The following is a 288358-nucleotide window of genomic DNA, read 5'->3' as shown; positions in this document are numbered from 1 at the left end:
TATAAATAAACAATGTGTTGTTCTAAAATTTTCAAATTGTTATCTATAAATTAATAATGTGTTGTAATGTTTTCAAATTGTTATTTCTGAGATAATAGGCATAAAAAATGCAACGAATTACTTTGTTACTAAACATCAAACGCGTTGTTGTGTATTTTTATTGTGAAGATGGCACATTGCATTTTTAGATTCGAGCGTCACTGATGAGATTTTTGTATACGAAACGCGCGTCTGGCGTAAATACAAAATGTAATCCCAGTATCTATGATGAGTTATATAGAGTGATTAGTAAGCACTAACCGACATCATTGTTTCTTCATATTTAACCCGTGTTTGCTGTCAAAAAAATCGATATAAGAATAAAAGAATTGATTTTTGACATATGCTTCGTTCCTCCATGAACATGTTGTTATTTGTTTGAGATTTTAACAAAGGTGAGATATATTAGATAACTCCACATATAACCAAACAACAACAAAATAAGTAAAGGTTCATTTAACGCTAAAAAGTGTACAATGTCAAAGTTTTAAAAAACAATAACAATGCAAACCATTCAATAAATCGATTCATTATGAATAGCCTTCGTTTAAAAATGAACTGCTCTTATTTTTAATATCATATCTAAATCAGATGAGTTCCTCGGTTTAAAATTGCGTAGGTCTACTCATTCCGTTTAGAATAAGTCTCGCTCTTTTGTTCGGTGTAATGAATCTTTAAACTTGCAATTAATAACGTCAGATAAATGTATATGTACCTTCATCTATGCATTGTGTTTGACTTCTATCTTCCCAAATATAACCCCTATCACATTCACAAGTCTGCGTTTCAATTTGGTATGTTGCATGTGTAGGACATGATACTGTTGCTGAAAAGTTAAGTAAACATCTGTTTGTCGATAAAGAAGATGTAACGAGGAAAAAATGACGCTGGTTAGAGAAAATTTACTAGGATGAAAATAAATCGAAAATAGTTTAATTAATTGATGGTGATTGTATTTTTAAATGAGACAGTTGACTAATAGTATAAGAAGTCATTTAGTGTGTTTGAAGATGAGCAATATGACAAATCCTTAATTAGCGACGTATTATAAGTGTTACCATTGAAAGTAAAGAATCGTAGAAGCCGCCGTCAACTGGTCAATGCATGCATCACTGCAAATGATGTTAAAATGGTTTAAAAATTTAGTTTTTTGGTATATTCGTAATGACATACGCGTGACTTTGAACTTTCTAAGCTGCGAAATTCTAATAAAAAATTAGGACTTGAAATGCAGGAAAACAACATACACAAAGTATATGTAGATTTGAATTTCAAACATGACTATACGTGCTAAAACAATTCAATCTAACCTAATGTTTCATATACCCAGGATATTGCATTTTTTCATTTAATGTTAAAGCAAAAAAAAAATCATTCCCATCAAAATATCTAACTTAAAGAAGTACCGCGGTAAAAGGTTTGTAATACAAGAAGATAACATACAGGTAAAATTATGGGAGAATTAACCAATCCACAGATAAAAAAATAAACAGAAACTCAGTACAAATCAATTTATATAAGTACTCACTCTCAGTTGCGCAGTTCCCATTACGTGTAAAGAACAGAAGCAGTAAAAGGGTATACACTTGAAGTTTAACACATTTCATCTTAGTCAACTTGTGTTCATTTATTTCATATTATGACCTTTTATAAAACTTCCAATCAAGGTGAACATAGTGTAAAGTCTTTGTTTAATCAAGCATTGGGTGACCACGGGATTGATCTGTTGAATAAGATGAGAATTTCAATTTGTGATGATAATATTTTTGTAGTGAAAATAACTTGAGGTAATTGAAAAGTATCGAGTAATTTTGTGCAACTGAATAGAAGTAATTTGATGTTTTCTATACGTTTAATGAAACATATGAGAATAGTAAAACACTTTTATTTATCATCGATGACACCAATATTATTGGTCAAATATTGTTTGGTATGCTTTTCTGAGATAAAAAGGCAAGGTGGACCCTGAATTTCAACAATATATATTTCAACATACCTTATAGCTAGTCAATAGGTCACACTTATGTAACACACACATAATAATTCCAATATTTTTCATGAGGTATTTCAAATCAAACATATGTGTACACAGTACGAACAAACCTCATGAGGCCGGTAGTTGTCATCATATGATTTCTGTCTCTTTCCTATGCCTAATAAAATGTTACACTGAGGTGTACCATGAAATTTAAACTATTTCTTTATATTTTAGTCTTAGAAATTATATGAGTATTTTATTAGTTGTAATTAGCTTTTAACTAACTGTTATTAACTGTCAATACTATCAGATGTCGTAGACCTTTGTGTTGTTTTTTGTGTGCAGGATGTACCTTGAACGTCCGATCTGTGTTAATGTTAGATGTGATGCTTATTTATTTTGATATAATGATTTAATCCCTTTGAACTGATATCTAATTTTTTTTTCGTTGTACCATAACACCACCACCTCAGGTTAGGGAAACGGTGCCTACTTCGAACATGCTTAAACCCGAAAAATTCTGTATGTGCTAGTCCCTGGTCAGGCATCTGAGGTTCAGTGGTTGTTGTTGGTAAACGTCTGTCGTATTGGTGAATAGTAAATTGTTATGTTTTCAATTAGGTCGTTACTTTTTGCAACTGAATTTTTATATTGTCCGTGTTGAGGACTTTTATAGCCGACTAAACAGTATGGATTTTCTCATTGTTGAGGGTACTGCGGTAACCTATAATTGATTACTTCCGCTTAATTTGAACTCTGATGGATGTTTGCCTCATTGACTTTATACCACATCTCTTTTTTTATTTGGAACTGTCAATATATGTTACGTAATCTTCAGGTCTTTATAAATGGTTGAAATAGAAAGAAATATTTCATCACGCATGTATCCAGATTCCTGTCAAAATTACAATTTAATTACTAAATCAAATTAATTAAGAAGAGTAACAGAGCAGCTATATAAATAAAAAATTTAAAGCAAGGAATTTTTCATATTTATAATATTTTTGAACATTTATTCCATCTAGTGATGTTATCCCTATTTCTGACTTTGTTGTCAGGGTCGTCCTTCTAAACCAAAAACTGACATTCGTAAAATTTGGTTGATTGAGCAGACCGACGGAAATCGTTTACGGCAACAATCACGAATCGGTTTACCAAAAACATATGTATCGACTCACTAGCAACAAACCATTTACAAAATTTCAAATACCATATTACTTGTTTGGTCAGTCGTTTAACAGATTATATCAATATCTCGCTTGTAACATTTGTCTCGAGAATTAATTCGCATGCGTAAATACCAAAAGACACAAACCCTGTCGACAGATATGGTGTCCCTTATTTTGATAATTCCTTCAGTTTTATTTTTTACCTTGATTTAAATTTGTGTTCCTATTCGATTTGTGGGATATAACATATGTAAACATTGAATTGGTAAACCCCTTTGATGTACCAACTTTTGATGGTTTTTTGATACTTATCTATAGCAGTAAGGTTACCAATTCTACATATAATTAGATTTTTTAATATGGTTTGATTGAATACTGTTTTGTTATCAGTAAATGAAAACCAAACTGAATATCATATTTGTATACATATATGCACATTCTAAAATCCGTCGATATTTGTATTGAAGAACATCACAAGGTCATGTGTTTCTCTGATTGTCAATGATATCTTTACGCTAAATTCATTGGATGTACTGATTCAAATTTTATTATAAGATGCACGAGTTTGTTATAAGTTGCTATTAATTTTAATTAGCAACAGTAACTGCGAGTAATCACTGTACATTTTGTGTTTTTGTTGTGGTGAAATATAAATATTCTGACACGTCCACTATGTAATTTTGTTCGAAGTAATTCCACTTTGTATCAATCTAATTATAAACAAATTTTCTAGCGTGATTATATCTGACATAACGGATTCTAGAAATTTTTACGAATGTGCAAATTTAAATTTGAAGCGATGCATATAAAAACCTACAAACTTTTAGCCTTTTTGATCTTCTTGTTTTGACAAGGGCACCCCGACTTATATGAAAATAAGAAGAGGTCGTCAAGGAGACGCGCGCATATCAATACAATAGGTAATTTATGCAACTAATGTCTTTTAAAATAAATAACTAAAAAAGATATTTTAATTGATGAAATACCACAACAATCAAAAGCAATGCCCGAAACCGTAAAATGTACCTTATTTACAATTAATATTACAATAAAAGATTATCGATTTGCATATGACTTGATATAGATATAAATATATTATTTCAAACAAATACAAGTTAATAACAGAAGATACAATATTGCAATGGTGTTTTTACTGTTTGATTTCAAATCAAAGATATAAACAAAGAACATTGTATACATTATCGTTGTACATGTTCAAGAAGAAAACATTCAACACAATTTGGTATAATTATATACTTGTCAAAGAAATATTCAGTTCGACATCTATTTCATTTTTACAAATTATACTATTTTGCTTCATGGGACTTATTGGAAATCGTCTCCCAGCTCAGGTACAAGAATCAGAGTTTGAAATTAATAAAGATAAACAACTAGTGCATTTTATTTCGTTTGTGTCGTTCTTTAGTGGCAAAGTTGTGTCATTATTTCGTTACATCTGCCGAAGCCGTTAGCCGTCCACATGTCCGTTGCCGAACCTTTTTTGAGCTACAAATATAAATTTTTATTATCTACACTAATGGTGTTTCGATTTACTATGATATCTTTGTATATGTGAAATACTTTAAATGAAAAAGGCATATATTGTCTTAGTTATTGATCGTCAAACGTGTTGTTGTAAGTGCTACCCGATAGATAGGACTCGTTAAGTGTTTTGTATCCATGTTTTTTTGTGTCTGTCATACCGTTATTAGTTTATAAATCAAGCGATGTTTTAACAGGTAATAGTTTAAGATTTCAAACAGAGGAAGATTCATTTGTACAGTTAGGCCTTACATATAACAAAATACTGATTTACAACGAACTATATTTAAAAGGTTCATGTTACACTAAAACATGTACAGGACCAAAATTGTAAACAACAAACAATACACGACCAAATAATAATTCGATCCGAATTTAATGATCGTCATTAATGTGGATTATTATATGTAAACCAGCGTCTTATTCTTTTCCATCTTGTCATAATTAACTCCACGGTATATAATTAAGTACGTATTCGTGCTCTTTTAATTTGAGTAAAATTTAAATGTGTATTGAGAGATACATGCATACTTACTGTCCTCGATGCATTTTGTACGACTTCTATCTTCCCATATATAGTCACTTACACATTCACAAGTCTGAGTTTCAATTTGGAATGTTGCATACCTAGGACATACTACTGTTGCTGAAATTATAAATAAAATTCTGCTTGCCGATAAAGTAGTTTCAACGAAGAATAGATTGACGATGATAAGAAAATATTGACGATGATTTTATATTTGAATAAACAGAAACCAAACGATGTGAAAACACATCTAGAGTATTAAAGACTGAAAAGGAATAAAACAAATCCTTAACCAGTTATTGCTTATACCGAATGTACACTATGATGCAGATGATATATGTTGTAGTAGGCAAAAAGTACGTTTTATTATCCTCATAAATTTAGGTAATAAGGTAATAAGAAAACTATTTTTTTTTACACTGAACATACTATTAACATAGCGGCAGCCCCTGTTGACAGGTAAATACACAAGTGCAAATCTTGTTACTAAAAAATATGAATTTGGTTTGTTAACTCTTCTACCGCTTTAAGGACATTGTTCTGTAAAATGATTGTCATATGGTTAACTTTAAATGATTGACAATTTTTTAAAGATTAAGTGCCAGTCTTTGAAAGAATCAGGCAATTTAGGTAAAAATCAAAACATGATCAGAAAAAATCCACCGAGCTAATCATTCTATTAAATACTAACTATCATCCTGAGTTAAAACTTATCAGTCTTTCGTTTGTGTGTGTCTGGAAATATCAAATAACTCGGATAGAAAATTGGTTAGAATGATAGCAAATTACAGAGTTATCTCCCCTTATTCGTTAATTTCTAGTGCATTTCAACCAAATTGTATCTTCTATTACCAGAACAGAAAACAGAAATGAATGTTATTTTTGTGCATAACTACATATTATGAACTGAAATCAATGTCAAATTGGGTGGGTTTATTTGGTCATTTTTTCACCATTGCCTGATTCTTAGGCAGACTGGCACTTAAGTGTTGAAAAGTCCAACAGTACACTAGTCAACAAATACGATGAAAAAAATCAAAATCATTCCTACATAATATACGAGGGTTTTAACTGATTTCATATCAACAGAACATTTTTTCCCCTTTAACCATAAGGTAATGGACTTGTGCATTTTACTTTACCGCAATAATCATCATCATTATTTAAATCTAAAAACAGAGGTAAAATGCCTTTTGTTAAAAGTTAAAAACTTAGGGCACAGCTCCCTTCAAATTAATTTGGGGTTTCGGAATTTTGTTAGATATACTCTTTTTTTTAAACCAGGTTAAATCTACCATTTTCTACATAATAAAACGCCTGTACAAAGTCAGGAATATGAAAGTTGGTGTCCATTCGTTTGATGTGCTCGAGCTTTTGATTTTGCCATTTGATTAGGGTATTTCCGTTTTGAATTTTCCTCGGAGTTCAGTATTCTTGTGAAATAATTAGCATGCATGTAAAATATTGCAGTTGAAAAGCTTTCTTATATTCTATGAATTTACTATACACACCAACAGATACATATCAATACATGAAAGTACTTACTAGCAATTGCACAGTTCCAATTCGATACAACAAAAAGAAGAAGCACAATAGCAAACACTTGAATTTTAACACATTGCATCTTAGTCGACTTGTGAACTCTTTTTTTTATTTTTGAAATAAGTTCCCGATCGACGCGTTTTGATTTTATATTATGACCTTTATAATGGTACGAATCAAGGTCAAAATATTGTAAGATATTTATTCGATCAAGATGTAGGTGACTACAGGATTGTAATATTGTATACGTTGAGAAATTCAATTTATGATAACAATTTATATGTATAGAAAAATAAATAAGATGGTTGAAAAGTATAAAGTATCGAACATTTTCATGAAGCAAAATAGAAGTAATGTATAGATGAAAATTGTAAAACTAATGCATTTATCATAGTTAGCATGTTGTTTGTGATAGACAGTAAGGTGGTCCCTTCCCTTGATTTTAACATACTTTTCGTATATACCGTTCAACTACTCATAAGATACAAATACGCATAAATGATCATTAGAGAATTCTTTTAACATTCCGTACAATGTGTATATACTAAGACGAACGAACATATTGAGGCTAATTATTGTCAAAATCTAAATCCTGGTTAATATCTAAATCCTGGTTAATATCTAAATCCTGGTTAATATCTAAATATCTAGTTCTAGTTATACCAAGGTTTTCCAAGATTTTTAAAACAATACATGGATTTGTTTTTAAATTTATATTTTAGTTGTATTTAAGTACTGCACAAAGTTATTCTTTTTGGTCTTTTCACCAAATCCGTTAGATGTGTAGTGATGGATATTCTTTCTTGGAAAACTGATTTTTTTTTATTTGTTATCAGTTGTAGTTGGTTTTGAACTAGAAATTACCTGAAAATTACGTCTGCTCCGAGTAGATCTGATGAATAAATCACTTCGAACTAAAATTGCTACATTTTGTTCTCATATTGTGCTTCTACCCCTAAACGGGATTCGTTAACAAGGTTGTGACCCATGCACAAAAAGCTGCGTAAAGAGAGTTGTAAGGCCGCTCTCTGCTCAACTTAAATCAACCCTACATATACCTTTGTTTGACAATCAACAACAGTAATGTATTGACAGATACAATGAGTTGCTGTTTGAATTCACAAGTGACTAGTGTTTGAAGGGTCAGGTTTTTTAATACCAATATAGTTCTCTGATTTTGTGATCATTCTAATTGCGTTTGATTTTCGATAGTTACATTTTGACTGAGAGTAGTGACTAATATTTCAAGCTTTGTTCATTTTTGAAGGCCGAACAATCACCTATAGCTGTTAACTTTTATGATATAATCTCTTGTGAAGAATTGTCTCGTTGGCAATCATATCACCTCTCCTTTTTCTATCGCAGGATACGCGTATTATGTTAAAGCATCGAGTGCAGTCCCTTTCGGACATTCACTAATTTTTTGTTTGTTATATTTATATAATAAAGAGATTTATCAAAAATTCATAAGATATTGATAAACTGCTGTTGCTCTAGAGTTTGATGTGTGTGTTTTGGCGCAAACTGTTGTAGATAGAGAGTAAATGTTTGGAGCAATATTAGTCAACAAGACAAAAACTGCAAAAGAGTGGCGAAAAATAACAAATGAACAGCCAAACTCATACATCGACAAACAGATAAATAATATTACAAAAAACACAACAGAGAACACAAAAGACTAAACAACATGAACCCCAGCAAAACTTCGGGTAATGTTCATTGACCCCGAAGGGTAATCAGATCCTGCCCCATATATGGTACCCGTCGAGTTGCTCATGTTATAACAAACCCGGTAAATAGTTTTATTCAGTAGGTCACTTTCGTGAAAATGGAATGGGATTGTAGTTACGACATAAGGAACATATCCGATATCTGTGAAACGGTTCTTCCATAATTGTCAACAAAATCGTGCTGGCTACGTAAAATGTACTAAGGAGTTTGAAAATCTTGGTTTAATAGCTTCCTTGTGAGCAGCAGTCCTCTATCAAGGAAATCTTGATAGGAAATACAAGCCCGGGAATATCGTATCAACTGGGAGATATATACTCCGTATTCAGACTCTACTAGAAAAATTGCTACATAGAAATGAAAAGTTCACTATTGGAAAGCTGAAATTTCTCTTTTGTAAATCAAATCGGACTTGACTTAATAGTAGTTGACAAACTATATATTTAGATATAATCAAAATAGAGATGTAGTTTAATTAGAATTGTTGCACTTTCAGTTTATTTTCGACGTATGAGTTTGAATGTCCCTGTGGTATCTTTTGCATTTCTTCTAAGTTTATTGAAATACACGTCAAATTTATTTTCTCGACAATGTTAATATATATCCTATATTTTTACACTATGAATATGATCGTAGTTATGTTAGAAATGATGTGGCTTCTTGTGATGTTTTAGTTAGGTATTACATGTTCTTAATTTGGATCAGATGTCTTCCTTTTAAAAAATCAATTATATAATTGTTTGTTGGTGAGATATTTTTGTTAACTTATAAAATTTAAATGCATTACTTGAAAATAAATAAATAAACTCATCATAAATGTGATCGATTTGTTTTATCTGTTGATGTTTCTCAAACAATTTATATGGTTTATTTTTCATATAGAAAATGCAAAATTAATATATTCTTCTGGGTTATTACAGATCTGACATCATGATAAATTATTTATCCTGTATTCACTGTTTGGCATCATCCTTAGTGCGTAATAGCAGGATTGGGAGGAGAATCTGCATGAAAAGAAATATGTTTAATGATACGAGATTGTGCATACATCAACAAACAAAAATACTGAGTAATATATTTAAAACCAAAAATAAAGCAGTCCTTACCAAAGCTACATATCATAACATGACAATTTAAGCAAGTCAAAGTTTTAAACCTCACTTAAACTATCTTTAAATTAAAATAACGGATTATAAATTTTCAAATAAATAATAAAATCTCCCCGACACTGATTTCAAAACGGAAACCATGTTAAATGAATGTGTAGTATATTTATCTCTTTGTTGTACGCAACTAATGATTGGTGGTTACATTTTGCTGTCTTCGACGACAACACTATGTTCGCTTTGACAATTTTGATATGAACTCTTGCATGCAACAAAATTTAACATAAACATTTTAGTTTGTGAATAAATTGTCTTTTATAATACATAAAGTTAAGAACGGTGACACTTTTGGATATCCTTAAAATAATCGGTGTGGTTGCCGGGTAATTTATATTTTTAAAATGGTAAAGCAAAACTATTGTGTGTTAATGCGTAAAATTGATTCAGAAAGATTATCTTATTTCATTGTTTTTTAAAGAAATTTATACAAGTATTCTTAACAAGTGTCCAGATTAAAACAATAACTTAAAACATAAACAGATTTTCAAAAATTAATCCACAATCGAGTATTATAATACACTGCCCAAATTCATTAATGCATTTCAGACGGATCAAAGCAAAAAGGATAAAAAAAAACTTAATACCGGAACTAAACAAAAACAAGTAAATACACAATGTATGCACCTTTTTCATATTTTCGTTCAAACAGATTGTAATAAATTTGACGCAAAAGTCTAATCGAAGGATTGAGTAGCCCTTCTTGTTAAACATTTACACTTTGAATTAATAAATGCATAATAAAATTAATAAAAATCAGGAACCTGTAATTCCGTGGTTGTCGTTTGTTTATTTGTTACATATTTGTTTTTCGTTCATTTTTTTACATAACTAAGGCCGTTAGTTTTCTCGCTTGAATTGTTTTACATTGTCTTATCGGGGCCTTTTATAGCTGACTATATGCGGTATGGGCTTTGCTTATTGTTGAAGGCCGTACGATGACCCATAATTGTTAATGTTTGTGTCATTTTGGTCTTTTGTGGATAGTTGTCTCATTGGCAATCATACTACATCTTCTTTTTTATATATTCTATTATACCTGAACGAATACGGTTTCGTGAGTTGTCTCATAGGCATTTATATTTCAGTTCCTTACTTTTATAGTTCATTCTTATATAAAGTCTACTTTTTAATAGTTTGCATGGTGGCCAAATTTTGCATTTGGTCCTTTTATCTTTTCGAGGATTTTTGTTCCGCAAGCAATATTTTACATGAAACTAATAAAACTTTTGTTTTCGCATAAGGTTGAAAAAGGAATTAAAAGCGGATATAATCGGACATGCTGTATTTGATAGCAACCTTTTTTTCCATTCCCCAATAAAAGTGATTTTAACATCAGTTAACCTCTGTCGCCCTGTCAATTCTTCCTTTCAAGCTTAAAATACAGCATCAACTTGTATGTACTATCTACATTTTCAAAGGTTCTGTGAAATTGATTATTAATACAGATATAAAAACGAACTGAACAAATGTTCTATATTTTTGAGAGTGTACAGGAAACCTACATGTTTATTTTGTCAAAATCATTGCTTTTGGTAGAAGATGTTTTACATAGCAGTAGATAGTAATAATAAACATATATCACAAGAAACTCCGGTTCATATAGCTTATAAATACAGTCATTTACTACATTTTCTAAGTAAATGCCTTTACCAAGTCAGATATATGTCAGTTGTTTTCCAATCATTTGATGTGTTTGAACTTTTGTTTTTGTCATTTGTTAGGCACTTTCGATTTTGGAGTTCGGTATCTTTGTAATTTTGCGTAACTATTTGTTAACAATAAAACGTCGTCCATATGCCCTGCTACAAGAATAGAAAAAAAGAACTTACAAATGGCTTACCTCTGGTATCAGTATATTTGTAACACCTTATATAGCTTTTGAATAAAGTGATTTCTTTATAACCTTCGATGCACTGACATTGTGCATTGTCTGCTCTGTATGTAGAGTTGTCAGAACATTTACACTCTTCAGTAGCTTTATTAAAATAAATCCCGATTGAACATGGGTGACTTTCGGTGTTATCATCTGTCTCAAGGGAGAACCTGTTTGGCTGAAATTTTTTCTCTTGAAATGCATTTTGTTTTGTCGTCTTATCTACAAGAAAATGTATTATGTAGAAACAACTTGGTCAATGGATATTAACATAAGACGAACTATATATGTACAAAAGACAAATATGCTTTATTCCTCGATTCCGTAACAAAACACCAAAGGGTTGTTGTAATGTTTACCTATACATCTATTAGAGTGATTCGGTTTTTTCTACATAACCTTTTCCAGTATTACAAGAGGACATCATTTGTGGTGCGGAATAAATCCATTGTCCGGGAACTTATCAACAAATATGGCTTAATAGAGCAGTTTAATAGGTCATCGTTGTACTTTTTAATAATATATCGTTTCCTTAAAATTCACATATTTCAATTTATTTAAACTTTTCCAATTTTACCAATATTGAACAAAAACATCGCCTTTTAATTAAACAATTTGTCAAAACTTGTTGAATTTCAACAGTGTATAATATGCAGCTGCTTTAGTATACCTACTTCACAAATTTTATTCAAGTATAATAGATAAATATATGCTTGTCAAAGAGGGACAAAAGACACTTAAGGGACAGTCAAACTCATAAATCTAAAAAAAACTGACAACGCCATGGCTAAAATTGAAAAAGACAAACAGACAATCAATAGTACACATGACACAACATAGAAAACTAAAGAATAAACAAAACGAACCCCACCAAAAACAAGGGGTAATCTCAGGTGCTCCGAAAGGATAAGCAGATCCTGCTCCACATGTTGCACCCGTTGTGTTGCTTATTTGATATCAAATCCGGTAAATAGTCTAATTCGGTAGGTCATATTCATGAATGGGAAGGGGATTGTAATTACGAAGTAAGGAACATATTCCATTATCATTTGTGAAACGGTTATTCAATAACGGTCAACCAACTCGTGATGGCGTCCGTAAAATTTACGAAGGGATGATGTAAAATAGTATTAAACGTTACATATTCTTGACAGGAACTCCATTTTACTACAATAGCATGTGCTTTAAGAACAATATTTCTGGTAAATTTTTTCTGTTTTTTATTTTTTTTATGATACGCCACTTATCACCGTTAAATAACCTTTATTATTTAGGAAATGAAGATAACTTACACATGCAAAAGTATGCAGCTTAAGTTATTGCAGATCCGTCTGATATCTCATATTATCGCTATTTTGTGCATTTTTCTTTTGATCTTTTTTTGTGATAATTTTCATATCATGCTTCTCTCTTGATATGGAAAAATTATCACTAGAAACTAAGCATGCACGTGGCGTTGCTAACGAAATTGACATGAAATTGACAACGTCGTCATAGGTAAAATAGCGATAAATAGATTATCATTGGTCATCTCAACTCGATTGCTTTTCTCACTTTCGCTGTACCAGCTCAAGCGAGAAAATCTATCTCGTTGAGATGATCAACGATAATCTATAAATATTTCTTCGAATTAATAACGAATAAAACAATTACATTAACGGTACCAATTGTGTTGGTCCAAATGCACATTTCAACAAAAATGTCATTTCAGTGATGAACGACTCCAATACACACGGAAGTTATTAAAACAATGATATTTTAAAATGAAGCTGACAAAAAATTAATAGATAGATAGATCAATATTCATGTCGCCATACCAATTATATATATTTTTTTAAAACTTTGAATTTTTCGAAAAACTAAGGATTTTCTTATCCCATGCATAGATTACCTTAGCCGTATTTGGCACAATTATTTGGAATTTAGGATTCTCAATGCTTTTCAACTCTGTACTTGTTTGGCTTTATATACTAGTCAACAAAAGAAACGATAGAAGACTTTTTTTCAAATTAACGATAAAGTTTTCCGTTCATTGGATCAATTTGAAGGAAGTAATACTTAATCATTACGGAAATATAAATCCGTTAAAAAAAAAAATTCTTTGCTTTCGTGAAGTTTTTTCGCGATTTTATTTTTTTACACAATTTACTTAAAATGACAATTTTACAAACGAGAGTTCAAACTAATGATGCAAAGCTCTCATTTAAAGGTAAACACAATGTTTGCCATCAATTTGTTTTTAAAAATCATACAGTTTCTTCGTTTATTTGTTAAGCAAAGTTCGGCCCCACGAGAAATCGTTAAAATGTTGATTTACCATAGACAGTATGTGTAAAGTGATATTCAAAAAGCGGTAACAATCTTTAAACTAATCCGAAAGGTTCCAAATTTACTGTGTGTTGTTTTCATATCTAAAGCATTGTTTTGAGACGAAAATAAATTTTTTTTTGCATTTTTTGAGAATTCAAAAAACACTTTTTTCCAAAAAAAATAAAAAAAAAACAATATTTCAACCCATTAGTTACAATATGAACATAACTTGATTAGCCTATTGGATATTTTTAAACAAATTTGATATTTTATTTAGTACTTAGAAATTATGTGTCGATTTTGTATTCAACTTTCCGCAAAACTAATTTGCACCATATGATCGTTTACACGGAATTTAGATACTTTTCGACAAGTTATGATTTTCATTATCACATGTGCATACATTGCAAATGAATACTTTTTAAAATAGTGTATCTCATTTTGTTTTATATTTAATACATTTTGATAAATTTAATTTCAAAGTCGTGTATCGTTTCTTTTGTTGACTAGTATAAATATTTTGATATGAGCGTCACTGATGAGTCTTATATAGCCGAAACGAGCGTCTGGCGTACTTGATTATAATCTTGGTACCTTTTATAACTATTCACCAACTTTAAAACAAAAACTTACCCAATGGATATCCATAGGAAACCTGGTAGCATGTGATACACAGATATAGCAAAAATATACTTCTTGCCATTTGTTGTCTTTAAAATAACTTCTTTGGTGTTGGTGATTTGTAGAATTACCTGATCGGATTACATTCATGTTCTCGGTATTTGAGTGAGTGTACTTAATTTATTCACACACCTTCCCATGTTCAATTTCATTTCATTTTGATTAAAATGAAAACATAATTAAAGTTCGTACAATAAGGTTAGTACAGTGTTACTCCAAAAACAGAATAATATATGCAATAACTTTGAATAATATATGCAATAACTTTGAATAATATTAACAAAGTATTAACACATTCCTGTGACAAAAACTGTATTCATATAACTGATCAAAATACACTACATGTGAAATGATAAAATTTGGAAAGGAAATGGTGATGCCCATAACATTCGTCAAGGAGGAGAAGTGCACATAATATAATGTTTACATACATGACCATGTATCTAAAACAGGCACAGTAAATAGCTCCGAAACTGACAATTCATTTCTTTCCCACACATTTATAAAAAAAAATGTGGTATGATTGCAAATGAGACAACTCTCCACAAGAGACAAAATGACACAGAAACTAACAACAATAGGTCATCGTTCGGCCTTCAATAATGAGCAAAGCCCATACTAAATAATCAGCTATTAAAAGCTCCAAAATGACATGTAAAACAATTTCAGACAGGCCCGTACATACATAATGTGGCGGGTTTAAACATGTTATTTTTTTTTTTTATTTTTTTTTTTTTTTTTTCAAAGTAAATATCTTTTATTATATATCTGCTGCTTTAACAATTTACTCGGATTACAGCGTTAGCCCGAGTATCCCTGTAATTAGTTACTGAATTTCCAGGGAAAAGTTCAGTAAAGTATACTAAAGTATTAAAGTGTTAATTATATATATCACATACACATTCTTTTAAATACAGTGTATACATATTAACAATAAAATTTCATAGTATAAATCACGTGTTTACGGAACATCATTTTGCCTTCCGAATTTGTGTTCATCGTCCCGTGTTTACATCTTTGACCCAGTTAATTGTACTTGACGTTTTGTGCTGGATTAGTTACAAATCATTGTCCGAAAGCTAGTGCAAAAGGAAGCACATGTTTGTTGTGAAAATAAATTTTTGGATTAGATAAAACTTGTTTGGTAAGTGTTATTTACTATTCGTTAACAATTTTGTCATAGAAACAAAATAAATGTATCTAAAGTGAAAAAGATTAGATGTTTCTGGAAATATAATAGAAAGAATAAGGATTTTAACATGTGATTTGATACCAACAAAGTGAACATACACACAATATATTACTTGATGATATTCGGTGTAAATTTAACAAATCAGTGTTGAATTATAATCATTTTAGTTTTATATATTACATTTAAAAAAAGTGTCTTGTTTGGTTTGTTTTTACATACAAAAAATGAAAAACCAACAACTACAACTACAACATACATGTACAATATAAAATCTAGCATAGCTATTGATTATCACACCACCCAATTGTATACATTTCAATTACATATAATTTTGAATATTTTTAAGCATCTTACTTATTGTTTTATTTCTATACTCCATCATATGATATCTGTATTTAAATTCTTGTTTAAATATTTCATAAACATTAACTTGATTTATTTTATTATTTGAAATACAATTGCATTTGTGTAGAGTGAATAGGATGACTGTCAAGAGATAATTAATATCATTTAATGAGTCCTCTTCTATTTTATATCCTACTACTAAGTGTTTTAAAGTAACTATATGCTCACCAATATGAAGCTTATTTAATAAAATACAAATTTTATTCCAAAAAACTTTAAAATAAGTACATTCCATGAAATTGTGTTGATAAGTATCTGGTATCCCACACACTGAACACAGATTGGTGTTTTTAATTTTCCATGTGAAAAGATGTGTACCTACAGGTAGTATATAATGAAATAATTTCCATCGATCGCGAACCATTTTTAATTTATTGTCTTCTAAATAATTAAAAATAAAATTTAATGTGTATTTAATTTTTGGTTGAATTTTATCTATATTTAGTTCTTTCCGCCATTTTGTAAACCCTATAGGAATATCTTTATTTACATTAGATAAGATGACATAAATATCTTTATTATTATTTTTTTGTAAATCAGATATAATTGCGCCTTGTTTTAAACATAGTTGTTTTTTACAATTAACAATAGTTTTTAATGAGTTTTGTTTTTGTAATATATCTTTCCAATGATTTGGTATGCTCTTTCTTATTTGTATTATTTCTGCAATCCAATTTCTTTTACATTTTAACTTATTGAGTATTTTTTCTTTTGATATTCTTCCTCTGTCATCAATTATGTCATTTACATAGATTATGTTGTCTTTTATCCAATGATTAAAAACTAAACTGTGCCCATTTAACTTTATGTATTTGTTACCCCATATAATTTGTTGTCTAATGGTTCTAAAGTTTTCTGGTTTATTAGTTTGACCACCTCCATATTTTACCCAGGTTTTAAGTATTTCAAAGTAAAATTTAGGGATTTTGTTGTTTTTGATATTTATTGATTTTAAATTATCCAGATTCATGTGAAATATTAAAAAAATTGATCCATATTGATTAAAGTATAATGTGGGAATAATTTTCCAATTTGACTGTTCACCTTCTATTAATCTTTTTACCCATTTAATTTTTATTGCATCAATAAACTTGTCAATATCTATCATTCCAAGTCCTCCCTCAGTTTTTTTCATGTTAATTGTTTTTCTTTTAATTTTTTCTTTTTTATGGTCCCAAATGAATTCATAAATCATTTTTTTAAACTTAAATAGTGAATCTTTGTCGATATCAGTTACAGAAGCTAAATATGTTATATTTGGTATAACTAGAGATTTCACGACAGTTACTTTTCCGATCATTGTTAGCTTTCTTTTTTTCCATGAGTTAAGAATTTTTTCAGATTTTTGAAGTTGTTTTTCTATATTTAAATTCATACATTGATATTTATTATATCCAAAGTGAATGCCAAGGCTTTTGACAGTCTCTTTGCTCCAGTTAATATTCTCAAAATTGTCTTGAATATGTTTTAATTTTCCGAAACCTAATCCTTCAGTTTTACTTCGATTTAAAATAAGTCCTGATAGAGAACCAAATACTTTAATTATATTAAATGACTGAGAGATTTCATCTTTAGAGCAGAGAAACAATGTAGTATCATCAGCTAACTGGCTTATTATAAGGCTGTGCGTTTTTCCATCTAACTTTATATTTATTCCCTTAAGATTGTTGTCGTTTCTTATTCTACAGGCTAATATTTCGACTGCAAAGACGAATAAAATGGCGCTTAAAGGACATCCTTGTCGAATTCCGCTAAAAATATTCAGTGGGCTTGAAATCCATCCATTATTAGAAATACATGCCTTGATATCTGCATACAAGGTTTTGACCCATCTTAACATAGAATTTTCTATACCAAATCATGTTAGTTCACTTTTTATAAAAAGCAATAATGGAGGAAATATAAAATATATAGTTATAAATAATGCCTTTAGTAAAGAGATTTTTTGCAGTTATTGAATTTTAAAACTATCCAGTTGATGGTGCCAAGAAAGAGGCAAAAACATACAAAAACACATACACTTCTTCAATTACAGAAGTCACGATTATAAAAACAATGAATTACACTACTGATACAAAGTAATATAATACCACTTAACATTACTTAGAGAAGTTCTTCAATTATAAATGTTTAATTCATTTCACACTCAGACTACTCAAACTTTGTCAAACGTCACCAGTGTATGGACAAATAGTACAAGATGGTATTGAAGTATAGATTCTGGGCACTCATGTTGTTTGTTATCTTAATAATCTGCCATAGTTATGGAACGCCGTAACTGCCTTATGGTACTTCATTCTTTATCATGATATTGTTTTTCTCTATTTTGATGAGCTTTTTCTCTATTATGATGAGCTTTTTCTTTATTAAGATGAGCTTTTACTTTATCATAATGAGCTTTTTCTTTATTATGATGAGCTTTTTCTCTATTATGATGAGCTTTTTCTTTATTGTGATGAGCTTTTTCTCTATTATGATGAGCTTTTTATTTATTATGATGAGCTTTTTCTTTATTATGATGAGCTTTTTCTCTATTATGATGAGCTTTTTCTCTATTATGATGAGCTTTTTCTTTATTATGATGAGCTTTATCTTTATTATGATGAGCTTTTTCTCTATTATGATGAGCTTTTTATTTATTGTGATGAGCTTTTTATTTATTATGATGAGCTTTTTCTCTATTATGATGAGCTTTTTCTTCATTATGAAGAGCTTTTTCTTTATTATGATGAGCTTTTTCTCTATTATTATGAGCTTTTTATTTATTATGATGAGCTTTTTATTTATTATGATGAGCTTTTTCTCTATTATGATGAGGTTTTTCTTTATGATAGTTTAACTCTATTATGATGAGCTGTTATAAGGGAATCATGGGAAACTTAGAGAATTAAGATCACACACAAAGAAAAATGGCAGAATCAAAAATGTTGAATGTTGGCTTGCTCTGTGTGCGGGAAATGTTTGATAGAGAAAAAATAACACCAAAATTTCCGCATGCTTTCAAACATGAACTGGAATATCTATGAGTTACCATTCCAGCTCATATGATGACACTGCTTCTCACTTCTGCCACCAGCTGTACTTCTTACGAGAAGCATAAGTTAGGGATTTCGTTACCACAAATACTTAAAACCTTTACTTAATTCTTCCATATATAGATATAAAGATTAGGTTTTAAAGTTAGGTTGTACCTTAAATCTTATTTCAAATGGGATACATGTAGCACATACTTTTTTTTTTACAGAAATGTTGTTTATCGCACTGAAATTTTCAAACGATCCTGGTAAACTTATTTATCCTTTAAATAAACTCATTCTAAAAGTTTACCAATTCAACAGTGTAATTAGATCATTGAATATTGTTTTATTGATATTTATATTGATTTTGTTATCAGTCAAATTTAAAGCAACTAAATACTAGTTTTAGGAGGGTGGTAAAGGGCTATTTTCTTTTATATACATATACACATTCATCAATCTGCAATATGTCGATTCCTGTATCTTAGCAAAGGACAAGGTCAGGTTTTTCTCTGACTTAGCATATTTATGTCAAATATAATGCCCAACCATGTTAAAATGAACATAGAGCATGACACGAAGGAATTATTTCGATTGTAATAGGACAATTACAGTATTTGCGTAGGTCGAAGCGTACGAAAAAATGTTTGGCTTTTTCCCGTTTCCTCCCCGAGGTGTCTGTGCATTACATTTCATATTTGATAAGTTTAAAAAATACGAGCAGGGTAAATATATGTTGTTGAATAAAAATATATAATAAAAGTTTATGCTAGCTGCTTAAATGTATAGATTTAAAAGGATAACGATGGAAATAACGTTAATATGTGTACAGTAAGTTCGTACGCATGTGTCAAACATATTTGTTATGCTCATTAGAACACGGCTTTGTTTACAAAGCGTTATAAGGACGTCATATTAGAACTGATAATTTAGTCTTAAATGCATGACTTTATTTATTTATTTATTTGTCTTTTTGTTGTTAGGATGTACAAGTATCCGACCATGTCCGCTTGTATATTTGTACTATTTGTATTTTTTCCATCTGATGAGTTCAGCCTTTTCAAGTTCATTCTTCTGTTGTACCTGTGGGTGTTCCAGGTTAGGGGAGGGTTGGGATCCCGCTAACATGTTTAACAGCGCCACATTCTGTATGTTTGTGTCTGTCCCAAATCAGGAGCCAGTAATTTATGTGTTACATTTTTTTTTTCTTTTAATTTTTTGTACATAAATTAGGCCGTTAGTTTTCTCGTCTGAATTGTTTTACATTGTCATTTCGGGGCCTTTTATAGTGGACTATGCGGTCAGGGGTAGAAATTAGCGCTGGTTTAGTGGTCCGAGACCAATAGTATTTGCGTCGGACCAGTAGATTTTGTTAGCTGGTGGTCCGGCGGACCAGTAGAAATTTGCCGATAAAAATCACTGATTACTTTGCAATCTCGGTTTGTTTACAAACAATTTACCTGCGACATCAATTACAGGGGATACTATTACAGTTGATAAAGTTGTCAAATGCATGTCATTTTTGTAGGAACTGCAGTAGATTTGGAGCCGGACCAGTAGATTTTCAGTCCACTGGTCCGACTGGCCAGTACACAAAAAAACTTCAATTCGACCCCTGTATGCGGTATTGGATTTGCTTATTGTTGAAGACCATAAGGTGACCTACATGTATACTTGTTAATTTATGTATCATTTGGTCTCTTGTGGAGAGTTGTCCAATTGGCAATCATACAAAATTTTCTTTTTATATAGGTGTACCAGATGAGTTCTATGATGAATATAACAAAAACAAGACTAACACTGGTGGTGGGGGGGGGATAGGCCAAATAATAGATAGTGAATACTGAAATTTCAATAGGGCCTGTGCAGAAAGGATTTCGACACAATTCACAAGTCATCAATGCCAAAGTTGGTACCTGTCCTATTGACATCTGCTCTCATTATTCGTTGGTCATTAATTGCAATGTTCATGGGCTCAAAAATTGGCCTTTCATCGACCATAAGATTAGCCGCATCAATGTTTCCCTCTAATCCATAATAAACTTGATCTCGTTCACTGTGTTGTGTACCAACAGGGTTCTGTATTTGACCGGCGATCCAAATATTGACAGGAGATGGTTTTGTTGTTCTCAGTCTATGGCTTGTCCAGACTTGAGTTCAAATATCAAGTCTTCTGTTAATTTCGTCCCTTTAAATGTAGTAAATGGGCTATCAGATGCAGTTCATTTAGTGGATCTGGTATTCCATAGTCTTCTTACGGATAGAATAAGTTGTAGAAATAGCACAAAACACCATCGTCAACGTCCCTCTACAATCTCTTTATTCTCTGATGATTGTGCCTGCTTTGGCCTGTAATCATACTGCCGCCACCATGTTTTGTCAATATAAAATCCGGCACAGATACATTTTGTAGTCCCTTATCTGACAAGAGGCGGATTTAGAGGGGGCCCGCCCTCATTTTTCTTGGAAACATTTGGTTGATTATATAGGGAATCACCGAAGCATGACCGGAGCTGGCCCCCTCTTAGACAGTCAGTGGGACACACTTATGAAAATTTCTGGATTCATCAACGCTGACAGAACCTATACAAATACATCTACTCCAGAGAGGAAGCTACTCAGTACGGTAGCGGAAGTGTTGTCACGACAATGTAGAAACATAATAAGCCAAATGAACCCGTCAACTCCACCCAGTATAATGAATCATCATCTTACTAATTCATGGTTAGTGTCTATGTGCCATAAGTGATTCGGTGCCGTAACGTTGTATACACGTCTATGCAGTCGAACGTTCTTTATCGCTTGGGTACCAGTATATTTAAGAATGACATATCTCAACCTCAATCTTTGTACTTTAATTTCCTTTTCCCTTCAGTATTTCACGCAACATCCGTTCGCCACAACGTCCACATTGTCCACGACAATGCCGGAAAGTATACTGGCAAGGTTGTCATCTTCATTGTCAGAGAGTTGTAACAGATTTCCAATGTCCGATATCTTTAAGTCATAATCCAACAACGATTCTAGTACATTTTTGTCGACATGACCATCCAAACTATCAGTTTTCACAGGTTTCATGTTTACATACTTGATGCATTCCCTTCGCAGTGTCATCATATGCACTATAATGGTAACTCCTAGATATTCCAGTTCATGTTTTGAAAGCATGCTGACAAAATTTGGTGTTATTTTTTCTTTATCAAACATTTCCCGAACACAGAGCAAGCCAATAATAACAAAGAAAAAGCTCATCATAATAAAGGAAAAGCTCATCATAATAGAGAAAAAGTTCATCATAATAAAGAAAAAGCTCATCATAATAAAGAAAAAGCTCATCATAATAGAGAAAAAGCTCATCATAATAAAGAAAAAGCTCATCATAATAGAGAAAAAGCTCATCATAATAGAGAAAAACCTAATCATGATAAAGAATGAAGTACCATAAGGCAGTTACGGCGTTCCATACATAGTATTCTTTTATTTGTCTTTATCAATATATTAACGTTTACTGTGTAGTCTGTTTTGGTGGTATCCATTCAATGTTTAATTGTGTGATGGTAAATGTTTTGTTTACATATAAAAAAAGAAGATGTGGTATGATTGCCAACGACACAACTGTCCACAAGAGACCAAAATGACACAGACATTAACGACTATAGGTCACCGTACGGCCTTCACCAATGAGCAAAGCCCATACCCCATAGTCAGCTAAAAAAGGCCCCGATCAGACAATGTAAAACAATTCAAACGAATTATATTTATATAAAAAAAATGAACGAAAAACAAATATGTAACACATAAACAACGAAAACCACTGAATTATAGGCTCCTGACTTTGGACAGGCACATACATAAATAATGTGGCGGGGTTAAACATGTTAGCGGGATCCCAACTCTAACCTTGGACAGTGGTATAACAGTACAACATAAGAAAGAACGAACTATAAAAATCAGATGGACATAAATGCCAATTTACAGGTATCGACAGATTGTAGATCCATGAATATGTATAAGTATATAACACTCTTGTTTGTTTTTATAGTGATTACTTTAATAACACAATGTTGACAGCTGTACCCCTATTTTTGACATTTTTACTTTACTAATTGTTTCTGTGTGTTTTGTTCACGCATTGTGTAAATAAAGTGAAATTCTATGCGACTGTCATAAAAGTGAGAGCTTTAGCTAGCTATTAATCCACTATACTTAAGAAAATGTCTACACCAACTCAGGAATATGACATTTTGTTGACCATTAGTTTGATGCATTTGATTTTGCCATTTGATTAGGGACTGTTTTGAATTTTTCACTAAATTCTTTTTTGCTTTTACTTCTTTATGTAGATTAGATAGATGTGCAAGATTTCAAACATACGACCTTATGTAAAACTTCGTAAATAACACTAACTAGTTCTTTAAAAAGTCTTTACTGGATATACCTTCATCATTTACGTTCAAACATAAACATTTGAAAGCGTAGGGTGCATACATTCATGTATGCCGCAACGTTAGGGGATATAAAGAAATAGGAAATTTAACAATTTAATTTTATTTCAATCACTTCATTCTTGGTTGGTACCGCCCATTTTGTTCTTCTGTCGAACCTTTTAGCTGCCCTCCACATGTGAATTGCAACACATTTTAGTAACTGAAATAGAGATTTGTGTGGTCTACACGAATAGCGTATACATTTAATACTGCAAAAATGTTATATCAGATATACCAGTGAGATCCGAACTGTTTATCATAAATGAAAAAAAAATATGACTGCAAACATTGTTTGATACTATATTGTTTGTTGTTTCTTCAATCTCTTTTAGTTGTGTTTTTGTTGTCTGTAATAACAAATCTAAAGGCGGGTTACGTCGTATCTACAATCCCCTTCTCTTTCATGAATGTGACCTACCGAATTAGACTACTAGTATTTACCGGATTTGTTATAACATGAGCAACACGGCGGGTGCCACACGTGGAACAGGATCTGATTACCCTTCCGGAGCATCTTAGATCATCCCCAGTTTTTGGTGGGGTTCGTGTTGCTTATTCATTATTTTTATATGTTGTGTCATGTGTACTATAGTTTGTCTGTTTGTCTTTTTCATTTTTAGCCATGACGTTGTAAGTTTATTTCCCGATTGATGAGTTTGACAGTCTCTCTTGTATCTTGTGTCCCCCTTTTAATCGAATTTTATTGTACGTTCCTTCATAAAACAGCTGCAATTGAGACGACTGATATTAGTGCAACGATAATTTCTGTGCTCAAAATAGTTGAGTTGTCTATAAATAAATGTTTTAAAATTGTTTTAATGGCAGCTAGTCTATAAAGGTAGATGGGACGTCTTAATGTGGTACCTAACACTAAATAGAGATAACTCTGTAAATTCAGCTAAACGTTTTAATTACGTTGTGTTGTGAAGGGAATGTTAAGCTTCTTAATGATCAAAATATGTGTTTGTCAAACTGCTATATAACCAGTGTAATTTTTCTGATAAAACAGTTGGTTCAATTTTTTTTAAATTTTTGCCAAAGTGTCAAAGTAAATACTTTGTCAAAATTTTAAGAATATTAAACGAGCCAAATTAATTTTAGTTAAAGTGTTTGGTACCACCTTATTATAATTAAAATTTATATTTTTTTTTTAATACTTTGTCAAGTAAGTATATTGTAAGTTTTTATATAGATTATGCATGGAACATCCAGTTTTGTGTGATAAATAAAAAACTATCTGATAAAATGTTAAGATAAAAAGGAGAAGATAACTCTGATAGCATGATTTAAGAAAAAAAAACGAAAAAAGACGTCACCGAATTGTTTTTGCTATATATTAAAATATCTAAATTCACAACACTTTCTATTTCACAATCTGATTTATCTCCCCTACTATCTAAGCTAATTCTGCTTTTTTTGCAAAGTTATAAAGAAAATGAATAAACACACAGATGGTTGTTATTTTGATATTACAGCCGTATTTATGATCAAATACATAATTTTCTATATTTATATTAAAAGTTTTACACATGAATTAAATACTACTCTTAAAACTGCAAATTTCATTTAAGATGTAGACCAACTACCTCAGAATCGGAGATCGAGGAAGACGCCCGAGCCACCTTAAACGAGAATTCGGCTGAATTTCATACCGAGACAATCTCAAAAATTGTTTCAATTTTTTTCACAGTTTACAGTATCACAGCTCTATGAGTTAATTTGGAGTTTCAGCATAGGTTCTAGCAATTTAATAGGTTATCAATGACGTAGCAAGGCCATTTTCTAAGCGTTCATCTGAACCTCGTCATTTGTTCTGAAAGCTTCCAGCGTTCCCTGGGTAGAGAACCTACAGATAGGGGGTGAAACCACCTGAAGCTCATGCGTTACAGGGGAAAAATATCAGAAACGACATACTTGTTCGGTCGAAAGAAAAATATTACTACCTAAGAAATGGTTTCAGCTTCCCAGTTGTAAACACCCACCTTCTATATAGTAACCTTCCAGTAGAACCTGCATATTCTGTATGTATGTGCCTGTCCCAAGTGAGAAGTCGGTAATGCTGTGGTTGTCGTTTAGTTGTTGTGTAACATATTTGTGTTTCGTTATTCTTTACATGTAATTAGGCTGATAGTTTTTTCGTTTGAATTGTTTTACACTTGTCATTTAGGGGACTTTTATAGCTGACTATGCAGTAAGTGTTTGTGCTCATAGTTGAAGGCAGTACGCCTACCTGTAGTTGTTCCGTTCTGTGATATTTTTTTTTTTTTTTTTTTTTTTTTTTTTAAATTTATCATATTTTAATGAAATCTGTACATTTGTTAGTTTAAAACATCAAGTACCGGTACCGTTCCCGGCCTCGTTAACATTAGTAAATATCATATTTATACAGTTGTTAGTATTTGTTAGTATTATACATTCAATTTTCAATATTTGAAAAAAACAGAAGGAAGTTTACTATTGAGATTTTCAAATATAATTATCTGTATAACAAATGCACAGGTTTTGAAAATATATAGAATAATATTCAAAACAGTGTGGTCCTGGCCATTGATTGACGACCTAAATTATCCCATTGACTGGGACAGATTAGGTGAACGTTTGTCGGTAACAATCACTGCTCACTATGTACTTGTTAAAGACACTGAATCTGTGGGGTCACCAAAGGTTCTCAACACCTAAATAAAGCAATTCGAAAAAAGAATCCGGAATAATACGGAGTGTTGATTTATATCAATAATATAAATCAAAACATAAAGGTTATTCCTGAATAATTTTTCGTATAATTTTATTATTAAAGGCGTTAAGAACCTTTGGTGACCCCCACAGTTTAAATTCTATAATAAGTAAGAAGTGAGCAATGGTCGTTACAGACAAACGTTCACCTAGTTTGTCCCAGTCAATGGGATAATTTAGGTCGTCAATCAATAGCCTCTCCCTTGACACCATTTGCGAGTATGGTCTTGAGGAAACGATGATAGTCCGTCGAACGGGGATGATGAATGGCTGGCCCGTGTTAAGAGAGAGCCACATCTCTTGCACGTTAAAGACACCCTTGTAGATTTCGAAAAAGAGTAGGCTAATGCCGCTACAAGGCAGCACTCGCACCCGCAAAGTGGAAAGGGATTAATATAAGTTGCAAAACTTGTTTCCCAATCCACTATAAATAAATATGTTTAAACTAATAGCCAGGGCCACACTGTTTTGAATATGATTCTATACTGTTTTCTATATGAAATTTCTTTTTTTCCTTATTTGCACATGAACATAATAAGTTACACACATTTGTATGCACAATAGTTTTATACACTAAAAAGAAGACATATAATATATTTAATAGACACAGCTGTTTTAGTTTGATACATTGTAGATAATGATTTTAAGACAGAGGCTGTTTGGATATGAAATATATACAATATATGTGTTTTTATGATAGTAAAGGAGTCCAGTTCTGTGATATTAAGTCGCATGTAGGAAATTGTCCAATTTGCCATCAGACCTCATAGCAAAGTAACTAGATGTTTGCATGTTATATGAATGGGTTTGACTAAATGCATCACTTACTCGTTCTACTGCCTGATGTGGCCGGCGCTGATGGTCCAGAATTCGAGAGATCGTTAGATGCTGGTAATTGAACCTGTGTTTTCTCCTGTGGTGCAGAAGCCTGGAACTTGGCTTTCCATTCTTTTACCTTATTATTCTTAGTATGAGAAACTAAAAGAATATAATTGAATAAAAAATGAATATAACTTAAAGTTCATATTCTAAATAAAGTCATTTTAAATGAGCAACCACTATAATCAGCCAAAATTGATACCGATACACAAATGTCGGTCAGCATCCTAACAAATTTAACTAGTATCTTAATTGTTTGTTTTTTTTATTTAAATTGTTTTAAAACATCTTTACCTTTAAAGACTAAGAGTTGTCCTGTACCTTTTCCAACCTTTCCTTTGATATGCGACAAGCAAATCTTCTACAACTTTGCCCACTCTTTGCACTTATGACCCTATTTATTGCACTCAAATTGGTTATGATTATTTTCGGATGGTCGAAAAAAGTTTGTGTCTTTTAATGTATAAAATAAGACCTGTTTTAGAGGAACATCTTATACGCTGTGTGTTTGCACCTATTTCGTATATGTTTCTGAATAGTCTTTAAGCTTGAAATATAAACGTAAAACTGTTTGTACTCTTTGATCTTTGACATTTTGAGCGATGAAAGGCTGTTGATGAATCAGGTATTATGTCCTTACGACTTCACGTTCTTTTTTAAATAGTATATAATAGTTCATGTTGCCTTTTCAGTTTGGTCCTATCAGTAACAATTTTTAAGTTACATGCAAATATCTCTAAAGGGGGGATGCTGAAAATCCAACAGAGGGTCATCTGGTAATACTTCATGATGACATCTATCCATTATTTAAATGAAGTAACGCTAACTTCAAAAACTATATATTAAGGGAGATAAATTATATTAGTAATTATGAAATCCTTCACATAATGATCAGGTAATACGTAATGATAAAGTCTATCGATGGCAAAATCTCATGATAGCTACATTAGAAACGGAGAAGACCATGTCAAATGCATATTGAAGTGAAGAAAAGTCATGAAAGAAACAAAAACGGTTAGAAAAAAATAAGGTCAGAAAAATATATCAAAATAAAAAGAGGAATACACAAAACATAAGTATCCAATGCAAAGGACAATATAATTTTTTCGAATGTAGAAATATGCTGGTAGTTAAGAACTTGCATTAACATGACTTTATTTTATCTACTAAGGCTATGGTTAAACTCACTTTTAGTAAAGTGTAAATTGTACAACAACAATGTGAAGGGAAGATGCTGGCAAACATTTTGTAAAAAGCATTTGGGCAAATTATTGGTAAGGTTTTAAGTGGACACTTGCAATATGTTGTTTTTTGCGAACACTTGGCAGTTATGACAATTATTGTCGTGAGTGGTATATTGGCAAACTATAATATGTGAGGAATAGTCACAGTATTTGTCAGATGCAAATGTTCTGCCCCTTTTCATAAAGAGTTCGCGTGAGTCACTGTCATTAATTTTTTTTTTTCATATCCTAGTTTCGCGCAAGTAAAAATTGCAGCTTAAATTGAGATTTTTTTTTTATAGAATATTGAAAATGTTTTAAAAAAAAAATGATGTGTTATGAACACACAGAAATTACATTTATGCGTTTAACATATAAATACTTGCAATTACTTACTTTGTGCTAGAAACAGAAGTATTAGAAATATATATAACTGAATTTTAGCACATTCCATCCTAGCCAACTTATGTAATAGTAGTGTTTATTTTACCAAATCAACTTCATCAATAACACGTTTTCTATTGAATAGTGTATTAAAGTACATAACATGGTAAAAACAGTGTAAAGCATGTGTTCGATCCAGCTGTAGGGGGACTTGGGATTTCCAATTAAAAAAGAATGACGATTACATTGATAGTGATAATCTATTTGTATTGAAAAATATTTTGAAAGGTTTTCGAAAAATATTTGATATATTTTGTATAATAAAACGTAATTTCCATGGTGTTTAGTACAAGAATAAGGACTAAGTGTATTCTCTCCAGCTGTTTGGATATGCATCATTAGTATAAATCAATTAAGTGATAAATAAAAATGTAAATTCAAAAAGTACATGAAAACTGACTAAATCAAACGTTGGACTTTATCAACAAAAGGAATAAATATGAACCAAATGTCATACTCCTGACTTGGTACAGACATTTCCGCGAAGAGATTGTGATATAAACCTGGTTTATAAGTTATTTAAACTTTTTAATTGTATAACAGTTGTTAAAAGTTCAGTTGTATTAGCAAAATTGGGTGAGAATACTAAATAGACTCAATAGATTAGTGTTAAACTAGTTGGAATCAAGCAGCAAAAAGTATGTTAACAAACATCACAGATATACAACACAACTTACACATTAATAGAATTTTTGTAACAATTTGTAATGTCACATAGATATAGGAAGATCAGGTGTGAGTGCCAATGAGACAACTCTCCATCCAAATAACAATTTAATAAAGTAAACCATTATAGGTCAAGGAATAGCCTTCAACATGGAACCTTGGCTCACACCGAACAACAAGCGATAAAGGGCCCCAAAATTACCAGTGTAAAACCATTAAAACGGGAAAACCAACTGTCTAATCTATATAAAAAAACGAGAAACGAGAAACTCGTATAAATTACATAAACAAACGACAACTACTGTACATCAGATTCCTGACTTAAGACAGGTTCAAACGTTTGCAGCGGGATTAAACGTTTTAATGGTACCAAACCTTCTCCCTTTTTCTTAAACAATAGCATAACATCACAACATAGAAAAACACACAATAAAATATTAATTGGTAGGCTTAACTCAATCAAAAAACGTTAGTTAATAACATGCATTTTTATATTCAGCAATGTGAATTGATGTAGTAATGTAAAACAATTCTATGGTTCGTTTATCTAATAAAGTCAAGCATATACAGAGTTTTTTCTTCTGTTTTTTTTTAATCAAATCTGCATACTGTTATAAAAAAGTAAAATGTCTATAAAAATTCTAATTATATTGTGTTATAATCTTAAATATTATTCTAGAAATCACATTATTATTGGAATATCAGATATAAAATTAGATTTTTTTGTGCTACACATATTAATACAAACAATTATTTGTTCTACAAAAAGGGCACACTTATTAGAGAAAAAAATCAAGTAATCTCTGATTTGTTTTGGTTTTTGTATTTGCGGATAGAACCATTTGTCTTTCTTTTCAGCCGTAAGACTAAAACGATAATTAAGATAAACAAAATAGTAACGTGCATTCTTACAACTTCAACTGAAAGAATAATTTAAAAACAACGAGAAACATTGTAAACGTTTCTTGTTTGAATACAGTAAATGTAAAACACGTAATGTTTTAGAATGAAAAATTCTTTGGAGTCTACGATAGATTATGCCCCTTTGATCACAGAAAACACATGTAAATTATGAAACACTATGACAATTTGAAAAAGATTATACATTGCGTTAACCTTGATATTCTATTATACAGAACACATGAAATATTCAACAGTTGAGAAAAATTATACGTATCACCAAAAACACTCTAATAAAATCAGTGACAGTAAAAACAAATATCGACCTTTTCCACTCTTTTTCGTTGCCCAATCGAAAGTCATCTTCAATTGCCTTGTCTAAACGTGAAATAAACAAAATCAAGTTTCGTTGTAGTTTATGTCGTCTTCGTCAACTGACAAAAATGACCATTTATAGACATATGACCATTTATAGACCAGACCGATATAGTAATTCTAAAAATCTTAATTGCAAAGATACTTATTGATAATCATTGTTATTTGTTTTATGCCAATTTGCAAATCTAACGTTTATATTAACAACAAGGAATTATGACACAAAATGTTTTCATCCTTAAAAAGTAAAATAACAAAATTACTGAACTCAGAGGAAAATCAATTTAGGAAGTCAATAATCACATAGCAAAATCAAATAACAAAACACATCAAAAACGAATGGACAAACGGTTGAAGACGGTTTGACTGTCGCTACAAGAAATGTTGCTAAAATGGTTGTACCGATTCGAACTGGTGGTTTTTATCCTACACTTATTGAAGTGCACAATCCCTATTCAGTAAAGGGACCACAGACGGACATAGAAATCAGAACAAATGACGAATATGCGTAAATCAAACATACAAACAACACCTAGAAAACACCCATAATTTGTTCATTGGTACCCAAAGTTCTTTTACACTTCTATGGCATTTGGTTTCAGGTGAAGAGTTTTCTTCTTGGCAATCACACCACATAATCTTATTATTATACCCTACTAGTAAAGACACTTTTAAAGATTGATTTCTGTAAATACATCGGTGACAACCATTGAAACAATTTAGGAGTTAAAGGTAGACTAAGATAATGCCATACGCTTTAAATGTACTGCTTTGTGATATGATTCTACACATTTTGTACAAATGAACTCGAAAATTGCCTCACGTTAGAACTAGTCTTAATGATAAGACTGGTTGAGTTTCTTGAACACATTTTTCCTGATCTTGAAGCTGAAGCTTTCCATCAGCATTTCTATGGGAACCAACTGTGCTGCGGATACCTCTCCTGGCCGACCTTTCTATTTTTATCCTTCATTTAAATTAAAGATCAAAGGGCTAAATTATTCACATAATTCAAATAGAAGTTTATTGATGAAGTTTTTTTCAATAGCAATAAAAACTGATAGAGCCCCATTGATATATCTCAGAAACAACTACAGATTAAAGTAAACAGGTAGTTTTCTCTGCATCATTTCTAGACATTTAACTCTTTTCAGAACCAGAATCTATGACAAAGGAGAAGATTTCAATTTTGAAATGATGGATTTCTCTTCTAGCAACACTTCGCTTGCGTATGAAGAATAAAGTCATATACTTACACGATATTCAAAAGCTTGCAGCTGCTACTCACACGTCATCGATCGTTGTCTACAAATTATACAACTGAAGATGGTCTTGAGTTATAGATTATCGGTTCTTTATTTACTTTAGTTTCTCCGATATCTGTCTTCGTGGTATACATGTAATTTTGTTCGATGGTATGACTTTTGACGTGACTCACTATTTACATATCCCGTCATAAGGTTAAGACGTTTTAACATTGGGCATTGCTTATGCCTTAAGTGGTACTTGAGGTCCAACTCGGACACGAAGATAACAGTGTTGTTTTTTTTATTTTGTTTACCCTTGTATTTACATTTACTTAATTTGTACTTAATCGAGCGAGTGTTTATATATTATGAACGGTATGTAAAAACAACGACACATGCCTTTTTTGTTGACGTCATTGTTAACTTTAAAATGTACTCTCTACTACACTGTTTTTAATTGTCAGATGTGCTGTAAGTGTGTGATGTATGTTTACACAGCTATGGCTTCTGAATCTAAATTATTGTCTTATTTCCGGTTGCTCGTTCAATTTTGTTAACACATCACAACTTTAAACAACCGTCACACAAGTGAGAGGTATAGCTAGCTACTAAACTTGTTTTTATTAACAGAAAATGCCTTGAACCACATCAAGAATATGGCAGTTGTGTTTCACTTGTTCCGCAGGACGACGGTTTTTTTCTGATTTTGTGAGTTTGTATGTTAAAATGCATCTCCTTGTTTTTTCTGTTGTTGCGTTCTTGTTTCATTAAAACAACCATGTCCGGCGATGATGGTTTAAGTGATATGTTTTCACTGATGTATGCACACAAAACATCTGTGATGTAAGCAGCGTTTAAAATGTTCCCAAATAACGCATTTTTTGTGTGTTAAAGTCCAGGGTTGAAACATGTGATACAAGTAAAATCTGCATAAGTTAGTCATTCAGGCACCAATTTAAAAATGAATGATTACATCATCCAGGGGATTGTTCTGCTCTGCAAAGTTGTGTTTTATCTCTCTTCGAATACTTGTGTTTGTACTATTTACTATAATATGTTTTGTTGTCATTGTATTGATTGCAACATAAAAGCTATTGATTACGACATAAAAGCTTGTCAAATAAAGAAAAGGATAAGGGAAATTATTAATTCTACATCTGATTATTATACATGTACATATTTTCGAAATATTGATTGTCATTTTCATGTCATAAGATAATATAAATTTATTGTAGACATGACATTTTCTTTTAGTGGTAAATTTAGTAAATAAATATACGTCATCAGGGACCGCCCTTTTAGGTGAGAGCTTTCTGTCTAAAAGTGAAGTCATGTGCTCTTCTGATTGGAAGATAAGGTTTGTTATAAATATTTTATGGTAGATGGATCAAAACTAGAGTTGAAAAAATAAATAAATGCTGAATGTACTATTTTTTTTATCCCTACAGGGTTGAAAAGTAATCGGTGTGTATAGGAATTTAGTGCGAATCTACATTGTTTGTACACAAGGCGATGTGAATGCCCAAAAATGCCGCATGACCCTATGTTTTTATTGTTGCAAAAGATAGGGCCACATTTGTACTTTCATGAATGATATATGAAAGTTTTTAATTTCTAAAGGTAAATCAGGTATAAATTTATTTCCACACATAGATTAGCATTAAAGTCAATGGGAGATGTTTATTGAATTTACCCCTTAAGATGTAATATCTCGTTTCTATGACTGAGTATGGCGTTTATCTTAGGTCAATAACATCTATAGAAATAAAATGATATATCTAACTTAATGCATTTTGACATTTTATTATTTTAAGTTTGTGCTCATAATAAAACAGATTTATCCCTCACTAAGACAAGATACTTGTATCTACGTTGGCCATTCTTTTTTAAGAAACAAAGCAATACCAACTCTTTCTATTTTTCTTTTAGTTTGGAATGTGGAATACTTGTGTAAAGTTTCGAAAAGTCAAATGTTCAAATGTTTTAATACTATTACAAGATGAAAGAGACTTAGATTGTATGTACTCTAAAAGATCTTTGGAATTTTTGAAGTATCCACATGTGATTCACGCCACCTATAGAATAGGCAGTTTCAAAATAACTTTGAAGCCCGTCTTTGATTGCTGATAAAACAGATATTCATAATTAAGAGAGAGGTTTCGTGGAGTACTTGGAAGAACCAGCAATATACCGTTGTATGTAATGACACTTATGTAGTTTAGGTATCCAATACAGTGATGGGAGATCCAGTTCTTCATCTTTGGTTGAAATTCCAAAGGAACATAGAACAGACCTATGATTATCCGCTAAGCCCACTGCCTGGCGTTATCCTCGACTGAATCCATCAAAATTTTAAAGTTGTATTTCCAATTGATGGATTTTATAGGCTCACGATATTTCGGACCTTTTGATGACACATTTCATAGGAAAGTGTTATTAACAATGTTGAGGTCACCGGTAATAACGTGGCCAGTCGGATTATATGTGAATTCGGAAATACCACAAGTGCAATCAGGAGGTTTAGACTATAAGTCGTCAAAATTCAGATCCTGAAAAATCTGTTTGTAATTGAAAATTTTAGTTGCAATATGTTTAGTATAGGTATAAGAAATGATTGGCACAGAATGATCTTTGAAATAAGGAGGTTTTTTCTATTGAACAAATTTATGATGAAGGATATTGCCTAAGTGGACGCCATCGAGACATTTGTTGGCAAAGGAAAGATTAAGGAAAGATCTTTTCTCTTTTTCATCTTTTCCAATGCGGACTGCTTAAAACGTCTGTGACTTGCAATATCCGAAATTATTGCTGTAAGTTTGTATTGGTTTGAATGAGGGTTTGTAACAGTGGTTTCCAAACATAATTTGAACAGAGAATGAAGTTTAGAAAGGGGTAATGAATAAAGTTTGGTTCGAATGTGATGAATACCTAGCGGCTTTTAAATAAATGTCAACAAGTCTTTCATAGAGACATCATGCAGAGTAGGTGATGTATAATGACGATGACTGCGTCTACGTCGAGGAGTAGAGCTGAAAATATTCATCACATTCACCGAGCTACACAAAGGACTAGATTAAAATAGAAAGTGAACTAAATTTTGTTCTATAGTAAAATATGTTGTATGACACAATTTTAATTTTATCGATAAATTATTCAATAGGACTCATTAATAACTTTATAAAAAAGAAGATGTGGTATGATTGCCAATGAGACAACTATTCACAAAAGCCCAATATGACACAAACATTAACAATTATAGGTCACCGTACGGCCTTCAACAATGAGCAAAGCCCATACCGCTTATTATTATTTATCATGTTTATTGGACATGGGAACTGGTAGTCAAAAACGTTAGTCTACAAAATACTATTATGTATCTACAACACACATGCATACATCTTTTATCAAACCTGAACGCATACTTAATATTGACAAACAGTCCCCAAATCAACCTACTTGTTTTGTCTAGCGTATGGCAACTGTAGCAGGAATCGGCACATAGGAACGCTTATCTGGCGGCGACCTAAACTAGAGCATAGTTCAGAAATGTTTGTCGTTTGTTTTCATATGAGAACAATGCGACAGTTTCATAATCACAGTAATAAAAATTTGAATTCACAACTTCATTAATGATTTTCCTTTACTTAATTTGAGCAATAACCTTAATCTGATCTCCCATTTTACCAGCAACCTGTTATTCATAATAATAAGTGCATTAATTGGAACGTGTGTATTCAATACTCTTCAATTTCATAATTTATGTTGTCGTTTTTATTATTCTTTATTTAAATGGCAATGAATCTTCCGTAAAAGCAAAGCGCGTCTGGCGTACAAAAGTGTTAACCTGGTATCAATGATTAGTGTATATCCATATCTTGTACATAGATATGACATGTTCGTCTGGGTCTTGCAAATTCACGTTATTGACCTCACGCTCATAGATATTTTAGCTGCTATTAAGAGTATGTAATAATATTGGTACATGCAAAGATTGAAATGGTACATCGAGCAGGATTCATCAGACCTTGATACATTTCATGGATCAGTGGTATGATAATGTTTGTGTAATTCATAGGACTCTAATGTGCGATGTTACTCTAAAGTGCGATGGTCTTCATAAAAGTACGATGGTGTATCACGCTAAAGTGCGATGGTTGTTTGTTTGCGAAAGTATGATGGAATATCGCGCTAAAATGCGATGGACCAAAAAGGTAATGTTAAAGGGCTTAAAACATTAAAGATGTATATAAATAGTCTTTTTGCAAAAGCTATGGTTTTATAACATATGTGATAGGCTTTATAATGTACCGGTAGGCTTAAGTGATTCTGAATTAATAAAAAGACCGCCCACGTGATAATTGTTAAAATTGTTATTTAGATGTGACAAAAGTCTATATTTCCAGTGTATGATTATTTTTTTTAAATTCGTGCGTATCAAATATTTTGATACTTAGCGTAGCTTGCAGTTCACATGAAGTCTATCCCTTATGTGAACATCTCCCTTTAAAATCGTCATTATAAATCAAAATACAAAATTCGTTCATTGTGTAACATTTATTTGTTTAAATCTTATATTAATGAGAGGAAAATGAAATGTTCTTCGAGCTTTCCCCTTTTGCGCAGTGTTTTGTATATAACCAACACTGTACAAAATAGTGTTTTATTTATTATTTACGTATAAAAACATGTACCTTTATTTTACCGACTTTAGTATGAAAAAAATCGACAATTTTTTACCGGCGTAAACTGCAACATTAACAATGATTTTAATGTTTCCGTTAGCGTCTATTAGAAACAAGTTAAATGATTCTTATGCGTATACTATTGTATCTGTATTTGTATAGAAAACTGGTCGACTGCAGGACACAGGTCCTTATTCCAGCACCCGGAAAAAAGAAACATTTTCCTCAACCAACAAAGCACGGTAAGGTTAAACATAAGTAAGTCATGGACATTTGGTCAAAATTTTTAATCAACTATTCTACATCTATATTTTGGAATGTTCTTTTTTTTTGTACGTTCACGTCATAATCCATAGTAATTTTATTATTTCTATTTTAGCGGACCATTGGAGATTAGCGTGTGTAAGCATAGAACTTTAGCGACAGCCATCGTACTTTAGCGCGACCATCGTACTAAAGCGTCCCATCGTCCGTTCGTCCATTCGTCTGTCCCGTTCAGGTTTAAGTTTTTGGTTGAGATAGTTTTAGATGAAGATAAAGTCCAATCAACTAAAAAACATGTCCTCTATGATATTGTTATACCAAATTAGAGATTTTATTTCATTTTCAAGGTCACCTGTACATAGTAAATGATTCATTGATGGGGCATCTGTGTACTTGGAACAAATTCTGGTAAAGAAAAATATGGCATATTGAGCTGTAGATACTACCAAATTATTTAAAACATTTATATATTTGATGTCATTTGTAAGTGTGGCTAATGACTTTGGATTGACTATATCATCTTTACATTTTCATTAGATGTTATTTATAAGGCTAGCTAGTTTGAATGTGTGGACTAAATCACCTTTACAATGACATTGAATGTTACACGTAAGGATGACTACTGGCACAAAATGGCTTTCATCGTCTTAACATTTATAAAAAAAAAAGTAAAATCACAAAAATACTGAACTCAGAGGAAAATCAATTAGGAAAGTCCATAATCACATGGCAAAATCAAAAAACAAAACGCATCAAAAACGAATGGACAAGAACTGTCATATTCCTGACTTGGTACAGGCATTTTCAAATGTAGAAAATGGTGGATTAAACCTGGTTCTATAGCGCTAACCCTCTCAATTTAATAACAGTCTCATCAAATTCCGTTACATTTACATGATGCGTTAAATAAACAGTCACAATCAATAAAATAGTCAAAATATGGGAACATCAGTCATCATCGTATAACAATTTAACAGGACACAACAACATCTACTATCTACGAACACATGGATTGATTTGAGTGTCTGACGTCAGAAAAATTATATACGTCACATAAATTTGTCGTTCAATGTGCATACAATAGTTATCAAAAGTACCTGGATTATAAACAATTTTAAATTTTACATAGGCAATGAGCGCAGACAGGGTTAAAAAATCGAAAGTATGTAAGAATAAATTACAGAAATCGAACTAGTCCAAAAGTTATACATAGAATTTATGAGAATCCAAAACTTTTAAAAGGAACAATTTAACAGGACACAAAAACCTATCCACGAACACATGGATCTACTTGAGTGTCCGACGTCAGAAAAATTATATACGTCACATAAATTTGTCGTTCAATGTGCATACAAACAATTTTAAAATTTACATAGGCAATGTACGCATACAGGGTTAAAAAATCAAAAGTATGTTAGAATAAATTACAGAAATAGACCGAGATTCAAACTAGTCCAAAAATTATACATAGAATATATGAGAATCCAAAACTTTTTAAAGGGAACAATTTAACAGGACACAATAACATCTACTGTCTAAGAACACATGGATTGATTTGAGTGTCTGACGTTAGAAAAATTATATACGTCACATAAATTTGTTGTTCAATGTGCGTACAAACAATTTAAAAAAAAAAAATTTCATAGGCAATGTACGCATACAGAGTTAAAAAATCAAAAGTATGTAAGAATAAATTACAGAAATAGACCGAGATTCAAACTAGTTCAAAAGTTATACATAGAATTTATGAGAATCCAAAAATTGTCAATTCCACTACGCCATTGATTGATTTTGACGTTTGTGGTTCAACGTATACAAGTAATTCATAATAGAAATATATCATAATGACATATTATAGACAAATATCATACTGACGGGATCTTTTAAAGTACAGAGTCACGTTATAAGCACAAAAGAAATACAAAGAGTCACATATACAAAACAAATCACCAAAAAATGAAAGCCAATACAAACACATTGACGAGATGTATAAGTACCGAGCCACGTCAAACGGATATCACATAAAACCATTCAACAGTAAAAGTAATCTTAATTATAGAACAAAAACAAATAAAAGAACAATAAAACATGTTGTTAAGATGATACACAACATCAGTACGCAGAATCTATACATCAAGACCATCGTGTATTATTTGAGAAGTTGATACGGAATATTTATCAACAAGGTCTTGGTACCTTCCGATGAACTTTTTTAGAAAAAGGACGAGACGTTCTTTGACATACCCCTGGTTCATCAACTTTCTACTCAGACACTGATGACGTTTTACAAAGTCTGAGTAGGAGCTGCAAGCTCTTGAATATCGAATAAGTTGGGAAATATATATCCCATATGCAGGTGAATGTATGTAACATTTAATAAATATAGCTAAACGATTCACTTCCGATGCGCTTTTTGTGAATTTGCTTTCGTCAGGAATGTTACAACAATAGATTTGAATGTATCGAATACATAAATATGCAGCCACGTTAGGAAGCAAATGGCCACCGATAGAGAAGACAAAACAATATAAAATTAAACAATTCTTACATTTTATTTTAATCATACCATTTCTAGGTAGCATATATGCTCATATATCGCCCTCTTCTTTCCTCCGGTCATAACGTTTATTCCTTTAATTTTGGATTGCAACAACTTTTGAAAGCTGAAAAAGAAATTGGTTTTGTCTACATGAATGCTGTTTAAACTTTTTTTTTTCCATATAAATATGTGCAAAAATCAGAGACGGAGTAAAAAAATTATGTCGTCAAGTTACAGTGAGAGCCTTGCTATTTGTCAAATTTAAAAAAATAAATGTGTCTATGAATATATGGTATCACAAAGTCAAAAGGACTCTTTACGAAACTGCAAATATTGTATGATATGATATTTTTGTTGTTTATTTTTATTTTAGATTAACCAAATTCTTCCAAATATGTGAAGATTCGGATCTGACGTGAAAACACAACAAACGAATACTGTATTATTTTGTTTTTGTATAATCAATGCCATAGTAAGACATTCAAAGTTAACATGGATCGAATGAATCCCATTTGTTGTTTAGGGTGGCAGTATACGTAGTAGCTAAGTTTCTCAAGTTAAGTCACATCCTTTTTATATTGTATTCATAAGAGCATGTACACATCACAAAAGGATAAAGAGTCGTTTTAATAAACACAGAAAAAGGAAATAATTCCATTGCGCCTTCGTCTCCAATATATACAGATAAGCTACAGTAGTGGAATGACGACTTATCTAGTCATTGTGTTGTTCTGTTACACCACTCTAGTCCTGTGTTAGTAGATGGTTGGCGCCTTCAAGCTAGTTTAACCCCAACATTCTGTATGTGCCTGTTCCATATAAGGCGCCTGTTATTCAGTGGTTGCTGTTTGATGTTGTATGTCATATTTGTTTTTCGTCTATTAATTTGTTCATAAATCAGGCCGTTAATTTTCCCGTTTTAATTATTTTTCTTTTGTCATTTCGGGCTATTTCAGGATGACTATGCGGTATCAATTTTGGCCATTGTTGGAGACTGTGCAATGATATTTGGTTGTTAGGTCTTTTGTCGAGATTTGACAATCATACCAAATTTCCTTATATATGTTTATACAAATTTAAAATTAAATAAACATACAAAAAATTATATACATTTTGATTAATTTTTGATACTATTAATAATATTAAAATACTGTGTACTTTTACTTTTACGGCATTTCAAATGACTTGTATCTTCCCATCTATAGCCGTGATCACATTCACACGTCTGAGTATTAGTTTGGTATTTTGCATTCGTAGGACATAAATCTGAGGCTGAAACAATACATAAGCGTTTTACTTTGTATCGTGAGTATCGTCACAATATCAAATGTTATGGTTGCTACTTGAAATGTTAAAGAAAATATTGCACAATATGCCAAAGTGACCACATCAGTCACAAATGACTGTCGAGTTAACGGTCATTCAGAGCGGATGGATCTATGAAGAAGCTGTGGACAGAATACAAAAAAGGAGATTTAAAGGCCTCATATATTGAAAACTAACAATGAACCTAAAGCATATATATATGAAATTATGCGATGTGAAAACAAATAAAGACATCATCAGCATTTGAATTGGGATTAAAAAAAACGAAATTACCAATATCAGTCAAATGTAAATATTCCTGGCATTAAAATATAGAAGGAAAAAAATATCTCAGGGTATCGTTGTATCGTATTTTATTTTTACCATTAAATCAAAAGCGTGGGGGTTCTGACAAACATGTAATCATATGTCATCGTCACGGCTAAATCAGGCCGTTATTTTTTCGTTTGAATTGTTTTGATTTTGTCATTTCGAGGCATTTTATAGCTCACTATACGGTATGGGTTTAACTAAAAGTTAAAGCCAGTACCTACGGTTGTTTAGTTCTGTGCTATTTGGTAGCTTGTGAGGAGTTGTTCCAATGTCAATCATACATCATAGGAGAGTTACTAGATGTTTTCATGAGATATGAATACGTTCCTGGTGGACGTTTCGTTCCCGAGGGTATCGCCATCCCAGCGACGAAACGCGCGTCTGGCGTATAAAATTATAATCCTGGTACTTTTGATAACTATTTACCCCACTGGGTCGATGCCACTGCTGGTGGACGTTTCGTCCCCGAGGGTATCACCAGCCCAGTAGTCAGAACTTCGGTGTTGACATGAATATCAATTATATGATCATTTTATAAATTTTCTGTTTACAAACCTTTGAATTTTTCAAAAAACTAAGGATTTTCTTACCCCAGGAGTAGATTACTTTAGCCGTATTTGGCACAACTTTTTGAAATTTTTGGGTCCTCAATGCACTTCAATTTTGTATTTATTTTCTTTTTAACTATTTTGATCTGAGCGTCACTGATGAGTCTTATGTAGACGAAAAGCGCGTCTGGCGTATAAAATTATAATCTGGTACTTTTGATAACTATTGACTAATTGTATCACCTGTTTGATTTACCACATCACCTGCCGGGGCCATCACTTTGACTCTAGAATTTGAGGGATCGTTAGATCCTGGTACTTGAACTTGTGTTTCCTCCTGTCGTGATGACATTTTTAACTTTGAAGTTTGTGATGTGGCTTTCCATTTCTTGAATGACCCTCTTTTATGATTCTTAGAGCGAGAAACTATGAGAAAATATTTGAAAGAAACAAATAATATTACTTTATACTATAAATTAAAAAGAAGTAGAACCCAGTAAGCATAGCAGTTTTACAAAATTGATAAAATTTTAAGGTTCATCTGTTTATTGGAAAGTATAATACTTCTTAACATAAATATGAGTTGTTTTAGACATTACAATGCACTTGTATCGGGTAATAGCTCCAGCAAGTTAAGCAACATTATAGGATTAAACACATTTTGTCTAGAGGTTATTGGTGTGTAAACCGGGGTGATTAACTCACAAACACTTTTATGTCAAGTTTGTGAGTTAGAGACCCGGTTTGCACATTAATAACCTCTAGAAAAAATGTGTTTAATCCTAATAATTCTTCAACAAAACATTCGCGATTATTAATTTACATTATTACTTTGATGGCTAATATATGTACCATCACTGAGAAACACAATGGCATGTCGTAACTAACAGTACGCCGCCAGCTTGACTTTCTAAAAAACTTGCTTGTTGTCAACTTGCTGAAAATCCCAATATGCCTGCTAGAATGTGTATCGCGCATGAATAGATTAAGAAAGTAGTTTCGGAAATATGGTTTATCGAAGTGTAAACAAAGAGAAAAATTCTAATTGGACCAATCCAATTCAAGTATTTATAGATTTGCAAATGATATAAGAATTATTACTTTGAACTGTCTTAAATGGAAATATCTGCAATCGTGTTCAGTATTAATACTTAGATGTAAATTGAATTTGATGATAATACATAACATATATAAAGATTGAGACTGAACACGAATGCGACCACTTTCATTTTTGACAAAAACTATCTGAAGAGTGACATTTTATGGCATATTTGATAGATTTTACTTATTTACGCTTTAAATTGAGCTTCTCTAATGACTCAATCTGTTCAACTCTTTCACATAAACTAATTGGATCGATTGAAGTAGACACGTAAGGGTTTAAAAAATATCCTAAATCGTTCTTCAGATGTACCTGAAGTTTTAGACCAAAATTGGCCCATACCGAACTTACTTCATTGTCAATGAGTGACCAATGAAAGTTCATTGACCCCTATTACTAACAAGTCTTTAAGTTAACATAACGTTTAATTTATGTAGGATGATACCAACACACAAATTTGGTAAACATCCTAACAAATTGAACTAGTTTCTTGATTGGTTTTCTTTTTATCTCGATGGTTGAAAACTATTGGAAGGGTTTTCCTTTACATTTTGAGAGTTTTAATGTACTATTGCCGACATTGCATTATATATGCGATAAGCATAACTTCTGAAAGTTTTTACTTCTGACACTCAGTACCCTATACACCTCAATTTTCGAGATCGTAATTTCCGACCGACACTTTAGCTTAAAGAAAGTAACGAAATCATGCATTAATTTTCGCGGAATTTATTTACGCGATTTTCTGTCATCCGCCAAAATAATCGAAAATAACCCGCTATACGGTATGAGGTATATTCATAGTTTTTGACAATAAACTATTTCGATTGGATATATCCGATAATCCACTGGTATTAATGTAGGAATCCATATTCACATATTTTCTGTACCTTTTCACAAAGCGTATGCATGAATCACTCCCATCAATTATTGTAGTTCTTGGTTTCATATTCTAGTTACGCGCGAGAACAAATTGCAGGTAACATTGGGATATTTATAGAATATTAAGAATATTATAAGCAAAAGCGAATTTGTAAACAAACAAAAAATACATTTAAATTTAACATATAAATGCTTACAATTACTTACAGTTCAAATTTTGTGCTAGAAAAAGAAGTATAAGAAATATATATACTTGAATTTTAACACCTTCCATCTTAGCCAAATTGTGTACTTGTATTGTTCAATTTACTAAATCAACTTCCTCAATAACACGTTTTCTATTGTATAGTTTTATACAGTACATAACAATGTGAAAATATTGTTTAATATTTGCTTGATCCAGCTGTACGGGAACATTGGATTTCAGCTTTATAATGAATAACGATACAAATTTATAATGATAATCGGAACATAATTTGAAATGTTTTTGAAAAGTAAAGATATATTTTGAAAAACTAACATAAATTATATGATGTTTTGTATTTATTCACAGTGACATAATAAAATAAAATATTGAAACAAATGTGTTTTTGACATATTTTTAATGTGTCATGTACTCTGTATTAGGACTGCAAAGTATTAGCAAAAGTTATAGAATAATTAATCGCATTGTTTAGTAAGCTGTTCAGTACAACAACAATGACTTAGTATATTATCTCCAGCTGTTTGGACATTCATCATTTGTATAGGTCAATTAATTAATATACAAATATGGAACTTCAAGGTCAATTCAAAAGTAGAATGTACATGTACATGAGAACTGACAAAATCAAACGTTAGACTTTATCAACAAAAGGAATAAATAGAACCCAAATGTGTTACTCCTGAGTTGGTACAGACATTTTTCGAAAAATGATGGGTTTAACCTAGTTTTTAAGTGATAGCTAAACCTTTCAATTATATTACAGTTGATAATAGTTCCGTTTTATTAGTCAAATTGGATGAGAATACTTCACAAACTCAATAGATTACTGTAACAATAATTGGGATCCAGCAGCCAAAATTGTGTAACCATAATCACAGATAAGCAACTAAACTAACATATGAACAGAATAATTTTAACAAATTAGGAATGTCACCTGTATATACATACTAAGAAATGTAAGTATAGATTCTAACAAATCAGACCCTTTGGCAAGGGTTTTTAGAATAATAATTTTATTATCGAGATTATAACTAATTTGATAATCCGCGAATCTGTTTCTCTTATGATTAGAAAAAACAATTTTCATTTTGTTGTTAAACGAAAATCGCCTATGAGTGCCTTCCACATACCACAAAGTTGTCTATTCCATTAACAATAGATAGCATATGTTGATTTATATGTTATGACTCTTGTATCAATCAATCATCTTCTGATAATTTTTTTTCAATGAGTGCAGAAAGGGATAAAGTGTCAAAAAAACCTGGTGTAGTAATTAAAAAAAAATATCATCGGACGTTCATCTAATATTATCAAGCATTGATTTTTAAACAAAGTTAGTTTGTTTCTTTCTTTTCAAATAAAATCTTCATACTGTTACAAGAAACAGTATGAAACAGGGATAATTAATTTAAGTATTAACATACAGATATATATTGGGAAAACAACCCGATAAAATAATCACAGCAAATGAAGAGTGGGGTTCTACCATCATGATTTAAAAATATATATATTTCAAACGCCATATATTAAAAAGTAAATAAAACAAACTTAAAATATAAAACGAAAACTCAAAACGGTAAGACCCTTAACATTGCTTAACAAATGGTAAAAATAAAAAACTTAAACAAATCAAATGAATGTTAAAGAACTTCCATATTCTTGACTTGGTTCTGGCATTTCCTAAAGGAGATACTGGTGGATTAAACCTGCTTTCATATATAGCCAAAACTTTCACTTGTTGTAAATTTCAATTATATTGTGTTATAATCATGAATCTTATTCTTGAATCATCTTATTATTGGAATATTAGAGGAAAAATTAGATTTGTGACACACATTATTATACGAACAATAATTTGATCTTCACAGAAGGGCTCATAAGCTTGAAATCAAATTATAGTCATATGAAACGAGTGACTTGTGAAAAATAATGTTTATCCAATTATTGAACCAATACATGTATATATCATAAACTTAGTCTTCTGTGCACGGTTTTGTCATTTTTTACGCAAACATTTCGTATAATCGTTATTTTTATTTCACTCTGTCTGCTAGCTAACGTGTAAAAATATGGCAGCTCCTTAATGGTCGTTTTTTAAACCCGTGGTTTACAAAGAAGCATGGACATTGAGCACGTGTATAACATATACAATCAGATAATAGTTTATTTAAATGACAGATGCATGCGTATTGCGATCACCGGGTTTTTACGAAAAGGGTAATGATGAGGTCACTTGCATACATAAAATATGTCGGCGAATTGCTTCTTGGAAGCAAGTAACTAAAACGGGGAAACTTCTTCTAAGTGGTGAAAAATTAGATAATTTCATTTAGATAGAAGTATATGCACATAAGTTTTATAAAGAAAAATTAGATTAAAAAAAAAGAAATAGCACGGTACATTCCTACAACTTCAAATTGAGGCAAGCATTGATTAAAATGAGAACGTTTTGAAACATGCTTTATTGTCTTTATACACTGCAGTCAACACATTTTGTTTTAGAATAAAAAATCTCTTTAGAAGTATACAATAAGTTATGCCTCTTTGGACACAGATGACACGTGAAAGCTTGCGCTAAACTTGATAAGTTATAAACAGGAAACATGAGACGAATGTATGTGTATCACCAAACACTCTACATTCAATGACAGTAAACGTAGATCATCGGTCGACCTTTCGCCTCTCTTCTCCGTCGAGCATATTAAATTTGAATCACTTGGTCTTTATGCAAAATGAACGAAATTAAGTTTCGTAATAGTATAGGTCGTCTTCGTCAATTGAATAAACAGTAATGAAAATTTCTGAATCAGACTGATACAATAATTATGTAAAACATGATTGCAAAGATACTGATTTACTTTTATTTCTTTTTATGTCAATTTGCAAAGGAAAACTTACACATTATGCAGATTTTTGTTTGTTTTCTTCGGTAAACGATCGAAGACGGTTTCACCATCGCTACTTAGAAATGTTGCTTAAATGATTGTACCAATTCTAACCCGACGTTATTGTGTAATATTTATCCAACACTGAATGAAGTTCAAAATCCCTTTTCAGCAATGGAACTACAATCGGACATAGAAATCAAAATAAAATTATATGAGTTGTTCATTGGTACTTCTATATAAAAAAAGAAGATGTGGTATGATTGCCAATGAGACAACTATCCGCAAAAGACCAAAATGACACAAACATTAACAATTATAGGTCACCGTACGGTCTTCAACAATGAGCAAAGCCCATACCGCATATTGTCAGCTATAAAAGGCCCCGATAAGACAATGTAAACCAATTCAAACGAGAAAACTAACGGCCTTATTTATGTAAAAAATGAACGAAAAACAAATATGTAACACATAAACAAACGACAACCACTCAATTACAGGCTCCTGACTTGGGACAGGCACATACATAAATTATGTGGCGGGGTTAAACATGTTAGCGGGATCCCAACCCTCCCCCTAACCTGGGACAGTGGTTTAACAGTACAACATAAGAACGAACTATTCTAGTTCTTTTAAACTTATATGGCATTTGGTCTTGTTATTGTTAAACACTACTATTAAATACACCGTTTTAAAAATTAATGTTTATTAATCAATTAGTGACAACAATTGCTAAACAATTTAGGAGTTAAAGGTAGTCTAAGATAATACCATATGCGACAAATGTATTGCTTTGTGATATGATTCTACATATTTTATAAAATACTACCTCGAAACACATGTTACAACGAAAAACAAGAGATCAATATGGCAGAGTTTCTTATCGGGAACTAACTGTGCACCTTTCTTGTTTCTAATTTCTAATTTTCTTATAAACTGAGTGTTCCTGCAGACACTTGTTTTATAAAGAAAAATTAGATTAAAAAAAAAGAAATAGCACGGTACATTCCTACAACTTCAAATTGAGGCAAGCATTGATTAAAATGAGAACGTTTTGAAACATGCTTTATTGTCTTTATACACTGCAGTCAACACATTTTGTTTTAGAATAAAAAATCTCTTTAGAAGTATACAATAAGTTATGCCTCTTTGGACACAGATGACACGTGAAAGCTTGCGCTAAACTTGATAAGTTATAAACAGGAAACATGAGACGAATGTATGTGTATCACCAAACACTCTACATTCAATGACAGTAAACGTAGATCATCGGTCGACCTTTCGCCTCTCTTCTCCGTCGAGCATATTAAATTTGAATCACTTGGTCTTTATGCAAAATGAACGAAATTAAGTTTCGTAATAGTATAGGTCGTCTTCGTCAATTGAATAAACAGTAATGAAAATTTCTGAATCAGACTGATACAATAATTATGTAAAACATGATTGCAAAGATACTGATTTACTTTTATTTCTTTTTATGTCAATTTGCAAAGGAAAACTTACACATTATGCAGATTTTTGTTTGTTTTCTTCGGTAAACGATCGAAGACGGTTTCACCATCGCTACTTAGAAATGTTGCTTAAATGATTGTACCAATTCTAACCCGACGTTATTGTGTAATATTTATCCAACACTGAATGAAGTTCAAAATCCCTTTTCAGCAATGGAACTACAATCGGACATAGAAATCAAAATAAAATTATATGAGTTGTTCATTGGTACTTCTATATAAAAAAAGAAGATGTGGTATGATTGCCAATGAGACAACTATCCGCAAAAGACCAAAATGACACAAACATTAACAATTATAGGTCACCGTACGGTCTTCAACAATGAGCAAAGCCCATACCGCATATTGTCAGCTATAAAAGGCCCCGATAAGACAATGTAAACCAATTCAAACGAGAAAACTAACGGCCTTATTTATGTAAAAAATGAACGAAAAACAAATATGTAACACATAAACAAACGACAACCACTCAATTACAGGCTCCTGACTTGGGACAGGCACATACATAAATTATGTGGCGGGGTTAAACATGTTAGCGGGATCCCAACCCTCCCCCTAACCTGGGACAGTGGTTTAACAGTACAACATAAGAACGAACTATTCTAGTTCTTTTAAACTTATATGGCATTTGGTCTTGTTATTGTTAAACACTACTATTAAATACACCGTTTTAAAAATTAATGTTTATTAATCAATTAGTGACAACAATTGCTAAACAATTTAGGAGTTAAAGGTAGTCTAAGATAATACCATATGCGACAAATGTATTGCTTTGTGATATGATTCTACATATTTTATAAAATACTACCTCGAAACACATGTTACAACGAAAAACAAGAGATCAATATGGCAGAGTTTCTTATCGGGAACTAACTGTGCACCTTTCTTGTTTCTAATTTCTAATTTTCTTATAAACTGAGTGTTCCTGCAGACACTTGTTTAAAACAAGAGAATCAAATAAGCTAGACTATTCACATATTAACATACAAGCTCATTGATGAAGTTCTTTAAATAAAAATCCAAATTTGTCTAATTGTGTCCTATTAATATACCCTCCGAAACTACCGTTTCCTCTGCATCATTTTTAGACATCAACCTAGAACTTGACAACAACGGTCATTGCAGAACCAGAATCTGTGACAAACGAGACGATTTTGAAAGGATGAATTTTCTTAGCAGCTATATACCAACTTCGCTTGCGTATGAAGAATAAATTTATAAACATATACGTTATTTGAAAGCTCTCAGCTACTACTCACACTTAAGGAAATGTTATCAGTGTCTGAGCAGGGATTTATCAAAGAACGTCTTGTCCTTTTCCCAAAAAACGTCATCAGAAAGAACCAAGACCTAATGATGAAAAATTAAGTGTCTACTCCAAAAAAATACAACTGAGTATTGTCTTGAGTTATAGATAATAAGTGCTTTATTTAACTCTCGTTTCCCCGATATCGTCTTCGTGGTATCATTTTGCTTGATTGTATGAAATTTGACGTGACTAGCTGTTTGTACATCCCGCGATATGGTTTTGACTTTTGAACTTTTGACATTCTTCGTGCAAGTGGTTCCAGAGTAGCAAATCTGACAAAAAGTGTCTTAGCATCGTTGGTTTTTTTTTTTATCATTTTTAATTTCAGAAAATCACTAATTATTCCAGGAATTTAACAAATTCTGATTTCATTAATTCACTGCGACATATATTCTATGAACGGTATGTACTATCAACAACAAATACTTTTTTGTTGACTTCATTGTTAAATTTCAAATTTAATATCTACGACACCTTTTGTGTTTGCGTCTTTGTTAGATTTATTTGTTTGTTTGTTTAAATTTTGTCTGGTATGTTGCAAGTTTGTTATATTTAAACAGTTATGGCTGCTGGAACCCAATTATTGTCATTTCATGTCTGTTTGGGTAACTCGTTAAATTTTGTGAATACATCACAACCCTAAACAACCGTCATACAAGTGGGATGTATAGCTAGCGGTTTTATTCAGAAAGTGTTTTTAATCACGACAGGAATATGGCAGTTGTTTTTCACTTGTTCCATTGACTGAAGGCGTTTTTGTGGTTTTGTGAGTTTTTGTTGACTTCCTTTTTTCTAGTGACTTAGAGTTGGCTATTTGTATGCCCACTTTATGGACATTTTCTGTGCGTCACTCCGTTCGTTCGTTCGTCTATCAGTTCGTCCGTCTGTTCGTTCGTCTGTCCCGCTTCAGGTTAAAACAATTGGTCAAGGTAGTTTTTTTATGAAGTTGTTGAAGTCCTATAAACTTGAAACTTAGTACACATGTTTCCTTTGATATGATCTTTCTAATTTTAAGGATAATTGAGAAATTTGATCCAATGTACAATGAACAAATTCTTGTTTTGTATGTTTAATGTCAAACAGTTTCCAACGACTGAAATTAAGATTCAATCTTTTAATAAACACGTGAACAATTGCCGGTCCGAAGGCATACAGTGGTTTCGATGGACGGTCAGTTTCGGATATCAAATTTATTTCTCAAGCATTGAGATAATATATATCTCCTTGTTTGTCTAATATTTTGTTCTTGTCTCATTTAAGCAATCATGTACGACGGCGATGGTTAAGTTGAAATTATTTCACCGATGTATGCTTAAAAAGATTTCTAGGGTGTAAGCAAGATGTAAATTGTTCCTAAATAAGGCAGTTCGTTTGTTCAAGTCAAGGGTCGAAACATGTGATACAAGTACAATTTTCATTAGTTAGTCATTCAAGCACAAATTTTCCTAATAAATGATAATATATATTAACATCATCGAAGGAATGTGAACATTGCTTCATTCATTTTTTATTTTCATGTTTTCTGTTATATATCGTTGTGTTTTATCTCTCTTAGAATATCAACCACGTTTCTCTGTCCTTACCATTTATTGTATGCTGTCTGTGTGGTTTTAATATTATTAACGAAAAAAACGCTTGTCAAATAAAAAAAGAAAGGATAGGGAACTAAATTAATTCTACATCAGTTTGATATATATGTTTTTGAAATAATGATTGTCATTTTCATGTCATAAGGTAATAAAAAAAATGCATAATTGATTATTTTATTACAGACATGAATATTTTCCTTAGATAAAATATCTCGTTTCTATGACTGCGCATGGTGTTTCTATGGCTGAGAATGGCGTTTATCTTTGGTTACCAATCCACCCAATCCAGGTAGGCCAAAAGCATCTGTAGAAATAAAATGATATATTAGTTTATTTTGACATTTTATTCATTTAAGATTGTGCGCAAAACAAAACAGATATATAATCGCCATTGAGACACATATTCACACCAAAAACAAAGTACAAATAATAGAATGCAAAAAAATACAAAAAAGCGATTCTGTTACATAATGTACGTTGTTCCGCTTTAAAGCGGGTTTTCTTTTGGCAACACAAAAGGTTATCGGTATGTTGAGAGATGATATAGATCGGAAACATCTTTAAAAATGATATTTTCATAATTGCATACTTGATTGATAGTAGGTGTCGCCACTTTAAGGCAAACTATCACTACAGGGTTGTATCGTGGCAACAATTTAATATGAGAAGAAAGCAGTAGTATATCCAGTTTATTCAGGAAATAATTTTGTGGTCCTAGTCAATTCAGATTTGTGTCGACGGCACCTGCCACGAGCGGGTTTATGATTCATAACTTTAGTGTTCATAGGCTAGAGATATAAAACACAATCTACTTCAAACTCCTCGCCTACTGTACAAGGTTATTCTGTTGTGATATGAATGCATACATGATAACGCGGTATTCAAACTTATACTTCGGATATCATTGTGTTTTGTTCTTCGTTATAAAGGCCCATTAAAGCTAGGTTTGTAAGCTCCAGAGTTCACCCTGAAGAAGATGTTAATTTGATGCGATAATCTTCAATTTTACATATTGTTCTTATTTGATGTTTTTCTTTTGACATTTATATTGTAGTCCTCGTTCTTCTTCTTAGTTTTTTTTTTAAAGCTAACAGAACGTTTAATGTCTTAACTGAAAAAATTATGAGAGATACAGTAAAAGTATGTAAGGATTATAACAACTAAATAGCAATTATTACAATCCATACCATTCTTGACCTTGTTACAACTTTCAAATAATCATAATATTTTGGCTATCTGCATCGGAATATTTGAATGTGTATATACTAGTAATGTGAACCGAATAGTGTAGCAGACATGTTTACTAAATCAAAGATAAAAAGTGTATCATAGTATTGACAGTTTGACACCAGATGATGGCAGATCTGTCATATCTTTATTGAAGATGAATTTCAATATAAATATATTAATTTGCACATAAAGAATTTTTATATTTGCTTTTACCAAAGTGATGCCATCAAATTTTAACTGCCGAAACCTTAAAATACTGTCGTGTCCTATGACTATGAGTCGATATACATATCAAAAGTATCAGTACACATGCAGTTTGGCAAAGAATGTGTAAAAGTTTCAATGTTGACCAATAGTTTCCAAATGCCAAACACAAATGTGTAGGAGGCATGCTAACTATGTTACATTTATAGAACAAAGAATTGACAGTTGTAACCTTGATGTTAGCAGATTTATCATGATATCTATTCATGAAAAGTTAAATATAAATTAATAATAATAACGTTATATTGTACGAATAATTGTCATATTTGATAATATTTAAGTAATGCCTCTTTTATGAAGATGAACATCTCAAGATTTAACTGACAGAACACTTAAATAGTGTCGGGTCCCATCGAGCAAGATTCGGTGCATGGTTGCGTGGCTAGCTTATAATAACAAAGGGAAGACTTCGATGTTCCGATGGCTTCATTATTTGGTGTTCATACCATAAAGGTTACCAAATATACAATCGGCGCTTCGTTACATTTTTTTTTTGTTCTGAATGCATCACAAAGCAATTAAACAAAATGTCGAAAATATCACAAGTACGCATGCATATATATATACTAGTATTTATTTACTTATACTAGTATTTATTTACTTATACTAGTATTTATTTACTTATACTAGTATATGAATTGTAAAATTTTGTAACTGATAAAGTGATTTGATTTTTAACCATGACCGTAAATCCCACTATAAAATGACCTTTTCTACAAGAAGAGTAAATGAACTTATTTGATAGCCTACCGTCGTAGTGTTTATAACAGAATATACGATTATCTATTGCGGTTAATTCTTGAAAACCATCATTGCACTGGCATTTCTTTTTGTCTTCGTTGTATGTAGAGTCTTCACTAAGACATTTACACTTTTCCTTGTCTTCATCATAGTCCATTCCTTCTGGACATGTAACACTTTCCCGTTTGTCATCTGACAAAAGCGATGATCTAATCACTTGAACTATTGTCTCCTCTAATGCATTCCCTTTGGTCTTCCTATCTACAAGAAAAGAATATTAATTGAAACATTCAAATTGTCTAAGTGTATCCTATAACCAAGTGTTTGTACATTTCTAAATAGTTAACTGCGAAACCTAAGAAGTTTAGGAAACGCTTGTGTCAAAACATAATTCTAAATAAAAGTAATATGCCATTGATTATATCAGTTGTGTCAGGCTTAAAGATGGGTGAAAGATACCAGAGGGACAGTCAAACTCATAGATAGAAAATAGAAAAATAGCAGTACACAAGACACAACATAGAAAACTACAGACTAAGCAACACGAACCCTCAAACGTCGTTGGGTACAAACGAGATCAAAAGTCGTGGATCCAAATTGTTTTTAACTTTAATATATCAATATTGTCTAAATAGTTTTAGACTATATGAATAAGAAATTTCTGTCTATTTTCAAATAAAAATGATTGTCAACTGAAGGTGTATTTTCTTGTATAGTGCAAAAATTCGAATCGAGCAACTTAACAAGTTTAACTGAACTGTTATGTAATTTTCAAAGTGAGGGTAGTTTCCCAATGCAAAACATTATAACCATTATCCGTGTATGCAAAATAACTATTATGATTAAGATAAATGAACATGTTGATCACAACATTGTTTTTCAATAGTAGCACCATCAAATGAACTCATTCAAATGACAATTAATTATGCCGTACCAAACAAATAGAAACTTACCCAAAGCATACTCATGCGAAATCTGGAATCCTGTAATACACAAAAATAAGAAAAATGAACTGCTTTGCATTTTCCCCCTTTTAAATATCTACAGTATTTTTGTAGTTAGTGAATTTGAGAAGTTTTTGTAAGTGGACTTTATTTCATTTTATATGGTTTGGTCTCCTCAGTGTTCATCTATAAGTGTACGTACTAAACTGTTTTGTAAAATCACAAAGACACAGGTGGTTAATGTTATTGCATCTTTATTAAAATGAAAAAGGAATTAAAGTTTGTACTAAAATGTCAAAGATTTTGAATGACACAATTTTAATTGTATCGACGAATCATTGAATACGATTCATTAAAAACTTTACCTTATAATAATTCAATGGACACGGGAACTGCTGGTTAAAAACTTTAATCTACAGAATACATTATGTATCTACAAAACACATCTTTTATTAAGCCTGAATGCATACGTAATATTTGCAAATATACCCGATACCAATAATAAGTTTTTCAACCTACGTTTTTGTCTAGTTAATGACATCTGTAGCAGAATTCGACACATAGGTATTCTTATCTGGTGGCGACCTAAACTACTGCAATGTTTAGAAATTATAGCCGTTTTTTTTTATATGCGAACAATGCCAGTTTCATGATCGCACTAATTAAAGTTCGAATTCATATATTTTCACTTCAAATAATTTCAGCATATACTTTCGTCAGATCTCCCGTTTTACCAACAATCATTGATTCAGAAAAATAAATGCACGCATAAATTTCTGAATTTACAGAATCAGATAAATGATTAAAATTTCAAAGGAGAACACAGTTTTCGAATTACTAAAGACTGTGTTACCCAGGAATAGATTAGCTTAGCTGTATTTGGCCAAAAAATCGGAATTGTGGGTATTTCATGATCTTTAGTTCCTAAGATTATTTTTGCAGTTTTTAATTTTTTTTCTAAGCGTCAATAAATGTTTTGGCGTACAAAAGTGTTACCCTGTTATCTATGATCAGTTTATTTCCATAGCTTGTACATAGATATGACATTTCCGTCTGGGTATAGTAAATCCTCGTGATTGGATTGAATCTCTTAGTTCTTTGGCTGCTGTTAAATTTTTGTAATGATATTTCTCATTTTCTATTGTGACTAATCGTAATTTTATTCATTCAAGCGTCTTGATGAGCCTTTTGTAGACGAAACGTGCGTCTGGCGCATATATAAAATTTCAATCCTGGTATTTTTGATTTTATTAGTTTATTCACCACAACTGAATCGATGCATCTCCTGTGAGAGTTTATATTCCCCGAGGGTATCACCAGCCCAGTAGTCATCACTTCTATGTTGAGATGAATTATCGTTGACATGGTCATAATTATAAATTAACTGTCTAAAAAATTTTCTACCTAAGTTATAGATTACCTCAGCTGTTTTTGGCAAAACATATATACATTTTTGGTCCCCAAAGCTCTTTAACTTTGTTCTATATTGGTCTTTCAACTTTATTTAGATTCGAAGGTCACTGGCGAGTCTTTTGTAGACGAAACGCGCGTCTGGCGCAAATACAAAAGTTTAATCCTGGTTTGTATGAATAGTGTAATGGCATATGGATGTTTTGCACAGCAAACATGACCTTAACCTCATTTTAAAAATTAGCTACCAATGCTAAGTTTTAGTGGTTTTGTATTTTTTCAGCTAAGAAATGACATGAATGAGGCAGCTACAATTGGTGCATGGAAAAATTGAAAGTGTACATTTCCTTCTAGCAGGATTCATCTGACCATGATAGTTTTCATGGATCAGTGAAATGATTAAGTTTGAGTAATACATTTAATATCATAAATGCTTTTTCAACCTTTTAATAAATGCCAGAGAGGCATGATCTTACACTCCAGGAGTACCTGAAATCACTACCATTGTAGTTTCATTTGCTAAGAGTTGTGTTTGGAGGTTAATGTTTGTCTTTTGATAGTTTGTCATGTCAGTGTTAGTTCGTTATTATATGTGAGTTTAAATATCCTTTTTGTATATATCGTCTGTCTTTTACAGTGAAATATTTTCAAAGTCTAGAAAATTTGTTAAGGAATCGTACATATAACATCTAAAAATGAATTCCTGAATAAGAAATACGTATTGTTATTAAAGGGATTGCTTATTAGGCTGTAATTGCTAACAAATCATTTAAACATTCACATTGGCTGTCACATGTAAGATTGGCTAGGGGCTTTGGTGGACTAGATAATTTTTACATTTTCAGTATACATTATATGTAAGGCCGCTAATATGAATGTGTGGACAATCAACTTTACAATGACTTTGATTGTTACACGTAGGGTTGACTACTGGCACCAAATGGACCTAATCATCTTTACATTGCGTTTGAATTTAAGTATCGATTGTCAAGTTGTCTGCATATTGATATTATAAAATATCAGCTACGAGTCACAACATACTGAATACTAAAATTTATGATAAAAGGGATGATTTTTCATTTCCTATCGTTAATTATCCGTTTTTTGATGGTGGCGTTCCCTTGTCACCATCTTACGGTGTTTATATATTTCAACTTGTACGATTCGCTCGTGTATGTAACAATGTTTTAGATTTTAACGAGAGAAATTAATGTATTACTGAAAAATTATTACACCAGGGTTTTCGATATCACAAACTAGTCAAAAGATTTACTAAATTGTATCATCAATATAAAGACATCATTCGTAAATATAGCTCAACATGCAGACTTCTAATACGTTCAGGTATTTCACATCCAATGTTTTATGGAAATATTCTTTATAAAGCACAAAGGTGTCAGTATTCACCTCAGAGACTTACAAAACCTTTGAATAGACTTATTAAGAAGGGATATAATTACGTTACTGTTGTCAAGTCATTAAAGATTGCATATTTTGGCGTTAATATTGAGTCACTGATAAGGTCTTTGCATCGGAACTAAATACATTTATTCTAAAAACAGTTGTTGGCATGACACGGGTTATGTTCTTCTCATATATGTTATGATGGTATGATACTAAACCCCTAACGGGAAGGATTGTGCCTGATGTTCATATGATGAAATCATAATCTTTCAGTCAGTTTGATTGATGTCTGGAGCTGGCATGTCAGTTAACTGCTAGTAGTCTGTTGTTATTTATGTATTATTGTCATTTTGTTTATTTTCTTTGGTTACATCTTCTGACATCGGACTCGGACTTCTCTTGGACTGAATTTTAATGTGCGTATTGTTATGCGTTTACTTTTCTACATTAGTTAGAGGTATAGGGGGAGGGTTGAGATCTCACAAACATGTTTAACCCCGCCGCATTTTTGTGCCTGTCCCAAGTCAGGAGCCTCTGGCCTTTGTTAGTCTTGTATTATTTTAATTTTAGTTTCTTGTGTACAATTTGGAAATTAGTATGGCGTTCATTATCACTGGACTAGTATATAATTTGTTTAGGGGCCAGCTGAAGGATGCCTCCGGGTGCGAGAATTTCTCGCTATATTAAAGACCTGTTGGTGACCTTCTGCTGGTTTTTTTTATTTGGTCGGGTTGTTGTCTCTTTGAGACATTCCCCATTTCCATTCTCAATTTTAGTAAAGTAATTTGTTGATGAGCTTCCGCAAACGAGTTTAGAAATGCTTCATATTGTGTCGAGCAGCGGATAGTTCACAATATAAATCTGCAGACAATCAGATAATCGATTGATCAGGTTGTGTAAGTGTATTTTCCAAGACTGGAAACCAGTATTATCTTTGGATTGTTTTACCAGAAAACAGGAAGCTAAATTGTTAAGTTCGTTCAAGTCAAACGTATTGGCTTCGGATCATTCATTATGACTGGTGATATGTCCAGATCAAAGTTATAAAGAACAGGTCAACGTATTTGGATTCACAAGCCGTGCTGGGCTGATAAGAGTCATACATTGTACAGACAGTAGAACGTCCGGTAATTTTGTACAGTGGGACTGTACGGATTAAATTATCTCTATATTTACATATAAATCGCTCGATAATAACATTCAAAAGTTTTATTTACAAAGCTAACAAAGAAAATTGGTACTTTTGGAGGATTGGTAAAATAACAAAAAATGAAGAACTCGAAGGAAAATTCAAAAAATAAATCATCTATCAAATGGCAAAATAAAAAGCTCAAACACATCAAAAATATTGATAACAACTGTCATATTCCTGATTTGCTGCCGGTATTTCCTTATGTAGAAATTGTGGATTAAACCTGGCTTAATGGCTAGCTAAACCACTGACTTGTTTGTTAGTCGCAAAGAATTTCATAATATTGACAACAATCTGTGAGCAAAATAAACAAACATGATAGGTCAAAAAGTCAAAAATTTGGCTACAGCCGTCAACATTGTTTTATAATCTTAATCAATATGAAACGAATACCTATTTCACTAAAGAAAAACAAAATGTCATATAGACACTCTATAGACAAAGTTCATCAGCAGAAATGAAAAACAAAAATACAAAAAATGTCCACAGCACAATGACACAATGGCGGGATATATAAATACCGGGCCATGTATATCAAGAGTAAATTACCAAACAATTTACTAGCAGTATAGGTTAAAAATATGCAAAGACGAAAGAAAATTATAGCACGTACTAAAAGCATGTTACTTCGAAATTTTTCAATGTATACAAAATGAAAATGACAATTACTTCCATTTTACCTAACATATTTGATTATGAGAGCAACATTAAAGGGAAATGTACAAAATGTTTTATAAATGTTTTACATGTATGAATTCAGAATATATTGAGCGGTTTGGTTTCTGTACGCAAAAGGTGGATTGGTATGGATGCAAAATTTACAAATGTTTGTAAAACGCCGACATAATCAAACTTTTTAAAAGTATTTGAAGTAATTGTTATGTGTTGCACTATCAATGAAAATAAAAATAACACAAATTTGATTGATGATAATTTATTTTCTCAACAGGTAAGGCAACAGTGCCGATGTTTTAAAAAAGAATTTATTTCAACCTTATCTCTTATTAACACATTTTCCCAGACAGGCAATAGACCTTTTAGCACAGGATGAACATTGTTGAGCCTCGCCGAATTCGTCATGTATCTTTGGACATATATAAAACTCTCGACATTTCTCGAAGTCCATAGAGCAAAGTTCCCAACATTCAGTCTCTACATCCGGTTGCGATCTTGTAATTGACTTTCCATATATTTGAGCGACCATTATTGTCATGAAGAATACCAGTAGAGCTGTTCTAGTCATCTAAAAAGTAAGACAAGAACATACATTACTGATTAATAACTAAGTTCGTCTCAATGTGAACTAAACCTTCATAAATGTGAAAAATAATTATTCTACATGTACAAGCTGGCACCTGATCTTTGTGTCATAATGATAATAAACAATCTTGTTGTTGTGACTTGGTATCAATAATTATTCTTTGCATGAAATGAAGATCACACACAATGGAGTTTAATATGAAAAGAGACACCACGAAGTCGTGAATTTACTTGGCATAAAGTATAATGTGACACACATCTTTTTCTCCGTCCCAAATGAAATCGAATTTCGGGAAGCATCATCATATGTTCGATCTACCATAGACGATAAAATAAGAACAGGATGTCTTGTACTACACATACATAAAATACTATACTAGCTGGAGTCTCATTTTATGGTTTCAATCTGCGTTTCAGCTGATGACGAGTATAGCCAAATAAGTCGTTTAAAGGAATTAACCGTAGACAAATAAGTGAAATAATTGGCCAATTGCCCGATTATTATTATATTGAAATAAAATAATAAGAGTTGTAATCAAATGAAATCCAACTCGTCATTCTAGTATGACGTGCTTCTTTCGCTTTGAGAAACAACCCATGCTCTAAACACAATAAAATGTGTTTGCACATGCGTATATTGACTTCTTTAGAATAATGACTTTTATCAAATGATCATGCACTTAAAATAGATTTCCTTAACTTTTAAACACTTTCAAACTCTTACATGGTGCACATGATGTTACTTATTCATTTATTATGACTGTAATGTGTTGCATTCCGAAATTGACATATTTGACCTAGATACGACAACCGTTCATGCTGTCTGTTCAAACTCCTCCCTCTAAAAAATCACAGTGCCAGCCGAAAAAGAGAGGTTCATGGAAGAGCCTGTACACAAACGTTTTTACACTTATACTTATCGGACATAGAAATTACCTTAATTGTCCTATTCAAAATCGAAATAATTGATGCAAGCTATACTTTATTGTAGTTTTAACATGGGTAGGCATTATATTTGTCTTATTTCAAAAATCATTCCTTGTAGTCCTAATCTTATGTATGTGTTAATGAATTCCAGCCTGTTGCTATCAGTTTTATAATATTTTGAAAAATTGCGATTTTTCGAAAGACCTTTCCTAGTGATTCAAAGTACAAATATATGTAAAAAAAAAAAATAACACAAGATAAAACTCAAGAACGTTTTCTTCATATATTAATCAGATTTTCTTGACGCATTTGACAAGATGATTTGTCTACAAAATGCAGCATTTAATACTATTTTTTAAAATTCTTAACAAGTACAATGTATTCATAAATGCAAACTCATCTGTGCTCGGTCTTACCTTTAATGTTTTCCCTTTCAAAATACGTGAAAAATAATCTATTGTTCTAATTTATATACGGCCTATGTAGCGGCAGTAGAGTTCAATAAATCTAATAGGAATTTCAATAATGAAATTTTAATGGAATTTGATTTCTAGATAATTATCAAAATGAAGAAGCCCGCAGCAAGATGAATTGTAAACTTGCTATTCCAATTGCTGTTGTGTCAATTAGTATTGTGATTATACAAATAATTGAAATTAATCATATTTATAAATGTTTATTAAAAATCGTCCTCCGCCTTCATCAAATGCTACTTAAACCAATTGTTATTATTACGATTTTGTTGTCTTTGTTTAAAATTTCCTGCGTTCATGTTCGAGTTCTGAATAATAAACGAAAATCTAAATGATGTATCAAGCAACCAACGACCACCAATGAACAATGCTGTTGATTACAAATGTAAGCGGGCGCCCAACCCCCCTCTTTTACATTGAAAAGCGGTGTAAGAGAACAAACTGTACAAGAAAATAACGAAAAAAAATATAGTTATCATCAACAAATCGACAGCTACTTCATTACATGCTCCTTACTTTGGACAGGCACATATACAGAATGTTGAAGAGTTAAACATATTTGCAGGGCTCTCAACCATCCGATTAATCTGGGGCGGTGGTGTGACTGTCACTGTAACAGTACAAATAAAAAAAATGCACAGTTATGATAGTACTCACAGTTACTGAAAGCTAGTTTAGAGCTAAAGACAAGCAATAAAATTAATATGTTAGACATGAATTGAGTGTAAACACGTCAGATAAAATCACGATCGTATGCATGCAATGTCAAAGTGAAGATTTCGAGAATGTTCATAGAAATATAACAATAATATTTAGCTTAGTGTTAATGCATTACTTTATTAATTTAGGTTAGGCTAATAATATATTTTTCATAGCAAAATTATTTTTTTTTTCTTTTCTAAAGATTGCATCGTAGAACAAAGGAAAATGACTTCTCAGTTGCGACAGACACAGTTAACTCTGTATCAATATTTGTGGTAAAGTTCTCATCACAAAAAGGCATGTACACACAACAAAAAAGACACATAGATAAAAAAAAATAAAAGTCTGTATATATGGTGTTTGAAAGTACTTTTAATTAGCATAATCAGTACTTCATTCTTTACCATGAGGATCTTCGTTTATCGCAAAATGAAATGACTATTTAATTTTAATTATTAAGTTACCGTCCAATGCCTATTAGAGGAACAAACAGATGCTACCCTTATCGGAATTGATAATGCAAATTATTAACAAAATTATAGTGGATAGGAATACTATAATTTATTGCATAGCAATATAAATAAATATTTCCCACAAAACGTAACCAAAAGTGAGCGTGCAATAAATTCCAATATTGCACTAGTGCACTAAATCTTCAAAATTCACGACGTCATCAACGATAAAATCTTAGTTTAAACCAATTTCTACTTACAAGTATTATATTGCTATACAATAAAAGGGTTATTGCATGAATATTGGGGAATATTGTCCCTCGTAGAACATGTATTGCACTCGCAAGCTCGTGCAATATAAAATTCTACTCGGGATAATATTCGTGCAATAAGCCTATAATACAGGGGCCGGTTTCACGAAGCTATCCTAAGACATGTCATAAGATATATCTTAGGACATGTCTTATGATCCTCTTAGGACTATCCTAGGACATATCTCAGACCTCGTCTCGAAGCTGTCTTAGGATGCTCTTAGCTAAGACATCCTAATCATGTCGCAAGTTCTTAAAATTTTCAAATATAAACATTGATTTACGGAAAATTCATGTAAATGTAGTATGTCTTTCCAATAAATTATACTAAATGTATTGTTTAACTGTATAATGACATGATTAGCAAAATTAATATAAAAAATAAATGTTATTTAAATAAAATTATTTATAAATAATACGCCAATATACATATGACATTTTTAATACAAAATTGATAAAAAATAAATATAAATTGAAGACATTTTTTTGATACAAGTGAGTTGATTTCAATTTCCACTCTATTGGTTATAAAACTTTTAAGGTTAAAGGATAAAATCATGCATTCTTGATATCAATTTTTCATTGTTTACAAATCACGATAATCCGTCAATCTGTAAAGATTACGTTATAAACAGGAAAAGGAGAATAGATAATTAGATGATGATAAGATAAATAAGCAAAATTAATATAAAAAATGAGTAAAATTTATATAAATGAACGTATGACTATCCTAAGACCATCATAAGACACCTCTCGTGGTGTCCTAACTTTATGACCAACTTTAAGAGATGTCCTAATTTAGGACCACTTTGTGAAACCCACTTAGGACTAAGATATGTCGTAAGACCATCCTAAGACATGTCTTAGTCCTAAGACAGCTTCGTGAAACTGGGCCCTATCTTTATCACACTATGGCCTTGAAATGTAACTACAAACTACAAAATCCAATATTCAGCATTTACAATAACAATCTAAGATTTTTATAGAATTTTGATACTACTAGTATAAAAAGATATACTTTATACAACACTTCTTAATTTATAGACTGCTTATGTGTTGTTTACAGAACTATCATAACTCTAACAGGAATTTTTATCATGAAATTTTAATAGAATTAAATATTCAAATAATTATCACATTATCAAAATTAAGGTGCCATCGGCAAGATGAGCTATGATTTAGTTATTCCAAATGCTATTGTGTCAATTAGTCATGTCATAATACAAATAATTGGAATCAATCAAAATTAAATGTTTCAAAACAAGTGTCCTCCGTGGTCATTCACAGTCTGTTTGGAAATAACGATTTAGTTGCTTTTGTCAATAGCTAAATAGATGACCCAAACTGTATTTAAGCGATATACTTATATATAACATCTGTTAAACAATCATATAGAATTTTTAATATGAACCCTTAAAGCTTGGTGTAAATGTGTTGTGGGTCTTCTGTAACCAGTAAACAAATTTGATGTCACTTCCTATATATAAATCGATAATCAAAACCGTGAAGATTTTTGCTTTAATTTTGTATCATGTCCAGTGATCAAAACTGTTAATAATATGTAAAATTATAAGTTTATTCTGACATGGGATTTAATTGTCATCTCTGTAACACATGCATGTAGTTCCGTACTCGACGTTCATATTTGTCATAAACATTCGTTCACAAGTGTCTTGCAAAAAAAAGAGTAAAAAATTCCAAAAAAAATCTCATAAGAATTTTCTTTCATTTGATTGTACAGTTATACATTGTTGTACAATTATGAAGTGGTATCAGAAATTAGATTCCTTAACATGGTAGTTTAGATTAAACTCAAATAAAATATTGATTAATCAGTTGTATGTACATTTGAACTGTCCAATGCCTATAGCTGCATGTCCAAGCAGGTGATTTTACCCTTGCTGAATTGACAAAGTAAATAATAACGCAGATGGCACTGGAGGGCCTATATTGATCTTCATCACATATGCTATTTCTTTCGTACTATTATACCTCCATGTGTTCTACAAACATTTATCGAATTTCTTCATTTATAAAATCTATATCAGTTTATATCTACATCTTGTTTACATGAATATATGAATATATCTTCATTATAATTAAGTATAAATAATATACTATAACATAATATCTGGAATAGCGACATAGATGCATTTTGCTTAAACATCTACAAAATGATTTTATATGAATTTGGCTATTTATTTTAGGTATTTTTGTCATATATAGCCCTTCAAAGGTTTCGGTACTTGTACATCCTCGGATTTCAAATTTTTGTCTTTGAGCGTTCCTGATAAAGGCAAATCCAGAAAAGCGCTTCGGACGCAAGAATTATTTTTCAATTTTTTTATATATAGATATACGATGACTGATAGAAATTTGTAACATTTAGTTGTTTGCTTTCAGGTGAACAGAAGATAACATAATTAAAACAATATTCGGTTGTTCAAAACATCCGTTCTATATATACTAATGGAAATTAAAAACGCAACACTAGATTATTCTGTTTTATATCCGTTTTCAAAAAGGAAATGTTTGTAAAATATATGAATAAAACATAAATTTTATTCATTTATATTTGTCTTAAAAGTCTTTTAATAATTTAAAAGTTGAACTGATGACGTAATGTTTAAAGTTCAAATCATGTGGTAGGCACTGAAACCCTGGTTTTCCCCTTATCAATAGATGAGTCACAGTCGAAGACAATCATTGACTGACTGCAATCATCGCAAAAATTACTGTCAGAAAGGTCAACCAATTCTGTTGGGCATGTTTTGAGTTTATATCTTATGATTTTGCCTCTGTCCCATGCATTACAATGTGTTTTAGCAATTAAGTGGTTTACATGTAAGATCTTCAATTTTTTCTCTGCGGTCGATTGCTGTATTTGACATTTCAGTATATGGGAAACATTTTGGCATGAATCTTGTCTGCGATGGCATTCGTCGACTTGATTAGCAGTCGAGGTTGCGGCCGTAGAAGTGTCTTGCAAATGAAGTTGCAAAAATCAAATTTTATTGAAGTTGCAAACGAATCCCATCTACCTGTTTCGTTTGATATTGTATGGACAATAAAATGAGTTCCTGACGTGAAATTGTCTGCATGAAAACAGCACGTCCACGTATTCTTACCTGCAATAGTATTTAGGCTAAATTCAGATCTCCATTGCTCAGTCTCGAAATGTGGAGGTGCAACAGCTTTTAATGATTTTAGTGTGTCCATGAATTGAAACAAATGTTTCACGAAAAAAAATCCTTCCGTAAAATCATTTATTGGTTTCAAATTTTCGCTTTAAGAACTTCAATAATCCGGTATGCTCAATCACCTCAGGTGAGAAGATATATTGAATTTTTGTAACCCAAGCATGAATAGTAGTTATTATATGAGGATCAATCATAATTTGCTAAAAAAAATCACCAACATGCGTTTCTAGTGTCAGTCAGTATAGATACAACCTATACTTTACTTAAAAATCGGAGATGTATTACGGTATAGGGGAAATAATCTAAGTTGATCCATGTTCCATTGTCTTCATTTTACAAAAGTGTTATAAAAACCTTTTATGTGTTTTATAATGTTACTATAATTTGTACTTTTTGTCACATATCAGTATTCATTATATATACCGTTTGTTTTCAAATGTTTTTTTGTAAAATGATTGAGCTTTTTTGGATATGGCATTAATTTATGAACTTACATGTATAAGACTGCCATTGAACAACACAATAATGTAAGTATAATTTTGCTTCTCATAAAGTCTATCAAATTTTAAGTTTTCACTTAAATATCGTGTTAACTGTTTAAATGCTTCTTTTCATTTAATGTACATTAATTTTTACATTCGATTATGAATCATGATTGAAATTAGAATGTGTCTTTAATGAAAGATGTCAATTTGTTAATAATGAAGAAATCCTTAAAGTCGGTACTGATGGTGTACATCCATCATATTTATAAAAAAAATATGGTTTGATTGCCAATGAGACAATTCTTCACAAGAGACCAAAATGACACAGAAATTAACAAATATAGGTCACCGTACGGCCTATTACAATGAGCAAATCCCATACCGCATAGACAGCTATAAAAGGCCACGAAATGACAATAAAAACAATCCAAACGAGAAAAATAACATGCTTTTGTGGCCACAGTGGTCGTGTGGTCTAGATACTAGTAGTATAACTACTGTGTTACTATAGACTGCCAATACTTAGGTTATAAGTTCGATCCCAGCACGTGGCAAGTGCGTTGGATTTCAATTAATTGACTAGGATTTCCAGGTCCCCCGTTTAGGTCGGTGGTACTCTTCTAGAACCCCAACATCATCCACCAATACCAACTGGTTGTCACGATATAACCAACGGTTATACACCAACAATCAATTTTACATGATTTCTAAATCAGTTGATGTATTAAAATGCAAAAAACTTCATGGTTCAGGGGGGGGGAGCTAAAGTCAGTAAGATTTAGCGTTTAGAAAATAAAAACATATGACTTTCTTTCATTTTTACTTTTGAAAATAAAAGTAAAAATGTCTGAATCGATGGATCACTGTGAAAACTGTTTTAATATGGAAAAATTAAGGGTGGCAGGTAGGCGAAGCTTACATAAATGAAGAGATACATGAAAAATGAACAAATTGATACCCAATTTATTTAATTCCAAGGCCGTTAGTTGGCACCAATATCCACTTTTTGATATGAGACGAGCTCTGATGTCCCACGGCCCCAGCTTGTCTACCAAAACAGTCGTTGGACGTCAGAGTAGTTCTAGGACTAGTTCCTATGTTCATAGAAACACTAATATCTCAATAGAACTCTTCGTTTCGCATTGCATATACATGTATCACATAAACATGTCGTTTTCCGTTCACCCATATATTTGAAACCGTTTTTATAGTCTGGCAATTTTCACATGCGTATTTCTTGTTTCTGTGTTTCATGTGGACTGCATGACTGCACGTACATGGTTCAATATTGCGGCTCGTATCTCAGTGTCACATGGCAATGTTTTTAGGACTAGCACATTTAAATCTGTTTTGAAACTTATGATTATAGTTACCCTTGTTCACCAAGGCTATTTGCATGCATATTAAATAATGCACACTTATTCCTTTTGTTTTGGTAAGCCTTACGTTGATTTGATGAATTTAACCCAGTAAACACATTAATAATAGTTGTCGTTTTTATTGTGTCATTATTTTCTTTGGCATGTTTTTTTCCATGTCATTTTATTAAAATTACCTTTGTTATTGTCCTGTATCAACATTTTCCATGTGTATATTCAACGTCCTCGATTACAGCCTTCACTTTTAATTCAAAAGAAATGTTCATCTGAAAAGGAAAAAAATACAAACGTGCAAGTCTCGTTATAATAAATGACGAGAAGACCATTAAAACGTGCAAATCTCGTTACAAAAAATGACGAGACGACCACAACCACATCCAAGAAAAAACGGGGGATGACTTGTTTAATAAAAGTTCGTTTATAATTAATGACAAATTAAGTATCTTTGCACCTTGTGTGTTCTCAAACAATGTCAATCAAGAGTGTGTGTCCCAGAGGTATTGTCCCTAAAATGAAGTACCTATATATACCTTCATATAACACAAGGTATAAATATCGCATCTTTGAGAAATGTGTGACACCATCGCGAAATTTCTCCATATTTCGATTCCGCGGTCGTCTATCTCACTGAAACGCGTGTTTATCCACTCTCGTAAATCTAACTGTCTACACAATAGTGAATGATTATCCTTGTTGTCTAAATTGTTCGTTGCAGGCCTAACAAAATTGACGAAAATGAACCTAAAGAGAATTTAGCAATATGCATATAAGGTCAACTTAAAAGTGTGTTAATAATTTCTTAATTTTTCAACTGCAATAATTTGGGACGTTTTAATATTTTTGTCCTCGGGTGCATACCAGTTTCCTGGGATTTGAAAAGCAAAGCAACATATCTTAAGTCAAAAAGTTTACGCTATACTACCAAATACAAAACAAACACTCATATCACATCTTCCTATATCTATCTACTACCTAAAATTAATTTCAACACCTATCAACTTAACCCGAACCTGGTAATTGAAATAGTTAAAAACCCTTTCAATCTGATACTTGTTAAAACCAAATAGTGGAGCTATTATAATAGATTGAAACCTAAATGTGTGAAACTGGGTTGAAACCCTTTTGTATGAAACTGGGCTTAAACCTTAATATATGGTTATATTACAAAAGTTAATGTATATAACAAATTAAAACTACGTAAACTTTCGTATGAAACTTTATTAAAATAAAAAATATATCTATAACTGTCGGAACAACATGGTATATCAGCAAACACCAGACGATGTCAATAGTGAGAGATGTGAAACGCAAAACTTTACCACCTGCCTGTTTGGAAAAATTTGTACCGAACCAACTTTCTCAACATTTCTATTCATTGCTATAAGAACAAATAATTATGAAGTCCAATGAGACAACTATTCATCCAAGTAACAATTTATAAATGTAAGCCATTATAGGTCAAGTGAAGGCCTTCAACACCGGGAGTCTTGGTTCACAACGAACAGCAAGCTATAAAGGACATAAAACTTTAGTTGTATAAAATCATTCAAATGGGAAAACCAATGGTCTAATCTATATAAATACGAGAAACGAGAAACACGTATGAACTGCATAAATAGTCGACAACTACTGTACACCAGATTCATGACTTATGACAGGTGCAAACATTTGCAGCAGGATTAAACGTTTTAATGGTACCAAACCTTTTCCCATAACATGAGAAAATTCAAAAAGATATCAAAAAATAAATACATGTAACATGAAAGTATTATAACATTCTTAAACTGTAACACCCTCATTAGGGTGTCATATAATAAAATTAAGAATGGAAATGGGGAATGTTTAAAAGAGACAACAACCCGACTTCAGAGCAGAAAACAGCCGAAGGCCACAATGAGTCTCCAATACAGCGAGAAAATCCCGCACCCGGAGGCGTGCTTCAGCTGGCCCCTAAACAAAAATGTGTACTAATTCAGTGATAATGGATGTCATACTAAACTCCGAAATATATAAAAGAAACTAAATTTAAAAATCATAAAAAGACTAACAAATACCAGAGGCACATGACTTTGGACAGGCACGAAAATGCGGCGTCGTCAAACATGGTTTTTTTTCACAATGTGAGATCGCAACAATCTCCCTTTAACTCTAGTCAATGTAGAGAAAAACAAACCCACATCAAAAAGCATATAGTTTAACTCTGTTTAAAAGAATATGAAACAAAAGAAACTAAATGACAATGACACATACATTAACGAAGAACCACTAGCAGTCACCGACATGCCAGCTCCTGACCTCAATTAAAACGATTGAAAGATTACTTATTTATCATATGAAAATCAAGCACGATTCCTCCTGTTATTGGTTTAATATCATACCTTCATAAAATATATGAGAAGAACATTACCCGTACAAATCATGCCAACAACCAGTTATAGAATAAATGTGTTTATTTCCTATGTAAAGACCCTATAAGTAAATCAATATCAAAGCAAAAATTAGCCATCTTTAATGACCTGACAACAGTATCGTAACAATATTATGTCTTAAAACTAGTAAGTCTTTTTAAAGGTATTGTTAGTTTTTGGGGTATTTGCCGACATTGTTGTGCTTTGTAAAGAATATTACCATTAAAGATTGGAAGTGAAATAACTGAACGTATAAGATGTCTGCACGATTAATGAATGTTTCCGGCTGCCAATCAAAAGTGATGACACATCGGCTTGAAATAGAACATAAATAAAAATGAAGAAGCTGGCATAATGACATCCTCCAGTTTATTGTTCGAGAGTTTATACTTGTTAAATGTGAAGAAAAAAAACGAAATTCAATATCAAAAGGCAAATTGAATACTTGTATTTAAATCATTCAATGAGATCTTAACTATTCACAAGAAAAACTTTCATTTGACTGGTAATCAAAATTAATATTTACGTGAAGAAAACATTATCATATTCTGGTTCTTAAATATGGAACAGTTTATCAAATGAAATAAAGATGAGTTATACACTTGTATCTTTTAAAACAAAACGTTACATTTTTTTTCTATATACACAGAAGAGCGATATCATGAACTATGTGTCTTAAACATTTTCTACATACTGTGGATTAATTATAATTATTCGTTATATACCAATTTTCGTGGATTTCGTCGGTGCAGGTAAACCACGAATTTAAATTTTCAACGAATGACAAATGATCCATAAGCTTATATGCAGCCTTCTGTAAAACCACACATTTAAATGTCTCCGAACATGTCAGTTTTCCTTAATCCTGGAAAATTGGTACCCACGAAAATAAATTGAATCTACAGTTAGTCATGTTCCATCGCAATAAATTTGATCACCAGCATTTTGACCGTTCAAACAGGGTCAGTAAACACGGATTTAACGATGTATTTGTTTCTACGTTTACAAATTTTTAAATTTTGGTTAGATAGAAATGCACTCAAAATCAGTTCATTCGAGTGTCATATGAATGTCATATGAACCTCACGTAATTTGCACGTGAACATCCCATTACTTTTTTTCCACGAGAAAATCAAATGTTTTTTTTTGGTGAAATTCACAAGTTGAATTTATAAAGTAGTTAATGTTTTGCAAATTGAAATAATCAATTTTGTAGAAATTTTTAGTATAATGGATTTTTATCTAAACTTGGGAGGTATCAACTTGATTTCATACTTTTAAATTGTGCTTATATCTTCAGTGCAAATCAAATGTTGTTTGAAAACATAATATGAAGACATTGCCATACGTTGGAGAAACCTCCATTAAAAAAGCTTGGAATTTTAATTTAATTTGAGAAAGTGATAAATGTCATTGTTTATGGAGGCGTCAACATTGGCTGCCGATTCAGAATGGAATTTTATTATGAGGTCAGATTGAACTCCGATATAAGGAAACACACGTCGATCACAGTGCAACAATGCAAATGTCATAATATATTTATTCATTAATAAATTTCTTAATTGTTTTAACATGCATTTATTTGCATAATTTTATTTATCATTTATTGTATACCTTTTCATCAGTCATTGCCTTCTTTGTGGCATGTAATCAAACATGTAAATGTTGTGCAAATGTTGTGCATGACATTAATCAGACGCCTATTACAAAATTGTATCCTCTATTACGCTTGATTTGAGTGTGATGTGATGTGTATTACTTTATATGAAATCAAATTGATTTTTATGATTAACATAATTGTTTTTACATTTTCTTATCGGGGCCTCTTATAGCTGACTATGCAGTATGGGTTTTGCTCATTGTTGAAGGCCGTACGGTGACAGTAGTTGTTAATGTCTGTGTCATTTTGGTCTTTTGTGGATAGTCGTCTCATTGGCAATCATACCACATCTTCTTTTTTTATATATACTGAAGATTCCTCCTTAATGGTCTAAGAAAGCATAGTTAAAGTCTTTTTCCAATTTAAACGTTAATTGTTTTTTTTTTCTTAATGCAAAATAACAATATACAAATGTTGTATGGGAAAATAACGACGATATCGGTAACCTATATACTAATATTATATAGATTCTACCAGTGCATCGAGTGTGATACGATATTTATCGACTCGAGACAGCTTAATTTTCAAAATAACGCGAGGCTCGCCGAGAGCTCTTTATATTTAAAATTCAATTGTCGAAAGTGGATAAATACTGTATTACACGATATTTAGTGGTTGAATTAGTTTCTCTAATGATTTTTAACCAATATGCAGAAAAAAAAACATATTGCTTCTTTCAAATGATCTGCACAAAGATGTGGTTTTTTTCTATGTGACAAGCAGAGTCTCTTCTTTCCATGTCGTCACATGAAGAACTGAAATTAAATGGATTGATAAAATACAAATAATCAACATGTCAGGAAAAAAGATAAATCGTGTAAATATAAGAGAAAACTTCCGACAATTTTGTAAAGTTTTAAATGCAGCATTTATATTGGCATCAATGTATTTTAAACAACGAGTATTTTTTTCAACTGTAGGATTCGCCCTAAAAACATACACTAGTAAGTTACTAGTGTATGTTTTTAGGGCGAATCCTACAGTTGAAAAAAAACTTACTAGTGTATGTTTTTAGGGCGAATCCTACAGTTGAAAAAAATACTGAAACGACTTTGAAGTAACCACTCAAATCAATGATCTATATGAAAGTTAAATGATAAAGTTTAAAATCAGAGACCTTTCTAGCTTTTGAACATTTTTCGTCATAACAATAATTTTCTTTTCAAACGAAGGAGAGGAAGCGTAAATTTTGCCTCAAACACGTGCGTCGCAAAGAGGTAAATAGATCCCTTTTGAGACATGTGACAGAAGCCATTTAACCATATCATTTTGTCATATCATACAATCAACACCTTTATTGATTAGTCCTTTGATGTCGATAGCTATAAATGCAATCAGCTGATTATTGATTTTCTGTCGAAATCTTAACGAGTTCAAGATGAATTCCGAGTATTGTCTGATCGGTAAAGTCAGAGAAACCCGAAAAAAGTAAACAAACAAGATGGCTGAAAATAAATCGTTATATATATTTCTTTCGCCAAATTCTTTCGCCAATGACGAATTTTAATCGCCACAATTATTATTTTTTCGCAAATTGCGAAAATGGCGACCGCCAGCGGAAACCCTGCTAGTAACCCTAAGTTGTTGCGTTTCGAGGTGCCTTTGCAAGAAACGTGTGCGGCCGAATATGTACACAAATAAAAGACGCAATATTTCAAATTGACTTTTAAGTGTGGGATCTATCCTGAAACATAACAAAATGTTTAATTTTTCTTCAATACATTTAATCTTTCAGTAAACATACACTATTATACTTAAGATTCCTAAATTAATGTTTCATATAAATTAAACTTTGACCTTGAGGCACGCCATACCTTAACATAACGATTATACGAAAATGAGGTTCATCGGATTATCAAAAAGTATACGAAAAGTTAGACATTGTATATTTATTCGAATTCACGAAACTACAATTAAGAGGTTATCTCGGTTGGTAGAGAAAACACCGAGTTAACCTTTTCGGCCCATCTACCTGTAATTCTTGGTCAGCACCAAACTGTACTCGTCCTTTTCATACATAAGTAGAATTTTAGAACTTAATCGTCTTTGAAATATCGAATTTCTAAAGAGACAAGAAGCAAACTGCATATAAACGATAAAGGTCACGATAAAACAAAGCAAAAAGGATTGATTTTGATTCATATCGTCAACAAAAGCACTCAAAGTTTTCGGTTATAGGAAGGGCAGGAGTATTTTTCATGCATTGAGAAGTGCCATTTGACCACTATTATCAGGAGTATACATATATATGGTACATTAATCCATTACCTTTCGTTAAACAGGCTCATCTTGGTAAATGCATATGACAATGTAGAGAATAGAGCCAAGTTTACTTTGCTGAATATGAATTACATCCGAATAAAAGACGTCCAAGGCCATTTTTTCATTCATAATTTACACTACAGATTACTCAATAGGAAAACTGGTTATTCCTTCCAAGAGGAATTTAGTTTAGATATCCTTCATACTGTAGGTATTAGGAAGATAGTGATAACGTCTTGGTACAGCTCAAAAGGGCATTATGTCAAAAGGCGTTATATTATATTTCAAGGTATAAAAGGTTAAAAATAACCTGCCATTCATTTTATTATTAGAACACTTTTAAAATGCAAACAGCATATGTATGTTATTATAATTAAACATGAAAGTGTAATACTAATGGAGATTGCATGATGACAGTTCATATTAATTTATCATATAATAATGAGATTCTTACATGTTTCTCATTTTAATAATGTAAATTGTTTGCCCAACGTAAATAGTTGATACTATACACATTTCTTAAAATTCGTATTTTCTACTCTTTAATAATTAAATATCACTGTACATTACTAATTAATGTAAGACTTCAAGAATCATGTAAGGAATTTGGCAAAATGGAAATTAGCTCACCTCTGAAAACCAACAGTTGAATATTTAAGTACTAAAAAAGGGATGGGGACTCTCTTTTTTTGTGTGAAATAATTTCACGTTAAAAGTCAGATATAAAAGTAAGGAGGTGTGATATCATTGCCAATGAGACATCTATTCACCATAGTAAATATGATGTGGAATTAAGAAACTATAGGTTACAAAACGACCTTCAACAAAGTGAGAAATCCATACCGTATATAAAAATAAATTGCCCCCACATGATCAAAAATAGCTTATTTAAAATCATATCATGAAAGATCAATTCATGTTTCTATGAATAAACAATATGAATAAAACATTGCATTATTGTTGAAATTAAAATGTCAACATAGGGGCACCTCCTAGCACGCACAACACAAACTGGGGTCAAATAAAGTAATGAAAATGCATATCGGGTATTCCAAAAGGTTGTTGTCAGCTTTGACGTGATAATTCATTAAGATATAACAAGGTACATCATTATGAATTCAAATAAGTCAACATATAATCACCGCATGTCATTGTCAAAGCAAAAGTGATTTATCTGGTAAACTGACATCTGTTCCAATTTATGTACTTATACATTGTTCAAGGAAATAAACACTCTTTCTTGTATTCATACAAGAAGAACAATTCAATGTATCAATAGTATATAGATATAAGAAGATGTGGTATGAGTGCCAATGAAACAAAACTCCATCCAAGTCCCAATTTGTAAAAGGAATCCATTATTGGTCAATGGATGGTCTTCAACACGGAGTCTTAACTCACATCGAACAGCAAGCTATAAGAGGGACCCAAAAATGACTATAATTGTTAAACCGTTCAAACGGGAAAACCAACGGTCTAATCTATGTAAACAAATAAAGGCAACAGTAGTATACCGCTGTTCAAAACTCATAAATCCATGGACAAAAAACAAAATCGGGGCAACAAACCAAAACCGAGGGAAACGCATTAAATATAAGAGGAGAACAACGACACAACACCGAAACGCAACAGCACACAGAAACGGACCAAGCAACAGACAATACACCACGAGAATAACAAATATAACATCAAAACCAAATACATGAATATGGGATAGACAAGTACCGTGCCACGTCTTATCTCAAAAATAAGAGAAAACAGAAACGACTCAACGTTAAAATGCAACACACACACAGAAACGAACAATATTATAACAATGGCCATCTTCCTGACTTGGTACAGGACACTTTTAAAGGGGAATAAAAGTGGTGGGTTGAACCTGGTTTTAAGGCATGCCAAACCTCGCACTTTAATGGCACAGTTAAATATAACATTGAAATGAAAACAAAATATTACAGGACTACAATACAAATAAAAAGCAGAACATATTAGACAAAGAAAAGCATAATTAATAGATAACAAAAAGCATCAGGTTTAAAATTCAATACGCCAAAAAACGCGTCTAGTCCACACGAGACTCACCAGTGACGAAAAAAATACAAAATTGTACAGCACTGAAGATCAAAAGTTGAAAAGGTTTTGCCAAATACGGCATTGTTTGTATGCCCAGGATAAGAACATTCATATTATATAAAACAATTCACACTATTGCAAACAGTAAATTTTAACAAATGAATATGAAAGAGATATACATAATGAAACTGAAGTAAAAACTAATTACAGAAAACTAAACCCGAATACATAACGTCCAGATATACAAGATCGAAAGTGAAAAAAGTACAAAGTTGTACAGCACTGAAGATCAAAAGTTGAAAAGGTTTTGCTAAATACGGCATTGTATTATGCCCGGGATAAGAACACTATTATATAGAACGATTCATGCTATTGCAAACAGTAAATTTTAACAAATGAATGTGAAAGATATATTCATAATGAAACTAAAGTATTAACTTATTACAGAAAACTTAACCCGAATACATGATGAGTAACGTGAAACATTTATGAACCACTTCAAAAAACGATTACCACCGAACATCTGACTTCTGACTTAGGACAGGTGCAAACATATACAGGGAGTTTTAACAATTTAATAGGTATTAAACTTCACCCTTACCTCAAACAATAGTGTAACATCACAACACAGAAAGGCAAACTTTAAAATATCAATTGAAATGGCTTAACTCAATCAAAAGACATATTAAGACAAACAAGTGAATGAACACCGAACGAATAAATTTTATATATGACACCATGTAAATACAAAATCAATAAAATAAGGGGTGAGATAATAAACAATTTCAAAAAGTAAACCCTAATCTTGAACAAAATGCCACCAACTAGCATAATGTATACAGGTAAATGAAAATAATTGTGTACAGCAATGGAGAACGGAATTCATAGTTCGAGAAAAGGAGTGAAAATGTGAAGTCATAGCAAACAATTATCAAAGCCTGTATATTAAAAATAGAGAGACAAGATATAACTTTAAATAAGTAACCATTAAATAACAAAAAGCAATCACAAATTGTATCAACAGATCACATTAACACAAACGTACGATTTGAGTTCTCATTTGATTTCAATGTATTGCTATATAAAAACCAAAAAAAACTGTCGATTCTGCTTTGTTCTTTCGTCTTACCCAGTGTCTATCATTAATTTTGAGCCATCTTAAATAAATACGTTGGTTCTGTTCAAATAAAAAACAAAATTGCCACGGCGGTATCGTGCTCACCTCGAATGTGGTAAATCGTGGCTTCCAATCTCTGCTACCGGAGATTAAACAAGCATCAACCCACGCTTTCATCAAATAAAAAAAAACTTCGCCAACGTGCGTTCATTTTTCAAAAACAAATTTTGGTATAATATATACTTGTGTATGGACGGACGGACGAACGAGATGGTGTATAACATCCAGTGGCAAATATTACTTGTTTATCGGGACGAATATGAATATAAATACTGACTTGTACAAAACCGGCCATTTGAACGAGTGTTCAACGTACTAATTCACAAGATTAAAGTGCACAGAAATATGTCAACATACCTGACGCACTACTCCGACTCTTATCCGTCCAGTCTTTGCGCTTACAACTGAATTTCGAATGCACACCACATTCTATTGGTTTAAGTTGTACTGGGATTGAACCCAAAACCTCTTGCATTCGAGTTTTAATAGTTTAAGATGAAAAACTGTAAAATTCCAATAGCTATTTTGTCATTTTACAACTGATTATTATTATTATACAAAAACAGACGTTTCTTCGCATTTCAATACTTTTTTTTTATGTTTTGTAATAAATCAATGTCACTAAAATGATTGCTTTATGAGGGTCTGAATTGGAGGGGGCAGCTTTATTTCTGCATACTTAAATTTTTAGTTAATTGTTCTGTATATTTTAATGTTATTGCCAATTTTTCACTATTCTTTTTTTTATTTTTTCACTCCATTTTACTCTATTCTATATTTTTGCTCTGTTTTTGTCTATTGTTAAAGTTATTTTTTGAGTATATGTTTAAAACTATCATTTCGATAACCTCCAGAAGCACAATGACTTAATGATGCAGGACCTCTTTAATAAAATCTCCATCTGAATGTAAATACAAGAAATTCTTTACTAAGTCTGGTTATATTAAGGCAATAATATATATAAGAATATTGTGACGACACCTAAAAATTGTATTTGTCTAAAAATGCAGTGAAAATAACAAGAAAAAAAAATACATTCACTACTGTTTACATTAAACCTAATTCATGGTTAACAAAGCTAGAAACCATTGGTAGTATAAGAAGTATCTTTCTGTTTACATTCACATAAACCCCGCGGAAATCTCACATGCGTAGGTGCGTTCGTAAAACAAAGTTTACATTAAAAATTATATAATTGTCCCGAATAAACAGCTGTCATGGATGCAAAGAGCTATTGGAGAAACAATTATTTTAATAAAAATATAAATCTTTGTAACATCTAGTCCAAGTATTTATAGTTTTTCACATGCTTTCCATCGCGATATAATTTTCGAGACGTTTTTTCAAACACAACCAAATCACCCACCATGACAGCATTTTGTCCAATCACAGAAAGGATTTTCGAGCATGCGTATTCTGTTGCCATAATTAAGTGTCCTTAAGTTCGAAGGGCACAAACCGAAACTATACCGACTACGTCGGAAAAACAGAAGGAGAAAGCAGATATATTTTCACACTATTATATCTTAAATGTAAAAATAATTGCTGTCATTTCTTAATGTGAAACAGAAAAAAACTAGAATTTGTTTCATTTTTTTTTATTGTCTATGGTATAGAACAAACTATGTTATAGAAATAGTGTGGTTATAATTTTGCGTGCATTTATATTTCACCAATAAATGTTTATGGAAACATAAGTTTTGTCAGACCGAAGACAATCTGATGTTCAGTATTTGTCGTTTGTTGATGTGGTTTACAAGTGTTTCTCGTTCTGTTTTTTTATATAGATTAGACTGTTGGTTTTCCCGTTTTAATGGGTTTACAATAGTCATTTCGTTGGCCCTTTATAGCTTGCTGATCGGTGTGAGCCTAGGCTACGTGTTAAAGACCGTACTTTGACCAATAATAGTTTTTCTTTTACAAATTGGATGGAGAGTTGGCTTATTGGCACTCATACCACATCTTCTTATATCTATGTACACTATTTCCATCTGTCCTTTACATGATCAAATTACCCAATCTAATTAGATTGCCCGGTTGAGCAATGTACATGGTTCAGCTTTAACTCCTGGCCAATAAAGTTTAAAACTGTGCAGTAATAATATGTTTCAGGAGGCCATAGTGACAAGTTTATGCTGCAAGTTAGTTAGGTTATCATGCAGTATATGCATGATCTTATTTTGAATATTTAAAATTCGTAATCAAGTTTATACATTTATGATCTCATTTCGATTTTTTTATTATTTGATGCATTGCGCCTTTGTCTTTGTGTCAGGGTCAGTGTATATTTTTATACGAATATGATAATTTATCAAAGAAAGAGTGTGTGTTTTAACAATCAGATACAACTGGTTTTATGCAACATAATAAGGGATATGAAAAACCAGAACTAGAGGCAATGCGCAGGAGTGTATACGTTGTCAAATTCACAAATATCTTTCTATATCATAGAATAAACTAAATATACTAGTTTATATAAAATGCATATGGTATAAGTAGAATGTTCATTTGACACGAATGTCAATATACAGCTCGTCTCCTAACCATGATTCATCCTTAAAACAGTGAAATGTATTTTTACTTTTCATAATGTGCATTGCATTTCCTTGTTTTTTTGTTTTACACGGGTTTTTCTTGATTGTTTTATATGACCTACATTAGGCTTGTGACTCGAAAGCACGATTTCTCAGTAGTAGGTAATTGGTGCATGGTAGCTCGGGAGTTTGATTTCTTATTAGTAGGAATGAATGAGATATCATTATCAAAGATATGAGCAAGAATTTAGAGCTTAATTGCTTTCAAGGAAAACATCTCCAGTCAATTAATTAATTAACGAAGTGTCGACTAGCAACATATATATAGATGTCATGTTCATTCGTAACGTAATTTTACTTTTCGTGACAAGTTTATAGTTAGGTCTACATCTGCGGTTGGACGTGCTTAGAATATATCGTGCTCTTGTTATAAGAAACATAGTTTTCTTTATTAAATTGCTTAGTGTAATATTTAGAAAAGAAACATTCTTTAAACAAAACAATATTTAAATGTAAAGAAAGGGAGATGTGCATAAAACGTCATTATTAACACAGCAAAAAGATTTGCTGTAACTCATATAAAACCTACCTCTGTTATGACAAAGAAGAAATTTGTTACATTTATTTACTGGAACTGTGAAGAGATTATGGAATCTGTTAATAGTCTCCTTGGCATAATGTATGTTCTTTTTAACAATACAGCTTATAGACAAGTTTACGGTACTGCTATTGTACCAAATGGGCATCCTTAATATCAGACTTGTTCCTCTATTGTTATTAATCACAACTTGTAAGATCAAACGAAATAAAAACCGCATAACTCCTATTTAATACAACTTGCCGTTATCTTGATAATACTGTTGCTTCAATTGATTAATATTTGCCTATTTTTCCTTCGGAAATTCACCACAAGGAATTTCCCTATAACCATTTCCATACGCCACAGATAGTTGACCTATTGCATATAATATTAGAAAAAAAGAACAAAACTCAAAAATTTATCTTTGACCACGAACTCAAGGTCAAATGACACCTGCCAGTTGGACACGTAAACCGTACAGTCCTTTATACACAAAATATACTAGACCTATTGCTTATAGAATGAGATATAAGGACTTGACCACTAAAACTAAACCTAATTCACTGATCAATGAAATGAGGTTGAGGTCAAGTGAAAAGTATCTGACGGGAATGAGGACCTTGCAAGATACGCACATACAAAATAAGTTATCCTATTGCTCATAATAAGAGAGAAATTAACATAACAAAATGATTGTTTTTCTCAAGAAGTCACTGAATCATGAAAATGAGGTCAAGGACAATGGACATTTGACAGACGTAAACTTTGTAACATAAGGCATCTATATACAAAGTATGACGAATCCAGGTCTCCTACCTTCTAAAATATAAGGGTTTTAAGAAGTAGCCACCGCCACTGCAGGATCAATATTCCTATGTCGCGCATTCTGCGACAAAAGTCGCAGGCTCGACAAAAAATGAACACTGACCAACAAACCATGATAATAAGGTTAATACTAGGAAATAGATCAAACTTTAAAAACTAAACTTTGACATATGAACCTGAATTCACGACCATATGAAACCTGCCAGGATGACTGTTTCAACTTACAATCATTCCTCACGCCAAACAATTGCTTATAGTATCTGCGAAACAGACAAAACTAGAAAATGTTAACACTAGACCAATATAATATGACAAGGAAGTCAAGGTCAGATGGATCATGCTAGTTAGACATGTACACCTTACAATAATTCAACACACCAAGTACAGTAGACCTATTGCTTATGGTATCTGAGAAACATACAGAATCTGAAAAACTAAACATTGGCTACAGATCAATAGAAATGAGGTCACAGTCACATGAAATCTGTTAGTCTGACATGTAAACATGACAATCATTCCACACACCAAGTATAGTTGACATTTTGTTTTGCGTATAGTATATGCGTTACAGATTTGATCACGAAAACTAAACGTTGATCACTGACCATGAAGTATTATTCATGATAAGTGAGTATTTCACATGACATAACAAAAGTCCAAATTTATGTCAATCAGTCACTGGTCCATATAAATGAGGTCAAGGACAATAGACATATGCAAGACTAAAATTTCGTAACAAAAGTATCTGGCTACAAGTAATGAAAAATTCATGTATTCTTCTTTCTTGAATGTAAAGCTTTATACAAATAGTTAACGCCGTTGCCACCGCCTCCGAATCATAATCCCTTTATTTTTGCATTGTGTGACTATCATCGTAGGCGAAGCCCAACTAGACTTTCTTTGCATACAGGACTAGTAAAACCTCGTAAAGAACAAATATTTAAAAATGACATCTCCATGTTACAAAAATGTAGATATCGTCAATGAGCAACTTTGATACCGAGTGCTCAACCCTTACCTTAAACATTTATTTTCTACTATGCACGATCGCGACTTATACAATATCAAACTGTTATAATGCACCTCACGAAATATACAAAATATAACGTATTAATGAAATCGTATGCAACATAATAGCTATTTGATTGTCGTTCAGTAGGAATAGATACTCAATTAACGTACTAAATTATATTCTTATATAACGAGTTAATACGGTTATAATTGAATTGCAAATATGTATTTGGACCCTAATTGTAAGACATCCATAAATATATGCTCCGGAAAAGATGTGGTATGAGCGTAAAAAAAACCCATCTCCATCCAAGTCACAATTTATAAAAGTAAACCGTTTTAGGTCAAAGTACGGTCTTCATTATATAGGCATATTTGTTAAGAATCCTATGTTTGATTTTTAAGTTTAAGTGACCCCTTAACAGAAAAAAATAGTGGACGTATTCAGTGTAAATGGACGTAACACCAGAACTCAGAACATGTAAATGAACTAAAATTAAAATAAAACATACAAGACTAAAAAAAAGGCAGAGGCTTCTGACTTGAGACAGTGGCAAATAGAGAAGGGGGTAAATAATGTATTGTGAGATCTCAACCCTCCCCTTTTACCTTTACACAATGTATATATCTAATAAACAAACATAAGTCAATATGCACAGTAATTATCAGCTAAAGGAAGTCCAATTCTGATGTCAGAAATGGTAACAGAAGAAATGACATACTAAGTAGATACATAAATCAACAACGGATAACTAGCAGTTAAAGTCAGTTCAGCAGGATTCATCTCTCTTGCATTTTCTATCATGATTTCCTTGATAGAGGGTTGCTGCTCACAAGGAAGCTATTAAAACAATAGTACACATGACACAACATAGAAAACTAAAGAATAAACAACACGAACACCAAAAACAACTAGGGGTGATCTCAGGTGCTCCGGAAGGGTAAGCAGATTCTGCTCCAGATGTGACACCCGTCGTGTTGCTTATGTTATAACAAATCCGGTAAATAGTCTAATTCGGTAGGTCACATCCAGGAAAGGGAAGGGGATTGTAGTTACGACGTAAGGAACATAATCCGATATCATTTGTGAAACGATTATTCCATAACGGTCACCCAACTCGTGATGGCGTCCGTAAAATTTACGAAGGTATGATTCCAACTTCACAATTTGGAACTCTTGGTTTAATAGCTTAAATAGAATTTTTTGTTTTAATCAGAGTGATCCTTGACAAAGTAGGATTTATCCCTTCCTAAGACAGGATACTTATATCTTTGTTATCCATTATTTTTTATGAAACAAAGCAATACCAACTCTTTCAACTTGTCTTTTAGTTTGGAATGTAGAATACCTGTATAAAGTGTAGAAAAGTCAAATGTTTAATTCTATTACAAGATGAAAGGGAGTTAGATTGTATGTACTCTAAAAGATCTTTTTTTTTAAATATCCACATCTGATTCACGCCACCTCTAGAATAGGAAGTTTCATAAGAACTTTGAAGCCCATCTTTGACTTCTTTGATTGCTGATAAAATATATGTTAATAATTTAGAAAGATGTTTCGTGGAGCACTTGTCAAACCCAGCAATATACCGTTGTTTGTAAGGACATTTATGCAGTTTATGTATCCAATAACGTATTGGAAGATCCAGTTCATCATCTTTGGTTGAAATTCCAAAGGAACATAGAACAGAGGTATGATTAAGCAGGATTTCCTGTTTGGTCAGTGAGTTCAAAATTCAAAATAAAATCACGTCCCTTTGACCTTGAACTCAACTTCCTGCTAATGACGAAACGAACTCGCAACAAAAGACTGAAGATAAATTAAATTCAATGACTTACGGTTTTTTAGTTACACCGAAAATAACTATCTTAAATTGTATGAGTGGCCGTTCATGTCATTTGCGCGATTATATACGCGTATATAATTTTCAACGCGTATATATACGCGTATATTGTGGTTTTCAACGCGTATATTGTGGTTTTCAACGCGTATATTGTGGTTTTCAACGCGTATATTATCGTTTTATACGCGTATATTGTTAAAATAAACACGTTTATACTTTATTCCAATTTATTTATCATATACGCGTTAATATACGCGTTGAAAACCACAATATACGCGTATATATACGCGTTGAAAATTATATTATGAGTGGCCGTTCATGTCATTTGCGCGATTATATACGCGTATATAATTTTCAACGCGTATATATACGCGTATATTATGGTTTTCATCGCGTATATTGTGGTTTTCAACGCGTATATTATCGTTTTATACGCGTATATTGTTAAAATAAACACGTTTATACTTTATTCCAATTTATTTATCATATACGCGTTAATATACGCGTTATTTGCATAAATATACGCGTTAATATACGCGTTAATATACGCGTTATTTGTGTTAATATACGCGTATGAAATCATTATATACGCGTTAATAAACATTCGTTTGTCTTATTGTTTTAACCAATGAAAGCTGCGTTCTTAAACTGGTTTGCATGTGACAATTGTATAACGGTCCGTGTAACACTTATCAAATCAAAGCTTTAAAAAGTTTTGAAATTTTAGATTTTTGGAATTTTGATCCAAGTTTTAAAATATCAAAATTTCAAATTGTGTTAAAGTTTTGAAATTTTGAAATTTTAACCAAATTATTAAAATATCAAAATGCTAAATATCGTTTATAAATTTGATAGTTGAGAAACTTGATCAAACTTTTAAAATACTAAACATAACGTGCAATTTTGATAATTTCACTTTTTGAAAGTTTTATTTTTTAAATGTGTCGAAGCGCTAACTTTTTTTAAAGTTTTTCATCGCTATTAATCAACTTATCTGGTTCATATCTAACATTAAAGGCATGGAGAATTTTTCTTTTGTCCTCTGCTGGCACAGAATATTATATCATCAAATTGAGGATCATAATAATTTTAATGTACCATTATCGAAGCCCCTAGTGGTAGTATCAAGTAAAAAAATAGTGACTATCTAAATATTGGTTTCCCAGAAGATTACTATTTATCGCTGATATAAACTTTGAAAACAATTTTCAACTTTCAAAATGCCAACACCTACAACTGGATAGATGGGTGCTTAATGTAGTACAGCGGCAAATATTACATAAACATGAATGAAACGGTTGGGTGCTAAATGTAGTACAGCGGTAACTATTACATAAATATAAATGCTCGTGAAAATAATGTTTATGGTATACATTTATATATGATATGAAAGGTTTCAACTTTTACAAAACCAGAGCTATACGTTGGATTTAAAAGTTTACTTTATTTGGCCTTTTCAATTTCATTTGACTTTATTTGCCTTTTTAACTTAATTTGGTTCGAGTGTCAATGATAAGTCTTTTGTAGACGAAACGCGCGTCTGGCGCAAAAAGCGGCAAAATTTATAACCTGGTATCAATCTATGATGAGTTGTTGTAGATACCTTGTAACAATATCTTGGCTCCAATTTTGTGATATTGGATCTTAGTACCGTCTTAATTTCAGCGTAAATAAGATTATATTAAAAACCTCCCACGTTGTGGACTAGCACAACCTTAATTAGGACACCGTGCATTCAGTATCATGAAGCGCTTTTCTTGACCAACCTTCTTACGGAACGCTTAAAGCTGAATATTTAGGGCAAACAACTTACAAAGAATAGATAAAAACGTTTAAGATGATCGTTCATTCTGTACATGAAATGACATATTCTTTAGCCAACATGATTGCAGAAAGTAAGAAGTCGTAAAGCAAAACAGAAAAAAAAATGAAATCAAAAGAAGTAATACATCGTGTATTGGGCTTTTTTATTGCTTAAGAGTTTAGTAGAAAATGTATATATACATGCTCAACATAACCATACTATATGAACTACTGCGAGTTGTTCAGTTTTTACTGTTACTCCTGTTTCTCCAAAAATATGGGTGCTAGAAAAACCAGCAGGTAAAATGGTCAATATCAGAGCCGTACGTCTGGTATCTTCTTTGAAGAAATATTAATTTTGTCATTATTTTTTCACCGCTTACAACTGTCCGTTTTATTTCATACATAAACTTTTAAGTATCAGTATGTTTTTAATTCATATTGTTTCTTATCGTTCCGCTTTTATTTCCTTTCGCTTTTTACAGGTATCCCTCTTATTGCCCCTTTTCTATTTTGATATTTTAAGCAAACATTTGAAAAATCAAACTTTCAAAAAGTGAAATAATTAAAATTGCGCGTTAGATTTAGTATTTTAGAAGTTTGATCAAATTTCTAAACTATCAAATTTATAAACGATATTAAGAATTTTGATATTTTAATAATTTGGTTAAAATTTCAAAATTTCAAAACTTTAACACAATTTGAAATTTTGATATTTTAAAACTTGGATCAAAATTCCAAAAATCTAAAATTTCAAAACTTTTTAAAACTTTGATTTGATAAGTGTTACACGGACCGTTATACAATTGTCACATGCAAACCAGTTTAAGAACGCAGCTTTCATTGGTTAAAACAATAAGACAAACGAATGTTTATTAACGCGTATATAATGATTTCATACGCGTATATTAACACAAATAACGCGTATATTAACGCGTATATTAACGCGTATATTTATGCAAATAACGCGTATATTAACGCGTATATGATAAATAAATTGGAATAAAGTATAAACGTGTTTATTTTAACAATATACGCGTATAAAACGATAATATACGCGTTGAAAACCACAATATACGCGTTGAAAACCACAATATACGCGTATATATACGCGTTGAAAATTATATACGCGTATATAATCGCGCAAATGACATGAACGGCCACTCATAATATAATTTTCAACGCGTATATATACGCGTATATTGTGGTTTTCAACGCGTATATTAACGCGTATATGATAAATAAATTGGAATAAAGTATAAACGTGTTTATTTTAACAATATACGCGTATAAAACGATAATATACGCGTTGAAAACCACAATATACGCGTTGAAAACCACAATATACGCGTTGAAAACCACAATATACGCGTATATATACGCGTTGAAAATTATATACGCGTATATAATCGCGCAAATGACATGAACGGCCACTCATAAAATTGTTACATGTTACCGCATCGATGCTATCCAAATCTAACAGAACATCATAATGTAGAAACAAACATTTCGAGGAAAATATTTATGCGACATCTTTTACTATACGTGTTTGAGAAAAAATGGTTACACGAATATCACACTGAATATAAAGAAAAGAGAACTCATACAAGGAAACGTGTTCAGTTGAATAGGGGCCATTTCAAAGGCGTTATAGTTGTTTGATATGCTATACCAAATATCTTATCAAAATAATGAAACTGACATTTCAGGAACAAAATTGGCGGTAGAAAAAAACATAAATCCGTACGAAATGAAAAAGTTGATCCATGGAAGGTGGAATATACATAAAAAGGAAACATTTCAGCATAAGTTCAAACTTTATAAATATAAAGCAAGTTGATCATTTAAAATATATATTATCAGACGCATGACATTGTTTCCGAGATGAAAATAGAGCGTTCTTTGAAATCTCAGTACTTAAAATTTAAAATCAAGGTAAAAAATAAAATCACAAAAATACTGAACTCCGAGGAAAATTCAATCGGAAAGTCCCTAATCACATGGCAAAATCAGATGATAATATATAAAATATTATCACGCCACACATTGAAACATTTCTGCCACATTTAAGCATTTCTGACACATTGAACATTTCTGACACATTTAAACATTTCTGACACATTGAAACATGTTGTTTTCTTTTAAAGTCAGATTGGTGTCTTCAGTTTGAAACAATGTTCTAAGTTATGTTCCAAGGGAAATAATCTAGCTGGAGCATTTCCAAAACCACATCTGAACTGTACTAGGGCATCATGTTAATACATTCAAGATTGTTCTAAATGAAGAGAGATGACTTATGATTATTTATGACATGCATATTTTGAACACTTAACGATCTTTATTAATTTTAATTAAAAAAACCTAGGTAAGGTAAATGTGCAGTAATTATGTAAGATTATTTCCTCTATTTTCCAATTTGTATTCCATTGACTGCTGAATTCGTATTACTGTCATTTCTAATGAGTGACCTTGTAGCTTAGGTATAGCGAAAATTAATTTATATATCTTAATAACAAGACAAATTAAGATATGTGAATAATTATAATTATAATTAGAAATAATAATTAGATATGGTAAATGATGTAATTAATCAAATTTCCCTTATTCTATTGTTCATGAATCTAAGGTGGGTTTGGTCATGTTCGTTGACTCTGACGTGGTGTTTTGTGACAGGGTAAGGCGTAAACACTATAAAACACAGGACCAAGTTGGATATCGGCACTCGCCAGGAATATTCTAAACCTTGTTTCACAGGAACTCAGTAAGTCATAGCTTAACTTGATTCTAAAAGGGAACGAAAAGGAAACAAACAAAATATTTTTAATAACTTCTATTTCATAAAATGGTTTGAATAAATAACATTTAGAGTACATAAATAAAATTTGAATTATTGAATATGTTTTTTTAGTATATTTGCGTACATTTATTTTATTGTTTTATATTCAACTTCAATTGTTTGCAATCAAAATAATAATTTTAATGATGATCGTGATGATAATTATAATACAAAACGCGACATTTTAGTCATTTAAGGTATTCATTACCAATTCGGGGGAATATTACACAATAATATAGTCCCAAGTTAATGATAATGGCGCTAGTTGTCAATAATTGTGAAAAATTTACGAAAGATAAAATATGTCCGCAAAGGAATAGCAAACCTTTGGAAAGGGACAAAACACAATATTTACTTTCCTTCACTTGTCTTTTTATTTAAGACTGAAATTGCGAAACGTTCCCAAGAAAATATTGCTTTTGGTTACAACTTGTACAAAATACTTGACTCTTCTATTAAGATGTTTTACTTTTAAGATTGTTTTAAACAGTTATAACAGTTCCTTTACCGTTTTTCTTTCTCTTGAATACCACTGTTAAAAGTTTTGCTTTGCTTTGAATTAATAATGTTATAAATGCAGTAAAACTTTTGCTTTGCTTTGAATTATTAATATTATAAATGTCTTCTTTTTCAGTCGTTTCGGTGAAGAGGTTATACAAGATGCTTCTTCAATTACTATTTCTGAGTTCGCTAGTCTCTCTATCTTCACAAAGTAAGTGTAGTTTAATAACTATATGATACTAGTACTTTATATTACTTTGTACATGAAGATGTTGTTTTAACAATTCAACATATATACTCAATGGTTTAAACATATCAAGATTTTTCTAAAGCATACCGAAAAACTAAGGATTTTCTTATTTCAGGCATAGCTTACCTTAGCCGTATTTGGCACAATTTTTGGGAATTTTGGATCATCTATGCTCTTCAACTTTGTACTTGTCTGGCATTATGAATATTTTGATATGAGCGTCACTGATGAGTCTTATGTAGACGAAACACGATGCTGGCGAACTAAATTATAATCCTGGTACCTTTGATAACTATTTTAAATTGTTTATTTAGTGAATTTAGAACTATAACAGTTTATGCGGATTGATACTTTTTTTAGTAAAAACTATTGCATGGTTATGCAATACCTCCAGTAAATTCTTACTATTATATACACTAACTAGCACTTCTTGATACCTCCAGTAAATTCTTACTTTTATATACTTTAACTAGCGATACTTGATACATCCAGTAAATTCTTACTATTATATACACTAACTAGCGATACTTGATACATTCAGTAAATTCTTACTATTATATACACTAACTAGCGATACTTGATACATCCAGTAAATTCTTACTATTATATACACTAACTAGCGATACTTGATACCTCAGGTAAATTCTTACTATTTATATACACTAACTAGCGATACTTGATACCTACAGTAAATTCTTACTATTTATATACACTAACTAGCGATACTTGATACCTCAAGTAAATTCTTACTATTTATATACACTAACTAGCGATACTTGATACCTCCAGTAAATTCTTACTATTATATACACTAACTAGCAATACTTGATACCTCCAGTAAATTTTTACTATTATATACACTAACTAGCGATATTTGATACATCCAGTAAATTCTTACTATCATATACTTTAACTAGCGATACTTGATACTTGCAGTAAATTCTTACTATTATATACACTAACTAGCGATGCTTGATACCTCCAGTAAATTCTTACTTTTATATAAATTCTTACTATCATATACTTTAACTAGCGATACTTGATACCTCCAGTAAATTCTTACTATTTATATACACTAACTAGCGATACTTGATACCTCAGGTAAATTCCTACTATTTATATACACTAACTAGCAATACTTGATACCTCAGGTAAATTCTGACCCTTAAACTCTGACTAGACGCACATGTTTCAATAAGTAAATTCTAACAGTTATATGTACTGACATGTGGGACACGTTTCAATAAGTAAATTCCGGCTTATTGTTACACATACTGACTAGCGGTATATGATTCAATAAGTAAATTCTAACTATTATTATACAGTGACTAGGGGTGCACGTTTTAATAAGTTAATTCTAACTGTTATATAAACTGACTAGCGGTACACGTTTCGGTCAGTAAATTCTAACTGCTATATTCACTGACAAGCGATACTTGATACCTCAAGTAAATGTTAACTGTTATATTCACTGACTAGCGGTACATGATACAATAAGTAAATTCTTACTGTTACACATACTGACTAGCGGTACATGATACAATAAGTAAATTCTTACTGTTACACATACTGACTAGCGGTACATGATACAATAAGTAAATTCTTACTGTTACACATATTGACTAGCGGTACATGATACAATAAGTAAATTCTTACTGTTACACATACTGACTAGCGGTACATGATACAATAAGTAAATCCTCTCTGTTACACATACTGACTAGCGGTACATGATACAATAAGTAAATTCTTACTGTTACACATATTGACTAGCGGTACATGATGTACAATGTACATGTATCTATGTAGCTTTCCTATACTATGGGTGTTTTTACTTTCTTTATGGCTTCAGATCCTTCAGATTATTTTTTCGTCCCGTTATGCATGTTATACGTGCAATGTTTGCATTGGCTCTAACATTGCCGTTTTGATAATAATTCGTCTCGCTGGATTCCTGATAATTATACTCATTTAAGAACACACGTTATTTTCTGCAACCGCAAGTTAAAAAACCCGCTTAACCAAGTGCACAAGTAAATAGCGGTCAAGAAGTCTTTAATAATGAATAATTCAATAGAATATAATTTGCCTCACCGGTTGTTTGTTATTCAATTAGTCTCTTCCTACCTATTAGTCCATTTCTTAATGCCTTAACTTTTACTTGACGACCTCATCAAAAGCGAGCATTGCCGTGTCATTATAATTTATATATTCTCAGAAATCATTTTATAAGATGTAATTTCCCGTTAAATATTAATAAAATGCACGGATATATCGGTCGAACGAAATATTCTCGAATAATAGACAGTCACGCTGTGTTCAATTTTCACATATGAACTATTTATTTTTCTAGGTTGTGGACTGCGTAAAGTAAAAGGCGATGTACGAAAATATGAACAATTTGTAAATGGCGTCGGATGGAAGGACATGTGGTGTGCAATTGGAACTGGCTTTAGTGATCAAGATTGCGACTGTACAATCAGAGTATCAGGCGGTAAATATATATTATTTATATATACCTGAAACTACAAACAATTCTCACATCAATTCACACATACTGAGAGAAAAAAAAACGACGACCACACACATCAACACACTAAAACACACAAATATATAAATATAGTATGTGCAATGCTAGGCGGTTTTGTAGTAGAAGCAAGAAGTGAACAGTTCAGGTTCCATCCCAGCTTGGGAATGAAGTAAAAAATCAGATCAAACCTAGCATTGTTAAGTTCATTTCTAAGTAATATGATACAAAGTAATATTATATGTATATATACACATATATACATATCACAGATGCATATCACTACGAAGAAACATTAACTAGTAACCAACACTAGCAAAGAAAGGACAGAGTCGATGGAATTTAAAAAATGAAGACTAACGGAAAAGAATTTCTAACAGAAATTTTCATATCAGTTAAAATTTTACAAATCCCTACATATTACTGATAATTATACTCGTCAACAAAAGAAAGGATACACAAATTTGAACTCAAATTTATCATAAAATATAATAATATAAATAGGAAAACTGTTAAATTGTCCAATGTTTTCACAAAGCGAATGCATATGATTAAAAGAATCTGACCAAATTAGAAAGTAAGAAAATATCGAGTGATTGAACACAGGGGTCAAATTATTTTTTGAAATACTCAAAATGTGTTTAAATGAGTCAAAATTGCAACGGAAACCCATTGTGATTTATTCATTTATCTGTGGATATTATTAAAGATTAATAGAGAAATTTCCAATTGATCCTGCTTGTGGAAAAATAAATAAATAAAAAACCGATATACCATTATCTAGCCATAAAATCTAACTTTTGTCTTAACAGGTTTTGGAGGCTATGCAGGAGCAGGCGCAGCTGCAAGTGCATCAGCATCTGCAGGTGCTGCCGCAGGTGGAGGTGGAGTTGGAGGCGGTGTTGGAATTGGAGTTGGAACTGGTGTCGGAGTCGGAGGTGGTGTCGGAGGTGGTCTCCTAGTAGGAGGTGGTGGTGGTGTCGGAGGTGGAGCCTTAGATCTGGGTTCATACCTTGGTGGAGCCATAAGTGGTGCTGCTGCTGCCGCAGCTGCCGCTGCCAGCGCTGGTGCTGGTGGTTTTGGTGGTCTTGACGCAGAAGATGTTAGATTAGCAGCACTTCTCTCAGGTGGAGGTGGTGCCGGTGCTGGTGCTGGTGCTGGTGCTGGAGGAGTAGGAGGACTTGGAGGACTTGGTGGATTATTGGGAGGAGGAGGTGGCGGAGGAGGTGGCGGAGGAGGTGGTGGTGGTGGTGGAGGCGGTGGATTCGGCGGAGATGGCGGTGATAATGGCGATGGTGGAGATGACTCTAGTTCTAGTTCAGATGACTCTAGCTCTAGTTCAGATGACAGTTCAAGTGACAGTAGTGAGGATTATGATGAAATTGCAGCCGAACTCGGTCTAGGCGGTGGTGATATTGATGAGCTTCTTGCATCATTAGGTGGTGGAGCTGGTGGAGCCGGTGGAGCTGGTGGAGATGGATTTGGTTATGGTTATGGTGGAGCCTTAGATATGGATTTAGGAGATCTTGAAGAATTATTAGGAGGACTTGATAACATTGATCTTGAAGATGCTGCAGTTTTGGCTGCTCTTGGTTTTGGTGGTGGAAATGGACTTGGCGGCGGAAGTGCCGCAGCTGCAGCAGCAGCAGCAGCTGCAGGAGGATTTGGAGGCGGAAGTGCCGCAGCTGCAGCAGCAGCTGCAGGAGGACTTGGAGGCGGAAGTGCCGCAGCTGCTGCAGCTGCTGCAGCAGCAGCTGCCGGAGGACTTGGAGGCGGAAGTGCAGCAGCAGCAGCAGCCGCAGCCGCAGCTGCAGGAGGAGCTGGTGGTTTTGGTGGTTCAAGTGCAGCAGCTGCAGCCGCAGCAGCCGCAGCTGCAGGTAGACGGGCAGCAGCAGCAGCCGGTGCTAGTGCCGCTGCAGGCGGTTCTGGTGGAACTTTAAGATCAAGGCTTCTTTCTAGAATTATTGCTCGACGACAATCGGCAGCAAGTGCCGCAGCAGCTGCAGCTGCCTCTGCATCTGGTGGAGGTGGAGCAGGAGGTGGAGCAGCCGCAGCCGCAGCAGCAGCAGCAGCAGCTGGAGGAGCAGGATCAGGATCTGGAGGAGCAGGAGGTGCAAGTGCAGCCGCAGCAGCAGCAGCAGCCGCAGCAGCCGGAGGTTCAGGTGGTGGAGCTGGAGGTGCTTCATCTGCAGCTGCTGCCGCAGCAGCAGGAGGTCGTTCAGGTTTAATCAGATGGTTGATAGCAAGACGTGCTGCCGCTAGAGCAGCTGCTTCAGCTGGAGCTAGTGCTGGAGGTGCTGGAGGTGCTGGTGGTGCTGGTGCTGGTGGTGCTGGTGGTGCTGGTGCTGGTGGTGCTGGTGCTGGTGGTGCTGGTGCTGGTGGTGCTGGTGCTGGAGGTGCTGGTGGAGACGGTGCTGGTGGAGCTGGTGGAGACGGCGATTGCGAATCTTCAGATTCAGACTCAGGATCTGATTCTAACTCTGATAATGATACTGACAGCTCCGACAGCGACACTGGAAGCGATGCATCGGATTCTGACTCTGGTTCTGACCCAGATGGTGATGGGGATTCCGATAGTTCTGGAACTTCAGAAAGTTCTGAAAGTAGCGACAGTGATTACTCAAGTGACGATGATGAAGAGGAAAGCGAGAGTGATGACAGTTTCCGATCAGCAGCCAAAATAATTATTCAGCTTCTAACCAGACTTTTGATGTCCGGAGGATTAGGTGGTGCTGGAAGTAGTGCATCTGCCAGTGCCAGTGCAGGAGCAGCTGCAGGTGGAGCAGGAGGAGCTGGATTAGGATTTGGTGGTTGGGGAGGTGCTGGTGCGGGTGCTAGTGCTGCCGCTGCCGCTGCTGCTAGTGCAGGCGGTTTCGGTGGAGTTGGTGGATATGGAGGAGGAGCATCAGCTCAAGCATTTGCTGCTGCATCTGCAGCAGCCGCTGCAGCCAGAAGAGCAAAACTTCTTAATTTGTTGTTTTCAAGATCATCAGCATCAGCAGCTGCAATTGCCGCAGCTTCAGCTTCAGCAGGAGCAGGAGGCAGATTTGGAGGAAGATTTAGTGGAAGTCGAGCTGCTGCAGGAGCATCTGCCAGTGCTGGAGCTAGTGCAGGAGGTAATGATGGTGGTTCATCGAGTGCTGCCGCCGCCGCTGCTGCAGCTGCTGCAGCTGCAAGAAATGCTAATCTGAGAGGCTGGTTGGTTGCCAGTGGTGTAGGAGCAGGAGCTGGTGCTGGATCCGGTGCTGGAGGTTTTGGCACAGGAACTGGTGCTGGATCCGGTGCTGGAGGTTTTGGCACAGGAACTGGTGCATCTGGTGGAGGAGGTAGTGGTGGAAGTGGAGGTTCCGGAGGTAGCGGAAGCAGTGGTAGCTCCAACAATAATGATGGAAATAATGATACTTCTAACAATGGTGTCAAATTGTATGCTTATGACTATTATAAAGACGATAATTCAAAAAGTTCAGGATATGAAAATTCAAAATAAATAACCATAGATGTTCATGTTATCATTTACCTCTACAATTCTAAAATTATATTCAATAGTCAAATCCGTTTGTTACGGAGTACAATGGTCTCGCTGTCCCTATTAACAATGTTTGAGAATATAACTGAACGATAGTTAATGAAGCAATCCATCATTGTGGATAAACATCGATCTACAGAATATTGTGATTTTTGTATGTATTTATTGTTGTTAATCAAAGGCCTTGTGTGTTGTTTTATTTGTGCGAATATTTTCGTATAATAAATGAATAAAATTATCCCATATTGGTATTATTTTAGAAAGTTTTTCTATACGATTTGGTGATGAAAAAATCATCAATGAATAAAAGTGATACTAGCCGTGCATTTACATGTATAATTGTTTAATTATTTCGATTAAATTCACATTTTTCCTCTATGGATTAAAACAACTATGGCATTTTTTATTCAATCAATGTGGTTAAATAGACTTTTGAAAAACTGATAATCATTTCGGTCGATTTCAAAAGCCAATAAATACACATATCGTTTGCAAAAAAAATCCTCCAGATATCCCTCAAATAAGCCAGCTCGTATGAACATTTACACTCACTGTCACATTATACTTGTAAAAGAAAATGTAAACAAATTTTAGCTTTCTAAAAAGCTTTGAACTGCTTCGCTCTGTCCTAATTTAAGGTAATATGTGTTTGAAATGTGGTATTTTAGACCATGATTGATATAAAATGGATGTACTATTACTTAAATTCCCGGCATTTGATTTGTCTTATCCTGGACCAGTAAAGTTTGTAATTCTTTTTCTTATTTGAGCCAATAGCGCTTGCTGTATCTTAGCCGCATCAAAATGCAATCAATCAGAATCTATACGTTATGAATAGTTCATTCAAGATGGCGTGTTTGTCGACTGAAACTAATAGCTCCGCACCGTGATGCCAAGCAAAAAGAAGGATGTTAAGATCTCTTGTTATAACATGGGACATAAGAAACTAATAAATCGAAATTTAACTGACAACGCAATGGCGAAAAAAAAGAAGACAAATAAAGAATAGTACACAAAATACAACATAAAAAACCCAACCTAAGCAATAATCTGATTACACAACTTTCGAAAGGGATTTATTGTCCTCTAAACTTGAGCAATTCACACACAATCAAATACATGATTAGTTTTTGAGTGACATGGTACAATTTATATACCAATAAATTCTTTCAAAGAGAAGTATTCCTTATGGTTCTTGAAAAAAACAAACAAAGAATTGGTTTCCCCCGTTCGTAACGTCTATCACAAGTTATTGTGTTTTAGTTCATCGGATTAATCTGGCGAGATATATAAAGTTGTGACGTCAACATCGGTTATCTAAAAATAATTCATTTAAAAAACGGCCGCTATCGGAAGCCTTCTCGACCAATCATATTAATGTATTTCCAAATATTCAACACACATCATAATTATATTACAATAATTACATATTGTTATCATTCTACTTTTTACATTGGATATAATGATCACGTGTTTCTAAGTTTATTTTACATATCCGTAGCCTTGTTTCTATTTAAAAAAAACATACATTGACGCTATGTTTCCATTTATATGTCAGTATATTGATGGTCAATATAATTTTGTTTTGCTAAATTTTGATTTATGACGTCATGGAGTCACACATAAAAACTACATGTACATAGGAAGCGCCTTTTACAAATGAATATTAAATTATGTAATGCCCAAAAAGGCGCAAGCCAGGGCCGACCGTGCAAGGGCTGTATAGCCAGTCAAGGTCGTTAAAAACTTCCATTTGTTTGTTGCTTTTGCAAGATTATCACTGGATTTTTCAAGAATTTTATCTTAATACAGACGTTATGAATACAAGAAAGCTAATGAAACAAGCTATGAAGTTGTTTAACTATATTGATATTTGCAATAGCATAAAAAGTTATTTCACAAAAATACTGAACTTGAAGGAAAATCCAATAGGAAAGACCATTATCACATGGCAAAATCAAATAACAAAACACATCACAAACGTATGGACAAGAACTGTCATATTTCTGACTTGGTGCAGGCATTTTCAAATGTAGAAAATGATGGATTAAACCTGGTTTTATAGCGTTAACACTCTCACTTTATTGACAGTCTCATCAAATTTTGCATGTTATTATTCTTGCAAAATACAATATAAAGATTCTTTGCATCGGAACTAAACACATTTATTCAAAAACCAGTTGTTGGCATGACACGGGTTATGTTCTTCTCATATATGTTATGTTGGTATGATACTAAACCCCTAACGGGAAGGATTGTGCCTGATATTCATATGATGAAATCATAATCTTTCAATCAGTTTAATTGAAGACTGGAGCTGGCATGTCAGTGAACTGCTAGTAGTCTGTTGTTATTTATGTATAATTGTCATTTTGTTTATTTTCTATGGTTACATCTTCTGACATCAGACTCGGACTTCTCTTGAATTGAATTTTAAATGTACGTATTGTTATGCGTGTACTTTTCTTCATTGGCTAGAGGTACAGGGGAGGGTTGAGATCTCATAAACAGGTTTAACCCCGCCTCTGGTCTTTGTTAGTCTTGTATAATTTTAATTTTAGTTTCTTGTGTACAATTTGGAAATTAGTATGGCGTTCATTATCACTGAACTAGTATATATTTGTTTAGGGGCCAGCCGAAGGACGCCTCCGGGTGCGGGAATTTCTCGTTACATTGAAGACCTGTTGGTGACCTTCTGCTGTTGTTTTTTCTATGGTCGGGTTGTTGTCTCTTTGATACATTCCCCATTTCCATTCTCAATTTTACAGTAAGAATATTGAACGATATTTCCTAATACATTATTTACATAATTTATGTAATAGAGAAATCAAGTACTTTCACTCAGTCAATACTCTATATGGACCTGTTAGATTATATTGACAATCGGACTTTGTCCTCGGTCAATATGCATTTTCTTAGCATGTTTCCATTCACAAAACTTTTATCGTCTAAAACATTAATTAATCATTTCTCCTTATCTAAAGCTGTTAATTTGTTTTCAGCCGATTGTTGTTTTTTTGTTTGGTTGTTATATTGAGATTGATTAAAAAGTTTAATTCATATTTTCTTGGTAAAACTAATATACGTGAATGCCATGATCGTTGTTTTGTCTTACCAGTTTCATGGATAGTCTGTACTATTTAATCATTCTTTAAATAAGAAAGTTTGAAAAAATAATTCATTACGTCAATGTTCTGTTTTCAAAGGTCCTTTTAAAAATGTATTAATATGCCCTATTTTGCAAAATTTTAGGTGCTTATGTTCCGATATATCTTAAATACTTGATTCAACAAGGTTTTCGTTTAATTTTCGTGTTTCTCCAAGCCGCTACTGGCTATAAGTTAAGTATAAAGTGCCGCTAAAGCTCAACTGGCCGCTTTTCTTACTTCTCTAACCATAAACTTTTAGTCTAGGTATTCATCTATCCACATACCAAGATACCTAGGCTATATTTGCTGTCGTATTTCAAATTCACAACGATATTTTCACAAATCAACGTTTCGTCTATCTGCAAGACTTAGTGCATACTCTTTTTTGGTTATAGTTTGGTAAAAAAAATTCTCGAGCATTATTATAGGATTAAACACATTTTTTCTAGAGGTTATTGATGTGTAAACCGAGACGATTAACCCACAAACTGAATAAAATTCCGAAGGACTTTTATGTCAAGTTTGTGAGTTAGAGACCCGGTTTACACATCAATAACCTCTAGCAAAAATGTGTTTAATCCTTATAATTCTTCAGCCAAACATACGCGATTATTGATTTACATTATTACCTTGATGGTTACTATAGAAGCACAATGGTATGTCGTAACTAAGGAATACGCCGCCATCTTGACTTTCTAAAAAACTTAAATGTTTGATAAATGCAACAGAATCTAAAATGAACTAGCACCTACCTTCAAAACTTCATTTTAATTAGATACTATCCGAATTTGAAGCGTACAAGAAACGAAATAATCTTCCGTGTGAAAGTTTTCAATAGTATGACGTCGTGTTTTGCCATGACGTAAATTCGACAAATCATTCGTGAAATTTCCGGGAATTTTAATTAAATTTTATTTTTATTCTTTTATTGTATTTCTTTTTTTTTCTTTTTTCTTTTGTTATATATGCATTAGAAACAACTTTTATGCAATTTGTTTTATAATCTCAACTTGCTGAACATGCCGTGTCCCTGCAAGAATGTGTAACGCGCATGAATAGATTACAAAAGTAATTTCGGAAACTTGGTTTATCGAAGAGTAAACCAAGAGAACAATTCTAATTGACAAATCCAATTCAAGTATTTATAGATATGAAAATGATATAAGAATTATCATCATTTAAGAAATCGTTAGGAATTTGGTTGTATGGTACCGTAATTATCTCTCTCACAAGAGGACAGTTGTATTATAATGAACCGTATAACCTGTCCAACAGGAGAAAACATTTGTATAATTATACGTTTTATGGCACAGTACATTATCTGTCCTACAAGGGGGACAATCGTATAATAATGCGTCTTTTGGTGGCGTTATGATCTGTCCAACTGAGGGGGAAACAATTTTAGAATTTAAATTGTATGGTACCGTGCCACAGGGGAACAATTGTATATCATTTTCCTGGGCGCCAAACTTCAAGTTCAAAAGTTTGAATGGGCAAATTTAACCATGCAACAATGTCAATAATAAGTGAATGCAAGGACAGTTTGAAATACTGAAGCCCTCTAGTCAAACTTATATTTTTTCTTGTTTAGTTTCTTTCAATATACCAGGACATTGATAACAAAAATAGATAAATCTTGTCTTCAAAGGAAAATAACTCCTAGACACATGATGATTTTTTTATTATCCCTGGCATAGATAACCTTAGCCGTATTTGGCACAACTTTTTGGAATTTTAGGTTCACAATGTTGGTCATTTTTGCAATTCACAGCTTTTCTCTAACTCTTATAACAGTTTCCACACAAAAACAATAGTCCAATGCGTCTTTCAAAGGTATCAACTTACATTAGGATAAGACAGTCGATTTCAACTACATTTTGAGTATGTTGCATTAATTGGAGATCTTGCTCTGCTAAACAATGTTGGTGTGCAAAGTTTCAATGTACCTATTAAAGGAGGGACGAAAGACACCAAAGGGACAGTCAAACTCGTAAATCTAAAACAAACTGACACGCCATGGCTAAAAATTAAAAAGACAAACAGAAAAACAATAGTACACATGACACAACATAGAAAACTAAAGAATAAACAACACGAACACCACCAAAAACCAGGGATGATCTCAGGTGCTCCGGAAGGGTAAGCAGATCCTGCTCCACATGCGGCACCCGTCGTGTTGCTTATGTGATTACAAATCTGGTAAATAGTCTAATTCGGTAGGTCAAATTCATGAAAGGGAAGGGGATTGTAGTTACGACGTAAGGAACATATCTGATATCATTTGTGAAACGGTTATTCCATAACGGTCAACCAACTTGTGATGGCGTCCGTAAAATTTACGAAGGGATGATTTCAACCTCACCATTTGGAACTCTTGGTTTAATAGCTTCTTTGTGAGCAGTACCCCTCTATCAAGAAAATCATGATAGGAAATGCAAGCACGGGAATATCGTATCAATTGGGAGATATATACCCCGTATGCAGGTGCTGCTGGAATGTTGCTACTTAGAAATGGAAAGTTCACAATTGGAAAGCTGAAATCATCTCTTTTGTCGTAAAGTTTTGTCTTCAACCGACCCTCATTGTCAATTTCTAGATGTAAGTCAAGATATGAAGCCGACTTAACTGTATCTGTAGTATCCTTTATCTCCAATTCGATGGGATAGATGCGATCCACATAGTCACCAAATTTTGAATTGTTTAATGAAAGAACGTCATCTATATAGCGGAAAGTAGAGTTAAAGGATATTGCTAACTTCTTATCTTTCTTCCTAAGAAGTTCCTGCATGAAGTCAGCCTCATAATAATAAAGAAACAAGTCAGCAAGTAGAGGGGCACAGTTTGTTCCCATTGGGATGCCGACAGTCTGTTGAAAAACACACCCTCCGAACGTAACAAATATGTTGTCAATCAAGAAATCAATCATCTTGATAATATCGGTTTCAGAGAATTTTTTGTTTAAAATAGTTTCCATAGATAAAAACCAATATAACTCAAATGGAGTCGTCAGACAGCTGTGGTCTTAATAAGTAGTAAGTAGATCTGTAAAACATATCAGAGTTTCACGTTCTGTAAATGTTACAATCATCTCTTCGTAAATTTTACAGACGCCATCACGATTTGGTTGACCGTTATGGAATAACTGTTTCACAAATGATATCGGATATGTTCCTTACAATCCACTTACCTTTCATAAATGTGACCTACCGAATTAAGACTATTTACCGAATTTGTTATCACATAAGCAACACGACGGATGCCAAATGCGGAGCAGGATCTGCTTACCCTTCCGGAGCACCTGAGATCATCCCTAGTTTTTGGTGGGGTTCGTGTTGTTTATTCTTTAGTTTTCTATGTTGTGTCATGTGTACTACTGTTTGTCTGTTTGTCTTTTTCATTTTTAGCCATGGCCTTGTCAGTCTGTCTTGCATTTATGAGTTTGACTGTCCCTTTGGTATTTTTCGTCCCTCTTTTACAGTTTACATGATACCTGTGAAAGTAAAATAACAAAATACCGAACTCCATAATTATACCTATAATACCTTTTTGATAATATTGTATAGGAACATTGTTTAGCAAAAACAAATCGTGTATGTTGATAAACATAGCAAATAAAACAGTTCTTATAAAGGAAGTTTTTATATTGAAATTCAGTGGGTAAACCAATATAGTATGTTATGCATAACTAGAGTCTGTCATAGAGACAGCAAACCGAATTTTCCTGCAGAACCCTTAATAGTTGTTCAAGTATAGACGCAAAGAACCAAAACTCCTTAACAGGAAAAGTAAATATAGAACTTCACCCCCACTTTTAATCAGTAACACCATATTTAAATTTGAAAGGGTTTGGTTTAATGGTTCATGAATAAATGCACGGACAGACTGGAAACGCCATTTTTCAATCTTCCAAGAACCATAACTCCTGAAGTGTAACTTGTCATTATAGAACTTGACCTCCATTTTGTTGTAAGTACCAACGTATTAAAATTTGAATAGGTTTTGTTGAACGGTTCATGAGTTAATGCACGGACAACATTTGGCTGACGACCACCCACCTGCCCGCCGTACATCCTCAAATAAACAATCGATATTTTCGACTAAAATCCGGTTAATAGAACCATCAGGAATTTATGACAGTTGATCGGAACTGAACTACACATAGTTTATTTTCCGGTATTTGATGTCTTATCCTTATCGCATTTAAGCCAGTAAATGTTGCTGTATTTCAGTCGCATCATAACGCAACCAACCAGAATCTATATGTGATAAGTAAATATTTTATGATGGTGTGTATATCTACTGATAATAAAAGCTCCACATCGTGATGCGAAGCAATTAGTAAATACTGTCTATGTGTGTTGATCTCTAGATGAATTTTGTTATTTCTTTAGTCGTGTTGCCACATACTCCACATCCTTTTTATTAATGTGCGCATGCACATGTTTTCTATACAGAATACAATTTCAGGGGGCCTCGTTGGCCGTGTAGTCTAATAACTTGATTGCTAGCAAAATATGATAAATCAATCAATCAATCCTTATCAGGGGTTTGATGAGATCCTGTCAAAATAACTGATCCAAAATATTGTGAGGAATAAATAGTAATTAATACTTAAACTATTCTACAGACGTTTTATAAAACATCATCATTTAAAGGAACGATCTGCGTCTGCATGCAAACTCAATAACCACATAATTTTGGCAGTCTTAGAAAAGATTACTGTAGCCGCATATGGCACATCATTTTGGAATTTTTGGTCCTCAATGCTCTTCGACTTTTTATTGTTTTTGCTTTATAACTATTTTGATCTGAGCTTCACTAATGTGTCTTATGTTGACAAAACGCGCATCTGGCGTATTAAATCATAATCCTTGAACCTTTGATAACTATTTACACCACTGGGTCAATGCCACTGCTGGTGGACGTTTCGTCTCCGAGGGTATCAACAGTCCAGAAGTCGGCACTTAGGTGTTGACATGAATATCGATTATATGGTATCAATTTCCTGTTACAAAATTTTGATTTTTTTGCGAAAACTAAGGATTTTCTTATCTCAGGAATAGAATACTGTATCAGTATTTGCACAACGTTTTGGAATTTTTGGTCCTCAATGCTCTTCAACTTTGTAATTGTTTGGCTTTATAACTATTTTGATCTGAGCGTCACTGATGAGTCTTATGTAGACAAAACGCGCGTCTGGCGTATTTAACTATTATCTTGGTACCTTTGATAACTAATTAGATATTAAGATACCAGAATAGTTGTTCACTTAAGTAATATGTAAATTTATCGATAATGGAATTGTGTCTGAATGTAGATAACAGGTAATGCATGTATAATAGGAGATGCGTACCCTGTACACACATCTGTTTTGGTTCTATTTTGAGTTCATCTGGGACTTCAGTTTTTTGTTTACCTTGGTTTATGATGTAATGAGACCGATTTGAACATTGGTTACATGCAACCTCTGTTGTCGCTTATTCATGTGATTTTTATGGTCTATAAAAGCTATTGGAGCTTGCGTTTAATTTTGTACAAATTAGTTTTAGCCATGTTTTACAATACATACTATAGTTTGTTGTATATAGGACGTAACAAATGTATACTGGTTATGTATTCATAAGAGTTGAATCCAAGACTATATTTACCAATGAAGGAAGGCATACCACTTTCATTTCATTGCCTTCAAATTATAAAATTCATTTCTATAGTAACGTCGATTGTTATGTCGCTTGTGTGTTATTCTGTCGTATGGCATATGTTGTTTTTGTTTTTCTTAGTACAGTACTTATTCTATTTGTTTATGTGAAATAACACATCAGATTATTAATGATGTCTGTAGACTCTAATCACTTTGTAATTATCTAATTAACTCATTACAAAAACCAGGATTAAATTTTATATTAACGCCAGACCCGCGTTTCGCCTACAAAAGACTCATCAGTGACGCTCGAATCGAAAAAAGATTAAAAGGCCAAATAAAGTACGAAGTTGAAGAGCACTGAGGGCCAGAATTCCCAAAAGTTTTGCCAAATACAGCTAAGGCAATCCATTCCTGGGATAGAAAAGCCTTAGTATTTCAAAAATTGTAATCAGTTAATTTATAAATATGACCATATCAATGTTAATTCATGTCGGCACAGAAGTGCTGACTACTGGGCTTTACAGAAGAAGTCAAACCAGATTCATTTGATCGTACAGCGTTGTAAATCGAGACAACTCTACATATTTATATTTTGTTTAAGTAAATAAAAACAATAACAATAATTTAAGAATGCAATACTAATTGTGTTTGTAAATATTTCATCACAAACTATGATACTCAAAAACAATTGTAAAGATCTTTCATCGGGTTTTAAAACTTGTCAGATGTCTTTAATAAAGTCATAAAAAACCTCAAATTAAAAAAAAAATATGCATATGTTTTTTATAACTAAATGGATAGTTTTCATTAAACAACTTATGTACATATACTTTTTTCTGAGGAAAATTCTTGAATTTGTCCACATTTAGAAGCAGTGTACTTATTTTTAATTGCTTGCTGCTAGCAAGCAATTCGCCGACATATTTTCCGTATGCAAAGTGACCCGAGCGTAACCCTCCTCGTAAAAATCCGGTGACCACAATACGCATGGATCTGTCATTGAAATAAACAAATATCTGATTATACATGTTAAACACGTGCTCAATACCCATGTTTTTTGTGATTTGTTTACTATAAGGTGACAATCGGTAAAACTCGGCTTCAAATCACGGCATTTTATGAGCAGCCATATTTGTTAAATCATAACAAACAGAGAGAGAAAAAAATTGGCGATTATATGATATATTTGCGAAAATAATGATAAAAGCGTGCACATAGGACTAAGTTTATGATGTATACATGCATTGGTTCAAGAATTGGACAAACATTATTTTTCACCAATCACTCGTTTCATATGACTTTAACGATTTGATATTTTCACTCCAAACCCATATTGGTAAAAGTTGAAAACTAATGTAATGTTACTTCTTCTATACATTAAAGGAGTATATCAACGACCAATAGTGTAAATTAATCAAAGAGCTGAATAGCTCTAAAGGGAAAGACGGCCCTTGTTTCTATTTCATTTTTTTTTTTGGGGGGGGGGGGTATCATTTGAATTCTGTCATTTAACAACAACTACAATATTTTGTTTTAATCTTAATAGTGTACGACTGAACTGCAGGCTAGGGCCATTTTCCATTTTTTGTGACAGTACTCTTAAGATTTTTAATTTTTTTCTTAAGAAAGTTAGGACTGAAAAATCTAGTCAGTTTTAAATTTCCATTGATAAAGTTCCCTGTTACAACTCTCATCACAAGTTTCAGAACCAATGTTAATATTTCTATAATGAACATTAAATGTGTTTAAAAGTTTAATTCATGTTAATATTGTTAAATACTTTTGTTTTATTCATCAAGAGGTAAATCAGTGTTCAAAAATCACATTGGTCAGGCCAGATGGCAAATTGGCGGATGCTGGGCGTTGTGCATTGGATTGTTTAGAAAACTAGTATACAACCAGATGAACAGGTGCCCTAGAAAGGTAATCAAAGTGCTTGTAAGCCTTGATGGGTAAATATTGCTTTAATTCATCATCAGTAGTAAGTAAAATTAAATATTTTAATGTATAAAGCATTGGTTTTTTTTGTAGTTAATTCAAATATAATTATGGACAAAAGAAGATAACTCCACTTCTTGTTTAGATGACTTCAACAATGCCATCATTTATCTATTCAATACAGATTGAAAAAAATATTTAATTTTCTTGGCAAGTATAAAATTAATTTGTGACTAGAACATCTGAGGCTGAGCATATAATAAATTGATACATTTCTGTAAATGTTCATGGATAGGATGGATAGAATGTAATGATCAATGCACTATATTTTGTGAATCTAAGACTTGTAAGATTTAGATATCAAGTCAATACCTCAGGTCAATACCATAGAATTTGGTTGTAATCTTACCCAAAATTTATACTTGATCTGTGTTTTGTGATAATAAGCCTAGTGTATAAGTTTCATAATATTTGGTAGATTCAAATTAAAGTTGGAGAACAGAAACAACTTCAGCAATTTTTCCTTTTTGAGAAGGAGATAATTTTTGAACTTTTAAAGTGACGCCACCAATATTGAAACTCTATCTGGGTTTTGTGGTATAAATGAGCATTGTGTATAAGTTTCATAACATTTGGTTGAAGCAAGTTACAGTTAGCCTGCAGCCAAATTACTTAAATATATTCTTACCATTATAAATAACAATCTTAGAGAGATAAATTCATAGAAATAGTGTTCAAAACGAAGCAGTTTGCTAGATGGTAAAAATACAAATCTACTTAATATTACATTTTTGTGTTAAACTGCCTACCTAATTAAACGTTTATGTTGTGTCATTGTTGGCTATAACAGGCTGAAAATAGTGTAAATCCCATAATTCATGTAAAATCCATGAGGCAGTACAATATGGTCAACAAAAAATAATGACAAACAGTCCTACAACCAATTATGAATGTTTTAATGCAAACAGTATATCAAACATATATTCTCAAATTGTTTCCTATGACCGAAAAGCAATATATTGTTGAACCAGAAGCCCATTACTAACCCTGAGTAACGGACGTCTGGTTGAATTCAATGCAAAGTGGGAAATCATTGCAACCCTGTTAATACAAATATCCTCTCACAGAGAGTCAACATAGAACTAGCCATGGTCAACCATTTCATTATATTAATCTTGATTAGTTATATCTGTGACCTTTTCAGCCGTAAGTTCCTTCTTTTCTGTTAGTGCTCTAGACTGGTGAAGATATACTGCAAATACAATGCCCTGGAATAGAAGATAAGCATAAAAAACAAACTAACCTAATGTTACTTTATTTTGAATATAATTGGTTTTCTTGGTGTTGTTGGTTAATCATCATTCTTGAGGTTTATACCTTATTCCAAGGATGCATGTTTAAAAATTGGAAATAACTAAATGGTGTTGGTCTAAGAAAATTAGAAAATATCAAGTTAAGGCTACAACAGTAGGCATGTCAAAGTTATCTTTCTTTACTCACTGTAAAAAATGTGCTGAAAAACTCTCCTACTATAAAACAGATATCTCTTCCCTATACAGATAATTCTAGAATATTATATAATATTTTGTATTGAACAGACCTTCATAGTCAACTCCATTTATTTGAATGTAAATAAAATTTATAGACTTCATTCCTAATATAACAGAACAAGAACATCATGATAAGGAATATGACTGCTTTTTATTTTTTTTTGTCAACAGGTTTACACATAAATGTACTATATATACATATATATTATTAAGATATTTTGTCGTTTTTGTTCATTTTTCCACAATTTATAATTTTATTTACTTGTGATCATTTCGGATCACAAGATGACATGTATGCAAGCTTTAAGATTTAAATGTTTGCTTGTCGAAGATTGCTTAAACCTCATCAAAAGGACAAAAAAAAAAACCAACAACAATGGACAAGAGAATTTCCGATTTGAGATTTCCTTGAAGTCCTTTTGTATTTCGCTTTTTTTGTAGACAAGGCAACTCAGATTAGGATTATGCATTAAACAAAAAGAAAATGTAAGTTTTCACTAACTACCAATGGCATGTGTATTGTGTTCAGCGTGTATAGTGAAGTGAATGCACATGGATATTAATCTATTCATTACAAATTCTAGACAAGACTCTGAAGACCTTACCTGGTGCTCTGCTGCTCGAACAAATCCTGAATTAGCAGATACTGTAACACACTTCAGTTGGTCCCCAGTTCCAAATATAATCTACAAAATATTCCCCGATTAGTATAGCATGAATAATCGTTGGTCATCAGTAATCAATTTCACAATTTTTTAGACTAAATATGATCATAAGTATACTTAATTGTTCATGACTTACACTGAACTTTAGTCGCAAGCTTATTTTTGTGAAACTGATCACAATTCAAAACATAATCTGCAAAATATTCTTTAAATATAATGGTGTTATGAAAGTTTGGTTTTCAGGACAAAATTCGGTCTACAATATAAAAATCAGAAGATAAGATTTGATTCCAAATGAGAAAACTCTTCATCATAACAAATGAAGTAAAAGTAACTATAATCCACAATGTGTTCTTCCATAAAATGATACCATATGCTTCAAATTTATTGTTTTGGAATATCAATTGGCTTAGTTTGTAAAAAATGAATCCGAAAATAAAACATGCTACTCCAAGGAACAAGTGAACAGTAGTTTCACATTAACAACATATTTGTAGAATTTGGAGGTGGACTTTTCCAACATTTTGTTGGTATTCATATGGATATCAACTGTGTATCACTCCTGGTCGACCTTATGACTCAGATTTCTTCATATACACGTACAAATTAGAAGACCAAACATCTAGCTGATTTAGTTCCACATACAGGTATACTAATGATATTCTTCCAATTAGCAATTCAAACTTTTCTGATTGGATTCCATTTATGTATCCTTCATAACTAGGGATTACAAAAAAATCAAAAAAAACAACACCTCTAGTCGGACTACAGAGGTTATTGTTATTCACTACCAGAATCTCTGACAAACGAGAGGATTTCAATTTTGAATTCATTAATTTTCCTCACCTCAGAATCGCAGCTGCAATATACCAACTTTACTCGCGTAGTAATACTTTTGTCAACTCATACGATGTTCGAGAGCTTGTAGATGCTACATCAACTTAGTAGAACGTCATCATAGACTGACTCGAAGATTGATAAGTGAATGTTTTGTCATAAGCATATACTTCTTTTTCATAAAAAACTCAACGGAAAGTATCAATACCAAATTTATAAGTATTCATTATCTATTTCATAAATGATAAAAGATTACGGTAATATCTAGCTATCAGCTGAAGTTGTGTAACTTTTATTATTTTGACAGTGTCCCAATCTTATTTGTCATTAGGCTTTTGTTTCTTTTGGTATTATGCCTCTAGACATGACTCGGTATTTATGCATTCGGCTACCCTGGTATATGCTTTGGGTGTTCCCAGTACAATATAAAGAAACTATAAAAGTTGACATACAAATGGGAGGTTAAGCTAAATATAAAACCAGCTTTGACCCACAATAGTTGGAGTTAAATGTTATATGACAGCTGTTTTCTATTTATTCCGTTGGTTGATAAAATCTAAGGTTTATTTTTTTTCTTCCGTTTGAATGAACTTTTTAAATCTACGATGGAAATCGGTATCTTTGTTATAACATTTTTCTAACACTTAAATGTTGTCAGAATAATACCATTACATGTATGTTTCAGAAGAATCCGTAATTTTGATTGCTTAACGATGCTTACATGTCATTAAAAAAATAAACTTCATATCCCAATGAAGTGTAACATTCATGATGACATGTGCCATCAAAATAAAGTGCACTTGTTAATTTGATTAATTTTATAGTGTTGATTGTGCGCACATTTCTAGAATGAAGCGCTTTTGCGCCTCATACATTGTGTGCCTCGGTCAACACTTTTACACCTAAATAAAATTACAAAAAGAAGCAGTCAATTCTTAAATTATATTTCTATTTTCAATGTCATGATCAACGAAGATTTTTTCAAAAGATTATATACGTTCAAAAATAGATTGGCTCGCTGGATACACAATGAATATGATGTTTATATATTAGGCTTGTGTGCGCCTTCACGAGCAATTTTGAAATCAAACGTGTAAACAAATATTTATCCTATCTTTCTAAAATCAACAATACAATTTACCTTGGATCTGTCTCTTATTTTCCCCGTCTTTGGAAGATCCTGAGATCTTACAGAAGGCTGATCTGGGACCATTTTACATGTTTCCAAAAGTTCAGCTGCTCTACTTTTCTCGTTTTCACCACCCAAAGTATTAAGAATCGTCTGGAAGTCATCTAGTGCCGTCTTACACACATACATTTCCTTACCTGCAATTTATATTTTACGTGACTTATACAAAATATATATTGCAGTTAAAACAATATTTCAAACTATGCACATGTCGTACTTCAAGATTTTAATCAAAACACAAGTCAAGTAAACATCAATATTATACTTTTACTCCAACAATTAGCATTAACACCAATGCAACTACCCCTATTCATCATTGCATATCTGTTTAATATTGACTCAATAGGTATGCTGACAGTGTCTATGAAAGGGTCGAAATTGGTGTCAATGGTTATGTCTAAACGTTAATAGATGATGCAAAAAAAAAAAAATTACAGATTTAAATTCATCTCCGTCATTACAGTTTCAGTCATTATATATATATTTATAAAGCATAAATGTATTCCCCCTTTTCATTTCAAAATAAGTTTTCAAAACATCATTTAACAAAGGACCATTTAAAAAAAAATTGCTTGATAAGATTTTGTGGAAGTGATGAGCACAGAGTCGAAAAATCATAAATGTCAAACTCATTGAATGAAACATCTAAAGAATGTAATTATCCAAAACTTCCAAAGTTGTTGACATTCTAAAAATAATAAATTCCATTATTTTCCTATGTTACTTGAGACTGTTGCTCATACATACACACAATCTATATACTGGTATACTTTAAATGTCCGCGGACAATTAACTCTGTAATATTCTTATGATTTAGTCAAAGTGATGTACAAAATGAAGTAGCTCATCCAATATGAAAAAGGGCACATGAAGTAAAACTCACTTTGGAGAAAAAGTTATTGCAACAGATGAATCTGGATATCATGCAATACAATTTCTTTTGACAATAAATGATAAGAAATTTACTATAATTGATTCTATGTTCAGAATTACTCATTACTTAAGTGTTTCAAAAATGATGGCAAAGTCAAAACATTAACTCAATTACCTTTTAAAGTTATAACTAAGGTAATGTTTCAACTGTTTAATCATTGATAAGACATGTTTTCGTAATTTACAAAATCATTATTGTCTGACTTACGGCTGTAGGATAAAAGTTCATGGTTACCCAGCAGTGTGCAAGTATTAATGACTTGAATTTTTAAAAACAAAATATAAGGGTGATAATATCATTTCTGAGACGATAAGGACAGCATAATCAACTGAGAAAAGGCTTACCATGACAGGAAACTATTAACATTCTGGAAAAGGAATGAGACTACCAATCAGGCAATGTCCCTTAATGATACAAATAAAACCAACACGTTTTCATCATTATCAGTACACATACATGTAAGATATTTTTTCTTATAAGTACATTTACCTTTTTCATCATTATCCGTACACAAACATGTAAGATATTTTGACCTATAAGTACATTTACCTTTTAGATATTTTTGCAAGGCTGGGAGTACCGGGCATTCTCTTTCCTCTTTGGCCTGAAGCGAGAGAATGTTTTCCCGAAAGATGAAGTTACAACCACCATGTGATATACTTGATACTAGTGTGATCATCGTTGTTATGTCAAGATTGACTCCTTTGGCTTCTAGGACATTATCGGATGTTTCTTGTATCACTTCCGGTATAACAGCATCTGTAAAACTATATGTTGGTGCACTTCCTAAAATCTGTAGCAGTATATCTTGTTTATCGAGACTATTTGTAGAAGAGTCCTGAGATATGTCATTGATATTTGACATATTAAAGGTAGTACCGTGATTGGATTGGATTGTTAACGACGTACTTTTAACATTATTACATTTTCCATTCTCTATACACGTCGATTTGCTTTCAATCAGACCAACATCTCTACCATTGTCATTTGACAGATCTTCAGTTTCAGATTGCTTTGGAGTAATTTCGATTTTCTCTAAGTGTTTTAATCTATTGTAACAAGATTTATATTCACTTGCACTTGGAATGTGAAAATCATCCTCTTCATTGTAATCATCTTCCTCGTCCGAATCACTCTTTATTCGATTGTTCACGTCATGTTCATCGTCAGAGTAACTTTCGGAAATCTCTACAAGATGCTGAATGTCAGAAGAAACGGGTATTCTTTTCCCCCAAACTTTAACACCAATATCTTCAAGAGCAGCTGCCATGTCATCAGTAACCTCGTTGTAAAATGCATAGTGTACTTCAGGTACGATAAAATTTATCGTATGTTCAGCTGCACATTTCAAATAATCTTCAGCTTGGCGCACAATATCACGGTCTCCATACTGACCTCTACCTAATGTTAAAGTAAATAAAATAATTTCAATATTTCAAATTTTACCAAAAATCAATTAAAAAACATTTGGAACAGCGCCGTATACATGGACTTATTCAGAGCTTATTCTTGTATGCATATATACAAAATTGTCAACCAAAGACAATTATTGCAATTGATTTTCTGTAATAGCTAAGATGTTGAGAAAAAATGACATTTATATGTGAAACGTTATTGCTTTGTTCTATTCTTATCCAAGCACATAGGAATACGCATCATTCGTTTCAAAATAAAGATTTATTAAAACCATAATTTATTTCGTATTATAGCAATGATTTATTTCTGATTGAAGCAGATAAGTATATATGTCCTCTACCCCTTCCATATACACGTAACGAATATCAAATACAATAAACAAAGATTTCTCTTATTATTGAAAAAAATCCGAAACATTCCAATCTTCTCAAACACAAGTTTAAGAGTGCGCGGTATGCACTGTCTTACATGATAGAACTGAAACATTCCAGCTGGCTGTTCAGAGTGTATCGAGTAAAATATCAACAATCGTCCATAAAATTTAAGTAAGTTAAAAGCATTCCAGAAACTCTTTTTTATAAGTAAATCAATGGTTTTTTTTTTCAGGAATAATCGACAGACGAGTAAAGAAAATATATTTTGTACAGAAAATCCCACCTATAATAAAAACTATAAATCAAAAGAATTTTAAATTTTCCAAAAGGAAAATCATAAACAATACTCTATGTTTTTAAAAATAAATTAAGTTATAGACATACATGTCATAATTCGCACAACCAACCCCAACATGCCTTATTATGCACAATTTGTTATAAAATTTAATACGCACAACAGACTCAAATAATAAGATACAAAAATTCCATTAAAAAAGAGTACCAATAGACATCCTGTAGCAAAATTTCGTGTTGAATTACAGCGGTTGTTCGAATTCTTGGATAACAGTAAAACAAGGGTAGTACATATACTGAAAAGTCTCGGCTGCGTTAATGACAATGGTTTGAGTATGAAAGTAAAAGGATGAAGGTAAAATTAAAAATTAACTACAAGCATGATATAAACCTGACATTATCAAGTATCAATGATAATAAAATCATGGTAAGAAAAACCCTGCCAGATAGAAATCTAGGCTTTTAATCATTCCATGCACCAATTTAAGTTGACTTACTATGTAAAGTACATGTATCAAAGAACGAGACCTAACCATTGTCAATGATATATGAATGTGGGCTTCTATATCCTGAAACTGAACTGGCTATACAACTTAGTAATTAGGCTAAAAACTGACGCGTAAAATAATACATTGTGTCTCACCCAGAATCATTTAGTATGTGTATTTAACTTTGGACGTTAATCCCGTTTTACACGTAGTTCAATGAGGTCTAAAATATAGACTGCATTGCTATAATGTTTGTATTAAGATGTTAATCTTTTCGCAATAATTCATCTTAAACCAAGATATGTGGTTGTATTTCGTTAGGTATCGGGTAACTTCTTTAAGATGTATAATATTATACGTCAATTACGTCAATTAAAAGAGGGATATATCAAAGTTAGCAGACGTACTTTGTATGGGAGGTTCTATTAATACCAATGCAGCCTTATTTCAAACTATAGGAAGTTAAGCAACCAACCAACAATCAATCAACTAAATTAAATTATACGATTATATTTTATTCCAGATGGTTAATTTTTCAATATTTCATTTCAATCTGGTCTAAATCCGTACAAACTAAATGAGCACGAGTATGTGACACAGTGAATACTGCTGCAGTGCTATTTTGACAAGTGTATCTAGTATGTCTGTTTTGTTTATGCATCGTTGTAAATATTATGAAATGTGATGCGACTGTCATACAAGTGAGAGGTTTAGCGCTATAAAACCAGCTACACCACATCATTATACCTATACCAAATCAGAAATATGACAATTGTGGTCCATTCGTTTGATTTCGATTTTGCCGTTTGATTAGGGACTTTAAGTTTTGGTTTTTCCACGAAGTTCAGTATTTTTGTGGTTTTACTTTTTAACCTAAGTATGACACGATGTCTTTTTATCAAATAGATTAAGTAAAATTGTACAAATAACAACCAAATGCATTTCAAAAAGCAAAAACCATCAACAACATGTAGCCTCATACAAATTATATACATGTAAATTCACGAGACTATCCTTTAAGAAGGATTTGTCTATCCTTTAAATATAAGCTTTACAACATCGCACTACATTGACGCCGTGACAGCAAGTATATCTTGCTTTGATATATCGGTGAACACTAATGCAAACATCCCGGGTTTCAATTAACCATCGGAGAAGATGAAAGGCATTCGCTCGACTGTCTTGTTTAATTGGCTTACACATCCAATATTCGATTAATAATTCATTTATTTTTGTCCTTAATATATGAACAGTATTATTCATGTATTACAGTGAGATATTATACAGTGTACATTTTCATGTAAATGTGTAGATGTGCTAATCTAATTAGGGGTATTATTTATACATTATACTTGTATTCAATTAAGGTGATATTGTAGGTTATGCAGCGATGTGTCGATTTACAGTGTAAAATACAAGTATATATAAGATGAAGAAGTTGAGAAGTTTATATTTAAATGAAAAGCAAAACATATATTTAATTTTAAACAGTTTCACATTAAGCGTGGTATATGTAAATACATTACTAAAGAACAACTTTCAAATTGGTATTAGTGTGTAAATAAGCCATTGTAACCCAGCAACACAAAACACAAGAGCAAACTGATGAGAAAAAATCTACACAGTTTGTCAAGCTTGTATTGCTGCTCATATTTTTCTGTTTACAGTTTCTCTCCAATTGCCAAAAACACAAAAAAACACAAAAACACAAAAAGGGCAATAACTCCTACAGAGAGGCAACGATTTCTGCAAAATTTTATTTATTTCCAGATATTTTCTTCTAGATTCTTTTTGCAAAATAGGTAAAAAAAATTGGCATTTAAAGGCCATAACTTCAATAAGAAGTCTTCTTGCGATTTCGGTCAATAGACTTGTATGTAGATCTTGTCTTGCTAATTATTTTGCTACTAAATCTACCTATTATAACTTTTAAGATATGAGGTAAACAAGCAAAAAATGAAATGATCATCATTAACTTCAATGAGGAGATGACTGGCGATTTCGGATATGTCGACTTATTTGTAGTTCTTTCTTCCTGATAATTTTAGGTTTTTGAAGTTCATATCTATGCAGAGACTTGTATTTTTGAGTCTGTTGATCATGTCTACCAATCAACAATGCTGACATGGCTTAAAATAAAACACGATTATATGTCAATCATGAATTATATAGTCTCGTACCCGGATGAGATTATACGGAGACGATACAAAGAGAATATTCAGAATGATGTATCTCAAATCATCAGGAATAAAGTCCATTAACAACAGTTTGGAAGCAATATGTTTTGTCAGAATCGATATATATTCCAGGTTTTTCTCTTTTGATGTTAGTTGGATTTTTTTCTGTGCTGACTTTTGATGGGATAAAATTGCTATTAGAAATAATGCCAAAGCTCTTGGCATTTAAAGTTTTTCTTAAACTGTGCATATTTCATATGTTAATATATAGATTTGATCTTTACATGGGATTGGAAAACTTGTAAGACTTACCTGCCCAAATAAGATGAAGAGCTTGCGCTTTTCTGGCTATCACTTTGACCCAAATACGACCATCTTGAGCAACAATATCAACCACAAGGCTGTCTGTCCTATCTTTAGATCTAAATGGACGCAGAATCTTTTTCACTTTCGGTAAGTTGGTAGCAGCATGGATAATAGCAGAAAAGTGACTCAGGTTGCTGCTTTTTAAATCATGTTCTCGAACCTTAATGTCGCGATTGGTTATTGCTTTTTTTCGTTCCTTCAGCTGGAAATAAAATAAAAATTCATTTTAACAGTTAATACTCTTAATAAAATCGACGTTAATCCGTTTCTCTTTTTTTTTTAGTGAAATATATCAAAATTATGAATCCTTACAATTTGAATAAAATGATTGTTAATGTGACAACTGATACGAAACAGAAACAAATATAATGAAAAGCAGCAGTAATACATGCATATTAGATTAAAATAATACAAAAACTGATGAATAATACGGATTTATCTAGTTTACTGTTTACACTCATGGTTATGATACATTACTGTTAAGCAGTTAGTATAATACCGTGGCGACGAGTTTGGTATATAAAAGAAATAACACTTTATAAGTCAGTTCCATTCAAAGTGTTTTTCTTGTTATACCTTCATCAAGAACGCTTAAGCCAAAAACAAAATCAGTGCCAAGGATGTGCATGTATAAGCATAAAGTTTATAGTTTATTAGGAGAACGAGATAGGACAAACATGAATAAGTGTAATCTCCCTTGATATACCATGATATTCTGTTAAGCTTTGGAAGTATACTTTAAATATTAAAGAGTTTTATCATGATTAGACATTTTAAACACATTACATATAATCAAAGGAGTTCATCGTAAGTAGAAATATCATATGCATCAGTTAATTACACGATGAAGGAAGTTTACGGAGTTCATTATAAAACGACCTCAATTAACTTTACACGATTGATTCTTTAAATAATTTCATTAGTGTAAAATTGAGCTGATAATTCATTTTAGTATCTTCCTATATTACTAGATTAATTTCCATTTGTTACTTTACCTGTAATTCACATGCAACCTATATGGCTTCAAAGTTGATGGAAAGAAAATCAGAAGGTAATATACTTTCCCTGTAATTCGCATGCAACCTATATGGCTTCAAAGTTGATGGAAAGAAAATCAAAAGATAATTTACTTTCCTTAATAGAATCAATAAACACTTACTCATCCTGACCGTCTAAAAAAAAAGAAATATTTTCGACGATACTTACTCATCACACTTGCCAGAGAGGAGAGGAAATTGTAATATTGAAAATTCACTTGTTTTCCAATCCGAATAAAACTTGTCATATTGTCATGTTTACACAAACACGCTTACCAGAGAGATCAATGTATTCATGTTACAACATTGTTTGTTCATTAGTATGCAACGCATTTCCATTTAACTAAAGCACTTAAAAATAACAAGAAATTGAACACTTTTTAAAAATGTCTCGCTTACTTAACTTAATATGATTGACGTCTTGTTGAAAGTCTTAAATATGAACGTTTTACTACAAGTATGATATAAACTATCATTGATGGTCCATGGAATAGAGATTAAGGTCAGATGAACCATGCCAGATAGATGTGTATATATTAAAGTTGATCCATTTTTAATAACATAAATATAGTTGATCATTTTTCTTAAAGTTCAATGAAAACAGACATATAACAAAATTCTAACATTGATGAATGAACCATATGAAAATGACGGCAATTGCAGTTGAACCCTGTATGATAGATATATAGACTTTACAAGGCTTCAATACCAGGTATACACAAGGCATTAATAAAACTGGAAATAAACATCAAGTTTAGAAAACCTCCATTTCTTTTTACCGCCTAATTTCATTATGTTAGTTCAATTATTTTTAATTTTATGTAAATATTTTTTTTTCCTTTTTAGTTGATTTTTTCATATTCAACCTATTTATTATGATTTAAAAACAAATGTGCATACGACATAAATTGCAAACACTGGATAGTATGAATAAACCTTTTCATTTTGTGTAAACATGAAAACTTGGGAACTAAGCTTACTCCATGCATGCATATGGACGAAGGCAACTAACGTCAACTTATTCCATGCTTACATACACTAACACAAGAGACAGGTCCATGCATGCATGGACGAAGGCAACTAACGTTTACTTCGTCCACGCTTGCATGGACTAACACACTTTTCAATTATTCAATTATACTTAGTCCATGCAAGGATGGACGAAGTTAATGTTAGTTGCCTTCGTCAATGCAAGCTTAGTTTCCAAGTTTTCATGTTTACATAACATGAAAAGGTTTAGTCAAACTATCCAGAGTTTGCAATCTATTTCTTAAGATAGTTATTTTGCACAATATGTCTTAAAATCATAATAAATACGTTTGGTCATCGCGTCTTATTTTAAGGTCTTACTTTGCTGTAAATTATTGCTGTTTACAGTTTATCTCTATCTATAAAAATATTTAAGATAATAACCCAAAAACGACAAAATTTCCTTAAAATTACCAATTCAGGGACAGCAACTTAACAACCGATTATCCAATTCATCTGAAAATTTCACGGCAGATAGACCATGACCTGATCAACAATTTGACCTCCCGTCAGATTTGCTCTAAATAATTTGGTTTTTGAGTTAAAAGCCAAAAAACTACATTTTACCCCTATGTTCTATTTTTAGCAATGACAGCCATCTTGGTTGGTTGGCCGGGTCACCGGACACATTTTTAAACTATATACCCCAATGATGATTGCAGTCAAGTTTTGTTTAAATTGACCCCGTAGTTTCAGAGAAGATTTTTGTAAAAGATAACTAAGATTTACGAAAAATGGTGAAAATTTTACTATAAAGGGCATTAACTCCTATAAGGGGTCAACTGACTATTTTGGTCATGTTAACCTATTTGTAAATCTTACTTTGCTGAACATTATTGCTGTTTACAGTTTATCTCTGTCTATAATTATATTCAAGATAATAACCAAAACCAGCAAAATTTCCTTAAAATTACCAATTCAGGACAGCAACCTAACAACGGGTTCTTCGATTCATCTTAAAATTTCAGGGCAGATAGAAATTGACCTGATAAACAATTTAACCGAGAGGTCAGATTTGCTCTTAATGCTTTGGTTTTTGAGTTATAAGCCAAAAACTGCATTTTACCCCTATGTTCTATTTTTAGTAGTGGCGGCCATCTTGGTTGGTTGGCCAGATCACCGGACACATTTTTAAACTATATTCACCAATGATGATTGTGGCTAAGTTTCGATAAATTTGGTCCAGTAGTTTCAGAGGAGAAGATTTTTGTAAAAGTTAACGACGAAGGACGAGAGACGACGGACGCCAAGTGAGGAGAAAAGCTCCCTTTGGTCCAGGTGAGTTAAAAATGATAGTAACATCAAATTAAGATAATATTTGACCGAAAATCATTAAATTAAGCAGTAAGAAGTAATGCAGTTTTCTAAACTTGATGTTGACTCCAGTTTTATTTAATACCTTCTTCATATCAAATTAACCTATAAATAAAGGCAACACTAGTATATGCCGCTGTTCAATACTTCAATGAAGCGGACACAAATCCGGGTAACAAACTTAAACCAAGGAAAATAAATCAACTATAAGAGGAAAACAACGAAATAAGAGAAACACTAAACTACACCAAAAGCAAACCAGTAACTAATATATTTTTTTCAAAGCAATATAGGCCAAATGGACATATGAAGGCCGTACTTTAACCTATAATGGTTTAATTTTTAAATTGTTATTTGGATTGAGAGTTGTCTCATTGGCACTCACACCACATCTTCCTATATCTATATGGCACACATAAACTTCTTATTATAAGGCATCGCATTGTAATCCCTATTTTTTTTGCATTATGCGATCTGCGTAGCAGTTAAGATTAAAATTTTAAAATGTTCGATCTATCACGACTCGCGTGCTTGTATATAAGAGGATAAAGAAATATGAGGTCTAAATTCTAATTAGATTGAATCGAGACCAAAACCAAGGAAGCACAATCATGAAACTTAAATGTTGTAAATATTTGTCAAGATAAGATGATTTGTCCAGAATAATTAAACACTACCTATTTGGAAGTATATTAATTTCAGATGATAGAGGTTGGTGGGAACGTTTTAGATTATTAAAATATTAATCTATGAAGAAACATATATGGGGAGAAATATGGTATACCACTCCTAACGGCAGCCAAACACATTTATACACACCCACATTCAAACACAAATTACTCATAACATCTATACTGAAGAGTACAGAAACGTTTTTATCTTCAAAGCCTAAATTTATTTTTTCGCATAAAAAACAAAGATTAATTTTCCTGTTTTACGTACACCAGCTTACGGTTACAAAAACTGTTGGTAATATCGACATAAAACTATTAAATTCCAATTTGCCGTTAGTAAGAGGACAACACAAGGGATTAGCTTTTCACTCTGAGAACTCAGTCGTTATTTCCTCTTTAATGCTTCATTTACTGTGCGATAGCTAAAATTAATTGTAAAATGAGAAGCCGCAGGTGACCAGTTTAAGATTGATTAACCAACATATTACCACGAGCTGTCATTATGACAGTATGACAATGGTGCAGTAGTGCTTCATAGATATTGTGTACCCATAAATAGAATCAAATCTATTACACTAAGACTTCTTTTTACAAGTTATCAACAGTACATTTTTTATTATCTTAATAACAAATATGTTTGCAACAAAACATTAAGATCAATAGTTTATAGGCATATCTAAAATTTAATGACAGCCTACATATACTATAAAAAAAATACTTCTTTGTGTTTGCGCTCCCAGTCACATAAGTTGCAGTGTACTTTTTATGCTATAATATTATACATGTTAAACAACATAAACATTATACATTATACGGTATAATAATGATAAGTATCAAATGAACTGAACTGGACAGATTTTTTTTATGAATAAAAAGTGTTGTCAGACAATGTTAGTACCCTCCAATAATACTCTGGTGCACTTAACAATTTAACATCTTTCAGATTGAAGATAAAGAAATACAGTCAAATACAGCCAAAGACACCCCTACACAAAAACAACAAAAAACAAACACAGAACTATAAGAAAAAAAAGAAAAGTACCATTCTACATCCTTATGAATGATAGTTTAACAAATCATTCGTATGTGATATGAGTTAATATAAAACAGATGAACAGATGCTGGTCCAAAGTAATATTGTATGTGTCGTCTCATCAAAACCAATTAACCTTTTTATCCAATAAACCAGTATTGGCATATTTTAAACTGACATTTATATCACCCTTTTTGTGTGAGCGCCTGATGATGCTTCACACAGTATATATACCTCCGTATGATCGGTATGTCCATGCGAAAAGGTATTAAAATTAATATGATTATGAACAATATATAGTTTATGATATCCTTTATAAATAAGCATGTTCCAAACAGTAGTAATTACTATGAGAGCAAAGGCTAGACAATTTAACAAATTATTTAACTCGAAGTATTGTGTAGTCAATGAAATCGTTTTTAAAACTCAAGAACCTCGTTGAAAGTATCCTTATTTCAAATGATTCTCTCTCGTAACAGTTTAGCCATATACGACATATACTCAATGTATGTCTATGTGCGTTTGTGTTTGGCGGCTGATTAACTTAAAACATTGTGATAGACATCTACCAATATAAAGATATATAAAATAAACTTTTATTGGAACTACTAACATTCCCTAGACAGAAGATATCAACAAATTGATTCAGAACAAGACATTCTAATAACAATACTGTCAGAAAACAATGAGTTATTTGTGAAATATTATCTATTTCGTAAAATGTTATTCCTGGGGCTGCCATATTGTAATGTTTACCATGAGGAAACCTTATATCAATGTCCTTTTAAATTTGTTGAAGGCAGAGAAAAGAAGGCAATATAATTAGATTTCTATTGTTTTATTCTAATGCCATAATCAATCAGTCGGATACTGTAGATACAAAACTCATTATAGATACCAGATTTCGGAAGTGAGACAACATTTTATACATGCAAAAAGATAGAACCATTTTTCTTTTGAAATGGAAAACTTTCACACAAAAATAATAAATGGAAACTTGAAATAGCAAAAGAAACTCGGGGGACTTTATGAGAAAGTGTTGCTGGTATGACATATATATCTCTTCCCATGACGTAAACAGGAAAGAACTGTAAAACTCTTTGTTTGGTACGGAAAATCGAGAAACATAAAGATAATATTAAAAGCAAGATGTCATGTAATTTCAATCAAAGAATGTTCGATCAAATCTATTGACTTCCGTTTGTGATTTAGTGTAAACAAGAGTGCAAGGGGCTGAAATAAAATTCATGATTGGGTTTGTGTTTAAACTCTTGAATATAGAGGATTTACTAAGAAGTATAACATTAACCTAACTTTATAAATTGCCATATAAATGAGGTAAAGGTTATATGAACCCTGACTGACAGACGAACCATGTACATGTACATCTTACAATTGCATATACCAACATAATCAACCCTTTGCATATAGTATATGATAAAACAAAATCGAAAAAAACAAACTTTATTCTGACCAATGGACCATAGAATTGATATGACGGTTAGAAGAATTGTGTCAGACCTACATGCAAACCAAAAAATCATTCCATTCAGCCAAAATGTTTAACCTATTGCTTATAGGATCTGAGAGAGGAAAAAAATCACAACCACAACTATCTAACGTTGGCTAATTATCCAAGCAAATGCCGTCTAGGTATCTTTTTAAAAAAAAGTAACCCTACGGAATAGGACAATCTTGTTTTCGTAAATCTGGATAAGGTTAAAGAAATGTTTGCCTGTGGCAATTATCTGCTATAGCCAATTCCTGACAATTGAAATATAACTCTGACCTCAATGTGTAATGATTCTTCACATTTTCGTATACATTCTACGCTTTATAAAGCTGTGTCGGGAATGTCTGTCAAACACATTAGGTTTATAATGTTTGTGCTGCTTCAAATTAACTATTATCAAGGTTAAGAAGTAAACAACTTAAAAGGTTGAAATCTAACCGTTATCAAGGCTAACTAGCATATCATTATATTACTGTCTTTAGATATTAAATGTGGTTAATAAAATTGAGAATGGAAATGAGAAATGTGTCAAAGAGACAACAACCCGACAAAAGAAAACAGCCGAAAGCCACTAACTGGTCTTCAACACAGCAAGTAAATCACGCACCTGAAGGCGGGCTTCAGGTAGCCCCTAAACAATAATGTGTACGTCTAGTTCAATTATCCTTTTGTCATTTTAAACAATAAAATATGTTTAAACTAAACTAAACTACTTCAATAAAAATGAACGTCCAACAAAACTCCAAAACATATATAAGAATTAAAATTACAAAATCATGCAGGAATAACACAGACCAGAGGCTCCTGACTTGTGACAGGCGAAAAAAAAACCCATGGTATTTCTACCATACATGATGACAAATAATAGAATATTTGGATTACTTTAAACCAAAAACAATCAGAACTTTCTTATCATACAGGACACGACTAAACGTCAACGAGTTCAAACGATAAACGGCTGGTTGAAAATTAGAAACATAACAATCATTCAAGAGGCTGTCACAACGACAGCAAACCGGATTTATTAGCATTTATTTGTGTCCTGGCAATATCACAAGAACCATTACTGATAATTGGCGAAACTGAAAATCGTCAATATCAAATTTGACCTCTATTTTGTCATCAGTATCAGCATATTAAAATTTGAAAAGCTTGGATTGAAAGGTTCGTGAGTAAATGCAACAACGTGAATGGAAACACCATTTTACGATCTTTCAAGAACCATCACTGCTGAACGGTAAAAGTCAAAATCGTCATTATTGAACTTGACCTCTATTTTGTCATCAATAACAAAATATTAAAATTTGAAAAGCTTTGGTTGAATGGTTCATGAGAAAATGCACGGACACTACTGGAAACGCCATTTTACGATCTATCAAGAACCATAACCCCTGAACGGTAAAAGTCAAAATCATCATTATTGAACTTGACCTCTATTTTGTCATCAGTAACAACATATTAATATTTGGGAAGCTTTGGTAGAACAGTTCATGCGTAAATACACGGACACGACTGGAAACGCCATTTTACGATCTATCAAGAACCATAACTCCTGAACGGTAAAAGTCAAAATCATCATTATTGAACTTGACCTCTATTTTGTCATCAGTAACAACATATTAATATTTGGGAAGCTTTGGTAGAACAGTTCATGCGTAAATACACGGACACGACTGGAAACGCCATTTTTCAATCTTTCAAGAACCATAACTCCTGAATGGTAAAAGTCAAAATTATTGAACTTGTCCTTCATTTAGTTGTCAGTAACAACATATTAAAATTTTACAAGCTTTGATTGAACGGTTCATGAGTTAATGCACGGACAACATTTGATTGCCGCCCGCCCGACCGCCCGCCCGCCCGCCGAGCATCCCCAAATCAATAACCGACATTTTTGTCACAAATATCCGGTTAATCAAAGAGCTGATAGCTCTGAAGTGGAAGAAGGTGAATAAAAAGTAACTTGAATTACCATAAAAGCAGCCCCACTTACCCAGGCTGCTTTGTTCCATTATTGTTAAAATGTATTTTTTTCTTCAAACAAGAAAAGGTCATAAGTACATGGATTTCCCATCCGTACAATCATTTTCTATGTTCAGTTGACTATGAAAATTAGGTAAAATCTTTAATTTGGCAGTAAAATTAAGAAGATCATATCAAGAGGAACACATGTGTACTAAGTTTCAAGTTGATTGGATTTCAACTTCATCAAAAACTACCTCGACCTTAAACTTTATAACCAGAAGCAGGACGGACGGACAGACTAGAAAACATATTGCCCATAAATGGAGCATAAAAATAGTAAGACTTGTTACATACCCGCCAACTTTTGAAAGTTCCAATATGGGTTTTTAATGCACAACAACAATTTTAAAGGTTACAATTTTTAGCGACGTATTTTGCACGATCTGGATTGTCTAGAAAAAGTGTCATATTTGTATGATGAACTTGCATGCCTTTTCCTTAAGTCTGTTTGCATGATTCTAGTTATATATTAAATCGGTAGAAAAAATATACATGAAGCTAGCAGACCAGGGTTTATTTTCCAGATTAAGAATATTACTGGAAGATCATCACAACCCACTGTAAAAAATGAGCACAAAAAAAGTCATTTATATTCATATTATTTGATGAAACTTTTCCTCAAGAACTATGCATCTATCAAGTACTGAATGGTCAAAACATCATGTTTTTTTATCGACATAAATTTTGTCGTAAATGTAACCAAATGATGTAGAAATTGTGTGTTTTCTTCAAATTTCCATCAAATTGTAATGTTTATAGTTCCTTTATTGCCTCTCTATTTGAATAAAATAAAATAATAAGAAGAATCTGTTTCTTGTTTTGTTTTGTTTTTGACAAATGATTGTTCACTGCTTGCAAATGAATCATTATATTTATATATCTTATCTGTATATATTTTTGTTCATGTCTCCATCTCCTTATCATTTGTAAAGGTTTAGACAAATAAGAAAGAAATAAGCTCCACATGTATAATTGCAACATCGTAAATTAATTAAAAAAAATAACATACACTAGCACTAGTACTGCATGGATTTTAAGCATTATGAAAGTCATATTTGTAGAAAGCTTAAAAAGACTTAAAAACAGTGTAAAATGTCTTTCTATTTCTTAGCTTACACAATAAAATCTAATATATACTAACATTTACAAATTTAAATTTCAAGATTTTACTAGGAATTAATGTAACTACTAGACCTTTTATTAGTCTAGTTGCACATATTGTATGTTCACTTCTAGTCAGCAAATGGAAGTTTTTAACGACCTTGACTGGCTATACAGCCCTTGCACGGTCGGTGCACTTCTAGTCAGTCAGAAACAAATTTATCATATAAACTTCAATGTAATCCTTGAAAGGAGGTCTAGATTGCTAAAATAATTTATAAATTTTAATTTTTTCATTTGTCCAAAATCATTTAAATTCATTTAATCAACATCATTTTATGATTATTTGATTAAAATATTAATCATTTATAGTCTTTTTACAATTTACATTTTTGAAAGCAAAATAACTGAAAACAGGCTAAAACAAAGGGAAGTAACAAAAAAGTATTTCAATATTCCCAATACACATCGTTTTGATAACACAACGGCAGTTAGCCGGAGGTAAACATCGTTGATTACCAGTATGTTTGACACCCAAGCTGTCAAGTGAAGCCATATAATTATATATCTTCTTTGATGTTCAGGTAAAATTTAACACAGGTGTCAATTACACCCGTACAGTAGTAAGAAATGATCAAATATTCATTCATGAAATATTTCATACACGGGAGTTTTTTTCTCCTAAACGGGAGGACGGGAGGAGACCCCTGAAAACGGGAGTTTTGTACTCCCGTCGGGAGGTTCACATGTATGTAATACGAAGGGCATCTAATTCACATGACAAAGGAAAACCATGAATAAAGACAACACTTTATATATCCTTTTTATTTATATAAAAACAAAATCTTCTTGTCTGCAGGATTGCAAATAACTTCAAGGGCGAACTTGTAAACAGGGCGAGTTGTCCCGATACCAAATTCACGCATGCGTAATACAAATATCTACAGTTAAAACATCCTGTTACAAGTAAACAGATAACGTTCATGTGGATGAGATGAAATCTAATAATTTACATAAATAAAAGGGTCATATTTACAATAGTGATTGTTTTACAATCATAATTTACAAATTAAATGATTCAGATGCCTAATCATGTGTAAAAATCGGTGTCAGGAATCTTAAGTTGTTTTGAAATTGTAATACACGTAATGAATGCGGCATACGGAGACTCAATGCCAAGGGTCGGCCCCTTAAGTCTTCAGAAGACTTGACGTCTTCTTCCACTAAAAATAAGTAATAAAAGATCAGGAATATGTTTCATAGAATTCAAAGAATTCATTGGTTATGCGATGCTCGTTGCAATGTCACTTACTGGCCATGCATATTTAATTCACAGTGTGTACACGAGTCAACATTGTTTACATTACGCGATATAAAGCAAATAATTTCATTCAGTCAAATGCTGGCGTATATACTAAATTTGGTCCTGGTATCTATGATTAGTTTAATTATATGGAATGCAAAAAATTCAACTATTACAACTAAAATTGTTTGCCTAACAATTCCAAGAAATGTTTGAATATTCATATCTGTTTCAAATGTACCGGTATATGTTTAGCGTATATTTAAATATATCAAACCAATATATTCGTCTGTAGACAAAGCTAATGCTAAATTAGACAATAATACCTGGCTGAATGTCTTTATTCCAGAGGTTTCTATCATTATTTGGTAATAAATCAGATACAATCAAATATAATTCTAGATTGAGACAGATGTAATACCATAGAGAGACCAGGCGAATACTGATATCTTAAGATGTCTTCATTGTTGTTGACCAGAGCTATGTAAAATGGCGGCTCACATATGTCTTGCCTTTTTATAATTCTGATGCAACTAAATTTGCAATATTTTATATGTGAACTATGCAAAATATTAAAAGACAATACACCTTTGCTGAACACCGTGGAAATGAAAACTACCAATACTTAGTATTAGTAAATCTGCATACCAACTACCATTGATTTACCATTGATGGTATCATTTAAACTGACATAATCACTTGATTTAAAATATTAAGGAGAAACGAAAGATACTGAAAGTACATTCAAGCAACGAGTTTTTGCATGCCTTTATAATAATATCATATATGATTGTATAAATGTTTGTGCAATGATCCATTGTGATATTATGATCTGATATAATAAGGAATTAATCTTTTTCAAATGATTCTTATGTAATCTTGATTTTATAGTTGGCTATTGTCAAAACGAATTATGCTGTAATAATTTTAAATTAACATATCGTATCAAAATATTGAACCCAAACTTTATAAAATAAGATAGCCGATCACTGAAGTATTATAAAACTACGAACAGATCGTCATTCCGAAGTCAATTTATTCATCAACTTGTATTCCCTTTGACGTGCTTAATATCCGATCAGTGCCAACCAATTTGAATCGATATTGTCATGACATATTGTAAAATGAAAGGACATGTTCTTATACCTATCGTTTAACATACAAAAATTATGTATGTCACATTTGAAATTTAAATTCTGGACCTCATTATTTGTTCACATAAAGTTGGGATGTTTCATATACTTGAATGGGTTATATTTAGTATAATTTACTACATGTATAAAACTAGAGGCTCTCAAGAGCCTGTGTCGCTCAGCTTGGTCTATGTGCGTATTAAACAATGGACACAGATACATTCATGACAAAATTGTGTTTTGGTGATCATGATATGTTAGAAGATCTTACTTTACTGAACATTCTTGTTGCTACGATTATCTATATCTATAATGAACTTGGCCCAATAATTACAGTGGAAAATATTTTCTAAAAATTTACAAAACTTTATGAAAATTGTAAAAAAAAAATGACTATGAAGGGCAAAACACATATATATGCAGGTCAACTGACAATTTTGATCAATCATGTTGACTTAGTTGTAGACCTGACTTTGCTGAACATTGCTATTTACAGTTTATCTCTATCTATAATAATACTCTGGGGCAGCAACCCAACAACGGATTGTCTGTTTTGTCTGAAAATTTCAGGACAGATAGATCTTCACCTGATAAACAATTTAACAGATTTGCTCTAAACGCTTTGGTTTCAGAAATATAAGCAAAAATATACATTTCGCCCCTATGTACTATTTTTAACCATGGCGGCCATCTATGTTGGTTGGGAGGGTCACGTCACACATTTTTAAAACTAGATATCCCAATGATGATTGTGGCCAAGTTAATTTAAATTTTGCCAGTAGTTTCAGAGAAGATTTTTTAAAAGAATACTAAAATTTTAGAAAAAATAGTTAAAATTGACTATAAAGAGCAATAACTTTTAAATGGGTCAACTGACAATTTTATTCATGTTAACTTATTTGTAGATCTTACTGTAGAACATTATTGCTGTTTATAGATTATCTCTATCTATAATAGTATTCAAGATAATAACCCAAAACTGCAAAATGTCCTAAAAATAACTTATTTGGGTTGTTCGCTTTGTATGAAAATTTCAGGACAGATAGATTTTGACCTAATAGACATTTTACATCGTGTCAAATTCGCTCTAAATGCTTTGGTTTCAGAGTTATAAGCCAAAATCTACATTTTACCCCATTGCTCTATTTTTAGCCATGGTGGCCATCTTGGTTGGTTGGCAGGGTCACGCCACACATTCTTTAAACTAGATACCCCAATGATGTGGCCAAGTTTGGTTAAATTTGGCCTTTTAGTTTCAGAGAAGATTTTGGTAAAAGTTTACGGACGACGGACGCAGGACAACAGACGACGGACGCCAAGTGATGAGAAAGGTCAAGGTAGCTAAGAAGTGTACGTGAATCTTCTAGTAACTAACTATGTCATGATCCGGTAAAATTCGACAACAAACACGAGTTAATAAGCTTCCGATCAACAATCACCAAAATGAAATGTGTTAGCCAATATAACGTTATAGATTCGTACTAATTGTTAAAACGTGCATATATGTAGGACTTAATTTAGTATTTATGCCTGCATTGTTTCAATAGTAACACTTTAATTTCAGAAAACTAGTTACATATGACTTTAAAATCACAAAAGAGTATGAAATACAATGATATTAAATGTGTTACGTTCTGATGAATGTGTTGTCTTGATCAATCTTCTTCGAGTAAGCTCATAGCCAAACATTTGAAAGACACAAAAAAGATATACAATGTATAATTGACATTTAGTTTATATGATAACAATCTTTCGATTTGAAAGCTAAACGCGCGTCTGGAGTACTAAATTATAATCCTGGTACCTTTGATAACTAATTATTCTATAGAAGAGGTGTGATAAACTAGAAAACCAGTTTGAGGAAGATGATGAAAACTTTGTTACTTGTTTCTCTTATCGAAGAGCTTGAGAGCTTCAAAATCCAAAACATATTTGGTACGTCATTTTAATTGAAATCACCAATGTCCCAGTAGAGGATATCTCGGAATATTCATAGTTAAATAATCAACCGGTTTTAAATCCATCATATATAAAATATTTACCAGTTCGGATGGTGGATCGCAGAGTCAATGTTTGCTCTGTTTCAAGATCACTCAATCTATAATGCTTTCATTCTAAATTGTATGCGTTCACAATTCAAATGAAGGACCACTCAATCGAAATGTGTCATCATATCTAAATTATGACAGATATTCAAGTAAAATAAAAATAAACTGCTAATAAAATAACATAATAATAAAAGCTCATACTCAATCAATTGCGGGGTTAACTAAAGAAAACGAACCAACCAAAGTATTTCAACCACACACGGATAAAAAGAGTCTGAAGTTGTCATAAAAAAACAATAAATCCAAACACTTGTCCACTTATAATTTTAGCAGTGATGGCAAAAGCTCATATCAGCCAAATTTGGAAATGTCTGCAAAAAAACAAACATTACCTTTATAATTTCCTTCTGATTATCAAGTACAGTGAAACGAACACAAGTTATAAATTTAGATAACACAATATAACTGTTTAGATAATAGACTTTCTTGACGAAATGACAGTTATATATTGTGGTGTTAAAAAGCTACAGCAAAGTAGAAAACCAACAAGTAGCATGCAATCAAGTGCTTTAATTTTATTTGTAAGTTTTATATCAAACCATATTTATCTCTATACTAAAGAGAGATTGACTGAACTGTCAAATGTGGAGCTTTGTCAATACTGAAGTCTAACGTTAGTAAATCAACACGTCAATCAACGACAGGGTTACATTAATGTTAAATTGATTTTACTTCAACCTTCACTCGAACACCACTAAATCTGTACACCATCTCGACATTTGCGGACAACATTTAATTTCAGACTGTAAATGTTTTCTCAAATCTAATTACCATTTCTTGATATGACTTGGCATCGATGTGGTTGACTACCACAAAGATGTCAACGTATGATAAATATATTGAAGGAAGTTTTATTGTAAATCATGTGTACAAGTAGTAGATGTTATTAAGTTTTATAACAAACTAGAGGCTCTCAAGAGCCTGTATCGCTCACCTGACTCTACCTGGGTTTTTGAAATCATATAAAAAAAGAAAACATTTGGCTACAAAGTAAAAACACTTTGCAAGCACCTCATCTGGAATGGAACATTTATGCTATGTTTGGTTTCATTCAATTCAATGGTTCTAAGATGAAATTTGTATGCATTTCCAATAGGGTCCTATGTTAAACTAATCCCCTGCTGGTGGCCATCTTGGATAATGGATCAACTACAAAGTAACAACACTTGGTCAACGCATCATAAGGTTCATTCATGCCATGTTTAGTTTCATTCCATTCAGTGGTTCTCTAGAAGAAGTCATTTGTATGCATTTCCCATAGGGTCCTATGTTAAACTGAGTCCCCCGTTGGCGGCCATATTGGATGATAGATCAGCTACAAAGTATCAACACTTGGTCAGCACCTCATAAGGAACATTCATGCCATGTTTAGTTTTATTCCATTCAGTGGTTCTCTAAAAGAAGTCATTTGTATGCATTTCCCATAGGGTCCTGTTAAACTAAGTCCCCCGCTGGCGTCCATCTTGGATGATGCATTGGCTAGAAAGTAACAACACTTGGTCAGCACCTCATAAGGAACATTCATGCCATGTTTGGTTTTATTTCATTCAGTGGTTCTCTAGAAGAAGTCATTTGTATGCATTTCCCATAGGGTCCTATGTCAAACTAAGTCCCCCGCAGGCGGCCATCTTGGATGATGGATATGCAACAAAGTAATAACACTTGGTCAGCACCTCATAAGGAACATTCATGCCATGTTTTGTTTTATTCCATTCAGTGGTTCTCTAGAAGAAGTCATTTGTATGCATTTCCCATAGGGTCCTATGTTAAACTAAGTCCCCCGCTGGCGGCCATCTTAGATGATGGATCGTCTACAAAGTAACAACACTTGGTCAGCACCTCATAAGGAACATTCATGCCATGTTTGGTTTTATTCCATTCAGTGGTTCTCTAGAAGAAGTTTAAAATGTAAAATGTTAACGACGACGACGGACGACGACGGACGACGGACGCCAAGTGATGAGAAAATCTCACTTGGCCCTTTGGGCCAGGTGAGCTAAAAAATATGGTTTAAATTCATAAAAAAGGTCAAACGTTTAAGGACGAGGGAGACAAGCTGTAAAGATTTTTGGCAAAGTTATAAAAAAGAAGATGTGGTATGATTGCCAATGAGACAACTATCCACAAAAAGACCAAAATGACACAAACATTAACAACTATAGATCACCGTACGGCCTTCAACCATGTCAACAATGAGCAAAGCCCATACCGCATAGTCAGCTATAAAAGGCCAAAATTTTACCAATAGAAATATAAGAAACCTGCATACAAAACTTTGCCACACAAAGCCATGCACATGAGTAAATAGTATTAAGTTGGTTGTCCTGCAACATCCTGTGGCTTTAAAAGGACAGACTCGACCACTTAGACCACAAGTTGTAATAAAATATTCTTCAAACCTTTCTCTGCTTATATATTTTATGTAAATGTTATGTGTTTTAATGTTATGTATATGTTATCTATATTCGGATAACAATTCGTTGTCAGCAGCTAGTTTGGATCAATTTTCGAAAATTTAGCTAAAAGGATATCGCTGATAATATTGGTTTGCAAGCGAAAAAATCGGCCACTATCATACGTATGCAACACTCAATTTGACTTTTGGAGTCTGGTTCTCGGTTGCGCATGTATTCAGCAAGTTATCAAAATGAAAACAATGCCAAAATTGAAAGGTGAAAATGGGAGCCACCAAAAAATATATATCTTTGACTGATTCGACCCACCAAATGTATATTTTACTTATACAGGTAGGACGGTTTTCTATATAATTATATAGATAAAAATCATGTACTGTAGTACGACGCTAGATTAAAACTGACGTGGAAAGGTAAAACCCGGCAACCTAAAGCTTCATTTTGTATGAAGCCCAGGTGGTCGTGTGGTCTAGCGGGACGGCTACAGTGCAGGCGATTCGGTGTCACGATATCTCAGTAGCATGGGTTCGAATCCCGGGGAGGGAAGCACATTTACAGATCTAACATTGTTGGGTTGATGTTTAGACGAGTTGTATATACATAATGTACACAGCCATGTATCACCATCTCTGCTGGTGATCCGATGGGTAAATCTGTTCTAGAGTTGTCACTGGCCAGACGTACTTATATTTATATATATATATATTAAGATCTATTTTGTAACATCTTGTGATCAATATTATTTGGCCATCGCCAATGGCAGTCAACAGGGTTATAGAACATCTCTTGTTCGACCTGTTAGTCAACTGCATTTTGTTTAAATATACTTTTTCACTTTTTTGGTCTTTTGGAAAATGTTGTTTGTGCTGTATGTGGACCCTTCTACAACGAAATTTGTTTTACATGCACACGTATACAAATTGCGGTTTTTATCCAACGCAATTATAGGTTTGAACGTAGTTTTCAATTTAGACTTGTTTATATATATATATATATATATATATATATAAACAACTCGTCTAAACATCAACCCAACAATGTTAGATCTGTAAATTTGTTTTTCCATTTTTTTTTTTTTTTTTAAATTTTATAATTTATTTGTTTTATCAAACAGATCTAGAAAAACCATTGTGTACAATTGCACGTGCTCGTCTGTCTTGGGTCTATTACATATTTGTATGTATGTTTATATCTATTTACATAACTATTGGCAGTTGTAGTTATATGTATGGTTATATATACTAGTGACATATATAACCATTGCCAAGGTTATATCGGTGTGGTATTTGATGGTGTCTGGTCTCGAAATGTTGATACTTTATCACGATTTCGTGTTTTGTTTATTATTTCTTATAAAACTTCAGTTCAGGTAAATATTTAAGCATGTTATAAATCAAATTAAAGAGTTTGATTCAAGTTTATGGTAATGCATTTGGCAACAAATACCCATTTAAGACACATAAAGTGTATAAGCATGTTTCTTTATGTACGTAGAGGGAATCGTTACTTTTTGTAATTCGTGGAAAAGTTCAGGTACATGTCATCATTTGATTATTACATGTAAAATCTATCTTCTCAAAGGCATTTTTAGCTTAGATAATGCAGGATGACTATAAGTCTACTTTTTTTACGAAACACAATAAAAAAAATAAAACATTCCGAAACTTCTCAAGATTTTATGTAAGATTGAAGATTTAATTTTGTATCAGATACCACTTTATACACGGCTTGATTTTATTGCCTCACAGAATTACATGTTATAGTCTACCGCCTACAATACTGTTTAAGAGTAGTAATCTGCTTACAGCATAATAACTATGTGCACCTACATGTTCATTGGAGTAAGAATTGAATACAGTCAAAATTAGTTATAAATTAGTTAATATCAAAATTCTAAAAAATAGCTCAAATTCGATCATCCTGTTATTTAGAGTTATTACAAATTTCAAAGATCAACACTTTCGTTCTATTTCTTTTTACGCCTACCATTTCGTTATCAATCAGTTAATGCATTGATATTACCAGTACAATGGTATATCATTTCATAATAACACTTATGTTTTTCTCTTAAACATTAATTGGGTCAACGAGTATTTGGTTAGTTTATTCGGAACATAGAAAGTGTTCAACGAACATATAGGTTCAATAAATGTGGGACCATTTGCTTAATTGTATTGATGCTCAAGCTTTTTGCCAAATCTTTTGGTAACGAAATATTATATGCTAAAGCTCTTGCCCGGCGAATAAAAAGATATTCTTTTACATGGGTAATATATAAACTCATCGTAGATACCAGGACTAAATTTAGTATGTACGCCAGACGCGCGTTTCGTCTATGCATGATACCTGCAGAAAAGAAACAATAAGATCATGGCAAGTTTAGATTTTACTCGTAATCCATCATTAAAAAAATTAACAAGGTTAAAGAATGGGCTTTATTTTTGGCCCTGATTATGAAAACGCATATTTTGTTGAGGCTTCTTATACTTAATTACACAGCTGTATGTACACTTATTTACCCAAACATTTACTGAAATGTAACACTTAACATTATCAATGAAAATTTATGTAGAGAAGTGTTGCCTTCTTAAAACAACACTTGTTGCACCCGTCTAATTACAACTTTCGCGAAGCTTTGAGACCGTATCGTTAAAACATACAAAACATTTGATAACAGTCAACGAAGCGTTAAAAGTAGGTCAAAAGTTTTGGAAGCTGATATAAGTCCCAAATGTATCTTTATATCCGAGTTTTATGATTGTATTGGAATGCGTGGCGTCAACTTGTACGTAATATTTAAACTGCAAGGGATATTTTTGCTTCAAACATAATTGAAAACAAATTCGATTCAATTATAGAGCTGACAAAATCTAAATTGTTTCTTATCGTTGCTCTTTCTTGTGATAACAAATGTGTCAGGATTAATCATGTTTAATATGCTGGCAACAAACCCTCCCACTAACCTGTAACAGAGGCGAAACAATGCAACAAAAGAACAAACTATCAAACTCAGTTGAAAAGTGCGTAATTTTTAAGGGCGATTTAAAGCACATAAAACCCCTGACAAAAACACAAAAGACACAAAATACAGATCTGAGAGTACACATTACTGTAAAGTAGCTTCAAAGCCAATAACAACATATACAAAATCGTGACTAAACTACCAATCAGTGCAAATCCAATTAACATTATTTTATAGAAATATAACATTTTGATTGAAAGAATAAGTCTCAAATTAGTATCAAATTTTTCGGTTCTTTGAATTGACTTTCGGGAAGAGAAAATAAATATGCGAAGAATGTTAACAGAAAAAAAAGTTATATTCATGAGTCTTAAATGTAAGTGATTGTTTTACCTAAATCTCACTAAAAATACATGTACATTAAGACGTGTGTAAACAGAATAGATAACCTTTTTTGCTCTTTCTTTTTTTCATAATAAAACAAAAAATCATTTCATTTACAATAAAGCGGTCTTCATGCTTATGTACTTAACTGTAAATCTAAACATCGATATTCACGCTGGTCCCGTGTGTATAGCTAGTCTATTGTAAGGAAATGCAATTATGTCCATTTCAATTATTCATTATTGTATCACAGACTGTGGTAGTGATAATTTTAATACCAGCAACTGCCACAATACCATACATAACTATTTCATTGTTTATTTGGGAAAGAAAATAAGTCTACAAGTTTTCAATTCCGCTGAGTGCAAAAGTTGTCACCTAAATGTTTTGAGTTAAGTCAAAATGAAGTACATAACTTGGTTGGTATCGGTTCCCTGATGTTATTTCTAAAAAAAAATGGCTCTAGTACCACTGTTGAAAAAGTTATGCCCCTTTTTCAACAATTTCCTCAGAGGAAAAGTAGTTTTTCTCAAGGGAAACTGTTTTTCCTGAAAAGAAAAATATTACCCTAAGGGAATTTGCTGCATAATTATTTCCTTTAAGGAAATTTGTGGCTTCAAATTTTCTTTTGCGGAAATTTTCGGCTTCAAAATTTTCCTTTGATGAAATGCTTTTTCTATGAGGAAATTTGCAGCTTGAAATTTTCTTTAGTGGAAATACTTTTTCCTGTGAAGAAATGTATGTCAACTACAATTTCCTTTGAAAAAATGATTGACAAACAATTTTCCTTGAGGGAAAATTCAAGACTATAAATTTCCTCTTAGGAAATCATTGTTCTCCAATATTTACTATATCACACATGCAAGGTATTGTTCATACATTTCATTTCAGACATACGAAACTGCTTCCGCTATAAATTCACTTATAGATATCAGGATTTAAATTATGTATTTACGCACGACGCGCGTTTAGTTTACAAAAGACTCATCAGTGACGCTCGATTCCCAAAAAATAAAAAAAATTAAATAAAGGACGTAGTTGAACAGCATTGAGGACCAATATTCCTAAAAGTTTAGCAAAATTAAGCTAAGGTAATCTATTCCTGAGGTAGAAAAACCTTAGTATTTCAAAAATTCAAAAGATTTGTAAACAGTTAATTTATAAATATGAACATATCAATGATAATTCGTGTCAGCACAGAAGTGCTGCATACTGGGCTAGTGAAAACCTCTGGGAATTAAAACTACACCAGCAGTGGCACCAGTGGTTGTAAATAAACTTATCATAATTACCAGGATTTAATTTTGTATTTACACAAGACGAGCGGTCCTGGTACCTTTGATAACTTTTACACCACTGCATGGGTCGATGTCACTGCTGGTGGACGTTTCGTCCCCGAGGGTATCAACAGCCCAGAAGTCAACACTCCAGTGTTGATATGCATATCAATAATGTGGTCATTTTTCTAACTTTCCTGTTTACAAAGCTTTGAATTTCGAAACACTAAGGATTTTACTTTTCCCAGGCATAGATTACCTAAGCCGTATTTGGCACAACTATTTGGAATTTTGGATCCTCAATGCTCTTCAATTTTTTACTTGTTTGGCTTTATAAATATTTAGATTTGAGCGTCACTGATGAGTCTTATGTAGACGAAACGCGCGTCTGGCGTACTAAATTATAATCCTGGTACCTTTGATAACTTTTTCGTCTACAATAGAATATTGCAGATTCTTTTTTATGGGAAAAGTGTTTGCATCTTTTTTTCACCTTCAGCAAGTAAAGTTTTCTTTTTTTTTCTGTAAAATTAATAAATTATCTGATTTATATTGTATTAAGCATTGTGTATACATTTCATAATATTTAATTGAGGCCTGGCATCATAAGTTTGAGAACAAAAACTTTTTTCATCCGAATTTTTCTATTTGTAAAGGGACAATTTATTTATTTACTCTAGAATGGTAAAAGTGACGCCACCTTAATTCAAACTTGTTCTGTGTTTATTAGTAATTAGTATTGTGTTTGAGTTTCATTACATTTGGTTGAGGCAAACTAAAGTAAGAGAACGGAAACCAATGTTGGTACGTTCGGACGAATATAGGGACAAGAGTAGAACTTTAAGCCACTTCTGCTATGGCGGTGGTATAAAAATCACTACTATGGGAATTAAAAATTCATTTGAAGTGTTTGACTCGTTCAAATAAATTATATGTTTTCGATAAATTAAATATTACAAAACTCGACAGCATAAAATTGAATAAACAGAAGATATACCTGCCAAGGGGATATACAGCAATGAATCCAACAATGGAAGTTACAAAGCTGAGACATTTCCTTATTTACCAAGCAAACAATCTTTATATATAATGATTATTGTCTGAATATTTATAGTAATTGTAGTTCATTCTGACCGTAATGATATATTCTGTGTTTTAATACAATTATAAGGAGAGCTTGTGTCCTATAAATGGCACATATCAGATCAGAATGCTAATGGAAATTCAGCGGGGTTGTAGGTACAATCGTTTTAAGTGTTTTCTGTAATTGTTAAGTATTGGTTAACCATCCTATTTCAAATTAAACGTATCTAAAACTAATATACATGCAATACCATATAAAGGCTTATTTATATATACATTTCACATTTAAGGGATCCAGTAAAAAAAGTGTAGGGATTAATAATGACCTCATATCGTCCTTTTATTATCACATATATATGGGCGAACCTTTGTCACAAATGACTGTTGTGTACAAGTGAAGAGAATCATTACATGTACCAACATGATTAAATATATCCTCTGTTTTCTCTGGACAGGTTTGAGAAAGTTACAAATGGTCCTTAAGTATGCTCCCCTTGGCCACTAAGGTTATTGCAACAGGATATTGGAAATAAATTGTATTTCAATTAAAAAAAAAATAACATGATAAAATATTCAGAAACGATGTATTAATAATTCATCACAAAGAGCATACATAAACTGTTATATATGCAATGAATAATTAATATAAAAGTAACGATAATTGAGGCTTGAATGATCTTAACCAAGTACAATAAAGTCCTTTTCAATGATAATCCGAAACAGATAAATCAAAACGTGTGCAAGTGTTGCCTTAGGGAGTTACAGTCTTTCTTTTAGAACAACTACATGTATCTTTAAACCAATAATGCACGTTAAAAATGGTGTTACCATAGTAGTATTGGGCCATTCCAGTTAATATATGATAATGGGGGATGGATGGTCCTTTCTGAGGGGTGTAAAATTTATACATCTTACGGGTGAAGTTTTGGGTTTTTTCATCTGACAGGTACACTTTTACGCAACAATTTCTGAGGGTCTTGCAACAGTAAATAATTAAAAATAATTACATCTTAGGGTTACAAAAAATACCTATTTCATATCTTAGGGGTGCTTTGGAATGTAGACACTTTCGTATTATGCATTACCTAGTATTGGATTTAAAATTCTGATTGGTACAATCCTTGCAGTAAAAATTCTGATAGGTCAATTTTTCCCATGAAAGCCCATCCACCCAATATGAACAGAAACTTTACATCTGATAGGTCTTAATTTATAGATCTGATCGGTAGTTTTTCATGATGTTTTTTTCTGATAGGTACGAACAAAAATCTCCCCATCCATCCCCACCTGACAGAAATTAACTGGAATGGCCCATTGTTTATTGGACGGATGGTATCATGTTGATCCAAAAGTTCATTGACAGCTGAACCACCATTGTGGAAATCATATAAGACAAACATTACAAATATACCACCTCTGTGGTAACAATCGTAATTATCTAGAGGACAACGATTTTTTATTGCGCTGGGAAATTGTTTTTTACAATTTGAAATACATGTACCATACTATATGTTGATATCATGAACACATGGAGCATGGAGCATATCGTCAACACAATAAATGTTTGTGGCAAGTGAGATTTATTCTTTGTAAAGTGGAATTCAAATACTCAGTTCCACTGGATATGCTATAATATGACTAGTATTTTACTAAAAATGGAGTTTTAATTACTTTCTACCATCGTTCAAATAAAATTTCCATCAACAAAATCTTCCTAGTTTTATGCTTCCTTCTATTCACTAATAAAATGGCATTTTCATATTCCCTCATCTACTTTTGAAAACTATGTATCAGCACTCGAATAATGTAGAATCGTGAATAGTTTGCATTTACAACAAATGCATAAAACGCATGATTCACATTTTTTCTTTAAGAAACATGCTGAAAAAATCAAATTAAAAAAAAAAATACAATGGCGTCACGAATTGTAATCATGAAAAAAACTTCTGATTTTAATGAAATCACTTCATTGTATTGAGGAAGTTCCATCTATATGTAAAATAGTCAATATTGAAGCTGCCTCTAGGACAAATCCAGCAATGCAAAGCATACTGACGTCAAATAAAACTAGATATTTGAATACTGCCAATCAACCATTAATTTCATTTCACTAGTTTTTTAATTATTTCAGGAATTTTGGCCAAAAATGTCTGAACTTCATTAATGTATTTCAGAACACACGTTGGCTCGATTTTCATTTGATTTGCAAACTCAAAAAGAAAAAAAGTAGCCTTAATATAATATGCACATGTACATGATGTATATTACGCAATTTTAGATAAATAATTCCTTTGATTGACTGATTAAGGGCATACGATACAGTTACAGGGGAGGTAATGACGTTGCTAACGTAAAATGTTATTTTCGCGACGTCAAACTGTGACATATCGGGAAAAGATGCATTTTTCGACTGATTTTTATCATTAAAACTGATTTAATTTAAAAACGAGTTCATGGACCCCTATTTTTCAAAACAGCAATTTGTTTCATTTTGCAGGGAGATTATGTGACCAAAATTTTATTAAACTGTAAATAGAGGATTTCTTTTCATTTTGATAAACATGCAGCAAAAAATGACATATTTTCCTCAATTCATGAACATTTGATAAATATGAGTTATTTCTGAATAAAACATGCATAATTTTTTAGGATACTTAAAAAATACAGAAATTACCGATTATTTAACAAAAAACAATTTGTGTTTATCTTTTATAACAAAAAAGTTATGTCTTTCTTTCGAAAAAGAAATTACGGCCACAAATCTTAATTTTGAGCAAATATACAAAATTTCGACCTCATTTTACTCAAAAAGTAGCACATGAAGGTATATTTTTTATTACATATTTGATTTAATCAGGTAAAAAATAGCCTATATGCAAATTTTCACGAACTTGTAAATACAGAATCAAAACTGTATCGTATGCCCTTAAAACTAAAGTGTAGTATTTAGAAATAAAATTACTGTAATAGTCCATTATTTTCTTATCATTTATCTTTACATTGATGACAAAAAGATAAAGTTATAACCGTTATCATCTTTTTTATTGAGTTGCAAATAATATTTCAATTTATATATTAAGTCATTTTCTGATAAAATTCATGCCCTGATCAGAATCCGAGATTTAATCAAAAACAGCTGTTATTTACATTGACAAAAAAATTCCACAGCCGTGACCTTTGACTTTTATATTTTTTCAATTAAGAGTCAAGAGCAAAAATTTAGTTAGATTTTTCTGCGCTGTACACTACACTACTAGTCTGTTTTTTATGATATAAATTTGACGTGAAACTGTACTTATGTATCCCGTCATACTTTGAAACACACAATTATTTTATTTATTATTATTACTTTTATTGTTAAGTCTGTTTTTGTTATATCTACTTTACGTGACTCTGCATTCATGTATGCCGTCATACTTTGAACGACAAAATTATGTTTATGTCTACCTGTGCGAATTTAAAACGCGCAATTTTACACCAGTACTGAAAACCTTCTATCCTTTAAGGGTAGACTTTACATTGATAAATTAAGTCGTATAAGAAAAGCAAAATGAGTATGTTAAACTTGATGTATGCCTTTTTGTGCTTCTTCATTACATTTGTTGTTTTTATAGTGATATTAAGATGATAACACAATATTGACTGCTGTACCCCTATTTTTGACATTTTTACTCTTTGAGAATTTTTGTTTTGTTTATGCATCGTTGACAATGTAATGGAATTGGATGCGACTGTCATACAAGTGAGAGGTTTAGCTAGCTATAAAACCAGGTTCAATCCACCATTTTCTACATTAGAAAATGTCTGTACCAAGTCAGGAATATGACAGTTGTTATCTATTCGTTTGATGTGTTTGGACTTTTGATTTTGCCTTTTGATTTTGGATTTTCCTTTTTAAATTTTCCTCGGAGTTCAGTATTTTTTTGTTTTACTTTTTACACAATCTTATCAAACAGAAGTAATGATCTAGTGATTAAAGCCCACTGCAACTAATTTTTACGGGTTCAAGGGAACATAAACATATTAAACTCTGCCATGTTCATTATTTACCTCACCCAAGTCAGTAGGTTGTAATTCAGTGGTTGTTATTGGTTCATGTCTGACATATTTGTTTATCTTACATTGTTTTGTTATAGATGAGACCATTAATAATGTCAATTTAACTGTTTCATATTTTTCATGTGTGGGTCTTTTAAATCCGATTATACGGTATTAGTTGTTCTAAATGTCTCAGGCCTTACTTTTAACTAGAGTTTGACACCAGACGAGTTATTCACTGGTTGATGTTATCTTCATCGTTACAATAGCACTGGCAGCAACACTACAAGAAATCTTCACACTGCTGCTTCAAAGGCCAAGGAGCATAATTGCTTTCAAATCACAAGGAAATGCATCTAGAAGTAAAAGGTGGGTTTTTTCATTAAATATTGCTTACACCAACTCATTGCTTCCAGAATGTAATTAGATTTTAAAACAAAATCTGTTCGTGATGTATTTCTAAACTCAAGTCTTTTCGTAGGTAATTGAAATTGATGAATAATTAGTGAATTTTAAAAAAGAGAAAGTGTTAACTATAATAACAAGAATATTGAATTTTTGAATATCTTATTCCACAAATTATACAAAATGCTACTTCAAAAGAGAACTGTAAAAGCTTTATCCGGTTTGTACCTTCTATACAATTTTATATTAACGACGCAAGCGAGAAAAGATTAATGACGCTGAAAGCCAGAAAATTCATCAAAATAAGAGTATAACCAAATTCTAGGACAAGCACATTATTGTTATACAGCTTAATGTATAAATTATGTATAACGTTGGAAGATCAACTTATTTCTTCACAAATTGCTGTTTGGTATAACTTAAGCCATAATAATTTGTTTATTGTTCATAAGGGAATATTATTACATCGCATTTGGCCTTTATAGTTCTGTTATGAATGAGATTTTCTAATGATACACAATTTATCATTTTGTAACAAGATCTTTTAGAGGAAGATAATTGTACCAAATACTCATATCAATAAAAGTGACGATATGTTTAAAAGAGTTATAGTTGACCTTTGAAAATACAACGAAGTAAAAATTTCAAATCCTTTCAAATCAATTCTTTCAAAATACATGTAATCGTCATTTTATAATAAATGAATGAAATAAAATACTTTTTTTATATGTCAAAATCAAAACATATATTAGTTAGTTTACATCCATGTATGTATCTACATATTATCAACGTGAATAAGAACCACCGCGGTAACTACAGTACTAATGTATTTCACCAACAACAATATGTATGCATAAGTCATCTTAAAGCAAAAAATGTTTGTTTTGGGGAATGGCTGTGAATCATATTTTTATATTAATGATATCAATAATGATCTCTCAAAATGATGATAAATTGACAGATTTCATAGCGTGTATGAAACGAAAGAAGTATGAACCCTAGCGCAAATAAGACATTAATAATATAGTTATACGCAAGATAAAGTTAAGAAATAATAAACATGTCTTTTGAACACATAATGTTCAGCCAATCCTTCCAGATTTCATGCATTCATATTCTCTCTTTTGGATTATATAAAAAAATGTCTTAACAAAAACGGAAAAACGGAAAGGTAAATTTTACATGAGGAAGTCAATAAAAACGGGAACATATAACCGCTTGACTATACTAAGTAGCGACAAAAACACACTTTAATAATCCTGACTTAGTACAGGCATTTCTCAAGAAATTGATGGATTAAAACTGCATGGACATCTACACGAATGAAAGAGGCTCATATATTTTTTACTTGTCCTTTCCGAATTGATACTGTTTTTAAGAGGTATATATATATATCTATGTTTCGCTAGCTGTTAAATGATAGATGAGAATTTACAAATGGCTGAAGGTGTGAAAGTTAGCTGAAAAAATTAAAAAGTTATTCATGTTATGGAGAGTTGTCTCATTGACACTCACACCACATCTTCCTATATCTATTAGCTGTGAGGTGTAAATATGTTAATATCTATGAAGTATAAATATCGTTCTATCATCAGAAATTGGAACACAAGCTGCTAAAACTTAAATTCTTATACCACAGGTACGAAATCCAGAGACCATATACGAATATATATATCTCGCCATATTTAGGGTTTGTTAAAAAGATGAAACTATACAAAGATTAACAAAATAGAAAAAAAAACACCAAAAAGACGTATGGACGGTCATACAAATAAGTTCCCGAATGGAGCAACAAAGACTAAAAATTGGATATCACGAGCCACAAAATTACACGGGGGAGGGGGGGGGGGGGGGGGGCTAGGAAATAGGAAAGGCATAGTAAGGGTGAGGAGTTCCTGCTCCTCAGGTGACACCTCTGTATTCGTATCGTGTGATTACGTATGGTACTAGATTGAGACATCACACCTAACGTATTTATAAAATCCATGAAGCAAAAGTAAATTTTCTAACCCTGAAAGTTTTACCGAAGCTTAAATTTAGAATAAAAACTTGTTTTAGACAGAGATTATACTGTTTTGATAGGGTAGTGTAGCTCAGTCTTTTTTTCTTTTTTTTTTGTGATACGTTTACTGCTTCTCGTCTTTTGATAATTAATATTTTACAAGGCATTTCTTAGGGGCATTGTAACGTTTTTCATCCTTGGTAACACATGGATATAGGAAGATGTGGTGTGTACGATTTAGGAACGTTTTATTATGAACATGAACCGGACTACTTTAGTTTGAAAAATATTTATTTATAGTGGATGAGAAAACAACTTATTTTAACTTAGTAATTTATATTATTCCCTTTCCACTTTGCTTGTGCGATATTGCTTTGTCTTAACACGAGTCAGCCATTTATCGTCACCTTCCGACGGATTACAATCGTTTCTCAAGACCATATGGTGTCAAGAGAGAGCTGAAACTTTCTACCCGGAAAGAGGATCGAACCAGGAAACTTTGTGTTTGTAGTACGATGCGTTAACCACTACACCACGGCTCTCCAACTAAATTTATTTAACATCTGTATTACCGAAAGATACAAGACAGACTCTTGTGCATATAAGATTACTATAAAAAAAATGAAGATGTTGTATGATTGCCAAAAATTACTAAAATGACACAGAAATTAACAACTATAGGTCACCGTACGGCCTTCAACAATGAGCAAAGTCCATACCGCATAGACAGCTACATTGCTTTCGCTGTAATTAAACATATCCAACTACATGTAAAACGTAAGATACCTGGGACAGCTTTCACCAGACCAATGGCAATACAGAGAGACAGACACTTTAACATCGATGATACGACACTGATATTGACACAAACACAATGCCGATCATAATAGCAATATTGATTTGTTAAATAAAAACGGAAACTTGTCTTAATGCAGAGCAGCAACATATGAAACCGACCCTACATTCTATTAAAATGGAATTATATATTACTATAATACCGACTATGTCGATGACAGCGCTATGGTTTGTCACTTTCTAGGTTTTACCAAGGAGATTAAATAACCTCCTTGGTTTTACGGACTGATCTATACGAAAACTTAAGAGGTTATTAAAATGTTTTAAATTAGAAAATGTTTTGTTTTGTTTTGTTTGTAATAAAACGATATAGTGTTTTTCTGTGTACTGATTTTGTCTTTAAATAAAGCATTTGATCTTTGAACTTGAAGATTTTTTACACAATGATACTTTAATCACTTCGACCAACTACACCGAACACTTGTCCAGTGGAAATAATTTTATTTTTTGTTTTGTTTTGTTTTTGATTTTTTTTCCGGTACACAATCCTTTTGATAAAAAAATATCTTATTGTAACATTTTGTTTAAAAATACGTTTAAAATCTTCCCTTCAAAAAATGTTAGTTCTATTCAGATGACCGGGCTTTTCTCTCTCTTACTTTTTCATCAGTTTACGTATCATCTCATGGTATAATTAAAAAAAAAACACACGTTCGCGATTACTCATTGAAATAAATTAACTATTAGTTTGGGTAAAAACGTCAAGAACGTAAAATCTTCATAAAATAATGAGTCAAAATTGTTGGCAAGACAAAAGATAAACAATATATCTCATCATGAAGCTGAACGGCTGGCTATTTGTAGCACACGGATGCCGCTGTGTTTCTTTTGTAATTACTTTCCCGTTATTTGATGGCATTGTTGTGTTCTTTCAATCCTTCTTATTTTCGTAGTGTTTGTTCTGTTGTAAGGCAATGATGTCAATAAATTTATGATAATTGATTCAATGGCTTGATGATATTGTTTGTTATATAACACGGTAATTATCGCAAGTGTGTGTCGTGTGAAATGCAGTTTCTTATTTACTATCTTGTCCTGTGTTTCTCTTTCTTTAGTGAGATCAGGGCGTTGTTTGTCATATCGCGTTGTCTTAACATTTCCAGTTGTTCTTTATACCTTTTTGTTGTTGCGGCGAAAATGTGAGTTGCATGTATTGTCGCTGTTCGCATTTCTATAAATTAGTTGTAACTTCTTGATATACTTACGAAACATGCGCCGGGGTAAAACTATTTATTTAGCATTCAAAAAAATTTAAACTTTTCTGTTTAAATATCTTGGAAGGTTGACCGAGTTTGCAAAACTAAGTCAAAACTATTTTTTTTAAGATTGTGTTAATTTCAGTGGGAAAGAGCCTGTTAATTTAATAACATTTAAAGGTCACAGAGACCTTTAGGTGTGAAGTATAGAAAATGAAAAAATACAGAACATGAAAGATCATTCAATATGCTTGCAAAATATACACTTAAGCCAGTATTTCAATGATATCAGTTTCTAAATGTTGTGCATCCGATTAAAAAATCACTAACATTCACCTTCATTTCGATACTGATTGTTTTACTGGTTTTGGTTAATGACTAATTGTTTGTTAAGTGAAATACCACTGTTCAAATTTCCTGCAAAAATGCTGCAACATTGGGACGATTGGCTTTATACAAACTGTGATGTGATATTGAGGTAACCTTGTGATTATGTCGGACATCATTGTTGATTCTGTCGTTCTTTTGTCAGATTAAATAATAGACATCTGAATTTTATCAATTATTCTGAATAAATGAAAATTGACGCAGGCAATTTCTCCTTCAATAAACTTCTGCTGGTAATTTTTAACAATATCATTTCCCGAATGGCAAAAACAAATCTTCATATTAATTACGAATATGAAATAAGAAATGTCCTCGTCAGATACATTTTCTTGATTATAATACTTTTCAATCTCTCTGATCATCGCGTAATGGATTCTATTCCTTAAACTTTATGTTGTATAATGGTAAAAATGTTCAAGAAAATAATTATGAGCGCAGAGCTATAATTTCCCTTTCGAAGGGCCATATAATAAAACTCTTGTTTTGATATTAATAAATAAACAAGTCTTTATTTAACGATGTGATGGGTAATAATACGAAGGCATCTCAGTGGAGGAAGCTTGGTCAATGGAAGGGTTTTATCTGATTAATGATTTTTGTCTCATTATTTAAATCATTACTCGAACATATCGCGTCCTGCTGAAAACCATTATTAACAATTTTCTGGCGATAAATCTCGGAATACAAATTACCCTAAGAGGGAAATTTGCAGGTAAAAAGCAATTTATCTTTAACTAATTTTCGGATGTCTAAATGAAGCGGATAGAAGAGAAATATGAAGCCGACTTTCGACATTGTAAACAGAATTTCAATTCACTCGAAAACTTTGGGAAGTAAAGTATATTAAGAATATGATACAGAAACTTTATTTTGTTTTTCGGACGTGCATAATATTTCAAGTTGTTCCATAAATAACATATTGGCTTATAATACTAAAGATAAAATACTATGTAAGACGTTTGATAGTACAGCAAAAGTGGACAGGACTAGCAAACCAAATCATAACGAGAGACGTGTAAGACTGATACAGAGAAAACATCAACACACGGATCCAGATACTATTCAACTAGAAGACAAAGTACTATATGTTTAGAAAATAAACAGTCGCATTGTCGGACAGAAAAGTTTTGAATATTACGTTGACAGAAAAGTTGGAATATATGGTATTTAAGACTTTTTTTTTATCGTAACAGTGACTTGAAGGTTTATTAAAAATTTAGAAATTCGATATTTACATGTAAATGGTACTTGAAGAACAACGAAAGGCAAAACAAAAAAAAGAGACAGGAGAATCTACACCATTTGCAAAAGACATTAATGTAGCTTAACAAAAATATACCGTCTTCCTTTTTGATTTTACTGAAGAACTGGTTATAGAAAGTCACGAAACGAAGTTATTGATACAAAATTTGTAAGTTCAAAATGTAATAACAAAAACATATGATATGTAGCAAATAATCAAAACAGCAAAATTAATTTAATTTTAATCAAGGAAGCTACAAAGCTTAAAAAAAGATTTTTAAAACATAATTCAATTATAATACTAGGATTACGAGTTACGTCAATTCAAAGAAATATCTGAGAAATTGAAAAATGCTATTTTAAAACTGTATTTCAAATAAACGAGAAGAAAATTTATACTGTCAATCAAAGAATATCGTCATTCACTTGTGTAGTCATTTGATTTTTTTTAGATAGCTATCAAAGTCTATATTACAGACAGAGTTCTATGGATAGGAATAAGTAACGGCAAACCTCAGATCAAACGGGAATACTGATGCTATTTATCAAAATATGTGTATGTACAATGTTAAAATCTTAAATTTTAATGCCGCATTGTTGATGGAAATTGCGTGTTGATATTTCATAAGGATATAGAATATTTCATAAGGATATAGAAGACATATACTTTTTAATTCCTTCATTGATTTAGATGAAATTGATAGCCTGGAATCAATAAACAACAACAATGATTAGTCTGTGACAATTTTACTGGCTAATTAGTTATACATTGATTATTGTTCGTTTTTTTACTATTTGAAATGACTTCTGTTGGAGACGGATAGAATTCCTAGGACAGAAAAATCAACTTTCGAGCATCACAAGGGTGTATAAAATAAATCAAAGTGGTAATACCAGCAGTGTTACTTGAATTTCTAGGACAGAAAAATAAAGTTACGAGCATCTTAAGCCTGCAAAAAATAAAACAGAGTGCTTCGATAACTTGTGGAACAGTGGATAACAGTGGAACTTGTGGACATAATTAACAGTGGTCAGTTGTAAAGCAGAACGTTAATATATCATAATTGATAGTGCCAGTGTTATACTGATATATTAATTATTGGTTGTTTTTTTACTATTTAAAATGACTTCTGTTGGAGACGGATAGAATTCATAGGACTGAAAAATCAACTTTCGAGTATCTCAAGGGTGAAAAAAAACAGAGTGGTGCGATCAGCTTGTGGAAATAATTACCAGTGGTCAGTTGTAAACAAGAACGTTAATAATGCATAATTGATAGTGCCAGTATTATACTGATATATAATTGTTGTCTTTTGGCGGCAACATGTAATCTGGAATCCATCATACAAGACATTAGGATGATCAATTAAAAGTTTTACTCGATAAAGAATGCATGTTACAACAAAAATATTCCATTCAGTATTTTAAGTATACTTTTGAAAATCAATAATTTTGCACGGATTAGTTCATAGAGAATGTTTTCTGGGATAATTTATATTGACATATTATGTACATTTCATGAATGTATCAAATCAAACTTAATTTTACATCTATCAATGTCTACGACATTTTCGCTCAAAGGATAGCTAAGAACAACAATCAAAAGCGTGGACAGTCCCTATTGGCTTCAAAATAGAACAACAACAACTTGATCTTTTTTTAATACCTTGAAATAAGAAAATTAAAACTGTTAAATATATGAAGTCAGAACTAAGCTTTTGTGTATTTCTTTAATATGAATGAAGACAGAAGCAAAAAATCAATGTTATCATAAAGATAGAAATTTAGTGACTTATTTTTACTATGGATAAAGAAATGCTTCGGAATAATTAAGTGTAATAACACCACGTTAAGATACTTATTAATTCTTGTTACAAACATGTGTCAAGACCAACTCCGTCTATACAACTGTGATTGGAATATGAAACAAATGTATTAGTATTCATAATTAGTACAGATCAGCAAGTGTTCGGAAGTACAACTTAGTCAATCCGCAATTCAAAAAGCGAACATCAGTCCGGAAAAACATATAAAGGTTGACAGTCCTTTATTTCAATACTTAAGCTGTTTTGCTGCTGTTTGATTTGGATCTACATACCGCAATAGAACAATAAATTCAGAAAATCAATCAGAGGGATAAATGTACATTAAATCGGATTTCCCAATACACAGATAAAACCACTGGTATGCTCTTGACATCTACTATGTCATCACTACAAAATATATCGCATATCTTTATTGATAATCTGCAGGTGACGGAATCTAAAAGATCGTCTATTGATATACTTTGGCGAGCAACTGTCCAAAGTCCACTTAATCTTCTTGGGTATCGAGTACATTATCAGAAGATTGCCAGTTCATATATTCAGTATGGACCTCGTTTGCCACCAACAGATCATTCCTATAGTGTAAACAATCTTGTACCAGATACTTACTACAAGATTTGTCTGTCAATGTTAAGAAATGACAGTTCCCCTTACCAGAAATGTGTTACAGCATCAACACAAAGCTGGGACCTTCCTGTATCAGTAGGAAGCAGTATAGGGGCTATTCTTGCTTTAGCTATGATAGTGTTATTGATTCTAATGATCCGATGTAAATCTCTTCTCCGATGTAAAAAGACACAACATAAAAGTGATTACGATACGGTATCCCCACATTGTAATGATAATGTGTTTAATTTTAGTGAAACTCACATCGACGATGATGCCGAACAACAAACTGACTTACAGGTAAACGACCAGAAGCCACATACAGGACACGACCAAGATGGTACAGTTTCTGGTGCCATTCCAAAAGTACTATCAACACACCATGGTCATTCAAAGCATAGTCACAAATGTAACTGTGGTATGCAGGACAAATATCATGGCTCAAATCCGAATGGCTTTGTACAGCAGAGAGACAATACTCCTAAACCATATACAAATAGCTACCATGATCATTACCATGATAATGCGATAATTCTTCATGTGCATGGTAATTCAAGTCCGGATAATGAGACTCAATCATCACATCTAAATTCTGGTACTAAATATAATGACAAAATTATTACTCATAGTACAATAGAACCGAACGACTTAGAAGATACTTTTTCTGATCAAGCAAATATTTTTCTAACATTTCAAAATGCAGATTCTAGTTCTACCTCCACAGCAGAAGACTTGGAAATGACAGACATATCGCATGAAATACCCAGTGAAAAACATTTCCAGACTTCGCTTGACGCTGGTTATGTTTGTAAATAAGGTTGTAATAATTTATTTTAGATAAACTTTTTCTCAATTTTGTATTAGATTAGATATTAACTTTACAACATTTCAAGTGTTTTTATTGGACAAACAACAAAAGCAAAACGTGAAAAAGTTGGAGAATTATAAAAATGCATGATGAATATTCAACTTTATTTTTACAAATTTTCAAAACGCAGGACAATAACTATTAAAAATATAGATTTCAAATGCATTGTCTTCAAAGTTTATGATTAATTTCAGCTATGTAGAAAGAAAGATATCATTATGGTTTGGGGATTATTTTAATACTTTGGTAGCTAGAAAGATAATAGTTTCATCTTATTATTATTCATTCGACTGTGTAAACAAACTCTTTGGTAATAATTTAATTTGCTCAGCGGATTCTTTAATTACATTTTATCCTAACAGATCGGATTCTTATTCTGCATAACACCAATTAGAAAATCTGCCGCTAATTTAAAAGTGATCAATACAGACGACAATAAATAAATCTTAGATATAAAGATGCCAACATATTTTCTTTTCCTGGGCAAAATTTATATTAAATCTTAAACGGTTAAAAAAAAGCAAGTCGAAAGATACCAAAGGGTTTTAAATCTTTCAAAAGGTTTAAGTGCTTAACAAACGTATTTTTTGTTAGCCTTAAATAAAGGCAACGGTAGTATACTGCTGATCAACAGTCACAAATCAACTGAGGGAAAACTAATCCGGGTTAAATACTAAATCCAAGGGAAACACATCAACTTTCAAAGATATAGGAAGATGTGGTATGAGTGCCAATGAGACAACTCTTCATCCAAATAACAATTTATAAAAGTAAACATGTTAGGCCAATGTACAGCCTTCAACACGGAGCCTTGGATCACACCGAACAAGAATCTATAAAGGGCCCCAAAATTACTAGTGTATAAGCATGATAGGAAGAAAATAATGGAATAACAGAAACAATAAAGTGCAACAAAAACAAACGCCAACATACATAGACACGGACTTTTTGATAAGAGCTGCCATATTCCTGACTTGAAGCAGGACATTTAAGGAAAATGGTTGGTTGAACCAAGGAGGTTATATATTCTAATATAACCTCCTTGGTTGAACATTGTCGTATGGCTAGCCAACCCTAACGCTTGTATGGTAATGTTAACAAATATCGCCAAAATATCATAGAGTTACGTGACAGAAATACAGTACAAACCAACTTAAGAAAACGCAGCAAAGAAAAACGCAATTAGAAATAATACAATAGAGTTAATTGGTGCACGTACCAAATTTTTGGGCCGGAAATATGGAAGTTTTGGTGTAAAAAATGTGCAAAGTATTGTATAAACAATCTGTATGTTGAGATGACGTTAATCCTCAATTGTCAGAACTGTTCCAATCCAATTAGTAATAAAAGAGGGACGAAAGATACCAAAGGGACAGTCAAACTCCTAAATCTAAATAAACAGACAAACAATAGTTCGCAACATAGAAAACTGAGGAATAAACAACACGAGCCCCATAATAAGTATGCTACACTATATAACTTAATTGTGCAGTTGATGAAATCTAATTCTTTTAAGTGCAGTTGATGAAATGGTATATCATCCTATATTCATTTTCTATACTTGATTTTGAAACTTGTTACTATCAAATCTGCGTCTACTGACAGAATATTTGTATTCCTCACCTCATATGACTTTTGCTTGTGAGAGAGCTGTCTTCATATTCCATTATCACGATTAATTTTTGTGTCATTTCGGGCTCTCTCATTGGCAATCATACTACATCTTCTATTTTATAGTAAACGCAGCCTTTCACCTCATTTACTCATCAATGAAATTTTATGTCAAAATAACTTATTTTAGGACCCTCGATTCTGACTATAACAGACATCTACTAACAACATGTTATTTTTTCTACGAGTTGTATCTCAGATATGGACCCTTACGCAAACTTTAATTAGTCACTCATTTGTGAAATTTAGGACAAGATTACCTAATTTTTTTAACAGAACCCGTTGGTTATTCAAGACGCATCTAGTAACAAAATTCATGAGCTATAACTTATACTTCCACAAATAGATTGACTTGAACTTTGTGACGACAAATGCAACACTATATCTCTTTCCCAATTTGGTTTGAAAAAATTATATAAAAATCTTAAAGAAAACAAATGTAAAAATTTTCCCCTTATTAAAGGTTGAGAATATATGAACAATAGTTATCAAAGGTACCAGGATTATAATTTAGTACGCCAGACGCGCGTTTCGTCTACATAAGACTCATCAGTGACGCTCATATCAAAATATTTATAAAGCCAAACAAGTACAAAGTTGAAGAGCATTGAGGATCCAAAATTCCAAAAAAGTTGTACCAAATATTCCATTTTAAATCGGTTTTGGTGAAATTTAAAAGTATAAAAAAAAAACAGTCGTAAAAATAGGAATGTAGCTTTGTATGATATTTAACCATGGATTCTGCTCAAACTAATGCGAAGGGTCAATTTAAACGTACTGCCAATTATGAGAAATATCGGTCATCGTTAAATGTCACATGATGACTTGAAGATGAAGGACAACAATACAACCGTTCCATATTTCGGTTTTACCACGTAATGATATTTCAACATGTGAACAGCAGAATATCAAAGACAATTTTATTTTTACGACTGTACAGAACACCACAAACAGTGACGTATTTTGTGACGTACATATAATGATCTTGAAATCATATAATTATATGAAATAAGATAGAAAAGTTAAGAATTATTTTCAGAATACTAGTCTAAATAATTAACCTGAATATGATATTCTTAAAAATTATGTACTATATATACCATGGTTCATACGAGTTAACATATTTAAACAAACGTATTCGAAGGAATTCAGTGGTTTTCGTTTGTTTATGTGTTACATTTTTGTGTTTCATTCATTTTTTTTTTATATAAATAAGGCCGTTAGTTTTCTCGTTTGAATTGTTTTACATTGTCTTTCGGGCCTTTTAGCTGACTATGCGGTATGGGCTTTGCTCATTGTTGAAGGCCGTACGGTGACCTATAGTTGTTAATGTCTGTGTCATTTTGGTTTCTTGTAGACAGTTGTCTCATTGGAAATCATACCACATCTTCTTTTTTATATAATGAGTAAGACACATGGTATTTAACATTTGTAATATAAATAAAATGATTGACAAGATCAAGACCTTGAACTAATATTGTAAATTGATCACGTAACAGTTTTATCCAATGAAATAAAAGCTCGGGCAAGTCACTTTTGCGCCTCGTGTATGATTTTCTGTGTATGTCATGTAATAGAACCCCAGAATTTGCAGAAAGTAAAGAAAATGTCGGATTTTCACGATTGTTTAGATTTGCGCCCCGTGTATGATCGTTTACGCATGCGCAGGTAATTTCATAATGTCATCAGCATGCTAACAAAAATGTCGGATTCCAGCGACAAGGACTAAATATTTATTCTTATGACAGTAAGAATTAGGTTTTTATTGTTTGGTTATCAAGTTATTATACAAATTAATCGTATTTAACAGGTTGTTCAACTGATCGAAAAATGCATATTTATTCACTTCTAGTTTTCGTACTAACTGCTTTTCTATCGTTATTTTATTAATTCGATTTAATGATAAAACACTATTTAAATAGTGATGGATCCTGGGAGCGTAGATAGTGTACGTCCCCCTAATTGATCGCAAGAAATTGTGTTTTTTCACAGATTTTTGTAGCCGATATTTTGTTCCTTTTTCTATAGTTACTCTCCTTTTTGAATCGTCATTTAATTGAATTTTTGCAAAAGAAATGATTGTATTACATTTTATTTTTTTCGAAAGAAACATTTAGTTTTTTTTTCCAAAATCAAGGGAACTCGTAACATTCCTATATATATAGTTTGAAAAGGGATTCTTAAGATGTGGTACACGTGATTTATTGCTTTTTGTTATAAAATGAAAAAAATGCAGATATTGACCTTTAAGTACATTTTTCAGTTTCCCAAATATTTTGAGAGGCGGATACCTTCCACAATTTAGGTGGAGCTTCAGCCATGGATTAACATGAACATGAATATGTTGTACCATAGCTAAGCTCCGCCTTCTTTCCTTGGGTTATAGATGAGTTGCATATTTAATTAGCAAAGTACGGTACAACATCAATTTGCATGTAATATACCATGGTTTTACCTCACCATACTTTTTAAGCTAATTATTTCATTAAAACATCAAAGGAAAAAATCCAATTTATATTACAATTTAAATTAATACTGTGATGAAGTCATAATTATTTGGATAAACGCAATACGTTATCCAACTCGAGTATACTGATAAATTAGACATATGTGAAATAAAGTTAAAATGCTGAATCAAAACCACAAACGATATGACATAACACAATTAAAAAATATATATATATAGAATGTTGGATGTTTAAATACCGAGACAAGTCGCATAGCAATGCAAATTCGGGTATAGGTAATGTTCGATAATTATCAAACAGACGACAAAGATGTGAAACCATAATCTTGAATATGATCAGATGTCGTTAGTCGGTGTAGACACAGATACATCCTGTAGATTTCATACAGAACAAAGAACGATTTATAAGTGACGTTCCTCAGCCTATTAAAAATCTAGAATATCAATATATTCTGTAATTTTTCTAACATTTGTTGCTAAAATATTAATTTACAACAATGTGTCCTCAGTACACGAATGCCCCACTCGCACTATCATTTTCTATGTTCAGTGGACCGTGACATTGGGATAAAAACTCTAATTTGGCATTAAAATCAGAAAGATCATATCATAGGAAACATGTGTGATTGGACTTCAACTTCATCAAAAACTACCTTGACCAAAACTTTAACCTGAAGCGGGACAGACGGACGGACGGACGGACGGACGGACGGACGGACGAACGGACGAACGGACGCACAGACCAGAAAACATAATGCCCTTCTACTATCGTAGTTGGGGCATAAAAAAAAATGCAAGGTGATAATCTGGATAATCGCATGTATATATGTATAAAATGAATGTTTCGCCATCGCTTCATGTCTGCTGATTGTATGTCAATCTTATTAGTAGAAAATGATTTGCAATTTGTTTTTATCATTATAAATGATCAATAATATCTGATCAAACTGCTCTAAATAAACCTGAACATCTTAAATATCACCAATTAATCTGATGCATCTCGTAAGAAATATGGTTCAATAAAGAATCCCAAATAATCTGACAAACATCAAAGAAAATTTGACGTAAGTTGTCTACATGATGCAAAGCTCAGTCTTTATTTTTTTCTTTAGACTAACACGTGTCAATCACTAATCAATTTCAACACATTATAGACATAGTTTGTATGTCTGTTCGAGTATGTTATTCATAAAAGTATTTTGACATAAGGAAAATAAAGCCTATAAACATGAGACTGTATTAATAATCTGACTTGTTTGAATCAAAATGATGCAGCCATTATGACTATTTCTAAACGATCTTGAGAAAACATAAGTGTAGACTTCCAAATTTATGGTCAAGAACGCATATAAGAAGTCGTGAAATAGTTTGTCAATCTTCACATTCTAACCGTTTTTATATCTATAATATTTTCTGCTTTTTTTCAACGTTTTACTCGATAATTATACCAATAATAGTAATTCTGTATTCAAAAAACAAATAAGGATACTTACATATAATGATAATAATTGTATATATGCACGAATAAAAACAGACAATACCTGCATTGAGGTTCTAACTTTATGCTGCTAGCTATTCTTGTTGGCAAGCGGGATCGCCGGGCAAATTATTTTAAATTATATATCCTAGTGATGATTGTGGTCTAATTTGATTTCATTTTGGTCCAGCTGATTCAAAGTGAAAATATACTGTTAACCTTTTGAATAGACTACGACGAAGGCCAAATCTAGAAGAAAAAACTATATTTCTAAGGCCCTTGAAACCAGATAAACTAAAATCAATAAACATTTGACTTAATAGTATTATCCTTTTTCGAAACATCATTCCAAAATATCTAACAAGATTGCACGCGCTGACATATCTCGCCTCTTTTAATATTATGAGTGAACTTTATATTGTTTTTTTATAGATCTAAGATCAACACAATCACGGAACACAAAATTTTACTAATCATTTTTAATAATAATTTAAAGGTCTTAATTTACATTCTGCTTTAACATTGGGGAAAATTGTAACAGCCATATATATATGTACGTGTGTGTCTGCAGTTTTAAACGGATGCATTAAAAACTGTCAAACAGTATAAAAAAAAAGACAAAAAAACAATTTTATGACAATGTTGTTTACAAAACTAAAGCAGCACGTCATTAAAGAATTTCAGTTGACATTGTCTGTAAGCTATTACAAAGTTGTATGGTATGGGGAGGAAAACAAGTACCAGATCGGAAGGAGACAGAGGTTTCCTGTACTGATCGCCTGTTTAATGGGTTCAACCGAAACATTCTTACAGCGGGACCACACTTAAATACCTAATAAATGTGTCGAAAAAAAACATATCATGAAAAACAAATTTGAGGAAAATTGTGATTCAACAGGAAGCAGAAAAAGCCTGCATACATATCGGGTTTTCAATGATTCCAAAACTATCAGAGACAACCAATGACGCTCATATGCACACAGTGATAAGTTACAAGATAAGTAACCACTATTTACGTTTATTATGTTTAACTTACAGATATATACAAAATGTAATTACGTGTTAATTATGCACATTATCTTTGGGTTTTATTTGTCAATACAGATTTACAAAGAAGCTGTTATATATTCTTCAAGGAAATCCAACACCGATTGTGTATAGTTGTGAATAGCCTCAATTAATAATCAATATCGTAGAACCAGGATCTGTCTTTACGTATACTGAAATAGGGCAATTGGTTTGGTTCAAGATTGCATTCTGGGGTAAAAATATCCAATGCATCAGTCAACAACCCTTCTTCATTCCTGGCAGGTATATATGAAATGGTGTACCTGATGTTTGTGTCTGTATACCCGTAAAACAACGCAAACATAAACAAGGTCTACATAAAAGTGAAAACACCGAGCCATCTCAAAGTCACAACGACCAAAGTAAGATCATAAAACAACATCTGCTTGAATCACTCGGTAATATCTTAATACGTGTTTCAAAATGACGTTATTGTTAACGACTGCCTTGATAATGGAAATTCAAACAACAGGGACGATTTCGGTTATTAAGTCACCAAAACGGAGTTTTGGAGACTTTATGTTTTTGTCCCGTTTCTTATTATTATTTTATGTCACCCTGACGGAGGTCGGGTGACATATTGTTATTGTTCGATTCTTTTTTATTATTCTTATTCCACACTTTTTGTCCAGCTTAGTTCTCGGAACTGAATGGACCAATGTTGATGGAACTATAACATAATGTTGATCACCATGTCTAGTTGTGCACCCGACTTTGGAATTAAAAACATGGCTGTCATTACCATGGAAACAGCAAAAATATGAAAAATTCAATGGAACATTCCAGAACATTAGTGTTAAATTAACTATACAGTCCTTAAATGTTATATGATGGTATAATATTATCGGGAGCACAATATGAAGCAGCAGTATGACTTTGGAATTTTCAAATGTTGCCATGGAAACTGTTCAAAAATAGCAAAATTTTGAAAATTCTTCAAAATGTATGAAACGTTATAGGAATGTTAACTTGTAATTCTAGATGCGGCATTAAACTTTGAAATTTCCAAAATGGCTGCCGTTACCATGGCTGCTGTTTAGTGGAAATTGGTGGACCAGGGTGACATCCGCTATTGCTTGCAATGGCAATTCTAGTTCTTATTCTTCTTTTTGTGACCCCTTAAACTGTCCCACCTGGAACTAGAAAGCAGTAGAAGATGGAAACTTTATATTTTTTATGGGTATACGTCTGCATCATGGGGGTTGCAGAGCCCAATGTCCGTGATACCAGGGTGTCATCTTGGCATAATTAGGGGGGCTCAAAGATGGGTGGGGTCAATTTTTTTTTACATTTCTTAAATTTCCTACTGTATGTAGAGTAGATGGAATAATGATTACTTCTATGAATATTTACAGACACATGTCTGCTTCAACATGGAACTTTTTTTATTTCAGTAGGGGGTCTCCTGGCATAATTTTAGGGGGGGGGGGTAAATTTTCATGGAACATTCCAGAACATCAAAGTTAAATTTATTCTAGACACATTTAATGGTAAATCCAAAGGATATATAAAAGATGAGGAGCTATTATCCAAAAGGTCCAAAAAGTATAGCCAAATTCGTGAAAGGAATCAGACTAACTTGTGTAGACTCTAATTTTGAGTTTGAAATCTTCAAAATGGCCGCCATTGCCATGGAAACAGCAAAAATGTCAAAAAAAAAATAATCTTCATTTTGAATTAAACTTTACACACACTTTGTTTGGCATCAATGATACCGCAGAACAACGATGTGGGGTCCGTTTTGGTGACTTTTGTGTTAGCATCCTAACACAGGATTACTTGTTTCATCTGTTTTTCATTTTTGGATATTGACAATAAACCATCGTTATTCATCAACATTCTAATAGCTACTGCGCTACGCCTATGCACAAATTGTTGTATGTTTGATGTTTTTAATAATTTCTTAAAGTTTAAGGCTTTCCAAATCAATAATCGGGTCTTTGTGCTAATTGTTAACGGTCGGAAGTTAACTATAGTTCACACTTTGAATCTGATGAATAGTTATTTACAACCATTCAATATACCCTTATTATATATAGTTTGAAGAACTCATACAATTGCTGAGCTTTTGCTTTTAGAAAATGCTCAGTTCATATTTAACTTTAAAACATGTATACGGACTCGTGCATTGCATTACTAAAGAGTTTTTGAAACGGGCCTTCCATTCAAGATGTAAATTTTGCGAAGCAACAATTAAGAATTATTTGTTCGTTTAAACTAAGAAATAAATACTTCACATGGCATTCTGTTTGGATAGTGCTTCATAAATAAGGTTACTCTCTATCGGAATGCTGTAATAGTCTTTAAGTTTAGCCTGATCGCCTCATTTAAAAGATTCATTAAGAGTACATTGACATGCGAAGCAGACAAATCTGTATCTCTCATATCCTTAATTAGACTGGAGTTCTAAATCCGACCAAGTTGTATCTTCAGTATCATATATTAGACTGGGGCATGCACGAGAAAAGCTGTATTTCACGCATCCTTTATGAGGCTGATGTATGAAGGAGACCAAGCTGTATCTGCAGTATACTTTATTAGACTAGAGATACGAAGTAGACCAAGCTGTATCTGCAGTATCCTTTATCAGACTGTAGGTACGAAGTAGACCAAGCTGTATCTGCAGTATCCTTTATTATACTAGAGGTACGAAGTACATCAAGCTGTATCTGCAGTATCCTTTATTAGACTGAAGGTACGAAGTAGACAAAGCTGAATCTGCAGTATCCTTTATCAACTGGAGGTACGAAGTAGACCAAGCTGTATCTGCAGTTTCCTTTATTAGACTGGAGGTACGAAGAAGACCAAGCTGTATCTGCAGTATCCTTTATTAGACTGGAGGTACGAAGTAGACCAAGCTGTTCTGCAGTATCCTTTATTAGACTGGAGAGATGAAGTAGACCAAGCTGTATCTTCAGTATAATTTATTAGACTGGAGATATAAAGGAGACCAAGCTGTATCTGCAGTATCCTTATTAGCAGGAGATATGAAGGAGACAAATCTGTATCTACAGTATCCTTTATTAGACAGGAGATATGAAGGAGATCAAACTTTAAATTCTCCCTCATGAATTCGTCCGAATTTAAAACATTTCTATACTAAATACATGGCTAAATAAGAGACAAGTCATAATTTAGGTTTGTTTGCTCGCAGTAACTTTCTTATTTTCTCAGCGAAACAACATTTAATATCTTGTAAATATTTTACAAATTACAAAAATATACCACAATTCCATCTATATACATTCACAATTTCCTCTAAATACATATCAATACAAACATAACTGTAATATATTATGCAGAGCTTAACGTTAACTTCGTCTATCAAAGTTACTCGAGCACATCGATAATAATCAAACGTAATCAGGACTATATATGCCTATAAAACCCCACCCGTACTACCGCCTCGAAATATTCGTGCAGAAAACAACAGTAACATCAGACCACTTCTGATTTACATACTAGCCAAACTTGTACCACAAGTCTAAAGATAGAAATAGAATAGGGAAATTCCAAATATAACGGAATAGAAATAAATGTATCTTCAGTATCCTTTATTAGACAGGAGACATGAAGTAGACCAAGCTGTATCTACAGTATCCTTTATTAGACTGGAGAGATGAAGTAGACCAAGCTGTATCTGCACTATCCTTTATTAGACTGGAGGTACGAAGTAGACCGAGCTGTTATTCAGTATCCTTTATTAGACTGGGGGTACGAAGTAGACCAAGCTGTATCCACAGTATCCTTCATTAGACTGGAGATATGAAGTAGACCCAGCTGTATCTACATTATCCTTTATTAGACAGGAGATATTAAGGAGATCAAGCTGTTCTACAGTATCCTGTATTAGACAGGAGGTATGAAGTAGACCAAGCTGTATCTGCAGTATCCTTTATTATACTGGAGGTACGAAGTAGACCAAGCTGTTCTGCAGTATCCTTTATTAGACTGGAGATATGAAGTACTAGTAGACCAAGCTGTATCTTCAGTATCCTTTATTAGACTGGAGATATGAAGGAGTCCAAGCTGTATATTCAGTATCCTTTGTTAGACTGGAGATTTGAAGTAGACCAAGCTGTATCTACAGTATCCTTTATTAGACAGAAAGTATGAAGGAAATCAAGATGCATTTGCAGTATACTTTATTAGACAGGAGGTATGAAGGAAATCAAGATGTATCTGCAGTATTTTTTATTACACTGGAGGTATAAAGACGATAAAGCTACTACATTACGAGGTTTCGTGCATTGTGCTAGGGAAAAGTACACCAATCTGTATCAAATGTTACCTTCATTAGGCGTGAGGTGTGTCGCAGACCGAGCTGTAATTCTGGTATCCTTCATCATAAAGAGAATGTGAGCAAATGAAGATATTTCTCTAGTATCCTTTGTTAAAATGGAGGTTGAAATCTGATAAAAGTATATCTGTAGTATCCTTTATTGGTTTTGTGGTATAAATATATCGAGAATCCTTTAATATCAGAGAGTACAGAGCATGGTATCCTTTATCATAACGGGTATATAGAGTAAACCAAGATATATCTTTTAGCTTTCCTCTGGTATCCTTTATCATATGACCGTTATTGTATGCACAAAGCTGTATCTGTATAGTATCCTTAATTGGAGGAGAAGTATGACGCCAAACATCTATATCATGGGTAACCTTTATAAGACTAAAGGAACGAACAGTTCAAGTTATATCTCCGGTATCCTTTACTAGATTGGAGATATGAAGCAGACCAAGCTGTATTGCTGGTACCCTTTATAAGACTGGTGGTATCACGCAAATAAAGCTGTGCCGCATGAATTCTTTATATTACACAGAAGCTACTAAGAAAACCAAGATGTAAATCTGATATCCTTTAATAGACAATTAGACAAAAGGGGGGGAACAGATCATGCTGTTTCTCTGGTATCCTTTATCCTGAAGGGGATATGTGACTAATTTTAATATCTATATATGGTGTTAATCTATGAAGCTGACCATATCATATAATTTATTAGACGATAATTATAAAGTAGACAAACAGGTCTAAATAGGGTTTGTTCTAAATATGAAGAAATGTAGAAGATCAAGCTGTGTCCAGGGTATCCATTATTATACAGGGATATTAACATGCGTCATCGGTATCGATAAATGATTGATGAAATAATTCGGTCAGATTGACCATTAGTTTAAACTTCTTTATATATTTTTATATAGGTTCCATTTATAAGTGCATAGTAGTATTATGTCACAAATTAGTTATAGTGATAGGCAAAATAGGTTTGAATGCCAGAGACAATAACACAAAACACATGTTATTTCAGCAATAGACAAAACAACTGTACAAACTATGTTCTATGTCGATTAAAAGATCAAGAATAAATCATTAAAAAGGAATCAATAATGTAAGCTAAAGACCAGTTAATTATTCAACAACTCTACCAAGATAACATTTCAAATGGCTGAAAAATAAATATAGATATTTCTTATTGATTAAAACATGATTATTTTGTTTGCAATGCTACAAGATACTTATCTAGCCAAAAAAAAAATCTTGAAAAAATACAACAAAAACTATAGCAATCTGGGAAGAGGTAAACAAAACAAAAAAAATGTATATTTTTGCAGATATACATCTGTTTACGTAATATTATAAATACCTATCTGTTGACATATGTAATGTTATTGGTTCTTGTAACGGCATATCAGTTATGTGTGCATTAATTACTGTTTAGAAGATTAACGTCTTATGCTTTTAACCTAACAATTTATGCTATTTTAATTATCTTAATTATTTTCTATTTACTGGGTTTGTTTTTAAGATAGTTGTTTTGTACACTTTTTAGGCGTATGTTTATTTGATTTATGTATGTGTACACAATATCGTTTTTCATGACGATCAAGGACCCTCGTCGTAATTTCGTTGGCTAATATCTGGACGTGGTACATATGTAACAAAGGTCGAATTGTCGCTTAATTACAAGTGAATGTCATTCCAGGCAAAAGAAAATTTCGGAATGTCTGAGCGTTACTAAAAGAGTTGTATGAACAATTTCCACTGAATTCATTTATCACAAGGGCCATCGAAATTGGTAGTGTCACAGCTTTATGTGCAAACATCGTTCTACTTTTTTCTAATGATATAACAGAACTACCAACGATAGATAACGACTCATACAGGAATGATATGGATAGTAAATTAAATGATAAAGTATAATTCACAATGTTTGTTATGCCAGGATTCAATAGTTGCCTTTTTAATATTGCATATTGGTTTTATGAGGTGCTCCTTTGTTGCTGTATGCCTTTGTGAAGTTTAAATGGGTAGTGCAATGCACACAAGATTTAAAAAATAAATGTCCAGATCCTTACACTGCATAAAACTTTCATAATTTGCTTTCATTTGTTTTTTACAATAGTGTTATGATGGGTTTTAAAAAAAAACACAAACAAAAGGACTGTTTTGCGCTTCAGTTAGCCAATTCAACTCTGTTATAAACACAAAATGTGCTATTTCAGAGAAGAAGAAAAACTCATTATTCTAAAATCAATGACTACATTTAGATGCTTTTGTTCTTTAAAACCATTTCGCGATGAATACGAATTTTTCATTAAGATCAGAAAAGCCTCTTATTACACTGGCGAATTAATCCGACAGAACTTAACTATAATGTTGGTATAATTATATTTCCTACACTGTTGTAGTTATTCCAATAAACAGATCCTCGAAACAACGCAGTAAGTGTATGTTTATATTTTTGCAATAGAATAATTTAAAAAATATACATTATTAATGACGATAAACATAAAATGTTGTTGATGTATTGGGATTAATCATCACTGCGAGAGAGAAAATCGATGCACGTGTACTCAAACAGATTGAAAACAATAAGGAAGACACACAAACTATCTATAAAGTGTTAATTTAGCATATTGTAGTGTCTCTGTGATATTTGGTGACAAACGGATAAGCTGTTATGAAGTGAAGATCGTGTTGACGTGAAATGCTGATATTGAAAACATGTGGCAAACATAAACGTATTTATATATATACCATTCTTATGTTCGTCATGTTGTGAAAATGATATTTATTGAAAAAGTTACAATCTCACAGTTGACACAGCAGAAACACAAAAGTTTTCACCTGAGGCATTTCCATCAAATGAACTTAATATGTTCTATGTAGATGAATATTTCCTCCGTATTTAGTGGAAATATTGTATTTTGTCAAGGACCTCGGTATTGTAATCCATTAAAAAATGTGTGGGGAAAGAATTGATTTATAAATCAAATAGACGACTGGCTGTGTCCGTGCAATCATTATAAGATTCAGATCATGATCTATATATTATGATGGTGCTGGGATAATTGTTTCCCGCTGAATCTACGATCTAGGGATTCTATTTATTTCCGAATTAATTCTGGATGTTAAAATAATCGCCGTAAGTACAATTAAAAATACATTTGATTTCTTCCAACATAACTAACATATATCAAGAAATTGCTTAGCACTTGGTTTCCGTGAAACTCATACGAGTATCTTTTGGTTATCAGCAACATTTCAGATAGGGATTATTAACTGCATATTGCTTATGCTGAATACTATTGAAATGGAATAATTCACTTTTCATTCGAGTAACAATCAACAACCGTTACATTATAACATTATTGTGAAATGATACTTGAAATATTGGAAACAATGGCTTCAACCGAAAAATTACCAATTTTCATAGATGCAGTGGAAGTTTCGTCAACAAGTACTTCGTCAGTTGAAATACTATGGAGAGCAAATCCTGATACTGTGTCAAATGTTCTGGGATACCGTGTTCATTACCAGAAGATTGCTAGTTCCTACATCCAGTATGGACCTCACCTGTCACCAACTATCCATTCTTACACCGTTCACAATTTAGTAGCTGACACTTATTATAGACTATGTTTAATGATGTTAAGAAACGATACAGCAACGTTACAAAAATGTGTTGACGCTTCAACGCGAAGTTGGCACATCCCCGTTTCTATTGGAAGTAGTATAGGTGCAGTGCTGGCTCTTTCTATGATTGTGTTTGTTATTTTGTTATTACGATGGCCATCGTCGATACACTGGAGAGGGAAACAAAAAACTAGAAAATATGACAGTATGTCATCTCACTTTAATGATGAACTGTATGACTTCAGTGAGAGTGTAACAATGACTGCCGGTCATGACGACATGTTTTCAGACCAAAGCGAAGGTTATGTATTTGAACTTCCAGTTCATAATAATGGACATTGTAACGGGAACACAAATTATGTAATTGCTGGGGTTCACCGAAAAGGTTCATCTTCATCTTCTCACAAACATTCCGGTCACCATCACCACGGTCGAGGCCACTGTACTCATTCAGGACAGTCCCATAGTGGAATTCGTCACCATAGCCATCAAGAGTCTAGCATTATGCAGGATCTCAATCATAATCACCACCATCCCCGTCATGAGCACGGTGATTCAATAATTTTGCATGATAACGATGAACAAGAACAGGAACTTGACTGTAATCAAATTAACGGTATGCCTCATGCTCATACTGAGCCTATTCTACCGTCAACGGAATTTTATGAATTTGAAATGCAAGATATGAAAGAAGTCAGTAATATGCCAGAGCCAGACGTCAGGCCATATTTAGAAACATCGATCGACGATGATATTGCGTGATTTTTTTCATGTTTTTATTTGCTCATATTTGGAAAATGCTCATGAAGTATCCAAATTTATTCCATGGAACAGTGTGCTTTCCTATGGTTTGTATTTTTTGTGTTTATTATAGGAAATAATCCTGTATGTTCAGGTCTATTTTGTAATAACGTTGTTAACCTTTGTCATTATTAAACCATTCAATTGACTTTTGTTTTTAAATGTTTAGAAATGCATCGGGTTGCTTGTGAATACCATTTTTTTAATATGATTTCATACAAAAATAACATATCTGCATTTAAAATCTATAAATGAATTTGGATGAATACAAGAGCAATTCTTCTCTTTCCAAATTAATATGTCCACTGTTTAATTTAAAAGGTTGAGAAATGGCACAAATTATCATGTATTATCCAACGTGATTGCCGTAAGTTTGAATATCTTATAAAATCTCGACCACATGCTTAGAAAATGGATTGAATAAACAACGCAAAAACATATAATCAATAAACAGTATAGAACAATGCGCTTTTCGCTACATTCATCTGAAGAAGCTAGTATAAGAATAGTCATGCGTACAATGGGATACATGAAATGTATTGTGAAACCATAAGTGAAAGCAATATTATTCAGAGAAACAATTGGCATGTACTATAACGCATGCTTTGAAGGTCTGTTGAAGTTTGGTTGGAGTTTGCCTTTAAGTATAAAAAAAGTCCGAGGTCAAAAGTACAATCGCATTTACTTGATATAAGCTTATACTCTTATTGATAGTGCATGGAAAACTATAAATAAAAAATATTCATAAAACTAGGTATGAACAATGACCTCTTGTTTTCTTCTCTGCCATATGCATGCGTATGGTTTCACATATTTTATATTTGAAAAACAGTGTAAACTAATACCCCCCCCCCCCCAATTGGTGCAGATCAACATCCGTTTTACTGGGTATGAATTTAATACGTATATGTCGGTTTATCTGAGCAGGGCTGAATAAATTATTATATCGCAAGCATTTCCGCTTAGCGTGATCGCATTAAAGAATAAATGCATAAGGTTCATAATATGTTTTTCAATTGAACTTGTGTGTGAGATTGCAGCTCATCTTGTGTTTATAAAAAAGAAGATGTGGTATGATTGCCAATGAGACAACTATCCAGAAAAGACCAAAATGACACAGACATTAACAACTATAGGTCACCGTACGGTCTTCAACAATGAGCAAAGCCCATACCGCATTGTCAGCTATAATGTTCCATGTTATGATATGATCCATATTTTGGACTTTAAAAATCTAATTAAAGCTCGCATTGCTGACCTGTACAGTTTCTTCTCTTTAAAGTTGCTACAGTGACAATGTCTAAGTCTACGCATCATAGTTTCCATCTCAAAACTCCGTCGGAATTTTCTAAATTATAATCAAAAGCGATTCTTTTTTATCTTCTAGGATTTTGATTAGGTAGCTTTTATCCATATTGGTTTTTTTAGCTGTACTACATAACTGGTTTGCCTTGCTTCATGCACAGGACATGATGTCTAAGGAACCGGTGATACATCTTCTCAATCCTTTAAAGTTTGAATGTAGCCTGGACTGTGATTCATGAGTGTATCACTATAATGCCGCCTATACACTAGTAAATAAAGGCAAGCCTTATATGATGTAGGATGAACACCCTGTTTGTTGCGTTGTATCGTTACACATTGAAACCATATTCCATAAACACATTGGGTGAACAGTATTGTGGGTGGCTCGTTGGCTATGCTGTTTGCCAGTTTCTTAATATATCTGTTACTTAGAATGGAACTACAGTTTTTGTTTGATTGGCAATGAGACGCATCAACAACGTCCACATGAATTGAATGTAAGCAACTAAAGGTCCCTTTTCAGCCTTCAATGTATATCAAAGACGATACAATTTTATTTGGATATAGATATAACTGTACTAAAAGTACGCAAACGATACCCTTTATTGGCGATGGCTTACAGGTCAACAGTGCACCTTTCGCAGACACAGGTTTGTGATTGGGTTTGATCCACCCTTTGTATAAAACTATGAAAAGATTGGGCTCGAGACGATAGGATCACCATGAAACACACCAAGTGGTTCATACAAGTGGTTTAACTAAATTTGTTCGAATTAAAAGAAACATATGTGTCCCTTTGGTATCTTTAACTTTTGTCAAAATATTTTTTCCTCACTAAATATACAAATAAAATACCAAGCTAAGATTAATTTCTAAATGACTAACCATCTGTTATGCAATATTTACAGTCAATATGTATTATCACTTCCTGTTCGTATTTTTTCCCTATGATGAATTAAGACATTAATAACGCCTTAATGATGGATTTATTTCTTCAAACGTATCATGCAACAACATGTAACTGTTATCGTTGTTATACGATGCACTTGGTGAGTTGAACATATTTTATTAAACTTAGAACCAAAGAGTACTGCACAACAGCACATGACACATGACGTTGTAATTAGAACAATTATACAATAACTTGACTATGCCTGATTATGGTTAAACCAGATGCTCCGCAGGGCGTAGCTTTATACGACCGCAGAGGTTGAACCCTGAACAGTTGGGGCAAGTATGGACACAACATTCAAGCTGGATTCCGCTCTAAATTTGGATTGTGATTAAATAGTTGACACAGCATAGGTTTCTGACACAGAATGAATGTATTCAAATGAACTTAATTTTTTTGTTTTCTCTTAGAGCAATTCACTATGCTGTTGAATATTAATCCTCTCAAAAAAATGTTTGAAGAATTTTTTTTTTTATTTATGAAATTTCAAATGAGAAAAATTGAACCCAATTTTTTAATCACATCCCCCTTTCCCTTATTCCAAAACTAATTTCAATTAAAATATTCTAATGGAGTTTGCAACAATTACTACTCATTTAAATACATCATATAATATTAAGATGTAAAAAAACTGCTTGTTATCACTGAATGGTAAAGATAATTTAAATTTATCAGTTGGTAGTAAAAAGTGAATATACATTGTATATTGTATATAACAAAGATTTAAGTTGATTCTGGACAAAGAAAGATAACTCCAATTAAAAAAATTTCTTGCAGATATTTCTTGCTTACTTTACTGTGCAATTGAAAAGACTTGCTATTGCACAATACTTAATATAATAATTTTAGATCCTGATTTGGACCAACTTGAAAACTGGGCCCATAATCAAAAATCTAAGTACATGTTTAGATTCAGCATATCAAAGAGGCCCAAGAATTTGATTTTTGTTAAAATCAAACTTAGTTTAATTTTGGACCCTTTGCACTTTAATTTAGACCAATTTTAAAACTGGACCAAAAATTAAGAATCTACATACACAGTTAGATTTGGCATATCAAAGAACCCCAATTATTCAATTTTTGATGAAATCAAACAATGTTTAATTTTGGACCTCGATTTGGGCCAACTTGAAAACTGGACCAATAATCAAAAATCTAAGTACATTTTTAGATTCAGCATATCAAAGAACCCCAAGGTTTCAATTTTTGTTAAAATCAAACTAAGTTTAATTTTGGACCCTTTGGACCTTAATGTAGACCAATTTGAAAACGGGACCAAAAAATAAGAATCTACATACACAGTTAGATTCGGCATATTAAAGAACCCCAATTATTCAATTTTGATGAAATCAAAACAAAGTTTAATTTTGGACCCTTTGGGCCCCTTTTTCCTTAACTGTTGGGACCAAAACTCCCAAAATCAATACCAACCTTCCTTTTATAGTCATAAACCTTGTGTTTAAATTTCATAGATTTCTATTTACTTATACTAACGCTATGGTGCGAAAACCAAGAAAAATGCTTATTTGGGTCCCTTTTTGGCCCCTAATTCCTAAACTGTTGGGACCGAAACTCCCAAAATCAATAAAAACCTTCCTTTTGTGGTCATAAACATTGTGTTTAAATTTCATTGATTTCTATTTACTTTAACTAAAGTTATTGTGCGAAAACCAAGAATAATGCTTATTTGGACCCTTTTTTGGCCCCTAATTCCTAAACTGTTGAAACCAAAACTCCCAAAATCAATCCCAACCTTTCTTTTGTGGTCATTAACCTTGTATCAAAATTTCATAGATTTCTATTAACTTAAACTAAAGTTATAGTGCGAAAACCAAGAAAATGCTTATTTGGGCCCTTTTTGGCCCCTAATTCCTAAAATATTAGGACCAAAACTCCCAAAATCAATACCAGCCTTCCTTTTATGGTCATAAACCTTGTGTTAAAATTTCATAGATTTCTATTCACTTTTACTAAAGTTAGAGTGCGAAAACTAAAAGTATTCGGACGACGACGACGACGACGACGACGACGACGACGACGACGACGCCAACGTGATAGCAATATACGACGAAATTTTTTTCAAAATTTGCAGTCGTATAAAAAGGTATTTACCGAAGTCAAAGGTAAATTCCAAAAAAAAACTCCTCATCAAACAACGAAACGAGTGAAAACAACTGTCATATTTCCGACCTGGTACGGACTTTGTCAGGGGAAAATGTAATATAACTAGTGGAATATTCCACATTTGTTTATAACAGCGTTATATTGTCAACATAAGGTGATCAACCCTATCAGACATCATAGGGATACAACGCCAAAAAAGTGAAAACATACGACAAAAACATGCAACACAACTAACTGAAACATAAATAAACATGCAAATAAATTGATCAAAGACGCCAACAACGCTGGAGATAGAGATAGAGGGGTATGACTTAATGTTTGTACACTGTGTACGTATTGCAAGTCATTTATCTGATTGCGGACTATACCACTAAAAATATGTGACAGTTTTTAGATTTGATATTATAATCAATTATTACCTAGGGAATACGTTTATTCTACGGTCAGACAATTTGATTTTATTTCAATTGGAAAAGTCTTTAAACTTCTATAACAATATCAGATTGGGTTTAACGTTCGCAAAGTATTCTATCTACGGTTAATTATTTTCTTCCATACAATGATACTAATAATAATTGACAGTAATCCACTGTAATAATAACGATTTTAGATTGATTTAATAGCAAAAGAGATAAACAAGCCAGGTCATATTTTCTTAACGAATAAATATAAATAGAGCACATTGTAACGATGCTATAAATGTACCGCCTGCAAACACTGTAATTAGGGCTTTATTTCCAACCAATCTTCGTCTCCGTCATAATATCACAAATGGTTTTTTACAACCAGTGTCATTCAATTTACAACTCAGTAGTTCCAACAAAGTTTTCTTATGATATGATATAAAATAAAAATATGCGGTATACTTGCCAACGAAATAACTCTTCACAAGAGACCAAATGATGCAGAAATTAACAAGGTATATTTAAAGAAGGACTTCTCAGTTTGTTTTTCCAAGATGGCCATTAACCAAGCAGTTTTTTTTAAATAATTTGAGCAAATACGTTCTGGCTTAATTAAGAAAGGAAACAGAGCATAAGTCTTTAAACGCAATTATAGCATGGTCAACATCTACAGAGAGAGAAGTGAAAGTATGCTACACTTTCGCTGGATATAGACAGAGAATTACACCGCACAATAATTTCAACTTAAATTTGCTTTATATTACATCTAAGCATCTTTCATTTCACGTTTGAAGTCCAGCAGGCAATTAAGATAGAGTAACTATCAGAATAACGCAAGTTGGAATTAGTTAATGAAAGACCAAACTAATTATGCAATTGAATGAAAAAGAAATTCTGATATTTTTTCTTTTACATGATGAATGATTTCATACATTTGCCTTTTTTGAAGCAACAGGTGTCTTCAATCAGAATGGCACATTTTCTTGCTGTTGGTTCTATACCAAAAATATTTTTTAACCCAGATATAGTCTCGGGATCGGGTCAAATTCAATTGTTCAGGAAACAATTGGTGGTGGTCACATGTCATAAATTATACTTGACGATTGTGAATGCTTCAAATGTTCCCTCTGATTCTCGTGGGATTTTGTCTGATGCTCGGTCCGTTTCCGTGTGTGCTACATTTTAGTGTAATGTCGTTGTTCTCTCTCCTCTTATATTTAATGCGTTTCCCTCGGTTTTAGTTTGTTACCCCGATTTGCTTTTTGTCCATGGATTTATGAGTTTTGAACAGCGGTATACCAATGTTGCCTTTATTTACACCATTTTAACACTATTTTCATGGGAGTGCACCTTACACGAGCAATGGAATCATAGTGTTATACGGAGGAAGGATTGAAATTGATCATACACAAGGTTTTGGTTACATGAAATAATTTACCAATATTAAAGATATGTCTGTTCGCGAATTATAAGCAACATGATTACGTGGTTTTTATATCTGCAGTTTCGTATATCAGTAAGTCGTCTGATCTGTACAATTACCAATTATATCCTATCAAAAAGTAAAATCACAAAAATACTGAACTACGAGGAAAATTCAACTAGAGGCTCTCAAAAGCCAGTATCGTTCACCTTACTCTACTTGGGTTTTTGAAATCATATAAAAGAAGATTAAATTTGGTTAATATTGCATTCCATTATGTAGTTTTCTAAAAGAAGACATTTGTTTGTATTTCTCATGGGGTCCTATGTTAAGCTTAGTCCCCCGCTGGCAGCCATCTTGGATGACGGATCGACTACTTAGTTCCAACACTTGGCCAGCACCTCATAAGTAACAATTATGATATGTTTGGTTTCATTCCATTAAGTGGTTCTCTAGAAGAAGACTTTTGTATGCATTTCCCATAGGGTCCTATGATAAACTAAGTCCCCCCACTGGCGGTCATCTTGGATGTTGGATCGGCGACAAATTAACAACACCTTGTCAGCACCTCATAAGGAACATTCATGCTATGTTTGGTTTCATTCCATTATGTGGTTCTCTAAAAGAAGACATTTGTATACATTTCCCATAGGGATCCATGTTAAACTAAGTCCCCCACTGGTGGCCATCTCGGATGATGGATTGGCTACAAAGTAACAACACTTGGTCAGCACCTTATAAGGAACATTCGTGCCATGTTTGGTTCCATTCCATTATGTGGTTCTCTATAAGAAGTTCAAAATAGTTAACGGACGACGACGACGACGGACGACGACCACGGATGACAGACGCCAAGTGATGAGAAAAGCTCACTTGTCCCTCCGGACAGTTGAGCTTAAAAGGAAAGTCTCTTATCAAATGGCCAAATCAAAAGCTCAATTGATAAACACACTAAACGAATGGATAGCAACTGTCATATTCCTGACTTGATTTTACTGGGAATGTTTCAAAGGAAAACGAATTAGATCATGACAAGTTTAGGTGAGTATTGATTCCCATGGCCAGTGATGCACATCAGGAAAAGCTTATTTTGTCGATGTTCCCGGTCTTGTTTCTTTTTAAGTCAACGCGATACATTCACTTTGTTTGTGACCTTGATGTTTCTTCTTAAAGATATTATTGAATTTTAATTTCGTAAATTGCGGTTGCTCCGAATGTATTCAGCATATGGCTGCAGCTGCAATTAGCTTGACTTACATTGGTGAACTTTTACTTTTATCGTGAATAATTTTACGTGACGATTCAGGTCAAAGCACACTTTTTTAGACATTATTTGTGACCCTTTAGTAGTTCCGAATGTAGATCAATAATGAAATCATGTTTGTAACGTGTTTGACCTTCATCATACTTATTTTGCAAACTAGATGGGAATTCAATGTCTTTCGAGTTGAATTAACAAGCTAATATTTAACAAATTGCTTTGCAAGCAATACCACAATTATGTCAAAGAATCAATTAAAACAAGCTGTTTGTAGAATTTTTAACAAATTGCTTTGCAAGCAATACCACAATTATGTCAAAGAATCAATTAAAACAAGCTGTTTGTAGAATTGACTGTGCAGTTGAAGTTAAAAACTTCCATAATTGGAAAATACCAAGAATTGACAAAGCATACGTACAGGAATATCTTTCCTACGATGAAAAGTGATAAAAAAAAATTATTTTAAGTTAAAAAAAAATAGAAATTTGGATTTACAAATATCCTTCAGTATGAACTGTTTTCTACAATTGCCTCTGATGACGAACTATACGACAGGGTTTTTTTCTCATTGTTGCAGGCCGTACAGTAACCTATAGGTTTTAACTTCAATTTAAAAAGTAAAATCACAAAAATACTGAACTCCGAGGAAAGTTCAAAACGGAAAGCCCTAATCAAAGGGAAAACCCAAAAGCTCAAACACATCAAACGAATGGATAACAACTGTCCTATTCCTGACTTGGTTCATGTATTTCTAATGTAGGAAATGGTAGATTGAACCTGGTTTAATAACTAGCTATATCTCTCACTTGTAAGACAGACGCATCATATTCCATTATATTGACAACGATGCGTGAACAAGACAAACAGAACAGACATTGGTAAAAATGTCAATAATATAGCAGTCAACATTGTGCTATAATCCTAGTCACTAAAAAACATACAAACATGTAACAAAGATGCACACAAAATTGCATAAAGACTGAGGTGAAGATTTACTAATCGGATAGTATATCATTGGCAATCATACTACATCTTCTTATTGTTAAATTTTATTCTTTTCTCGTCATTAACATTTTATTTCAAACTTAAATAAGAGTAATGAATAATCATGCTATTAGTTTCATTTTAGTCTGCGAGCTGAGCAGTTTCTTTGTTCGGAAATGTTGGTACATGAATTAACGTGCCAATAGATTAAATGAAATATAAAGTGTATTCGGTATCATGCTCTATTAAAACATTAAACATATGATATGATATGAAAATATAAACCTGTCAGCAGTTTCCTGTGTTTCTTGTAGACATTTTACTTTACAGAAAATATCGTGTTACAGTCTAATAAAGCACGCAAGTTGTTACATAACTAGCTAGCATACAAAAGGTACATAATGGATAAAACATTCACCAGGAATTAACACGAACAAAAAATTTACTAATTAACATACTTTTTTTCTCTTAGATATAAGGAAAGTTAAGACATAAACGATATGCATGTATATTATTTTATACAGAACTTTGCCTAGTCTGATTTACAGCAAATGAGAAATCAATTTGATAGATTGAATGACATATATTAAGGAGGACACAATTAGATAAAACCTGTTAGACATGTACCTTACAATTATTTTGATAACAAATAAAAATAAGCCGACACTTAGCATTATGTGGAATATGTTTCACAAATATAACTGTAATCAAATAAATAAAGTGACGTGATACGCAGTTACATAACTCATTCATGGAGACATGTGTATCTTAAAATCATTTAGTTCACAAAAACAGCAGCTAACCTATAACGTATAGTACAAGGTAAACAAGTGGTAATGGTGTAAATGACAATCACACCTACTGCTCGCCTGGCATTGAAGGCATAAAACTTTGCTCAGTGCTTGGAGCGAAAAAGTCATGCTCGAAACACCAAATCCTGTATTTTGATTGGTTGATTCTCGAGTCCGAGTACAAAAATCTTGCTCGAAAGTTTTATGACCGTAAGGCCTGATCTACACTGAAGTCTACAAAACATAATTTGTATGTGAAAGGCTGAGGTGAAAGGAGATAATCTTGGTAAAAGAACTACCACTTGTATTGTAGTGTAAAACAATAAGGATATACGACGATTGCAATAAGAACATAATGATATTTTATCATTCATATATGTATACTTCTTCCCTATTATGTGATCTCTAATTGTCAAAGTTTATGTTCAGTTATTTGTGTTTCCATGATTATGCTTTTTCTGATTAGTTGCTTTTCTGTCATGATTGTCTAGGTTAACTGTTGTTTTTTGTATAATTAACGTTCTGATTCCATTTCTTTGCAGTAGATTTATATTGCAAAGTTTGCATTTTTTCTTTTCCTTTTTTATAACTTTTGGTAAACACGTCTGTATGTTTGACTATTATGTAAATATGAAAATGATTTGAACATAAGCAACTGCAGCTGTAACAACTAAATCCATGATCAGAACAACATAATGTACCATACAATTATCTAAACTGTGACTTTTATGTTTTGTGTATCAACAAAATAAGATGGTTACGTAAATATTATGAACAGTCATACGGCCTCGGACTCTTGAAGAATCTGTTGATTACAGGAGGCTGCATTCCAGGGTTAATAATTACATCATCTGATTAATTATTTCTTCATATGAAGTAGAATTTACCAAGGAATGGTATGCTAGTAGTTGTTTTTTTTTAATTTTATTTCCGCTCTACAAGATTGTACATGTAGGGCAGTATATTATTTTTCAGTCCATAGCTCTTGTACATGTACAGGAATACTTCAATCATCAGTGCAAGAATTGTACGCATAATGCATATGTAGGTGTGTATATCGATCCTCAGATGAAGGAGTGTAAATCTACCATCAGTTCAACGTGTATATACGTAATGTATATGTAGATAAAGGCAACAGTAGTATAAAAACACATAAATCCATGGACAAAAAAACAAAATCGGGGCAACAAACCGAGGGAAACGCATCAAACACAAGAGGAGAACAACGACACAACACCAAAATGCAACACACACAGAAACGGACTAAGCATAAGACAAAATCCTATGAGAAAAACAAATATAACATCAAAACCAAATACATGATTTTGGGATAGATAAGTACGGTACCGTGACACGTAAGTGTGTGTATCGATCCTCAGAGCAAGGAGTGTACATATTGTGTATATGTAGGTGTGTGTATTGATCTGCAGTGCAATGAGTGTTAACATTATGTATGTGTAGGTGTGTGTACCGATCCTCATTTCAAGGATTGTACACATAATGTATATGAAGGTGTAGGTATCAATCCGCAGTTCATGGGGTGTACACATTATGTATGTGTAGGTGTATGTAACGATCCTTATTTCAAGGAGTGTACACTTTATGTATATGTAGGTATGTGTACCGATCCTCAATTCAAGGATTGAACAAATTATGCATTTGTAGGTGTGTGTATCGATGTAAGCATACAGGGTTAAAAAATCAAAAGTATGTAAGAATAAATTACAGAAATAGACCGAAATTCAATCTAGTCCAAAAGTTATAGATAGAATTTATGAGCATCCAAAAATATTTCATTCCTCTACGCGATTGAATGATTTTGACGTTTGTGGTTCAACGTATATAGTAATTCATAATAGAAATATATAATAATGACATATAATAGACCAATATCATACTGACGGGATCTTTTAAAGTACAGAGTCACGTTATAAGAACAAAAGAAATACAAAGAGTCGCATATACAAAACAAACCACCAAAAAAATGAAAGCCAATACAAACACATTGACGAGATGTATAAGTACCGAGCTACGTCAAACGGATATAACATAAAACCATTCAACAGTAAAAGTAATATTAATAATAGAACAAAGACAAATGAAAGAACAATAAAACATGTTGTAAAGATGATAAACAACATCAGTACGCAGAATCTATACATCAAGACCATCGTGTATTATTTGATAAATTGATACGGAATATTTTTCAACAAGGTCTTGGTACCTTTCGATGAACCTTTTTTAGAAAAAGGACGAGCCGTTCTTTGACATACCCCTGGTTCATCAACTTTCTACTCAGACACTGATGACGTTTTATAAAGTCTGAGTAGGAGCTGCAAGCTCTTGAATATCGAATAAGTTGGGAAATATATATCCCATATGCAGGTGAAGTTGGTATATTGCTACTAAGGTGGGTGAAATTTATAATTTCAAAATTAAAATCGTCTCGTTTGTCATAGATTCTGGTACTGAGATTACTGTGTAAGTCAAATTCGAAATATAAGTCTAAAAATGAGGCGGAGGAAGCCGTGTCTGTTGTTTCTTTAATCTCTAGTTCTGGGGGATATATTAATGGAACCCAATCAGAAAAGTTCGGATTGTTTATGGAAAGAACATCATCAATATATATGAAAGAGAAATTAAATAATCTGGCTTCTTTGATCCTCTTGTTTTTGACAAGTGTCTGGAGGAACTCCGATTCATATGAAAATAAGAAGGGGTCGGCAAGAAGAGGCGCTTAGTTTGTTCCCATAGGAATGCCGACAATTTGTTGGAAAAGTCTACCTCCAAACTCAACAAATATGTTGTCGATAAGAAACTCCAGCATACTGACTACTTTTTCTTCTGTGTAGCATGTTTTACCTTTTTGTTTGTCACTATTAAAGAAATATGCCTTATGAAATCCCAAAGTAATAAATTTATAGCGTATGCTACCATTAAAGGAGTATAACATTCCGCAGGTCATTAACTGTTTACTCTTTACACCTGTAAATAAACTCATCATAGATACCAGAAGTAAACTTGTGTGTGCCATGAATTGTGCACGTACTATACATGTGAAGTTTTATGTTCAACCTTCATTCATGGATCGTACATATAGAACATTGAAAGGGTTGCAGATATTCCAGAACAAAATGTGTATTCCATTAACTTCAAATGACTTAAACATATATTATAAATTGGCTTACTGGTAAAGATTATTTCAAAATGTCAGGATCCAAATCAATTTCTGTGTTACAGTTCCCTCATTTCATTTAAATAACATATGACATAAACGTCAGTTCCGATAAAATGTACTTGTCGGACATATACACGTTACGATATTAAGCATTTCATACATCCAACATGATAGTTGAATTGTGTTAATAGCATGAGATTCGGACTTCACTACGTACAATTTTAAACGTATTCACTGATCCATGAAATGATGTTTGGTTCAGGTGTATCATGTCTGACAAACATGTAATATACCCTCATACCGTAACCAAATACAGCTATCCTTATAAGTGTGTAGACACCAAATTTCTACAAAACACCATAAAGAAAAATTAAAAGAACTGATGAAACAACAAAAATCCAACCAAATATATGAGTAAATCAGGTGCATTAAAAGGTACAGAAAATCGTGCTTCACTTGTGTCACCCTTCATGTTGCTTACGGTAAAACAAATAGCTCATAAGTCGATGATGACCGGTAGTGTGGCTGGGACTATTTGAAACTATCCGTGTTCTTGAGGGACACATATACTGCATGGTATCTAAGAAGCAGTGAGAGCTTTTGGGGAAAGATTATCCAGTTGACAAGGTATATATATCAAATATAAGTTTGGATACAGTATTGAGCTGAACACAATCGTTTTTATGCAAAATTCCGAATTATATGCCGGAGAAAGTAATGAAACTATAAAATCAACAACAAAAATTGGCTCAATACAATACATAATTTAAAGTAGAACTTAATGAGAATCATCAAACCCTTTCTTGAAATCTGACTTTTTTCTTTTTATACATTAGTTAGTTTCATTCGAGACAACATTTCCAAAGTCAAGATGTCCTTTGTCTAATATGTTCATCTGGCTAAAAATCGATAATATTACGAGTCATGGTGTTGGATGCATTTGGAGCATTGTGATGGTAACAGACAAACAACAGGAATCCCTTTTCCACAATTCATATGAAAATATGACTATCTAGCTGTTTTAGTTAACAAATATGAAACGTCAGGAATTAGTTTGTTGGTTGATTTTAATTTAAAACTTTTTTACCTGACATAACTACAAGCCTTTTCTTTACAACGGTGAATTGAAAGTGAGTACGGATATAACAAAACTTTAACATTAACATTCGCTACTTCTATTTGAGCACTGAGTATTATAAAAAAAAAAAACGATCACATATTTGTCAACTCTTGAGTCTCGACAATTCGCCAATGAAGTTTTCAGAACGATATCTAGTGAACTAATTATCTAACAATTTCGGTTCATTCCGCCTTTCTAGTACAAAGCAAGATTAATATTCATATCATATTGACATGTTTAAGACCTGAAAATAGTCTGAGGATTACATAATCCATCCATCCTTATACAATTTATAGGTCATCACTAAGCTTTTCATTTAAAGTCGATATCCATATTCAACCAAAATTCAAATATGTGGAATCCTTTGAAACTTTGTGAAGTTAATCCTTAGTCAGACAGGGAAATCAAGCTAAATTATAAAATTTCACTCAATAGTATAACAACAGGGCTTCTTAGAATATAAACTAATCAATATTGAACTTTTGAAAGCTCTTACTGACTTTTTATAGTTGATTACATTCTTATTTGATTCCAGGCTAACATATTTCTATTAACTTGTCATTTATTAGTATTTCATTTCTTCAAATTTGAATGTGCATAATTTCTAAAGTTATTTATAGATGTTAATATCCAAAAAGGGTACAAAATTTACATGATGAGCTTGAGGTTTTATACATTTACTCTATAAAACTATGGAAATCACTTAATGATGTACCAAAGAAACTTTTAAATAAACCATCTTTCTTTGCTTTGAATATGTTCAGAAGAGATAAATCATATATTGATGTACAGGTCTATATTGTATATAAAGAGCATTGATATATATACCAAACGTTGACTAAATAAAATTTAGAATGAAAATGGGGAATGTGTCAAAGAAAAACAACCGACCAAAGAACAGAGAATGAAAGTGTATTAAAATTTCGTTGGTCAATTAACAATTAATGAAACATCACTTTTATAAAAATTACAGCAGTGCATCTAGTGCATCTGATGACAACAAAAAATTGTATATACATTGTACAAATAAAATAAATCCATACTGTAAAATAACCACAAAAACTTAGTTTGCAGAACATTTAGGATGCAATATTAAGACCATGACAATGGAAAGATATTGAAGGCCTTTCATGAACAAGATTAATGGATAAACATAATAACATGTAATTCTCTATATACATAGATACATGTATATACAAATATATATCATGATATTTATGAGTATCAAGTTGAAACAAAAAACAATTAATGAATCATAAAAAGACATTATAATTTCAATTGTTTTCTTCTTTTACTTTATATACTTCAAGGATGATAGTGTTTTAAAACAATTTCACTTTAGAAATTATTTCTGAGAGCATCAAAAATGAAAAAGCTAGCTATATTAAAACTAAGTTTGGTGTCATGTAAAAATAGTCTGACACAGAAAACAGTATTGATCCAATCATGCATCATTTTCCTGTCATATATACATGATATATAGTGTTCAACATATTTTCCATAATCCCTCTACGTCAATTGCTATCCTTTGTAAACAGGCTAATATCTATGCAAAGGAAGGATTACTCAGTAAATGATATGTCTTGGGGAAAATCAATCAAGCTCAACCCAGAGAAGATGTTTTCCGCAAATCAAAGTTAATTTAGTCAATATATTAACTTTATTTGTGTCACACGGTACAGTGTAGTACTAGAACTAGTTTCTATTACATTTAATCAAATTAACAGTATCATTTTACTACACTAGATGCACATTTCGACAAATAATACCTCTTTAGTGTTGCTGTGGGCAAAAACGTTATGGGAGTCCAAAATCTTATAACATTACTGATAAAACCAAAAAGAACTCAAAGTTCAGAGTTATGTCTACCAAATTTAACAATTTTTACAACAAAATAACAATACATTACAAATATGTAATTATAACTCTATGAAACCCTGTGATGCAGAAACCATACCAATATCATCATCATGTTTATTCCTTCATATAAGCTGAGCTGCTAGAGCTTCAAAAGGTAAAACAAAATTATTATTTTTTCATATGAAACTTTCAATTTTCAAATATATCTATCTAATTTTTAATGATGCTCTTAAAACTTCATTTGGAAAGAATCAGCTGGTTTAAAAATCTGAATCAAAATGACAACCAACAATAAAATAAATTTCCAATAAACTTGTAATAAAATGATTATTGTTGATTACAGTCTGCTATGATGCTTCAAAAATATTCCCCATTTTCAAAAAGTAAGGATAGTACTCCTATCACATGTATCAGGAATAGGTTTATCGTAAATTACTCTTTTTTCTCAATAAAATAATTAATATGGTGTAAAGATTGTTTTAAAGTATTGAAAAATGCAAATGATGTAAAACCAAAACTAGTCAACAGACTCTTAAATTCCTTTGGAGTATTATTGTGCCAGCATAAAAAATGTCATGGCATGGAGAAAAATAAATCTCCAGATATTTATCTTTATCATGTTTATTGGATAGAGAGAAAAACAAAAATAACACTTTAAAGTTGTATGTGCCAGAGACGTTTTCTTGATCTATCTTCATCAGGAATATTCCAAGCATAGAATGTATAAGTAAGGAAACATGTGAATTTTTTTCAAACCAAAAAGGGAAACCGAATGGTTGCAGATAAGAGGTACGCTTCTTCAAATACCCTTTAAACAAAAATGTTCTCAATGAAATTTGTTGGGTGCTCTTTAAGGTAAGACAGCAAATATTTGCATATCCCTAAAATCATCTCAACTCTTTAGTCATACCACTGTGAACAAACTTGTTTTTTATATATGACTTTCTAGATCTAGAACAAAAAGTAAAAACACAAAAATACTGTACTCCGAGGAAAATTCAAACGGAAAGTCCAAAATCAAAAGGCAAAATCAAAGGTCCAAACACATCAAACGAATGGATAACAACTGTCATATTCCTGACTTGGTACAGGCATTTTCTAATGTAGAAATGGTGGATAGAACCATACACGGTTTGAAAATTGATTACATGCAAGGTTCTATTCAGAATAATTTAATTAATTTGAGACACTTGAATATTGTTTATTACAGAAACTCATCAGCCTCAGTGCCACCTAGAAAGGGGTGAATAAGTTTAAAGATGAATAATATGTAAATAAAATATACTTTTTGGGGATGTAAACATTCATTCAATATGATTCAATCAGATTTTCTACAATCCTCATCATATTATACCAATTATTATGTATAACCAATATCGTTCATTAGGTACAATGCTAAACCTTTTTAATAGATCAATTGCTGAATTAGTCTACTGATGCACTTAACTTATCAATTCATAAAGAAATGACAATGCTTCTTAATCTATGTAACATTTGATGATCATAAACTGGCATTAAAAGGACAACTGATCCAAAACAAATATGTGAAGGAGAAACTTTTCAGAGAATACTGACTTTTAAATCCTTTCAGCTAATGAAATAATGACAAATGAACATGACAGTGGTTTCAAAATGAAACATTGCATTTTTTTATTGTAATTCCAATGATCTGGTTGGGACCATTATATGATCACCTATACAAACTATGAAACAACTAGTAGTCTGTAAAAGGAAGTTAGCTGATTATATTTTCTTTATGCTCCATTGTAAGTCATGTAAGTGTGGTTTTTTTTATCGATTTTTATCTTAGATTTCCAATTTAAGTTATAATCCTGAAATCCAACAGAACCAATATTACTAATGCATAATATTAATAAAATGTTTGAAGTAGTTTAAAGAAGCTTAGGTATTATAAGAAGAAAACATGGTGCTTATTGAATGTCCTATAATAGTTATCAAAGATACTATAAGTGTATCAAGTGCTTATTGAATGTCCCTTTTAAGTGTGTAGAGCTTACAGAAGGTTCAAATATATGCAATTTAATGAAAAATGGCTAATATGTTAAGACAGTAAAGTTTTGATAAGATATATTTTTCAACATCTGCTTCACTCCTTTAATCTATTTTACATCAAACTTTAGATATAAAAAAATGGTTCAACCTCTGCTCAAATAGGCAGAAATCAGGTTTAAATTGAATGTTTAAAAAAAATATGAAACCCTTTATTACAGGAGGTAACCAGATGCTCCGCAGGGCGTAGCTTTATACGACCGCAGAGGTTGAACCCTGAACGGTTGGGGCAAGTATGGACACAACATTCAAGCTGGATTCCGCTCTAAATTTGGATTGTGATTAAATAGTTGACACAGCATAGGTTTCTGACACAGAATGAATGTATTCAAATGAACTTAAAATTTTTGTTTTCTCTTAGAGCAATTCACTATGCTGTTGAATATTAATCCTCTCAAAAAAATGTTTGAAGAAATTTTCTTTTTATTTATGAAATTTCAAATGAGAAAAATTGAACCCAATTTTTTAATCACATCCCCCTTTCCCTTATTCCAAAACTAATTTCAATTAAAATATTCTAATGGAGTTTGCAACAATTACTACTCATTTAAATACATCATAAAATATTAAGATGTAAAAAAACTGCTTGTTATCACTGAATGGTAAAGATTATTTAAATTTATCAGTTGGTAGTAAAAAGTGAATATACATTGTATATTGTATATAACAAAGATTTAAGTTGATTCTGGACAAAGAAAGATAACTCCAATTAAAAAAAATTCTTGCAGATATTTCTTGCTTACTATACTGGACAAAGAAAGATAACTCTTACTTAAAAAAAAAATTGCTATTTCACAATATTGTGAAATTAGATATTTCTTGCCATTGCACAATACTGTGCAATTGAAAAGACTTGCTATTGCACAATACTTAATATAATAATTTTAGATCCTAATTTGGACCAACTTGAAAACTGGGCCCATAATCAAAAATCTAAGTACATGTTTAGATTCAGCATATCAAAGAGGCCCAAGAATTTAATTTTTGTTAAAATCAAACTTAGTTTAATTTTGGACCCTTTGCACTTTAATTTAGACCAATTTTAAAACTGGACCAAAAATTAAGAATCAACATACACAGTTAGATTTGGCATATCAAAGAACCCCAATTATTCAATTTTTGATGAAATCAAACTATGTTTACTTTTGGACCTCGATTTGGGCCAACTTGAAAACTGGGCCAATAATCAAAAATCTAAGTACATTTTTAGATTCAGCATATCAAAGAACCCAAAGGTTTCAATTTTTGTTAAAATCAAACTAAGTTTAATTTTGGACCCTTTGGACCTTAATGTAGACCAATTTGAAAACGGGACCAAAAATTAAGAATCTACATACACAGTTAGATTCGGCATATTAAAGAACCCCAATTATTCAATTTTGATGAAATCAAACAAAATTTAATTTTGGACCCTTTTGGCCCCTTTTTCCTTAACTGTTGGGACCAAAACTCCCAAAATCAATACCAACCTTCCTTTAATAGTCATAAACCTTGTGTATAAATTTCATAGATTTCTATTTACTTATACTAACGCTATGGTGCGAAAACCAAGAAAAATGCTTATTTGGGTCCCTTTTTGGCCCCTAATTCCTAAACTGTTGGGACCGAAACTCCCAAAATCAATACCAACCTTCCTTTTGTGGTCATAAACATTGTGTTTAAATTTCATTGATTTCTATTTACTTTAACTAAAGTTATTGTGCGAAAACCAAGAATAATGCTTATTTGGGCCCTTTTTTGGCCCCTAATTCCTAAACTGTTGAAACCAAAACTCCCAAAATCAATCCCAACCTTTCTTTTGTGGTCATAAACCTTGTGTCAAAATTTCATAGATTTCTATTAACTTAAACTAAAGTTATAGGGCGAAAACCAAGAAAATGCTTATTTGGGCCCTTTTTGGCCCCTAATTCCTAAAATGTTGGGACCAAAACTCCCAAAATCAATACCAGCCTTCCTTTTATGGTCATAAACCTTGTGTTAAAATTTCATAGATTTCTATTCACTTTTACTAAAGTTAGAGTGCGAAAACTAAAAGTATTCGGACGACGACGACGACGACGACGACGCCAACGTGATAGCAATATACGACGAAAATTTTTTCAAAATTTGCGGTCGTATAAAAATGGTCAAGTTGGTATATCTACATCTGTTTCTACAGCCTTTAAAAGTTTTCAAAATTTACACATTATAAATACTTAATATCTGTACTAAAAATAAAAATTATGGCTAACATTATCTTGATATAAAAACCTCTAGTTGTAATAGGGAGACAATTCAGACTAGGTAGAATTGTACCTACACATGGATTGGCAAATCCATACTTTTTTAATAAATTACTTAATCTATTAAGCTAAATATAAGCTATTAAATTATAATGTTCTCTAGAACACTTTTAGCCTCAGTTACAACTTTGATCTTATCTAGACTTGTTACCGGTGATACCAGACATTTCTGCTTCAAGCAATGAATATATTTTATTTCGCCATGGCCTTAAAATCACAATTCTTATTTCATTGTTTTGGGGCAAATAGCCTTCCCCTCCCTTTGCCAAGTTCTGTGTTTATTATTATTTATTCATTTACATCATACTGATGTGATAGTTTTCAAATGTCACAACTACATGTATAACTCATTTTATAAGAAGATATATATCTGTGTATGTCTGTATTATAATAAATTTCTTCACAATTTTTTAATCACAACCCTGTTAATAGCTCTTGCACCGAAGACAAAGCTAAATAAGTGAAAATACCATTATAAAAACAGTCCAGCATCTGAACATTTTCATATTGGTATTTTCTTTTTGATAGCCATTCAAAGGGAGATTAATCTCATCAATAACAAGTTCCTTAATATTTACTTCAGCATTAAAACTTTGTATTAGCCTGTATCAATTAACTTCTTTTTAAAACAATAATCTTCAAAGTTTGATATAGGAAAAGTTCCTTTCAATAGCATATTCTGATTAACCCCTTTGTGATATGCACATGTCAGATATATGTGAATAAATTCTAACTTTCAAGTAAAACATGTATATGTACAATGTACATGATATATAAGATGTATATATGTGAATAATTTCTATATGACTTTCAGAATGAAGATATATATATAATAATAATGTGAATGAATTATGACTTTGAAACAGTGAATGAATCCTGACAAGACATGTACATGCATGCAAATGAATTCTGACTTCAGACAAGATAGATGTATGTAATTGTATCTGAAAATATTCAGACTTACCGAGTGAAGATATTTCAGTTCAGATCTACACTTTTTCTCTAATTTCTTTGCATCATTTACATCCAGTTGCTGGGACTGTGTGATCAAACTTTCTGCATTCTCAATGTAAATATCAAGCAGTTGTTCTATGCCAGTGGAAGATGGAGGGACAATACTTGTAGCCATCTGTGAACATATACACAAGAAATTAAATTCGAATAACATGGTAAATAACTTATTTCTCCACTGACCATGTTTGATATTCCATTGAACAAAGCTGTGAGATACTGTGGAAAGTTGCATATCAATGTTTGAAGTGTTTTCAGTATTATATATCGGGGGAAAAGTCTGACAAAGCAGGTTAATAGAATGGCACAATTAATTTATCAAAATAGATAAAGGAGAAATATAATCATAATTCAATTGCCAAAAGACATTTTTTTTTAAATTACTACATTTGTATTTTGATTAATTTCAAATCTATTTCATTGTACAAATCCTGTTATTATCATGATTATATACATATGTAGGTGAACTTTAAACATAAACAGGTCATTGCAGGTGAATGCTAGTTGTTTCGTAACCTGGTTGATTTGTATGTACATGTACCATTTATTTGTTACTGAGATGTCTGTACCTGGTGTTACAATGTATCATATGGTTTTAAAGTGTTAGTTTAAAAAAAAAACCAGTGAAAGTCATTATTTAAAAATGATCAAAATGTCAATAGATCTTAATTAAATAATAACAATCATGACAATATTGTAATACATAATTTCAAACTTTTTTTTTTGTTTATTATTTGCTAATTGTCATGATTGTTAATTACGCTAGTTGACTACTTAAATGGTTTTATGACAGCTAATGACATGTAATAAAAGTAGGTGAAAAGTGATTAAATAAAGTATTAAATGGCACATGACCTGATAAAACAAATATTTTCTACTTTTTTTCTCACTTTTAAATTATGCAATTGCAAAACCCTCAGCCTTATTCACCCCTATTAAGTAACATAAAGATCAGTGGTGTCAACTTGACGTATGGGAGACATCAATGCATGTGGCAGCTTGAGAAGACAAAATACTTTGGTAAAGACAGGGTACATTCATACATGATGAGGGACAACTTAAATTCTTCTTTTCTATTCTTATGTGTGCAAAACTGTACTTGTAAAGTGTAAAATTATGTGCAATGAATTATTTAATAATGTTTGAAGGGTCTAAGCTTATACAAACCAATTTTAAGTCGGTATGAATCATCAAAACGGAATGAACAATAACCGATTACGTTTTGTAGTTTACAAATTCTAAATGCATTGAACAGAAAGGAGAAATTTGTAATGAAAGGTTTAGTTTTTATATTTATCACTTTTAATTTGATATTAAATAGAAATAACTTATTAATATGGACGAGTTAAAATAATTAGTTTGAAACATCATGAGAGCGCCCTCTACAATATCAATAACAAAGATGGCGGAATGTAAATAAGCAACCTCGCCGAGAATATTGAACTTGTTCACTTATTTCTTGCTAATTGTACTATCTAGTGCGCATCCCCACTGGAAGGTCCAATTGTTGAGAATAAAAGCGCGGACTATACAAGACTTCCTATGGACAGGTCAACATTTTTGTTGTACTAAATAAAATTAAGTATGTAAACTGGTTCCCGTCCGACTAACACACTTTGTTCTAGTGTAGCAGAATACAAGCAGATACCAGTTAGTTTGTAAAATAGTAAATATGAAACCAAGTGCGGTAGGCGGAGGCAATAATCGACTTCCTGTTGTTCTGGTCAATAGTAATGGAAGAATGCCGCTGACGCATCATTTTCCAAAAACTATAGATATACATGTATATATACATCAATTAGTCTTTTTATTATTCTTAATATAAGCATTTTTTCCATTACCTACAACTAATTAATATTATAAGTTATCTATGTTCATCAGGGTTGGCAAAGTATTGCCCGCCAAGGAATTCCCGGGTGGGAAAACCCGGGTTTTCCCGGGCTGGGCAATACTCCCAGAAATTGGGTATACTGGGCATTACTGGGCAATATGATTTTTTAAGCTTATTCTAATATAAAATAGTAAAGTCTTGGTGTAGTTTCATAGTATTACAGCTGAATATATACTTTTTATACAGATAACTATTGACAGTCATTTCTAAAAGAATGAAAAATTCAATTTCATTCCCTTCTACATGTATGCAGCCGGAATACAAGTTTTGCACATTTAAGGAAACCTTGTTAATTACCAAGCATTGTTTCAATAATCCATACTTTGAAGAAAAAAAATAATGGACCCATTTCCCATGTTATAACAGGAGATCTTAACATCGTTCAAGACCGAGAGTTAAAATCAGTCCTCAGTAAAGGACCTAAATATCGTCCCCCGTCAATTATTAATTGGAAAGAGTGTCGTATTATCATCCACGACTCACTCCATAATTACTGTATAAAATGGATAAAACGGGAAAAAGCTGACAAAAAATCTTTGGACTCTTTTTTTTAATTCAGTAATGAATATAGTTGATATACGTATTCAACATTTTAAAGAACATTTTACTATTAACAATAACCACAATAAACCTATTTCTCGTATCAAACATAAACTAAAAGAACTAGCCAAGGAATTTGTTTTTTGCCGATAAAGCTGCTAATAATATTATTATTGTTTGACATAAATTTTACATTGAGGTTTTGAAAAAGGAAATCACCAATTCACCAACATTCCAACTGACTCCATTTTCAGAAAACGAAATCTGTAACAAGCATAAACTTTTAGCCACCGCTTTACAATCAGAGCCAAATACAATGAAAGTCCCAACTATGTATTGGCTTCCGAAGCTACACAAAACCCCTTACAAATATAGATTTATTTCGTCTTCAAGCCATTGTTCAACTACTAAATTGTCTATTCTCCTTACCAGCACACTTGGTACAATTAAAAACCTTATAATAAATTGTTCAAATAAGGCCTTCGAAAATAGTGGAATAAATTACTTTTGGAGTGTCAAGAACTCGTTGGAAGTACTTGATAAATTGCATGCTTATATTGGTGATTTTGAATCTGTTCAAAGTTTTGATTTTTCTACCCTGTATACCACATTGCCTCACATTCTCATTAAGAAAAAATTCACACACCTGATTAAATGGGCATTCAAAAAATCAGAATGTGAATATATATGTTCAAACTCTTTTAGGTCATTTTTTAGAAGCAATAAACAAAAAAACTATGTTAATTGGACATGCTTTGATACTATATATGCCCTTGAATTTTTACTAGATAACATTTTTGTTCGCTTTGGGGATTCCGTATATCGTCAGATTATTGGAATTCCAATGGGGACTAACTGTGCACCACTTATCGCGGACCTCTTTTTGTATTGTTATGAGTTACAATTTATGACAAAAATAAGCAAAGACCCATCAAAACAACATCTGATAAACAAATTTAATAATACTTTTAGATATTTGGATGATATTTTGGCTCTCAATAATGACGACTTCAGTATGTATATTAATGAAATTTATCCTGGTGAACTTACTTTAAATAAAGCTAATACTAACAATGACCACTGCCCTTTCCTTGATCTTGATATCTTTATCACTAACGGAAAGCTGAATACTAAAATTTATGATAAAAGGGATGATTTTTCATTTCCTATCGTTAATTATCCGTTTTTAGATGGTGACGTTCCCTTGTCACCATCTTACGGTGTTTATATATCTCAACTTGTACGATTCGCTCGTGTATGTAACAATGTTTTAGATTTTAACGAGAGAAATTTATGTATTACTGAAAAATTATTACACCAGGGATTTCCATATCACAAACTAGTCAAAACATTTACTAAATTTTATCATCGGTATAAAGACATCATTTCGTAAATATAGCTCAACATGCAGACTTCTTATACGTTCAGGTATTTCACATCCAATTTTTTATGGAAATATTCTTTATAAAGCACAAAGGTGTCAGTATTCACCTCATAAACTTACAAAACCTTTGAATAGACTTATTAAGAAGGGATATAGTTACGATACTGTTGTCAAGTCATTAAAGATTGCATATTTTGGCGTTAATATTGAGTCACTGATAAGGTCTTTGCGTCGGAACTAAACACATTTGTTCTAAAAACAGTTGTTGGCATGACACAGGTTATGTTCTTCTCATATATGTTATGATGGTATGATACTAAACCCCTTACGGGAAGGATTGTGCCTGATGTTCATATGATGAAATCATAATCTTTCAGTCAGTTTAATTGAAGTCTGGAGCTGGCATATCAGTTAACTGCTAGTAGTCTGTTGTTATTAATGTATTATTGTCATTTTGTTTATTTTCTATGGTTACATCTTCTGACATCAGACTCGGACTTCTCTTGAACTGAATTTTAATGTGCGTATTGTTATGCTTTTACTTTTCTACATTGGTTAGAGGTATAGGGGGAGGGTTCAGATCTCACAAACATGTTTAACCCCGCCGCATTTTTGCGCCTGTCCCAAGTCAGGAGCCTCTGGCCTTTGTTAGTCTTGTATTATTTAAATTTTAGTTTCTTGTGTACAATTTGGAAATTAGTATGGCGTTCATTATCACTGAACTAGTATATATTTGTTTAGGGGCCAGCTGAAGGACGCCTCCGGGTGCGGGAATTTCTCGCTACATTGAAGACCTGTTGGTGACCTTCTGCTGTTGTTTTTTTATTTTTATTTTATAAATGTATAAAATTTGTGTTTGATCACTGAATCGTCTATAAAATTCAGACTAGTATTTTATATTACCCAGTATTGCCCAGTATTACCCACTCAAACCCAGTAAAACCCGGGTTTTCCCAGTATTTCCCACTGGGCTGGGCAATTCTTATAAAACCCGGGTTTTTGCCAACCCTGATGTTCATATCCATAGACATGGATATTTTAGCACCCTGAAGTATCCAAGAACACCCTGAGGCGCAGATAACGAATTTATCCCTGGTCTTAGTCTAAATCAGGCGATTTATAAAGGAAATCAACCACAAAGTTTAATGTGAAAGTAATGTTTTCTTCATTTTTTAAATATCTTTTATTGAAATTTGGGATTTTGACATATTTTTTTACCGGGTGTAGGTTATTACCTTTGGAACAGTACATGTATATAATCACAATACACCTTATCGCTTTTCCTGGCTGACCTGGCCGCTTGAACTTTAAATGTCATACAACAATCACTTTTCCATTGTGGAGTCAGATATTTTGTTTTATGACGTCAAAATTCTACGGGAACCTGTGTGATATCCAGTAATGGCGGAAAAATAGCGATAAGGTGTATAAAGGTTGGGAAAGTCTAATAAAACGATTTTGCTGATTATATCAAGGAAACTTAAAAAAAAAAAACAGTCATATCAGTATTATACAAAATCTTGTATTTTTATACATGTTGTAAACTTTGTTTTTCACTATGTCCAATGGCAAATATTGTATGCAAATGTACAAGACCATGCTGCTTTGCTACATGTACATGGAAAATATAAATACATTGTACATGTAACTATGTCAATCTGATATTTGTCTATTTATACTTATAACAAAGAAGAAACTGCAAATATATGTTAATGGTAAATCCATTAGTGCTGCTACCTTGCAAATATCTGCATATGGCAGATAGCAACCAAGAACAACCGGGACACCCCAACAACCTTTGAATTACAACTTGGACATAATATAATAGGACTTGACAGTCGATAATCCTATCAATTTTCTGTGTGGTGATATTTAATTACTGATATGATACTGAAAAGGAAATGTATAAATAGTATATACTATAATCTAGATAACAGGCTACCGACTTGAGATTTTAGCAAGGTTAAAAACACCTGTATGTTTACATTCCGCGTTGGTGACATGCCTTAGGTTTTAGCTAACTTGAGAATGATGTTCATTGAAACATTAAATGTAATGTATATACTTGTTTTCTTCCTTAATTGAACCAGAAATTGTAAACAGAATTATCTCAGCAGTGAAATGTTTTGGTTCCAACATTCACAGACGTTAGAAAGAAGGTTGACTGCATATGTCATATTTACCTAATGTCAAACGCATACTCGACACAACCAAATTTATAAAAGTTGATCCGAAAAGGGTCAATTGTTGATTCCGGGATTGATATATATTTTTTTTCTGGAAGTTCGCAATGTACGACAATTTATAAAATTTTCTTTCAATTGACGACATAATCATTGTCTTTTTTTCCAACACAAACTCAGTTAACTCAGGGTCCCTGTCGATAGTGTTTAATTAACAACCTGGGAACGGTATATGATCGTAATATATCTAAGTCGCCAATGATTAATTTTGTGTAGTATACTATTAATACTATACAATCCTTGCTGAGACTACTATAAAACATACTCTATTGGCTGTAGTAATAGAGAGTTGAATCACAGTATTAGAAAGGCTTTTAAGCTATTTGAATTTTCATTTCTTAAAAACTTACTGTGAAGTTTTGTAATTACATCATCTTGTTGTAGCCCCCCAAAAAAGGTCGCTGGATATTGGTTCATTTAAGTATGATTTCGCTTGAATACTGTTATGAATACACAGTCGTGTTTATCGTCTTATGATGTCACCTTATAACGGTCCCCTTATAACCTATAAAATACTTCCACAGAATAGGACTGACTATTGGTGGTGACAAGCAAGAAAAATCTTGCAGATATATGCAAATATTTATAATTATTTATTCAATTGGCAAGTTAAATATTCTGAGTTTAAATAAATACTGATCCGCTGTATGACAAAAACAAAAAAGGTTTAAAAAAAATGATAACTAGTCTGCTGAAATGTGAATTGTGTATCGATGTCAATTGTTTCTGGATTCTTGGTTGTCTATGTGTTATTTTGAGGTAGCGTATTAAAATTACGTAAAATCGATATATGTTCAAATAACACAAAGAAAACAAACCACAACACACAGTCTCAATCACAATGTAATCTGTTAAATATATATAATATCAGTTTAAAATAATAAAACATCTGAACAATAATCCCGATCTCACTCAATTACACTCTCAACTCTTTTAACTAACTAACTTTCAATTCTTTTTCTTATCTCTTTCGCATCCCCTAATTTACATACTTACACGTAACAGGCGGTATCCCGACGATTCCAAAGATCATGATGTGGTACCCGGCGGGTTTATAGATACCAGGAGGTACCCGGACGGTTCCAAAGATGGGATACCGGGCGGTGAGTTCAGATATTAAATTTAGCCACCGTTCAGATAAAACAAAATAGCGGGAATAAGCTATTGAAATGTAATTTGACCCGAATGTATTAAAAAGAAAGACATTATACATAATAATAAATTAAATTGTCAAAACTAAAATCGCTACAATACCCCAAACTAGCAATTTAAATTCGTATTTCAATGTAGTAAACAAAACTAGTAGGTTAACCACTTTACAGTTACATAATCCAAAACACGCTCAATATATCTCAACTCACGTCTCAAGTCAATGTTATATGTTCACATCAACATGCACAATAAAGTTTATAACCACAGGTCTTAGCACTTTCAAATCACCACCACTAGCTGTGACGAACATGGTATCCAATGTGTTATTGAAAGGATTTCCCGGGGTTCCAATATTTATTTAAAGAATTGTTCGGCGGTTCCAATGTTTTATTCAAAGAATTATCCGGCGATTCAATATTTTATTCAAAAAATTGTCCGATGGTTCCAATATTTTATTCCAAGAACTGTCCGGGGATTACAATGTTTTATTCAAACAATTGTCTGGCGGTTCCAATGTTTTATTCAAACAATTGTCTGTCGATTCCAAATTTATTATAATATTTGTCCGGGGGTTCCAATATTTTATTCACAGTATCATCCGGCGGTTCCAACGTTTTATCTAAATAATTGTTCGGGGGACCGAATGTTTTATTCAAAAGAATTGTCCTGTGATTCCTTGTTTGGTATCTGTTTCTCCAGTTAATTTTCATGCATTCCCAACAATGTATGTCCAGTTTGCCCATCAGGGTCAGCAAATACACTACAATCTACAATTTTGTAGACGTACCCTTTTATAATCGGCTTCTTTATTTGAAAAATTCTGTATACCGCTTCGATATATTGTGGCAATATTTAAAAAGAAAAATAACCATGCTCTACAATATCACAAACATCTTCATTTTCGTCTTCTACCTCAGCAGAATTGGCCGATATTTAAAACTGGTACAAACGCAGCAATATGTCTTTGTACAATGTAATGGCCATGTACTGGTTAGGTTTTACAAACTTGCATACACCATATACCTTGTGGCGCATTAACTAGTACTCTTGCTAGCACTTGTCCATATAGTTTGTCATGAAATTTCTATCAGGAGACAAGACTTCATTTATATCTGCAGAACTTGTACACATTTTCCTCGTTAATCCAGAGTGCCTTATCATGCTCAGTTGGTTCTGTCACTGTTTCTAGTGAAACAACAATAACAGAGCGGACGCATTCATTTTGTTCGTGAAATGTAATATTTTTACCACTTATTTCTAGAGATAAATTAAGAAATCCCAGTCATATTGACATCGAAAGGATTGGATAAAATTTTCACCAAGTAAATTATTTCTTACTCCACCAACTATAATTGAAAACACAAACTTAATCAACTGATAATGACATAACAGCAGTTCCTAACACTTTTAAATCACCACCACTAGCTGTGATGAATCTGGTATCCATTGATAGGTCTACTATCAGGCAAAAAAATTGTAGTATTTTTCTGTTATAAAAGTACATCTTGCACCGATATCGATCTTCCAAGTAATTGATGATCCTTCCATTTGATTATCCACCATCATGCCGACTATTCCAGGTATTTTCGTTAACATAGCTACGTTGTTTTGTCCAATATTATCTGACAATAACTCATTGTCTATGTGTTCTTCTCGCAGATAATAAACTCATCATAGATACCAGATTCTATATTTACACCAGACGCGCGTTTCGTCTTCAAAAGACTCATCAGTGACGCTTGAATAAAAAAATAATTAAAAGGCCAAATAAACAAACGCACCATCACTCAACTGTTTATGTATTAATTCTGGACGGTACCACCACTATTCTGGGCAGTTTTCTCTTCTGGTACCGTCTGATTTGGAATGTTTCGATTGTTTGAATATGTCTTACTCCAACAGTACTCTCTTGTGTGTCCTCTTTTTCTATAATTCGTACACTGTCAATGTCTTTTGTTTTGATATCTTCTGTTGTTCATTATAATAGGACTGTCTGAATGATTGATTTTCATTGAATTCGGTTCATAAACATCACTTTCTTTTTCCACTGTACATACATTATTTCTCCTGTTAACCTTGTTCACATTTCTTCGTTCATTCGTATAGAAACTATTTACATGGCACTTGAAACAGCTTCTTGAAGTGTCGAAGGATTACTAGTAGTTCTCCTGATAAACTTGCGGAACTCCTCTGACTCACCGCAAGCGTCAAGAAACGATCTGATACTATTTTCCAGACAAGTTCAAGATGAGATGGGTATGCACGCCTGTACAAATCTTCAATAGATGGCCCAAATCTCTAAACGATTCACCAGGTTTCTTCCTTCTTAGTTTTGCCTTTGCAAAGAAGCTTCCTTTCAAGTTTGAATTTCCAAGCCGTACGTTACTCCATCTTATCTATTAGATTCTCCCATCTCATTTTGATATCTGAAGGCAATCCGTGAACGAATGTATCTGCCTGTCCTCGCAAGATAGTAGAGAAAACTAACATGTTTTCTCTTCATTCCAAGCATTTAGTGTCGCAAAGTTTTCAAAGTGACGTAAAAAGTATGACAGCACACCACTAAATGTTCTCTTTACCTAAACTTCGGATCGGTTAACTAGCAAAGGTGATGATGAGTTTACCGGTAAGCCTTTGTATTGTCTCTAATGTGTGGAAAGTTCTGGTCGAAGTTCAATTTCTGGCGTAATACGGTATGGGTAAGTTTGGCCTTCTTCTGTCTTCAATTTGGTTGTCAAAGTTTTCAAAACGTCTTGAGGTTTCATCTATGAATAACTTCACAATTACTAAAACTAAAAATGTTATCAGTAGAATAACCACAAATAGTATAGAATTTTGCTTCAGCCAACAAACAATATCGTGATCAAGAAATGGTACGGAAAACCATCCGATCGCAAGTATCAAACTTAATATTTATATATAAACCAAATTCATCTCAGAACGAATTCCTTCATTTTATGATTAATTCCGTCTGTATTGGCATTGTGTTGTCTCTCACGGTTTCATATCCATCATCGGTGTGCTCGAAATAAACGACTCATCCTTTCAATTCCTGCTACAGTCGAAACCACCCCACATGTTAGTTGTCGGCACTGTCGGCAATGGGTTCCCTGGGACCGTCCGGTGTGCGGTTCTGAAATCTCCAGGTGTCCTAGGAGTGGTATCGGGTACCAATTGGAACTCTTGGGGTGGTGAAAATAATCCTGGTGAATACGGACTTCTTTGTTTAAAGTTTTGTTCTCCAGAAGCAGTCTGCTCTTCTCCAACGTTTGTAAAATCTGGATAAATATTATGGTCAGTTCTATTTCGATCCATCATAACGAATATATGAAAATTTGTGTATGGCTATTCCACCGATGACACCATTTGTAGCGTTGTCGTTTATTTTTTTATTCTAATTTGTCTATGTGTTATTTTAAGGTAGCGTATTATTATAAATTACGTAAAATCTATGTTCAATTGGCACAAAGTAACAAACCACAACACAAAGTCTCATTTAAAATCATAATGTAATCTGTTAAATATATAATATCAGTTTAACATAATTAAACAGAAAACAATAGTCTATCCTCTTGCCTCTTTTAACTAATTATCTATCAATTCTCTGTCTTATCTCTCTTGCATCCCATTATATACATAATTACAGGCGGTACCCCGACGGTTCCAAATATGAGATACCGGGCGGTTCTAAAGATAAATGGCGGTGAATTTAAATAATTTAGCCACCGTTTAGGTAAATAAAATAGCGGGCGGTACCATATTGAAATGTAATTTAACCCGAATGTATTAAAAAGAAAGACATCATACATGATAATAAATTAAACTGTCAAAACTTTAAATCGCTACAATTGAAACAAAAGATTTCCTGATTTTGAACATGCAAATATAGATATCCCCCTCATATCAGCCTCGATCAACGAAATAACTTTAGGTACATATAAGGCTATAGCTCGTACAGAAATCATCACTTACTTCTATAAAACCAGGAAAAAGGGGTTAACACAAACAAGTAATTTTAATCAACAACAAGAGTGTACATGCTTTATTGTCTCTCCTTCTTTACTTACATTTAATATTATGTTGATTGTCCTAAATATAAAGCTTTACTACAACTTTCCCATCAATTTAACATGATTTAAAAAAATTAGGTAAAGGTCAGATGAACCAAACTAGATATACATATACACCTTACAATCATTCCATACACCAAATATGCTATAAATATAGTTGACCTATTGTACATCGAAGAAACAACCTAAACCAGGAGAACTTAACATTGACCAATGAACCATGAAAATGAGGCAAAGGTTAGATGTACACCATACAATCATTAGTACATGTATTAAATATAGTTGACCTTTTGCATAACGTAAGAAACAAACTTAATCAGAAAAAAACATTAAGATTGACCAATGAACCACGGAAATGAGGTCATGGTCAGATGAAAATTGCCAGACAGTCATTTGCATCTCGTTCCGTAAACAATATAAAGTTGACTATTGCTAAAAGTATTAGAAATAGAGACCAAAAACAGAAAAATTTAACATTGAGCAATGCAGCATAAAAATGAGCTCAAGGTCAAATTTAACATACCAGACTGACATGTACATCGTAAAATATTTTCATACACCAAATATAGTTGACCTATTGCATACAGTATTTAAAAAAAAACCAGACCAAAAACAGAAAACCATTACTTTAGCCAATGAACCATGAAAATAAGGTCAAGGTAAGATGGTACTTGCCACAGTAACATGTACACCTTACAATTATTCCATGCACCAAATAAAGTATACCTATTGCATTCAGTGTTAAAAAAAACAGACACAAAAAGTTCACTTTAACCACTGAACTGTGAAAATGAGGTCAGGGTCAAATGACACTGTTCGAGTTGGACATGGACAACTAACAATCCTTCCATACACAAAATATAGGATTCATATTGCTTATAGTATCTGATAAATGGACTTAACCACACAAACTTAAACCTAGTTCACTGATTCATGAAATACGGTCAAGGTGAAAACTGTCTGAAGGGCACAAGGACATTGAAAGGTACACACATACCAAATATAGTTATCCTATTACTCATAATAAGAGAGAATTTAACATTACAAAAAATCTTAACTTTTTTATCAAGTAGTCACTGAACCATGAAAATAAGGTCAAGGATATTGGACATGTGACTGATGGAACTTCATAACATGAGGCATCTACATACAAAGTATGAAGCATCCAGGTCTTCCACCTTACAAAATATAATGCTTTTAAAAAGTTGACAAAACCCACTGTAGCTAACAAAAGTTGCAGGCTCTACAAAAACTTCAAAATTTCCTTAAAATTCATAATTCAGGGGCAGCAACCTAACAACAGGTTGTCTGCTATGTCTGTAAATTTCAGGGGAGATAGGTACCTGATTAAAATTTTTACCCCGTAAGATTTGCTCTAAATGCTTTGGTTTCAGAGATATAAGACAAAATCTACATTTTACCCCTATTCTCTATTTTTAGCCATGGTGGCCATCTTTGTTGGTTGGCCAGGTGATCGAACACATTTTTTAAACTAGATACTACAATGATGGTTTGTAAAAGTTAATGGTCGATTGACCGTCACGGATATACAAGATGGATTTCAAGTGATGAGAAAAGCTCACTTTGCCCAGTGGGCCAGGTGAGCTAAAAAGGCATTATCTGTTAAACAATAAATAACTGAAATCATCTACTATCACAAATTTTATTAAAGATTAAAAACAGCAATCCTTAATTAATATAAAAATTATATAAAAAAGAATGTTAATATTTATCAAACAATATATATAAATTAATAATTAAATTATGGCATTAACTGAACAAAACTGGCAAGAAAATCAACAATTAGGTCACAAGATTACAAATACCTCCATTATAAAATATGATAACACCTGAAAGTTTATCACATGATATATTTTATCATTGATAATAAACAATAAAACTTTCACTACAAAAATAATACTAAAAAAATAATTTTTAAGTAAAAATACAAAAAATGTATATACCATTTGGCAATTTCTATAGAATAAACATTCTTGCTGAAACAAATTTTAAATGTCATGGTCTTGGGATAAAAATAAATAATGTAGGCTATAAATAGACTAGTTTATCCTGAAAATATTTAAAGATAAATGCATCTTATTTTGACTAGTTTTGTCATCAGTTATCACAAATACTTCTTTTACTGACAATATTTATAGCATTCAAGATGTTTCCTTATTACAAAAGAGCTTATCTAGGAATAAAAGATGCAATGAACTAAAAAGTACATGTTATGACTTTTGCTGCATATCGATTAGAACAGAAGTTTTGCCCTCTTACAAATAAAAAGATATTGAAGTTAAATGATTTAAGTTTATCTTTGTTTTTTCAGTCTTTTGAATAACATATAAGAAGGTAAAGGATAGCACTTTTATAAATGTAGTAAGCAATAATGTATTTGATTATGTTTTGAAAAACACAAAAACAATGGTTTGAAATGAAAACACTCAAATAAACATACTAAAACTTATTATAATTCAACAACATAATCAGAAAAACATAAGTTACCTATAACATAACAAAAACAATCATTAACAAAGTCTCTTGTTCGCTGCATTCATTAGAAACCAGCTGTATTGAAAAATAAAGGTATATTTTATAATATTGAATAAGCCATACACTCCTGTGATGAATTTCTATTTTTCTAGGCAAAGAAAAGACAATTCAAATGGTTCAAGAGTCTGTTCTCTCACCACAAATGTATTATACTTATCTTGAGTCCGTTTTACACAAAACTTACAACTAAGATTGATCGTAAATCATGAACTGAACAATTCAGTAACCTAACAATCAACCTTAGTCATAAGTTTTTTTTTGTGAAACCGAGTCCTGATCTGTAGGATATATGTCTGTGAAGTAATGTTGCTGTACATACTTCCTATGAACTATATATATCATTCAGAGGTGAAACAGCTTTTACAATATTTAATTAATAAAAAATACTGATAAATAATTCTAAGTTAAAATAAACAAGAAAATTTGGTATTATGCCACGGTCATGAAAATATAATAACAATGCACAATAGAATAAAATGTTCATAAATAAATGATGTGTAAAATGTTAGAAAATCAAAACCAGTCTATTAGTCTGTAAATAACAATGTAAAATAGTTAAAAATATATAGCAGATATATAAAAACACTTCAAATAACATATAACACTACTATATTGATCTCATTAAAAAAAATATATATATATTAAACAATATATTTTAAAGCTTTGTATTTCATTGCAGCATTTTGATTTTGATCATTTTGATTTGAAAACCAATAGGCAATTATTTACCTTTTTCAATAGTCACATATTGATTATTGTATCCCAATTATTAATTAGAATTTTGTAAATATAAAAATTGCTGTTCCACTCTTAATTATCTAGCATTAAAATCATATCTATCTGATTTTCAAGCTAAGCTTTATAAATGGATTTTTTTGTAAAAGAATAGAATGAAATATGTTCAAAGTTAAATTGCCATTTTCATCATTTAAGTTTTTACACTAACACGTTTCCTGTATGTTTTACACTAACTTGAATTATCAACAGTACTTCAGATTGTATCTGAAAGCTAACCCTGCTTTATGTATTGACTAGAGATGTTTCATTAAATGCAGATATTTTACATCCAAATTCACAACTTTTATATTTATAAACAATGGCATGAAATACAAGTAATTAAACAGAAACAGTGATATTGTATAAGAAATAATTACTGCTCTAATGCAAGCATTAACAATAGTGTATAATGATAACATATGAGAAATTTATTACCCTTAGTTCTTGTTAAAAAAAATCCTTAAATTCAGAATATATTTCAAAAAATTTCACATACTGACAACTCTAATTTTCCCCTTTTTTTTTTTAATTTAAGTACTGAATCATAACAATCATTTAAAGTAGACAATATTCTTTTTTAAGTCAAATGAATATGTTAAAAGGCTACGATAAAAAAAAATCTTAAAGAGAAAACTTAGGTAAAAAAGACATATGAAAAACTAATTTGGAAGACAAGTTCATGCTTAATTCACTCTTTGGCATCAGAAATAATCATTGTGTTGACAAACAGTAATCTGGTATCTGGAAATGTTTATCAGCTCTCTTTACTTCTTCAGATGGGCTTCATCTGCAATCTGTTCAAGAAATGATTCTTTTCTCTGGAAAAATAAACAACATTTGTTAAAAGGAGCATAATCTGTCTAATTCATTTTTACCAAAATCAAATCATATTCGCATATTTGAATCATACATGTAACATGCTAAAAATGTTATCCAAATTATGAAATTCTACAATAAACAATTAGAAGTGCAGACTAAATAATAAGTTCAAATATGTTTTGTGTGTATTATTGTCTAGATGTTATCTAACAAACAATTGAGATGACCCCCGAAAACTGCTGACAGTCATATAACCTGATATATTCACATATATAAATATAAATAGATACCGACCACATGCAATTTGATTTTTCTTCACAAATATCCAAATTCACTGTTCAGATTGAAATTTTAGAATTCACTTAGGCAAAACCTAAGTCTGTTTGATTTCATATTGTAGGTTAAAAAGTATGTTTACCGTCATTTAAATATGAGTTTTTGGTGGATTAAATGAGTCAACCAAATGGTTTATCCTTGTTTCACTTTCATTGTTAACATTCATTCCCTTTAATAGCTGAATACATGCATAACCCATCTCCAGCTCAAGGGTTATATTAAGGTCACATGAATACAGATTCAATGAGGTTGAATAATTCTCTTGCAACTGAATAATTCATCAGCCAAGATTCTCAATCTATATGCTAGATTACATACCGGAAGGTTAGGCAGACATCTTCCAAAACATTCTAAAAGTAAATTATCGTCATGGATGGAGGTTTTAAAGTCTTCAAATGAAACTCTTGTGTCATGATCTTGGTCCTAAAAAAATATTTTATTGATAATTTTTTATAATTCATTGTTAAACTGTACTTATTCATAATATACTGAAATATTAACAGTGATTCTGATCAATTCTTAGACAAATTCTTAATGTTATATAAATTCAATATCAGTGACAGTCACAATGAAAAAAAACAATACAAATATTATTTTTTGTTTTCCTTTCACAAACTTTTTACTGTACATGTGGACATTTTCATGTAGAAGTTATTTTTGCTTATTTCCTCTTCATGCTAAAAGTGCAGAATGTATACCCTCCATAATTTTTTTTTTTTTTAAAAGACAAAAACATTGATAGCGAGTGTACATTTGTCATTGATTTTTTTTTAAAGTTTATGCATTAGAAATCGTTAAATGCTTATTGAACTGTGTTAAAATTAATACACAATTATTCTCTTTATGAGGTAATATTACAAACCAGCTTTTTTAGGGCAACTTCAACTAAATCTTTCACACCATCATCGGGATCATCCTGCTCATTTCCTGGCTGTAAATATATACAATAGTTTTTATATTAAATCTAATCAGCAATTACAAATACTTGTATACTTCATCACAATCTTATCACAGTTTCCTTAATTAAACTTACATGTACTGTAGTACAAATGGCTGACCCGTGTTAAGAGAGAGTCATATCTCTTGCACGTAAAAGACACCCTTGTAGATATTGAAAAAAGAGCAGGCTAATGCTGCTACAAGGCAGCACTTGCACCACCAAATTGGAAAGGGATTTAAAGAAGTTGCAAAACTTGTTTCCCAATCCACTATATATAAATATGTTTAAATTAAATTCTGATGAATTTCATGAATTTTCTGAAATAAACACTTTTGATAAATTTTATATTTTGTTCTTATGTTGCATTGTTACACTATTGTCTATAATTTATCTTCATTCAATGTTACATCCATGTATTACCTTAATCAGTCTGTTTTAAAATGGAATACTTTTTTTAAGTTCTTAGCCTTTTATAACTTTAGGTGTTTGATTTTTGTCTCTTCAACAACCTAAACCATTGTTGAATCTGTACTCTAACCTGTAGTTTTCCTTTGAAAATATGTGGATAGTTATCTCATTGTCGATCATATTGTATCTTATTATTTTGATATAATCACTACTTACCACAATTAGACTTTGTTTCAGTAGGTGAAACATTTCTTCTCTTGAAATAAAACCATCACTGTTCATATCATACACATCAAAACAGTCTAAAATAGATTGAGGTTGGTACATATATCAATGTTTGATAATGAACAATGACACATGTTTATTTTGTTTTAAATAAAGTGGGTTTTCATCCATGCTGTGTTAAACATATATATTCACAAATGGTCTCAGACCACAATTGTCGTCCCTTGATTTTCGTTGTTCACGAATATAGTCCGTAGTGTTGACAGTGGGTTAATTGCCATTATTTTTTATACCCCTTCCAAATTTATTTCGCCATGTTTAATGCCTCAAATTGTAAGAAGGGGGGTGAAATTACACTGTAAAAAGATTTGGGTCCAGAATTTTAAAGCAAAGTAGTGATTTGGTCCAGCTGAAAAGGTTAAAAATTAGCACTTCGGAAGCTGTCAAAAGATTTCAAGACACCCTAAACACAAAATTGTCATCATTTTGAGTTAGAGCTGAGGAAGTTTTCTATAATTTTGATATAATTTGTCTCAAAAGTAGTACAACATACTGTAAACATTTCATTGAGAAAGTGCAGTTGGGATTTTTTTTATTTTCATTTATGTTCTAAAAGAAATGCACTACTAAATTAATTTGTTGTCTCGGACCTAAGCTTTTTTTATATATAAAGTCAGGAATCGGATTTTCAGTAGTTGTCGTTTGTTAATAATGTTCAGAAGTGTTTTTGTTTCTTTATATGGATTAAATTGTTGTTTTCCTGTTTGAATGGTTTTACACATGTCATTTTTGGGGCCCTTTATAGCTTGCTGTGTTGAAGACTGTACTTTGAAGTTTGAACTATAATGGTTTACTTTTACAAACTGTGACTTGGATGAGAGAGTAGTCTCATTGGCACTAATACGACATCTTCTTTATATCTATCTCCTTGTTCAAGGAAATACTTTATTTAAATAAAATAAAAGAAAATTGCAAACAGTTGAAACACTTTTCACTAAAATAACCATTTGTCCCCACTCACCTAAGACTTTAGAGTAACTGTGTAGAATCTCCAATATACATATATAATAAGAACTTAATCCAGTAACTTACATTTGCATAATTCATCAATGGTGCCTCTAAGGAAAACTGACATTCCCAAAATCCATTCTTCTTCATTCAAATGGGAGTCATTGTCTTTATCAAATGCCTTGAACACTGAAAATAAAGTTGTCTCTTCTATATCTATGTGTATTTAAAAAATAATTTGGAAGTCTTGTTTTCTAAGATTTTCATCAAAGACAGTAAAGAAATATCCTATCTGATGTCAAATTAAAAGGTGTATGAAAACCATATACACTTAAAGATAGCTGTCTACATAATCAATTATGGTCTCTTGTTGAGAGTTGTCTCATTGGCAATCATACCACATATTTCTTGAGGAACTGTTGCTCTTCTGTACTTGTGATTTTTTTTTACAATTTGATGACTATGATCCGCACAAATAAAAAAATATATAATAAGGACTATGAGAGTAACAACTAAGCAGGAAGTTCTTATAAAACGATGTGGAATTAATTATTTATCCAATTTAACTATTATGATTTAAAAGTAATAATGTAATTATAAATATTGGAATGCTGATTTATCAAGATAAATTTTATACCCCTGTCCATTATAAAGTCTTCTGTGATAGCAAATGTATTGTGGAGTAGATCTCTGAACTTTGACCTGTCAATTTTATTGCCTCTGGTACTTAATTTTCTCTGCATTTCAAGTAACTTTTCTATCTCCAGTTTGCTAACTAAAAAATATTATAAATAAAGATCATTCACCAGTAAACACGAGAAAATGAAAAACCCAAAGGGGACAAATAAGTAACATAAAAGATAGAATATTGACATGCTTATTACTGCAGATGGTTAAAAATATTTTATTTTAGAACACATGTATGTATGTTATTATATTTCAGATTTCAATAAACCATCAATTATCACAATAAAATGTAGTAAGATCAGTTAACAAACATGACAAATACAAATTTATTTTTAGCCAGAAAACATACATGTACTGATAAAAAATTTAATTCTAAATCACAATTGTTTACTTTACCTGTAAAACTTGGTAAATTGAAATATACATGCAAATACCATGTCTTATTTTTATCATTTGTAATAAAACTGTGGATTCATTACATTTGTTGAACAGCAATTGTTTGCATGTGTAAGTAATATACAAATGTACAGATCAGACAGTAAATATCCTGGCAATATCAGAATATTACATGCACATGAACTTAAGGTTAAATTCATCCAATATATCTGTATCAAAATGAGAGTATGAATGGCCATTACCATCTCAGGCATCTGGCGTCAAACAGTCAATTTTGGCTACGGTTAATGTTAATTGGTTAAAACAAAATGATTTGTCAAAATATCCTTATTCGTAATTATGATTTGTCAGAGGTCCGAAATAATCATCATTACAGTTATTTTGGAAAAAAAATTACATGATTCATTTAAATCAGCCATTATTTGTTATGAAGTTACCTCCAAAATGATCCTCCTACATGAACTAATAAACATAAAAAAACAAAATATTCTTTTAGATATATATCAAAACTTAGCTGAAATGCCTGCACTGCAGTCGTATTAGTTAGAACAACAAGGTATATATAACTTGAAATTGTTCTGATATTCTGCAGACAAATTATGGAATGTTTAATGCCAACTAACCTCTAAAAAACTGAAACATTTGATTATTGAGATGAATTATTCAGAGGAAATAACAGAAATAAATCACAATATATATACAGTCATGACAGTGTGAGTCTGGTGAAGGGGAACCGTGAAGATCAGGAACCATGGGGATCCTGTACAAGAAAACATCCTCATTTTGTCACAAATCGTATAAGTTGGTTTAAATGGCAATACACCTTATCACTAATTCCGCATACATCAATCACTTTTCCATTGTGGCGTAAGATTTTTTTTTTACTTCAAAATTTTACGTGAACCTTTATGATATCCAGTAGTGGGGGACAAATAGCAATAATGACAACAACTACAACAGGTATAAAAAGTTTCCTTTGATTTAAAGTACGTTTTTCTCAATACAAATTTTTATGCTTTAAATCTCAGTACTGTGCAAATGTATGTATTTGTCGGTTAAAAAGGTTCAGAGGGCGAATATTATTGTTTTGTGACATGCAAACTTTAAATAAAGCCTTTGATTTGATTGATTGATTAAGGTTCATTATATAAAAAGGGGGGGGGGGCAAAATGTATGGAGGACTATGGAACCAACAACTTCGGACTGACTGGACAGCCAGAAAGTTAGGCAATACATTTTTGATATACACTAAAACATGTTTACAATGGGTCTTTTTCTTCAGTCTTTCTATCATTTTCTGTTTATCTTGTCGGGTTCTAAAGGATTTAACTCCTTTTGATGGCATTTTGTCTTTTTGATGGGTACAATCTTTGTTTACGTTCAGTCAGTAAATATTTCCAATCCGTTATTGCGAAACGAACGTTCTTTTTTATGGAAATGAAAAGTGTAAATGATAAACAATATAAGGCATATTATTATTTTATTTTGGAAAAAAAATATGACATATGAATGATGCAACATTTAAATTAAAAACAAAACCCCTTTTAACAATTAAAACTGAATTACAATAAGAATCAATCCGATAATTTAACAAGTGGTATCTATGATAAGTACGCATGCGATAGGCGGGAAATTTAAAATACTATTTTCTTTTTATTTTCCGTTTCGCAAAGTAAAATTTTCAATCATCAGACAAGATCTGCTTATTAAGCTATTTAAAAGTTTGATATATTTCAGATGTATCAATTATGTCTGTATTAAAAGTTAAATCAACGTTTTGAATCCTACATAATTCAGTGAATTCAAATTACTGACATAGTTTTTTCCTGGGACTATATTAAACCAGGGACTTTCTATAGTATTAAACATGACTATCTTAGTATAGATTATACTAACATTGTATAATATATAGTCCCAGATTTTTCTTAAAACGCCATCATGATATATTATTATATTCTTCTTCAGTTTCAGAAAACGTGGCCATCAATTATCATACTGATGTGTTACCTATTGATACATATTCTTTTTTCTTTTTTTTATTCTGAGTATAGTTTGACTTTATTAAAATAATTAGGTAGCAGATTGGTTACTACACCAATAAAAACGGAAATGTATGTATCAACACTGTGATGATGTAGTTTTTTTCCCTTTCTTCCAAAAATCTATGCATTTGAAATTGGTGATTTGCGGACTGCACGGTTACGATTTAAAGACAAATTTAACTGAGAACATTTTGGCCGGATTTTTTATGTTCACCTTTGTTGAAAAAAAACAATCACTTATATTTCATAAAATAAAAGATAATTACATGTTCATTATTTTTCGATTTTCACTGTCAAAGATAAACGAGCCAAAGTTGCACACGGCAGTATGCAAATTCTTTTACTAAAATCTGTGACATAATATCAGGGATGTATATATAAGTCCTTGATAATATATATTGCCCATTTACTGTAACTTGACCTTTAAAACTTACACAAAATAGCCCTGATAGTTTTAAACAATAAAACCAGATACTACTATAACATAATATAATGACAGTTTTTAGAAAATGAAATTTGAAGTTGAATTATTTAACGTTTATGATGATATATTTATACGTGCATCCGATACATTGTATTCACTCTATACATGTCCACGACTGTTACGTGACGATGTATAAAAGTTACTTAAATAATTTTCGATACAGCACATACTCCCTGTGCAGTTTCACTGGTTCTAACTATATTTACGGGCAATATGTCGTAAAAATTAACGAGATCATGAACGAATTATTTGTATAACCGAACTATTCACAGAGTACGTTTGACGTCATAATAGTTACTACGGTACATACGTTGGAAACAGTTGCACATGGAATGACAGAAGTATACACGATGATGTGACAAGAATGTCAAAGGAGGATCCACAGTATCTACCTGTTCTGAAAATACCATGCAGGATTATAAGGAATCCGACTTACTTTACTAAATACCTACCAGAGCTAGAGAAACGCGAACTTAATAATAGCAGGGCTAGTGGATCTTCTCCAGAGCCTAATAAAGTAAAACTTCCAGCAGTTTTAGGAAAGGGCGTTCAAAAACATGACAGCGAGAAGAGGAAATCAACGTTTCGGTATGATACAGCATATGGAAATGCATTTCTAGTCAGACAATTGTTAGAAAGACAGTTAAATTTAGATGACGTGGCAAACGTGTATGCGAAGCATTGTCCAACACCAATAAATGATTATTATACATATAAACCAAAAGTTAAAAGACGAGAGATTCAGCTTTGGGAATCAAAGAAAGGTGTAAAACATTATCAAGGTCAAATAGATAAACGACTTGTGGAGGCAAAGCAAAGAATTAACAAAACATGGAAACGCGAGTTAAGGGAATATTTTCAAAAGGAAAAAAAGACAGAAAATGTAATTCTACGGAAAGCCGAAGTAGTGGACAAAGGATTGAAAGCTTATTTAAAGAATGTGGATAAGCAAATAAAAAAATACGAAAGTGAAGGGCACGTGATAAAGATAAAGGTAAAGAAAAAGAAAAGAAAACCTAACGATAGGGAGGAAGTCACTAAACAATTAATTAACAAATGGAAAAAGAAGGTCAATTGGAATAACCTCGGTTAGTTTTAAAAAGTGATTTTGGAATAAATATCTGTATAGATGAAAATCGCAGTTTCCATTTTTTTCGGATTGTGTTTTTTATTTATTAATAAGGTTAAAATTCAGTTCTGTTGTACATCTTGTACAATTGAAGCCATCCATAATGATTTGGAAAAAAGCACAAAACAACAACATATATTTTATTCAGTTTGATTTGTTTTATTGCAGTTTTAAGCTAAAAAGAAGCTTAATAACACAATAGCTACAATGACAATAATGATAGTAAACAAGAACAAGATACTGAAAAATTAAAGTTTCTAAATTTAATGGGAAAATAAAATTAGATTTAAAGCAACACCACACATGTCTTTTAGACAAAGAATAAACATATAAAATACATCTCTTAAAATAAGTAATCCATATACATATAGATCTTTATTGTGCATAAGCATAAATTTCTAAGCTAAAAAGAAGCTAAATAACACAATAGCTACAATGACAATAATGATAGTAAACAAGAACAAGATACTGAAAAATTAAAGTTTCTAAATTTAATGGGAAAATAAAATTAGATTTAAAGCAACACCACACATGTCTTTTAGACAAAGAATAAACATATAAAATAAATCTCTTAAAATAAGTAATCCATATACATATAGATCTTTATTGTGCATAAGCATAAATTTCGCCGAAAAATAAATATTCAACATATACCGGTATATTAAAACACAAAATTGACCTTTTTTTAAGGATTTATTTACATCTCTGTGGTCGCAAAATAGATTTTTTTGTTTGAAAAATATACTACAAATGGACAATGAACTCATCGAAAAAAAACGTTAGTCGTAACTTCTTTTATGACAAGAGCCGCTGAATGACTCCAGCTTCTAAAGCTGAAGTTTAAATTCTATATTCAAGGAACGAGAATCAATTCTTTGTTTGATTTTCAAGATTCAAATTTCAATATTATACGATTTTTTTTTTATATTAGATACATGTATCAAGATGTCATAACTTGAAAACAAAGCGTCAAAGAAAGAAAAGACAACCAAGACCATGAAAAAATTAATAATAAAAAATCCATATCCAGTGATCAGTCGGATCTCATACCTTTTTGACATGATGTAATGTGAAGATTAAGTTACACTGCAACTATGCTACTTTGACTTGCACCGTCTGAATAGATACAAGCTGTAGTATAAAGAGAAGAACTGAATACACTGTCTGTAATGCTAATTTTATTTGCACTCGGTATGATAATAATGCTCAGGACGAGTACAAATTATCAATTAATACAAAATGTAGAATTTACATAACGGATCGACTGGGAAAAGGGATGTATATCTAGATGTATAACCGACTATAAGCATTTTAGGGTATGATTTTTCCCGTTGTTGAAGATCGTACGGTTGCTACAACTACTTATATCTTATTTGAACTCTAATGAATAGTTATCCCATTGGAAATAATACTTTTTTTAATATAATGTACATGCACTGGTCTTCTGCAAGTCCGATATTGCTTGGTCGTCCGATGGCCTTTTTCTGTACTTTCTCGGGCTATGGTCTTGCCATCTAATGACCCTTACAATTTGTTGCAAGAGTTCTTTCAAATACAGAGAGCATGGTACATGTACTCGCCCATCATCAACCATCGGATTGAACGCCCCTGTTCCGATTGAACTGGTATTTTTTTTGTCCCACAAATCAAATGTACACCCTTATATATAGCAAGGTACATTTTACTTAACTAAACTTATGCAATTTATTGTTATTCTTTGCCTGCTTAAATGATAGACTGATAAATGGGCATGTTCTTTATTATTCATTTTCTAAAATGATACCATATCTTTGCATGGTTCTCAAACATACACTCATAAACAGTCCTGTTCGTCAGTACAATGTCAAAGTAATGTATCCTTACTCTTCATGTCTTCTTTGACCATACATTTTCCCGTAACTCGCGATAAATTATTTTTGTCAATAAATGTTACCGTAGGTCTTGATATGTCCATTTTGTCAGTACATGTTCTCGTTACTCTTGTGTTGTCCAGTTTGCCAGTATATGTTCCCGTTACTCTTGATTTGTACTGATTGTCAGTATATTTTCTCGTCACTCTTGATGTGTCTTGATTATCAGTACATGCTCCGTCACTCTTGATATGTCATGTTTGGGAGTATATTTTTCTTGTTTTCAAAATTTGTCCTTTTGTTCGTCTATGTTCTCGTTACTATTGGTATCTCCTATTTTTCCGTCTCTGTTCTCGTTACTCTTAAAATGTCACGTTCTCGTTACTGTTGATATGCCTTGTTTGTCAAGATGTATTCTTGTCACTCTTGTATGATATGTCATGTTTGAAAGTACATGTTCTCGTTATTTCATATGTCCTGCTTTTCACTACATGATCTCGTTACTCTTGACCTGGCTTGTTTAATGGGACATGTTCTACAGTACTTTTGATATTTTTTGATTGTCTATATATCGTTTCTCTTGATATGTCCTGTTTGTGTCTCTTGATAAGTCATGTTTGTCTATATATATATATATATATATCGTTACTCTTAATATGTCCTGTTTGTCAGTACGTGGTGTTTGTATCTCTTGATATGTCTTGTTTGTCAATATATCGTTACTCTTGATATGTCCTGTTTGTCAGTACGTGGTGTTTGTGTCTCTTGATATGCCAAGTCTATCAAAACATTTCTCATTTTTTTTATATGTCTTATTTGTTCATATAAGTTATTGCTACTCTTGATATGTCTTGTTCGTCAAATATTTTCTCGATTTTGTAAATACCTAAAACTAATGAGATCTGGTATGATTGATTAGACAACTATCCACCGAAGTCCAAATGAAGTGGATGTAAGCCATCACAGGCAACCATACGTGTTTGTTTGTTATAATACGCTCTGTCTGTCAGGACATGTATATACCGTTGCCATTGATAGTCTTGTACTAGTACGTAAAATGCTACTAAAAAAAAGTAAAAACACAAAAATACTGAACTCCGAGGAAATTCAAAAAGGAAAGTCCAAAATCAAAAGGCAAAATCAAAAGTCTAAACGTATCAAACGAATGGATAACAACTGTCATATTCCTGACTTCGTACAGGCATATTCTATTAATGTAGAAAATGGTGGATTGAACCTGGTTTTATAGCTAGCTAAACCTCTCACTTGTACTAACAGTTTATGTATTTTAGTGAAAAATAAACGATTATTCATATTAACACCGACTTCTTTACCTTATGGAGCTGCTACTCCGTTATACAAGCTAGCTTGTAAATATAACAATAAGAAGATGTGATTGGCTATGATAGAACTCACAAGGGACCACATGACATAGAAGTTAATTATCAAAAGTCAAAAGTCTAAACGCATCAAACGAATGGATTACAACTGTCATATTCCTGACTTCGTACAGGCATATTCTATAGAAAATGGTGGATTGAACCTGGTTTTATAGCTAGCTAAACATCTCACTTGTACTAACAGTTTATGTATTTGAGTGAAAAATAAACGATTATTCATATTAACACCGACTTCTTTACCTTATGGAGCTGCTACTCCGTTATACAAGCTATCTTGTAAATATAACAATAAGAAGATGTGATTGGCTATGACAAAACTCACAAGGGACCACATGACATAGAAGTTAATTAACAACTGTAAGTCCTTCATGTTTTATTGATGTCGAAATGTTCATCAACTTATATGTAGGTCTACTACGTATACAGTCATATTTTACTATCATTGAGGTAAAGTTTATGACAATATTTATCATATATCGTCGAAGCAGTTAACACATCCGTAAAATATTTATTAACTAAATTAGTCATAATTATTATCATGATTAGTGTGTAGGTTATAGAGGCGTTCTTTATCATACGGAATTTCAAAGCGATCAGACAATGCCATGAAAATAAGTTGCAGAGCATCACTTTCTTCATTTACCTCTTCATTGTCAGATATTGAATACTGTAAATATTGTGCTATTTTCCTGACGTTGGAATGAAGACTTACAACCTTGTACCTTGGAATATCAGCCAATATATCATTAATACTTTCATTACCGAGGTCTAAATAACTGAACGGTAAAATTATCGAAAACTTTTCATAGTCTATGAAATCTTGAAACGCATACGGATTGGTTGATTTTGGAATAATTACAGGAATACATCCACTCATCACTGAATCATAGAACGATTTTCTGGAGTCTGTGTCCCCACGTGGTTGTAGACAAAACACCGAATGTTGCATCCACTGTATGACGTATTGGGTAACAACTTGGGGACACTCTCCTGTAATATATTGCACGCACTCAAATGTTTTATTGATGTTTTCTTCCATAAAGTAGTCGTAAGATGCATCTGTAACCGTGGTCACGTCTCTTAAAAGATCATAACGTCTAGAATGCTCATAATAATTTTTTCCAATTGGTATCAAAATGAATATGTTTCTAGATTGTAAAGGATTAGTATAAAGAGTTCTTTCCCTTGTATGTAAAAAATGTCCATATGAAGGATAAGGAATAACTATTTCGGACAGAGAATCTGTCGATTTAGTTTGCACTGATTCATAAGTTAAAAATGTCAACATTTGCTTACCATTTCTTTCAAAATGGCCCCCTAGATTTAAGTCGGGAGGCATCCAAACATACAATAAGCCAAGTGTTGATATATGAGGTTTTCCACTACGGAAGTAAACATTCTTGGTCATAAGTTCTCGAAGAACTTGAAACTTTCTACGTGTAGATTCTTCATAGCACAATTCTAGTAATCCAAAATAAGCTGGCACGTAAAAAAAATCCGCTTCATCTGGATTATACGTCCGTAGCCTGTTAGTCTTTAGTTTATTATGGATAATCATCTCTATACTAAACTGACTTGTGGTTCGGAATGATATCTCCTCATTAAAACCATCTACAAACATTTCTGTGCCAAAACCTCTATCTTGAAAGTCAACACACATAAACGGTTGTACGAATTTACAATTTGTTATATTTGTATTTAAAAGTTCAGGTATATCATAAATATAGAATTTGAAAGCTTTCGTATGTCCTTGATCGGAAACACGTGTTGTCACCTCCTTAGGAGTTTCACTGGTAACCGATCTTATGATGAAAGAATGATGACTTAAAGGTATTTTTCGTATAGAACTTTTTTTACTTATGATTTCCAGCAGCGGTTGTTGGTTTGGCAGATTTTTTATGCACCTGTGAATAGAACAAAATACATACTCAACCAATACAGACGTTGACTTATCATAAATTTAAACGACTTTGAAAAAGCTTTGAAAATTAACGTACCAGTAAAGGGATGATTTGTAGAATAACACTGGGGAACATAGAAGTGATAACCAGTGCCATTCCAAAGATAAAATAATCCATAATCTCAAAAACAGGGTATACAAGGACAATTCGTTCCAAAGGGGTTTATAAGGGAGAACTTAGTCTTATACGAGCTTAATATTTAGATAAGTAAACAAATTGTATATTTATATGAACAATTAATGAACACTATAAAAGGGGGTGTTTTTATTGTTGTCCTTCATCTATACTCAAGGTTATGCTTTTAAATCGGAACAAAGCTCGCACAGCAGTACATGTTCAAGTCGATCACTCGCATCACTTGGAGTAAAAGTTTTAAAAGATTTTTATTCGGTATATATTCGCGTTTAAGAAAACATTCGAGATATATAAACAAAATAGAGACTTAAACGGTTAATGAAATTTGTCTAATTACTTACCATAATGTTATTAAGAATCATTGATCTATTGCGTATAACATTTGTTAACTCAATAAAATCGCCAAACACGGGCGAGTACTGAAGAATTAACCGGAAACTAGGCCTCCTTGTTCCTATCATCAAAGATGGAACTAATTGCAAGACTTTACCTGATCATAACAGACCAGTTAGTTTACTGTCATGTATCTTGAAATTATTTGAAAGCGTTAATAAAGCTCAGTTAATTCATTTTGCGTTCTATGGCAAACCAATACTGAATCTCAAACAACAATGATTTCAAAATTACCTTTATAGTTGCTATACTCCATCCTAAAATTTATATAAGACAATTTAATTTCATAATATGAATCAATCATTAAAATATTTGTTGCTCTTTAGACAGTAAAAAGTAAAATCACAAAAATACTGAACTTAGAGGAAAATCAATTCGGAAAGTCCATAATCACATGGCAAAATATAAAAATCAAAACGCACCAAAAACGAATGGACAAGAACTGTCATATTCCTGACTTGGTACAGGCATTTTCAAATGTAGAAAATGGTGGATATAACAATCTTTTGACACTTTTTGGAAAATTCGTGTAATGCAATGGTTTGCTTTACCGAGAAATAATTGATGATGCAATGGTTTGCACTTACCAAGAATTAATTGGTGATGCAATGGTTTGCAACTACCGAGAAGCAATTGGTGATGCAATGGTTTGCAATTACCGAGAAGTAATTGGTGATGCAATGGTTTGCACTTACCAAGAAGTAATTGGTGATGCAATGGTTTGCACTTACCAAGAATTAATTGGTGATGCAATGGTTTGCAATTACTGAGAAGCAATTGGTAATGCAATGGTTTGCAATTACTGAGAAGTAATTGTTGATGCAATGGTTTGCAATTACCGAGAAGTAATTGCTGATGCAATGATTTGCAATTACCGAGAAGTAATTGTAAATTCAATGGTTTGCAATTACCGAGAAGTAATTGTTGATGCAATGGTTTGCACTTACCGAGAAGTAATTGGTGGTGCAATGGTTTACACTTACCGAGAAGTAATTGATGATGCAATGATTTACACTTACCGAGAAGTAATTTATGATGCAATGGTTTGCACTTACCGAGAAATAATTGGTGATGCAATGGTTTGCACTTACCAAGAATTAATTGGTGATGCAATGGTTTGCAACTACCGAGAAGCAATTGGTGATGCAATGTTTTGCAATTACCGAGAAGTAATTGTAAATTCAATGGTTTGCAATTACCGAGAAGTAATTGTAAATTCAATGGTTTGCAATTACCGAGAAGTAATTGTTGATGCAACGGTTTGCACTTACCAAGAAGTAATTGTTGGTGCAATGGATTGTACTTACCAGTGTATTACTGAATAGAACAGACACACAAATACAACAAAAGTATACAGGGTTTGTCTAATATTCATGTTGTAGTGAACATGTATTCGAGTGTTGGTATGTTTTCCGATACATCAATTCTTTGAATTATAATTGATGACCATGGATTAGTCATAACTAATAACGACAAAGGAAACAATTTAACAAAATGGCAAACAAATGAGCATTTATATTGAAATTTAGTAACATTTGTTGTATTACTTAGCAATTACAGCATATGTCATTATAGGGTACTACTGATTAGTGAACGCAGTATGCATGAAACTATATAAGTGTTGTTTCATTTCTTAGAGAAAAATTGTTCAGAAATTCTTTTAATGGAATTAAAGTTTTTATCTGTATTCCTATTTTGAGTATCCTTTATGGGATCAGACAAAAGATTTGAGATTTGGTCTCAAGTATTTTCGAGTATGAACAGCTGTTTGGTTTTTTTACTCCCGCTTTAAAAAAAAAAAGTGGGGTCTACTGTTTTACCTCTGTCTGTCCGTCCGTCCGTATGTCCCATGAATATTTTTCGTCGCATCTTTCTCAGGAACTACATTAAAAGATTCCTGAAATTTGGTTTCAGGGTTTATATGAGTCAGCTATACCGTGTGATGCATTTTCAGATATATCACTGAACAACTTCCTGTTAACCCAACACCACTTTGTAAAGAATCACTCGGATTCAAAATAATTATTCTCTGAAACTAACATTATCAAGATGCTTGATTTTTCTATTGACATCATATAATTCCTTACGTTTGGAGAACGTACTTTTCAACAGACTGTCGGTATTCCTATGGGAAGCAATTGTACCCCTCTTGTTGCCGAATTGTTCCTTTATTATCATTTAGGAAGAAAAATAAGAAGTAAGCAAAATTCTTCAACTTTACTTTCCGCTATAAAGATTATGTTCTCTCACTAAGTAATTCAAAATTTGGTGACTATGTTGAACGCATCTATCCCATCGAATTAGAGATACATAATACAACAGATTACAACAGCAATGTCAAATCTGTACTGCTTTATGGCTCAGAATGTTGGAGAATTATACAAACTGACTTCAACAAACTGGCTACATTCCACAATACCTGCTTGAAAAAAATATGCAAAATCTGTTGGCCCAACAAAATAACAAATGAAGAACTATTCAAACTGACAGCACAAAGAGACATAAGAGATGGAATAAAAACTAGAAGATGGAAATGGATAGGTCATGTCTTAAGGGCATACGATACAGTTTTGACATTTTGTTGAAAATTTCCATATGGTCATTTTTTAAATTTTCTGTTTACTAAACTTTGAATTTTTTCGAAAAACTAAGGATTTTCTTATCCCAGGCATAGATTACCTTAGCCGTATTTTGCACAACTTTTTGGAAATTTGGATCCTCAATGCTCTTCAACTTTGTATTTGTTTGGTTTATAACTATTTTGATATGAGCGTCACTGATGAGTCTTATGTAGACGAAACGCGCGTCTGGCGTACTCAATTATAATCCTGGTACATTTGATAACTATTTACACCACTAGGTCGATGCCTCTGCTGATGGACGTTAAGTCCCCGAGGGTATAACCAGCCCAGTAGTCAACGTCAATTATGTGGTCATTTTTGTAAATTTCCTGTTTACTAAACTTTGAATTTTTCGAAAAACTAAGGATTTTCTTATCCCAGTCATAGATTACCTTAGCCGTATTTGGCACAACTGTTTGGAATTTTGGATCCTCAATGCTCTTCAACTTTGTATTTGTTTGGTTTATTCCTATTTTTATATGAGTGTCACTGACGAGTCTTATGTAGACGAAACGCGCGTCTGGCGTACTAATTTATAATCCTGGTATAATCCAACTCTCGACAGTTAAATTCTAAATATTTAAAACGCTCGGCAAGCCTCGCGTTTTAAATTTTAGAATTTAACTGTCTCAAGTGGATAAATATCGTTTAACACTCGATGCAGTGGTAGAATCTATATATAAATGTGAAAACAAATAACTCATATTGATCAAATTTTGAAGATCGCAAGAAAAAAAAACCGTCAATTGTTGCTGTATACTTTTCAAATTTAAAAAAAAATGCACTATTTACGTTTCCATGAAAATTGGTAAACATAATCTTTTTATGTAATTAAACCAGATGTTATTTTATAAAAGAGGGCTCCATGAACTCGTTTTCAAGTAAAATTGGTTTGAATGATAAACATCAGTTGAAAACTGCATCTTTTCTCAATAAGTCACTGTTTGACGTCGCAACAATAACAATCGCTTTAGCTTAAAAGAGTCACTGAGGTGGACTCCAACTGGCAAGAGGAAAAGGGGAAGACAAAAAGAAACATGGAGAAGAACAGTGGAAAGCGAGATAACTGCGGTTGGGATGTCATGGCGAGAAGTAGAGAGGAAAGCATAAGACAGAGTGTTATGGAGGGATCTAGTGTCGGCCTTATGTGCATCGAAGCACGAAAAAGATTAAGTAAGTAATACAACAGACAGTTAAATCTGCCTCATATCTTCACTACATCAGAAATTGACGAGGGTCGGTTGAAAGCAAAAGTTGTTGAAGACAATGTAGCAAGCATTGATGGAAATAAAGAAATTTTAAAAAGAAAAACAAAACAAAACAAAACTTAATGACAAAAGAGATGATTTAAGCTTCCCAATTGTGAACTTTCCATTTCTATTTTAACAAATGTGACCTACCGAATTAGCCAATTTACCGGGTTTGTAATAACATGAGCAACACGACGGGTGCCACATGGGGAGCAGTATCTGCTTACCCTTTCTGGAGCACCCGGGACCACCCTCCAGTTTTCGCTGGGATTCATGTTGCTTTGTCTTAAGTTTTCTATGTTGTGTTTAGTGTGCTGTTGTTTTTATTTTGTCTTTTCCTTTTTAATTTTAAGCCATGGCTTTGTCAGTTTATTTTCGATGTGTAAGTTAGGCTGTCCCTCTAGTGTCTTTCGCCCCTCATTTACACATGGCACTCAAAGTTGACAAAATTTTCGTCGCATTTTTCTGAGGAACTACATAACAAAGATTTCTGAAATATGGTATCATGGTTTAAATGAGTCATTTAACGACTTCCTGTTTATCAAACACTTACTAGTACATCATTTTACACGTGACACCCAAGTTGAAAAAAACATTTATATTGAAATTTATTAACATTTGTTGCATTACTTCGTAATAACAGCATAGATATGTACTAATGATAAGGGAACGCAGTATGCATGAAATTATAAAACGTGTTGTTTTATGCAGTTTTTTAAAGGGGCATCGGTGGCCGAGTGGTCTAAGTATTTAAACCAATACTGTGGTTGTTACTTCGAACCCCGCTCGTGCAAGTTCACTCGACTCCAATCTTAATTGAATAGGATTGTCAGTTTTCCTATCGAAGGTCGGTGGTTTTCCCCGGGCACTCCGGCTTCCTCCACCAATAAAAACTGGCCTCCACGAAATAGCCCAACAGCGATGCTTAACAGTGGAGTTAAAACATAAAAAAGCAAAAAAAGTAATTATTTTTTTAGAGGAAAATTATTCAGAAATGCTATTATTGAAATACAAGTAACTAATAGTATTCTTATTTGGATTTTCCTCCGTGGGACCAGGCAAACATAAAATAATATATGGCCTCATGCAATGTCGAGTATGGATAGCTACATGTAGGTTATTTTGTTTTATTCTTTATTACAATTGAAAATAGAAATAGAATTTCAACTACCCATCACTCTAAAAATCTTGGTAGTTGGGACATGATACGAGAATCGTCATAGCAACAACAAACGAATATTATTTTGGTTTTATGGAAATATGTAAAATGTGAAACAATACTTCAAGTTTATAATATAAACTCTTTAGCTATGGATTTTCAGTAGATATAACACTTAAGTTTGACCCTGTGAGAGAGAAAAAATAACACTAGAACGGTTGAGCATGACTGCGAGTATAATATATACATGTATATAAAACATATTTTTAATAATATAAAAAGTTATTTAATTCAAATTTTATTTTCAAATGTATATAAAAGATTATGAATAAATAGGTAAAACATATGACTAGTAGTAATAATCTGTCCTTTCAGGACTGTACGGAACATTTGAAGGGTAGCCATTTCCGTTTATGCGTTGTCTATTCATTTGAGCAGGTGGGGGAAAGTTATGTGGATGCGTGCCTTCACATTCGAGTATACAATTGTGTTGTGGCAAGTAACCTACTTGGTGTCTCTTAGGCGATTGACCTTTTGTTTCCTGTGGTCGTCCATCACTTGAATGCGTATCTAATACGTGATGGTCACATGGAGAAGTCCGAGAATTTGAGGCACTAGGAACATGATCATACATTGGATTATGAGCTTGTTTCGGTTTTGGCACTATTTGAGGTTTTCGTTTAGGTTTTTGCACAATAGCATAGTCATCGTCATTAATTTGATAATGCTGAACTCCTTGTTCAGTAGCACCATTCTGATATGCAGTGTTCTCTTCATGGTAATATTCGTTATTCTGATTTTTAAGCGGTGGGGGTGGAGTAGGGGGTCCAGCATTTTCCAATAATTCTGGAGGTGGAGGAGGAGGAAACTCAGATATCGTAGAAGTTTGCATATTTGAATTAGAATGAGTATGTGTACCTTCCTCTGCATCTTCAAAGTCTAAACTATCATATGATGCGTAAGGATTTTTTATTTTTGGTGGTCTGAAGCTTGTTGTTCTATTATTTGCCACTGAATTATCATTTGAACTATATGTAGATTTATCAATGGCGGTATACGGTCCTTCTGATGACACAGATGTAAACATTCGTGTGTTTCGTTTTTCTATATGATTAAAACACGATTCTCGTTCGGGAGATTCTTCAATGCCCTCTGAAAATGTTTGCATAGACGTCCCGCCTGGGTCAGTCCGACGTCCAGAATGTCCTGAGTCTGTATCGGACTGTGTAGCCAATTTGTATTGTCCAGTTTTTCTTAATGTACAATACCTTAAATAAAAAGTTGGTTTGAATATATTCAAAGAACAAATAGATGTTATTAAGATTACAAATGTCTACAAAATACACAAAAAACACAAAAAAAACACGGTCTCTTAAAGTTTTTATTTATTTTTTTCTACACAAATATACACATCAATTGACATACGAAGATCCTACAAATAGGTAAGGATGATCTGTGTTGTTTTTAATTTTAATTTTAATTTCTTTTTTTATATTTCGAAGTTAAGTAAGACGTCCATTATCGCTGTACCAGTGCACGTTTTTGTTTAAGGACAACTGAAGCCCGCCTCCGGTTGCATGAATTCTTGCTGTGTTGAAGACCCATTATCGGCCTTCAGCTGTTTTCAGCTCTTTTGTCGGGTTGTTGTCTCTTTGAAACATTCCCCATTTCTATTCTCAATTTAAATATTTAGCTGGCCAATTACAACGTCACAATATATGTTTAGAATTTCAGTTGGTAATGGGAGATTTAGAAATAAAAATCTTGTGATGAGTGTTCTCTTTTTAATACGGCTGTTTTAAACTAAGTCGTCGAATTTATTTATCAATATAGTTATTGGGAACAGCTATCTACTTTTGAGCTATTTAGTTAGCCATGTATATCACTTACCGACAGCAAACCAGACAAATTGCCATTACTATCCAGAACGCAATAACAAACAGGAAAAAGTTGATTACAACTATTTCTGAAATTACAAAAGAGAAGAAATACGTTGAATTAAAGAACTTCTTTTTCACATTACAAGTACATTAAAGGTAATACACCATGTACATACAGAAGCTGATATGTAAAATCAAATAAAAACGTTCCGAATATGTATAAATTAATGTAAGAAGCAACACAAAGGTGATTAATTTAAAAAAATGGACCTAGAGGAAATACTTAGGCAAACTGAAAAAAAGTTGTCTGTAAAAATTGATTTGCATTGTTCGTTATCATATACTGAATATATAAGAAGTAGCTAAACGGTTTTTCATTCAAGGAAAACTTACTGAAAATATTATAAAATCTTTCCGGGTCAAACGAAGATATCGTCACTTCATCTGTGTTATTATCTGAAATAGATTAGAATTATCCCTCTTTGATCAAGTTGTTTCAAAATTGTACGAAATGGGTCGAACCATTGTTAGTTTTACATTAATTGAAGTTTTCTATTACTTCTCGGGCTGAGATCAAATTTTAATTTTACCATTTCATGAGCAAATCTCTTTTCCTACAGTGCTATTAAAGTAACTTTCAGGTTAAAATGTGTACTGCAGTGTTCATAAAAAAAGTAAGAAAAGAAAAATCTGCCATCGTCTCTTTATATACATTTTGCACACAGCGAAAAGAACGCGTTTAACAAGCGTTGTACTGCAAGATGGAACCAAAATGGCGACTTCAAATTACATAACACATACAAAACATGTTGAACACGGCTTAAAAAATCGACCGTTTTTGAGAAGAAAAATGTATTTTTGTGAAAACTTGATCAATTCACTCACATTTCTAAATTTGTTAATGAATTTCTCTTTAGTTACTCTTCTAAACATGTTTTCAGCCATTACAGGGTCGAGAAATATGAAGACTGGTCAAAACAATTTTAAGGTGTATAAAGTGGCCAGTTTTAAAAACAGATTTTTTTCAGACTTAATGCTTTTTTTTGACAATTTAATACCTTGATTAAACCGTTTCAATGCCTTCTGATATACAAATACAATCTTTCTATGACATTTATCGAAACATTTGACAGTTTATTGTATCTGTTCTATTAGTTTAAGGTGAAGCATTATAGACAAAGTAAGATAACTAAAGCCTCGGTCACACCTTACCGGATAGCTCGAACGGACGCCTAACGGATAACTTTTTTTCAATCCGTTCATGTCCGTTAGACGTCCGTTCTTATCCGTTAGGCGTCCGTCCATATCCGTTAGGCGTCCGTTAAGCGTCCGTTTTGTCCGTTCTGTCCGGTGGAAAATTTTGAGCATGTTCAAAACTTTGAACGGACGTCCAACGGATAAAATGTCCGTTGAACGTCCGTTAGGCGTCAGTTAGACGTCCGTTTTGTACGGTACTCGTCCGTTTTGTATCCGTTACGTGTCCGTTATGCATTTAAGGTAGCAATACACAGTTTTAACTTTAGTTTCGCAGTATGGCCCCTGTGAATTTTTTAAATATGAAAGTTTTTGTACAATAAAATTGATTTTTAGATAATTGAAGAATAATAGAGCCTTCTTATGAACATTTAGATAGATTTTAACATGTTTTATAGGCCATTTGTATGATTGACAGTCCGTATTTTCCTATCCGTACCGTTCATATTTCCTTAAATTATTGAAGTGTTTATCAACAAAGATTTTGCGCTCGATCTTTTCAAATCAATTTTATGGAAAAAGGAGCAGGAAAGCATATGATTTTTTTTGGACCACTTTATAGATATAAACCTATGGATTCAGGAAAGGTATCACTGTAATTCATTGAAATTTTCCTTTAGACCAAATTTTGGAGACTTTTGTGACATGTTCACCCCCCTTTTTTGCTATATTTTGTATCTTAGAAATGCAGATTGTTGCCATGGTTACACCCAAAATGGATTATATTTCACCCTAATGAGCATTAGAAATCAAATCTATGGAAGATTTTCTTTCTACAAGTATTTACATGCATAACACACATATAAAGCCTTCTTTGTTAGACAGGAGGGGAAAGAGGGTGATTAAAAATTATGAGTGTCAATTTTAAGTTTTTTTCCTAACTGTGTATTGCTACCTATGCATCCGTTGGAGATCCGGTAGACCAATTCACCAACGGACGTCTACCGGACGCCTAACGGATAAAACGGATGTGAAACGGACAATAACGGAAGGATAACGGATAAAACGGATGCCTACCGGATGTCAAACGGACAAATGCCAATTGAAATTTCTCATGGTTTATTGCCTTTAATTTTTAGATGGTTTATTGCCTTTAATTTTCAGTTTCAGAATATTTTGTTCATCCGTTTTATCCGTTACGCTTCCGTTAGGTGTCCGTTTTATCCGGTACTCGTCCGTTTGATGTACGTTCGACGTCCGTTCTATCCGGTACATATCCGTTTCACGTACGTTCAATGTCCGTTGTGTGTCCGTTAGACATTCGTTATATGTCCGTTAGTACACCAACGGACTCCCAACGGATAAAATTTTTGTCAACGGATAACTTTTTTTTATCCGTTAGGCGTCCGTTCGAGCTATCCGGTAAGGTGTGACCGAGGCTTTAGCTATTACCCTATGTTTTCTTTAAGAAAAACAACTATTTTTTTGCAAAACAAAATGTATTATGTAAAAAGTAATTAAGTTTCATTGTGTTTTTTTACATGTTTATCACAAGATATGTTGGCGATAAAAGAAAAGGTTTTTTCAGTGTGGAGGAGCTCATTTGTTCAGTCTTTAATTCTCGATGAATAGTTTAGATCATTGGAAATAAACCCATCATAGATACCAGGACTAAATTTTGTATATACGCCAGACGCGCGTTTTGTCTACAAAAGACTCATCAATGACGCTCAAATCCAAAACAGTTAAAAAGGCCAAAATACACGAAGTTGAAGAGCGTTGGGGACCAAAATTCCTAAAAAGTTTGCCATATACAGCTAAGGTAATCTATGCCTGAAGTAGAAAGCAGTTCTCAAAAAACTGGTTGATACTGAAGTATTTAAAGATTTATGCCCTAATCAACGTTCTGAAGAAAAACGTTTTAAGCAGAATTATACACTATGTGATGAGGTAGAGTGTTGATTTGATTGTAGTTAATCAGATCACCACTAATGGATTGTAAATGTTTTATGTAATAAAAATGGTCTCACTGGTATATAGATACGATTACGTAGAAAGTCATTTAGAACAAATGTCATGGAATCGTGGTAAATAATCAATATAAATACAATTTTACAGAAAAAAAAGAGCAGCTGTCAATCTGGGTTCACCTGGAGACTGTTATAGATTCAAATGCTGACAGGAAAACATTCTTTTACATTTTTATTAGACTATCAATCAATGATAAGAGAAACTGCCAAATATTATTTGAAACAAGAGCTATTAATTCCCCCTGCATTTGTTTCATTAATGTTCCTATGTATGTTTTACAACTTTAAGATATGCAAATTAAGAATTCCAGTGATGCCATTATGGCACATGCCATTCGAAATATGTTGATGTTCTGTTTTCCAGGTTTTAACAGCAAATAGACAGATTCATGTGAATGCAATTCAATTTCATTTTTTTAAGTTTTGCATATGCTGCAGATCGAAATTACATCTTTCAAAAAAAGTATATAAACTATTCATTCTATTTGAAACAAAATTTTGTATGAATGTTATAATGCATGTTCTAATACTGGTTGGGATGATAGACTTTCGGATTTATAAATAAATAATTTTCTCATAGTTTAAATGTGGACTTCGAAGGGGACCCATACATGAACTGGTATGAAAAAAAAAGAAATATCCATACTACCGCTTACTTAACATGGAAGCGAAATTCATTTGTACTTGCAGGATAAAAAAAAACATTAGTACATTCGAAGTAATTCCAAACTGCCCGGTTAAGGATATACTCGAAACACTTACTTAACATGTGACCAGGAATTTAAGATACATCAAGCAAAGTTTGTTTTTATTAACAGAAAAATAGAATTAAAAATGCTTCGCTGAACCTTTTACGACCGCAGAGGTTGAACCCTGACCAGTTTGGGCAAAGTTGGACACAATATTTAAGCTTAAATAATGTCCGAATTTTGATTGCTTTCACATCTTTAACATGATATAGGTTTCTGACACTAAATAAATGTGGTCAAAAATCTTAAAAATACGCAATACTGTGCAATTGAAGATTTCTTCTTGAAAAAGAAAAAAAAAGAAAAATATTTTGAAAAACAAATGAATCCCTTTGTGATATGAAACTTGTTGAACAATATCAGAGAGATCCATGATACACTAACACACAAGTTATTGATCGGAAATACAAAAATGCTTGTTCTTAGTCCATTTTTGGCCCCCACTACCTAAGCTGTTGGTACCAGAACTCCCAAAATCAATCCCAGACTCATTTTGGTGGTATTGAACCTTCTTCTAGAGATCCATTCACTAAAACGAAAGATATTATCTCGAAACCATATGTATCATTCGGACGACGGCGACGAAATCATGCTAGTATACGAACCCCTAAAAAATGTGGTGGTCGTATAAAAACAACAAAATGCCTTTAACATCTCAGGTTTAAGTTTCCCAGACGAAAATAATAAACACTGAAGTGTTTGTTCGATTGCAGTTTTCTCTTCATGATTTAGTTAGATAATACATACATGTACCACCACCATTGACTAGAAATGTTCTGTCCCCTCTCGTTGTATACGCCGATGTTTGGTTGTATGTGGCATATAGTGATGAGCATGGTGTCACATAATGGGCAAAGGATGGACGTAGAGGTCTATATTTTAATACTGTAATAAATCAAATAAGCAATTAACAATAAAACTTGCTCAAAAATAGAATAAGGAGTAGGTATTTATCTGCATCTCATCATTGAAATTCACTTGTATTAATTTTCATAATCCACCACACAATAGGTTCAAAGTAAAAACGTTCTGTATTTTTACATTTCCAATACCCCTTGAGAGGAATATATGTTTCTCGACACTATTTATGCGTGCAAAACACAGAACATTCATTTTTTATGCTGCTATAATTCAATTACTGGTAAGGAAAAAGTGCTATGATATTTTGTAGTTCTGTTCTCTAAGGGAATATTTTACTGAGTGTGCAATTCCTTATCCATGAATAAAACATTATTTGCCTTAAGACCTTTTCAAGAAACAGATTAATCGTCCATGCTAAAACGAAGATTACTGTATTTCTGATTTTATTTATACCAAGGGAATTTTAATGCATTTTACTGCATCTAAATAAGTGTATCATGCTTTAAGCAAGGACAATTTCTCATTTACATAGAAAGCATATAAGGAATTGACAATTAATTATCCACTGTCCGTAACTCTAATGTTTAATGGCATCAGTGCACACGATGATGTTTTGACACTTTTGGATTTAAATTTGCACTCCATAATGTGTTGTTTTCTTCAAATAAACTCATCATAGATACCAGGACTAAATTTTGTATATACGCAAGACGCGCGCTTCGTCTACAAAAGATTCATCAGGGACGCTCGAATCTAAAAAAGTTAAAAAGGCCAAATAAAGTACGAAGTTGAAGAGCATTGAGGACGAAAATTCCTATAAATTTTGCCAAATCCAGCTAAGGTAATCTATGCCTGAGGTAGAAAAGCGTTAGTATTTCAAAAATTCAAAGTTTTGTAAACAGTTAATTTATAAATATAACCATATCAATGATAATTCATGTCAGCACACTATTGACTACTGGGCTGGTGATACCCTCGGGGAAATCAAATGCTTCTTGTACATTTTACTTGTTGGGTTTTAAGTTATATGATGTTTGTTGGTTGTTTTTTCCTTGTTTTCTTTGCCATGGCGTTGTCAGCATGTCTACGACTTGTGAGTTTGTACATTCCTTTTGGGGTACGCGTTTTACTTGAAGTTCAAACTAGTACTCTTGCTGGTGATAAGTGAACTACAACCCATGTTTTTGACGCAACAGGATATTTCCTCATTGTGGCTGAAGGCAAAGTACACATGGGTTCGCGATATTTCGGATTTTGATAAAATGGAAATTTGTTGCAGAACTCATTGAACTGTATCTGAATATCAAAAACAAAAACTCGTGGCAAAAGCCAAAAATGTAGGCCATTTACAGGACTTGTAAGTAAGCATACAGATTTTTCAATAACTATACATAAACTAAATAAAACATTGATGTTGATGTTGATTAAGATTTTATATTCCATGTTGTAATTTTCACATGTTTCTACTCATTACTGTTAACTAAAGAAGATTGTCATCTGTAACCAAATAAAACCTAAATATTATATCTGGAAGACAATTTATGGCATGTATATTGACAGGATTATTATTTTGGTTAAGAATGCCTTTTTCTTTAATTGATTTTTTGAACCCCCAAAAAGGATAGTTATAAGAGATGACGGTACATCAGAATAAAAATCTCCTGTTACCTATGTAGCTTTATAAGCGCAAATGATTCAGACATGCAATTTTGGGTGATCTTGGAATATTTGTGATTTAATGTTAAAAACGTCACCATGTTTTTACAAATAACGAAGCTGTAATACTGTTAACCTCAGTAGAGGGCGGTCTTTATTGAATAAATAGTCTCACTACAGTATACGTGTACAAACTAAACACCGGCGACATTCCCACTATCTCTTTCAACTTGGTTTATATCCCTGAAGACTATTTTGTCCTAATTCTACCATTGTGTCCAGGACTTGTAAACACTTATGTAGGCATGATATAAGATATTATGTAACCATTTTTTTTGTATGTCAATTTTGCCAATGTTTCTGATTTGGATAAATAAATAAATGATACTTGTAATAGTATTGCTTTTTTTAATATTTTTTTCTTGAATTGATATATTACCTTGATACGATATTACAAAACGATTCCCATGTTCTTCCCCGGCAGGGTATTGATTGTGTCGGATGTACAATGCACCACAAGACTTCTGTACTATGCTTGGTTTAGTCGTAAGACAACAATAATCTTTCTTTTCCACTTTTTGCGTTGGACAGTCAGTATATGTTATATGTAAAAATCTTGCACTATCGCGTGAGAATAAAACGTGAATTGTTACTTCCACAAATTGATTTCTTCCTGGAACAATTGCCCAGAAACATCCTTTAGGGTTTCCATAAGGATTGCTAGGAAAACCAGGACTTTTAATAATGCCAAATGCATTTGGTAATGTCAACATCTGTCCTGTGCATAAATCGTTTGAAAGTGTCTCTGAAAATATAAAAGGAGGATACAAAGCATCAAACAATCTTAATTCAACGGTTCGAGGTCAGTACATGGTTGTTTTCCTTATATATATATATATCAATCAAACAGTAAGCATCATTAACCCGGGCCGCTAAAAATGTTAGCTATGAATGATGGCTTTGTATAAATAAATCTTTCGAATGATGTTTATATTTATACTGTCCAAAATGGAATAATAAATCCTGGAATAATATTAACTTACCAAAATTACTGCACCAGATAAGCATTTTGACAAATGAATTAATGTCTCATTAGTGCTGCTCGACACTTTAGCTATTTGAAAATCCAAAAATTTTAACAAACGCCGAAAAGCCGATAAAACTAAAGATACCTAACATTAAAGCCAAACCCAGACAAGCAAGCGAAGTTTTTCTCGAGGAAATACATTCCTTAAGTTCCTGACGTTTTCAAGAAAATATCAAAATTTTTGCCAACAGTGACTCTGGTTACGTTGTTTTATTTCTTCTGTATTCTTGTTATAATATCAACGGTTTTGATTTGTTTTGATTTTGGTTTAATGTTGATTTTTAACATGCAATAACTGACCAATGAATTTCCCTTACCTGGTATGCATATGTAGTCAACTAATAAATTGGCATTCCTTGGAAGACTATTAAGACATGTGGAATTAGGCATAAACAATCTCAATCCAGACGCGTAACATACAACTTTTCCTTCGCAAAGAATGTACAATGTGTGTAGTATATTCCAGTTACATTCGGTATCAGGGTTAACACAAAAGGCCTTTCTAATATGAATTGCATTTCCAGGCTTACAGAATAGTCCTTCACTCTCGTCACTGCATAGATTTGTTCTGCATGGATGTGGTGATAGAGCTGAAAACAAGAAAAAAACACATAATATGTGCAAATGCACCAAAGGAAAAAAAAAAACATAATATGCAAAAATGCACCAAAGGAAAACAAACCCAACAACAAACAAAAAACAAAACTACAAAACTATTGTGCGCAAAGCAAACAAAATACTACATCCGATTTCCACCCCTTATCTATACACCAAGATCCATAACTATTGATACTAGTTGTTACAAGTTAAAGATGTCAATATCGAACTTGGATCCATTTCTTCATGCTAAATTTGAAACGAATTGGCTGAACTGTTAATGCACGGAAAAGACATATAGACTAAGTGACATTTTCCAATCAAATTAAGACCATAACTCCAAACCGATTAAATTGAAAATCGTCAATATTGAACCTAATTACAACTTTCATGTGCATTTAGCTTGACAAATATAAATCATTGACGTAGGCATTTTCAGCGATAATGACTTGCGCTGTCTTAGAAGATCTCGATTCTTACCAAATAAGACTATTTATCGGAGTTGTTATCATATAAGCAACACGACGGGTGCCACATGTGGAGCAGGATCTGCTTACCCTCTCGGAGCACCTTGAGAGCACCCCTAGTTTTTGATGGGGTTCGTGTTGCTTATTCTTTAGTTTTCTATGTTGTGTGTCTAGTGTACTATTGTTGTTCTGTTTAAGAAATAATTCCTTCGTGTCATGCTCTATGCTCATTTTAACATGGATAGGCATTATATTTGTCGATATTTTACACTGAGCGTTAGCGAGGTGCAAAATGTGGTCAAATATAATGCCTACCCATGTTAAAATGAGCATAGAGCATGACACGCAGGAATTATTTCGATTCTAATAGGACAAATACAGCATTTTTATAGGTCGAAGCGTTCGAAAATACCGTGAAAATGTTAGGCTTTTCCCGTTTCCTTCACGAGGAGTCTGTGCATTACATTTCTTATTTGATAAGTTTAAAAACTACGAGCAGGGTAAATATATGTTGTTTTATAAAATATATAATAAAAATTCATGCTAGCTGCTTAAATGTATACATTTTAAAGGATAACGATGAAAATAACGTTAATATACACAGTAAGTTCGTGCGCATGTGTCAAACATATTTTTTATGCTCATTAGAACACGGCTTTGTAATAAGGACGTCATATTAGAATTGTCTTTTTTTCATTTTTAACCATGGCGTTTCCAGTTTATTTTCGATTTATGAGTTTGGCTGTCCCTCTGGTATCTTTCGTCCCTCTTTTACAAACACTTTGAGAGTGTGTCGTTGGCTAATGACAACGCATTAAGAATGACCTCAATAAAGTGAACTGCATTGTCGGATGGGTTATAACCATGACAGATACAAGATTAAAGACAGACAAGTTAAACAGGACGAGCTGTCAAAGAGGGAGGAAAAAAGCTCGTGCAATATAAAATTCTACTCGAGACAATATTCCCCAATATTCATGCAATAACCCTATAGTATCATATAGAAAGACTATGTGTGTGGGTCGGTTAAAAAATATGTTACATGAATAACTGTTCAGGGGTATACAGTCGCTAATTGTTTATGATTTGAGTAGTAGATTCGTTTGCACGTATATGACGTAAAGACGTTTACTGAAATAAACCTAGAGCAATCTTCCATATGATATTTACATATTTACCGAAAGAGCTGTAATTTCGATTTAATACTATAAATGATGGAAAATAATAAATTGAAAACAAAACTAGAATATAAAATACATCAATGAGATTTATTTGATACTAACCTCGAACACATCTGTACGATATAATCATCTGTTTAAGGGTAAAACCTTTACAGTAAGACCATATCTGATCTTTTAGTCCGACAGTTTCGCATGAGTTCTGCCCATCACATATACTAAGGATTCTTGGTTTCTCTGGACAGGTATAGTTGTGAGGTAGACATGTTACATCAATTATTCTTAAAATACGACCAGGTTCACAAACTAGTTGTTTTCCACTGTTTTTACATGCATCTGTGGTAAGTATGTCTGTTATTTCTGGAAAAAAACCAGAAGCTGAATATGTCACACCAAATAAAAGTTTCACAGGATAACTGTTTCTTTGCAAATAGTGTTTATGTACCTTATAGAAGCCAGAAAACCTGTTTCTTTGCAAATAGTGTTTATGTACCTTATAGAAGCCAGAAAACAGCTAAGTTTCTCGTGTTAGTAAACGAAAAATTAGAAATGAGTGTCAATGAAAAAAATATACAAAAGTAAACAGTTGTAGGCCAAACTTCGACCTTTTACATGGAGTCCTGGCTCACACCGTACAACAAGCTGTAAAGGGCCACAACTGACTAGTCAAACACAATTCAACAAGAAAATCAAATATATAAACTATATAAAAAACCGAGAAACGAGAAACATTTATAAACCACATCAACAAACGACAACCACTGAACGAAAGGTTTCTGACTTAAGACAGGAGTAAACAAATGATACAGATAACTACTTTCAGAAACCCATTGTTTTGACATGCATACAATTTTAAAACATTCAGCTGCTGTTTTGTATAGAATTATAATAGATATTGAGAACCTGGTTGCTAGTAGCTTTGTTTATATCAAAGCAACAACTTTTGCAAACTCTTTGTTTTTTATAGTTCCTTATATTTCGCTATAACCTTGCTGCTTCTTTTAAGTGCTTGTTTGGGCTGTCTGTTTGCTGCATGCCGGGAAAATAACAAATGGTTACAGTAGCGTTTTACATGTTTTCTATTTGGTGTTTAATCATAGTCATGTCTTGTAAATGTAATGCGATATTGACTGTCTGTGTTGTAACTTAATTTCTATTTTACAGAAGAGCAAACAGAATGACATTTCACTAAAAACAGAGTCGATTCCAATTATTGCTGTTTGTTTACATAGAAAGTTAATGTTATTCTCAGTTTTACAGGGAATGATTTTCGTGACAGAATCGATTCCAGTGTCAGTTTGGTTTCATGACGTTTACCATAAAAGTCGGAAATTGTTTCTCGAAGTGCCATGCTAGACCAATTTTCTAGAGGATTCACACTAACATTATGTAATCATAAATAACACTTTAAAACATAGAGATTTAATCACCAAAAAAAAACAATTCTAAATCCATAAATTGATAGTTTGCTTAATAGACTGAAGAAAGGAAGACTTTTAATTACGTAAATATAGTTTCATTTTGACGTTGCTTCTTTTATCATTGGGTCAGGGCTAGTTAGTTCATTTTACCAATTAAAACATTTTGCACTATTTCCTATTTTGTACATGATAAGCATGAGTTGAAAATAACATGTATTGTAACAAATTAATATCCTTTAGAGTAACAAGACGACCAACCACGACAATGAGATATAATTAAAAGCGAACAAGCATAAGAGTTATCAGAAATTTTCAGAATAAAAAAGATTAAAACCAATAACATTACTTAATAAAACTAATTAAATACACTTTGGTATTTAGAAACTGTTGTGTTTACTTTTTCAAAAAAGTTAAACATTAATCAAGCTTCGTGAAAATTTATTCAACTTTAACTCAGTCATTTAATATCCTGAAACTATCTCTGTCTTCATTGCATCATATTTTGACACAACTACTTCTGGACACCACAACTGCATGTTCGACCATTGACAATCAATTCGCCCGGTCGTCATTTTTTGTGACCCAAGTGTTTTCCAGAAAAAAAATATTTTTGCGAATTGTGTACAAAACTACGATTGCAACTTACTCAAGCAAATATGACCTAGGCTAATATTGTTTTTTCTTATATAATTAAAATCCAATTTTACCATACTAAGAACTAGTATTCAATCTACATATAGCATTCGAGGAATCGTGGTTTAGAGTATCCCGGTTGGTGGTATTTTAAGATTTTTTTAACGATGTAGCAAGACAATCCTAATAATAGTTAATTTTCGATGATATCAACTGCTGAGCTATGATTTGTATAATTAAATGAAATTGAGTATGGCGTCAACATGGTGGTTCGGCTGAAAAAGTGACTTCCTTTCATTACTTCTTTAATATGCAAGTTAAGTGCCAATCGACAGTTAATTACGTCCAAAATAATTATTGTAATAAGACCATGTACTGCCATGTATAATAGGAAACAATTATATATAGTGTTATGCTATTGAATTATTTACAGTGCATGCAGATAATTAAAGTTTTATTGACCACTTACAATGCATGTTGTACTTCAAAGTAAGTAACTATTGAGGAAGTACATGGTACAATGATATAAAGTACTAACTTGTCATAATATCAGAATTCCCTTATACTTTTATGAAATGCCTTGTGATCTATAATTCATTTGCCCACCTACACTTTTATTCTCGTGCTTACCTGATGAATCATGTTACAAAAACGGTTCAAAGGGGTGGGGTGGGGAGGGAGGTATTTTTTTTCTAAAAAGAAATAATTTGATCAAGCAGATGACAAAAAAGTATTCTGAATCCAGAATTCCCCATACCTAATCATGCTAATAGTGTTATTATTTTTAAGAAGAAAACAATTGACTGATAGCATCGTTAAACTAAAATAAAACAAAATGTTTGACTCAGACAAAAAAAACATAACACTCCCTTTCCGCCCCGCTTTTAAAGTTAAAACGTTGCTCCCTTATTAGGGTGTTAACGCATTGACGAAAGCTTATTTTGTTTAGCGATTTATACAGAATCATTATCTTAATTAAAGAATCAGTACATAATATTTGTAACACAACTAAAAACTGACACTGTATGATCTTAACGTTTTATAGACATGCTAAATATTAAAATATTCCTTACGTCATCAATTTTCTTTTGATTTTTCATTTTTGAAAAAAGCAAGACGTTTGGGATGTCATTGGAATATTTTATTGTCGGCTGGTGGGAACTCATAATATCCTTAAATATCGGAAACGGACTTTGATGACACCACGTGATGGGAACCTAGAACTAATTCCAGTAGAATATTTCCCCAAGGTGTAATGATCGGTTTTAAGCATGGATGAGTTTTACTGACGATGACGTGCTGTGTTAACTTTGTGAAGATTAGGTAATAATTCTTACATTAAATTTCTTTCTGTCTACGATATGCCAGCATGATATAGTGTTCTACTGTAATAAAACTCATATAGACGATTATATAACTTTCTCTGCCAATGTCTCAATACAAAGAGCACAGATTTAAATGTGAAACAAATAAGAAGTACGTTGAGTTCAATTCAAAATATTCCTTCATCAGTCACAAACAATGCTTACAATCACAAATTGTTCATACAATCGCAAACTACCCATGCATTCACAAACTACCCATGCATTCACAAACTACACATGCATTCACAAACTACACATGCATTCACAAACTACACATGCATTTACAAACTACCCATGCATGCAATCACAAACTATCCATGCAATCACAAGTCACCCATGCAATAAAAAAACTACACTTGCAATAAGAAAATACCCCTGTAATCACAAACGTCGATATGAGTTTTATTACATTACCCTGCAATTACAAACTACATCACCCTCTGCAATCACTAACTACGCTTACAATCACAAACTTTTCAAACAATCGCAAACTACCTATGCATTCACAAACTAGTGCTGCAATCCCAATTAACCCCTGCAATAAAAAAAAAATACCCTTGCAATCAGAAACTACCTCTTCAATCACTAACTACATCAACTCTGCAATCACAAACTACCCTTGGAATTTTAAACTGCAAATACCATTACAAATTATAAATACAATCAATTACTATAGTACGAAGAAAACAATAAATCATTTCAATACAAATGACTTTTGAATATTCCCTGCATTGATTATTACTTAAACACTTTAAAAGTCGACTAAGCTCATCATAGATATCAGGATTAAAATTAAATGCACATCTGTTGCAGAAAAAAACAAATTATACATTTGATATTATCCTTTAACTTAATTCAGTTACATCCTATCATTGCTCAGTTAATAAGACAGTAATGAGTCAATCGACAGCTAAATGTCCCAGATAATTACTGCAACAGTACCACGTATAACGGGGAACATTTATAGTGATATTGAATTCTTCACAGTATATACAGATAATTACAACATATGGACAAATAACAATGTAGGCATTATAATCTTGAAATTTATAGTGTCCAACAAATACTGTTTGCTTATGTCGCGTATCTTTATCATATAAACCAGGATAAAAGCATACCTGTGTATTGTTCAATGTTTAACCAAAAGAGTTTATGAACAACATCAAAATTGAACACCTATAGGTCAGCGTAAGGTCTTCAACAATGAGCTATTTAACCAAGAAAACCAACAGCTTCATTTATGGTTTGCTTAAACATGCTTGCAAGCGTTTAACCCCATCACCTAACCTATGCCAGTTTTGAAACACCAAAACATAAGAACAAACCCATCAGGCATAGAGCTTCCAAATTTTAAACTTTCTATTTGTATCATTTATATAGCAAAATTAAGGCGTCTGCATATTGATTTTATATTATTCAGTTGATACGATATTCTAGAGCTTGTGTTTCCTATTATGATTTCATTGGGGGTTGCTGCTTATACAAGAAAGTTTTAAACCAAGTGGTCCAAGTGGTAAAGATGCAGTTGTTTCTTTATATGTTGTACGGACTCCATCACATGTTGTTTGACAATAATGAAATAATTGTGTCACCGATGACCAAGGATATGTTCCTATTGTCGTAACTCTCATCCACTTTTTCTCTATTGTGATATCATTTGACTTACAAATGGATTTCTACTTGCAGGAGCAATAAGACGACAAAAATATATGGGCAAGTAACTGTCTATCAATTTGGAGCACCCGAGCTCGCTCCTGGTTTTGGTAGGGTTCGTCTTGCTCAGTTCATAGTTTTCTATGTAGTGTTTAGTTGACTTGTTCTTCTTTTTGTCGATTTATTTTTGCTATTTTGCAAGGGCATTGTTATGTTTTCTTCGACTTGATGAACACCCCTTACTATCGTCCCATCTTTTTTCAAACATAAAAACAAAAGACACAAAGTACCGATCACAAATACTCGCAGTTAATGAAAACTAGTTTAAAGTCAATACAAGTTATAATAAATAAATCAGGTTCTCCCAGAACAAAAACGTTTCTCTGATGTTTCTTGTTTAATCGTCATCTGTGCGGATAATTTTCGTTATCATTTCTTTCGGTATATTTCTTCTGCTATTGATTAAGCCGTCAAATTCTCACCGAAATGATTGTCTATCAAATTACTACTGACAAATGGAAGTTCGCCATTCTACATATTTATTGATTTTTATATCTAAAAGCGAAAATCCATGTACAAATAACGTGTTCAGTTCTACTGTTGGATCAAAATACAGAATGTTTCATTGGTTTGCAATAAATAGAGTTAGAAGACATTATGACTTTAATAGATATAAGAAGATGTGGTATGAGTGCCAATGTGACAACTCTCCATCCAAGTAACAATTTGTAAACGAAAAACCATTATAGGTCAAAGTACGGTCTTCAACACGGAGCCCGCTTTATGACTTCAGATACCTTTTCCAATTGATGCAATATTTCTGCTAAAGGGGTTGATTACGAAACAATGTGATCAATAAAGCCTACCTATAATTTGTATTCTCTATATAACCCAGGGTGGTAGTCTTCTGACCTTAACAAGTCGATTAACAACAGAGAAAGCTACAATTACTATTTTTATTCAGTTTCAGATAATTCTACTTGAATGTAAATTTGTTACCACATAATTGCTTGTGGACAACTTAGATGAATGATATATGATAAAGCGACAGTGGACATGGTAATAATGTCAAATTGTATCAGGAAATAGTATTCCTGTCATTAGAAGGATGGTTAGTATACAATCAGATACAACAAATTGTCTTGTCTTTTCTCTGATTTATATGTCTGAAAGTTGTTCAGGCAAAAGCGCTTAATGCATTTCACATTGACAATCGTAATTACGGCAATTCAATTCACTCTCTGGGATTCTACTGACCAATATTGGTCAATTGGAATCAAGATCTGGCGCTTACGACCGTGATTCTATTGAAAAGATGAATTTTACGATTTACGGTCTTTACATTATTGCTGATAAGTTTGGTTTCGATTGGCCAATTGTTTTAAGGGGGGAATTGGTGATACACTATTGGATTTTATGAGAATATGTGTAGCAATATTGCCCCCCCCCCCCCCCCTGTACAACAGTCGTTCAGGAAATGCCCCGTTATACAGGGACATAACTTAAGAACCGTAGACGTGACGCTACCCAAATTTATACAACATTGAATAATCAAAGTTTTTGTGAAAGTAAGCATTGTGTAAGAGTTTCATAATTTTTGGTTAAGGCAAACTTAAGTTTGAGAACGGAAACGAAAATTCAGCATTTTTTTTTCACTTGTAAAGGGACATTACTCTAGAACAGTAAAAAGGACGTCACCACAATTCAAACTTGATCTGTTTTTTTGGTAGAACAAATGTAATAAGCAATGCGTATGAGTGTCATAAGATTTTGTTGAGGCAAACAAGGTTAGAAGAGGGAATCCAATTTTGGGACTGTGTAATTTAATTACTCTTTAATTTTTAACGTTTAGCTGTTTCAGACATTTTTCATTTTTTTTTTATGACAGGATAATATATAGAAAAGTCTTTAAGTAATTCAAACACCGAAATTTTCTTTGTTGATCCTTAGTTTGTTTACTCACATTGTAATGTTCTCTTATTTACAATGTGGTTGGTTGCACATGTGTTGTTTCTTTTTTGTGTTAATTATAAGCCAGTAGATGTATTATTTTAGTGCTATGTGTTGATTGTCATACAGATGAGAAAAATATCTCCGACTAGTAATTTACATTTTTATTAATTGTTTCTGACTTTTTCTTTCTTGTGGATGCCACAATTATATAGCTATAATGGTATGTCGCTGATATTCCTAGAGTTGTGTCTATTATAACTAATATACTAGTATATGTTATTTACTTTGATTGAAGTTCAAGTTGTCAACGGTCACATGAAAAAATTATGTATATGAGCTGATAGACAAAACAAGGCAGCCAGTCGGGAGACGCGTTACATCCCAAATTAAATTATTTCAAATTGTTGTCCTATTATTTTTTTCTAATCTGACTAGTAAGTTGGTTCATGTCATATTTGTTTTTCATTGACTATTTTGTTATGCATTAAATCGGTTTTTTTTCTTCTTTTAATTGAATTTTTTCGTATTTTCCTTGTCAGAACCTTTTATAACCGACAATACGGTATGTATTTTTTCACTTTTGAAGACCGTTCTGTTGCCTATAATTGTTTACATCCACATCGTGTGAACTTTGGTGGATAGTTGTCTCATTGACAATCATACCACTACACAATATCTCCTCATTTTTGTACATATAAGTTTAAAGCACTCGAATTCACTTCAAGAAACTTAAACACCAAGTAGACTGGCTATAAAAGCTGTTAATTTGTACACGACAACTGTGGAATATTTTAGGGCACTCAGATACTAATTAGATTGTCTGTAAAGCCGTCTTTCTTACGTAAAGTCTTATATATAAAGATTATATTATAACACAAATAATTGATATAAAATGATTATCCATATATGATTTTTTTGTGCTTTCAGGTTTTTTTTGTGTGAGTTTTTTTAACATTTTTTGTATGAATACATTGTGTATATTGCGTCATAATTAACAAGTATTTTCTTAAAGTTATGTATGTTGTAATACTAGACACGATATGTTGTTATGTGTATAATGTGTAAATTATGTTATTGTTTGTACTTTTCAGGCTATTCATGTTATACAAATCATAACCAATTATTCAGGCTATTCTTGGTCTACAAATCATAACCAATTATCCTGTTAGAAAATATAAATGTATGATATGGTACATTTAAGAACTAGTTTTTCAAATGGCTCATATTCATGATGTTCAAATACGCAGCTAAGTCCGAACTTTTTGGGGACAGTACATAAACATGCATGCATGCGTGGGAATAGGCTATATATATATACTTTAGGTAAGGCTGTTGCTTTTTTTCGACAGGCGTCCGTTTGGCTGTGCGAGATCTGTAACTATAAATCTACTTAGGGTGTGTGAGTACACATCTGCGTGCGTTTTTTGTCGGATTTTATTTTTTATTATGACCGAGATATAGTTGATTTGTGATGTCTTTCTTCTGTAGATCTAAAAATCAACCACTCTTCATATTACTGAAGAGTTTTGCCCTTCACTGGGCCTTCAATCAGACGGAATCTGTACATATATATTACTGAGAGATATATTCATACATTTGTGTTACTGTGATGTGCATAAAAAAGCTTTATTTAATTTTTATCAGAATACGGATCCATTATAAACATATTGTTGCATCTAAAACGAACATGTAGGCTATTCTTTGATTCAAATCGGGCTTTTGTGGATTAACTACTTGTATTTTTTAAAAATAAAAATCAAATCTTGCTAATAACATTAACGGTACCAATTTTCCTGCACCAGACGCGCATTTCGACAAAACATGTGCCTTCAGTGATGCTCGTGGTCAAGATATCTAAAATCCAAAGCTTATATAAAAGATGCAGAGTTATAATCCAAAAGGTCCAAACAGAATAGCTAAGGAATCAGATCTTTGCATGAGGGAGATACATTGCTAACAGAGGTACCGAAAATCAAAACTAAAAATAGCATTATTTTTTCTTCAAACAGTTCAAGGCAACACGCGTTCTTAATATAACACAACACGTGCGAATCAATCTTAAAGAATAGACAATCATACCTGATAAAAATACATTTAGCTGCCAAAATACAACTTAAAATTCTTTAATAACTACTAGGTACGTAAATATGATTCAACCTTCATAAATACTTGATGTGTTAGGAAATTATACGTCTAGGGTGGAGCTACACACTTATATAACTCTACGAATTGAATTACTTCATGTTAAGTATGTTTTTATTTTTCTAATATACGCAGGTATGTTAACAAAACGTTTTGTTAACTGACCACACTAATTAGTTTGGGAAGCGACAGAGGAGTGTCGTCTTAAACTTAAACTGCTCTAATATGACTTTCAAGTTAGTTTTTAAAAAGAACTGGGATTTGATAAAAAGGTTTAGACTGTTAACTTTTTTCTAATACAGCTTAAAACGTGTGTACATTTGACAGTCACAGATCATTCTGAATATTGTCTTACACTTCTGTGATCAATATATTTTAAATCCTTATTATTGCTTGAAAACTTGAAAACGGGCACCAAGCAATTTGTATAATAGAATTTAAAAAAAAAACACAAAAAAAACCAACACAACAATGATTTATAATTATGAATTATTAACTAAACAGGCGAATAGATGTATAACCATTCCAAATTCTCCTGTGTACAATTATTTCAATGCTTTCTGATTTGTTTCACTTGATACATCAGTTAAATAGTTTTGCTAATTCATCATCTATACACTGACATACTATAGAAATCAATGGTGGACATTTTAAAAAATAATAACGTTTAATTATCAAATCTTATATTATACATTATACATGCATATATATATATATATTATGATTTTAATCGGTTGGAATTGAATGCCATTATTACAATCGTTACTTTTCTGTATAAAAAAAAAGCGTTGGCTATGTGCTTGGTCATGAAGAGATAAATTCGCAAACACATATAGCAAAGCAAGGCAACAGATGGCAATATGATGTTCAAACTCGCAAGTTAAAAAAACGAACTGTCAATGCCATATTGCAAAAAACAAAAAACGACGAAATTACAAACAACAGTATAAAAAACATAAAAAAAAAGCTGAACTGAGCTATACAAATCCTGAATAAAGGAAGCATATCAAGGGCTCCGGATGAATGGATATAACAGAACCGGCTCTACATTTGTCAGCCATAGTTTTTGGCATGTACGAGTAAGTATAAAGCCGGTGATAAGTCTTATTTGGTCGGTCAAATTTGAGGTAATGAACTTGGGCTTGTGGTTAAGACAATTGGAACATATTCGTCGTCATTTGTTTAACAGAATTCCAATAATGGTCAATTATATATCATAACTTAACAATGACAACAGCCACTACCGTGTTCGAAATTGGTACCATCTAGTAAAAGCAAATCAATTACAAAGTTGTAACCAAAAAAAATGTGCAAAATTACACATCTTTTTTCAACTTTTGTTGTGTTCTGTAAAATATGACACTCGGAATAGAATGTTCACCAGTTTGGCATAAGAATCCTCTTTATATACTCTACCGTAACTACTTAAGTGGAATATACTTCCAGAAAATTCATTACAGACAAATTGAAAGATTGACTGATAATCAAACGACATTGGAAACAGTGATTACATGGGAACTACATTTAGAAAGCTGTTAGTTGGTAAAGTGTTCATGCATATAACCTTCTGTGTATTAGGCAACCAGGAAATTTGTCTAGAAAGAAATCGACAATTTGTCTGGAAAGAAACGTTTAACCAACTCATTTAAATTTCACATAAATAATCAAATATACATTGTATCTAAGTTTATTGTTCAGTTTTAAATACAGTTTTGATTGATGCAAAATGAAATGGCACTCTGGTTTTGTTTAATAGAGAAAAAGACGGAAATAAAACCAGTTCCGTTAGTATTGAGTTAGCTTCGAAATTTTAAACTGGTCACCGAATTGAAACATACAAAACCAAGATCGTATACAAACATTCGAACAGATTGTTTTTATCATAATGAAAATAGCGTTAAACCTTTTTCAAATGTACCCGGAAAGTGTACGTTTTATGTGTGTACTTTAATAATGGTTCTATCGAAGATGTCATTTATTTATACTTACGATACACACTATTGGGTATTATAAATTCCCATTCACAAATAATATTCAGAAACAAGCAACAAATGCTGACGTATATCCAACTTATAATAGTAGATTTTATTCCAAATTGTACATGGAGGATACGGGGTATTTTAAAACCTATTTGTTCCGTAACATTATTCCGTCGTTAAGACATTGAAACCCAATGGCAATGGAACGGTGAAGGCATAGGATTAAACCTTCTCGTAAAGTTTTAATGGTAGACGAGAAAAAAGTTTCCCCGCATTGAAATCAAATATTTTTGAAGACAGTAAAGTCGCTGATGAGTCTTTTGTAGACGAAACGCGCGTATGGCGTATATACTAAATTTAGTCCTGGTATCTATGATGAGTTTATTTAAAAGTCTGAAATTTTTGTTGTTGCATAAAAAGAAAATGCTGAGCGGGTTCCGAATACTTGGAACCGGTTTGTTTCTCTGATAAAGACTTTGCCTAGTTTGTCAAAATGCTGAATGCACCTTGTAAAAGATAAGTACTTACTTTTAAACATTTTACACATCTATGGCTTTAGTTAATACGAAAATAATGAAAATAACAGTCTGTTATTTGTATTCGTCAAAAGTGCTTTTCTAGAACGCTCTAAACCATGAATTTGAAAGTGACGGATGTGTAAGCATCGAAACAAGTGAAGAGCTATATAACCAAAAGGGGCTTCAGATTATACACATCTATCTTACTAGTCCTTATACACACCTTTCTTACTAGGCCTTATACACATCTTTATTACTAGGCCTTATACACATCCATCTTACTAGGCCTTATACACATCTATCTTACTAGGCCTTGTACACATCTATCTTACAAGTCCTTATACACATCTATCTTACTATGCCTTATACACATCTATCTTACTAGGCCTTGTACACATCTATCTTACTAGGCCTTATACACATCTATCTTACTAGGCCTTATACACATCTATCTTACTAGGCCTTATAAAAATCTATATTACTAGGCCTTATACACATCTATCTTAACAGGCCTTATACACATCTATCTTACTAGGCCTTATACACATCTATCTTACTAGACCTTATACACATCTTTCTTACTAGGCCTTATACACATCTATCTTACTAGCCCTTATACACATCTATCTTACTAGACCATACACACATCTATCTTACTAGGACTTATACACATCTATCTTACTAGGCCTTATACACATCTATCTTACTAGGCCTTAAACACACCATCTTACTAGGCCAAATTTGCATGAAGGAATTGGAACCTTATAGTAAAAAGTATTCTCAATTTATCAAGGTTTTATATTATAATTCCTGGCAGTACTGTTCAATACATAGTTAATGTGTTGTTATAATTTATGAAAATCTATATGCTTTATGATTTATGGTATATGTAACCTTTACATATGGATTGTAGGGTGTTGTGAAATTACCTTGCGGATTTCAAGTTATGTATTCAGATACATGTATATACCCACCTACAAGTCAATGTATTGTACAATTGATACATTTTTCATGTCTTTCTTCCAGTTAGTTCACATTATATCTCAATGTGTTTAAAATTAACATATTAATCTAATTTCGCTAGTCTGGTGAATAATAAAGTTGCTTTAGTTTGCTTTTTGTTGCTGTATATTTTTCTCCCATCACTAACACTTGATTGGCATTTGTTGACAATTTTATTTGAAATAACTACAACATTAAAGCAGGTCAAGCTTAGTCTGAATCCAACAGTTCAATTTGAATAAAAATATTTTACAGGTCATTTAAAGGCGTGATAAAAAGTGATTTCCTATACTGTATTATCGATTTCAGATTTATTTTATTCATAGCAATATGAAGTAGAAAATCTTTTCTTTTAATAGTAACACTTTGTCGGTTCAAATGAGTTCTCAAGCTGTGACCAACATTAAATTCGTAAAAATAAATATGATTATATTTGAGTTAATGTTTTTATTTGCATAATATTATATTCTTTCTTTCTTTCTCCTATTATGCATAAAGAATATGTCGCCTTTGAATACAATGTTTATGGCATGTGGCAGATTGTTAGTGGCCTATGCACGTGGTCATCTTTGTACCATTTTCCTATTAAAACTCTTCATTTATCCTTATATGCATTGCACATTTTAATATCCAGTTCTCAGTTTAATCTAAATTATTCATAAAAAAGATGGAAAAGACTTGTAAAAGGTGTCACATTGTACATCAACAGATTTTGATATGGTCGGTATCCGGGAAGCCAAAGTATCAAATTCTGTAACATCGGCTCATTTGGCGACTGTCTCAAACCATGTAATAGATACGAAGAAGTTTACTCCTATAAATGAACAATCTTTAATGACTGTCATAGCGTAATAAGTCAGGCTAAGAGTATTTATATTGACATCGATTGGAGAGGTTCCAATTAAAACGATGGCATTTGTAATTAATATTTGATCTCGTATTATTGATAAATTAAATACAATGTGGTAACAGGTTAAACCTTTGTACTCTTGAATTAAACTTAGCTAACATTGTGTGACTTCGTGTTACAAATGTCTTAATAATCTGTCGATAGTCATTTGATTTGATAATCATTTTGCCTTACGAAGCAATCATCATTTGATATGGGTTTTTTTTAAGAACAGCTAAAAATCAAATTAAAGTATGCCCATATAAATCAATTTGTTATACATTCACTTATTTGCAGGTTGTTTTTTTTAATGATTAGCTTTTAGCAGCCAGTTTAGTTTTATTTCGTCAAGAAAAGCGAAGAAACATCGCTGACCAAATATTCACTTGCAAGTGAACAATTCGACCTCACTGAATCCTTATTTATGTGATTTGCATTTAAACCCATTAGCTAGCAGTTGCTTACACATGTTTGGTCGTATTCAACCATTAAAAGGAAAACAATGTCAACCTTGAAAATGAAAAAGAAAATGGAATCGTTTGGTTGATTAATTCGATTCACAAAAAAAAAAAAATTATACTGATAAAATGATGATTAACTTATATTTCAGCCTATAACATGAAATCAAACAGACCTAGAAAAGTCCAATTGCACGAGGTCGCTATCCATCTATAATATAAAAAAAAAATATATATTGGATTATGTGACCGTCAGCAGTATTCGGAGGTCATATCGATGGTTAATAATATGGGTTGTAGACTAAGATACACACGAAATGCACGAGTCCATACGTTGTAAATTGGTCATTTCAAACTTATTGTAATTTGGGTATACGTTTTAGTATGCTATAAATCAAATATAAAAATTTAGTCAATTCGTTGACCTTTGACAGCTAATGTCCTTTTAATCAGACGGAATACGACCAATATACATTCAGAAAGGATAAAGTGAATCAATTTTGATTATTGTGATAATATCTTATTATTAATGGATAGGTTATTTATCTATAATTTCAAGTAGAATTATTTATCTATATATATTTCATGTATTCTACTTATCTAGGGTATCCCACTGAGAACGTCAATGATATATAATACGTACTGACCTTAAATTATCCTTCTTATCAGAAATCCCAATTTCCCAGTAATTTTACTCATTTATTTATATATTTCCATATTCCATACAGTATATAAGCTGTTTTCCTACATTCGTCATTAGTAAAAAAAAACCCATACCTTTCACATATACAAACTAGAAATATGCGTCCAAAAGACTATTTTCATATTTAATATACTGGAGTAACTGGGTGTAACCCGATTTTGCATATGTTTTAACAGTAAACATCAGAGTGAACATGTGTACTGAGTGTCCTGATTACAAGAGCACACTTTCAAGGTTTGCTAGGTTGCCCACATTTAGTCATAATCTTTTTAACACTAGTAGTACTTTGGCTTGATATGATATGGGCAGATAAATGAACAGACAGGCAGACATATTATGCCAACCTACTTTTATATGTTGGTCATTATGAAGGAGATCTAATATATTATGTTATATTCAAACGCATATAATAAATACAAATGATCACAACTATTGAATATAAGTAGTAAAAGATGTAAGGCCAATTTCTCCAGTATTTGTTTCATTCAAATTTGAAAATGTTTTTAAAACCTTCTAATAAACGAAAAGTGAGGAGTACTTCTGGAGTCCATAAGGAGTCCATATGATAGTCCATTAGGAGTACATAAGGAGTCCATATGATATTCTCATTTAAATTATCACAAATTTTATCTACCAGTTACTATTCATTTGTTATGCATTTAGTTAGTCTTATATATTATATAGTTCAATACTTATAATGCTCTACATGACTGAGCAAATGATAAAGCATGTAGTACCTCAGGAAAACCAAGTTATGAAAATTATTACATATATAGTTATCGAGTGAAATATCAATTGACTCTAAGTCAAATACATTCCAAATGATAAAAAAAAAATGATAAAAAAAGGAAGTATTCCCGTTTCTGCTTGTAGCATTTTTCCTTCTTTAAATTTCTGAACCATTTTTAAATTACATAAAGGTATTCCTTGAAAGTTGTGAACCCTTTACCCTTTGCGTTTGCCCCTAGTTTCACAATGTTCTATCCTTGAAAGTAAATGTAAAAAGGTTAAATCTAAGAAGAATTTTGTTTTGAAGTAGACAGTGTATTGATTTTCTTGGAAGTGGATTATACACCATGCATATTTAATTTTGGTTCCCTGTTATGTCATGTCTTCCTTCGGTTTAATTTGATTTTAAAAGTAAATTAACAATTTTCGAAAACGACATTCACATTCTTTATTTAGAAAGACGAAAATGTAAAAACCTCAGGCTAAAAACGTGAACTTTTTTTTTGTCATTTCAACTGGATTTACGCAAACTTTCGCATAACTAGATCACTGGTGAAAATCTAATAGAATTTGAAGTCTTGTAAAAGATTCGATATCTTTAAATGAAAGGCTACGTTGCAAATCTAAAATCTAAAGTAAAGACATTTTTATCCAAATATATTTCAATTTTACAGTATCATAAAGACATATAAGGATAAAATACAACCTTATTATTTAAATTGACCAGAAATATAAGTCTATCTTACACCATCATGACATTCCGATGTACAGCGATACGTATCTGTTTTATCATCATTGGGGGCACATTCGGGGAGGTTCCAATCGTTTTGAATTTGTTTTCTGTGGAATTAAACGTTTATCCTTCAACTTAACAGTGATTCGTGAAGTGAACGGATTAATCTTGTAGTAATTCCTATACAACTAAAAGCTTATAGTATAGAATATTTTTGTTTATGAAATTTTAATTCACCTTTTAAATATCTTAGGCACACATATTTGGCTTTATAACGATATAGAATTTCAATTTTATATATTATCCTTCCTCGTGGTTGTCAAAAATAAACATTATTAAATGATTTACCTGACATACAGTAAACAAGATAATACATTATATTGCTTAGTATCTAATAAATCCAATTATCGAAGTTGAAAAAGAAGGTTTTTGATAAATATTATTACCATGCATATAGATAGTCTAATATCCCATGAAGAATGTAATCCAAACTTATAACAAATGTCTTCTCATTGTAACCATTCATCAAGACTAGTGGCAATTTAATAGTGAAACAAAAGACGCATATCTACAAAATGTGGAACTCTTCCTCAAAAATCTTTGTTGTAGGATTGTCGCATTAAACTGGTATACTTGGAGTCAATCGTGTAGAGTTGAGTGAAATTAGTAATTTTGATGTCAACGATGTGTGTTGAGTGAAATTGGCACAGTTGGTGCCAACAGTGTGTTGAATAAAATTGGCACAGTTGATGTCAACAGAGTGTTGAAAAGAATTGGTACAGTTGGTGTCAACAGAGTGTTGAATAGAATTGTTGGTACAGTTGGTGTCAACCGTGTGTTGAATAAGATTGGTACAGTTGGTGTCAACGGTGTGTTGAATAAGATTGGTACAGTTGGTGTCAACAGTGTTGAATAAGATTGGTACAGTTGGTGTCAGCAGTGTATTGAATAAGATTGGTACAGTTGGTGACAACAGAGTGTTGAATAAGATTGGTTAAGTTGGTGTCAACAGTGTGTTGAATAAGATTGGTACAGTTGGTGTCAACAACCGTTTGTTGTATAAGATTGGTACAGTTGGTGTCAACAGAGTGTTGAATAAGATTGGTACAGATGGTGTCACCAGAGTGTTGAATACGATATGTACATTTGATGTCAACAGAGTGTTGAATAAGATTGTTGGTACAGTTGATGTCAACAGAGTGTTGAATAAGATTGGTACAGTTAGTGTCAACAAAATGTTGAATGAAATTGGTACAGTTGGTGTCAACAGTGTATTGAATAAGATTGTTGGTACAGTTGATGTCAACAGAGTGTTGAATAGAATTGCTACAGTTGGTGTCAACAGAGTGTTGAATAAAATTAGTACAGTTGGTGTCAACAGTGTGTTGAATTAGATTGTTGGTACAGTTGGTGTCAACCGTGTGTTGAATACAGTGTGCTGAATAAGATTGGTACAGTTGGTGGCAACAGTGTGTTGAATAAGATTGGTACAGTTGGTGTCAACAGAGTGTGGAATAAGATTGGTACAGTTAGTGGCAACAGTGTGTTGAATAAGATTGGTACAGTTGGTGTCAACAGAGTGTTGAATAAGATTGGTACAGTTGGTGTCAACAGAGTGTTGAATAAGATTGGTACAGTTGGTGTCAACATAGTGTTGAATAAAATTGGTAAAGTTGATGTCAACAAAGTGTTGAATAAATTTTTTGGTACAGTTGATGTCAACAGTGTTGAATAAGATTGGTTACAGTTAGTGTCAACTGAGTGTTGATTAAGATTGGTACAGTTGGTGTCAACAGTGTGTTGAATAAGATTGTTACAGTTCGTGTCAACTGTGTGTTGAATAAGATTGGTACAGTTGGTGTCAACCGTGTGTTGAATACGATTGGTACTGTTGGATGTCAACATAGTGTTGAATAAGATTGGTACAGAAGAGGTCAACAGAGTGTTAAATAAGGTTGGTACAGTTGATGTCAACAGTGTGTTAAATGATATTGAAGATTTGAATGTTTCTTTACACTAAATCCATTAGATGTGGACTGATTGAGTGTTAGTCTATCATGGTAGATTATTTTTTTATAATGCGATGTCGGCTTTGAACTAGCTTTCAGTAACTAAGAGTACTCTCAAATCTGTACTTGATGTCGTTAGTGTTTTAAGTTGTTTTTATCTCTGTATCAATCTGATATCGAGTCAAGCCCTTTCAAATGATTTTTACAAACTGTTAACTTTGTTCTTATGTTTGGTAGTTACAACACTATCCAATAGCTCCTTTTTATTCTATTATAATATGATTAGTTAACTTATCATGTCACAAATATGGCAAAAAGCAAGAAAATATTATCAAATCATTGTTTAATTGCCAAATCCTGGAACAGTTTATTATAAGTTCACAATGTGTGTTAAAATGGATGGGATACAATTTGCGTTTACACGTGATTTAGATATACTTTATGTATGCAGCAAATAAAAATTGGTTGGTTATATTAACACTTTCTGATTATTATCTCAATCTTAATGACCTCTTTGACATTTCTATAATTACGCTCGGAATGTTTCTTGTATTATTGATTATGCCGTTACAATCTAATATCGAGTAGTCTTAAAAATGGATGCTCATCAAATTATTTTTGACAAATAGAACACCATAATTTTTATTTATATTGATTTTGTATCTAAACTGTATAACACTGTCTGTCCGAGAAAAAAAGAAAATTTATCTGAATAATTACTTGTCAACTATCTGTCTATCAGATGTATTTTTATATTTTACAAATTTCATTATCATGCGACTGAAATACAATAATTTCGTTTGCGTGACAACGCTGTAAAAAGGTGGCGATCTCGCAACCTCGTTATGTCCCTTTTTTCTTCTCTCGGAGACATAGAATCTTCTACAGATTTAACCCTTCAAAAATGGGAATTTGAGGTCAGATGTGAAGTGTGTTTGTGGTAAGTGAGCGGCAAAATTACTTACAAGATTATTGACGAAGGTCGTTCGTGACTACTAGTATGGGTTTTTATTTGTGAGAAGGCTGTGTACCTTTTATCTGTTTGACTAGTTTTGTTCATAACTTAAAATGTACACGTGCCTCCAACTTGTTATCGACATTGACCACTGGCCAATACAATGAAGAGTGTCGTATGCGATCAGAATATGCTTACTCTTCCGGAATACTTAATTTCACTGCTGGTGTGTTTGATATGAGTTCCAATTGTTTAAAGCGATACATGTAAGTTTTGAGAGCCCATGCTTGCAGGTGTCTTTTCTTGTTTGACCTAACACATGCCTTTGTAACTTTCGGTAAGTCTAGTGTTTATATTGTCTAAATGACCTATTCTACAGACTTTGTGACGACAGGATGGAAGACAGTGACCAAACGAAAGCACATTGTCCACGAATTAAAATCAGTCCAACAGCTTAATAGTGACACATATATTTATCGTTGTTAACATGTTGAAGTTCAATAAACAGTAGAAATAGTAAAACAAAAGCTATTTTTAACAGTTTTGTTACAAATATATGATTGAACAAGCACTAGTCAGCAAAAGAGAGTGTTATTGTATCTCATATAGTAATCTTATTCCATGTATGTAATTGAATACGCAAAACATAAATTATAGAGTAAAATATGTGACAGGTGTATACGTATAATTCTAAACGTATGTACTTGTACATTATATCGTGTTTTTCCTGATAAATATTTTTATAGGGAGAATAATAATAACTTCCAAAACTTACTAATGTAGTACAAAAGTAAACAAGTGGTCAGTATACTCAAGGAAGTTATATGAGGTATAACCTCCATCGTATACATGTTACTTTTATAAATACTTTGATACAGTTCGCATTGGTAAGGTGAAGAAAGAAAAAAACCTTGCGATTGTAAAATAAAAAGAGGAATATGTTATGTCAATCTCATTTGCATTATTAACAAAAGTAAAGAATTTAATCAAATATACAGCTGTTTGTTGTCGTTATTTGCTTATTACATAATCGATGACTTCATAACAAATGAAAAAATGATGGAAACGTGCAAATTTCTGTCTAATTTTGAATTCATATCAACACGTGTTAGCCTCTTTCTAAGAACAACTGTCTTAAACAATCAGACGAGTATTGATTGCCAAATAACATCTCAGAAATGCTTCTCTGCAAAAATTGTATAAATGTTATGCAATTATTAACGTTTCTACCACCACTTAAACAGTTGTTAACATGCAAGATAATAGACAAATGGTTTCCAAGGACAGAAAACAATTATATGCTCCTTCACACGTTTTTCAAATTATAAAACTTCAACAAATTCACGTTATAAAGTGCAAACATCTTTGATATGTAACATTTCAAAATGGATAAAATGAAAAGTAAAACAAAAAAAAATACAAATGCTTCACACACGCCGGTTTCTTCAATTATCAGATACAAATCCAATAAAGTCTTTACTCTACAACAACGGTTACTAACAAAATGAAAAACACATCGCAATACAGAAAACTGAATACATCACAAAGATCAAGATTTACGATATTATTAGAAAACAAAATTGGAAAACTAGGCATATGACAATGTGAAAGCCCTGGTGTTTTATGTTGATGAGAGAAACACATATTGCGTGTAATGATAAACATCGACATCATTGATTCAATGTTTGTGTAGTTTGGAATTAATAAACACAACAAATTCCTCCTTCTCAAACAATCTATTGAGTAGAAACAGCTCCTGTGGATTTCTGCCATCAAGTCAGATGAATAATGTCTAACAAATTTCTTGTCATTATATTTTCTCAGGCTTTGTAAGCTAGGCACGTTCAGAAGTCAGAAAAGTCCATTACCAGCATTGAGATCTTCATTAAGCATTATTTTGTGTCATACATTTTGTATGATGTTTTGTAGATATCATAAAAGAACAGCAGTAACATAAAAGGAGAAAAGGGTAAATTCATTTGTTACTGGTTTTGTTTTAGAACAATAGATTAGACGTGCATGTACATACAGGATAGCGGGTTCTATAATATTACGAACGATTAAACTAATTATCTTATATTTTTTATATAAAGACTATACACATTTTGTCTGTTCGGATTAAACGCCATTTACCATTATGCGGCGGTCTGATTTATCGTTTGGAGAGAGTAACAGGCTGGGGTAAACTATACATTCAGAGAGTTTCTGTGATCATAAATATATTCGAACAGACTAAAATATGTTTTTGTTTTAACGATAGATTGTTGAATCATAAACGTAGAACGTACAGTATACTATTACCCATGTATAAGATAAACATATTATAATTTTTCAATTACTGCCGACCGAAATTAATGTATGAATAGTCATTTGTCTAGTATTTAATCTTACTAGAACGAAATTGGCTCCTTAAAATTATTCTTTAAATTAAATCTTTAATTTTCAATCTCACCATAATGCATATAAATATATGATACCTTACAGACATTATTAGTTCAGTTATGTATAATAGTAAGGATTACAAGTAACGATCTTGTTCAGTTATTAAAAGCATATTTATAAAGAAAACATGAAATAGTTGAACAATCTTGAATTGAATGTTAATTTCACCCGAGGCGGGAGATTGTATCTTAAAGCCGTTTTTGGATTGATGCAATTATAGTCATTATGGTTTATGTTCGAATTTATGTGTGTGAACGCTAGATTAATACGATACGGTGCTTAAGTATAAGTGTAAACATGCACCATTTCCTTTATGTACAGAACAAAACATATCATACTGAGGATATACTTTTGTCTTTGTCATTTTATTACGCTTTTTGTTATATCGCCAAAAGATGTCTTCTATGTATCAAATCCAGATAGTCAAGATAGTCAACACCATCTTCATTAATTTTATACCATTAATGAAATTAAAAAAAACCATCATAAACATTTGTAAATACACTTTTAGTGCTCCTGTGTACCCACATGTGAAACATTCAGAATTCGGAATTATGTGTGTATTGACAGATGTCAAAATTTACCCGAAATACAAATGTATCTACGCATCAAACACAGTAGGTTAAGCAGTGTCAATTAAAGTTTAAGTGTTTCTGCCAATGGCAACATTTTATTTCCTCGCAAAGCAAAGCTCATTTGGTTTATTTTAGTAGGCGGTAAAAATCATATATAAATGGGTTTTCTTTTCATTTATCTCACATATAACTGCAGGCACAAGTCTCTGATTTTTATACATATTTGATGTACCGGTAATACAAATGACCTAACTCGCAATTTTGATAAATGACACTCGGTCGCGAATTTTCGTTGTATTTCGATTCCGCGGTTGTTTATCCCACTGAAACTTGTTATGTCGTATATTAACATTGTATTGTTTTAAAGATTATCTGTATGGCATTTTAATTCTGTTGTCGGGATCAGGTCCCGAAGGGATAGACAACCGCAGAATCGAAATCTACAACGAAACGCGACTGAGTGTCATTTCTCAAAGATACGAGTTGGGGACTATGAGGGGTTTTTTTTAGAGACAAGAGCATGTGCATATAATCATGTGTTTAAGACAAGTGCAGTCCTCCCATTATAGTAGACATTATTTCAATTAAATCATTAGATTAAAATTATGTGTCGTGTCCTAATTCATTGTCTAAGTTTTTGGTCATCCTATTGGTAGCCGTACTGTACAGCGTTTGTTTTACTTATATGCATGGTCCAGATAAGCCAAAGCTTGTCTGCACATTTGTGTGTCAAGTTTAAATGTCCGATATTTTTATTATTCCTGTGTTGTTCTTATTCGAAAAGTTTATGGGAAGATAAACCGATACACACTTTAAAAAACTTAAATTCTTTAACTTGTTCATTTTAAATCTGGCATTATTATGTAATAAAGTACAAATCAGCCAATATAAGGTCTAAAATGTAAGCAAAAGAATGATTTTCTAAGGGAAGTTGGGTGACTTCCTTTTGTATAAGATGGAAGTAGATTTTACTAGATTGGATCGTTATGATCCCCTTGTGCATTATACATCAATAACAGAAGAAACGAATTATTGATAATTTATAAAATGTCGTCACTTGAGGGCGGGATAGAAGATCTTAAGTCAATAATTGTATTTATTTTTCTCTTAACTCAAATATTTTGTATCACAAAAATCATTATGGCATTAAAATAAAATTTGCAATTTGTCAGTCTGTTATTTACAATTGTAAAATTACAAAAATGGCACTCTGCAACATAAGGCTCATTCATTTTAATTATGTTTGTTTTTATAAGCCAAAAGCTTTACTTAAATTTTCTCCAGTTATAAGTTTCAATCGCAACTTTCTACATGCTTAAGGTCTCATGGACGCATTCTCTGTTTCCATTCTCATTGTTATATGGTCATTGTTGGATTTCTTTTTCAATTGATTGTCTATAGTTCCAAAACCTACATCTAAGTAGGGACGACATCAAAAGTTCAATGAAGGATAAAAAACTTAATTCAAATAGTTTGTTCACTAACCCTCCTACCCCCCTCTTAACTTAATTTGGAAAAAATTGATTGACCCATATGGATATATGTAAAAATCAATGTAGGATAACCAAATCTTGCAGCAGTTCAACCCCCACCCCCACACTATTTGAATTAAGATTTTTTTTATCTTACATTGATCTTTTGATGTCGTCCCTCACCTAGTCCGAAATTACTCTGACGTCAAACGGCTGTTTTTTGCCAGACAAGCCTGCTTCAGCCCAGGCCATCTTGTTTGGTAAAACAGCCGTTGGACGTCAGAGTAATTTCGGACTACTTATTACCTTACGGGAATATCTTTAGTATTAATTGTAAATATGTTCTCGCCCTGGATATGAATAAACTATTCTCCACTGGACGTTATAAATGCAGCGATCAATCAACCTAAAGTATGTTTTTGTTTATAACTGTGTAAAATTAGGGCAGAAAGCCTTGAGCATGTTGAGAGGTTTAACCTTTAACATAATACATTGTTAATTCTACATGTGTAGGTCAATCTTTACTTAAAGCAGGTTCACTGTTAGTGTAACTTATGATGTACTTATGATCTTAATAAATTGGAGAAAACAGCACTGGGCGAACAGAAATGGGTCAAAATAACGATAGGACTTAAAGAAATGCACTGAGAGGATACATGTATTCACATATATTCAAAATATCGATGAACATCAAAACAAGACACATTTTCACCTTCATGTTTTTAATTTTAGAACATATTTCAGTAACTTTCTTCGTTTTATTCATTAAAAAACAGTAGGAAATAAACATATATTTTTCAAAACAGATCTACTATTTGCGCTCACTGTTATTAAGATATTTGTACATATAAGGGGGGATCTCTCCCTATAATACATACATCTTCAGTCCTTTTGAGTACACACAAATTGATATATTTCCATCCACGCGTAACAGATTGTATCGAAAATTCAAATTTATTCAAATTTAATCATTAAAACTTGATTCCTCAGGTTATAACACAAAAAGCCATGATTCTGATAACGAAATTAAAACATAACAAAAAGGTACATTTTTACTTCAATGGATAAATATTACAATCATCGAATGATGATACACAAAATTCAAAACGCATTCACTGTTATAATTCAGCCTACAATGAATGCATTCAGCCACGAAATATTTCTTATTCATGCAGCAAAGCTGTTATAGAAACATTCGCTCACACACTAAATGAGGTCAATTGAAGTGGCTTGAGATTGTCCCTATATTGAACTACAGTTTTTCAGAATTTGTGGTCGGATTATCTTTGACACAATTGCGTCTTTTGCTTACCCTGTTAAAAAAATGCAAGCAACGGATGGTTTTAATCATGGATCATCTTTCTCCCTCTCTCGTAGAATGTCGACATCATAATATAATTTGTTTTTTTGAAAAAAAACTTTCAACGTAATTTTATGGTTTTACATTTCCAAGCATGAGCTATAAATTGGTATATCTAAGATGTGTTTTGTATTTTATTAGCAGCAACATACTTCAGAGAGCATCAGAGGAGATTAGTATTGTATAAATGAGGTGACCTCTCTGAATATACAGTATATATTGTTAATTATTGTTTATTATTACTATACACTATCCTTTCTGTTTGATATAAAATAAACCGAAACTGACAGGGATACAAAGTTGGCACATGTTTTAAAAAGGAGATATCTTAAAGTGGTCTTTTTACTTTCCTTTCACAATTCATGAATATAAATCTATATCTCTTTTTTAAATCCATTACATGCTCCTGATCAATTAACATATTACTTTAGATCAAATAAGGTGTTATGTAAATAAACGTTCAATACAATCTCAAATATTTCAAATATATGAACTATGTATATGAAGGTACGATATCAATGTGTAGAATGTAAACAAAAGTAGTTTTAAAAGTATATAGAGGTACGTACGCACACACACTTATAAAAATATACATAAAATTAAAATTCTTACCTTCAGTGGACTGGGATAAAATCCATGTCAATGAAAATGTTAGAAAAATCACGGCAAATTCCATTTAAAATGTGAAATAAAGTTAGAATATGTAGAGTGTTGTTATCCTACTGTTTACATTATACTGCCTACTCAACTGTACAGAATCGTCCCTTTAAACGTTGAGGCGTGTCGTGATTTTTATAAGTTATACATTTTATATCCCATATTTCCTGGGTTTAATTGAATAAAAAATATTCTAGCAATTACATCACCACCATGCGATAAGGTTATCGTTACTATCGATAGTAAAAGTGCAACAAATGAAAGAACAAATTAACGTATTTTCTTTTTCAGTATCTCGTCTGTTTGTTTCCAATATAAGCGTCGTGTTTTAACGATTAGTTTAGCCGTAGCCATTTCCTAAGACTAATAAACACTAAAATTATGGATTTCTGACATTTAATGAAGCTTAAATACTACATTCAAGAGGTAGACAAATGTATCATATCCAGTTATAGTTGTGCAACCTCGAGTGTGCAACAGGCGTTATAACTATGTCACCAACAAGTGCATTCATTCATAATACTTCTTGTCTTCTATACCTGAAATTAATATTTCTGTAAATAAGAGTTGTCATGGTCAGACCAAGTGTTTACAACTATGCCAATGTTTTTCTCGAGAAGAAAAGTGATTGCAGGTGCGCGTTTTCTAATCTTTCATTAATTTCATTTCAGTTCAAACAAGTCATAATGAAACAATTATCATGATTACATAAATTGATGTAAGCCAGATACAAATATTTTTTTAATCAAAATCTTCTGACGTTAAGCATATGTACAAAGCTTCACGTTTTTTGTTGTTGTTTTCTAAAACACTAAACTAAAAAAATCTCACCCCCTCTAGATTCAAACCATACGCATACATCAATCATTGTACATATTGTGACAGCTATCTATTTACGTTAAACTTGTAAGACAGGAGAATTCACGTTTTTTTTAATAATCAACACTGAGGCACTATACAAACCCCTGCAAAATATGTCTACGTCTATATAATGATCCTCAATGCACATTTAACACAAATCTTATGTTAAAGCAGAATAAATTAAGGTTGGGAAAATATCTGAAATAAGTTGCTTTCCTTTAAGGGATAGTCTTCGTTGACAATAATAGTTTGGCTGCTCTTAGTGGGACTTTATCTGATATACACTGTAAAAACAGCGTTTAGATTTGAAACGGATGTAAAACATGTTTAGGTCTAAACGTGTTTAGGAAAGCGTTTAGGATCTAAACGGATATTTATCTAAACACATAAAAACCTAAACGTGTTTAGAATTTAAACGTGTTGCAGGGTTATTATCAGTGAATGTTATCATTAATCTAAACATTAAATGGCATCTAAACACTTCTGAAACACTTTCCTAAACACCTAAACACTTTATAATATTTCAGTACTGGTTTCACCTTTTTATCCGATCTTCGTACATATTCCAACATATTCTGTGAAACTATGATATCTTGGCTGTCTTGAAATTAAAACCATTTTCAAAATTCAGTCCCAAGTATGCGAAGCTTCTTTATTTTAAAACGAGAACAAAGTCTTATATCATCTTCGGTTCCCCAACTGAGTTTCCCTTTTTTGTGATGTAAGCTAGACTATAAAATTACTTTCAATTATTATTTTTTTATAAGTTAAGCAATTAATTATTTATACCAGAGACATATACAATAATCTTTTATAGTAATATAAGGACGATGTGCGTGAAATTCTCTAATTTCCGGAGTCGTTGTCCGAATATGGTCGTATATTAATATTAAAAAAAGAACAGAGTTATATATCGTGGATACGGACGCCATCGGACCCGCCAAAGACAAACAAAATTTAAAACAATGGATCTCATCTATCAAGCATATATTTCTATTGACGATGCAACAGATACTGAACTTCATATTAGAATATTGACGGAATCAAAAGCCATCTTAACAGTTATTACAGCAGTGGAAGGTAAGCAGATCCAGATTTCGTAAAAAGGGGGAGGGGCACAAACCATAAATTTTATTTTACAGTCTAATAAAAGGGCTATATGTGCGTTAAACTGTTAACCTATGCTATTTCAAGTTCACTATCACAGGCACTTGTTTTTATCCATTGGAAGACCCACAATCGACGTATCGTAAATTTATATACGTTGATAGCGGGTCTTCCAATGGCTAGAAACAAGTGACTGTGGACCAAGCATAAAATAAGAATGAGCTTCCATTGTGTAGTTTGGAAATTTGAAAATGAGATTAAATAGTCTAAACTGTCACTGTACACAGGAACAATCATACTTTTCCCTGCTCTTCATAATGTCATAAAAAGACTAGTTTCAAGTATTTTTATCTTTGCAAGGAATAAGATCCCAAATGGCCCATAGTGCAACATCCTTTACACAAACACTGAAATTATAGTTTCACTTCATTCAAACTCATTACTTGAAAATAAACTGACATTCAAACTCTAATGTTAACAATAAACTCAATATGAGAAAGAAGATGTGGTATGATTGCCAATGAGACAACTATCCACAAAAGACCAAAATGACAGCTATTAACAACTATAGGCCTTCAACAATGAGCAAAGCCCATACCGCATAGTCAGCTATAAAAGGCCCTGATAAGACAATATAAAACAATTCAAACAAGAAAACTAACGGCCTTATTTATGTAAAAAAAGTTGTTCTTTTATATTTAAACCTATTCTAATTATTTGTATATATGCATTTATAGGACTTTGACACTGAAGTGGGAATGAAAAGAGCTTGAATAAATCCATATCATAGATCAAATTGAAAAACAGACCAGGAAGAAAGAAAAGAATGATTTAATTTCAAGAGCAGATGTAAGTAAAAATATATAGTTATATTATTAAATGCCAATAGAACTATAATACATGTATAATTGAAAAATGAAGGTTAAATTATTCTCTAATATTTATCCACTTGAAGAGGTAAAAAACGGGCAATTTAAAAAAATATATATTCATAATATTAGGATAAAATAGGAAAAACAGGCTGCGGTTCTCAGAAGTCAAGGATTTTGTTTTACAATATAAAAAAACTTGCATGCTTGTTTGCTCTATATATTGTTACCTTTGATTTATTTGTCTTTTGATGTATACATTTGTACAAAGTGAAATGTCTTTTTAACTACAATTTGTATTTTTCTTTTGTAAGAATCTTTTTCAAGAAGCTTGTTTAATGTATTTAAATAAACATGATCTAAGAATAAGTGACTGTTGCATACAAACGTACATGAAGGTTTCATTTTTTAATTTCAGGATACAAAAGTTCACCTGACAACCAAAAAGGAACTGCATACCAAGAGCATTTATCTTTCAAAAGAAGATTGTTCCATAATGAAAAATTCCTTTATGATAGGAGATGGACTGACAATTTCTGTTTTGTTGAGGAAAAAAATCATCAAATTTTATAATTGTATTTTTTGTTTGCATTTAATTAGTGAGACTTAAAAATAAATTATTGAACTAATTTGAATAGATTGTATGTTATGTTTAAGACTAGATCAGAAAAAAAACAAAAGAACCAGACTCCAAGTTGTATCAAAAGGTGAAAGGTCCATAAAACATAAAAAAAAAATCAAACACTTGACTACATAAACAATCAAACGGGGGAAAAAAGTCATATTCCTGACTTGGTACAGGCTTTTCCTTTTAAAAATAATGGCGGGTTAAACTTGGTCTTATTGTTTACAGACTTTTCTTATTTTGGTCGTATTGTTTACAAACTTTTCTTTGGTCTCCAGGAAAAACAAAATGTGTAAACCATTTTAACCTATTATTGTTAATATTATTATCATTACTGAAGTTTTCCAGCTTAAATACACTATATAAACAAAGTCAAATAATTTTATTATGGTAAAATCATTCCAAGAACATGAAAGCAGAAATGTACATGTGTATTGTATATTCTACAATACAGTGTGGACTATTCAACCTGTAGTGCTGAACCACGCAAGTAGTTCCTGTGAAATCGTAGTACTAGTAGGCTAACTGTTGGAAGGTCTAAACACCATATATTTCTAAACATATAACATCTAAACACTTGTTGAAATCTAAACACTTGTTAAAATCTAAACATGTTTAGATGCTAAACGCGTTTCAAAACGTACACAGAAAAAGTGTTTAGATAAGTGTTTAGAATCTAAACACTGTTTTTACAGTGTAGACGTTAAAATTATGTTTTAAAACCTTCTGACAGCCTTTGCTTCAGGATATTTTATTTCTTCTTTTAAAAGAGTATAAATTTTTGTAAAGAAACGGTATTCTGAAAGGAATAGTTTGTGCTCTTATCATCGACTATTGTCATACATTTATGTGCTGTTATTGTTCGCCGTTATGGCTATAAAATGTAATGACCCAAATAAAAATCACTTAGTTGTCTTTCAAACTATAGTTTCTTTATAGCATCAATGATTCCAAGACTTAAATTTATAAATTCTATGACACTGTTGATTCGTATATTTAATCCAAATCATCTAATGTCTTTTACTGTACTTCACTGTATTATGTACATAAAGAGCAGACAGCATTGTTTTTATTCTGAACTGTTCTACTTTTAGAATATACACGTAACCACGATTCCCATTTCAAGAAGATCCATTATTTTGAGTACGCACCAGTAACATTTTATGATGCAGTATTTTCGGTATTGTTTTTTGTATTCATTTATTTCTTTGTCTCTTCTGCATTGTAATAACGTTAATGGTTCATTGTAATCCTTGTTTTAGACATATAAGAATCTTGCGTTGATGTGAAGTCTGTAGTATTCTATGTTGACATTATATATACAATTTGTCAAGACCACAAACGATGTATTATAGCTCAATACTTTGTAAAATGTAAAATTTCTTTATCTGTTCCTCTTCAGAGTATTGTGTTTTAATAGAAGTCGTCTCATTGGTTTATGTCACTTCTCTACAATCTGGTCTAAGACCATCGATGATACTCGTTCCCGAAAATCTGGCACAACTATGGCTGAATGCTCATTATTTATTCAGCCAAAACTGCCTTAAATATCCGGTCTAAGGAGATCGATGTTATTCGTTCCCGAAAATCTGGCACAACTTTTGCTGAATGCTCATTATTTATTCAGCCAAAACTGCCTTAAACAATCCGGTCTAAGGTCATGAGCTGTCACCATGTTTACTGATGCCTTTTAGTCTTAATGTATTCAGTATTCTATATTGTGTACTGTTGTTTCTTTGGTTTGGCATTTTCTTTTTTAGTCGGCGATGTCTGTTTTTTTTTAATTTATGAGTTTGAATGTACCTCTGGCATCTTCACCCCTCTTTCTTAGTCAGAAGGTCTATTTGAATTTTCTTTGTATATTATTTCATTTCATTATATATTTAATTTTATTATTTTCAAAACCTCTGAACGACTGAGGCCAAATACATGTATGGAGATTTTATCATTTCTGAAGAGAGAATTTCCTGGATCCATATTCTAGTAAACATCTAGATACATTATTTATGCAATGAATCACGAATTAAAATCTCATCATTATGATTGATTATGAAATGATAGTATGGTAACAAAGAAATCGATATCTGTACCTGGAATTACATCTCTCTAAATCGGTGTTAAAACTTTATCACTTAAAAACATGCACATTCGACACTGATTCCGTTCGCCCAGATGGCACGTGCCTCTTATTGCAGCTGGTTTGCTATGATTCATAACTGAGTCAATCATTACAATTATAATTGGTTTTCTGGTACTAGTAATACTGTTGAACACCTCAATAATGAATTCATTTATAGATTACATTTGTTTGACATGCCGAAGTGCTTCACTGTAAATTATATTCCATATATTCAATAATGTAATTTTACTTGGGGTAATTGGTGTTATTAAAGCGATAAATTACTGTAAAATTATCCTTAAATGCCGGTTTACGACATATTCAATACTGCGGTGTGTTAAAATAAATGACACATATTGGAAAATTGTTTTGATGTAATTCGGTTGCCGAATTTATTGAAGAAAATATTTCTGGTTGATTATTCGCTGCCTATCATGAGCTTGTAAATATTTCTTGCCTTTTTTAATTCGAGATGAAAGCTACTTTCCTTACTTTCCATGTAAGACCTGCTTGGCGTGACATTTTAGCGAAACAATCCGACATGTTAGCGCCAATATGTAGCCCATTGTAGCGAAAATAATTCATGGTGGCCCTTTTTGTGCGAAAACTAAAATTATAAATAGCAGTTTTATGCTACAGAAAGTCGATCCATTTTTATTAATTTTGTAATTGAAAACAGTAAGATAATATTTTCAATGTCAAAGCAGCATATTATGAGAACTTGGCGAAACTTATATTATCAATTCCCATTTGTTGATAGAAAATGAATCCAATATTTACTCATTCATGATATGAAGTAGAATGACTTTAATGCCAAAACAACACACTGTCGTATTCATTCAAGTGCCGCACTAAAAGTCAGTTTCTTACACTTTAAAATAAATGATTTCAACTGATTCCAAATATCTAAATTCAGAACTAGCTTATAATTATTGTCCAAGTGCCCATAACCCCTTTAATATACTCACTGATCATAAAAATACAAATATGACTTTATGTTGTTTGGATACTTTTTAATTTCTTTTACTAAAGATATCGCATATTGTACCTATACATTTGTTAATTCTCATTTAGATTAATTCAACAATAATTATTAAAATTTAAACATTCTGGGAGATTTCGCTTAAACGGCTGATTGAAAATATTGGTGAAAAGACTGGAGAACACAGGGTATGGAAATAACGGCAATTCACAATCCGTTAATGAAGGTTATTCTCCTTCCGGGAAAGTATAATCTCTTCGGGCAAAATATAACAAAGTTGCCTCTATTGACATACATATTTACCGCTACTAAAAACTTCTGAGTAAATAAACGACTTTGCAGATTATCTCATTAAAAGGTTTATGTCAAGGTCGACATGAAAAAATGTTTGAACATGTCTTAAAGAATTGTTAATCATTGTGTATATGTCACATATCTATAAAGTTATGGTTCTAAACAAATTCAATTCTTTGGTTTTAATTTGAATAACAGTATCTTTACATCGCCGGGAAATCACTTTCATAACTTTGCTATCCCTTCTTCACATTTCTTTTACACACCTTTTGCTTTATATTTTGTTCCACCAGGATGAAACTGGTTCAGTGGTTAGCATTTGGTGTGTCTTCTTGCAAGTGCAGTCTTAAAACTGAATTGTCTGAATAAAACCTATATTAGCAGTTATGAAGTAAAAACTTATTTGCGATTTAACGCTGTGAATCGATTTCAGTGTCTCAGTTTTTTTGTTATGCATCGTTTTAATAGTCTGTCGCCATTGTTTCCTTTGTCCGTTGTGTGGTTTATGCTTTTGTCATGAATATTTTCGCGTTTCAACTTTGAATGTGCCCATTGTTCAAACCTTCAATATTGCATATAATTGAAAATATCTAAACCACACTATACATGAAAACCTATTACAAACGAGATAGTACATCCTAACGTTTACGTATACATTGATGTTATTTATCGAACTCGTAAACGTAAATACGATCCTTAAAATCTATATGCATTTTTATGTTTCTTTGATACATATATGACGTGGCTCTGTATTTATACATCCCATCATTGTGTTATTGTACCTTGGTAAATTTCAGTATTTTGGTCTTTAATTTTTGCTAATATGCCATTTTGTGCCTCTTTGTTACATATTTATTTGTTTTTATAGAGATTAAGATTATAACATAATAGATATTGACTGCTGCACCCCTATGTTTGACATTTTTTACTATTATGTATGTTTGTTTTGTTCACACATCGATGTCAATATAATGGTAATCGATGAATCCGTCATATAAGTGAGAGGTAAGCGTTAAAACCAAAATTATTTCACCATTTTCTGCATATGTACCAAGTCAGGACTATGACAGTTGTTATCCATTGTTTGATTTGTTTAAGCTTTTGGTTTTGCCATTTGATTAGGGACTTTCCTCTTTTAATTTTTCTCGGAGTTCTGTATTTTTGTGATTTTACTTTTTAAATAAACTTATTCTGAAAGGTTACCGATTAAACACTGTTATTAGATCTTTGTTAGAATATTGTTTCCAGTATCGATAAATACTTCAAAAAAGCTGTACTTGACAGTAAAATTCCTCACTTTCAAATCAACTTTAACGTTTTGTTAAACCAATAAAATGGGCTCTTGTGTGAATTATTTCTGTCTTGCTGTATATATATTAGAAAAATATTTTCAAAGCAAGAAGGTTAATTAAACTGATTGATTGATTTTGATTATTATTATGATATACATGCACATATAAGCCTTAAGATTCCCTTATACAAAGATTGTGATGAGTTACAGAAAAACGCAAGGAAAACAACAATCTACGAAAAACTGTCTAAAATGGCTTACATTATTCTAATGTCCCAGCTGACAGTGAACAAGTAGTGTTGGTTAATATCTAAGCGTAACTATTGGGGATCTGAATGGGGTATCATGCAGTTACAACAGTTTAAGACAAGGTTTCCAAGACGACGTAATAGAAAATATCTATATTTTTATAAACAGAAACTTGCATAACACGCATTAAAATTTATCTTAATTTTGAATATCCTTATGGTGGGTACTTAAACTGTCCTTGGTTTGTTCCAATATACCCGAGTGTTAGTGGCTTTGATTTCTGAAAGCGTAACATTTTCATTGCTAAAATACATTTACAACATTGAAATACATATCGTGCATACATTGGTGAAACCGTTACGTAATTTGATCAAACTTGTCGAGATTTATTCGTGGAGTATGATCGCAGCTGTCAACATTAATTAAAAGTTAATCATTCACATCCAGCTTTTGACTGTTATATCATTTATCAAACTAAAAGGTTTCGAAATTTTCCTTTACATCTTAATTTATTTCTTATCTTGTTAGACTTATTTATTTTAGTTATAATTATACTAGTATTGTTCAATTAGTTATCAATGGTACCAGGCTTATAATTTAATATATCAGACGCGTGTTTCGTCTTCACAAGACTCATCAGTGACACTCTGATCAAAATAGTTAGAAAGCCAAACAAGTATAAAGTTGAAGAGCATTGATGACCCGAAATTCCAAATAATTTTGCCAAATACGACTAAGGTTATCTTTGCCTGGAATAAGAAAATCATTAGTGTTTCAAATATTTCATACTTTTGCCAACAGTTAATTTATAAAAATAAAAATAACAATATAATTGATAATCATATCAACACTGCATTCAATCAATGCATCTGGTTTTTTTTTTTATAAATGTATTGTATGATGCAAAACTAAACGTTCCGTTTATTCGTCTTTATGTTCTGTAATTAAATGTAACAAGGACATTTGTTGTTAACTGTTTTTCGTATATGAATAAAAGTTATACTTACTTAGTTGTTTCAATAAAGTACTACTTATCTTACCCCAAAAAATAGCCTTCCCGGAACTGTTGTCGAAAAAATATCGATACAATGATCAGGATTCTCATAAAACGTTTATAGAAATATCATAGTTTACATTCAAAGATACTCAAGTTATACAATCAGAATAATGACATGTGAAGTCCGGAGAAAAAACATTGAGTTGAAACCCGAAAACGATAGTTCAACTGACTTATCCATGTTCTGAAAATTGATCAAAATGTTATTCACACATCGTTGTCAATATATTGGATTTTTTTTGCGACTGTCATACAAGTGAGAGGTTTAGCTAGCTAGCTATACAACCATGTTTATCTACCATTTTCTACATAAGAAAATGTCTGTACCAAAGCAGGAATATGACAGTTGTTATCCATTCGTTTGATGTTTGAGATTTTAATTTTGCAATATGATTAGGGACGTTTTGAATTTTCCTCGGCGTTTAGTATTTTTGTGTTTTTTCTTAAATGGAACAATCATTTGAACTTGATACAAACTACATGTAATTTAAAAGCAAGATAACTCAAATTCATTTTACTCTTGTGTTTTGCTAAGACCCTTTTATGGCTAAATACAGGTGTTTTTCGTCAGTCTTCAGTTTAGTAACAAATAATTTGCCGAATTTTGAAGCGACGAAACGTTTTGCATTTTTAGCATTTTTAGCTCTAAAAACGGATGTTTGCAATTACATAACAAATTCTTATGCAATCATAATTGCAATTACCTGCCGCTATGATTAAAGATGTAGGATGTAGTATATACTGTTAAAAGCTTGGAAAAACTTAGGGAATCAACTAAATATTGAAAAGACGTAAACAAATATTGATTGATGTCTAAAATTGCACACAACGTATGTTTTTTTAGTAATATTTTACCGACATTTGTTTAAGCAATTTGACGCCTTTTTAACATTTTCGCTAGCCAAGGGTTACGATCAACTTCCATTCGGATCGTAACCCTTGGCTAGCGAAGATGCCTTTTTATAAAAGGTATCGAATTTCATGTCATGAACACGCAAATGAAACATTAATATTTTGATAAAACGTTCACATAAACATTATTTTTTATTCAAACAACGTTGTTGTATTCGGACTAAAAGTGAGCTTAAATGTTGACATCTATAATACTTGTCCTTGTTGTCATTACTGCAGATGTATCTGCTGAAAGTTCATGCCAAACAACAGACGGTAAGCACACTACAATATCCTGGAAAGCAATAATTTTGAAACCAATTATCATAAGTCAAATTGTCAGCACATTTTTCTCATTCAACAGGGAGTCCCTTGTATTTGATTCTAATGTTTTAGTGCGCAAAATGTTTTTTTTAATGTCTGTGTATCAGAATTTGAATTGATTGATGATTGATTAATGAATATTTAACGATTTTGTAGGCCGATATGAAGTCAGCATAACTGGTAGAGGAATCGAAAGTGAGAAAATCCCTCAAGTTATTGCATTTCATGCTTACATTTCAAAACACGTGTTTCCAGGAGCTGGTCGTAGATTTGTGTTTGATGTGACAAAGACAAACCAAGGAAAGGGATACAACAACCATACTGGAGTATTTACATGTCCTAAGACAGGGATGTACGTATTTGTCTGGGTCATGAGAAGTTTGGCAGGCGAGCATTCGACTGAACTGATGATAAACGATTCCGTTTACGGGTCCACATTCTTACGCGCCAAAAACGGTGATGATGGATCAGTCAGTGGTACAGTTGTTGCACATGTGACGAAAGGTGACTCGGTCTATGTTCGGAACCATTCTGTGCTTGCCGGAGATGGTATGATTGCCAGTAACTTACATGGTCAATCAACATTTTCCGGATGGCTACTCCAGTAGATAATTACATCAACTAAAATAAATGTAGTTGAAATACACCTTTTTTATGATGCGTATTATTAAATTCGAATCAGGGGTATCAGAACATTAATTGTTTTCTCAGATTAATTAAGAAAAAAGACATGATTATAGTTTAACAATCTACATATACATGTTTGTACATAATGACGTCGACAGATTTCCGTTTTTTTGTAAGGAATACAATGCGTTAATTCTAACCTTTGACACAATCTTTGCAATAGCAAGCCCTTTTCTTTTCTTTATTTTTTTTTAAAGTCGAAACATTTTATACATGCACAGATGGAAAATAAGAATATATACACATACAGATGGGTGCACTCCTAACCTGTACAGCAAGTTAACTTGATAACCAGTCATTTGGACTGGTCAAAGTTAACCTGTGACCGAATATAGGACTGCTCTGACCAGTCCTAGGACCAAAATCTAGTTAACTTGAAAAGCGGACTTGGTCCTAGGACTGTTTTTATGTCTGCCAAAAAGTTAACTTGGAAACAGGTCCGCTATTGATATAAGTTAACTTCGAACCAGTCCTGTCATAAGTTAACATAAGTTAACTTCGGAACCGGTCCTGTCATAAAGTTAACATAAGTTAACTTGGAAACCGGTCCTGCCACAAAGTTAACTTTTGCTTAGACAAATCCGATCAAAACCAGACCTGTTCCCAAGTTAACTTTTGACTGGTCTGCTCAACACTAAGTTAACTTGTAACCAGGACCGCTCTTCGTTGATTTAAAAAAAAAAAATATCTTTGTTTCGTAGTATAAACATCGAAAATAAAGTAATTTGAAAATTAATACTTCCGTTTTATGAACAGGATTAAATACAAATATTTGAAAATAAGTACGCACAGAACGTAACACAAATTTATCTGTGATCTGACAATTTATCTATTATATAAACGATCTCGGTTATAATGATAACAGGCACTGAATATATATATATTCCGAGATCAAATTCAATCATATTATGTATATTTTTGAAAAGAAGTATATTTGATGTTAGGTGTATACGTCCTTGTTAGTTATACATCCTTGAACTATGCATCCACATTCAGCAATAGTTTAATTCATTTAAATAATGACTACAAATTTTTGTTCGTCTAAATTAAGGGTGCCAGCATGTCCTCTTTTTACTCAAAATACTGATACGTAACAAAATTTCAGTAGTTTTGATGACTCCAGTTGACTTGTACTGAGACTACTATAACACTGTGTTATAGTAGTCTCAGACTTGTACAACAAAATTCTTTGACCGCATCCACCAAAACTGACAATATATGCACTTTAATTTGTAAATCTATATACCCGCATAGTAAATCAGCCATATTTTTTATGTCAGGATTCAATGTATAATACAATCATGACAATGGACAGCAAAATTGCAATACAATAACAAAAAAATTTTGTTCGCATAAATTTAGGATACCAGCATGTCCTCATTTTATTCAAAATATTGATACGTAACAAAATTTCAGTAGTTTTGATACCTCCAGCTGACTTGTACAACAAAATTATTTGACCACATTACCAAAACTGACCATATGTGAACTTTAAATTGTAAATCTATATACCAGCATAGTAAATCAGCCTTATTTTTAATGTCGGGATTCAATGTATAAAACAATCATGACAATGGACAGCAATATTGCAATATAATAACAACAAATTTTTGTTCGCCTAAATTAAGGGTGCCAGCATGTCCTCTTTTTACTTAAAATACTGATACGTAACAAAATTTCAGTAGTTTTGATGCCTCCAGTTGACTTGTACAACAGCATTATTTGACCGTGTCCACAAAAACTGACCATATATGCACTTTAATTTGTAAATCTATATACCTGCATAGTAAATCAGCCATATTTTTTTATGTCAGGATTCAATGTATAATACAATCATGACAATGGACAGCAAAATTGCAATACAATAACAAAAAATTTTGTTCGCATAAATTTAGGATACCAGCATGTCCTCATTTTATTCAAAATATTGATACGTAACAAAATTTCAGTAGTTTTGATACCTCCAGCTGACTTGTACAACAAAATTATTTGACCACATTACCAAAACTGACCATATGTGAACTTTAATTTGTAAATCTATATACCTGCATAGTAAATCAGCCATATTTTTTTATGTCAGGATTCAATGTATAATACAATCATGACAATGGACAGCAAAATTGCAATACAATAACAAAAAAATTTTGTTCGCATAAATTTAGGATACCAGCATGTCCTCATTTTATTCAAAATATTGATACGTAACAAAATTTCAGTAGTTTTGATACCTCCAGCTGACTTGTACAACAAAATTATTTGACCACATTACCAAAACTGACCATATGTGAACTTTAAATTGTAAATCTATATACCTGCATAGTAAATCAGCCTTATTTTTAATGTCAGGATTCAATGTATAATACAATCATGACAATGGACAGCAATATTGCAATATAATAACAACAAATTTTTGTTCGCCTTAATTAAGGGTGCCAGCATGTCCTCTTTTTACTTAAAATACTGATACGTAACAAAATTTCAGTAGTTTTGATGCCTCCAGTTGACTTGTACAACAAAATTATTTGACCGCATCCACCAAAACTGACCATACATGTATATGCACTTTAATTTGGAAATCTATATACCTGCATAGTAAATCAGCCATATTTTTTTATGTCAGGATTCAATGTATAATACAATCATGACAATTGACAGCAAAATTGCAATACAATACCATAAAATGTTTGTTTGCATAAATTTAGGATACCAGCATGTCCTCATTTTATTCAAAATATTGATACGTAACAAAATTTCAGTAGTTTTGATACCTCCAGCTGACTTGTACAACAAAATTATTTGACCACATTACCAAAACTGACCATATGTGAACTTTAAATTGTAAATCTATATACCAGCATAGTAAATCAGCCTTATTTTTAATGTCCTGATTCAATGTATAAAACAATCATGACAATGGACAGCAATATTGCAATATAATAACAACAAATTTTTGTTCGCCTAAATTAAGGGTGCCAGCATGTCCTCTTTTTACTTAAAATACTGATACGTAACAAAATTTCAGTAGTTTTGATACCTCCAGTTGACTTGTACAACAGCATTATTTGACCGTGTCCACCAAAACTGACCATATATGCACTTTAATTTGTAAATCTGTATACCTGCATAGTAAATCAGCCATATTTTTTTATGTCAGGATTCAATGTATAATACAATCATGACAATTGACAGCAAAATTGCAATACAATACCAAAAAATGTTTGTTCATATAAATTTAGGATACCAGCATGTCCTCATTTTATTCAAAATATTGATACGTAACAAAATTTCAGTAGTTTTGATACCTCCAGCTGACTTGTACAACAAAATTATTTGACCACATTACCAAAACTGACCATATGTGAACTTTAAATTGTAAATCTATATACCAGCATAGTAAATCAGCCTTATTTTTAATGTCAGGATTCAATGTATAAAACAATCATGACAATGGACAGCAATATTGCAATATAATAACAACAAATTTTTGTTCGCCTAAATTAAGGGTGCCAGCATGTCCTCTTTTTACTTAAAATACTGATACGTAACAAAATTTCAGTAGTTTTGATGCCTCCAGTTGACTAGTACAACAGAATTATTTGACCGCGTCCACCAAAACAGACCATATATGCACTTTAATTTGTAAATCTATATACCTGCATAGTAAATCAGCCATATTTTTTATGTCAGGATTCAATGTATAATACAATCATGACAATGGACAGCAACATTGCAATATAATAACAACAAATTTTTGTTCGCATAAATTTAGGATACCAGCATGTCCTCATTTTATTCAAAATATTGATACGTAACAAAATTTCAGTAGTTTTGATGCCTCCAGTTGACCTGTACAACAAAATTATTTGACCGCGTCCACCAAAACAGACCATATATGCACTTTAATTTGTAAATCTATATACCTGCATAGTAAATCAGCCATATTTTTTATGTCAGGATTCAATGTATAATACAATCATGACAATGGACAGCAATATTGCAATATAATAACAACGAATTTTTGTTCGCATAAATTTAGGACACCAGGATGTCCTCATTTTATTCAAAATATTGATACGTAACAAAATTTCAGTAGTTTTGATACCTCCTGCTGACTTGTACAACAAAATTATTTGACCGCATCCACCAAAACTCAGACCAAACGTGCACTTTAATTTGAAAATCTTTATACCCGGTGTCATATGGTATTTTGAACCCCATGGTAAAATGACCCCGGGGTCAAAATACCGCTATGGTAAATTGAACCCCCCCATGGTAAATTGAACCCCCCCTGTATGAAAAATTGAACCCCCATGGTAAATTGAACCCCCCTGTTTTTTTCATTTTAGATGATTAATAAAACGTTTAACATTATATAAAAGCTAATCAAATATTAAAAATCATTTATACAAGAAGGGGAGGTAAATTTTCAATGATTGGTTAAAAGAAAAATATTTGCTTGGTATAAGTGCTCTGAAATCTTAACCAACAAAATTTCATTAAAAAAACTTTTTAAAGCATTAAAACTAGACCATGTAGCTTGGACACTATAATTCTTTGAAATTTAAAATATTTATATAGAATGGTAGACTTTTAAGTTTAAATTCTCCATGGTAAAAAAGGGGGAGGGGGTCAAATTACCATGGCTCACTTGATTTAAAAAAATAAAATTTTCAAAACATCTTTTCAAACTAATAAAATAAATACAAACTACTGATTGGAGTATAATAAATAAGTTATGGAGTTACAGTAGCAAGATATTTTAACATGAAAGGTCTTTAGTTTAGATGTATAGTAGGGGGTTCAATATACCATGGTACAATAACATGGCTAAGTAAAATTTTCAAAATATCTTTTCCAGCATGTTATATAAAAACAAACAACTTATTGAAGTATTATTACTATGTTAAGGAGTTAGAATAGCTTGAATTTTTGAAAATCAAGGTCTATAGAAGGGGGTTCAATATACCGCAGGGGGTCAAAATACCATGGCTAAGTAAAATTTTCAAAATATCTTTTCCAGCATGTTAAATACAAACAAACTACTTATTGGAGTATTAAAACTATGTTAAGGAGTTAGAAAAACTTGGATTTTTGAAAATCAAGGTCTATATAAGGGGGTTCAATATAGCGCAGGGGGTCAAAATACCATGGCTATGTAAAATTTCCAAAATATCGTTGCCAGTTTGTTAAATACATAAAAACTTCTTATTGAAGTATTATAATACTGTTTAGGAGTTAGAATAGCTTGAATTTTTGAAAATCAAGGTCTATAGAAGGGGGTTCAATATACTGCAGGGGGTCAAAATACCATGGCTATGTAAAATTTTCAAAATATCTTTGCCAGTTTGTTAAATACATACAAACTACTTATTGAAGTATTATAATTATGTTAAGGAGTTAGAATAGCTTGGGTTTTTGAAATTCAAGGTCTATAGTAGGGGGTTCAATATACTATGAAAATATTTTTTCTTCAACATATCTTTTCCAGCATGTTAAATGCATACAAACTACTTATTGAAGTATTATTACTATGTTAAGGATTAAGAATAGCTGGAATTTTTGAAATTGAATGTCTATGGTAGGGGGTTCAATATACCGCAGGGGGGTCAAAATACCATGGCTAAGTAAAATTTTCAAAATATCTTTTCCAGCATGTTATATATATACAAACAACTTATTGAAGTATTATTACTATGTTAAGGAGTTAGAATAGCTTGAATTTTTGAAAATCAAGGTCTATAGAAGGGGTTCAATATACTGCAGGGGATTAAAATATCATGGCTTGGTAAAATTTTCAAAATATCTTTGCTAGTTTGTTAAATACATACAAACAACTAATTGATGTATTATAATTATGTTAAGGAGGTAGAATAGCTTGGGTTTTTGAAATTCAAGGTCTATAGTAGGGGGTTCAATATACCATGGTAGGAGGGTCAAAATACCATGAAAATATTTTTTCTTCAAATATCTTTTCCAGCATGTTATATACATACAAACAACTTATTGAAGTATTATTACTATGTTAAGGAGTTAGAATAGCTTGAATTTTTGAAAATCAAGGTCTATAGAAGGGGGTTCAATATACCGCAGGGGGTCAAAATACCATGGCTAAGTAAAATTTTCAAAATATCTTTTCCAGCATGTTGAATACATACAAACTACAAATTTGAGTATTATTACTATGTTAAGGAGTTAGAATAGCTTGAATTTTTGAAACTCAAGGTCTGTGGTAGGGGGTTCAATATACTACAGGGGGCAAAATACCATGGCTAAGTAAAATTTTCAAAATATCTTTTCCAGCATGTTGAATACATACAAACTCCTTAACATAGTTATAATATTCAAACAAGTAGTTTGTATGTATTTAACATGCTGGAAAAGATATTTTGAAAATTTTACTTGCCCATGGTATTTTGACCCCCCTGCGGTATATTGACCCCCCTACCATAGACTTTAAATTTCAAAAATTCCAGCTATTCTTAATCCTTAACATAGTAATAATACTTCAATAAGTAGTTTGTATGCATTTAACATGCTGGAAAAGATATTAGGAAAAAAAATAATTTCCATGGTTTTTTGACCCCTGCGGTATATTGAACCCCTACTATAGACATTAAATTTCAAAAATTCTAGCTATTCAAACTCCTTAACATAATTATAATACTCCAATAAGTAGTTTGTATATATTTAACAAACTGGAAAAGATATTTTGAAAATTTTACTTAGCCATGGTATTTTGACCCCCCTGCGGTATATTGAACCCCTACTGTAGACCTTAAATTTAAAAAATTCTAGCTATTCAAACTCCTTAACATAGTTATAATACTCCTACAAGCAGTTTGTATGTATTTAACAAACTGGCAAAGATATTTTGTAAATTTTACTTAGCCATGGTATTTTGACCCCCCCCTGCGGTATATTGAACCCCTACTGTAGACCTTAAATTTCAAAAATTCTAGCTATTCAAATTCCTTAACATAATTATAATACTTCAATAAGTAGTTTGTATGTATTTAACAAACTGGCAAAGATATTTTGAAAATTTAACTTTGCATGGTATTTTGACCCCCGCAGTATATTGAACTCCCTACCATAGACCTTAAATTTCAAAATTTCTAGCTATTCAAACTCCTTAACATAGTTATAATACTCCTACAAGTAGTTTGTATGCATTAAACATATTGGAAAAGATATTTTGAAAATTTTAATTTGCCATGGTATTTTGACCCCCCTGCGGTATATTGAACCCCCTACTATAGACCTTAGATTTCAAAAATTCTAGCTATTTAAACTCCTTAATATAATTATAATACTTCAATAAGTAGTTTGTATATATTTAACAAACTGGAAAAGATATTTTGAAAATTTTACTCAGCCATGGTATTTTGACCCCCTTGCGGTATATTGAACCCCCCTACCATAGACCTTGAATTTAAAAAATTCAAGCTATTTTAACTCCTTAACATAGTAATAATACTCCAAATAGTAATTTGTATGTATTCAACATGCTGGAAAAGATATTTTGAAAATTTTACTTAGCCATGGTATTTTGACCCCCCTGCTGTATATTGAACCCCTACTGTAGACCTTAAATTTCAAAAAATTCTAGCTATTCAAACTCCTTAACATAGTTATAATACTCCTACAAGTAGTTTGTATGTATTTAACAAACTGGAAAAGATATTTTGAAAATTTTACTTACCCATGGTATTTTGACCCCCCTGCGGTATATTGAACCCCCTACCATAGACCTTAAATTTCAAAATTTCTAGCTATTCAAACTCCTTAACATAGTTATAATACTCCTACAAGTAGTTTGTATGTATTTAACATATTGGAAAAGATATTTTGAAAATTTTACTTTGCCATGGTATTTTGACACCCCTGCGGTATATTGAACCCCTACTATAGACCTTAAATTTCAAAAATTCTAGCTATTCAAACCCCTTAACATAATTATAATACTTCAATAAGTGGTTTGTATATATTTAACAAACTGGAAAAGATATTTTGAAAATTTTACTTTGCCATGGTATTTTGACCCCCCTGCGGTATATTGAACCCCCTACCATAGACCTTAATATTCAAAAATTCTAGCTATTCTAACTCCCTAACTGAGTAATAATACTTCAATAAGTAGTTTGTATGCATTTAACATCCTGGAAAAAATGTTTTGAAAAAAATTAATTTCCATGGTATATTGACCCCCCTGCGGTATATTGAACCCCTACTATAGACCTTAAATTTTAAAAATTCTAGCTATTCAAACTCCTTTACATAATTATAATACTTCAATAAGTAGTTTGTATGTATTTAACAAACTGGCAAAGATATTTTGAAAATTTTACTTACCCATGGTATTTTGACCCCCCGCAGTATATTGAACCCCCTACCATAGACCTTAAATTTCAAAATTTCTAGCTATTCAAACTCCTTAACATAGTTATAATACTCCTACAAGTAGTTTGTATGTATTTAACATATTGGAAAAAATGTTTTGAAAAAAAATAATTTCCATGGTATATAGACCCCCCTGCGGTATATTGAACCCCTACTATAGACCTTAAATTTCAAAAATTCTAGCTATTCAAACTCCTTAACATAATTATAATACTTCAATAAGTAGTTTGTATGTATTTAACATATTGGAAAAAATATTTTGAAAATTTTACTTTGCCATGGTATTTTGACCCCCCTGCGGTATATTGAACCCCCTACCATAGACTTTAAATTTCAAAAATTCCAGCTATTCAAACTCCTTAACATAGTTATAATACTCCTACAAGTAGTTTGTATGTATTTAACATATTGGAAAAAATGTTTTGAAAAAAAATAATTTCCATGGTATATAGACCCCCCTGCGGTATATTGAACCCCTACTATAGACCTTAAATTTCAAAAAATTCTAGCTATTCAAACTCCTTAACATAGTTATAATACTCCAATAAGTAGTTTGTATGTATTTAACAAACTCGCAAAGATATTTTGTAAATTTTACTTAGCCAAGGTATTTTGACCCCCCCTGCGGTATATTGAACCCCTACTGTAGACCTTAAATTTCAAAAATTCTAGCTATTCAAATTCCTTAACATAATTATAATACTTCAATAAGTAGTTTGTATGTATTTAACAAACTGGCAAAGATATTTTGAAAATTTAACTTTGCATGGTATTTTGACCACCGCAGTATATTGAACCCCCTACCATAGACCTTAAATTTCAAAATTTCTAGCTATTCAAACTCCTTAACATAGTTATAATACTCCTACAAGTAGTTTGTATGCATTAAACATATTGGAAAAGATATTTTGAAAATTTTACTTTGCCATGGTATTTTGACCCCCCTGCGGTATGTTGAACCCCTACTATAGACCTTAGATTTCAAAAATTCTAGCTATTTAAACTCCTTAATATAATTATAATACTTCAAAAAGTAGTTTGTATATATTTAACAAACTGGAAAAGATATTTTGAAAATTTTACTCAGCCATGGTATTTTGACCCCCCTGCGGTATATTGAACCCCTACAGTAGACCTTAAATTTCAAAAATTCTAGCTATTCAAACTCCTTAACATAGTTATAATACTCCTACAAGTAGTTTGTATGTATTTAACATACTGGAAAAGATATTTTGAAAATTTTACTTTGCCATGGTAATTTGACCCCCCTGCGGTATATTGACCCCCCCTACCATAGACCTTCAATTTCAAAAATCTTGCAATTCTTACTCCTTAACATAGTAATTATACTCCAATAAGTAGTTTTTATGTATTTAAAATGCTGGAAAAGATGTAAGAAAAAAAATATAATTTCCATGGTATTTTGACTCCCCTGCAGTATATTGAACCCCATACCATAGACCTTGACATTCAAAAATTCTAGCTATTCTAACTCCTTAACTGAGTAATAATACTTCAATAAATAGTTTGTATGCATTTAACATCCTGGAAAAAATGTTTTGAAAAATAAATAATTTCCATGGTATATGGTCAATACTGGAAAAGATATTTTGAAAATTTTACTTTGCCATGGTATTTTGACCCCCTGCGGTATATTGAACCCCCTACCATAGACCTTAATATTAAAAAATTCTAGCTATTCTAACTCCATAACTGAGTAGTATACTTCAATAAGTAGTTTGTATGCATTTAACATCCTGGAAAAAATGTTTGAAAAAAAATAATTTCCATGGTATATTGACCCCCCGCGGTATATTGAACCCCCTACCATAGACCTTAAATTTCAAAATTACTAGCTATTCATACTCCTTAACATAGTTATAATACTCCTACAAGTAGTTTGTATGTATTTAACATATTGGAAAAGATATTTTGAAAATTTTACTTTGCCATGGTATTTTGACCCCTCTGCGGTATATTGAACCCCTACTATAGACCTTAAATTTCAAAAATTCTAACTATTCAAACTCCTTAACATAATTATAATACTTCAATAAGTGGTTTGTATATATTTAACAAACTGAAAAAGATATTTTGAAAATTTTACTTAGCCATGGTATTTTGACCCCCCTGCAGTATTTTGAACCCCTACTGTAGACCTTAAATTTCAAAAATTCTAGCTATTCAAACTCCTTAACATAGTTATAATACTCCTACAAGTAGTTTGTATGTATTTAACATACTGGAAAAGATATTTTGAAAATTTTACTTTGCCATGGTATTTTGACCCCCTGCGGTATATTGAACCCCCTACTATAGACCTTAAATTTCAAAAATTCTACCTATTCTAACTCCTTAACATAGTAATAATACTCCTATAAGTAGTTTGTATGCATTTAACATACTGGAAAAGATATTTTGAAAATTTTACTTTGCCATGGTAATTTGACCCCCCTGCGGTATATTGACCCCCCTACCATAGACCTTCAATTTCAAAAATCTTGCAATTCTTACTCCTTAACATAGTAATTATACTCCAATAAGTAGTTTTTATGTATTTAAAATGCTGGAAAAGATGTAAGAAAAAAAATATAATTTCCATGGTATTTTGACCCCCCTGCAGTATATTGAACCCCATACCATAGACCTTGACATTCAAAAATTCTAGCTATTCTAACTCCTTAACTGAGGAATAATACTTCAATAAATAGTTTGTATGCATTTAACATCCTGGAAAAAATGTTTTGAAAAATAAATAATTTCCATGGTATATGGTCAATACTGGAAAAGATATTTTGAAAATTTTACTTTGCCATGGTATTTTGACCCCCTGTGGTATATTGAACCCCCTACCATAGACCTTAATATTAAAAAATTCTAGCTATTCTAACTCCATAACTGAGTAGTATACTTCAATAAGTAGTTTGTATGCATTTAACATCCTGGAAAAAAAGTTTGAAAACAAATAATTTCCATGGTATATTGACCCCCCGCGGTATATTGAACCCCCTACCATAGACCTTAAATTTCAAAATTACTAGCTATTCATACTCCTTAACATAGTTATAATACTCCTACAAGTAGTTTGTATGTATTTAACATATTGGAAAAGATATTTTGAAAATTTTACTTTGCCATGGTATTTTGACCCCTCTGCGGTATATTGAACCCCTACTATAGACCTTAAAATTTCAAAAATTCTAACTATTCAAACTCCTTAACATAATTATAATACTTCAATAAGTGGTTTGTATATATTTAACAAACTGAAAAAGATATTTTGAAAATTTTACTTAGCCATGGTATTTTGACCCCCCTGCAGTATTTTGAACCCCTACTGTAGACCTTAAATTTCAAAAATTCTAGCTATTCAAACTCCTTAACATAGTTATAATACTCCTACAAGTAGTTTGTATGTATTTAACATACTGGAAAAGATATTTTGAAAATTTTACTTTGCCATGGTATTTTGACCCCCTGCGGTATATTGAACCCCCTACTATAGACCTTAAATTTCAAAAATTCTACCTATTCTAACTCCTTAACATAGTAATAATACTCCTATAAGTAGTTTGTATGCATTTAACATCCTGGAAAAAATGTTTTGAAAAAAAATAAATTCCATGGTATATTGACCCCCCTGCGGTATATTGAACCCCCTACTATAGACCTTAAATTTCAAAAATTCTACCTATTCTAACTCCCTAACTGAGTAATAATACTTCAATAAGTAGTTTGTATGCATTTAACATCCTGGAAAAATTGTTTTGAAAAAAAATAATTTCCATGGTATTTAGACCCCCCTGCGGTATATTGAACCCCCTACTATACCTTAAATTTAAAAAAAAACTAGCTATTCAAACTCCTTAACATAGTTATAATACTCCAATAAGTAGTTTGTATGTATTTAACAAAGTGGCAAAGATATTTTGAAAATTTTACTTAGCCATGGTATTTTGACCCCCCTGCGGTATATTGAACCCCCTACCATAGACCTTGAATTTCAAAAATTCAAGCTATTTTAACTCCTTAACATAGTAATAATACTCCAAATAGTAATTTGTATGTATTCAACATGCTGGAAAAGATATTTTGAAAATTTTACTTAGCCATGGTAATTTGACCCCCCTGCGGTATATTGAACTCCCTACTATAGACCTTGAATTTCAAAAATCCAAGCTATTCTAACTCCTTAACATAGTTATAATACTCCAATAAATAGTTTATATGTATTTAGCATACTGGAAAAGATATTTTGCAAAATTTTAAATAGCCATGGTATTTTGACCCCCTGCGGTATATTGAACCCCCTACTCATAACCTCTAATTAAAAAAAAATTAATAGCCAATAAATTGTAAATTAGATTATCTGCAATACTATTTCTCAAAAACAGGGGGGTTCAATATACCGCAGGGGGGTTCAAAATACCATATGTGAAAAATGACCCCGGGGTCAAAATACCATGCGGTATAATGACCCCGGGGTCATTTTACCGCATGGTATTTTGACCCCGGGTTCAATTTTTAGGGGGTTCAAAATACCATATGACACCGGACAGTAAATCAGTCTTTTTTTTATGTCAGGATTTAATGTATAATACAATCATGACAAGACAGCAATATTGCAATAGAATAACAACAAATTTTTGTTTGCATAAATTTAGGATACCAGCATGTCCTAATTTTATTCAAAATATTGATACGTAACAAAATTTCAGTAGTTTTGATACCTCCAGCTGACTTGTACAACAAAATTATTTGACCGCATTACCAAAACTGACCATATGTGCACTTTAATTTGTAAATCTATATACACCATGACATACCCGCATAGTATTAATCAGCCATATTTTTTATGTCAGGATTCAATGTATAATATAATCATGACAATGGACAGCAATATTGCAATTTAATAACAACAAATTTTTGTTCGCATAAATTTAGGATACCAGTGTGTCCTCCTTTTATTCAAAATATTGATACGTAACAAAATTTCAGTAGTTTTAATACCTCATGCTGACTTGGAAAACAAAACAATTTGACCAAAACTGATCATATGTGCACTTTTATTTGCAAATCTATATACCCGCATACCATTGTACCGGGCGCCTTAATGTCTTTTCCTGGCGCTCCTGTTCACATTTTAGTAATACCGTAAATGTACACGTAATCAATAATATTAGAAAACTATTAATGCAAAAAATATTCTGAATAAATTGAGAATGTCAGAATTTCATCTCTTTATTCACAATAACAGTCACATCATATATATAGGAGTTCATGACGGTGTACGTGTAAAACAAAACTATTATGCCACATCATCAAAGTACCAACACTGACATGTCTGAATTCATTTGTACTATTTACAATGATTTAATAAAAAAAAAAAGTATACGAGGTTCTCTTCTTGGAATCTATTATGTCGGTTGATTGATTTTGTTTATAGTTAAACGTCAAGTGGCAACTATTTCATTAAAGTGCGCATTGAGTATAATTTTAGGACGTCCCATATAAATATCGGCAATGACAAATCTCTCGATAAATCTGACGAATTTGACGAGATTGTTGATAGTTTTACCACACCGTATGCTTACGGACACTGTACAATTTCTGTTAGAATATTCTGCGGGAAATAGAATAGTAAATCCAATGCAAACAAGTTGAATATCAATGAAATATCCATGCAAGTATAAATTTATGCATAAAGTAAAATTTAGGAAGGGACAGGTAAACAACGGGGAACGAAGTAACGTAGACAATGTTGCCGATATCCCGTGATATAAGAATAGTGTTCCGATGCGTTGGATAACCTTTCTATCCGCCTTCTAATAAAAGAAACCTCTGTGTGATCGTATAGGTGTCAGACCACCAATTATAAATCCCTATCTGTTCAACCAAATTTTGCAATTTTCACAGCTTTCTAAAATTTTTACCTTAGGCCACACCAATTTCATTTCTTGTTCTACGGATTTTCGGACTCCAAAAATTGGGGCGAGCGAGCGATTTGAAAATTTTAATAAAAAAATATTTAATTTGAAATTTTATGAGGCGATGCTTAAAAAGTAAGGGCGAGCGATTATAATTTTTTTTGTAAACATAAAATAGTAGGTTTTGACTATATTAAAACTTGATTTATCACTTGCACCTTGACATTTCTTTAATTTATGAAGTATTTTTCCCTGTTCAACAAGAAATAATTGAATAATTAAATCTGGTCTATGTATGTGTGACTGACAATGAGACAATTCTCCATCCATGTCATAATCAGGTTCAGAACAACCCCTTAATGTTATGAATATCCCTTTTATGAGGGGTCAAACTATTAAGGTTATAATATATTTTTTTTGTAAAAACACTTTAAGTACAAAAGGGCTTATATTTTCCCAAAGAACTATAATATTTGGTATTAAATGGTCAAAACATGTCCAAGAATTTTGTAATATTCCTGGACTTTAACCATGTTAACACATTTACTAAAAACAGTTGAATATTATTCAAAATAAGTGGACCCATATCCCTCTTTTCATTTGCTTTTAGAAAAGTTGTTTAAAATATAATGTATTTCTCATCTTTTTGAGTAAAAAAATCTAAGTTTTCAAAGGTTTTGTATAGTAGCACTGTACAAATCCTTAGTATTTCTATTTTCTTTTCTACAACAGACTGAACAGTAAACATGGTAAAATGACCCCTTCAAGGCCCTTGTCTGAGGGAGGGTTAACTTGTCCCAACCTGATAATAGCAAACATAGGTCAAAGTACGGCCTTTTACACAGTGCTTTGATCAAGACCAACCAGCAAGCTATAAGGGACCACAACTTAGTATTGTACACAATTCGAACAGGAAAACCAACGATCTAAATTATATTTCAAAAGGGGAAAATACCAATGAACCACATCAAAAAACGATAACTGCTGAACGACAGGTTTCTGAATCAACCAGGACAGGTGCACAAACCTGCAGCGGGTATGAACGTCGCCATACATTATAATTGCAGTTGAAGGCAAATCCTTCAGAAGTTCTTTGTACTTTATTTTAACAACGAACATTTTTTTTATAGGAAATATAAGTTAGGGGGAAAAAAACCAACGTTTTGTTCTGTACTGGTATTTCTATTTATATCGGAGCACTCCCGCTTGGAATAAATTGGTTACATGCTGAAACAATTATTCTCGCAGATATTTATAGTGTTGTGGGTTGCTGAAAGGTTTAAAATAGTTATATAATGGCTAGACTGTGATTTAAGAAAATAAATGTTGAGATCTTTATATAATATTTACAAAAAAACGGTGCGGGAAATGGACATGATTTCATTTCCGGATGCGGGAAGCGGGAATATAATAAAAATAAAAAAAATCTGTTTAAAAAAAAAAAGGTGCAGGCGGGTCCGTCGAACAAGGAATCAAATTGGTGTGGCCTTAAGTTTAACTTCATAGAAACCAGGTATATCCTGAATTGTACATGTTTCAGCTTTCTACATGCCAATTTTCAGCATACCTTTAAAGCCTTCTAACAAAATAACTGACCTTTAAATAGAAGTACTCCAAAACAAAAACCTGGTTTTCTGGAAATCTAAAATTAGCATACTATGGAGCGCATTAATCCTCAATTTTTAATGCAAACTCATAGACAAGTAAATTTTGGCTCAAAATGATCTAGATATATTTATCTTTCACCAAAAGTTTCATTTCTGCAAATTTGTTTGTTAGTTTAAGTAAACAAGGAAATCAAAAGCACTATTTTGTGTCAGAGTAGGTCTACTTTTACATACGTTCTAAATTGGACGGAGTAATTGGTGGTCTGACACCTATAGCCATTTTTTATTTATATAAGAATACATGTATATCAAATAAAAGAGAGCATTTGTATAATATCTAGTAGAGTCTAGCGAGTAAATAATAAATGATATCTGTGGAAAAACAATGCGAATGTTGAATTGTTTACATATTTTATTGAAAGCTCAAGTCTGATATGAAAACTCTTATAACGATAATCTGTCATAAGCAGACCTGTCCTCAGGTCTGGTCAATAGCAGACTTGTCCACAGGTCTGGTCAAAAGCAGACCTGTCCTCAGGTCTGGTCAGGAGCAGACCTGTCCACAGGTCTGGTCTGAGGCAGACCTGTCCTCAGGACTGGTCAAAAGCAGACTTGTCCACAGGTCTGGTCTGGGCAGACCTGTCCTCAGGACTGGTCAAAAGCAGACTTGTCCACAGGTCTGGTCTGAAGCAGACTTGTCGATAGGTCTGTAGCAGTCCTAAAAAAGCAGACCGTAGGTCTGGTCCACCAACGACGAAGTTAACTTGCTTGACTGCTTAAAAATTCTCAAGTTAACTTAGAAAGCAGTCAACAAGTTAACTCTAAGTTAACTTTTGTCAAGGTTAGGACCGCACCCATCTGTACATGATTTATATCAATTTAAAAACCTGTTTCCGAGGAAAAGCATATACTAGCAATTGGTCTGAACCATATTATATGATTGTTTGTTTTAGATACAACATATGTCTTCCTTCTCAAAGCAAAGTAGATCTTAGATTGTTTTGGCTATATTTTTGTGTTCTAATTTTGTCAAATGCGATTCAAGGTATGATTATGCCAGGCTTAATGCGTGGTAGTAAGCAAGAATGGATTAAAGCAGTAAGGTCGATGATACAAACTGGAAAAATATAACCGAATCGGTATACGAACAAAAATCAAAATGTTGAAAGCCCCATTCGAGTCTCCATGACAGATATGTTGTTGTCCCCGGCCGTTCTCCATGACAAGTATATTAACGTTGTTGTCCCCGCAAGTCTATATCAAGTGTTATTTTTATTAGTCGATGCCGCTGCTGATGAACTGATAGTATTCTACGGTAACATAAGTTCATCAGTCAGTGATTGGTACTAACAATCCAACTTAAAAAAGTCAATAGATGAATTTTGAAAATATA

The 288358-nt window shown here is 32.2% G+C and overlaps 10 protein-coding genes and 2 long non-coding RNA genes across 14 annotated transcripts; 6 read left to right on the top strand and 6 right to left on the bottom strand.

The window, feature by feature from the left end:
• Window positions 1-51515: 51515 nt before the first annotated feature.
• Window positions 51516-54573, bottom strand: LOC134705755 (uncharacterized). The gene is made up of 3 exons (XM_063564472.1): window positions 54465-54573; window positions 53521-53772; window positions 51516-51580 (listed from the first exon to the last, which is right to left on the bottom strand). Exons 1-3 carry the CDS (start codon window positions 54532-54534, stop codon window positions 51516-51518), a joined length of 387 nt encoding a protein of 128 aa, XP_063420542.1. The 5' UTR covers window positions 54535-54573.
• A 4806-nt stretch (window positions 54574-59379) lies between these two features.
• LOC134705105 (uncharacterized) lies at window positions 59380-61155 on the bottom strand. Its single transcript, XR_010105480.1, has 2 exons — window positions 61065-61155; window positions 59380-59704 (listed from the first exon to the last, which is right to left on the bottom strand). It is a non-coding gene; the product is annotated as an uncharacterized LOC134705105 (long non-coding RNA).
• A 27311-nt stretch (window positions 61156-88466) lies between these two features.
• LOC134707133 (spidroin-1-like) lies at window positions 88467-95718 on the top strand. Of its 2 annotated transcripts, XM_063566669.1 has the most exons (5): window positions 88467-88588; window positions 89298-89375; window positions 91768-91908; window positions 92754-95192; window positions 95232-95718. In XM_063566669.1, exons 2-5 carry the CDS (start codon window positions 89324-89326, stop codon window positions 95426-95428), a joined length of 2829 nt encoding a protein of 942 aa, XP_063422739.1. In that variant the 5' UTR covers window positions 88467-88588; window positions 89298-89323; the 3' UTR covers window positions 95429-95718. The 2 variants fall into 2 exon arrangements, with proteins under 2 accessions (XP_063422739.1, XP_063422738.1); XM_063566668.1 differs by having other exon boundaries at window positions 92754-95718.
• Window positions 95719-107137: 11419 nt separating this feature from the next.
• LOC134707132 (UPF0415 protein C7orf25 homolog) lies at window positions 107138-194493 on the bottom strand. Of its 2 annotated transcripts, none has more exons than XM_063566667.1 (7): window positions 194472-194493; window positions 188427-188591; window positions 116435-116690; window positions 111923-112774; window positions 110392-110576; window positions 108354-108434; window positions 107138-107466 (listed from the first exon to the last, which is right to left on the bottom strand). In XM_063566667.1, exons 2-7 carry the CDS (start codon window positions 188589-188591, stop codon window positions 107368-107370), a joined length of 1638 nt encoding a protein of 545 aa, XP_063422737.1. In that variant the 5' UTR covers window positions 194472-194493; the 3' UTR covers window positions 107138-107367. The 2 variants fall into 2 exon arrangements, with proteins under 2 accessions (XP_063422737.1, XP_063422736.1); XM_063566666.1 differs by having other exon boundaries at window positions 194354-194472.
• LOC134705104 (uncharacterized) lies at window positions 150021-152351 on the top strand. Its single transcript, XM_063563868.1, has one exon. It carries the CDS (start codon window positions 151190-151192, stop codon window positions 152249-152251), a length of 1062 nt encoding a protein of 353 aa, XP_063419938.1. The 5' UTR covers window positions 150021-151189; the 3' UTR covers window positions 152252-152351.
• Window positions 165481-167856, top strand: LOC134707131 (uncharacterized). Its single transcript, XM_063566665.1, has one exon. It carries the CDS (start codon window positions 166650-166652, stop codon window positions 167667-167669), a length of 1020 nt encoding a protein of 339 aa, XP_063422735.1. The 5' UTR covers window positions 165481-166649; the 3' UTR covers window positions 167670-167856.
• Window positions 194494-201522: 7029 nt separating the features above from the next.
• LOC134707130 (calaxin-like) lies at window positions 201523-209298 on the bottom strand. Its single transcript, XM_063566664.1, has 7 exons — window positions 209169-209298; window positions 207460-207597; window positions 206907-207011; window positions 205806-205891; window positions 205104-205172; window positions 204560-204664; window positions 201523-203904 (listed from the first exon to the last, which is right to left on the bottom strand). The coding sequence occupies exons 1-7, from the start codon at window positions 209248-209250 to the stop codon at window positions 203851-203853; spliced, it is 639 nt and encodes a 212-aa protein (XP_063422734.1). The 5' UTR covers window positions 209251-209298; the 3' UTR covers window positions 201523-203850.
• A 1432-nt stretch (window positions 209299-210730) lies between these two features.
• Window positions 210731-211577, top strand: LOC134705103 (uncharacterized). The gene has a single exon (XM_063563867.1). It carries the CDS (start codon window positions 210796-210798, stop codon window positions 211522-211524), a length of 729 nt encoding a protein of 242 aa, XP_063419937.1. The 5' UTR covers window positions 210731-210795; the 3' UTR covers window positions 211525-211577.
• A 3686-nt stretch (window positions 211578-215263) lies between these two features.
• On the bottom strand, window positions 215264-216708 carry LOC134705102 (uncharacterized). Its single transcript, XM_063563866.1, has one exon. It carries the CDS (start codon window positions 216468-216470, stop codon window positions 215331-215333), a length of 1140 nt encoding a protein of 379 aa, XP_063419936.1. The 5' UTR covers window positions 216471-216708; the 3' UTR covers window positions 215264-215330.
• A 5930-nt stretch (window positions 216709-222638) lies between these two features.
• LOC134707129 (uncharacterized) lies at window positions 222639-260164 on the bottom strand. Its single transcript, XM_063566663.1, has 8 exons — window positions 259631-260164; window positions 234134-234388; window positions 232104-232376; window positions 231139-231504; window positions 228930-229067; window positions 224603-224665; window positions 224220-224295; window positions 222639-223597 (listed from the first exon to the last, which is right to left on the bottom strand). Exons 1-8 carry the CDS (start codon window positions 259692-259694, stop codon window positions 222679-222681), a joined length of 2154 nt encoding a protein of 717 aa, XP_063422733.1. The 5' UTR covers window positions 259695-260164; the 3' UTR covers window positions 222639-222678.
• A 1290-nt stretch (window positions 260165-261454) lies between these two features.
• On the top strand, window positions 261455-263141 carry LOC134705101 (uncharacterized). The gene is made up of 3 exons (XR_010105479.1): window positions 261455-261616; window positions 262381-262492; window positions 262931-263141. It is a non-coding gene; the product is annotated as an uncharacterized LOC134705101 (long non-coding RNA).
• A 7066-nt stretch (window positions 263142-270207) lies between these two features.
• LOC134705100 (caprin-2-like) lies at window positions 270208-270953 on the top strand. Its single transcript, XM_063563865.1, has 2 exons — window positions 270208-270296; window positions 270501-270953. The coding sequence occupies exons 1-2, from the start codon at window positions 270218-270220 to the stop codon at window positions 270950-270952; spliced, it is 531 nt and encodes a 176-aa protein (XP_063419935.1). The 5' UTR covers window positions 270208-270217; the 3' UTR covers window position 270953.
• The last annotated feature ends 17405 nt before the right edge of the window (window positions 270954-288358 follow it).

This window comes from Mytilus trossulus, chromosome 2 (assembly GCF_036588685.1).
Source record: "Mytilus trossulus isolate FHL-02 chromosome 2, PNRI_Mtr1.1.1.hap1, whole genome shotgun sequence".
NCBI classification, from domain to species: Eukaryota; Metazoa; Mollusca; class Bivalvia; order Mytilida; family Mytilidae; genus Mytilus; species Mytilus trossulus.
The sequence above is the reverse complement of the archived record's forward strand: the minus strand, read 5'-3'. Positions and strand labels throughout refer to the sequence as shown.

What these genes read in the sequence shown, in the direction of transcription:
- LOC134707133 (XM_063566668.1), top strand. Translation starts at nt 89,324, where the DNA reads ATGCTTCTTCAATTACTATTTCTGAGTTCGCTAGTCTCTCTATCTTCA. An exon ending in AGTCTCTCTATCTTCACAAA is followed by an intron (nt 89,376 to 91,767) that starts GTAAGTGTAGTT and finishes TTATTTTTCTAG; the next exon opens with GTTGTGGACTGCGTAAAGTA. An exon ending in TACAATCAGAGTATCAGGCG is followed by an intron (nt 91,909 to 92,753) that starts GTAAATATATAT and finishes TTGTCTTAACAG; the next exon opens with GTTTTGGAGGCTATGCAGGA.
- LOC134705103 (XM_063563867.1), top strand. Translation starts at nt 210,796, where the DNA reads ATGTCAAAGGAGGATCCACAGTATCTACCTGTTCTGAAAATACCATGC.
- LOC134705755 (XM_063564472.1), bottom strand. Translation starts at nt 54,534, where the DNA reads ATGCAAAGCAGTTCATTTTTCTTATTTTTGTGTATTACAGGATTCCAG. An exon ending in TTCGCATGAGTATGCTTTGG is followed by an intron (nt 53,773 to 54,464) that starts GTAAGTTTCTAT and finishes CTTTTCTTGTAG; the next exon opens with ATAGGAAGACCAAAGGGAAT. An exon ending in CTGTTATAAACACTACGACG is followed by an intron (nt 51,581 to 53,520) that starts GTAGGCTATCAA and finishes TTATTTCTACAG; the next exon opens with ATGCTTTTGGCCTACCTGGA.
- LOC134707132 (XM_063566667.1), bottom strand. Translation starts at nt 188,591, where the DNA reads ATGGCTACAAGTATTGTCCCTCCATCTTCCACTGGCATAGAACAACTG. An exon ending in AAATAAGAGACAGATCCAAG is followed by an intron (nt 108,435 to 110,391) that starts GTAAATTGTATT and finishes AATATTTTGTAG; the next exon opens with ATTATATTTGGAACTGGGGA. An exon ending in TTCGAGCAGCAGAGCACCAG is followed by an intron (nt 107,467 to 108,353) that starts GTAAGGTCTTCA and finishes CTTCTATTCCAG; the next exon opens with GGCATTGTATTTGCAGTATA.
- LOC134705104 (XM_063563868.1), top strand. Translation starts at nt 151,190, where the DNA reads ATGCTCTTGACATCTACTATGTCATCACTACAAAATATATCGCATATC.
- LOC134707129 (XM_063566663.1), bottom strand. Translation starts at nt 259,694, where the DNA reads ATGGAATTTGCCGTGATTTTTCTAACATTTTCATTGACATGGATTTTA. An exon ending in ATCGTACAGATGTGTTCGAG is followed by an intron (nt 232,377 to 234,133) that starts GTTAGTATCAAA and finishes TCTTGTTTTCAG; the next exon opens with CTCTATCACCACATCCATGC. An exon ending in TGACTACATATGCATACCAG is followed by an intron (nt 231,505 to 232,103) that starts GTAAGGGAAATT and finishes TTATATTTTCAG; the next exon opens with AGACACTTTCAAACGATTTA.
- LOC134707130 (XM_063566664.1), bottom strand. Translation starts at nt 209,250, where the DNA reads ATGCCATCAAAAGGAGTTAAATCCTTTAGAACCCGACAAGATAAACAG. An exon ending in ACTGAAGAAAAAGACCCATT is followed by an intron (nt 207,598 to 209,168) that starts GTAAACATGTTT and finishes AATATTTTTTAG; the next exon opens with TTAGCAAACTGGAGATAGAA. An exon ending in CATTGATGAATTATGCAAAT is followed by an intron (nt 205,892 to 206,906) that starts GTAAGTTACTGG and finishes AATCTATTTTAG; the next exon opens with ACTGTTTTGATGTGTATGAT.
- LOC134705100 (XM_063563865.1), top strand. Translation starts at nt 270,218, where the DNA reads ATGTTGACATCTATAATACTTGTCCTTGTTGTCATTACTGCAGATGTA. An exon ending in TTCATGCCAAACAACAGACG is followed by an intron (nt 270,297 to 270,500) that starts GTAAGCACACTA and finishes ACGATTTTGTAG; the next exon opens with GCCGATATGAAGTCAGCATA.
- LOC134705102 (XM_063563866.1), bottom strand. Translation starts at nt 216,470, where the DNA reads ATGTGTGTTGACTTTCAAGATAGAGGTTTTGGCACAGAAATGTTTGTA.
- LOC134707131 (XM_063566665.1), top strand. Translation starts at nt 166,650, where the DNA reads ATGATACTTGAAATATTGGAAACAATGGCTTCAACCGAAAAATTACCA.